The sequence below is a fragment of the Ochotona princeps genome, chromosome 28 (assembly GCF_030435755.1).
Source record: "Ochotona princeps isolate mOchPri1 chromosome 28, mOchPri1.hap1, whole genome shotgun sequence".
Taxonomy (NCBI): domain Eukaryota; kingdom Metazoa; phylum Chordata; class Mammalia; order Lagomorpha; family Ochotonidae; genus Ochotona; species Ochotona princeps.
Window position 1 is genome coordinate 3,756,526 of NC_080859.1, and position 288,358 is coordinate 4,044,883.

General features: G+C 42.1%; 2 protein-coding genes and 1 non-coding gene across 4 annotated transcripts; 1 reads left to right on the forward strand and 2 right to left on the reverse strand.

Annotated features, from left to right (window-relative positions):
• Positions 1-32,823: 32,823 nt before the first annotated feature.
• On the reverse strand, positions 32,824-50,658 carry TMEM167A (transmembrane protein 167A). The gene is made up of 4 exons (XM_012927288.2): positions 50,522-50,658; positions 41,014-41,123; positions 37,954-37,988; positions 32,824-33,284 (listed from the first exon to the last, which is right to left on the reverse strand). The coding sequence occupies exons 1-4, from the start codon at positions 50,522-50,524 to the stop codon at positions 33,214-33,216; spliced, it is 219 nt and encodes a 72-aa protein (XP_012782742.1). The 5' UTR covers positions 50,525-50,658; the 3' UTR covers positions 32,824-33,213.
• On the reverse strand, positions 40,191-40,319 carry LOC131478215 (small nucleolar RNA U109). The gene has a single exon (XR_009244366.1). It is a non-coding gene; the product is annotated as a small nucleolar RNA U109 (small nucleolar RNA).
• A 98-nt stretch (positions 50,659-50,756) lies between the features above and the next one.
• On the forward strand, positions 50,757-218,486 carry XRCC4 (X-ray repair cross complementing 4). Of its 2 annotated transcripts, none has more exons than XM_058656183.1 (8): positions 50,757-50,817; positions 63,291-63,491; positions 66,070-66,245; positions 110,726-110,892; positions 120,054-120,206; positions 121,824-121,930; positions 149,200-149,338; positions 218,100-218,486. In XM_058656183.1, exons 2-8 carry the CDS (start codon positions 63,413-63,415, stop codon positions 218,209-218,211), a joined length of 933 nt encoding a protein of 310 aa, XP_058512166.1. In that variant the 5' UTR covers positions 50,757-50,817; positions 63,291-63,412; the 3' UTR covers positions 218,212-218,486. The 2 variants fall into 2 exon arrangements, with proteins under 2 accessions (XP_058512166.1, XP_058512165.1); XM_058656182.1 differs by having other exon boundaries at positions 63,291-63,439.
• The last annotated feature ends 69,872 nt before the right edge of the window (positions 218,487-288,358 follow it).

A 288,358-nucleotide genomic window follows, 5' to 3' on the forward strand; every position in this document is an offset into this window, starting at 1 on the left:
GGGATTTTTTGCACCATAACAAATGTATCTTTTTATTTAAAGGTAGGGGATTTTAAAAATTATTTTAAAAAATAGAGTGACAGAGAGAGACAGAGAGAAGAAGACATCTTCTGTCCCCTGATCATCTCTAAGTGGCTGCAACAGTTGGGACCAGGCAAGGCTGTAGCCAGTGAGCATGAGCTCCATAGGGCTCCCATACCGGCAGGAGGGGTCAAAGCAGCTGGGCCACCGCTGCTGCTTTCTTAGGAATGATAACTGGGAGGTAGACCAGTAACAGAACAGCATGAACTTGAACCAGTGTTACAATATAGGATGCTGGTTTCATGGCGGCTTAACCCACTGTGCCACAATGGAAGGTCAGTAAACTTATCTTTTAATTCCAATTTTAAAATAAACCTTTTGAGGTATCATCACATACATGTATAGATGTATATATATATATATTTCTTCTTTGTATTTACCATATACCTATACCGTAGGCTGCTTTGGGGCGGTATTACTACATCACTCAATTGCTAGACAAATCTCAGCTGATATTTGTTGAAAGCAGAATGAATGAATGAATGAATATTCATCATATTCAAACAAGGAGCAACAGGTTGACAAGAAAATGGCCTGCAAGCGCCATTACAGATGATGCAGGGAAACAAAGTGTTAGAGGAAGAATGCCCTCAGCCCTGTGCCTCTGGGCCCTGTCCAGCTGACGCCCAGCTTGCCGTCACAGCAACCCCGGAAGGGCAGGCACCTCCCTTACTCACTGCCACACTGCTATCCCCCAGAACAGCAACTGGCACAAAAGAGACTCTCAATAAGCATTTGCTGAATGAAGAATATGTGAGATTTTTAAAAGCAAGTTCTCCACACCAGTTCAGCCTTTGGGCTTTAACCAGGGGAATCTTTGAGATCACAGAGAAATGAGATACACTACTCTAACAAAATGAAAGCAAAGCATCTTAAGATCTAAAAATGGCAGGCACACATGTGAGTCTTCGTGAACTCAACCCCTCTACCAGCCCAGAACCCACTGTAGAAACTGACCCTGGCTCTTGAGAGTTCTTCCGTGGAACATTCTCTTGTTTCCCAAGCAGCTCCCAGGTGTGATAAGATGCAAGCCTTTGGAGGGGCAGAGATGTGCATCAGACCCAGTGGGGATTTTTAATCACATTAAAACAGGATAGGCTGTTATCTGTGAGAAAATTAATCCTCACTTCCTGGCTGCGTTGTGCGATTTGACACATGGGAGTTCTAACTAGCTATCTGGTCCTTTTCATTCCGCAGGCTTTATTGCCTTGACATCCAAATAGCTTTAATTTATGAGTATTCAAATGATTCTTGATTAGGAGAACTAAAAGTTGCATTATTATTTCTTGCTTCATAAACTAAGTAAGGCAATCAAATCCTAAAGAGAACATGTTAATATCGCATTTCCCATTAGGACTTCACATCTCCACTGGCAATTGCCCAGAGCTGACAACATAAACTTATTTATCGTTGCATAATTTAATATTAGATGGTGAGAGCCGCGGGAAATCTCATGGGGGGCTAGTCTTCACTCATCGTGGGGCAAGAAACGATGTGTGTTCATGACCCCTGTAAAGTAAGAGATGTCTTAGCCAAAGCCCCCCCTCACTCCTAGACAGTTCTTGTGATTTGCTGACGGAATCTTACTCTATTTTTAAATGTACAAAAACCTTTACCTGTGCAGAATTCACTGTTCACACCTCTGACTTTAAACGGACTTCTCCTCAATGTGATACCATTACAAGGGCAACTGAGGTGTATCCTCAGTTAACAAAGTTAATTCGCCTCATTAATGAACATGAAAAGCATACCTAAGATTATCAGAAAGGAGTTTAAGGTGTTTCAACATTTCAAACACCTTCAACAACGCAGTGAGGGCTATTCCCACGTTGATTACTCGGCAGGGAGACATTGTCCAATAGAAAATGAGGTGAGCACAGTCAAGAGCTGATTCTACATAGTTAACATGCAAATAATGGTAGTGATTTAGTGGTCATTTTTATTTCATAATAATAATAAACCAGCTCCAAAAGACTTGTTAACTTGACTTGCTACCATTTATTATAATTGAATAGCAATTATATTCCTAAAAAGCACTTTAAAATCACATTCTCAAACTCCAGTTTTACAACATCAGGCACTAAAACCTGAATGCAGAAACACATTCGTCTGGTTAAGCCCCTCTCCCTTGAAAGCAAAAATGAACCCACGACGCAAACGGGACAGGCAGTTCCCCAGTGTAAGACAGAGGGGGAATCTGAGACACAGAAAACGTAAGCTCCTCAGGACCCGTCAGCAGGATTAACGAGGCGGGCGGCCAGGGCGGCCAGGGCCAGCCTCCTCTCCCTGCGTTCCCAGCCTGCTTGCCCTGCAGGGCACCCTGCTCCATTTTCTCTACATCTTTGTGACATGCAGAGCACGTGTGATGAGTTCGCTCCAGATTTATTCCCACTTTCCATTGTCTTTGGAGCTGAAAGCTGGGATCTTTAGAGAATTCTTTTTTTTTAATTTTGGTTGTCCACGGAAAGGCCTACAAAATCCCCTTCCTTCCCAGGCACCTGGGGGAAATCAGAAGAAATGAAGTTCAGCTAGGTCAACAACGTGCACCAGAGGAAGTCTGCTCACTCGGTGCCGACCATCGATCTCCTGTGTCAGAAGTTGTGACTCCCTGCTGGGGAGGACCTGCAGTGGCCTGAGATGGGGCTTCTGTGGGCACTCACACACCAGCTGCCGGGGAGAGAGGAGACAGGCAGCGCCCTGAAGGGAGGAGGACCCCGTGGTGGCGGTGGGGTCAAAAAGGGACAGTGAGAGAAGAGCAAAGACAGCCAGGACAGACTAAAGGGATTTGCAGGTGAAGAAAGCAGAGAACAGAATGGCCCACACTGCTACGGCACCGGCAAGACTCCGGCCTTCTCTGGAGGAATGGGTTGGGCCACACAGAGCAGAGATTTAAGATACATTGCTAGCTTACAAATGCCAGTTTTATGCCATACTAAAAATCTTAATTCACCTGAATCACTGGGGTTTTTCAGGAAGGAGTGTGCTCCTACTTTCATTTTAGGCATTCTAAGGGCACGGGATAAGAAGTGGAGGGCGACCCGGCTGTGCGATCATGGCATTCTCAACTGTTGGCAGTAGTGGCAAGCAGGAGACAACAGGGACAAGGAGTGTTTGGAAAGTAGACGCAGCCTGTGCACAGGACGTGCGTGAGGAAGAGGGAAAGGACCTGGCCGTGGGTGCTGTCAGCAGTCAGTCCAGGAGAGGCCGACTTCAGAGGTGGGACCCTGACCCACACTGCAGCCACTGCTGGACAACTCCCTTCCCGCTGGGATTAAGTTTGCCTGCTTCCAGATCATTCTTCCAAATCACTTTCATAGCTGGTATTGTAAACCATTTATTTAGTTTTTCCACTTTATTTGAAAGAGAGAGAGAGAGAAATAGAAAGAGATACTACAACTACTAGCTCATTCCTCAAAACCCACAATAGCCAGGACATGGCCAGGCCAAACCCAGAGCCTGGGACTTAACCCAGGTTTCCTACACATGGGGCAGAGTCCCAAGTACTTTGGCCTCCAAGGGTGCATATGGACAGGGAACTAGATCGGAAGCAGAACACTGGACTCAAACTGTGCTTCAATGCAATGTGGGGGCGGTGAGCAAGGGCCTCAGCTGCTGATCCACAGCTCTGGCCACTCCCACTTTCAGGGTGAAACAACAAAAAGCAGGCGGAGGGAGAGCCATGCGTGGGGTCAGCTCTCTCTCAGCGTCACCTCTGTCGGGTGTCCCCCTCAGGACAGAGGACTGACCTGTATTCTCAGCAGGAGGAAAACAGAAGACATCCACAACATAACCAGCCGCTTACAAAGGCCTCCCATGGAAGCCAGTAGGAAGAAAAGCCTTTCATCACAGACCAACTTTTCTTTTCCTGTCAAAGAAACCTCCCAAGAAGCTGGTCCCCAGCTGCCAGTTCTCTGGTGGGATGGAGGCAGGGTAGGGGGCAGCCTCGAGGGCGTGGGCAGCCACCCCACACACACTCTCACTTCCCAGCCTCTTCGAGGTTGGAACACCTCCCACAGCTTCCCACGGAGTGGGACAGTTCCATCGCCACAGTCCCACCAGTTGCCAGTTAGAGCTCTTTGCATTTAAGATAGAGGTATGGTTGTCTGGCACACTCAGAAAAAAAAATTACTATGGGTGATGCAGTCGGGTTATGTGACACATGGTTAAAAATAAACAACCTTCTTATTGACGAGGGACCTACGAGGAGATGGACATTTCAAAGCATGTGATGGAAAAATGCATTCCGAGGAGATGTCACTCTAGCTTCCTCACTGCTCCCCCAGTTCCCCCCTCTGGCTGGCAGGGCAGGATGCCAACCAGAGAAAGTCTACTTGCATATTTGTAATCTAAGGCAGATTCTGAACTGGGTGAGCCTATTATAGCACAATAAATCTGGACCATTCAATACTTGCTTTCTGCACATCAGAAATAAACAAGGAGTGTTCTGGAAATTCTGACTCAGGCACTCCCAGAGCTTTACCCCGTCTCCCAGGGTCCCCCTAGCTGCTGCTCTGCTGACGTGGGGCTTATCGGCAGGTGGTCTCGTGAGTCATGCCATTCAGAACCAGAGAAGTTAACAGATTGTTGGATGGCTAGGTAGAGAGGCAATTAGAAACGTGCTGGGTGGGCCCTTTCCCTGAAAATCTGGGTTGTAGATTCCGAAGATAACAGTGGATTCTTTCTCTCCCAGTATTTGCACTATGAAGTGGGTAGGGAGCGTGAAGCCAGACTCACGGGATCGCACACCCAGGTCTTCAAGACTTTTCTCACATGCTCTGACAGATGTCCTAGGAGACAGCCTTTGTCTTTTTCAGATCTCAGCTACAGGCGTGGGCCTGTGGTTGGATGGTCACTGGTGTACCCGCATTACAGTCCCAGCTACTCCACTTCCAGGAAAGCTGTGGATGTTGGGCTGAATATTTAGGTCCCTGCCCATGGTGTGAAAGACCCGGCTGGAGTTCCTGGCTCTTAAATTCAGACTGGCCAAGGTCTGGCTGTTTCGACACTGGGGAAGGAATCAGCAGATGGAAGACCAATCTCTTCTTTCTCTCTTTTTGTGACTTTCCCTTTCAAAGAAACAAAAAAGAGAGAAAGAAAGGAAAGAAAATCTTTAAAACCCTAACCCTCACTAAACCTAGCCCTAAAATAAATGAATGATACTAAAGGGAAACACACTTTATTCTTTAAATATGCACAATTATTTACAACAACAACAACAAAAGGTCTTTAGGTTTTATTTATTTGTTTGAAAGAGGGAAAAGAGTCCTGCTTGTGGCCTGGGAAAGCAGTCAAGGATGGCCCAAAGCCTTGGGACCCTGCACCTGCGTGGGAGACCCAGAAGAGGTTCCAGGTTCCCGGCTTCGGATCGGCACAACACTGGCCATTGCGCTCACTTGGGGAGTGAATCATTGGACAGAAGATCTTCCTCTCTGTCTCTCCTCCTCGCTGTGTATCTGACTTTGAAATAAAATAAATCTTTCAAAAAAAAAAAAAGGGGGTGGGAGAGGGGAGAGAGAAGTAGAGAGAGATTTTCTACCCTTTGGTTCCTGCACCAAATATCTATAGTAGCCATGACTGGGCCCTGAGGAAGCCAGGGGCCAGAATTCCATCCAATGATTCACTCCCCAAGTGAGCTGCAACGGCCGGTGCTGTGCCGATCCGAAGCCAGGAACCAGGAACTTCTTCCGGGTCTCCCACGCCGGTGCAGGGTCCTAAGGCTTTGGGCCGTCCTCGACTGCTTTCCCAGGCCACAAGCAGGGAGCTGGATAGGAAGTGGAGCTGCCGGGATTAGAACCAGCACCCATGTGGGATCCCGGCGTGTTCAAGGCAAGGACTTTTAGCCACTAGGCCACGCCACCGGGCCCCAGAATTCCATCTTGATATCCCTTGGGATGCTACTTCTCAAGCACATTAACAGGAAGCTGGATGAGAAGTGGAAACGGGGCGTGATCCGGGGTTTAACTCATCGTCCTGCAGCACCCAACACCTGCCTCGCAAAAAATATGGGCCAGTACTAAATAACTTGAGTCAGTCATTACATATGAACCAAACATGTATCAAGACATTCTACTTTGTCCTACAGATATGCATAACTAAAATAACAACTCAGGGGGTCAACACAATAGCCTAGTGGCTAAAGTCCTTGCCTTGCAAGCACTGGAATCCCATATGGGCTGAAGTCCGTACCCAACAGCCCTGCTTCCCATCCAGCTCCCTGCCTGTGGCCTGGGAAAGCAGTCAAGGACAGCCCAAAGCCTTGGGACCCTGCACCGGCGTGGGAGACGTAGAAGAGGCTCCAAGCTCCTGGCTTTGGATTGGCTCAGCTTCAGCCATTGCGGCCACTTGGGGGGTGAATCAACTGACAGAAGATCTTCCTCTCTGTCTCTCCTCCTCTCCGTATATCTGACTTTGCAATAAAAAATATAGTAATAAAAAAGAATGAGAACAACTCAAGAATGTTTCGGGTAGGTGTCTGGTATGGTGTGTTGACACTGCATTCTGTATTTGAGTGCCAGGGTTCAAGTTCTGGCTCCATTCCCCATTCCAGTTTCCTGCTTGTGACCACTCTGGAGGCAACAGGACGGCTCAAGGAGCTGAGTTTCTGCCACCATGCCACCCTGTGCAAATCCTGGGGAGTCTCCAGCCTTCTGCTCTGGCTTGGCTCAGTCCGTGATGTGGCAAGCATCTCTCTCTCTCCATCATTGCCTTTCAAACTAAATGGAAATGAATGGTGAACAAAAATTTCAAACCAGAACAAAAAAAGCATAACATACAGATTGCTACAAGAGACCTGAAACCTGGTTTAGAGATGCTAACTTTACTGATAGGAGGAGTGGCTCTTACTTTTTCCTCAGTTTATAACTCTGAAATTATACCATGAGTTTATTTGTGATGCAGTGAGTTACTGTTCGGTAAGCACTGCAGATTGCCCAGGACACGCCCCCCCTTTGCATGCGCTTGCGTCACGCTCCAACAGGTTCAGTGCTACATAAAATTCCTAAGGCACAGGCATTATCATTTGCCAAGTATTCCAGGCAGAGTTTTACTCGTCATTGTCAAAATTATTTCAAGATAACTCATTAAGATGATTTTCTGGCTGGGCCAAGAGCCTGTTGTTAATTTATATATTATTAGTTACATTAAACAATAGTGCAAGTGGTATGTATCTTGGACTTTTTCTAATTTGTTTAGACCTTTCATCCTTAAGGTTAAAATTGCTCTTAAAGCTAACATTTATGAAAAGATCACAATGAGATTACAAGAGTGGTGAAAAGCCGGATCTCCCTGAAGCACATGAAGTCCCCAGCTGCAGAAGTCTGAGGATCAGCACAGAAGGTCAAGTGCCACATCCTAGACCCTGCGGTCCGAGCTATAAATTGTACCCATTTTGATTCCAAATGTTCTAGAAGTAACTCCTACTCAATCATTTGTGTTACATAGTACGCCGATTTTTCACCCTCTGTGAGAGGGCCCTGGAATTTCCCCACAGGCCTCCTGATGTGTGTCCAAGTGTGCTGTGCTCCTTGAAGAAAAGCTGATGCTTCCAAGCGCCCTGAGGTTAGGGGTTTCGGACCAGGGCAGGCATGTGGACTGGGAGTCCTGGCGCCTCCCTGTAGACCTGGGTCCCGGCTCTGCTCCCGTCTCTTTCACTTCCCCAACCTTCCTCTGCGTTGTAGTGGAGAAACTGAGTCCAGCCACAGGCCTCCAGGATCGTGCGTTTCCTCAGCTCTCCGTCTGCAGCAGCTGGTTTGTACGTGTTGGACTCGGCCCCAGTGCCTCAACACCGGCTGCCTTTGCCATGGGAAGATGAGCAGGAAAGGAAGCCACGGCCTCCACAAATCAAATCCTAGAGACTCGAGCCCCAACTGCCTTCTGTCGCTTCTGGCCCTGGGTTTGCCTCCGACCCTGGATCCTGGCTTTGTTTTCGTTCTCCCGCTCGTGGATTAGCCTGGTCCAGGCCTTCCGCTGCTACAAAGGAGTTGTTTAAACAACGATTATTAATGGATTAATGCTGAGCAGAAAGGAGAGCTTCAGACACAGATGCGGGTGGCTCACTTGCCCGATTCGCACATTCCCAGACTACACAGACTTGGACCTGAGGGTGGGCGTTCAGCTCCAAATGGCAGGCTTGATATTCACATAGTTGTATTTATTCAGTACTTTGCTGTTCCCCTTTTGCTTTCTGTTTTTTTGTTGCATTCAACATCCTACTTGATTCCATTCATGTGAGGTTGATATGACGATAAATTTTATTTCAAAATGAAGGACAGATTTCCATGAATTGAAATGTCTTAATGAAAGAGAAAGCCTTACAACACATGAGTTCCAGGCAATGAAGATGTTTAAAGAGACAGTAAAAAGTTGACTTTCACGATTTTGTAAGATCTTTGATTTGGCTGTAAGCTTATATGTAATTACATGAGAAGGGGAGAAGGAACAGGAGAAAGGGAGGGAAGGGAAAAGGGGACACAGAGAGGGAGAAGAAAGAGAAACATCAATTCAAGTACATTTTCTGGAAAAGAGAGAACAGTTGTGAACCCAGTCTTTTATGTGTAGTGGATTAAGCTGCCACCTGGAATGCCAGCATGCCACGTGGGCACCAGTTTGAGTCCTGACTGCTCTGCCTTTGCTGTGGCATCCTGCTGATGTCCCTAGGAAGGCAACAGAGAATAACCCAAGTGCTTTGTTTCTGAAACCCTGTGGGAGACCCAGAGGAAGCTCCTGGCTTCTGGCTCTGGCCCAGCCCAGCCCTAGCCATCGAGGCCATTTGGGGAGTGAATCTGCACATGGAAGCCTGGTTTATTTATTTGAAAGGCAAAATGACAGGGTGAAAGAGAGAGATTGAGAGAAAGACAGAGAGTGAGAGAGACAGAAAGAAATCATTGATCTGCTGATTCACTCCCCACTTTGTCTCAGTGGCTCAGGCTGGATCAGGCCGGAGCCAGGAGCCTGGGCCTGCATCCAGGGCTTCCTGTGTGTTGGTAGCAGGGGCCCACATGCTCGGGCTGTCTTCCAGCACTTTTCCAAGTGCATTAGCAGAGAGCTGGGTCAGAAGTGGTACAGCCAGAGCTTGGGGATGCCAGAGCTGCACGCAATGGCTTCAACACCAGGCTGCAGATTTCTCCAAGCCTTTGCTTAGTAGGATTATGGAGCAGAACTGCAAAATGCAGGAGCAATTCATCATGTGTTAGGTTTTGCTTCTAAAGTGTAACAAGAGTCTGAAGTAGTATAGGTTGAAACCATGGCCTTTGAACTACTCCAGGAGTGTGACACACTCCTCTTGACAAAATCGGCCGAAGTCTGAGTAGCTTATGGACCTGAAGAGTTAACTGTAAATGGAAGCAAGAGTTGAAGAATGGCAGATGATATGACCCAGGTACAGAAACAACGGCTGGGGTGAGGAGGGTTGCAAGGTACAGAAAATGCTGAGGTGGCCAAGTGTGGGCAGCTTGGGCAGGGCAAGCCTGGGGTCACTGCCCTGCTGAATGAGACATGGGGGAACTGACCCACGCAAAGTGGGAGGCCTGGTTTCATTACTCTGAACGCAGCCTCAGTGCAGTGTTTCAGAAAAATGTGCACCTGCTGAAACAATTACTTCATGTCCAATCAGAATTTAATTTGGAGTGATTTTGAGGTGCCGGGGCAAATGGCACAGGGTAGGAGCAGGGCGGGGTGCGTGGCCGTTGGATGGGGCGGGGTACAACATGGTTCTGTGTGAGCCTCTCTGCTTTCTGGAGCAGAAAGCTTTCTCTTCAATTTCTCTTTTTGATGATTTGAAGATTAACCAGCTAAATGCATGTAATAAAGTTTAGCTAAGTAGCTTAAGAAACACTTGTAAGCACAGAAAGAAACACTTGCCAGTTGTATGCAGGTTTAGACTTATAATGAGATTAAAAAACACTCTTTACAAATCAGGAGAATGCACACACACACACAGACACACATACACAGCTGCAGTGAATATCCTAAACCTTTATTTTTGGATAGTTTGATTCTCTTTGGGGATAATTTGCTTTTTTGGCAAAAGGCATATAATATCCTAATATCTTGGCATATGTAATGCTTGAAAAAGAAAGGATTCTGAGGTGTCTGAGTTCGTCTGTCTTACAGCTGGACTACCCTAAATGTACCATGTGCAAACCTGTCACTTGGAAATGTCAGGAGAGGGTATGTTGCTCATTCATCGACAGGGACATATGATTATATATAAGTAACCATGTCTAATGAAAAAGTTAACCATTTAGCAAACCTAGATTTGGTTTTGATTGCTTTTTTTCTTTTTCTTTTTGTTTGGGCCAAAGCAGGAATGCGAAAACAATAGAGATGATATTGGACGGGAATCCCAAGCATAAAATCAGTACTCAGGAACCCAAATTGCCTTATGAGACATGATTGAAAGGGAGAATAGACTGATTGCTAATGGCAATGCAACGTTACATAGCTTGTCTGCTGTTGAGGCTGTGGAACATGATGCATCAGTGTCGAGGACTGTTCTGCAGAGAGGGACTTCCTGCCAGGGAGACAGAAAGGAAGTGGCTGAAAGATGAACTGTGGCGTGTAGCAATCCAGCACACTGCGGAAGCAGCTCTAAGGAACTCTCACAGTCAGGATGGCTCAATGCAATGGCTGTCTCGGATAGGATCCGGAGAAATGGGCGTTAGGAAAAAGTTGAAGAACTCTGAATCGTGGAGTTAACTTGGTTAACAGTGTTATCCATGGTGGTTCACTAGATGTGGTAAATGTACCATATTGGTTAAGAGAATATGGTGTGGGGAGAACAGGCACCAAATATGAAGGGATCCTGCACAGCCTTCGCAGTTCTCTTAGAAACAGAAAACTATCCTGAACTAAAGGATGCTGCCAATCTGTAGAAATGCTGGTATCCGCCTTCATGTTAGATCAGGCAGCCACTAGGATAAGGTCATGCTTGATTGCCATTCAGTAGCCACTGCCCGCTGCGATGGGAATCCTCCAATGGCTCCATGTATAAGAGGCACTTTGCTGACGGTGCATTTAAGAAACAGCTAAAAAAGAAAGAAGAAAGAAAAGGTAGCCAGCTGCCCATGGCTGGAAGGCACTGGAACGCTTCGGATCGCTCAGGCACCAAGAATAAGAAAACAGTGAATTAAATCTGCCCTGGCTACCCTCAAGCTATTAGCCATGTGAACCACACACTGGGCTTTGAAGATGAGAAAACAAACAAACAAATCTAAAAAGTTAGTATTTCATATTGCTAACAAGTTGAAATGATCAGATTGAAGGGAACCTGCTCCATTCCACAGAGCGCCTTAAATACTGGGGCGCGGCACCGTTTGGCGTGCAAGGTATAGTTGCGGTTCCTTCCGCTTTCTGCTCTGAACAATTCGTCTCACATTCAGCGTGACAGCAGAGCCACTGGCAGGAAAGTGCAGCGGAAACAGATTCGCCCGGGACTGCCCGGGTTTCTGCTGGAAGAGGAAAAGACGCTCCAGCTAGAAGGGCCTTTTATTTCAAACACAATTTGGTTTTTAATTAGGATGATTCCTTGAGTACGTTATCCTGAAAAGACAAAAAACAGACACAGAGAAGGCTTTTGTTTGACATAAAGCCGCACAGGCAAGTCTGATCACCAAGTACTAAATGCAATTCAGGTTTGCCACTAAAAGCAAGGCACATTGATTGCCAGTAATTATTGTCATTCCCTGCTGTGAGTGGCTCTCAGAAGGAAATTAGCCAGCAAGGTATCAGCACTCTCTCTCTCTTTCTCTCTCTCTCTTTTCCACATAAGAGCCTTGAGGGAAAGGACTCCATGGCATTTGTCCCGTTCTGATGGGTAAAACTGAGTGAGCGATGGAACAGCATAGCACTGTTATAGCTTACAATCTGACTCTTCGTGCAATGCCATCACGTTAGCATGGTAGATTTATTCCAACACTGGTGGACTTAACCTGAACAAGCAATCTGTACACACACATGGCAAATGAGCAAAGCAAGGCACAGGGAGCCTCCGTAAGCAGCAGTTGTGCAGTTCAGCAATGGAGCCTGAACAGTGCACCAGGTTCCAGGAGCCTCCCCTGTGTCTTTGACAAACACCGGATGCTCCTGGAGGACAACAGGGCACATACAGTCAGGTGGGAAGCACGGGTGGTCTGATCTTGCCTCTTTCCCTCAAGCAGAGAGCAGGAAGTAAGGCTCCACCCTTTATCTCCGCCCTCCTGGAAGTGATGAAAGCTGCTCGCACTGATGGGTGATGGTCTGTCCTACTGGCCTTCCTTTGCCTTGGCGGCCTGATTGGATCACTGCTGAACCCACGTTTTGCAGGCAACGCTCCCTGCTCACGGTGCTAGAATGCGTGTCTGCTGCTCCCTTCCAGCGTGTGTGAGGACGGACATGCTCACTCCTCCGGGCCAGGCAGAAGGCGTTCCTGCTTGCCCTTTTAATTTCAGCTCCAAAAAGTAAGTCCAGTGTTAAGGACCAGAGAGACACTTGCAGCACCATGCCAGCCTGCCCGGCTCAACTGGAGCTGTGCACTGGAAGTGGTGCAGCTCCAGCAGCTGCAGGAGCAGAGGCCAGTCCATGCTCTGCCTCAGGCAGCAGCTAAGGCACCCCTTGGACATCAAGTCACATTGCATGGAGAGCAGAACTGGGATGGCACCCACACAGCCTCTCAGAAAGGAACTGCTGTGATGCCCACATCTCAGGGCTGCTTCGCTTCCCATGCAGCTCTCTGCGGATGTACCTGGGAAGGCAGTGCCGAGTACTTGAGCCCTTGTGCTCTCTCCTACCTGGCCCAGACCTAGCTGCTGTGGTCATTTGGGTAGTAAACCAGCAGAGGGACATGCAATATTTCAAATACATAAAGAAAATCATTTTTTTTTGAAAGGTGCTGCTGGGAGCCAGCCTGCACAATTAACTGGACTTGAATTCAAGACTTGAACCATAGCAAGTACCAGGACACAGAGATTAATTTGCTGAAAGAGCTGCGGTCAGCCCTGAAACACAAAATCCTAGCTAAGCACGTGCATGACCAAGGATACCTGCGCTGAGGGTGGCTTCCAGGTGAGGTTCTATCGGAAATGCGTGTGGCTGGAGCTCAGCCTGTGTTCTAGTAGAAGAAAACAAGCAAACAAGTCCCCCTTTCCCGACAGAATCCAGGGTGGGCTCCGGGGGTCTCAGCCTGAGAAGACGGATGGGTGGGAGTGCAGCAGTGAAGAAACGGGGCTACCTCCTGCTGTGGGGAGGGCACCCAAGTCCCTCTGCCCAGCAGCAAAGTCTCCTCCCTGGTGTTTGGCAGTCAGCTTCCTGAAGGGCAGCTCTGTGAGGGGCAGCACAGATCCCATCCCCTGACGCCCTCCCCTGGCATCGCTGTGGCACTTGGCTTCACTGGCAGTGGCCGCCCTTGGTCCAACTGTCCCTGTATGTGCCTTCTGTGTCTGGCAATCTGGGCCCCGGCTTGGCGTCAGCCTAAGGGGTTAAACTTCATTTTAATAACAGCTTGATGGATGCAGTCCGCTTGCCTCAGAAACCACTTGGAGATTTGCATTTAAAGTCACAGTATCTATCTGGGACTGAGGGAAAATTTTATGTCAATTAGATTTTTTTTTTCCATTTTGAAGGTGCTGCAAAACCTCATGAGGCCATTTCACCTACACTGGGCGAATTGGTAGCTATATACGTGAATGGCACGCATAGGTTCACTCTGTAACGTTTATAATCAGTGATGATGTTACTACAGTTGGCATCTTTTTACGTTGTGCACACATCTATTTCCTAGAAGGAATCTCGGCACATCTTACAGCCCTAACCTGACACATTCTAGGGGATGCGATGCCCAGCTACTACAGCACCCTGCAGGAAGAGTCAGGCAGCACGTGCAGTTGACGGAGCTCATCAGCTCAGCTCACGTCAGGGATGGCTCCTTTGTTCACCGTGTGAAAGTGGCTTCCAGCACACATGCTTATATTTCCTTACACAATATTTATCTTCTGAAGCCGAACTAACTCAAACAAGTTAACGTAAACTTTGAATTGTGCTCTTTCCTGTCTCTTGGAAAATAATTGAAGGGGTTTTACCGTATTAGTGGGATTTCCCCTGTCCCTCTTTTTTTCTCCCTAGCCTTCGAAAGATTTTTCTTTTATCTTCTTTTTCCTTTCTCTGCAGCTACAAAATGTGCTCATTAAGAGCCTATGCGTCCGCTCCAGAGCAGAGGGGACTCCTATTTCAGCAGGTAGGAATCCCAGCAGTGGTATTAATCTCCAGAGAGCTCACTTGTGCCGCCTTTAATAAAACCCAGCAGTTCCGTTATCAGTGTTGTTAGGAGGAAGTGGGGGTGGGGGAGGAATGCCTTCATTTATTTTGGTGTCATATGTAATTATACCATTTATTTCCCCGGTGGGTGCTATACTTTTCCCTTTTCCGTTGCTTTTTTTTTGGCTCTGAGAATATTTCTGAAGGAAATCCCCTCCTACAGAAAATGAAGACCAAGAAGCAACAGAATGTACACACCCACACGCACACACACACACACACACACACACACACTCCTTCAGAAACAAAAGCAATTCTATTATGGGTAATTGGCACAGTGCTAGTACCATTCATCTTGAAATAAACCAAATCCCCTTCAACATCCTTCCACTGCCTTAATTGTGTTTTCCTTTCATTAATCTGAAACATATCTGATAAACCAAGTTTACCCTACACAATAGGCAAATTGGTGCAAAAGGAATTCGAGCCTGATACCTTTAAAAGGCTGCAAGTCACTGATCACTGTAGATCTCCAACACAAAGCTTAGACATGCGTTTCTGAAGCTGTCATGAGAAATCCAGTCTTATATTAGCACGTGGCAACCACGCTCAATTAATTAACTGCTTCTCATTAACTGTTCCTTGTTTAAGAGAGGACATTTTTCTAAAAATGCTTCAACTAATTGGAAGTGCAAAATAGTCTTTAAATTGCCAGCAATAGGTCTGTGGGGGTATGGTTGCAATGGCTTCCCAGCAACCTTCCCTGGAGTTGTTTTTTTTGGGGGGGTCGGGAGGGGGGACAGCGAGCTCTGACACTGGCCTTCTTGCTGTTCCTAACCTTTGCTCAGAAGGTTCAAGACACTGAATCCTGCCATCCTGGAACGTTTGAATTAGAATTAGAACAGAAAGCCCTATAGAACAGAAACGTACAACCTAGAACTTCTAAATACTGAACGCAGAAACAGAATTTGTCAGTAGGTGTGTACAGTCTTTCAGGAAGAAGCTTTTCTCAATTTTCGAAGAGACTTATAACCCAAGAATGTAAATATTATTAATGTAGGTCATTCTTTATCTGATAGGAACTTTTAAGGGCATGACTTACTTCTATTTTTACAATAACCTATAATAACTAATTTTTCTAATGATCCAGACTAGCCCATTAGTGGGCAATGGATTGTCATTTTACACACTCTTGGCTCATGTTGGTTCATTGTCCACACTGAGTGAGTTCAGTAGATTTAATAAACATACACAGCATTTCTAACCTGTCCTTGATCTGATAGAACAATTACTTTATTACAGCATCTAGATGAACCTTTAATCTTTTGAAACCAATGTTAGCTTTCAATGTACCTCAATTGTTTTTTAAAAGTATTTATTTATTTTTATTGGAAAGTCAGATTTACAGAGAGAAAGAAAGGGAGAGAGAAAAATCTTCCATCTGCTGGTTCACTCCCCACGCAGCTACAACAACCAGAGATGAGCCAATCCAAAGCCAGGAGCCTTCTTTGGTTCTTTCACGTGGGTGCAGGGTCCCAAGGCTTTGGGCCACGTTCTACTGCTTTCCCAGGCCACAAGAAGCGGGCTGTGTGGAAAGCGGAGCAGTTAGAACACAAAACTGGTGCTTGCAAGGTAAGGATTTATCCATTGAGCCATAATTCTGGGCCTTTCAATGAACCTCAATTCTCCAAGTAAAGTACATTGTGACATTAACTTGTGTACTTTTCCCCATATGTTTCAGCACACTGTTAAGGTGAGCTAGGGACTAAAATCAGAAATGTGGGTTTCTTTGAGGAGCCATCTGGAAACCTGTCAAGGTTGCGGATGACACACACCATGCAGAAAACACGGCTCAGAATTCCAGAGGCAGCTTTGCAGTGTCTCTCACGTCTGCTCATGGTTGTGTTTTTCTCCTATGCCAAGGGTCAACTCAGTGGCATGAGCAGTGTCCTCCCTGCATTTGACATCTAGCAGTACCCAGTCAAAGCCCGGGGTGTTACACCTTTCTACTCTGCCGACTCCCCCACCTCCTTCCCCCTGCGTGTGTCTCCCTTCCTGCCCAGGCTTCCCAAGCAGAGCAAGAGAGCCTGTCACGTCATGGAAAAGTCAAGCTCAGCAAACTGTCTACAATTACGTGGAAAACAACAAAAGGATGAGTAATGGTGACCTAAAGGGTTTCAAGAGAAAGAGTCTCAGTGACCTAGAAAATAAACGGGGTGTGTAGGATTAACATCTCGCGTGTTAAAGGTGTGTAAAATGTGCAACAGCAGGGACATGGCACATAGGGAAGGTGTCGTCTCCCTTAGATCTGCTCACGCAGAGACGACACGTTCAGTGCCGTGGAAGCCGGTTTCCATTGCAAGGCGGAGAAGCAGCTGCGAGTGTCAGCTTCTGGTTTCTGCACTGATGGTGTTTTTGTTTCTGTGACACTCTCATGTGTGTGCCATGCAGAACTCAGAGGCATGCGCACACGAAGAGATCTGACCCTGGGTGGGATGCCAAACCCAAACCACCTAAACCTCAAGCTTGACTAGTCTGCTCCTCACACTGTGACTCAATCTCATGAAATCTCGGTTTGTCTAGCTGTAAAATGGGGAGAATGCTAGTATTTACCTTGGAGGCTTCTATCAAGGTTTTCACAAGAGCATGAACAGGAAACAAGCTCTCTGAAACACTGGTAGTTTCAAACTTGAGCCCGTGTCAGCTTTGCCTAGACAGTTTGTTAACAGCACTGACGGCTGTAGTCCACTCCCAGAGCTCCCAAGTCCCAATCCTCAGATGGGCCCAGAGCTCAGCATTTCTAAGAAGTTGCTAGATGGTCACAATTACTGTACTAGTCAGGAATCACTCTGAGTCCCAGGGCTCTGTAGCTGGGCTGGTAAACTTGCAGAAAGCAACAGTGAGCAAAAGTTGCCATCGACGACCCATACCCAAATCAATGCAGCTATGGGTTGGCCACAGTTTTCTTTTAAACTTTTTGTTTAAAAAAGAATGCTGAGATTTGAATTGTGATTAGTTTTCATGTCTTGAAATATTCCTCTGGTTTGGTATGTTTTAATGCTTTTTAATTATTATTGTTATTATTTTCCACAATATAATTTTCTAGGCATAGGGTTCCCCCTCTGTCTCTTCTTCCTCCCTTGGTGTTTTTCTCTCCCACCATTTCCCTCCGTATTATTACAATCATATAGTCCTTTAGTAACAGTTTCAATCTGAACATTCTGCTAGTGAGTGTATCATGGCATTGTAGGGCACAGGTCATGGTACAAAATCTGTAATCATTCTTGGCTTGTGGGCTTGTTCTGCGAGGGATGGCTTGTTGGTCCCCTTCGTGCTGTGGACGCACCAAGGCTTTGCACCTGCCTGGCCTGAGGCCTGGCCATCCCTTCCCTCTGGCTCAGCCCAAGCCTCACACTCAACCTGTCCACCAGATGGACAGTCACTGCGGTGCAGGTCTCCCACTCCTACAAGGTCTAGCTGGTTTCTATTTTTCTAGCTCATTAGCTTTATTCGCTCTTAGAGCATCTCCTTTGGTGAAAGCAGTGGAATCGACTGTCACTCAGTATTGATGCCCGTTTGCTTTAGAAAATGTGTATTGCTTTTCCTCCAGGGACCTTAATCTCCTCCATGAGCAGTGATCGCTTTGATTTGGGAAAGTTAGGCTGGTCTGAGCATGTGAGTGCCCACGGTCACAGGCGCTGGTATAGGAATGAGTATGTAACTTCATTCAGGCCAATATCTTAATGCAGTGACCTGATTTTGACTGTTTAATTATGGAAAAGAAGATCATCTGTTTTTCCTGGGGAGGAAAAAAAGAGATCCTTTCTCTTGCCCTGGAATGACTGGAGAGAGGGAATTCTCTGCGAAGGCTGGCGTCTTTAATGTTCTAATCAAAGAAGAGTGAGTTAAGAGAAATACTATGGAGCACAGGTCTGAGAAAACTATAGACAACCAGGGCCCTATTTACCACATGAACTTCTGGATCAAGCCAGAATGTACTGGGTGAGGTTCAATGCCTTCTACTTTCAGAAGGGCCGATTTTTAGCTACGTCTGAAGTACGCTGGGCCCTCAGGTCAAATGAGAAGAGTGGATTACATTAGAAGCGTTCAGATCTTTCTAAAGGACTGGTCTTTTCTTCCAATGAATTGCTATGGTTTGAATGTATTGCCCCCGAAAGCGTGAGTTGTTGGACACTTCATCACCAAGGCAACCATTGGGAGGTGGGGCCCAATGGGAGTGTTTAAGTTGTGAGTGTTCTCCGTAAGTGGATTAAAGCCCACTTCACAAAGGCATGAGGCAGTCAGTTGCAGAGTTCTCTCCCACTCCTCTCCCCCTCCTCCCCTTCTACAGCCTTCCCACCTTCTGCCTAGAGGATGATGCAGCAAGAAGGCCTCTCTCTCAATCCTGGATGCCCCAGCCTCTAGAATAACCCACTTTCTGTTCACCGCAGGCACTCCGCTCAGGCACCACAGCAGAGCAGCGCAGAACAACTCATGTGGGAGTCTAGTGCAGGAGTTGCTCCAACAGAGTCAAGCTCTCCAAGTTTTCTCCCTTCTGTGATCTTGAGGAATGACTTGTGGCCTTGAGCTACAACCTGCACACGATGACACACCGAGCTGGAGTGCCGGCAGACGTGGGTGCCCGCTGTGTTCCTTCCCTCTACCCGGCCATGGCTCAGTCACCCGACGCACCAAGCTCACGGAGTTCGAGTGCTCTTCCGTCAGCGCAGTGACACTGCCACCCACGGCACCAGGTGGCTTCCAGAATGAACGTGCAGAGCCTGTGAGTCCCCAGCACAACTGAGTCGATGACAGTTTTCATTTTTTTTAAACATAATTCTGTGATTTAAACAATCATCAAAAAACTCCTTAAGTCTTTCTCCTTTCCGCTTTCCTCTTGTGGTATACCCTTCAATCAGGCTTCACACCCAGGAGCACAGGATAAAGGGACCAGTGATTAAGCCATCTCTATGGTCTTAATTACCACTAATTTAATGACACCCTGGGTGTGTCAGCATAAAATGATTCCTGCCAGTCTGTTACATCAAAAGCCTATCTGAGGGGAGTGCAGGGATTGTAACTGCAAGTTGGCAGGGATTAGCAACCTCCTTTGATTTCCTTCACATGTTGTTTCTCATTATGAAGAGATGACCTATGACCTGTCTAGAAACATCTGCATGCATGGGGAGTGCTTCCAGGAGCTGTCGTCTGAGCAAAGAACTTAGTGAACACATTCAGAGTGCCCCAGCAAAGGAAGCGCAGACTGTGGCTTCACACGTGGACTTCAATGCCTTTGTAGTAAATAATGTCTCTGTCGTGGAGTTTCCAATGTTTCGAAGGATCAGGAAGCTGTTGGCTCCCAGGCAGGTACCCCATTCTGGTAACAAGATGGGCACATGCAGCAAGTCACCCGTTCCTGCGGATGGGAGTAGGGAGGCCCTTGGTCGAGATCCTCTCGTGACTGCAATACCATGTAATTGTGAGGCTCTGCAGGCTTTGCATGTCCTGGGGCCTGCCTTCCTCCAAAATGGGGTGAGTGTGATACATTTATTTCAGTTTCAAACAACAAGGAAACAAATATGAGCTAATCCAACTCAAGAAGAAAAAGAACTGAACAAAGAAAGGGAGTAGGAAAGTTGCCAGGCATATTTCCTCTTATCAGAGAGTTGCCATCAATGCCGTAACTGCGCCTGCTCCAAGTTCCACTGTTTGTCTAAACGCCTTGGAAGGCCTGGGGAAGGAGTCGGCTTCCCTGGGTCTAAATGCCTTGGAAGGCCTGGGGAAGGAGTCAGCTTGCCTGAGTCGGCACTTGGAAGACTCCGCTCCACGTGGGGCTGTTCTCAAAGAACCAGAAAAATGAAGCTGCGTTGGTGGTCTAGAGGGTCTGGTACAGTAAACACACACCACGGACACATCACTCATACTTGGATGAGCCCCACAAACATGCCATCCTGGAGGGCAGGGGCCAGCCTCCTGCAGAAGGAAGTCGAAACCAACTCATTCTAAGGGCTGAGGCGCTGCTGAGTACTGAGCACACATGGCTTTCGGAAGGCCAGGCCGCCCTAGATGCCTTTTGACCTCTGTTAATGTTTCCTTCCCATGGACAAACTGGCAGAGCTACAGGATCTTCAGGACCTTTGGCATCCTCTGGGTTCCTGGGCGAAGGTAACAACAGGCGCTTGGTGGTTATCAAGAGTGGTCAACAGCAGTAGCACCTGCCACTTATTTACCATACTAAGCCCTCCCCTTTGCTACTCCACTAGCAATGGAAGAAGTCCAACTGCAAACCCAGCAAGACTTGAAAGGAGTGATGTGGAACTCACTGCAATGACACGCTGGGTAGCCCCTTTCCTGCTGGTGGGAGAGCAGTACCTGAAGTCAGCTTGCCATGGGAACTTGGAGCCCCAACGCTTTGAGTGCTGAAAAGCTAGTATCTCCGATTACTGCCCTGAACTACTAAGTGGTTTATTGGCAGGTGCATCTAAAGCCTTCTCCCTGGCCTTCACCCTTGACCTGTGAGGAAGGAAGAGCAGCAGGGGCAGCAGCCCTTAGCTGGAGAATTGTGCAGCAGCCCGACGCTGCCCCCTGCAGGATGCAGGAACCAGCACCCTCCACAGCTTAGGGCACTCGGCTTCTGTGGCCCCATCCTTGCCAATCAAGTCACTTGGCTGGCTCTGGTCTATGCTCCACACATGGTAATGCCTGAAGACACATTTAGAAAGGGTGGCAGAGGTCCACAAGGCCAGAGATAGAACCAGACAAAATTACGATCGGCCCCAACTTTCTGGTTCTGCTTCCACGGAGGAGTCAGGGTAATGATGGTCAAGATTGCTAAGAGAAAGGGTGTGTTTGACAGACTGCAGTGATGGGTTTCTGAGGGGGTCGACTACTCCTGGGATGTGTGCAGATGGCAAGATTCAAGATCTTCATAAAGGAGAGTCTTTCTTCCATCGCACATAGCTCGGTTCTCAGCAACTCTGGGGCAGGAGGATAAAAGAATGATGTATAGATTCCAGTTCTGTGTTGAGTTGGAGCAAAAGTCTTCTAAGTGTGATCCTCTTGCGGTCATGACCTGGCGAAAATGATGTGTCTCTCCACGGTGCTCTGATTTAACTTATTTTTCAAAAGATTGAGAAAGAGGAAACTTGAATATTTTCCATCTGCTCATTCACTCTCCATTTGCAGTGGCCGGTCCAGGTCAAAGCCGGGAACTCAGAGCTCTACATGAGTGACAGGGGTCCAAGGAACTGGGTCATCTCTTGCTGCTTCCCCCTGTGACTCAGCAGGGAGTTGGGGTGGAAGCGGAGCAGCAGATCAGCAGCCAGGACCGCAGCTGGCACGCTGACAGATGTCAGCATGGCAGGGAGCGGCTTAAGGCTGGTCCCTACTCACTGCTGCAGAGACTGTGCAGAATGGAGCCTTGGCATTCTGGGTGCAGCTGTGCTGTGCGGGTGGCTGCTCAGCAGGCGGACCCCTTGCCTGTATGGGAAACCTCTGCTTCACATGGGGTGAACCTGGGTGGGAAAAGAGAGACTTTATCCCTTAGAGAAATAGAGGACAAGGACTTGCCTTACTTACCTGCTTGGCAGCCAGGGTGCCATCCCAGGATCTGGTCTTGACAAACAGAGATGGTCCCTGGAGGAACTGCAAATATTAGCTCCCATTCTTTGCCCCGCCCTGCATCCATAACCTTTGCCATGTGATTCCCTAAAGGGACATAATCTGTCTTGCTGTTCTTGACTTTGGTCAATAGGATGCCAGCAGATGTGATGTTGCAGAGGTTGGAAGTGCAATTAGCCAACTCAGCATTATGTCTTGAGCTTCTGCCTTTCGTATGAACAGACACGCCAGGTCTAATTGAAAAAAGAATAGGAGAAAATGTTTAGATTGTACGCAGCCTCAGGTCTGGGGGTGAGCATGGTCACAGCTTAGATCAGCTAACCCCCATCTGACCCTCAGACCAAAACACCACCGTAAACTGCTTTGACCTGAAACCACTGAATTCTGCAAGGGTTTTCTTTCACAGAATCCATGTGTTAAGAGCTGACTGAGTTATTTAGTCAGGGGATTCTGAGCCTGTAACTCCTGACCCCTAGGGAGGGGAACGGTGCAGAATTTGTCGCCAGAGATGAGGCCCGGTGTCTGCACCCACCCAGCTGCCCTGCGTTTTCATCTGATTTCTTTCCCTGGTTTGATGGCCTTCCGAGTTTTTCTATTTGGCAACTGACTTTCTCTTTAACTATTCCTGGGTGAGTATCTATGACTTTCAGATAATGACCCTGTCTGAAGCAGTCTTGGTTTGTTTTAAAATGAAGGGGCTGAGCAAAGCAAAGACATGGGCAAGCCCCATAGTGGGAAAAAGCAGAGTCTTGGGCCCAGGCACCCTCGGTTGCGGTGGCAGTGTAAGGGAGTAGCTGGTGTTTTCATGGCATGCCTTGCAGGACCTGCACAGCTCTGCCTTCCTGCAGAACACAGGAGCCATGAGGTGCGTAAGGAGGCTGTGATGCCAAAGGAGGGGACAAAGTTTGCTAAGCCGAAAACGGCTGTCCCGATCTCCGCACACTGAGCACCTCAATCGAGCTCTCTTTGGATACTCTGACTCTTTCTGATATGGTGAAACACTAGTGAGGAAAGGGGGATAAATCATGAAGTGATCAAAAGAGCTTCCACTGATAGGCAGAAATCCTCTGGAATAAACCTCTCCAGCATGCCATCCATTAGCCTGGTTTCAGTAATTAACAGGACTAAACAACAACAACAAAAAACTTTCAAGTGTTCAAAGCTATACTTAACGACTGCACAATCATTCATGCCCGTATTTTCTTATTCAGAGATATCAACATAAGTATAGATTTTTTTTTCTTCCTTTCTGCTAGTTGATTTTTGGTGTAGCTCATGGAAGTACGTGGTTTTTCAAAAACCTCCAAGTGTACCTAATTGGATGGTATAATAAATGCCAGATTCTCCAATATTTTACATAAAGTGAATGGATATATGTTTGCCATTATTGTCATAAACCAGAAAATCAGGGAAATTTATAAAGTTGACATCTTTGTGCCATGCAATCCTGGATAGATGCATTTCATTGAACACAGCATAGAGTTCCATCGCTCAAAATTTAAACTAATTTTCTTGGTATTAATTTAATATAAAATGCAAAGTATTTATTTCTTGAAATTGGATCACACTTACTCTGTTGTATATGTTAAACTTTCACTGACTAACATATACATTTTAAGTTTATTATCTTTTGCCTTTACACAAAACTCTTGGCAGACAGTTCCTAATGCATATATTTTGAAGATAACGGAGTCTGTTTCTCGTCAGTTCTAAATTTAAATGCTTTTCTTGATGGTTGAAAACGCTTGAAGTCAGGGAATTAGGGGGTAAATTTAGTCCATTTGTACTTCTTCAAAGAATTAAGAATTTACACAATAGATGAAAGTTTACTAAATACTGTCCGCATTCTGGATTTCTAAAGGCAAATAAGGAGTGACCACCCTTACATACTTCTAATTCATGTGAAACGGCTAGTTTCGGAGAGCGAGTATGGGGGACAGCAGGGAGGAGAGGAGACGCAGCAAGAGAGTCAAAGAAAAAGTGAGCAGGACCTCTCATCGCTGAGCATGAAGAGGAAAGAGCAAGCACGCAAGTTGCAACGCGAATCAGATCAACTGGAAATGTCAAGCATGAATAAAAACACAGGGCATGATTCCTACATATATGATTGTCACTTACCCCGTTTTCATATTTTGTACATGCACACACAATTTTTACACAGAACACCCCTCAGTCGTGTCACACAATTCATCACTTAATATGTTGTGTGTATTTTTTATGCCAACAATTTATTTCAACATATGCATTTAATCACTATGTGAACAGTCTGTAGAATTGAAAAAAAAAAAAAACCCTGTTCATCCCTTTCTCCCCCACTTCCTCGAACAGCACGGGCACCGTGGCACCGCCTGGGCCCCTGCAGCCTGTGCCTGAGCCCTGGTGCCCGTCCTCTGTCCCGTCTGCTAAAGCATCCACGCAGCCAGTGGGTCATGATTCAATCGCTTGGACCTCTCCCACTCACACGGTGCAGAAACAAATAAAATCTTTGCCGTTTTTTTTCTTCAAAGTATGCATTTTTCCATAACTTTTTGAAGACCTCACTATCCAAGGATTTCAACTTTCTTTGAAAATTTTTTTTGGGGGGGCAGTGAAATAAACTTATTTTTTTTGTTGTTGTTCTATTTTCCATGAGCTTTGTGAAGTCCTCTGGTTGTTCCAGTGCCCGGCTTCAGCAGCTCGTTTGTCACTTAATGCATGTAGGTACTGCACCCCACCACACCCCCAGAGAAAGGGCAGGGATGGGAGAAGGACTTATTTAAAATGTCCTGTGCCCCTGTCAACTAAATGTTTATGAAACACCGATTTTGTTTTCAGGGTATAACTTCAGGTAATAAGCAGGTCCTGTGGAGCGGGGATACTTCTAAGAGAAACTGAAAGAATCGGGGGGCGGGGGCGGCAGTTGGCGCTTCAGCCTGCACGTGCTGCTCCTGCTGAACAGTCAGCTCCCTGCAGATTGGAGCAGGAGCCCCGGCAGCCTTAACACAGGTACGGGTCTGGCGCACATTAATCACAGAAAGGCACTGGAGGGACGGGTGTCCCAGGGACTTTTAAAACACGTTATTTTCAGAATGGAAACAATGTTAAGTGTCCAGTAACAGGCTACTGGTTAGATAACTCACACTGCATTCCACCGGATTTGTCTGCAATTGTTTTTACATGGTGTAATAGCAAAAATCTGTGAACTGTGCAAAGATGTTTGTGATTTGTTAAATAAGGGGAAAAGGAGGCTGAGAGAATGTTTTTTTTTTTCTTCCATTTGGTAAAAATAAATTGTCTTACTTTACTCTGGAAGTCTTCACATGACTCATTCATGGTGCTTACACTGGACTAGGAGGATTACTGGGAACCTTTTATTCTTTGTGCACACATTTGCACTTGATACTGTCCTACAATTCATGCAGTTTAGCTTTGTCATTTTCAGCGATGGAAGTGAGAATATCACAGAAGACTTCCTGCTGCACCCTTTCTCAAGCCCCAGGCCTGCCGCTGAGAGGAAGAGGGACATCTGTGGCTTGGTGACTCAAGCTGTGCGGGAGTGACCGTGGGTGAAGGGCAAATGCTTGACTGTTGCTTTGGGTTCCTGCAAGTAAAAACACATGGAGGGCACAGGACACGGGGAATAGGAGCAGGACTTTGTGTGGTCTTTGGTCTTACTCTGAGGTGATGTGACCATTCCCCTGTGTAGGCTGCAGCTGAAGAGCTGCTCTGGCAGCCTTTCATACGACCAACGAGGTTAACGTAAGAACCAGGTAAAAAAAGGGGTACCAAGTGCCTGCTTCCCGAGTGGAACCACTGCTGGAATCGGACAGCAAAGCGAGTCCTCACGGTGGTGAACTCCTGGGTGCATCTCACAAATGCACAATTTCCAGCTTCTCTGGGATGTGGAAGATCAAGCCTGGGAACCGAAGACATGAAGCCTTCGCCTCTCTAACAGTGCTTTGTCCCTGGATAAGCAAGTACCGAGAAATCAAATTGGGAACCAGAGAAGAACACGTTGTACTACAAATAGAGTCACTGCTGTTCCTAGATCTAAGCCAAGCCTAGGAAAGATGAGACTGGCGCCCCTGCTCCCTGTCTGTTTTGGGGGTCACATCTCAATCCTGCTGGCCATTTTCCTGTCATGAAAATAGAAAAGAACTACATGTACTTCCTGAAGCTGAAGTGTTTTCACCTAATACCACTTGGCTTTACTGGGGCTGGTGAACGCTGAAGGAAGTGGGTGTCTGGGGTGCAATACGAGCTAGATGACGTGGACGGGAATGCTGGGTATGACGTACTTGTGACATCTGGCACATAGAAGAGGAAATTTAAGCGAGAAATGGCAACTTATTTCACGCCTAAAACTCAGCAGGTTTAGTGTTCCGAGGGGCCATCTCTTTGGATTTGCAGGATTAAATTTGATGGAGCAGAAAAGGTTCCTGTACATTATGGTGTTAATATGCTTAAGCAGACAAAATTTGAGTTGAATTTGGGAGGCATGCTTCAGGTGATGGCCAAGTCCTGTATGGTTCGTGGGTCACTCCGGCCAGCATCAGCAAGGAGCACCTTCCACTGGCCACTTGCTTCCTTATAGCTCCTTGGGGTGTGCTATCCAGAGCATGCAGAATCATTTATCATTTTGTTGAACTTCTTCCTCTGTTTCCTGGCTGAGTTATTCATGTAACATGATTCCACATGGGAGAGCCCAGCTGTTGAAGTTTTAGAATCAGGAAGAACACATTTTTACTATTATCTTTCATCTTGTCTACAGTGTGTTTTTCTTGGTTTCAATAATGATAACAGCATGCTGCCCCTCCACCCTCACTCATGCTCCTGGATGCACTTGTGGGGTTCAAACTAAAGGTGAAATCGGCACGTGGTTGCATGACTACGGAATGGGTTTGCCTTCATACACCTGGGGTGGTCACTGCTTAAGGGAAAAAAACAGAACCAAGTTACAGATCGGTGGGCAAGAGACGAGAGGTAGGAGAAAGAGTAGAGTCTAGATGACGGGAACATTTTGAGCACACATGGAAAAAGTTGGACTGTTCACAAAGACAGGCTTCAGGAAGATGGGATTGTTTGGAATACAGTAGATTTGAGCTGCTAGATTGAGATCCAGGCTGGTCTCAAAAAGGCTTGATGAAACATTATCAATTGGTTAGACTATGCACATCTCCTGAAATTGCCTTCCTCTAAGATTCTGGTTGGTATTGACCATGGCAGCTTTGACACTGCTGGAGAGTACTCTTCAGTGTCCGTGTCCCTGACTAATCTGGTTAGCCTGGGCAGTGGCTGGTGCCTACATCCCCCCTAGCTCATTCTTGAGCCAGATGTACTCAGCATTGACAGGCACTGGTTTCTTTCTGTAGGACACCCATAGCACTAGTGTCAGAGCAAAAACTGACATGGGGTTTTATCGATAAGTTTCTCCCCTGACCTGCTTTGTGGACTTCAGTTCAACAGATACCACACCAGGTATCTTAAAGGGACTACTGTTAATTATAGGTCAAATCATTTCTTTGTCCCGCTCAGTGTATTTTTCATGCCAGCTTTCTAGTAGGTTCTCCAGCATTCAAGTTTGGAACTATTTCCTGTCCTTGGGTTTGAGAAGGTGGCTCCTCTGTCCTTGCCCACTCTGCCTGCCCAGCCACAAACGTCTCCTGACTATCCTATCTAAATCATCCTTCAGGTTTCTCTCCGGGATTCCTACTGGAGACTGTATGAACTGTCCAATTACTTTTTCTGGCTGGTTGACCTCATTAGAATCTAGGTTTCATGACCGTAGGGTTTGTCTTATTGTACACTCTGACCCAGCACTGTTTCTGGCACACTACCAGCGCTCAAAGGTGCATCTGGGAACGGGACATATTGAAGATATTGTGGTGGAGTGGGTGGGCCAAAGATGACAGGACTAAATTTTGATTCCTCAAGGGCACAGGTAAAGGTTATCGTTTATTTCTTTATTTCTGCTATACAGCCTAAGTCAAACTAATTGCCGAGCGATTCAGGAACCACTCCAATATTTCTCCATGTAAACTTTCTGCTGTGTTCAGATTAGATTTCCCTGAAGAAGTCTATGATGGAAAGACTTAAAAGCAACTAACAGTATGGGTTAGAACTGTCGGTGTGTTTTAGCTTTCAAGTCGCTCAGAGCTAAGAACTAACCAATATCCCAATGAGGTTTTCCTACCAAATTTTCAAATTCCAACTTTGTTGCTCCAATTTGTGTTGTAGTTCTTGATTTCATGCTGTATAACCTTTTCATAAAACACCTTAGAACTCACAGTATTGTCACCTTTTCCCCAAGATTTAGAAGAGGCTTCAATTGTGACAGTTGGGCAAGCAGCACAGGCAAGTCTGATCTGGGGCTTTTCTTGAGTCCTGAAGAATGCTTCAGGTTTCTAAGGATCTTCATAAATTCTCATTTCCAGGCAGGGTCCCATCTTTTGGTATATCTTAGGTTTATAGACTACTTCAAACAGATGCACACTACAGAACTTCCTGGATGCTGGCCTTCTTGAAATTCTTAACGCCTTAATTGTTTCCTCATTTATTTAAAAAAAAGTTGAATAGCTTTGTGCATTGTTTTACAGACTTATTTGCTAATGGAAAGGTGGAGAGGGTGACAGAGACCTTCCATCTGCTGGTTCACTTTGCAAATGCCTTCAACCACCGAGACTGTGTCGGGCAGGGTGAAGCCAGGCCAGGATTCCATCTCAGTCACACTTGGGTCATTGTTGACAAAAAGTCATTAGCAAAAAGTTGGATAGGAAGTTGAGCAACTGGTATGATATGGGATGTGGCTCTTGAGCAGTGGTTTAATCACTATGCCCACAGGACAGCTGCTCAGCAACTGTTCATGTGCTGATAAAGGACAGGTATTAGACTCCGGGCACAAGAAACAGAGCCCCACACATTTGGTCTTTGGCTACTTCCCTGTCAAAACACAAACAGTAGCATCTGATATGCAGTTCCTGAGTGTCCTTGAATGTCACAAAGTGTGTGTAAAAATAAGCTCACTTCCAAAATCTGTTTTTCATTTTGACCTCCAGACAAATGTTAGGTTCAAGGATACTGACAGACACAGACTTTGCTGTCATATATTAAATTCAGCAGACTTAAGGTTATTCTTGGATTCTTTTGAAATGCATTAGAAATCAGATTTAGTGCTGCTTTTTAACATAACACTTTGAATCAATTGGTATCTACAATGAAACAGCAATGGAGATTTATAAGATGTGCCAAAGACAATACTTTTCCACTCACACCTAAGAGAAAGTATCTTCAAAAAGTCCACGGGACAAAATGTGCATTATGAAAACAATATCCATGGGCTTGTACAATATTTTTGACCCAAACTCAACTTCTGAATTCTGTTTTCTGTGAATTTCAAAAGTACATGTGCATTATCTGAGTTCTAACTATATCCTGAAATGTGGTTGTTTCAATCTGGTTTGGCAAATTCTCCCCATAACAGGTCTAACTAATAACCAAAACCCAACACCTCCCCTCAAACAAAACCAAAGAGTTGAGCTGAGTGACTGGCTCCTGCAATGTTTCTCAAAGACACTGTAGTAGAGTGAACAAAACCACAAAGGGAAAAACCTCCTAATTTTGGCCATCTATGAGTAAAAGGATTATAAACTGTTTCCATTTCCAGTTTATTTAGAAGGCAGCAAGTCCATATTTTTAAAACCATCAATTGTTTTCACTCATTTGAAACATAAAACTGGAAGCCTCTTTAAGTATCCAGCATTTAGGATGATTTATCTGTGCTTTTAAAATCACAGGAAATTCATTTGGGTGGGGGGGCAGGAACAAGTTGGGACTTTTTGATCAAAAATGCCTGACAAGATGGCACAGTATTTAGAGGGTACTCCAAACCTCACTGTCTTCTGTTTATTTGGATCTAGTGACCTTTGAAAGCTTTGAGGAAAGTTCCAGTCCTTGAAAACAGGCTTTTTTCCCTACGCCTCTCAGAAGTATGGATGTGTAATCACTTGTGCTGCTTCTTGGGCCGGGGTATGCCTTCCTCGTCACAGCTACCTTGACACGTGTGGAACACGAGCTGTTGAAAGAGCTCCTATAAATACTAAGCTGACTGGCTAACGTCTCTACCTTAAATACCATTCACAAAAGTCTGCAGACTATACTGCTTGCAATCCTAGTCCAAATAAGGTAGGCGTGAATGCATGCTACCTTGCTTTCACACCAGGGAAGAATTTTTCCTTCCTGAAGGGCTTCTGCATTAGACAGGAGGGAAAACACATTCAGCTTCAGTTCTGAGGTAGGAAACAGAAATGAGGAAATACAAGACCATCTGTTCGCTGTTTTAAGCTTATATGTGAATAACCCTTAGCACCACAACAAGTGAGGTCCTCCGTACACTATTGTGCTTCTGCAGTGCTCAAGCTCAGCCCGAGCACTGCACCTCTGAAAGGGTCATTCATTATGCAATACAGCAACACTACATCACACTTTGTTTGCATAACCTCACTTTACCATCACACACTCCTACAGTGACTATCCATCTTTAATGACAAGACTATGTACTGTTTTGTGGTTTTTGAAGAAGGAAAAAAGGACTATTTTATTTACAGGTGCTAGGATCTCTTTCTTTTTCTGACTGAACTAAGAAGAGATTATTTAGTTCTGATTTTGTTAACTTGGAAGTTGACTTAATTAAGCCTCTGTTGTCCTAAAACTAGACTGACCATCTTGGCAGGACAGAGGGGCCTATCACAGACCCCATGCCACCATCAACTACATGACAAGATATTTGGAATTTGAATATGTAAAGCAGTCACAATGCCCAGTGCAGAAGAGGTAGGCCTAACGAAGCACTGGACCGTCCCAGCTTTCTTCAGCCCTGAGAGAATTTCAGATTTTGTGTTTTGATAGCCCAACACTAACACATCTGAGGTCATGCAGAGTGAAATCAGCACAAAACAGATTTCAGCGGACATGGAAACTGGAGATGCCACAGCCAGGAAAGAGCCCAGGGTAAGCATCAGAACTCGGCAGACTGGAACCTTCAGCATCTACCATGCCATCCGGGACTGTGGCAGGTCCAGGACCCAGCTCATCCAACACTTCAGCGCATCGCAAACACTCTTCTGCCTCCTGGCACCCCACCAGGAACACCAGAGGCATCTGAATACACTCTGGGGCTTAACACTACCTATACTGCCTTTTGAGCTGGAGAACAGGATTCAGTGGCAACTCTTTGAACAAAAATATATGAAATTTCTTAGACATGGCTATATAGCATAGCCTGCCTTTCTTCTTACCTGATGTGTATTAGTAGACAAAGTTAGTGGACGCAGCTGAACAGATGGTCACCTAGAAATCTGACCCAGAATGATGACTTATCCTGCACAGCTGTGCTGACAATGGAGCCCTATTTTGGGGACACCCTAAAAATCCTTGACCTAATGCACAGTCCAAGATACAGTTGAGAGCAGGAACTACAATCGTAACCTGATTTCCTCTCTAAAGCAAAGAATTCAACTTATACCACACAGGGACATGACCAAAACAACCTGAAGGTGTTTCTCTTCCATTGTCAAACTGTTCAGGCAATAAGCCAGGCAACACACAATACTCTTAGCCTCTAGAGCCATTCCAGGTACCCTAAAATGGGTCTTTACACAGGTGGTTTTAAACCTTAATAGAAAATTTAAGAGCTACAAATACCAAACTAACACTATCAGTAATGGATAATTCAAGCTAAGGTTTAATTTCTCAACACTGAAATTTCAGCTGAAGTTGAGTTGACCTTAAGAAATGTTAACAATAGGGGCTCGGCAGCGTGGCCTAGTGGCTAAGGTCCTCGCCTTGATCCCATATGGCCGTTGGTTCTGATCCCGGCAGCTCCACTTCCTCTCTATCTCTCCTCCTCTCAGTATATCTGACTTGTAATAAAAATAAAATAAATCTTTAAAAAAAAAAAAGGGAAATGTTAGCAATAGTAAAATGCATTAAGGTTTTCAATTACCTGCATCGCATATCACAGAGCCCGGGTTCGATCCTTGGATCAGGCTCCAGTTGCCAGCCAATGTTAACCCTAGGGGCCACTGGTGGGGCCTGGGGTAATCAGGGGTCTAAGAGGCAGATGTAGGACTGGGATTGCCTCCCTGGCTCCAGGCTCCAGCCTTGTCCAGGTGCTTCACACACTGGAGGAAGAAACTGGCAAATGGCAGCTCTGCCTGCCTCTCGAAACGCAAGCAGTCAGACACTTTCAATTGCTCTACTGTAAATGGGAAAGTCACGTTTGCCAACACAGAAACTGCTGAAGGTCGTTTTTCACCATCAAAATTCAGACAAGCATGCCATTGCACACAGCAAAGTAGATTTGAAAACTTTATCACAAAATTACACAAGAGATTCCAGTTCAAGTTGACAGACACACTAGGTTTAAAGTGCTGTATTAAAAAAAATATGAAAACAAAAATACAGTTCATTTTGGGGCAATTAAATACTTCATTTTAAAAGAAACAACACTAAAAAGAAGAAATCTGCATCTAGGGTGTTTGCAGTTGTTCGAATTTGCTCTTTCCACTCTGAGAAGGGTGCCTTTCCAGAACATGACAGCTACCCGGTCCGATTTTTGTTCTTAAGCTGTTTAATCTATATTTGACCAGAGGTTTAAGGCTAAGTCAGGTGGCTAACGTAATGTTCTGGTGCTAAATGTGAACATTACTTTTAAATCACATTTGCCTTCCTTGAAGACCTGCATTTGCTTGTTTTAAACATCTGTAACGAGCTACAGTTTGCTAGTGCTAGAGGCACTCTGGTTAATGATCAAAATGGTGTGGCCAAATGATAACCAAGCATCATAAACGGAACACGATTCTTACACCAACACAAACCGAATCATTCTTTTCTCAATAATACAGCCAATCCAAGAAAGACCACGTTCTGTAACACTTTATCATTTCCAAATAACACTAAAAGGAGCTAGAGCAATTCACCAATTTTGTTTCCTACTATGTGTCTTGGCGAAATCTCATTCCAAATTGGTATTGGACACAGGAGCATGACATTTGCACAATGTAATATTGTAATAACAGTACTGAGGTTGATTGTGATATACCATTAAACTTGTTGCATATGAAATGGCTACATCTTAACTATTTATATAGAACATTGGTCCAATTAAATAGAGAACAGCATCTGGAAATTTATCTCCTTCAATGCTCAGCGATCAAAGGTGAACCATTCTTTCCATCATCATCTCCTGCAGGTTTGAGTCCTTGTTCACACTGAACTCTGGTGGCAGTTACAGCCTGGCCTTCACATACGCTACTGTATGAACAGGATGCTGAAGGCCATCACGACACAGCACACCGCGACGTACGGACTCTTCCGCTCACCTGTGGAGACACAAGGAGGTACACATCTTGCGTGGCTGGGAGCTACCACGGGTTGTGGCGCGGAAGGGGCGCGTCTAAGAATCAGAACGCTCTTGCCTAGGAGTTCCACACATTCTGGAGGTGGAGGTGAAGTAAACGAGCAACCAGAGGCAGCAACGACAAAACAACACCAACAATGTGCCCAAGTGCATTCATTTCCATCCTACAGGCCACTGACAGCACTGTGTGCACTGCCTTACCCCAGGCGGCAGGGCAGGGCAGAAGGTCTGACATCCAAGAGCAACCAGGCTGAAGAAACATCTATTCTCTTAAAAAATGTCTACTTAGAAATCCAACACACAGTTTTTAAGCATAACATTTCCTTCAGTTGTCATAACTCATGACGTTGGAAGAAGGGAAGGCAAAGGTCCAGAAATGAAGAGAAGCAGAGCATGGTTGGCAGAATGTACTTCATTACACTGTTTCTGGGATAAAATGTCAAGACTATTTTAATATGGTTAACGTGAGCTAGCCATGCAGAATTTAAAGATACCTATTTCTGCAAGACTTAACTTTCACACACATTTGAGGTGATGCTCTGCATGAAGCAGGCCTGAGGGTAGTTTGTGAAACTGAGCTAACCCGAGCTCGTCTCACAGTCCACTCACAGCAGAGGAGGAACGTGCCTCCGTGCTGCCCGAGGGCAGGGGACAGAGAGAGGACAGTCCCACCTTGGGTTCCTGCATCCTCTAGTAGCTAGCAATGCTCACTCTCGCCTCAGTTATGTTTTATTACAGAGGCTTAAATGCAGCTTCCTCCTAATACCCAGGTTTCTTTAGTCACCAAGTTCAGTAAACTCTGGAAAATGTCAAACTGAACTACTATTAGTAATGAAAATTCTCAAGGTCAGATTGCTTTTCAAAGCCTTCTCACTGAGCTCATGACGCCATACTGTCAGTCCCGTTTACATCACCATGCAGGCTTGGTGATAATATTCATAAAAAATGTAATTTAGATATACATGCAGATTTGAGAAACTGCATAGAAACTGTGTTTTAAAGAAGCTATCTTTTAATTTCACTTTTCCACGAACTTTTGAACTATCCCGGCATGTAAATATTTGGTGTTGCTTTTTCTATGCATAAACATTTAATGAACCACCTTCCAGTTGCAGAAAACCAGATAAGACAGAAAGTGTCATTCATTTATTTTATTTGAAAAGCAGAGCTACAGAGAGCAAGGAGAAGCAGAAAGAGAGAGATCTTCTGTCCACTGGTTCACTCCCTAAATGGCCACAATGGCTGCAGGTGGGCTGGTCTGAAGCTGGGACCACCCTCTGGGCCCTCACGGATGCAGGGTTCCAAAGACTCGGCCATCCTGTGCTGCATTCTCAGGTGCTTGGGAGCAGGACCCAAGTGAGGCAGTTGGACTTGAACGAGTGCCCAAATAGGATGCTGTAACTGCAGACAGACTTTGACCCCGCTACACCCTGTTCTTCTATCATTCTTATAAGGGCTATTTTTCATGTCTGAAAGTCTAAAAAGAAGTATTTGAGTTGTGCATCTGCTAAAAGTTAATTTTGGAAGTAGTTGTTCTTTAGTCTCAGACTCAGAATACCATAATTTACACATGGGTCTCATTTTCCTGTGTTTCATTTACTTAAAAGGGCTGGCCGTGTGGTGGAGCTAACCCTCTCTGGCTGGACCTGGAGGACATGACTCCTTGTCTGGTCGTGGGTCTGTGCAAGCCAATGGACAGTTGCTGTAATGTGATGAGATGAGGTGTCTGGGCCGTTCTCTGTGTCAAGGTAAGAGCGGCACGTTTCAGCAGCCACATCCTCAAAGCCACTTCAAGAGAGGAAAAAGCTGATGCTTTCACAGAGCTTCGTTCTAACTGAACCGTCCCACATACGACGTGTATACAGTCAAGAGGGAAAATGTGCGAGAATACAGAAAAGCATTATTTATAATGCAACACAGAAATAGATCCTACCAAGGGAAATCATTAGGAAAGCTACAAACGACGTATCTTCAACTTAGAGTAACAGGGTCAGTTGGGCGGCCCACTGAATGGAGCTGCACATACTGAACACAGCAATGGATTTTAAGTGCTGTGATGTTTTCTGCATGAATCAGCAATGTATCAGAGCTGAGCTGAGCACTCGACGTGCTCTTCCTCCTCCACTCTCCCAGCAGCTTCCACGTGGGCTCATCTGCCACTGCTTCCCGGCTTGCCTGAAGCAGGTCATCTGGCTTATGTGTCCTTACACTGACCATCAGCGGTCAGCACGGCCGGCATGGGCCACGGCAGGGATGGTTTTCTTATTGTCCTTGTCCTCTTGGTTCTTGTTCACTGCCTGGCCTTGTGCTGTGCTCCCAGGGCCTCCAGCTGCTGTGCGCTGTGTGCGACTGCCACGTGGTCTGTGCATCTACAGCAGGCTCTCTCAACTGCAGCACTCGGGAGCATCAGGAGAGGCTGTTGTCCAAGCACCCCAAGATGCTTGGCGATGTTCTGAGCTACACTAGTTTGCGCTATAGTCAGGCCTTTGTCCAGACACTCCCAGTGAGTGGCTCCGGACTGATGATCACTTTCCTGAGCTGTATCAGGACTTTAACCAAGTCAAAACTAATGATACTCCTTACAAAATTAAGATCCAAACATTAATATGGTAAGAGAAAGTCAAGAAGGACAAACTTCAAGGCAGCACAATAACAACCCTGAATCCTCTGGAAGCTCATGTTTGGCCATAGTCACTGGATCAGAACGAGAGTCTTCAAAGAGGTTCTGTCCTGTGAGAACTTGGTGTCTGTAGTATCATTGTTACAGCAAGAAACCCAAAAGGTCAAATAATTCTATGATTTCATCATCTCAGGTCTAGAAAAGAATTCTAGTGTTATGCTGACAGCTTCCTGTTGATGGGTCTTATATATTAAAATCTTAAGGGAAGAAAACATGCTCTTTGAGCCTGGAGCAATAGCCTAGTAGCTAAAGTCCTTGCCTTGCACGCACTGAGATCCCATATGGGCGCCGGTTCTAATCCCAGCAGCCCCACTTCCCATCCAGCTCCCTGCTTGTGGTCTGGGAAAGCAGCTGAGGATGGCCCAAAGCCTTGGGACCCATACAATGTTGGAGACCAAGAAGAAGCTCCTGGCTCCCGGCTTCAGATCAGCTCTGTTGTGGCCACTTGAGAAGTGAACCAGCAGATGGAAGATCTTTCTCTCTGCCTCTCCCTCTCTATGTAAATCTGACTTTCCAATAAAAATAAATAAATCTTAAAAAAACAAACATGTCCTTCAATTTATGTCATTGATGAACAGCATATTTTTTTCATAAGAAGCTTTTGAGATTCGAAGATAGTTTATGATAATCACTTTTACATGTTACACCAATCCCCAGAAAAATTTCAAAGAATTAAAAGACTGAGTTTCCATCTTTCAATCTCTGTTCAGTTGATCTCTCTGGTGAACCGTCTTCTAAATTTCTCACATCTCTGAAAACTTGGACATTAGAGTAAAATCCACCAGTCCAAAGGGAGCACCATTAATGATATAAAATCCTCAATTCCTTGTATTAGTTTGGGAAATGCAGGCCATTGTCAGAATGGCTAGCTAGATTAAAGGCCAAATGCAGGAAAAATCAAAGCTTTTATAAAAGTCTAATAAGCTTTACAAAAGAAAAAAAAAATAGTTAGGTATAAATTCAATGTTAGAAGAAGAGAACTAAAAACATTTTTTGGTTAAGAAAATAATTTCAAAAAGGAGAAGAAATTATTCATTTTTAGTCCAACTGGCGTTAAGTACAAATGCTGTGGCTTTATATACTTTTTTGGAACTTAGTTATGTCAAAATGATAAAAACTATTAATCAAGAATTCTGGTAAATCACAGCCATACAACGCATTTGAATCTCATCACCCATCATTTGCAAGTGGACCATGCACTGGTCCAACTGTTTAGTATTACATAATGGTCAACTGTATTTACACATATGATTAAGAGGCTGCTCATCTTAAATCCTTCATTAGACAGGAAATCGACCTGCAGTTATCAAAGTGGTGAACTCCACACAGCACAGCTCACTGTATAACATGGACACGCTGTGCATAAAACTATATCAATAGGTGGACATCCCTTCTGGGCCAGGCCTTTGACCTAATGGTTGAGATCATGAGTTCGGGATGCCCATGTCCCGCACCAGAGCGCCTGCTTTCCATTCCCAGCTCTCGCTCCTGATCCTTGGCAGAAAGCAGTGATGGCTCAAGCGTGGGATTCCTGATGCTCACACAGACCAAAAATGATCTCCTGGTTCCTGGACTTGGCCCTGCAACCTTTGGGAAATAAGTCATCAGACGGGAGCACATTCTTTGTCGCTGTTTCTCACACAGTAATAAAGAAAAAGGAAACAAACAGAAATCTCAGAACAAAGCATGCATAGTGTCTACACCACCTAACACCTTAATTAAAGCACCTTCGTAGCTTTCTATCTCCCTGATACTGAAATACTATGAAGTATCGAACAAATTTAGATTTAAGTGACACAAGGGAGTGCTGTGAAACCCCATAAGGTTTTGCATAAATGCATAAAATTGTGAAGTTTGCATTTTGCAAACTGACATTAGATTTATGTGCCTATGATAAATGAATTGGTTACCAATGTTACAACTGAAATAGACGGATAGTATAGACACTTACCAATTCGAGCACACTTCCAAAATATACCCAATAGTCTGCATAGAATGAAAAAGAAAAAAATGGCTATTGGTTACCAGGAAAGACAAATCATTTCTCATCTTAGAGAATTATTCAGATATATGCAATTTAGCCTGTAATGCTCTATTTCAGAACTGAAATCTGCCTGCTTGACATGGAACAGCCATTTGCTGTGCAAGAAAGGAAACAGTAACTCATCTTTCATTACTCAATATACACTGCTACAGAATGGAGTATACATTTGTCAGAGGTCCAATCTGAACAAAAATAATGGACGAGTTGTAAAAATTTGCGCAAGGGCTTACTACACTCAAGATTTAATTGTTAATTTGAGAATAAATGAACACAGGTTTTGGATGAATTGTGACACTGAAAGAACACTAAAACTTGTAAATATTATAGAATAGAGCATTTAATACAATTATCAAATCAAATGATATTATTTCTGTGTCATTATATGCAGGATTATAATAAAATATGCAATTATGTTTAGAAAGGAAACTCCCAATTAAGAGGCAATTGTACATCAGTTCACTGAATATGGCAACACATATTAACCCGGTAATAAGATGAAGTAGAATAAAGATGTTCACTTAAATTCTACTAGCTGTTAGGAATTAATTACTAATTAATAATTCTCTAATTATTTGCCATGTATAAAGAGTAACAGCATTGAAAAAAAATAACCAATCTAGTCATGAATGAACAGAGGCATCTGAGAAAAGTAAACACTGTTGACATTACAAAGATAAACTAACATCTATTGTGTACGTTACAACTGGGTCAGCAAAATCACAGTACAAAACAAAAATGGTCAATTCCATGGAAATTTACATTATACCTTCTGTGCTCAAACAAACAGCTAATAAATCATGACGTCTTGGAGAGATAAGACTCAGTGAAAACCCTGGTTCCGTTAAATTCCACACATGCTCCTCTTCTGATTTTCTGACTCCAGAGGTCGGGCGGGGAGGTGAATTAGCACCAACTTTGTGAAATTACAAGCTGATAATTACAGGTTGATTTCAGAGAATGGAAATTCTGACGAGTAAATCAACCTCATTATGGGACTATACGGATATATATATATATATCTATCTCCTCAAAGTGTAAACATACATATATTCCTCAAAGTAATAAAGTAATACAGATCATCTTAAAGACCACGCTATTCTTTACTTCAGTTCTTGTTACTTACTGTTTGAGAAATTCACTTTGTCTTTAATAGTACTCACCACCACTAAGTTATGAGGGTAACTGAGTGAATACCCAGAAAGACCCTAGAGCAATTAACACAGGCTGTGTTACGTAGGATACAGATGCTGATGCCGCTCCAGGTATCTCTTAAACTTGGCTCATGTTTCCTAATTAAAACCTGGAAAGCAACAGGTTGGGCACTTGCAAAGCCATGGTTGCTGATTCCAAGAACCTACTGATTATAACACATACTCATCTAACTTTGAGACAACAGAGTAAATTCAGGCCACCAGAATCTCCTTCCTGGTAGCCTAGAACTTGGCAGAAAGCAACCTGAAACTCCAGGATCAGAGAGCAAAGCTTTCTTCAGTCCTAATATTCTGGAAATATTGTTACCACTTAAAAAATGCTATGCTCAGTTAAGCACATCACATTTCCTAACTGAACAACAAAAAATCCTAACAAGGTAAATCAAGAGACACTGATTTTTCCCCACCTATTTTCATCCCTATACACATTTTTGTAATATTCCAATTTAAAAAAATCTTTATTTAAAAAAATATGTACTCAGTTGACAAAAATCAATACAAATATGTTGTTCAGTTTCTATGGCTATCTTCCATTATATGTTTCTGTTGATGTTGCTACTGGGTCAAAAAGTGAGAAAGACAAAGCAGCAATTTTTTCCTTTATTCATTTTTTTAAGCATCTATAGCAGCAAGAAATTCAAGTTATTTTATATGTTGGAGTCATCAAAGAGTGTTTTATAAATCTGCTGAGTCATCTATACCTAAGCATGGTATATTTGTAAACTGAAAGGAAAATTGATTTTCAAATGCATAAAAATACATAATTGTAACAGAAAGGGACACAGGATTGTAACAATTTGTTCTACAGAAAATATTTCTTCATAAAATAAAAGATTTATGGATGGAAACAAAGACCAAAAAATGGCTTCAATAGTTGATGGCATTCATCTGTACTACAAAATGCAAAAGAAGCCATGCTTTGTTACTGACGTCTACTGTGGGAGAAATACACTGCTCTCAGCCCCTGCTGGGACTCGGCCGCCCTGAGCAGTCCTGTCAGTGCAGCGTGTCTGGAGGTATTGCTGCTCCCGAGAAAGCAAGGGCAGACACCTCCACCTGCCTCCACCTGCAGCAACCCTGCGCACTGTGAAACACTGCTCACAGCATCAGAAAGGTGCAAGTGTGCTAGTGAACGACCACAGGATTATTTGTTAATGACACAAGCACAAGTCTCTTATCAGAGAGACATCGTGATACCAGCGTTCAGGAGGCTGTGGTTCAGAGCCTTGCCTGGATTCTACCGTGTGAGTTAACTACACATTAACAATCTGGATTACGGGCGAAAGGAAAGTAATTCCAACTGCTTGAGCAATACATTAAGATGATATAAATCAACAAATGGGCAAAGTCAATTAAATGGCCAAGAGTGCTGCAATATAATCCACTTGATCTTAGCCAAAAGGCCGAGAAGTTATTGCAGTACAATTCAGACCCGAGGTAGGACAGGGGAGAGATGCTGTCCGCACAGGCGTGAGTGCACGCCCGCTAGAGCCCTCAGGCCGACCCAGGGAACTCACCCACACACGGCTCCTTGCTGCCCAGCACTTTTCAGGTTACTGTCGAAATTTAAATACAATAAAACACCACAAAAATACAGATTTTGCATTTAAAAAAAAAAAAAAAACAGAGCAAGCAACATAAGGTATTATCGCCAAACTAAACTACACTTAGGAATTTAATTGTCTAATGACTTGCATGGTAATTTATATTCAATATAAGAACTAATTTGGGTGATTAGATGTCATTAATAACATACCCAGTTTTATTTCTGTCCAGCAGGCTGGGTGCCAAGGAGCGGATATAAGCACAGGTACATATAAGCAGCAAGATTACAGTCAACAGACTCTGAAAATTGAAAATGGCAGACTAAAAAAGAGGAGAAAAAATAATATAAGAAAAATTGCATGTGATAAAAATTGCCAGACAATTCCATACTGAGAATGCTTTACTTTCTTCAAAAAGGCAAACAAAATGACACCTGACAATACGTAAGACTAGGCTATTCCAAACATGTATTCCCTGTTCAGGGCAGGGGACGCAACAAAGGAAAACCTAAATCCAACAATATGAAAAACGCCAGCATCCAACCTAATGGCCACAGGTGGGTCCACAGGACTCCCTCAGTGCAGATGTTCCCGGAGTGGACTGCGCAGCGATCCTGAAGTGGCCCTGCCCTGGCCGGAGTGGTCAGGGGGACCTCAGAGAGCCCCCGAAGTGGCCTTGCCCTGGCAGGAGTGGGCAGGGGCCCTGAGGACACCCCTGACCTTGCTGTCCTGTCTGTAATGCAGGGAGGAGTGCAGGAGATACATGTTGACTACAATTTCTTCCAACTCTGAACTTCCTAGCTTAGAAATGCTTTAAACATGACACTGTTGCCCACGTACTGACACACAATCTCCTAAAACGCGGTGAAATTCAGACACTTGCTTTTTCTACTGTCCAGTCAACATTATTCATCATTTAATACTCATATCGAAACTGAAACAGAGATAGACTTTAGAAAAATTTAGCTTAAGTGTTCTCTTTTCCAGTAATTGGGCTTGAGTCATCTGTGTCTCTTTCACTTTCGTGTAAACTTTCTATTCCATTCCCCACAGCAAATCTTGGCACGTTACAATTCAGTCTCACAGCAGGGTGAATGAACACGGTGTTATCAGACCACACTTCCAGCACAGATGTGTTGACCCACACAGTAAGAAATGACTGAATAATGAAAGCATTTTAAGAAAGAGAAATAATATTCCTGTATGTAGACTAACATCCCATTTTTATGCTGGTTGATAAAATGTATTGATCTCATACAGCAGCCAGCAGAACACTAATTGCGTAAACTTAGAACCATTTTCCAAAAAACTAGGAATAAGACAATGACTTAGAGTCCCAAACTCTTCCTTGCAGATTAATGGTTAACTGAAACATCCCACAGTCCCATGCTAAAGACGTGGGGGAACTGAGGAAGCTGGCTGCACACAAAATGACACCCCTTCCATCCATTATCCTGTGCGAGCTGGACAGACCTACACACAGAATATAAAAGCTGGGACACAGCAGGAAAGTAGGAAAATCTGTCTCTCACCTTTCCCCTCTCTGTCCCACCGTATTCCTGAATGTGTTTCTGTGATTTCCTTACTTAAAAAACTACAACAACAAAAAAATTAAAAAGTTCTAACTGTAACTTTGCCTTTCAAATAAATAAAATTTAGGACTTAATGGGGTTAAAATATGTTAATCAACAGTCTTCATGCATTACCATCCAGCTGAAAGACAAAACAGAACGGATTACATCTGTGGTAGGAGCTGGGAGAGCAAGCTAAACCGTTTAGGAAAAGCCTTGACATGAAACACACAGCTCTGGGGTCAAAGCAGAAGCTGAAGCACTTCAAACACACGGAAGAACACAAAAGCAGAACAGACTCATATGCCAGTTTCTCAAGACTGGAACACAGCATGGTCAGGTGAATTCCTGAATTTAGAGTAAACTTAATACTAACAAGTTATTTTTGAAACAGCTGATTCTGATGTTTAAACAGAAAATGAATGAGAAAAGCCAGGAGAATCTTAAGAACTAGCCTTGCAAGAAATTGTTAAAATTTCCTTTAAAAAAAAAAAGCATTTGCGCGAGGGACAGAGAGATCTTAAACCTGCTGGTTTACTCCCCAGATGGCCACAGCTGGAGCAGGCTGAAGGTCTTCCAAGCGGGTGGCGCAAGCCCCTTGGGCTGTCCTCTCTCCTCAGGCCATCAGCACGGGGCGGGGCAGGGAGCACAGCAGGGGGCAGGAACCAGTGCCCAGAGGGGATGCAGGCATCGCAGGCGGGGCTTTAGTCACAACCATACCAGGTGGTCCCTATCATCCCTTTTTAAAATTTTATGATACGTGCAACTATAAAAAACCAAGACAATATACATATTTGCTATCTACCAATATTCTTTTTTTATTTTTAAAGATTTCTTTACTTTTCTTGGAAAGGCAGACTTGCAGAGAGGAGAGAATGTTCTTTCACTGTGTTCAGTCCCCAAGTGGCTGCAATGACCTGAGCTGAGCCGAACTGAAGCCAAGAGCCAGAAGTTTCTTACGGCTCTGCCACAGGGATGCAGGATCCCAAGGCTTTGGGCCAACCCCAACTGTATTCCCAGGCCACAAGCAGGGAGCTGAGAGGCAAGTGGAGCAGCCAGGACACGAACTGGGGCCCATATAGGATCCCAGCAGATGAAGGTGAAAACTTTAGTGACTAGGCTACTGTCCTGGGCCCATCTACCATATTGTTAATGACCAAGTAATTGTATGTTAAATATGGGTATGTGGGAAAAAGGATGCAATATTTTATAATGAGTACATCTTTAGTGTGCAAACCTTTATGCAAAGGCAGGAAGATACAGTGGCTGTATCTATATTATTCTTTAACTCTCATATTTTAATAATTGTTATTTTTGTGATGAAACGCTTTATGTATATAGGAAAGGTATAGTTCAACACATTGTGACTGTGAAGTAAATTGGGTTTTAATTTTGTAGCTTTGAAACATGCTAGCTAATGATCAAATACGAGCAGAAAAAACAAGGTCTTAAAACTCTTTTCTTCCAAGGGTCATATTTTGACATGTATATGAATATGTTAATGAATAGCATGAGACCACAAGCTCATGAAACAGATTCCCAGCTGGCTAGGAGGACCAAACTTGCATTTAGTGTGCAGTCTGGGGACAGAGCCCAGGCTCTGCAGACTCAACCAGACCCAAGATGCGGGGAGTCCCTGCCCTCTTGCACCAGCTGGCCAGCACACAGGATGCAGCTCTTGTGGCCTGGCTCTGCCCGGCCTGCTGGATGCTTCTGGAGTGTGCCGACAGATGTGTGCGGAAGGCTAAGAGGCTACAAAGTCGGATAAGTGGCTACAAGTCTTGTTGTCCTACCTACCCTGTCCTGTCTTTCAAACAAACACTGACTACTGAGTCAGATAGCCATTCTAATCAACCAAGAATATGATGTGTATTTTCAAAACTAAGCATTAGAGCACAGTAGCAAGTGATGGCTTGTGGGTAAAGAATGCTGTTTTCACGAGGAAAATGGCTTCAAAAGGACCCAATCCAGATGCGCAAAGGAGAGAAGCAAGCACAGGGCATTTTGGTTGCGGCATGAAAGGAGGCTGATGTTTCTGTCTGAGAGAAAAACTGGGATTTTCAGTATGAAAATGTTAATGGGAATAAAGGAAGCTGATCACATTATAAAGGGCAAAGACGATTCCAATACGTAAATTCACTTAATGAGTTTGGTATTTGTTTCAGATCCCTTAAACCATGAGTCTCTCCCAAGGTGCTGTTTGTTGCTGCCCAGTGACCTGACTCATTCTTCAGGGTGCCCTCCTCTGGGAGGGCCTCCCTGTGCCCACACTGCATGCTCTGTGGGGTCAGCATCCTCGTGCCCACACATTACTCACGACCTTTCCTAGCAGGGCTCCTGTCAGACCACACCACCACTGATTTCCTGAGATCTAGACTTAGCAAACAAGCACAAGGTAAGCACTGCAAAACGCTAAGCGGATAATTAGCACTTGAGTGAGCCTGAGAGCACACTCAGACTCCGGAAGAACAAAGACAGCAGAGCAGCCCGCTGAACACAGGATTATGCTAACTACCAGAGAAGCATCCGCAGCCGTGGTCAGACTCCCATGAACCTGGGAATGTTACCATGGAAAGCCAGATGATGAGCAGACCTTTATAGATTGTTAAATATTCTTACGTATGGGCACACTAACTTAGGTGAGTAGCAGTGGTCTGCAGTGCCCAAGCCGGCCCCCAGAGCCCCCGGCAGCTGTGCGGATGTCTCCCCCTGCGGATCCCAGGCTTATACCTAGTTATTGCTTTGGCTGGTAAGCCAAATAAGCAAACTATGAGAAGGGAAAAGGACTTTTCCAGGGCAGGCAAATCTATACAGTGTTTTGTTTCTCCGTCTGTTGTACTTAAAACAATAATCAAGGGACAGAGTTTTACAGCCAGGGGTATTAAAGCTTGACAGGTTCATTTTAGCAGATGTTACTCTTAACTAAAGATGTTGTATCGATAGTTTGCATTTTACTTACACAAACATGATTTTAAAAGACAATAAATATTGCAGCAGGTCTTAAATGCAGAAGATACCCTATACTTTCCAATGCTTTTGTTTTTGAGAATAGCCCTTTTTCCTCATTGGGGCAATACTATGAAACAGAGGTTTTATCCTTGGCTAAGCCTGAAAGTTACAAACCAACTGTGTCAGTAACAGCGCACAAAATCAAGTTAAAGTTTCCATCAGGGACTTCCATAATGTTTTAACATAGTGATTACAAAATAGAAGCAAACGAGGATGGCCCCTAACAGACCACACGTCTATTAGGGCAAGCTAACAATCTAGACCTGCTCAAAGTTAAAAACGTTCTCCCCCCATTCCCAGGGCAGCCATATGGTGAGCACTGCTGACAACTGGATAAATACAGACACTGGCCTTTTCCCTGTGCGTAAACACTGTACTCACAAAGAGGTTTTTTAAAAAATGGAGTTCTACTCTATATATTTTCTACAGCTTCCCTTGCAATGACAAATTCAGAATGAACATCACGCCAGTATCCAGAGGTGCGCTCCACTCGCCCCAGTGTCCAGCACAGAGCCATGGCTGAGGAGCTGCAATGAGTCGTGTGTTCTGGGACCCTTGCGTGTGTGTGGTCCCGGTCCTGTTTACTTTGTCTTGCCTTGACTTTGGATCTGTCAGGAAGGATCATTCTGCTAACCTTCAATGATCAGCAGTTGGTCTCTAGCATCCCCAAGATTATAAACATGCAGCAGTCAAGTTCATCCGCCTTTGCTCTGTGCATATTTTACAGGGCGGGGGGAGGAACAGTACTAAACTGCTGGGTAATAACAAGTTTCTACAAAGTCTTCACCAATTTATGTTTTCACTGAATTGAACTCTTCTGACATAATTTACAATGGTACACAATTTTTAAATGGACAGTGACAAATACTGGCAATGAAGCTCTTCTTAATGTAACAGATTCCTATTCTGTTGTAACAAATCACCACAAACTTGGTGACTCAAAAAACATATAAACAGATACTATGTTTCTGGATGTCAAGGGCCTCAGGTGGGTTAGACAACGGGTGCTGGAAGCTCTGGCCAGGAAGCAGTTCCTTGCCCTGTCCACCCTCTCAGGGCCATGCCGCTCCTGGCTATAAGTCCTGCCTGAGCCTGAATTTGGGAAACACACATTCTGTGACTGACTACAACAACTACCTCTCCCCAATCTAGGCAAATCTTTCAACATGAAAATCTCATCACCAGATGCAAAACTCCTTTGCCAGGTAACACACTCTTTGGTTTTTGAGGAAAAGCATTCGGCTTACAAATATCAAAACTATGCCTATTAATCTCTCCTTTTCATAAAAAGATATTCCGTAACAGTCAGTTCCTTAACACACGGCTGCCTGTGACGCTCCCTTGAGCACAGGTTGGGGAAATCTGCTGCCATATAAGTGCAGTTGGTGTCCCGTCTGCTCCACTTCCAATCCAGCTCCCTGCTAAGTGCCTGGGAAAGCAGACGGGAGCCCGAGCATCTGGGCCCCTTTCACCCACGAGGGAGACTGGCAAGAGGCTCCTGGCTTACATCTGCCACAACGTGGGCACTTGCGGCCACCTGAGGAGTGACACAGCAGATGCAAGATCTTTGTCTTTCCCTCTTTCAGACCAACAAATCTTTTAAAAAAAGAAAAAAATGGGTGTGTGAGATTCAGCGATGCTGCCCTGCCCTTCGACCTGATCGGGGTTAAGCTCACTTCCCCGCGTGGCTGGGAGGCTCCCAAGACCCTAGAGTCCTGCGCACTGCAGGCTGTCAGAACGCTCCGATCTGATCAGAGCTTCTCACGTGCTTGAGGTAACTAGGGTTATAACACTGCGTTAGCACAGCCAAATCAGAAGAAAATAAACTTGCTGCATCAGTGTGAAGTGAATGCGCTGAGGCTCTAGAAAACATGCCCACAGTTCCCAGTCTTTCACCTGGCCGCCGATGCGCAGGACACAGCAACTCAGCACTGCGCAGGCGCAGGTGAATCAGGGCCGCGTTCCCCAGCTCTAACGTGAGCTCCCCCCAACGCTGATCAACTTATAAAACAGCCTGTATGCTCACGGTTCCTCGCAGACTGAGCAATTTTTTTCAGGTTCAATATTTAATCATTTTATCTAAAGACATGTTTTCAGTCATTCTTGCACGACAGAATGTACCTATCAGCCTTGAATGGAAAACCAAAAGTTTAATAATGTTTATAAAACAAAAATTTTATAAATAAAAATTATTAAAATTACCGTTTCACACCCTCTGTCCACTGAATACTCAATGACTGGCTCCTAAGCACGGTTAACCCGCAGTGAGAACCTTGATTAAACACGTCATTACCCTGTTTTGGCTCCTCCTCCCGTGTTTACTTTTAGGACTATGAAAATTGCAAAATGAAACTATCAGAGTACTTGAATAAAGAAGGTATAAACGGGTCCAGCCTGGTAGCCTAGTAGCTACATCTTTGTCTTACACGTGCTGGGATCCCATAAGGGCACTGGTTCGTGCCCTGGTTGCCCCACTTCCTATCTAGCTCCCTGCTTGTGGCCTGGGAAAGCAGTCGAGGATGGCCCAAAGCTTTGGAACTTTGCACCTGCATGGGAGACATGGAAGAAACTCCTGGCTTCTGGTCAGCTCAGCTCTGGCCACTGTGGCCACTTGGGGGTGAACCAGCAGATGGAAGATCTGTCTTTCCTTCTCTATAAATCTGACTTTCTAATAAAAATAAATAAATCTTAAAAGAAAAAGTATATACAAAATATGGTTCTGTAAGAACTTATAAGACATAAACACACTGGGACGAAAAGACAGAGAAGGGAAAACGATTCTCTGACCAATTAAGTGGTGTTCCAAAACAGGAGGGAGCTTTAAAAGTAAACAGAAAATTCCCACTTCGTGTTCAATCCACTTCCCAAGGAAAGTTCCTCAAAGGCTGGACTGCACACAGGGCAGTTCTGCTCACAGAGTGCTGGAGTCTGCCCACAGGCTGTGTACTCACTAGTCTCAACAGCACCCAGAGACCCAGCCTTTCCCAGGGCCCCTGGCGAGAATCTCCAAGAACTCAGGCTGGACAACGAGGTGCCATTTATGCTCAGGAGCACAGCACATGGCAGGCAGCTGCCATACCCATATCTGCTACCGCTGCCAGTCTTGGCTGCTCCACTTCTGATTCAGCCCCCTGCCAATGTGCCTGGGAAAGCCGAGGAGGAAGGCTCAGGGGCTTGGCCCTCTGCATCCACAGGAACCTGGAAGAAGCTCCTGGACTTGGATTGCTGCAGCTCCAGCCGGGGCAGCCACTTGGGGGTGAATCTGTGGATATGAGCGCTCCATTCTCTCTCCCCGCAACCCTCTCTGTAACTCTGCCTTTCAAATAAATAAATTATTTTTTAAAGAAAGCTTTAGGGCCCGGTGCCATGGCCTAGCAGCTAAAGTCCTCGCCTTGAATTCGCCGGGATCTCATATGGGTGCCGGTTCTAGTCCCGGCAGCTCCACTTCCCATCCAGCTCCCTGCTTGTGGCCTGGGAAAGCAGCTGAGGACAGCTCAAAGATTTGGGACCCTGCACCCATGTGGGAGACCCAGAAGAAGTTCCAGGCTCCTGGCTTCGGATTGGCACAGCACTGGCTGTTGTGGTCATTTGGGGAGTGAATCATCAGACGGAAGATCTTCCTCTCTGTATATCTGACTTCGTAAAAAAAAAAAAAGCTTTAACCACTTTGCTGAACAAGACCCTTCTCTAACAGCTAACAGTATCTTGCAGCTTCAAAAGCTGACAGTCTCCCAGGTATGAAATTCAGTTTTCACTGACATACTAATGTGTCCACCTTGGCTGAAGCCCTAGAGCAGGAACTGAAGTGTTCAGAACTGCCCCTGGCTACACTCTCACTGTGGACTTTGGTACCCAGATAAGCAATGACACCCACTGAGACAGGAGGGCAATGGATCTTACAGCCTTCTTCCATCCTCTCACTGCGCTTCCATCGAATGAGCAGAGACTACCACAGGGATGCTAACCGAGGTCTGAATCCTGGCTTCCCAACTCCATGTGGGATCCCAGGCAACGTTGCAGCCTGGGCCCCTCTCCCTTGCCCGGAACCTCCTGGCATGGCAAGTGCTGCTCAACGGTGCCACGGCTCCTTTTGGAGCAGTTAGCCTAGAAAGGCTCATCTTCCACAGGGTGGCTGCTTCTAGCCAGGTCGCAGGCCAGGAGGCCGAGGAGTCAACTTCACACTCCAGGAAAACAGCAAGCCATCAAGGGCGAGTCCTACTGTCAAATGGAACAAGGACAAAATGTGACCAGAACAAGCACAGCTTATCCGCCCATGTTTACACGGCAGACCCTGGACACAGCAGCTGAGAGGGAAGACAAGGCAGAAGGCCTTGCCAGGGAGAGGTCTCCCACGTAGCTGCCCTAAGTGGCTGCTGGTCTCCCCAGGGGTGTAAGGGCTTTGTGCTGCGTGCCCTCACAGCAGAAATTCTAACTTTGGGGGAGGGAGGCATGGTAGCTCTTCTTACAGTAATTGCAAACATGCACACTTTCTCCAGAAACAGGCTTCCTGCATTGGGCCTTCACATGGCTTCAGAGATTTCAGTCACGACCAATAACGCTATCTGTCCCCTGGCCACGCCGACTTCACTTCTTTTCCTGAGTCTGGAAATGCAAGCATTTGGGTTCAAGCATCTCTGAGGGGTCTACAGGGTCAAAGGAACGTGCAACACCAAAACCTCACTTTTGGGGACCCAGGACAGACACCCCTCCACAAGACATGCAAGGAGCTCGCAGTACACAGACCCGCCTCCGCAAAGGATGCCAATCCCGCCTTGGGAGAAGGAGGGCCAGTGGCTGCGGGCCTGTTGCATCAACAGGTGACGTGCAGTTAGGATCAGGAGCCGGGGCCAGCGCGGAGCGAGAAACAGGGAGAGCAGAGCCAAAGCGGACAGCCCAAGGGGGAACCCGAGCAGCCTGCACCCCTCACAGCGTCAGGCAACACCCAAAGCCCATCTCCGAGGCACTGCCTGGGAGGTGCAGGCTCCGGCACCCCGGGGTACCCCTCCGATCGGGCTCGGAGGGGCGGGCAGGAGCCGGTCCCATGGCCCCCGGGGACCAGCCCGCGCGGCCCCCAAGCCCCATCCGGGGCCCGCAGTCCCCAGGCGCCGCCCAGGGACCCCTCGGGAACCCCACTTCTTACCATAGTGAGCTCGGTGCGGCCTCAGCCACATCACCTTTCCGGGCCCGGGGCGGAAAGGGCGTGCTCGCCCCGCCTGTCCTTCTCGGCTCCTCCTGCCATTCGGTTGGGTCTATCCCGGCACCGCCTCCGGAGCGGCGCCAATCAGACGCCCGGATAGGCTGCTTTCTGCCGGAAGAGGCGGGACCTGGGCGGAGTTCCGCGGACCCGCGGAAGCAGCCGACGCTCTCATTGGCTACGGGGGTTTGTTCCTGGGGAGCGGGCATTTCAGAGGAGACCGGAAGTGGAGTCCCAGAAAGGTAGGGTCCGGAAGTGGCTGCCTCTCTTTAAATTAGTTATGGTCCGTCCCCTTCAGTTTTCCTTCGCCTTCTTCGTTGATTTATTTTCTTATTTTAGTTAAACTTCTCCTCTAAGATTCTCCTCAGAATGTGAGCTCCTGAACCTGCCGCTTGTACGCCCCTCGGAGCTCCAGGCCTAGTCCGCGCGACTGTCGGGGCTCCCGGCCCTCCCCTGTACGCCTGTGGAGACTGCCGGGCATCTGTGTGTCTGTGGGGGCTCCTGGCCCCCAGCCCCCCGCCCGCCTGTGGGGGCTCCCGGCCCTCCCCTGTACGCCTGTGGAGACTGCCGGGCATCTGTGTGTCTGTGGGGGCTCCTGGCCCCCAGCCCCCCGCCCGCCTGTGGGGGCTCCTGGCCTCTGTGTGCCCGTGGGGGGGGGTCCCCGCTCTTGCTCGCGTGCCCCCCTGACTCCCAGCTTCCCCCACGTGTTCTGCTGTTGGCTTGTCTAGGGGGTGTTGGGGTACCATTTGCCCTAGCTGTGTTCCTTGGGGTGTGCGTTGTGGGCTTGGCATGGTGCTGGGCGTCCAGGGTGTTGGATGCCACCCTCCCCAGCCTTGGCAAGCCAAGGAGCGGAGTGAGAGCTGGAGGCCTAGCCGGCCTCGGGGCTGGGAAAGCACTGAGCCTTGCGGGGTCGCCACAGGCGCGTCCCCTCATCCTGGTGGTTGCGCAGATGAGACTCCGTCCTCTCCCGTGCGGTTTTTGTTCTTCATTCTGCTTTTTTGTGGATGGAGAGAGTAGTCTTCTTGGAGTTAGGTACCAGAGGGGCTGGCTTAAATGATTATTCCTATAATGCTGTTTTCAGTCGATCAGGAAATTATGGTACTGCATTGGTTCCAAATGTGTGGCTTCTTTTTTTCTCAGCGCAGTTTTTTGGGACTTTCTTTTGTTGTTGTGTTGTTAAGTTGTCTTGTTGTCTCATAAGCTGGGCAGAGCAGAGGGGCGGAAGTTCCTGTAAGGCACTGATTTCTGAGGAGTTAGGCCGTGGTCAGGTCGGGTTGGCTGTGCTGCTCTGTGCTACTGCACATGGAGCGGTTGGGAGCTGGTGGAGGTCTGCCCTGCTGGAGAAGAACACGGAGCAGGTGTCTTCTGTGTCCCTGGAGTCACTGGCTTGCCGAGGAGCAGGCGGATTGGTCCCTGCAGGGATGGGCCTGTGGGCTCTTCAGGGTCTACCTCTACAGGACATGGAGCTTCAGACTGCCTGGCAGGAGCGCTCGAAGCTGAACTTGTTACACTTTTTTTTTTTAAAGATTTCTTTAGTAATAAGTCAGATTTATAGGCAGAAAGATCTTTCATCCACTGGTTCACTCTGCAAGCAGGCCACAGTGGCTGGAGCTGAGCCGATGTGAAGCCAGGAGGCAGGAGCTTCCTACAGGGTCTTTTATATGGGTGCAGGGTTCCACGGCTTTGGGCCATCCTCCACTGCTTTCCTAGGCCACTAGCAGGGAGCTGGAAGGGAAGTGGAGCACCCAGGACACGACCTGATGCCCGTATGGGATCCCAGAGCATACTAGGCGAGGACTTTAGTCATTAGGCTACAGCTCCAGGCCCACAGTTGGTTTTCTATTCACATGGAATGCAGGTAACTCCACGCCAAGGGTTCTGAGGTGCCTTGGCTTGAGGATGCTGGAGAACTACGTTTGCCAGTTGCTTTTAAGTTAGGCAACGATACATGTCAATTATTCTGTTATGTACAGTGCTTACTCTATTCGCGTAAGAACAAACATATAGTGAGATCTTTGAGGAGGTGGTAATTGGGCCAGATTTTTCTTTATTCTTATTTTTCATTCTCTTTTAAAGACTTACTAATTTTTGTTTGAAAGGCAGATTTACAGCGAGAGGTACAGCTGCTCAGGCTGTACCTGAAGGACGCAGCCTCTCAGCCGAGCAGGGGAGCAGTGGAGCAGTGACGTATGGATTCACTAAGGTCGAAAGAAAGCTGGAGCACTCTAGCGCCATAAAGGCACATTCCTTTGTCCCCCACACCCCACCTTTACAGCCCCCTAATGAAAATGTCCCCTCACGTCCCCCAGGTGTGATGTGGCTTACCTGGCCGGCTGTCTGTGCTGGACCAGTGAACTTCATCCGGGAGCGATCTCAGTAAGGCTTGTTTTAAACTGAACTTTATTCTGTGTGGATTTTTGGTTCTGAACGTGAACTTGGGCCTTGCACTATGCACAACTTAATGACTCCTGTCTCCACAATACTCTGTTTTCCTTTGTCACCTTTCGTTACTCTTGCTCAGACTCTGAGTAATGTGACATTACCTGGTTTGCTTAAAAACCATCCATGGTTGCTTGTTTGCTCCATGGCAGTAGTCAGTGCCTTCCCTCCGTGTGCAGGGCTTGACGGTCTCGTCTCCTGTACCCTATCTGTGTATTTCTTTTTATCATTTTCTAGCATTGCCTCACAGAAACTCTTGTACCTGGGAAGGGCCTTCCTTATTTGTTTTCTTCTGCTTCTAAGCCTTTTCTCCTTTAGGGTTCCAAGTCATGACTCAGAACCTACTTTAAGGCACTTCCCCAACAACAATAGAACACGTTTCTGAAGTTAACGTGTGATGAGGCAATGTGTCCTGGCCATGTCACTGTCTACAAGTTCCAGAAGCTTCTGCAGAAGAGCATCAGAGATCATTATTAATTTCTGTTTGATATCCTTGTGCATTTTGATGCCAAATAGAGAAATATTTGCACATTTTTTTTGGTTGTGTTTGTAATGAAGAAGTCTTAAGATGTTTCTCAGGCTTCTGTGAGCCTAAACATAACATTCTTAGATTGACATTCCTAAGAAAACCCTACAAGAACATGAAACCCTGAGTATCAGGGCTCCTCCTCTCCTGGTGCTTCGGCTGTTGTTTTGCAGTCTGATCAGCGCCCGGCTCATGTTAAGCATGTTGTGAAGAGGTGGTGGAAAAAACGATGGAAGGCACGTATTCTGTCCAGAGTTAACACGTTTCCATAAATACCTTGATAAACATGAAAAAACAGATCTGCTCCTGTGGTGATAAAAGATTCTTCACTTACTCCTTCATGTTGTAGTAGTTGTAGAAGAGAAAGAATGCAGTTCTAAAATCCACATTGATTGAATCCCTCTTTTGGCATTTGCCAGTATGCTTAGGAAACATGTTGAATTTTGAAGGGAGAAGATTAGGTTTACTAATCAATGACTTTTAAGAGCTTGAAAAGGCACCTTTTACCGTGTAATCAGGACTTAGGCAGTTGTTTTGAACAGATATTTGTGTGATAATATTTTTCCCTTCTGAAATTTTTAGAACCATACCATAGATATTCACTGCTTGCCTTTGTGAATCATGTATTACAAGTTACTCATTCTGTAGCTGTGACAGATTTGTTCATAGTTTCAAAATGTCAGTGTTTGTGGGACCGGCATGATGGCTTAATTGGCTAATCCTCTACCTGCCAGGGCCAGCATCCTGTGTGGGAAACTGGTTCCTGGCATGGCTGCTACACTTTGCAATTCAGTTCCCTGGTTATATAATGCGAAAGCAGTAGAGGACAGCACAAAGCCTTGGGACCCTGCACCCGCCTGGGAGACTCAGAAGCTCCTGGCTCCTGGCTTTAGTTCAGCTCAGTTCTAGTCCTTGTGGCCATTTGGGCAGTGAACCAGTGGATGCAAGCTGTTTCTCTCCGTCTCTCCTCTCTGTAGATCCATCTTTCCAATAAAATAAATCTTCAAACAAAGAGTGTTGTTTTGGATTGGTTGATACTGGAAACACTTGGGGCTTGCAGTTTAAATATTGTGAGAAGTACTCCAGTTCCTGTCAGTGTGTAAACCTTACTTGGTAACTGATGCAGGTACCATGAAGTAACAAGCTAGGACAATGGAATGGCTTCCTGAAATCCACACAACCAACGGATATCAGGATTCTTGCTGAAATTTGATGCCAAGCCTGAGGGTAGGTAGCTTAAATAGAAGTGAGTATGTAGGCATTATAACCACAGCATCCCTGGTTAGAGGTGGGTTCTCGTGCAACTGGAGCCAGATTGAGCTGTGGCCTCTCCTATGCTTCCTGGTATGTTCTCAACAGTTCCAAGCTTACAGCATCAAAGAGTTTGTATCTTGTATGATGCAAACAGAAGTAAAAGTCTTGGAATTGAGCCTCATCGGCTCTTCTGTGGTTCAGTCACTGGTAATGTTGAGTAACAAAATTCTCTTTGTGGAGAAATGAACACTTTTTTAAAAATTGTAACATTCTTCTTTTAAGTTTGGTCATCTACTTGACAGTAGAGGAAAGAAGGGAAGGAGGTGGGGAGAGAAGAGAGAACCCTCTTCTAACCACTAGTTTACTCCTCCAATGTTGGTAGCAGTCGGGGCTGGGCCATGTGAAGTGTGTAAGCCATCCTGTACCGCCTCCCAGGATGCACGGGCTGGAAGCTAGATCAGAGGCAGAGCAGTTGGGATTCAGGCTGACACTCTGGGTTGGGATGTGGGAATCCCAAGGGGCAGCTGCACTTGGGGCACCACTATCGTCCCTGGAATGAATGAATTTAAACTGGAGCAGTGGGAGATGTGAGCCCTGGAGCTCACTGTGGTTCTGTCCAGTGTTTAGAGGTGGCCAACATTGCTGAGTCTTGTGCTTCAAATGCTGTGTGTGTGTAAGAGATTGAAAAGGAAAAATAATTAAATCACTCGAATGAACTACAGCTAGAATTTGAGTTACAACCAGCTACAGTTTAAATAGGACATGGCTCTGTAACTCATGCAAACGTTTTGGAGTGTAAACCCCAGGGGCTTTATGTCAGTGGTGTCACTGCAGCCTCGCAGGTTGGTGTCCCGTGGGGCCTTCCTGGTGTTGGACTGGGAGCCACAGGAGCTCCTCCTCATAGGAGCTTGTTTCAGGCGTTTAATTATAGTACTGAAAAGCTAAGACAAGACTGTTATTGATTGTGATGATATCGATTAGAACAGAAATCCAGGACAGCATGATTGTAATAACATACCACAGAAGTTTTGGAAAGCATTTTCCTTTCTTTTTTTTTTTTTTTGGTTTGGCTTTGTTATTTTACTATGGGTGGTACATGTATTCTTTGAATATACAAACTAAATGGTTTAAATATTGAATATTAATATTTTGTGTCTTATTTTTTAAAATTTGTTTGAGAAGCAGAGAGAGAAGCAAATACATTTAGCGATCACCCCCCTGCTAGTTCACTCCTCAGATGAGTGTGACAGGGCTGGGCCAAGCCAGAGATGGGAACAGCAGTTTGGTCTGGGTCTTCTGGCTCTGGGTGAGGGATCCAAGTATGTGTTTCATGACCTGTTATCGCCTAGAGTATGTAGGAACGGGCAGCTGGACTCAGGACTGTAGCCAGCACGCCAAGCCGGGCCTGGCATGGGCTTTGTTCAGTGTTGGAGCGAGTGCAACATTACTTGAAGGTGTACATATATACAGAATACAATCTTGTTTTGAACATTTTATGATTTATCTCAGTGTGTCCTTATTCTGTTTGAAGCCTGATCCCTTCATCCAATGGAAGACATGTACTTCAGGTGGCATCTTTCTAGGCATTCTGTATTTCTTATGTTTTGTGTGCCTTGATCACTTATATGTAGGCAAAACTTAATGGGCATTTTACGTTAATGTACTTTTAGAGATAACTTTGGCTTGGAAAATTAAACACATTGTACACACATTGTCATTAATTGTTTTGGGACAGTGATTAAAAAGTTATTTCAGCTTTTTCTTCAAGCATGCAAGTTTTCCAGCTTCTTCCTAATGAAGTAAAAGGTGCTTGATACATCTGTAGTGTGAAGCTTGTCGCAGATTCTTTATGCTGTGTGTGGTCAAGTCTGAACCAGTGCTACTGTAAATTGCTGAAGTAAATGAGTCAGTTGTCTCTGATCCAACGTGAGACTGATTCACATCAGTTCAGAATGTGTGTGCTCACATACTGTACATAACTTCCACCCTTACCTAAACCATATGAAATTCCATTGTTATAGGCAAAAATGAATTTCATACGTTTCTGAATATTTTTGAGTGGTTGGATTTAGACAGTTCCAACAATTGAGGATGCATTTAACATTTTTTCTTGCAGATTAGCATTCATTTTTTTCTCACACCCCGGTCTTACCATCTGTTCGTTTGCTGTTTAAAACCAACAGACAGATGTTTGCAATCCCAAGAAGGTGGTGGATTTGTGAGAGGAGATGGACAGTGCCGTCAGGGTCCTTCTCCTGGCAGTGCTTCCAGCTGGGCTTTGGTGTTGAACATTGTAGTTGACCAGTGGTAATCATCCATGAAGGCCTAATGGATGGGGTTTTCATGGGAGCACTTTTAATCTTCTGGGATTAAAATGAAAGTATTCAATAATTTTCAGGTGAATACATTAGAATTATCAAATACTCCTTAGAAAAAAAACTGGTGCTGTTTTTCAGGCCATCTCTTTAGTTCTGTTAAACGTCATTGTCACAGGAAACTACAATTAAAACCGAAGTGTTGCTGTGGCAGTCGAGAAAATTTCTGAAATGACAAATGTAACTTCTTCCTTTCTGCTGAGGTTGTGAAATGAGAGTGGTCATTTGGAGAATATCAAAGAAATTTGGTTTTCTGAAATTTGGGTTCAGTTTTAATAAAACCTGAGTGTTAGATTGCGTACGTGGCATTTTTTCATCCTTTGGGTCATTGCTCCATAGTACTCACTTTATGGGACAGGAGAGGAAAGGAGTGAATGTCAGTGGAGCGCTGGGACCAGCGATTGTTGATGGTGTTTGTGCAGGGGGCGCTGAGGAAATAAGCAGCAATAGGCTAGTGGGACCATCAGCAGCTGGCATCCCGCTGTTACAGGAGGAACCTGACACTGGGCTGTGGCCACGGCAACCATTTCATGGTTTCTTAACACTTGTCGTTCAAATGTTTAATTTTTGAAGCATTGGATTAATTCAATATCTACCTTGACTGTCAGCTGTATATTGTGAGCTTTGGGCAAGATTGCATTAACAGACCTCACTATTGTATTACCTTGGAGTGGCCCATCATCCTCGATTGCCTGGGATGAAGAGGTTTCTTAAGACGTGAAACTTGGTTTTAAATTCAGAAAAACCCCAGATATCCTGGGTGGTTATCGACCTTAACTTTCAACTTCACAATTCTTGGAGTATAATTAGTAGATATGACTATCTAGCTACTTAGTAACTTGTGAACTATACCCTTAAAGGTTAGGAAAATCCACCTTGGTAATGTAACTTCAAGAAAGCATTTGGTTTAATAAAAGCGGTGCTTGATGTTTTGTTTAATTGTTTTGGTAAAACAATGTTAATTTACCCTTTGGTAATACCAACTGTGGTATTACTAGGTGTACTGTTAATAAAGTAATAGAAATGAATTTTAAAAGGATTTGTTTTATTTTTACTGGAAAGTCAGATATACAGAGAGGTGGAGAGAGAGGGGAAGATCCTCCATCCGCTGATTCACTCCCCAAGTGGCCACAATGGGCAGAGTTATGTGGATTCAAGACTAGGAGCCCAGAACCCCTTCCGGGTCTCCCACGTGGGTGCAGGGTCCCAAGGCTTTGAACCGTTCTTGACTGCTTTCCCAGGCCACAAGCAAGGAGCTGGATGGGAAGTGGAGCAACCAGGATTAGAACTGGTGCCCATATGGAATCCTGGCACATGCAAGGCGAGGACTTTAGCCACTAGGCTACCGCACCAGGCCCTTGAATTATTAATTTAAAAACATAAATGTGGGAATTTGGGTAAAGATAATCATGAATGGTATGTGCTTTTATAACGTACAAGGCAAATAGATAATCCTTGTCTTTGCATGTAGTTTCCTGGAATTGTTTGATTTTTCTTATCAAAAGTGATTAGCCTCATGATTGTTGCAGATACCTTTCTCAAAATCAGATTTTTATGTCTTGAATTTTGAAATATGATAAGACTTTTTGGAAAACTTTGAGCACACTTACGATTTATGATTTGTATTTTCATCCTTTTCTGTTTTTTTTTTTTTGTTTTTTTTTTTTTACGCAAAAATAAGGTCAGATAAAATGTGACCAGAAATCTAATTATAAAAGGTTAACTGTGTGTGCTGTATGCTGATCTTGGTTTGAGCTCACTGTAGGTATCAGCCTACTTTTCTCAGCCGGGGCACTGGAGAGAATTGCTTCATTAGGAACATGCATTCAGCGCTTTCTGATCTCTAAGTCCAACTCCCCCCAGAGCTGCAGAAGTCCAACACCCACGGCCCAACAGCTGGACAAGAAGCCACAACTTACTGGAGGGCCAAGAAGCTCAGGTTCACAATGGTGCTGTCAGTGATACAGTGTGTGCTGCCTGAACTGACCTAAGCGACTTGGCTTCTCTATTGCTCCTTATCAGCCTCCAAAAGGGCATACAACAGTCTTTGTAAACTAATTTAAAAAGTGTCTTGTTTATTCAGAGGCAATCTGAATGGTATTTGTTCAGGCAGTAGACCACATCAGTTGCATTCTGGCCAACAACTTAATTCTCTTCTAAAGAGAGAGGCCAAGTATCCCAGACACAGAGTACTAAAGATAAGCTTCTCAATTCTCAACTGTTCGGAGCTCTCAATAAAGCCACTGATGTACAAATCGGGGTGGGACCCAACTGTTCCCACCTGCAGGCTGCTCTTAGATCCTTGGCTTGGCTGGGAGAGGTGCTGATACTGCTGTGACCTTTAGTGCCCTCGGAACACAAGACACAGGCTTTCTTAGACCGCTAGCCAATCAGTCCCTCTAAGAGACTCCCACCCCCTTCCTTCCAGTTGTCTTGGGGTAAAAACCTGTGACTGTTCCCAGTGAGAGCAAACAGATGGTGGGTTTAATTTTACTGAATCTTAAAAGACATTCCAATTTTTTTTTTTTTTCTGTTTGTATGGTTGGTTCTCAGATATTTGGTATTTGCTATTTAATGAGGATGATGTCAGTAAGTAAAAGAATGAATTGCTTTCAAAACTAGTTTGAATAGCATATTATCACAAAATGAGGCCTGATGATATAAATCAAACATTTTGAGCCTGTTGAGGCACTGAATATTCTGAGCTTACTGTTTCACTTCTGAGGTGCTAACTTCTTGAAGAGTTAGATATGGGTCACCGATGGCATCCAGAATTTCAAATTGGAGCTTAATTAAAACAATCAAGTGAAACCATTTAATTTTTGTGATGAAAACCTAGAATTAATCAGAAAAGTAGAAAATGTTTGAAATATGAACAATTTAATGATATGTAAAAATAAATCTGATCCCCAAATATCTTAGTATTCTCGGTATTAAGTCCACCGCATTGTGAAAGTAGGGGGACTTGCTGGCAGGCAAATGAAATATTGAATTTTAAATGGATTTGTATAGTTAGAAATTTATTACTTGTTTCGAATATAGTTTTAATTTAAAAAGCAGTTACTTCATTTACTATTAGAGTAATTTTGTGTCTTGTTTTTCCAGAATTAAACTGATAGTAGAAATAGGGTCCTTAAAAGCAGACATATTAGAAGTAACCTCTGCGGTCATTTGTGTGTGCTTACCTCCACATACTAAAGAGGCAACCAAAAACTTGCATTCCAAAGTTTCTGTAATTGCCACCTCCATGTGGATTTTGAACCTAAAGAATTATGTAAGCAGCTGCCAGTTCCCCATCCCTAACTGTTAACTTTCAAAACTTGTCTTGTGGAACCCTGATTTTTATTTTTAGCTCTATTAGACTGCTCTAATTCATAGTGACAACAAAAATGCTGTGAATTTGTATTCTTATATATATTCATGCGAAATCATGGTGATTAAACTTCACCATTTCTTTTTTAAAATATAATGGAGATGCTGATAGTAGTTACTTTCATAGAACTCTGGTGAAAATTAAAGAACTTATTCATGTATGCATACTTGATGGTTAAGTATGACACTCCTTGGATTTTCATTTGGTTATTAAAGAGTACTAGGTGTGAAGTCTATATCCCCATAAAAAAGGCTTTCTGTATGGTAGAATGTATGAAGTGGAAGATAAAGCAATTTCTTCATCTTTGATAAGACACATATAGCTACATATATTTTCATAAAGATATGAAAAGAATTGACAAATGGACCATATGCTGCATTTAGTGTTTTAAAAATTCCCATTTGTATAATTTCTGTTTTTCAGGTAATGATAAAGTTCTTTTGAAATTGCAGAGCTTTAACAAAAGAACGATGGTGATTATCTGATACCCTTCTAGACTAAATTTCCCTTAGTACATTGCGTGGTTCTAATCTCTCATGGTTGTGTTTTGTATGGAATAAAAAAGGACACACTTTATAATAAAATAGATATATTTCTTCTAGTTGTTTATTTTTGGCAAAGAAATGTTTTCTGTATTTTTAATGGAATCAAAGAAATGACTTATGTAAATATTTGCACATAACATGAAAATAGAAAACATTTATGGAGACATAAAATGATTAATAAGTTTGACTTGATGCAAATAATTTTGAAATCTATTTATTAGTTTTTTTCATAATATTTGTTTGCTGTGATGTATGGAAGTGCCTTTGATTGTCATTTTCACATTGCCAGGTTTGTTTTTGTTGAGTTTACTGACAGAAGTGGAAGGAGGGGTGATTAACTGCTTCAAGCATCAGTTGAGTTGGGCCTTTGAAGGTGATTTACAGGTGCAGCAGGATTGTTCAGGCACCAAGGCAGTCTGCCAGGGGTCTTGTGCCACCTACTTAGCCCGTTTTGGTTTTGGTTCAGCATTCTGAATTGTTCTGTCAAGATCAGAGAATCAAAACTGAAAAAAACAAATGCCTCGTGTCATATGCATTGTTTTTCATTAGAGAGTATTTTTTGTTAGAGTTCTCTTTCAGCATGTATAAAATATGTGTTGTGTCAGCCCTAAATATCAGTAACTTATTTAGTAAATCTGAAATTTGAGTAATGGAGTTAATTAGGATTACTTAGGAATTGACATTCCAGTACCTAAGAATAATAACAGCAAAAGAAGCATAGGACTTCTGCTGTTAAAAGGAAATCACCTGGGAGAAAAAGGACCACGCAGTGAAAGGACACACCTACCCACACGGTTCCTATTGGATTGCAGAATCACTATTGGAAAGATGTTAGATTTCCAAAATTTATCTTACTAATACACCAACAGGTACCGTGGCAGACATTGACATTCAGATTTTAAAATTGATTCAGAAATATGAAGGACTAAGACCAGCAAAGCAATATTAGAGGACAAAGGTTGAAGGACTGTAGTATCAATTATGAAAACATTGTAAAATTATAGCAGTGTAGGACCAGACAAGCTGACTAATGAGGCTAGCCCAGGAAACTAGATTCTGACCCACAGATACTCAACCATGGGCTCTGTGACGAAGGTGGAAAAGGGGGTCTGCTCTGAGTAGGTCTCATGCCGATGAGGTGTCCCCAGGGTAAAGCTGTATTTCGGCCTTTAGCTGATGTGGCATACAAAAATTAATCGTGAATTTCATATCAAAGTATGAGAAGTTTGAATTGAAAGTTCCAGATAATGTAGGGGAACATCCGAGTGACAAAAAAAGGTTTGTTCATTTGTTTGAAAGGCTGAATGATAGAAAGGGAGACAGGAAGTTCTCTTCCATCCATTGGTTTACTCTACATCTTGGTCTGGGCCAACATGAAACCAGGAGCCTGGAACTCCATCCAGGTTTCCCACCTGGATAGCAGGGACCCACGTACTTGGACCATTGTCTGTTGCCTTCTCAGGCACATTAGCAGGAAATGGAATCAGAAGTAGAGCAACAGGGCTGGAAATGGGCATCCTGTCATGCAGTGTCCATATGGCAGTTGTTGGCTTCATTTATGCCTCAAAGAACGGCCCCCAGTAATGAGTTTTAGAAATGCAAGAGGCATTTATTGGCTTAGGAGTGCAGTGGTCTTTGTCCTTGATCTCTGTGACAGGGCTGCAGGCTTGGCAGACAGAGAAAGCCACTGAGTCTGGCTGCTCCTTTCCTAGAGAGAGGGCGGCGGAGTACTACTGCCAACATGGAGTTCTGAGATTTTCTTTCCCTAGGATTTCTGCATACTCCCTCTGTCATTTCTCTCGATCTGTCTGCACACAGAGGCTGAGGTCAAGTTTATCCTCACTAACTAGTCACATCCAGTTCTGAAATCCTTCCCAGATCATATCTTTCATTGTGGAAAAAGAAGCTATTTACTCTGGGGGAAAAGAAAAGGTAAAATTTACCCTTCATGTTGTTGAGATGGTAATTTTTGTTCTACTTCATTACTTGGGAAAGTCAATCACCATTTATAGAACTCTTCTTTTTTCCCCCATCTGTATAAACGGAATCATGTTGAACAAACTGCAGTGTCTGACTGCATTGTACAGTTTTTTTATTTTGGTCATTATTTCCCTGGTGCTTGCATAGCTGAGGGGTCAGTACCAAAAATGTCATTAGCTGATGGTTGCAGTTGCTTACAAAAATATTTATTTTTCCCTTATAGGTAGGCCGTAATGGGGAGAAAAGTAAGCCGGATCCGTCTTGCCTCTGAACCTGGTATAGTTCACTTTCTACAAGTGTCTTGGGAGGAAACAGTGGGATCTGGATTTGTTATCATGCTTACGGATGGTCAGTCAGCATGGACTGGGACAGGTGAGGCTAAAGCAACATTGGAAAAAGTTCATGTGTTCTTTTTCAGTCTTCAGTGAATCTTTCCATGTTTGGTTAAATTTTATTACATACAAAGTAACTTGGTGCTTTACTGATGGACTATACAATGAGAATATTCAAACAATTAAATAATTGAAAATGAATTTCCTTCCTAAACCTCATCCTGGATCTTTGTTGTTGTTCGACATTTTGGTTGCTGCAACCTTCAATTTGTAATTTTTTTTTCTCTTTTCATTTGAGTAAAGTTAAAAGGATGTGTGATTCCTTTTGACCTCCCACACATGAAACTCACTGATTTCTTTCCCATTAGCAATGTTCTGTCTAATGAATGCTTTGGGGGCCCGGTTATTATGTGGTCTGTCATCACTTTAGTATTATGTGGGGTTCTGTCACAGGGTTAAGTCATAAAATGGGTTTACCATCAATGAGGGTTACAAAATTGCTGTTTGAAGAAAGAAACATTTCCATATCTAGATCTTATTGAACACAAATTTTATTATTTGATGATGAAAAATTATACTCATTTATAATTTTCCTAAACTTAAGTATTTTGTGATTCATGTGGAAATCCTGTGTCAGAGCTCAGCGGAACAAAGGTCCAGTCAACGAAGGAGCAAAGTGAGTTGAGGAGGGAATGCTGTTCCGACTCCCACTGTGCTGAGCTGTGCCTTGGCTGAGCAGGGCTGTGGTCCCCAGCTCATGTTGTGCAGGCCGCAGCAACACAATTTAAAACTGGGAACCGGACAGACAGGAGGTCCACCTTTTTGGCTTGCCCAGTCGATGATCTCAAGCCGTTAGTTGGCGTTGGTGCCTCAGTTTTCTCTTTCATGAAATATGAATTATATACTTAAGTGATGAATGAAATAGGCAGGTGATACCTAAGAGTATAAAAATATACATGAAGAACCACGTGGGTCTTACGTCAGTGTAATAGCTTGAGTTGGCAAAAGAAATCACACACATCCCAGATAACTGTTAAATTAAGTTGTCATTTTAAGATTAAAAAAAAAACTTATGTATTTGAAGGCGACTGTGATGAGAGATGCAGAGACAAAGAGATCTTCTAGCTGCTGGTTCACCCTCTTGTAAGCCCCCAATAGCAGACATGGACCAGGCCAAAGCCAGGAGCTAGAAACTCGCTCTGGGTCTCTCCTGAGGGTGGAAGAGACTTAAGGCCTTGAGTCATCCCCTGATGTTTCCCAGCTGTCTTGGGCAGGAGATGAATTGGAAGCGTATAAAAATGCAATCTCAGACACTCTAACGTGGGATGTGATTGGTTAAGGCACTGTGCATATGCCCGCCTTAAAATCTTAAATATTTTGAAGCAAGCAAATAAACACACATATTGGTCCGCTTTGCACATACAAAATGAAAAAGTTCATATGTCCTGTGTGAAGTAATATCTGAAAATCGAAGTAGTTGATAAGAACTCAAGTTCAACTACAGATTCTTGTGGTGTATCTGGACTTCAAGAATGTTTGTGGGACTGAGACTGTAATGAGTGAACCAGGGTGGGATGTTAGGACTCTAGACTTCTCTGGGGTTAGAGGAGAGCTCTCTTTGTAAAGAGAAGAATCTGGAAGAATCAGCCTGATAATGGAATAATCTTAAAAACACCACTCCCTGGCTTTTGGTGCTGCATAAAATCAGACCATGTGTGAAGTAAAATGCCCTCAAATCATATCCCTAAACTTCTGTTGTGTGTGAATGGGGGTTTAACATTGAACTCTGCTCTCGATTGTAAACACCAAATTTAGAAGTTAGCTTTCTAATGTCTAGAACTGAGGAAAGCCTGTCGGGACGGCATGGAAAGTGGAGTGTTCTTGACTCAAGACTGTTTATCCCCAGAATGCTCACACTTTACAAAACGTGACACAAGAAAGAGCAGAAGGAGAATGTGTCCAGAGATAGAACAGAAGATGCCAAGAAACCCCATGGCAATCTTAAATATGTTTAAGACACTCAGATATTTAAATGAGAGGTAGGACAAGAAGTGGAACAAAGAAATCCAGATCAATGAATGAGTAAAACATTGTGATGATAGGGTGATAGTTGAAAGGCACCTGCGGAGTACAGTATGTGCAGTGGAAGAGAGTAAATTTCAGTTCCCTTCCCTTGCTTTCTCATCACCTCCCTGCATCCACATCTTTTGATGTTAACACATGGGGTCTTGCACTTAGTTTGACACTGCCTAGATAAATGAGAAATAGATGCTAGACTTACTAAATCTTTTGAGATAATACATAAGTGCTGTAAAATGTGGACATTATTGATTGTTACAGAAAATGGTTTACCTGGCTGCGGCATGCAAGCAGGTGCACAAAACCATAGTTGCTGAGGTAGTTTCCACTGCATGCATTTGCTATGAGAACTGAGAAGGAATGCCAGCAGTCTAATGATTTTCAGATGACATTTGAGACGGTAAATTAACACATTTGCCAAAAATCTGTTAATTTTAGTTCAGAAATATAATTTGACTTAAAATATGTGATGTGCAAGTTGGTATTTTTTCCAATTTTCTGTTATGTGTCTTCAATTACCAATAGCAGATAAATATTATCTCTTGTTTGGAAAATATTGGCTTAAGGGCTTTTACTGTTGTTTCCTATTAGTTTCTGAAACAGTGATTGCCCAGGAAGCTGAGGACATGGCCATGGAAAAGGAGAAATATGTTAAAGAATTGGAAAAAGCGCTGGTGTCTGGAGCGGAACCAGAGGATTCCTACAAGTTTACCTTTTCTAAAGAGTCTTGTCATTTCTCCTTTGAGAAAAATCTGAAAGATGTTTCAGTAAGTAAACCTTTCCATGGTGTGGATGATAAGAAGCACTAGTGAGGAATTATGTTGAATGTTGAAGTAATTAATAGATATGTGTTCCCAGTATGCCTCAAAAATAAAAGATTGAAAAGTACTTGGTTTCCAAGATGGAAGGCAGTCCAAGTTAAAGTTATTAAATACTTTATATTACTGAATTGTGACAAATAGTTATTGGAAGACATATTTTTATTGCTTTTTTATTTGTTAATTACGTGAAAGAACAGTTCTTAAAAAAAATCAAGCAAAAGTTTTGGGTCATTGTAACCCTTAAGTTTTTTTTTTTTTATAAAGAGTTATTTATTTTCATTACAAAGTCAGATATACAGACAGGAGGAGAGACAGAGAGGAAAATCTTCCGTCCGATGATTCATTCCCCAAGTGAGCCGCAATGGCCGGTGCTGTGCCGATCCGAAGCCAGGAACCAGGAACCTCTTCCGGGTCTCCCACGCGGGTGCAGGGTCCCAAAGCTTTGGGCCGTCCTCGACTGCTTTCCCAGGCCACAAGCAGGGAGCTGGATGGGAAGTGGAGCTGCCAGGATTAGAACTGGTGCCCATATGGGATCCTGGCACGCTCAAGCTGAGGACTTTAGCCGCTAGGCCATGGCGCTGGGCCCGACCCTTAAGTTTTATAAAACTTAAAAACTATATATTTACCTTGGGATATTTAATAATTTGAGCTTATTTATTACTTCATTACATCATATTGAAAGTCACAAAAATGGTATACTGAAATAAAGCCTGTAATTAAGGATTAAGGAGCCTTTATATGATCACACTTAGGAATACTACAATAGAAATAATTTTACGTTGGGCTTTCCAAAGCTTACATGCTTGGCATTCAAGATGTACTGTTTTTTCCTACACCAGTTCAGAACAAGGTGGGTAGTTTACTAACCAGTCTCACATTTGAAGGGAATTGAAAGATATTTTGTCAAATTGAGAAATATTGCTAGAAAGAAGTAGAATTTTTATTTTTAAAATTTTTATAATTTTTTTTCTTATTTTCACTATTACCTGTTTCTGTGTATACTTTTTCTAGTTGGCAGTTAACTTATGTAAGTTTCAATGTACTGTGATCCTGACTATGCTAATTTAAAATAGGTGAAGCAGGAGGGTTTTAAGTAGGCACGAGTGTGTTACTGATTACGTCTTTCCTTCGGCCCAGGCCAGGCAGGCATCGTGCCCTGAAGGACTGCTGCCTGTTTCTGCTCCTGTTTGAAGCAGAATGTTATCAAATCCAGAGCTACGCTCTTCCCCAGCAGCCAGCTTTAGCTTGCACTGCCAGTTTATGGCTCTCATCCGTTTTGCATTCATTGAGACATAACAAATACCATGTTTTTGAGGTACCTTGGAGAAAGCTGAGTAGTTTTAACATCTTTGTTTTAACAGTTAAAAACCTTAATTTTTGCGGTTTGTAGGTTCACCAAAAAATTGAGTGAAATAATAGTACAGAGATTTCCTACCTATATAACTTCCCCAAGCAATGATATTTTTGAAGAAATAGCTAGCTTTAATTAAATAAACCCATGTTTTATTATAATTCATTTAATTGTTCTAATTTTTCCTTGTTTCTTCAGTTTACTGGATAATTTCTGATCGTTTGGACTGTTAGTGTCTCTCTTATTTCAGATTTCTTTGCATTAATTTCTAATTTTTAAATGATATTTAAAAATTTACAGATTGTTGGAGTACTAGTTGATATTTCAAAATATGTACATTTTTTATAACATTCAAGTCCCAATTCTATGTCTCTACACATTTATTACTTACTTATAGTGAAAATGCAAGATCGTGTTATCTAGTTTGTTCTTTTTTAATACCTACTGCATTATCACTATCAATACTCACCCTACTGTGCAATAAAGCACAGGAACTTTTCTTCTCGTAACTAATACAGCGTTGGATCTGTTACCCGACTTTTCCCTATCCCTCCAGCTAATGCAGTCTTTAGCTTGGTGAAAGTGGTCTTTGGGCATACCGATGCTCTGGCTGGCTTCCTTGCCATGGTTGGCAGTAGTACATCTAGTTTTGCTACTTGTGTGGAGGAAAAATTTTAAGTTGTGGTGACTGATGTCTTATCGTTTGCTTGGCATGCATTGTTATCCGAGTCAGATGGTAATCCTGGAAGACTTCTTAACACATTGAAACTAACCAACTTCATCAGACACAAGACCTTCAAATGCTACCTTTTCAACAGGTTTTCTCAAGAAATGAAAACAGCATAAAAATGTCCCAGTCATACAGAATGCATTTGTTCCAAGAATGTCTCAAGGCCGTAGACTGAAGTTTAGGTAGCTGGCTCCATGTTTATTTATTCGTTTATTCAGTTATGAGGAAACAAAGGCTATTCTCAGGGCAGTTTGACAAGGAGGAGTTTACTCCTGGCACAGCTTGCTGGAGAGAAAGTTTAGGGTTATTTAAATGAAGTAAACCTTTTAGTGCTACAGTTAGCCTCATGGACACAGCTGAAAAATCACAAACTTTGTGACCAAACTGCCGTGGGAATCTTCTCGTGCTCAGGATGTGCTGTGCACACTAATTTCAGAGTGACCATATCTTGTAATTCATGTGCTGGCAAGGATTCTGCAGACAGTTGGAAACATAGCAGGATGCTTTCTAAGGCTAAAAAAATGGCCAGGGGTTTGCAGTGTTTTCCTTGATGACCCAGACAGCTGATGGTTGCCAAAATCATCTCCCAACCTTAGCAGAAGGAGGAGTGAACTCAGATCTCAGCTCGCAAAGTGCTGAGTTCTGTAGTTTCTTGACATGAAGTTACTCTCTCCTGGCGAAGAATATGCTCCGTGGATTCCAAGCCCACTTGTGATCAGACTGTCTCCTCTGAGATTCAAGAAGTTTGGTATGCTGAAGATCATTGCCCAATATGAACATTTTAAACATCTGCATCAAATAAGAGTTGTTTGAATTTCCATTTATATGAAATTTTCTTTTTCCCATTTTGTTTTTGTGAAAAAAGAAAATAACTACTGATATTTTAATTAAAAAGCTTGTTTTTTGTTTTTTGAGGATTTTCTTCTGTTTGAGTGAAAGAATTGTCAATTTCCAGTTCAAGCAAATATTTCAAATATGTACCTGTTCGTTGATGTTAATACTCATTTTGGGGATAGGAATAAATCTGCACTTTGGTGTGATTCATTTTGCCCAAGATTTCATCTATATTCCGATTGCCTTCTTATGAATCACGTAGTCCTTTTCATTTTCTCTTATTTCCCCAGTGAAATAAATGTGGAGTGACCTGGTTTGGGTTCAGGATCCTGGCTCCTGACTTTGGCCCAGCCGTTGCCTTGAGTCATTTAGGAAGTGAAAAAGCAGATGGAAGATCTCAGTCACCCTGCCTTAGAAAAAATAATAAAGCTTTTATGGAACAGAAAGAATGTATTGCTAAGATGCGTTATTAGTATGAGAAAGTATGTAGTGCAGCAGCAATATGAATTGTAAAGTTATAGGGAGGATAGTGACTTAACTGCTACATGAGTGACAGTACACCTGGTTAAGAAATAACAAACCCTAGAGACTGGCACTAGACTGTGCCTTTGGCCAGGACAGCGCAGCAAGGCGAGGAAGCCACAGGTGTTGTTCTGGTGCAGAGCAGTTAGCGTCGACTGGGTGCTCCACCTGTATGTTTACGTCCTTCTCATGAAATAAGGATTAAGAGATAATTTAGGCTGCTTAGTTAGCATGTGAGTTTGTTTTCCTCTGATGCAAAAATCCACCAAGTCAGTGCTGGATCCATGTAATGGCTTCATGATGTTGGGTGCCCAGGCCCCTTTGATTGTGGTAGGTTTCTTTTAATCTCATGATGTAAGAAAAGCCTGTCTAGACTCACTTATTTTGCTCACCTATCGGCCGTGAAACCAAGAGCACAAGTCTGTACAGTTAGGTTTGTCACCTCCAAACTGCATTGCTTCCATTCTGTCATACCCCGTTGTTCAGCATCTAGTCACATGACCTCACTGAAATGTAGGTCTTTGTGACTTGTGCATGAAAGTGAAGCATTTATCCTTTAGATGGGCTCACTTGTATTGTTGCAATGCTGTTTCTCCTGTGCTTTCACTAGTTAAGCGTCTCAGTCATATTTTGGATTGAAAGTGCCGCCTCATAGAGTAAGGTACAGGTTACTCTGTATCTCAGCGTATGTTTCAATAATTGTCATGTGTATTTATTTACCTGATTATTTATTTATAAATAAATTGCACTCTAGTTCAAATAGCCTCCCTACACATATGTAATTTATGATTCTCAGATGTATGAAAACTAGGTAAAGTAAGTTAGCCAAAACCACTAGCCAGCATTGGTTTTAAAACAACAGTCCAAAATCTTCTATTGTTGCCATGTGTCCTTGTGGTTTGAAGGACTGTGAATTCAAAGGACCATTTCTAGATGAAATATCAGAATTGCAGCATTTATTGTGGTGCTGTGCCAAAGACTTTGTCAAATATAGTAATGACTTTCAGGTTTGTGGGAGTATGGTTTGCAAATGTTTTGTTTGATTCTCTGAAAAAGAAACCAAAATGTTTTTTACTTCTATGATAAAACATTTGTATGTAAGTGCCTTTTTTATACTAAATGCTTTATAGTTTCCGTACTTTAATAGTATGGAAACTAAATCAGTACTGCAAGTGGTACAAAAATCTTATTCAAAATCTGTTTTCTGGATAAACCATAGTAGGCATTTTAGAATTACTTTTACAACAAAATTATTAACTTTTAGTTATATCATTTTGTGTTTGAGGACTCCTTTTTCTTGTTTCATATTACTGTTACTTGATTTAAAAACATTTTCAGCTAGAAAATATTTCAGTTATTTTTTTGTTACAAACAACATGGGAACAGAAGTAGAAAGTGGCATGTCATTCTCATTCCATTTTTTGATTTATCACTGAGTTTTTCTTGCTCTTTATTTAAGTCCAATTAACACTATGTATTTGAATGTATATTTGAACTCTGTTCTGTTCTACTGATCTGTGTGTTTATCTTTGCCAGCCTCAAATGGTCTTGCTTTTTTAGACTTATTTTAATCTTGGAATCAGATATTTTAAGTCCTTCAACTTTGTTCCTTTCTAGGTCACTTTGGAAATTCTTTGTCCTTTATAGATTTTAATGAGATTTTGAATGTGTCAGTTTCTCAAATGGAGTCCACTGGGACTCTGATTAAGAATGTGCTGGATCTACAGATTTGACAGCCTAGCAATATTGAGTCTTCCTATAAAAATTTGTTTAAAGTTTTATTTATTTTATTTGAAAAATGTTGTCACACACACCCTTGAGCGCACGCACACACACACACAGATTCACACATTCCTTGAGAGAAAGATAGAGGCTGAAGGAGGGAGGGAGGAACAGAGAGACGAAAAGAGAGACAGAAAACCAGAGAAAGAACACAGAGGAACTGATCTCCTACTTGCTGGTTCACTCTCCAGGTGGCTAAAAGTCCAGGTTGAAACCGGGGGTGCAGAACTCCACACACACATGTTGCAGGGGCCACAGAGCCTGGGCCACCTCCTGCTGCCTCCGCTGGTGCACCGGCAGGAAGCTTGCTCAGAAGCACACGATAGCTAGAAGTGTTTTCTTGTTTTGCTCGGTTTTTAAGATGTATTTGTTTATTTGAAAGTTAAAGTTACGGAGAGAAAAGGAAAGAGAGATAGTCCATTCACTGGTTCATTCCCTCTGCAATGGCCAGTCCTGGGCCAGAGCAAAGCCAGGAGTTGAATCAGGGTCTCCAACACAGGTGGCAAGGACACAAGCAGTTGGGTCCTCTTGTACCACTTTTCCCAAGCCATTAGGAGGGAAATGGATTGGATCCTGAACTGTGTAACAGGTGCTTTGATAAAGGATTCTGATATTATAGTAGCATCACAGGTAGTTCCATGTTGGAAAACATGACACAGTTTGAAATCATTTAAACTTGCAAGTTCTGCTGTATCCTTGAATGTGGTCCGTGTCATTCAGGTACTGTGTGTGCTTGAAAGGAATATTTTCTCTACTAAACATGACAAGTAAAGTTGGTTGATGTTGTTATGGAAGTTTTAGATGTTCTTGTTTATTTTCTAATTCTACAAATAACAGAATATGTTAAAGTATACTACTGTAATCATATATTTACTTTTTTCTGAAGTAATGGCAGATATGTATTTGGAATTGTTGTTATTAACTGCAAAACTTAAAGATTTGGTGTGTGCTTTTTTACCTCTCTTATTATGAAGTGACTGAATTTTATTTACTCTTGGATCTATGTTCTCTTACATAAGATGTCAGTACTACTACAACTTTGGAGTTATTATAGAATATCTTTTCCTATCCTTTTGCTTTCAGATTTTTTTGGTATGTAATTGTTTTAAGGAAGTATATAGTTGAGTCTTCCTTCTTAATCCAGACTGTTTCTTTTAATGAATTCAGATGTTTAGGCTGTGTTAGCTTTAAAATTTGTTCTTTCTATTTAAAAACAACATGAACTTTTGCTCTGCATTCTTGGAGTGCACTTGTTTGGCCATGCTGAGTATGTGTGCTAGTGAGCAGAAGGACACTGCCCCCTTAGCGCAGGCTGAGGATAGACAACAAGGATATGCCCACAATTTTCCAGAGCCACAGAACCCCGTTCTTCTTCATAGCCATTGTATTAATCTACACTCCTGCTAACAATGCATACTGGTTCCCAGTTCACTTGTTCTTATGTTCATGCGTTAATTTCTGTCTGATTTGTAAGAGCCATTCCAGCTGCAACGACATGGTACATTGCTGTGGTTTCAGTCTGCATCTGCCTGGTGACTGGTGTTATGCAGCATTTGTTCACTTATGTGTTGCACGTTTAACAATACTAGTTCTTCTAATCCAGGATCATGGATATCTGTCCATTGTTTTGTGTCTTCTTTAATTCTGTCCGTCAGTGTTTTTTAATTTTCATTGCAGAGGACTTTCACATCCTCCATTACAGTTTTGCCCAAGAGTTTTCATGTGTGTGTACCTACTAAAAATTAGATTGCTCTTATAATTTGTTCTCAGTGAGTTGGTTATTGGTGTAAAAAAAATACTGATTTTGTATGTGTGTTTTGTATCCTGCAACATTACAGATTTTTCTATTCCAAGTGTCAGTGGAGTATTTAGATGTTTTCTTTTGAAGACAGATGTGTAAATAAATAGGCTTTTTTCCCTGCATTTGTATGCCTTTTATTTCTTTCTCTTGCCTAACAGCTCTGGCTAAAACTTATACAGTAGTATATTATATAAGAGTACTGAAAGTAGACATCCTTCTCTGTTTTTAGATCTTGGTGGAAATATGTTTGGCTTTTTCTCATTTAAAGTGTTGTTCATTATGCATTTGCCATATACAGCCTTTATTATGTAGAGGTATTTTCTTCTATAATCAATTCAAGGTTTTTGAAAAATGTAAGCATGTTGAGTTTTATCAGATGTTTTTATTGTGTCTATTGATATGATCACAGGATCTTAATCCTACATTGGGTTGTTTTGATGTATTGCATTTATTGTTTTTTATGTTTTGAATGATCTCTGAGTCCCTGAGTTAATTCTTATTGATTTTGGTAAGTTATATTTCTGATTTGTTATTGGACTCTATTTGCTACTGTTTTGCAAGAATGTTCATCAAGAATATTGGTCTGTGGTTTCCTTACTTTATTATGTTGTTTCTGGTGTTGGAATCAAGGCAATACTGGCCTGTTAGAACTAACGTACAAATACTGCTGCTTTTCAGGAAGTGCTTGAGGGAATCGATGCTGGTACTTCCTTCAAAGCTGGGTAGTATGTGGCAGTGAAAGCTTCTGGTCTCAGGCTCCTCTTCCTTGGGAGACTTGATTGTTGATTCAGACTTGTTACTTGTTACTGTTGTCTTCAGGCTTTATGTGTCTCCATGGGTCAATTTTGGGAAGTAATAGGTGTTTCTAAGTGTTTCCAAATGTTCTGGGTTTCCGACGTGTTGGCATGTGGTTGTTGGTAATGGATTCTAATCATCTTTTGTATTTCTGTGGCATTGTTTGTAACATCACCTTTATCAACTTTGACTTGAGCCAGCTCTTATTTTTAAAAAGTGTGGCTAGGGCCCAGCGGCATGGCCTAGTGGCTAAGGTCCTTGCCTTGAATGCACCAGGATCCCATATGGTCGCTGGTTCTAATCCTGGCATCTCCACTTCCTCTCTGTCTCTCCTCCTCTCTTATATCTGACTTTGTAATAAAAATAAAATAAACCTTTAAAAAAAAAAAAGAAGTGTGGCTAAGTGCTTATTGATTTTTTTTTCCAAAAGCTACTCTTTATTTCTTTGACCTTTACCATGAATTTTACTGATTTGATTATGTTCAACCATTCCTGCAACCCTGAATAAGTCCCACTTAATATAAGTAGATAAACTATTTGGTATATTATTTGGTTTGACTGATGTTATGTTCTTGAGGACTTTACATCTGTGTTCTCACAGATACTTAGGTATAGTTCCCTTTTTCTGTTGTCTCCTTTTCTATTTTCAGAAGTAAGGTCCTAGCCTCATGGAGTTTGGGAGTATTCTTTCCCTTTCGATTGCTTTGGATAGTTTGAGAAGAGTTAGAACTAGTCCTTTTGGTAAAGTTTGATAGAATTCAGCAGTGAAGCTGTCTGGTCCTGGGTTTGTTTTTGTTTGGAAGGTCTTTATTTCTGGTTCTGTCTTTGTCTTGGTTATTGGTTTATTTGGTTTGTCTGTGTTCATAAATCAATTTTGTTAGATTGTATGTGTCCAGAATTTTATTCACTTCTGTGTATTTTCTAGTGCACTGGCCTTTAGCTGTTTGTAGTAATTACTGAAGATTCTTTTTATTTCTGTGATATCCATTGTAACATCTACTTTTTATCAAATCTTATTAATTTAGGTCTTTTCCCTTTTTTCTAGTTAGATGAGGCAATAATATGGCAATTTTGTTTACTGGTTTTCAAAAAAAGCATCTTTTATAAAGATCTCTGATTTCTGGTGTTAATTTTTGTTTATTCCTGGTTTAAATTTTTTTCTTTGCTTCAGCTAATTCAAATTTGATTTATTCTTGTTTTTCTAGGTCCTTGAGGTGCATTGTTAGGTCATTTATCTGGTTCCTTTTCAGTTTTTTGAAGAAGACACTTAGAAATGTTGCTGCTAACACTGCTTTCACCCCATAGATTTTAATATGTTGTATTATCATCTTCATTCCTTTATATATATAATTTTTTAAAAATTTCTTCTTTGAACCTACTGTTCATTCCGAAGCATCTTGTTCAGACTCTGTGTCTGCATATTTTCTAGAGTTTCTTAACTTCTTTGTTTCCAGCTTCCATCCATTGTGGTCAGCAAATACGCTTGGTATAGTTTTGGTTTTTTTTTAATTTGCTGAAACTTGCTTTATGACTTACCATATAGTATATCCTGGAGAAAATTCCATGCGCCAATGAACAGAATGTATATTTTGCAGCTGTTAGAGGGCTGATGCTGCTCAGACATAAATCCTCCCGACTGATGTGCCGGGTCTCTTGTTGAGACCTACATAGATCCGAGGTCGTCATGTACAGGCACTGGACAATGCACGCTGACTGTTAGCTCTTTCTCAGCATTGCTTTCTGACAGTCAGCCGTGTGGTCCTGTGCTCTTATGCCTTACTTCCCCAGTGACTGGGATGTTGCTCCTTGCTGTCTGCTACTTTGAGACAGAGCCAACAAGAGAGAGTTCTTCCATCTGCTAGTTCACTCCCAAGTGCTCTCAACAGCTGGCGTTCTGCCGGGGTGAAGACAGGAGCCTCACATTCAATCCACATCTCCTACGTAGGTGGCAGCAGCCCAAGTCCATGAGCAATCACTGCTTGCTTGTTGCAGGCTGAGAGCAGAGCCAGCTCTCATACCTAGTTCATCTGATCAGATATGCAGTTGTCTTAGCTGGTATGCCACATGAGTATAAAATGGAGAGGGAGAGCAGAGAAATCTTACTTCACCCTAGAAGGTGTGAGGAAGACGGGAAGTATAACCTTTTAGGATCATAACTGATAACTCATAGACAACAGACTCGAATCAGCATTAGACAATAGCAAAACTACAAAGGCATATGGGGGGAATCAGGAACAATCCTAACAACCTCTTAACAGGTGGTCATATGCATAGAGCGGCGGGGGGGACCCCAGAGTGGAGCAGGCGGACAGGAGGAGGCTTGCATCCCAACCCTGAAGACTCCCAGTTCCTCACCAAGGACTATCAATACGGGCACCGAGGACTACATCCCAACTGCCAAGGAGACCACGGGGAAATGGAGTGCCTTCGGAGGCCGAGAACTCTGAGGTCACCCACCCCCATTTGGATCTACCACATGGGATGGAAGAAGCCCAAATCCTGCCTTGCAGGGTCCAAGGGCATCGGAACGGCAACCAGGAGCCCTGAGCGGTCCACAGAAACAGAAGAACAGTAAACTTCCTCCTGGACTAGGGAGGGGAGCTTTCTCTGGTCCTCGCTTGGTTCCAGCTTTGGGTCCCCACCCTCTCTGGCAATGACCATCAGGATCGCTCCAGAAACCCCTCAAAACAAACAAACAAAAAATCTAGAATAGATTGACAGAGAACAACAAGGAAAGCTTAGAAACAGACAGGAAACGGTCAGCAGGGATGTACTTATAACTCACTGAATGGGACACAAAGATTAGTCACTCCTTACTGGGGTATTGAAGATTTCTCTGCACACCCCTCCTAAAACTTTTATGTACCTCAACTGTTGACATATGTCTTGTTAGAGTTATAGAGTTAGACTACCCGAAAAACAGCCAGGTTCAGCAAAATTATGCTTCAACGCTATGAACTGTTAAATACTAAAATTAAAATAGACATGAGACAGCTGAATAGTAATCTATAGCCATTTTAAGGTGTATAGAAATCGGTTGTATATAAACTAATAATTGAAATGTTAATGAAGAAGTCACAGGATGTGGTTCAGAACTTGCATTTTTTTTCCTCTTTTAATATATTGGTTACTCAATACCATGTCAACTAACTCCAAAACGTCATAAATTGTAACTGATGTAATGACATGGCTTCTAATTGATCGGGATGATACTCTGCCGGCTCTACCTTCAGACCAGAGATGGTCTCCCCAAGAAACCTTTGAACTTATCTGGACAATAAGATGCTGGACTTGATGCTTGGTAGATGCTTGCAATGAAAGAATCTCAACTGAATTTGAACTGTGGTAATGCAACAAAGTGGAGGAATCCACCATGGGGGGGGGAGGTTGGGGCAGGGGTGGAGGGGGGGAAATCCCAGTGCCTATAAAACTGTGTCACATAATGCAATGTAATCAATTAAAAAAATGAGCTTCAAAAAAATTTTCAGTATGTTTAATTTTAGTTAGAGAAAAACTACAAAAATAGTAAATGATTTTTAAAAACATTTTATTTATTTTTATTAGAAAGGCAGATATACAGAGAGGAGGAGAGACAGAGAGGAAGATATTCTGTTTGTCCAAGAGAGCGCAACCGCTGGAGCTGAGCCAATCTGAAGCCAGGAGCCAAGAGCTTCTTCTGGGTCTCCTGCATGGGTGCAGGGTCCCAAAGCTTTGGGCTGTCCTTGATTGCTTTCCCAGGCCACAAGCCCAGTTCCTGTTGCTGCCCAGCCCAATGAGCACTAATCAGCTCCTTAGCCCACAACACCTGGGTCTCAAACCAGTGCTCCATTATGGGAAAACCAGTGTGGCAAGCAGCATCTTAAAAAAAAAAAAATTGAATTACTTACTTAATGAATGAATGAATTTGTATAGGCATATCTGCAGAGAGAAGAAACAGAAAGAGATCTTCCATTCACTGGTTCTTTCCTCCAATGGTCACAAAAGGTGGAGATGAGCCAATCCAAAGCCATGTCTCCTCTTCCAGGTCTCCCATGTGGATGGCAGCGCCCTAAGGCTTTGGGCCACCCTCCACTGCTTTTTCAGGCCACAAGCAGGTTGCTGGAAGAAAGGTGAAATAACCAATACATGAACTGGCAGCCAATGGAGTCCTGACATTGTAAGCTGGAGGATTAGCCAATTGAACCTGCCAACAGCATTTGAATGTGCCCTGTTACAATAACAACCTCCAACTCTTGAAAATCCAGTGTTCCTTAGTCATTTTGTAAATGGTCATTCAATTTGGGCTTCTTGCTCATGCAGTTTTTCAGGATTACACAAGAAATGATGTTCTGCCCTGTCAATTTAATGTGTTAGGATGTGCATGGTAATTATATATGTTATTGCTGGTGATGTTAACTTCAAATACTTTACTAGGGTGGTATGTGTCAGGTTTTCCACTTTAATTTTTAAACTTTTTAAGTTTTCCTTTTGTAGTTCCCAAGTATGTTATGAGAAGTCGTTTTGGGAACACACATATATCTTGTGTTTCATCATACTTTCTCCATTTGTGTTAGTGGCAACTGATGATTATTACCTCTGCAATTATTTTTTGATATAACTATTATGATTTTATTTTTTCCACATTCCTTTTATCAGGTATAGTCTTGTAAGGGAAATTTGTTTCTTTGGTAACAAATTACTGTGATGTGAATAGGATAACTCCACAGTTAAAATAAATAGACTAGATATATGATACATTTAATTAGCAGACTGATAGACTCCTGACTGCTGTTACAGGTCTATCCTGTTGTGTAACAGTATAGGTGGATCAGTGTGTGTGTGTGTGGGGTGGAATGGGAGGGTGCAAGGGGAAATCCCTTAGCCTACAAACTGATCTTGAAAATATACAACATAAAATAACATGTTTTGTGGCTTAGTATATATATGCTCAATTTTGAGATAATCCACTTGCTGAGTAAAAGAAGGTAAATTCTGCAGTTACACAACTCAACTCTCAGCAAGTGTCTATTAGGCTGTGTTAGTCTATAGCATAGATTGACTATCGTTTGTTTGACCTTGTAAAATATTCTGGCATCATATGCATGTTCCTTTACGAGACCCTATATTCTGTTTAAAATCATCACTTCATAAGACATGAAGACCTGCTGTGTCTTCTTGTAAGGTTTTAGTCGTAACTTCTATTTTATTCTACTAAGATATGCATTGCCTCTTGTTCCTGTTTCTGACTATTGTGGAATATCTTCATCATTTTGATTTCAATTTCTTTACTAATGAAGTGAATATTTTGAAGGCAGTACACTGTTGAGTCTTATTTACTATGTACATAGTTTGAAAGCCATTAGTCAGATATGCATTTGTGATTTAATTTTATTTTTAAGTGATAAATGTTAGGCAGTATTGGATTTTCCATAAATCGAGAATTTATTTATGTAACTAATGTTGGTATTACTCTGATTAGCATAAATGTCTTTCAATTGGTTTGCTTGTTATGTTGCCATATAGTGCTTGATTTCTATTCTGTCAGGTCATCTTTTATCCTTGATGTCACTTAAACATAGATATTCACATGTTGTGGCAGAATACCTTTTGTAAAAAGTGATATCTTTTTTCAAATGGTTGTGCAGGCTTTTTATAACCTTATGGAAAAGGGGTGATTACTTTTTAGGACAATTTATAGATTAAATGTCTTTCAGAAAGCTTGCTGCAGTCCTGACTTGATATGTGAAGAATTAGATTTGCATTTCTGTTTTGTCAACTTGTCTTTGTATTGAAAGTATTTAGGTATTACAAAACCTGTTTGTTTGTAGGTGAAATAAAAATTTAGAAATGTAAGGCAGATAGATATTCAAACTGTTTTAAGGGAATTCACTACTTTATATTGGAGGTTCACACACTATAATTTACTTATCCTCTTAATTAAAAAGAAATTTGCCTGCTAAAATTTAGCAAAAATATTAGCATGTTAGTCTGAGATTCAAATGTGTTCAGTTTATTATTTCTGCTTTCTATTTCTATCTGGTATCATATCCTTCCAGTCTGTAGAGGTTTCTATATACTATTACTTGTATTGCTGACTTGCTGGCTCAATGAATTTTTTATTTTATTTTTCTAAGACATTTTTTTTTCATTTTCAATTTTGAAGGATCTTTTTACTGAATGAACTGTGTGTTTTAGGAATTCCCATGATTTAGTTTCCTGCTTTCTGATCTTTCTTTCTGTGTGTGCAATAAACATTAATTTTACTTAATCTGTAATTGTTGCTTCTTGTCTGCTTTTAATATATTCTCTTTATCTTTGATTTTTAGCAAATGTGACCGTGGAGTGCTTGGGACTGGATTTTGAAAAACATCTCTTTTGTAGGGCTATCTGAGCTTCCTGGGTCTTCAAGTTTATGTCTTTCACCAAAATCAGATCATGTTCTATTGTTTCCTATAAACAATTTTCCACCTCTCTTTGCCTTTTTTTTCCTTATAGATACTGTTTTTTTCTCACTGTTCTTCAAATTATGTATATATGCTGCCCTTTCTTCAAGGTTCATCAGTCTCAACCTATTGATTTTTAAAAATCTTTGTGCTCTTTTGTTTCTGAGATTTTTAAAAAAAGATTTATTGATTTATTTTTATTGGGAAATCAGATATACAGAGAGAGGAGGAGAGACAGAGAGGAAGATCTTTTGTCCACTGATTCATTGCCCAAGTAGCCGCAAAGGCTGGAGCTGAGCAGATCTGAAGCCAGGATCCTGGAGCTTCTTCCAAGTCTCCCATGAGAGTGCATGGTCCCCAGGCTTTGGACTATCCTCAACTGCTTTCTCAGGCCACAGGCAGGGAGCTGGAAGGAAAGCCGGGCTGCTGGGATTAGAACATCCACATGGGATCCCGGCGTGTTCAAGGCAAGAACTTCAGCTGCTAGGCTACTGCGCCAGGCCCTCTGATACTTTTATTTGGTTCTTATGTGTGACTTTTGTTTCTCCCTTCAGACTTTCTATCTTTTGATTGGTTTTCATCTGTAGCTTTTAGTCTTTGATCATAGTTATAGCTGATTTAGAATTCTTACCTGCTGATTCCAACATCTGCAGTAACCCGTATTGTTTGCTATTAATTGTGTTTTGTTCCTTCATTTGGTGAAAGCTTTTTTGATTGTGGGCTCAAAATGATGAAGGGCAGGTCTGGAGAGTGGATTCTGTTAGACTCAATTGATGAATGTCATTATTTTCATCTGTTTTTGAAGTCGGACTACTTACTGTAAGGTTTCAGTTGCCTTTCCCTTATACTCGGTGTTGGTTGAAATTTCAGTTCATTTCTTTTAGCCTTAGCAGTACTGCCCGGAGTCTACACTGGGCTTTGGTTTTAGCAAGCAGTTTTAATTGTTATCCATAGAACTTAGGACTAGTGTTCTGATGCCCTTTCCAGAACTGCATCCTTTACTTTCTGAATGCTGTGATGTCCCTCAAACTGAGGAGTTTGGGGAGCCGTCATTCATTCTAAAAGCTGTGAAAAAGTGTCTTATTCAATGTCATTTTTCTTTGCTCTAGAGTCAGCCTGCTTTGTTCATTTTCCAGTATCCTCATTCTTTTCCTATCATCTTGTCCTGAATGTATAATTATCAGAGGTTGTAGTGTTTGTTCCATGGGAATGGCCTGCCTATGTCCAGCCTTTGAGCTGTCCAGTCCCTGCTGTCTTTTACTGAAGTATGTTCAGATTGTTGGACTTTCTGCTGCTACAGAAATTGGTGCTCTGACCTAATTCTTTAGAATCAGCTTTTTGCTGTCCTAGTTTATGACTTGTCTAATTAAAGTCATGCCTGTATTTGAAAAGTGGAAAATTTCCAGGGGGAAAGTAAGCAGCTGGTATTGACACTTACAAAGAGTTTTTATGAGATGTAAGTAAGCAAAAGACCAGTTAGGTTGAACTTCAGGAAAAAGTATCTAATGGTGCAGATTTGTGAGACTAAACAATCTGGCAAGAGGACTTCTCTGACCTATTTCAAACCGAATTGGAGAAGTCAGTGGAAACACAGGTATAATCCCCAGTTATGTATTGGCAGATGGGCTGTGGGTATGATCTCACACTTACCTGGCCCAAGCACTGTTTGGTCATTAGCAGAGAAAAATCCTTTTTAGGTTTTATGTTGTTAAAATGAGTGCTTCAATTGGAGAAAATGGATTTTTCTAAAAAGCTTCTCATTAATTGCAAAAATAATTCTGGAAGGGAAGGCATTACAAAACCATTCATTGCTGTGTGGTTTTCACACAGAATCTCTGCTGACATCCTGAACTCTCGTTTACTGTTGTATTCTCAGCATGCAGCATAGTGCCTGTCCAGCACCTACCACGTTTCACAAAGACTTCACTCCTGCTTTGCCTTCTATTTTGAGTAACTTTTTTTTAAAGCTACAATAGGGACAGTTAAAGTTGATATTCTACACTATTTCACTAATTTCTCTCTGTATTTCCTTTATTCTGAGTCTGCACATCTGAATTTAGGATGTGTGCTTTTCTTTGTAGTTTTGGTCCCAGGAAAAGCCAAAAGGATTTAATTTTGTCTATTCTGTGAAATACATAGCAATAAACAGAGAATCAACAAGACATGTAGTAAAAGTAGCGAACCAGGAGCTTCCAGTCTTGCGCGTGGTTGGCAGGGCCCTCGTGCTTAGGGCATCTTTCCCAGGCACAGTAACAGGGAGCCGAATGAGAAGTGGAGCAGCTGGGACTCAGTCCCAGACCCTCACAGGGTTCTGGTGCTGCAGGCAGTGGCTCAGCTGCCCCCCCTAGACTTTGTGCTTTCTTCCTTTTGTTTTCCCATGATCTTTATCTGTGAGGCCAGTGACTTCCTGTCACCTTGAATCTTTGTCTCTTATCAGCATGAATAATGCATTTTATATTTTATATTAAGCAGTATAAAGACAAATGCCACAGAATTAGGAATTTTTGTATTTTCAAATTTTTGAGGAGGAAAGCACAATAATGTTTTTGCCATCTTGAATTATGTAACAACATTTCTAGTTTTGACATCTGATATTTTCTCGATGAAATCATTGGAAAGCCTGTAAGTGGCTTCTTATTGTTGTGTAATGGCGTGTTGAGCTTTGCCCTCTCTTCTGTAATTATCTGTGGTTCTGTGAGATTCCTTTCTTGAAGTGCACCTGAGATCAGCTTATTGGGCCTGCTTTTCCTATGTTCAAAATGTTACTGAGTGTAAATGCTGGGATCGGCACAATGTCTTGTGGCTTAAGTCCTCACTTGCACGCCGCAGGATCCCATATGGGGGCCAGTTCATGTCCCGGCTGGCCAACTGCCCAACAAGCCCATGCTTTTGGCCTGAGAAACCGGTCGAGGACAGCCCAAAGCCTTGGGACCCTGCACCTGTGTGGGAGACCTGGAAGAAACTCCTGGCTCCTGGCTTCGGATTAGCTCAGCTCTGGCCGTGTCAACCACTTAAAAAGTGAATCAGTAGATGGAAGATCTTTCTCTCTGCCTTTCTTCCTGTCTGTAATCTACCTTTCTAATCAAAATAAATAAATCTTTTTAAAAAGTGTAAATGGTGCGTATTTGGGGCTAATATTCATTTAGGTCATGAAAGCTTTGTTAGTATAATAAATACTGATGAAAAATTTTTATGAAGTAGTCTTGGTGTAAGCCATTTTGCAAAGGAAAATAATTCCTTGTGACTTTGAGTGCCGTGGCAGTTCTTCTGTCTTTGTTACTCCGAGCCTCCCAAATGCGGTGAAAGCCACCATCCCACTAGTGTCCACCAGTGTCCACCAGTCCACTAAGTTCTGGCCCCTCGCCTTGTCTTCTGTTTATCTGACGATGGTCCTGTGAGCAAAACGCTGCCACGCCTATCATACAGAGCTTTGATGGATTCCACCATCCAGTTGTAAAACATTGCATTGAGTTTTAGAAGCAGAATACAGAAATTGATTCTATTTTAATTTCATTAAGGCGTTTGGCATATTTCCTATAATTCGTTTCTCTTTATATTAAAATTTACATATGCAGCTTTATTATTTATAAGAGTAGGTTTCCATTGGAGGTGATGTGTTTGTTTCCTGTGGCTGTAATCAGTTACAGAATCCTGATGTGCAGTGTCAGGGTATCAGTTAGGTGCCTGGCCACATTTCTCTCCCAGGCTGTGGGAGACAATTCATCCTTGCTTATCTCTTTTATTGTTTTTGGTGACTTTTAAAAATTGTGATGCCTTATACGTAAAGCAAATTTTTCCATTCAAATTATTTTTCAGCATTCAACAGCAATAATTAGGTTCATTTTTTTTGTGTTTCCATCATCCACCTTTTTGTAGCTAATTTTTTTCTCTTAATCTTAAATTTTATTTTTATGTTTTATGAACATTTAAAATGCTTATTTTTTGTTTGAGAGAAAGTAAAAGGAATGGAGAAAAAGGGAAAGGAGAAGAGAGGAGGACATAGGGGAAGGGAGGGGAGAGAGAATGTTTTACATCTGGTGAGTTGCTCCCTAAATGATCGCAACAGGCTTTGGGCTGTTCCGGTTTGGAGCCAGGAACATAATCCAGGTCGCTAGCACCAGTGGTAGGAATCCCATCCTCCTGTGCCAGTACCAGTACCTCCATTGTTTGCAGGAGCAGGCAGCGTGAGTCAGGAGCTGGAACCAAGTATTGCCCCAGCACATTCAGGTGCGAGAATGGCATCTCAGCAGGTGTCTTCCTCAGTGTGCTGAGTGCCTGGCCTGGGCCGCTGATCTTTGGCTTAAGACATTATCTCTGCCAGTGTATTTACATTGTGTGTGTGTGTGTGTGTGTGTGTGTGTGTGTGTGAGTGAGAGAGAGAGAGAGAGAGAGAGAGAGAGAGAGAGAGAGAGAGACTAGAACTCCCTTGGCCTCTTGTAAGATTTTGGAAACTTCTCAAGATACTTAACTTAGCAACATCTTTTGCCATGTGAGAAATATTTGCAGATTCCAAGGATTAGGAACTTAATAAACCTGGGAGACTGTTACTTGTAGCTCAATAGAATAACCATTAATTAAATATTGAGTTGTGGCCCAGATATGAGGTTATTTTTAGGATCCTTCTGTGTAAGCAGTCTCCTTTCAAGTCAGAAATAGCATGATATCTTAAAATTAGCTTTCATAAAAGAGGAATCCTATATATCATAGTTTATTAGTGTTAATTTTAAAATATTGCCAGACAAGCACATTGTTTAAAGAATTCATCTTGCTATCCAAACTTTCCATCATCTGTTACAAGTCTGCAGTTTTGTTGCATCTGGTTGAATCCAGATGAATTACTGATTTGCTGGGCACTTGCATCGTAACTTGGCAGTTGTACTCCCTGGTGTTTATTTTGAAGACGATTTCATTAAAGAAACCAAAAATGTTTGCGTCAATCACTTGTGTTAATCACAAAAAAATCACTTAGAAACAACACATCAAATGTAGAATGTAGAAAAATAAGACTGATTTAGCCCTATTGTAGGAGAATGCCTTTTCTTAAATAGAACACGTTCCAAGTGTTTTTAAAATATTATTGTATTTTGTGAACATTAAGTGATTTTGGTATTCCCAATATTTTTAAAAAATAATTATTTCTGAGAGATGCTTAGTAGCACATCGAATTAAGTTCTTGAGAGGGATCATGCTTTCATGAAATGGAGAGGTCAAAGGAATCAATGAATTGTGTTTGATAAAAAAGTCTTTGTTGAAGAAATGTACAGTGAAACTGAAGGGAAATCTCAGATCTTTGTTAAAAACATTTCCAAAATGGAAGTCCTCAATTTTTATTTCATAAAACTTTAGTTACCATAAGATAACCCATCTTAAGTATATATAATCTTCAGCAATTTTATATCAAAACTTTGGATCACTTGATTTTCCCAAGAAATGCACTTTTCTCTCATATTCTTATTTGTAAATAAAATAGAAACTCAGTGAAATGCAGAGATGAAAACATGTAATTTGATGAGGTCTGAGAACATATGGACCCGTGTGCACGTCTCCCCGTTCAGGTGCGCCATCTGAGGTCTGAGAACATGTGGACCTGTGTGTACGTCTCCCCGTTCAGGTGCGCCATCTGAGGTCTGAGAACATGTGGACCTGTGTGTACGTCTCCCCGTTCAGGTGCGCCATCTGAGGTCTGAGAACATATGGACCCGTGTGCACGTCTCCCCGTTCAGGTGCGCCATCTGAGGTCTGAGAACATATGGACCCGTGTGCACGTCTCCCCGTTCAGGTGCGCCATCTGAGGTCTGAGAACATATGGACCTGTGTGTACGTCTCCCCGTTCAGGTGCGCCATCTGAGGTCTGAGAACATATGGACCTGTGTACCCGTCTCCCTGTTCAGGTGCGCCATCTGAGAATCACCATGGAATGTTCCCTTGTGCTTCTTTCTCTCATGCCAACCGGACATTGGTTTTCTCTGAGAGATAACTTTGCCAATGTCTGGTCTTACTATATTTGGACTCATACAGTTTGAGTCTAAGGAGTTTGTTTTGCTCACCCTCTGGGGATTCTTCCATGTTGATATCTTTATCAGCACTCCATTCACTTTATTGTTGGATGCTGTTCCATTCCATTGATAGACTTCAATTTGATATCCATTTGTCAACTTTAATGGACTTGAACATGGTTGTGGTGGCAACTGTTATAAATCTGGTGTCGATGAATTCCTGCACCATTCTTTTTAGAAACATGTTTTCATTACTTCAAGTAAATATCCAGAAAAGGAAAATACTGTATAGGTTAGGTAGATATGTGTATTTTAATAGGAAAAATATTCTTTTTTTTTAAAGATTTATTTTTATTACAAAGTCAGATATACACAGAGGAGGAGAGACAGAGAGGAAGATCTTCCGTCTGATGATTCACTCCCCAAGTGAGCCGCAACAGCCGGTGCGCGCCAATCCAATGCCGGGAACCAGGAACCTCTTCCGGGTCTCCCACGCGGGTGCAGGGTCCCAATGCATTGGGCTGTCCTCGACTGCTTTCCCAGGCCACAAGCAGGGAGCTGGATGGGAAGTGGAGCTGCCAGGATTAGAACCGGCGCTCATATGGGATCCCAGGGCGTTCAAGGCGAGGACTTTATCTGCTAGGCCACGCTGCCGGGCCCAGGAAAAATATTCTAAAAAGAGATCATGCTGCTTTGTATTCAGCAACAAATTGTTGTTTCAACTCTCTTGACTAAATATTAGTGTTAAATGTTAACCATTCTAGTATAGCCTGTCCTACAAATTCTAGTCATTTCTACAACCTTGAACTCCAGTCTTTGCCTCCTCAGCTCAGTGCACATGAATGGCGTATTTGTCCATTGTGGCAGCTGGTGTCCCCAGTTAGAAATCTGGATAAATTAGTGTTTATGCATTTGTCCTTTCACAGGACCAATGTCATGTTTTGCCTATTCTTTGATTCCTGAGAAGTCATTTCATGACTCTTGAATGTTACTGTGTGAACACAAGCTTGATCCAACTTCTGTTATTGTCAAAGTGGAAACCCTCACTTCTTGTTGACTGTGTAGTTCTATCTGTACATTGAGCATATTTCCCTTTCTGTGCATTTATTGCCACCTTCTTTGGCAATTTTATATAGGATGAATTTATTTGTTGCAATATGCATGTGCATTTGGTAACCAGTGTGTTTGCAGCTGAGGTTGTGTTGCCTATAATTTATATCTAGTTTTTTGGAGGGTATTGTTATTTTGAATTCTGATTTGGCATATACCTTTAAAACATTCTTTTTGGGACTGACACATTGGCATTTCAAGCTAATCCTCTGTCTGCACTGTCAGCATCCCAAATGAGCAACTGTTCATGTCCCAGCTGTTCCACTTCCAGTCCAGTTCCCTGCTGATGGCCTGGGAAAGCAGCAGAGGATGACTCAGGGCCTTGGGACCCTGCCCCTGCGTGGGAGACCTGGAAGAAGCTCTTATCTCCTGGCTTTGGGTCAGCTCAGCTCTGGCTGTTGCGACCATGAAAAAAACCTCTCTGCCTCTCATTCTCTCTCCTTAGATCTGGCTTTCCAATAAAAACAAATTAATCTTTAAAAAAAAAAAAAACAACATTCATTTTGAGTAGCTATTAAAGATAAGTACTTGCAATTTGTTTTCCACAGTGAAGATGCTAAGATGCTAAGTTGGGTTGTTGTACCTGTAGTTGTCATTTTTCATTGAGTAACTATGGGTTTCTCATACTTCTTTTAAGCTATTCAATATGTGAATCGTAACTGACAAAATTAAAGTGAAGGATACTACATTTTATTTACTACCTTGCATTTGGTTGCCTGTTTTCATGGCTACCAACCACTGCTGCTTGGTTTGTTGCTGAAGGAATGAAGAGATGCCTCTGGAAGGCTTTAATGAACTCTTATTATATATTGCTAAAATGTACCAGACTTTTTACACCCATTTGTTTCGTAACTCTCTCCTGTTTGTTTTTATACACTTTTTTCTATACAAATACATCTCCAAAGTTGTTGGGTTTCTAGAAACACAAATAAAGAACAGATGGCTGCTCACACCTAGTGTTGACCACGAGGGTCAGCTCTTTCATCACATCCCTCGTGGTCACTGTGGCAGCTGCCATGTGGCGGACACCTGTGGCTGTTGGGGAACGCTCCTGCCAGCAAGTGCAAGTCCTGCAGCTCTGATGTCACTTCTCTGGACAGTAGCTTACTTTCGAGCATTTGAGTTACTTGGTCATTAGTTAGTATGGAAAGTAAAAAAGAGGTAATTCAGCCTAGATATGGATTCAAACATATCTGCACAAAAGGTGTTCTTTTAAAACATTGCCTTGTGCTTGTGTTGGTGCTAATGGCCTGATTGATGCTGACTGATAACTCAGGAGCACCATTCAAGGGTGAATGTTGCTTTATTGATGACATCTGTTTAATGTACACATTCCTTCTTTGGGGCCCATTGACAAAGCACTGTAAAACAATGCAAATATTATAATTTAGATGAATATTAAGAGAAGAGAATATGTGAAAATATTAACAAGGATTGTATTACTAGGATCCTGATCTGTATGACTTTGGTTTCCACATCATGAGCAGACCCTAAGGGCCTGTGGCGTGGAGCGGTCTGGAGTTACCTGCAGCTGTGAATTGTAATTTTGCACTGCAGACCCTTGTTTGGGAAGTTACCTGTTCTTTCTTGCAGGATGTGAGGATTTGCTCTGTGTTGTACATTGCATTAACCTTGAAGTGTTCAAAACATTGTGGCTCGTGGAGAGATGATTAATCAAGTAAAAAAGAAAATTGCGGGGAATATTGGAAATGCTCTGAACTTTTAGATTCATCAAAATGTGTGCGCCCTGGAGCTTTGTAAATGCTCAGAACTGGCAGAAAATTTTATGTGTTTGATAATCTGGAGCATTCTCAACACCTTTGAACATCTAGAGAGCATGGATCTGAAGGGAAGGTTGAGAAGTGCAGCAGGCGACTATAGAGTTTTTCAAACAAAAAGCCATTGCTTTTGAATTCCCAGGATAATTTTCAGAAATTATTAGTTTTTTAGAATGAAATTGGCTCTCTTAAGCTTTATCTACCCTAAGAAATTGTTAAGCAGAAAAAAATCTTTAGCTGATTATCTAAGTTACCATGAAATTCAGAATGCTAGCTATAATGAATTTTATTTGGTTGCTACAGCTAATGTGTGAATTTCAAATATGTAAGTTGTTCCTCAGAGGAATGTTTGTTACATATTTTTTGAAGAATATTAGTTACAATACATTATTCTACTTAAGAGTTCAGAAATCATTACCTCTTTACAAAGAAAAAAGAAGATGTATTGATTTCGCAGTTTGAATGTATTTCAGGCATGTAGCATATCACACTAAAGTATCTGATATTAAAATATCTTTTCTTTCTGGGGGTGTACTATGTAACATGGTGACTCTAGTTAGTAATATTGCATCATATATTTGGAATTTGCTAAAGGAGTAGATAAATGTTCTCATCACACATAAGGAAAGGCAACTGTGTAAAGTTATCCATTGTTAGTGTAGTCATTTCAAACTGTGTGTGTACATCAAAAATTGTACACCTTAATTATCAGAAAAATTTAAAGAAAAATAATGAGTGCTTAGAATTGAAAAGTGCCCAGAATATTATACATCAGAAACTGTAGCTAAAGAATTAGCATAGCTTTAAATACACATTTTAGTAAAGACTGAAGGTTGATGAGCTAAGCTTCCACCTGGTAGCATGTGACATGAGAAAGGTGGCCAGCACAGAGAGTCCCCAGGTTCTGGTTGAAGGGACACCTAGAGAAAACGAGGCCCAAAGCACAGAGAGGCAGCCAAGTGCACCAGAGCTCCGGGCTGCTGGTCTCCTCCAGAAGCCAGAGGAGGCCGGGCTCCCATTATACTGCAACAGCTAACCTTTGGTACTTCTCGGAACCTAAAGACTGAATGTTCTGATTGGACCTTGTCTTTTACTCATTTACGCCTTTCAGTTTGGTCTTGGATGTTCTTTCTTTTTGGCTCGGGATTTTGGTTAATGTGCAGTGTGAATTTGAGAAAAACTATCTTCTTTATTTTTTGATGGACATTTAAAATAAACAGGCTCAATGTTTATTACTGTGGACACCAGACATTAAATATGAGTGTAAACAGAATGATTTCAAAACACTTTAGTCAGTAAATACCAGTGGAATTGTATTAATATTATCTTTTATTTTTATCCTGATTTAAAAAATCCTGTCTGAGATAATTTTGTGGTTTCCATGTTAAACATTTGGTACATATATGTATATATGTGATTTTTCCTTCTAGAGTTTGAGTAGAAACTTAGTCATTTTTTTGCTGAAGAGAAAAAATTGAATATATACTTTGCTACTAAGAAGTGAGTTGAAGTGTTATCTTGCATTTAACATATGTGGCCTAGAAATATATTTTGTGTGGCCCTTACATTGTAGGAAACAGTTTAAATAAACCTTCAAAACTGAAATCTAAGGGGGAGGTTGTACCTTAAAGTCTCAATTTGTGACCTTTAGAAAAATTAGAAACCTGTGCATATTGGTAGCAAATTCCACAAGATAAAAAATGTGCTATCACTACCTATTGGCTGCTGCTTTAAATAGGAAATGGCCACTCCCCTGTGCTTATTGATCTTGCCTGCCTGGCCCATGAAGACATTTGGCTTTGCAAACCCTGGCTAAATACCTTAGCATGGAATTCATAGTTTTTCCTTACTTCATTCCATTTTACCTTTTCAATTATTTGTGTGTTTTAGTTGCACAATTATGTTTCAGTTTCTCTTGCATTTCAGCTTCCAGCACAATCATCACTCTTCTTAGGAACTCAGTTATGTTGATTGGAGTGGTGCTGGTTCTGCATCCAGGTTCAAAGGACTGAGGATTGAAAATATTAGAAAAAAAAATCTTGAACAATTATAAACTTTTTGGGGTCATTATTCTGTAAATGAGAATGTATTAATAACAACTATTTGAAGAGTATTTACATTGTATTAGTATTACAACTAAATGAGAGTTGTAATAAAATTTCAGCAAGACACTATGTAGGTTACATTGAAATATTATAATATTCTCTCTGTATAAGGGACTGAACTTTGGTGAATTTTGGAACAGATGCCCTGATATCAATTGGAATTGATCAGAAGTCAATACCAAAAAAGTGTGTATGTATGAGCTCTCTAGTGGCATTAGAAATTCTTAATGCAAAAAATTATTTTGTGATGAGAAATGAATGCATAGGTCATTGGGTTTACAGATAGAGTTCTTTGATGGAACAGTGGTGGGAGAAGCACTTCACCATTAATAACGTCTTGATCACTTGATGTTTTTAGTCAGTCTGTATTATGAGTTTTTTGGGAACACTGGGAGAAAACAGAACTCCTGGTTAGCTCTGCAACTTTTTTTTTTTTTTTGCAAGAAAATGAAAGACATTTTGTCTGTGGACATCTGGTCATCAATCACTGTCTTTAATTTTTCTAAACAGGTCATCTGACTGTCACTAATCATTGCAGAACATTAAACTTATTGTTCAGTGTTTTTGAGAATGATGGATCTGATTATTGGAGGATTAAATTTAGAGAATTAATGGAATTTCCACTGTAGCTTGTTATGTTTATTATGAGGTAATTACATGAAAATGTAGCTCAATCGAATCATTAACGTGTAAATCTAGCAGGATGGCTTTGTCCTACTCCATGTTCTTGCATTGTGATTTTCAAAGAGGATGATCCTTCTTTTGCAGCCTTAGTTCTGCTTGTCAGAGGTGTCATATGGAGTAAGCAATAAAAACTTGTCTGACATTTCAGAAAGTCCTTGTGTGTATCAGACTAGAAGTAGCTACTCATTTTTTTTTTAATCATAGATTGCTGTTGGGAAGGAGAAGAAAATATTTAATCCAACACAGGGTGGTTCCTCTAGGTTACTCAGTAATGAGGTAATAACAATGGAAAATTTTGCACCATTGCTGTCTCTGCTTCTAAACTAAATTATGAACAAGCTCTTTTTGTGATGCTGTTTTTGTGCTGTGATTCACAGACTCAAAATTTTCTGTCTGGTGTGTTCCTTCTTGCAGTGATAGTTAATAGTAACCACCTAGCTCTCTGCAAGAAAATGTTTGTGCTTGTTTTCCAACAACAGTCACTGTGTGTGATACTCTGTGGTCTTTTTTTTTTTGGATGTTGTTCCAGGATTTCTTCATTTTGTTATTTATGATGTCTAGTCCATACTCATGGGGGAAAAACCATGAATAGAAGTAGTCTTTATCTCTTTCACATCTTTCTTTGACTAGAGAGTCACTAGGACATGATGGGGAAAATCTAGGACATGGGGTATCTTTAGCATTTAAGCATCGACTCTTTAAGGGTAAAATATTACCTGTTTCCATTCTTGATGTTGGGAGTCCAGTTATGGTCCTTTATAGTGATACTCACTATATGGTACAATATAGTGTTTGTTAAATGATTAGCAATCATTTAGTAAGACCTACTTGCTAATATTTAATTTTCATTAAGTTAGTCTGTGCTACTCTTACCCCCTAAATGTGCTTTCTAAGATTTGTTTACTTATGAAAAAAATATTTAATGGATTGATATACCTAATTTTTTGGATATACATAATTTTATAGGATTTCTTACACTACGTAATAGCTTTTGTTTTATAAATATGTTTGTTAAACTTAGTATTACTGCAAAGCAGCTGGGGTGTTTTTTTTTTTAATGAATTTACTTACAAGTTTATTGTTGCAGATATTCTGTTTCAGAAAGTCTTCCTAGGAGTCAAATTGCTGTCGAGTCAAATTGAGCAGATTTCCTAAGAGCATTAGGAAGGGATCTACACAGATAGTATTCAACGATAGTACTGTATTAGAAATATCCACTCAGATGAGGTTTGTTGGTCCAGCAGAGGGCAAGGATAGAATGACTTTCAGCTCCTTTGGCCACTTGTCATGCCTGGCTGCTTCTTCCTTTGAGATCAAAGGGCAGTGAATTGGAGTATTACCTCTGTCCAATTGAGGAAGAACCTTGCGTTGTAAGAATTGTCTTGTATCTCTGGTTGAAATCTCCACTTCCTTGGTAGTTAGGCAGATGTTGAACACTATTGCTGCCACTTTTTATATAGGAGTTCTGTGTGGAGAATTCAGGTTGAATCATTTCAGGAGAATCAATCATCCAGTTCTTTTTTTTTTTTTTTAACATATTTTTATTGCATTTCCTTTTTTTTAATTAATTACATTGCATTATGTGATACATTTTTTTATGCACTGGGATTCCCCCGCCCCTCCCCAAACCCTCCCCCAACGGCGGATTGCTCCACCTTGTTGCATTTCCATAGTTCAAATTCAGTTGAGAATCATCCAGTTCTCAATCTTTCTGTGACATTTTGCATGTTTAGCACCTGTGTTGTACAAATTACGTATTTTTTAAAATTATGGCTTATTTTCCGATTTTATTTGAAAAACAGAGAGGTGTCTAGAGAGAGTTTCTATATTTCACTCCCAAACGCCTGCACTTAGTATATACTGGGCTTGGCTGAAGCCAAAAGCCTCAGACTGAATCTAGACCTGCCATATGGGTGGAAGGACCCAGGTGATAGACATCACCTGCTCCCTGCTAGGGAGCATGTCAGTGGGAAGCTGGAATGGAAAGCAGAGCCAGCCCTTGTATCCTCGAGCTCTCATGGGGTGTGGGCCTCCTCAGTGGGGTCCTCATGGCTGCACCAGCCGCCAAAGTTAAGATAATTTGTAAGAACTTACATTCTGTGGTTTTGTGAACTGGTGTATTAAGGGGGCATGCTTCTGTTGCTTTATTGTATCATAACCATGAAAGTAAATGTGAAAGTGTTTCTCATAGTTGTGCATAAATTGTTAATTTGATTGTTTGAGGAATACACTCAAAGTATAATTATCAAAGAAATAATTATGCTCTAAAATGTACAAGATTTCATTTCTGATGCTGTTTCACCATGGATATGGCTTTTCACGTAATTCGGCATTTTAGCTTACACTGTGTTCTCAGTATGCTCAGGATGCTTGGTGTGTCCTCCCCTCACACTCCTGCTTATCTCAGAGATGTAGAAATTTGTGCCTTCACACCTCAGCGAATGAACTGTGATTGCTAAATTGTCACAATACAATCACTGCTATACTATTTGGACATTTTTTGGCAATAGGTAATTGCTCGCATCCAAGATTGCTTCATAGAAAACAGTTCCTAACAGTGCAAGTGGAGCATGCCAAAACAGTTGATCACTTTTGGACTTAAGCTAAGTTTCTGGTTTTAATATTTGCTTACAGCAAAATGCTGCTCTGTGTAACATAACTTATTTGCCTGGTTACCACATAACAGTTTGTTTTTCACGCAGTAATGGCATTATTTCATGGCAAACAGCAATTTTAATTGCTAGAATAATTCAACATTTGTGTCTGACTGCATTTATACTTCAAGCTCATAAAAGTTAAAAATTCATGGTCATGGTATTGTAGTATATCTAATTTTTCTGAAATGAATCAGTATGCTAGGTCTTACAGAATACTCCTCCTATATTTCCATTCACATGAAGTAGTATGTTTGTACAAGATGGGTTGCCTTGTTACCGTTGATTATTGAAGAAAGAGCATTGTATTGAATTTCAGATTTTCACGGAAGATTGTGCAGAAACTTATGGACCACATTTCCGATATTCCTCGTGCTTATTTCAGGCTGGAACTTAGAACTCAAGCTCTGAACTCACTTGTGGTGACTCCTGAGATCTCAGTATTGACCGACGTAAGGCAGGAAATGCAGTCTGCATTCTTTCACACTAGTATGAATAAGATAAGAACGTTCTGACGTAATTTTTAGGTATTTTGTTCCTCCTTCATTTCAATTTTAACTCCTTAGATTTGGAGCTACTGAAAGTAAAATGATAGATTTTGGAAAGGGAAAACAGATAAGTAAATATGTATTTTAAAGGAGAAAGTATTACTAATAGACTTTTAAAAATAAAATCAGCTATTAGTACCTCAGTTTATGTTAAACAAGATAAATTCCCCCTATTTAAAGTCATACTAATGATGACAATATGGTCACATTTCACTTGTCCATTGGTTAGTATGAGTTATAACCTGTAGTAAATTTTTGGTCAGTGATATAATTCATTCACTATTTATTCAACCGCCAAGTAGTTTTGAGGACTAAAAACATATATGAAGGAAATTAGACAGCTGTCAAGCAACATTATAATTCTGTGTGAGTGTGTGGGAAAAAAAATACATAAGTAGACACAAAAGCAGAGCTGTAGAGGTCATTGCATTTGGTGAAAAATGCCTAAAGAAGATTGAGAGTCAGATGGGGCTGGAGGGGTTGTGTCTGAGGCTTCCCAGGAAAGCACATATGGCCGCATGGTACCATACTCCCATGAGTAAATGTTAGCATGGATCTTCTTTTGGGGGGTTAATGTGAAAAAGTACCAAAATGTAGAAGTGATTTAAGAGAAAATGATCCTTGATAAAATAAAATTTCAGTGTAATGTAGCTTCTAAGCAAAATAATTGTATTTTTCTATTGTTAATAAAAAATAATAAAATAAGGCATTTTCATCTGAAGTTATGATAGGCTTAATGAAGATTTGGTTCCAGCATGCGACCACACTCCATGCATTTTCTGTTTTGTGATTAGCTTTAAATGTTGCCCCAAAAAGGATTTATAAGAGTTCAATATGCTGTTTTCTGCATTACCTATAAATGGATTATTGCTTATCTTATGTTGAAATAGCATTTGGGATAGATTTTACTGAAAAACAAAAAGGTGAAGTCTGTATGAAAGCAAAAATTGGTTCAGAACATGAGTGGGGCCAAGGAATCTGGAATATTTTTGTGTCAGAAAAGATTTAATTTTAGCATCTACCTAACTATAATCTTTTTAGTGCCTTACAGAATGATGGTTGATTTTACATTATTCTCATGAGTTGTTAAGTAGTAAGGCAGGAAAATTATTTGGTTATCAGTGAGGCTTTTAAAATTAATTTTGATCCTTCAAAGAAATCGATGATGGGTATATGAAAGGTATTGAACAACATAATAATATTTTATATTTCACTTACAGAATTATTCATGAATGTAACCTTTCTTTATGTTGAGACTGCTGAAATCCCAGGGACAAGAATAATTCTGCAAAGATTAGAGGGATGTGGAGTTAGAACGCAACAGATGGATTAGTTCAGCACTGTGCAGAAGCAGACAGAATGAACGCGAGAACAGGGGTTGGAATGATGAGCTGCAAGTGTTTTAGGAAAAGGATCACCGGATTTGAAGAGAGTGGTTGTGAGGGTTCCTCAGGCTCCAGCCCGGGAATGACCTTACCTTGTAGGTAACAGGAATGCTCTAGTATCTTAAACCAGGATTGACATAATCAGATTTACATTTCAAGATGTCACTCTAGTGAATGTGGAGAATGGCACAAGGGCCGGAAGAACCAGGAAGTGTAGGTTAAAGGCTGTCGAAGAAATCTAAGTGGAAGGTCACGGAAAGCGGACAAAGATAGCAGTAATTGAAGTACAGATAAGTGGACAGATTTGAGAACTCTTTAGGATGTAGAATTGACAGAACTTGATGATTGAATAGGTGGGTAGATAAGGAAGAAGAAAAAAGTAACATCAAGGGTGATGCTGAAGAATTTAGTCCCCTGGCGGAGAGAGTTTCAGGTGCTAGAAGCAAAGGGTGACTTACGGATGGTGGTGGTCGATTGGAGGGTCCTCTGAGTCTATTGGCTGTCCCACAAGAAGCTTCCTGTACTGGTTTGATGCTCAGACTACTCAAGTGGACTACAGATACGGAACTGCAATTTATGAGCCTATTGTGCATATGTGAAACTTTGAGAGTACTTGAGTACTCTCAGAGAATGGGGAAGAAAGAACAGCAAGTGAGCCTGGAAGGAGCCTTCATGGCACTGGCGTGAAAGACAGAATTTGTAAAGAAACTGAAAAAGAAAAAGGGATCTAGCAGGAGAAAATGTATCAGGACAAGTAAATAATGACTGTGGCATGGCCTTTGTTTCTGGACACAAGGGTTATGGATGGTCTTGGTTGAGAGAATTTCAGAGGCGAAACAGAAAGGGAGAAGCGAGGCAGTGGTGCTAGGAGATTAGAGGAGGATTTCTGAATGTATGAGAAATGATGGTCGACTGGAAGTTTTGGCATGACCTGCGTAACCTGTCTGTCTGCTAGCTTCAGTAAGTGTGCTGTTTGCTGCTCTCCTTCTCAGTCCCTAATTCCCAACCAGATGTTGTGTTTCTTATGTTTTTCCTCGGTGACACAAATGTTTGATGCTCACTTTTGCCTCTGGGGGAGAATCTGTTGCCTTGTTTTGCACACCTGGTCTCCTGTCCAGCCTAGCCCTTTGTTAGCCTTCAGGGCTCAGCTTGATGCCTGTCTCCAGCAGCGTGCTGGCCTCTGGCATGCTGCCCTGGCTGTTAGCATGTCCTTACCCTAACAGCCACACTGCTTTGATTTCACTGTGTAGATTTGTTACCCATCTGTCCCAGGTGGTAAGTGTCACAAAGGCAGGGAATATTTAACTTTTCATATTCTCTACTAAAGTACCAGGCACACAACATGTTCTCAGGGATTTGTTGAGTGAAAATGTCGAGGGTATGTAGTGAGATCCTGCATAGGGTCAGAAAATAGTTATCTGGAGCAAAATTGGAGACATTGTTCTTCCAGTATGGTAATGGTAACCGTTTTATGCAAAGAAATGCCAGGCAGGGGCATGAGAGGTAGACCTTTGATTGGTTTTTATCTCTGAAAATGCCAGCTGGGGAAAATGTTATGAATTGAGTAACAGTTTTCTGCCTCCCTATCCTTACAGCCCCACAGAAGTGTGTTAGGGTTTGATTCCAAGAGCCTTACTTAATGGCTGAAGTTTGGAACTTGATCCAGTCTTGGTACTTCAGGGTGAAACTTTGAAAAGTGATCATGGATGAGATTAAGTTGTTAGGGTGGATTCAGATGATCAAATTATGGTGGCTTTAAAGCAGGAGGCATATGAAACTGTGGCCAAGCTTGCTCCCTGTCTCTCCACCTCTTGGCCTGCCCCCCGAGCCACACACACTGTGTAAATTTGCCCTCTGCTTCCTCTGTTAAACGCCAGGCCGCTGAGGCCAATCAACCTTAGGCCATGGGCATCTGATACTGTTAGCCCAGATACACTCCCTGCTTTCCTAATTGGTCGTTCTCAAGTATTTTGGGTGTGGTGACAAGTAGCCGATTAGTAATGAGAGTTGTGCTGGAGAGTGTGTTATGATGGCACAGGGTACCACAGATCTGTGTGAGATTAAACACAGCTGTGATAATACAGGGGCTCTGTGCTATGTGAACGTCAGTTTTCAAGCAAGTGACCCAATTTCTTTCCTCTTTGTGTGCACTGATCCTGTTTGCTTTATTGTTCTCATGGCAAAATTGTCTCTGGTGGTGCTGGAGGAACCCGCCAGAATGCAACATGGGCTCTCTATGGGCCGTGTTATTCAAAGTACGAGATGGGCTCAGCTTATCAATGAATTCGTTTCCTGAGTCAGTCTATCTGTGGTTCTTGCAGCTCTGCCCAGCAGGACTTATGATACAAGTAGGGCATCCTGAATTGTGCTACAGGACTCTTCTCACAGGCCTGGCTGACTTCTCAAGAGTGTCTTCTTATAAAGCAAGGCCATGGCCACCTCATGTGTTTGACTTCTGCCTGCAGCCAAATGGCCCTCACTAATAAGAACACCAGTGCCATGGTTTTTGGATCCTCCCCCAACATCAATCTTAAGCCAAATAGACTCCTTTACTTTCCCAGCCCTCAGATATTTAATGTTTTTATAATGACGCAATTGCATTAAGACAGAAACTTATTAGAACAAACAAATTGTTCTCAGGGACAGCTGACAACAATAATAAACTTTTGCTGTTTCTCCGGCAGCTGCTGCTCAGGTGCCCAGTTATAGAAATGGGCACATGGATGTTTATAGTGATCCAAATGGAAATGATGTGCTTACGGGTGTGGTTAAGAGTGTTGTTGGAGCAGGATTGCTGGGTGTCTGGATCCTATACATAAATGGAGTGTTGCAGGCAGCAGTGGACTTAAGAAAACAGAAAGTCATGGCACGGGAAACAGAATGAAGATGTTGAAGAAAAAGCTAAAGCCTCAAACACTGGAATGAAGATTCAGAGGAAATGCAGACACAGAACACGAGAAGGCTCACCGAGGGCTGCCCCTCTCAGTTTCAGTGACTCAAGGTTTTAAGTGAGTGCCCAGAAGCACTCCTAAAATTCAGTGTTCAAAGACACTTGCACAGTATTCTACTTCGACAGAACGTCAGAAATGCTCCTACAATCTCAAATGTGACATTGCCGTATATGCTTGGCAAACACCGAAACAGACCTATTGGATGGCAGCTCTTTCCATTGTTACTCACGGGATGCTACAATGCGTTTGGAAAAATAACAACTTTGATTTTGTGGTAATTAATGTTTAGACGTTCTTCTAGATGTTATTGACCTGGAAAGCGTTAGCTGTTTCAGGAAGTCATTTTTTCCTGGGATATTGAAGAACTATGTTACCAACTATAAAAGCATACTTTCATACTTGTTGGTGTTCCTACATCAACACTGAATGTTTTGTAGCCATAGCAAGTAACCTAAAAGTAGAACTATTTCACTTTACTCCAGACTGTTTGCTTTTGTTTTGTTTTAGTTTTTTATCTTATCAGTTGTAAATTGTGTGTGATATTTTAAAAGTCAGATCCTCTCCACAAAGCTCATGATGACAAAGGTCAGTCCTGTTCTTCTGCGGCCTTGATTCTGACTTCAGCTGCCATCTCCCTCTGTTACGCTCCCCCGAGCTTCTGAATCATTGGCTTGTCTCCATTTCCCATTCCACTACCTTTTTATGGTAAAGGAACACTTAATTTTTTTGAAGGTTTTTTTTTTTTTTAATTGGAAGTCAAATACACAAACAGGAGAGACAGAGAGGAAGATCTTCCGTCCGCTGATTTACTCTCTAAATGGCTGCAATGGCCAGAGCTGAACCAATCGAAGCCAGAAACCTGGAGCTTCTTCTGGGTCTCCCACGTGGGTGCAGGGTCCCAAGGCTTTGGGCCGTCCTTGACTGCTTTCCCAGGCCACAAGCAGGGAGCTGGATGGGAGGCAGGGCCGCTGGGATTGGAACCGGTTCCCATATGGGATCCAGGCACTTGCAAGGCAAGGACTTTAGCCACTAGGCTACAGCAACAGGCCTGAGGCAGATGATATTTTTTTGATTTTTCTTTTGCTCACTAGTCTCGCATTTATTAGCTTAAAACTGATAATGGGTTAGAGTTAGCACAGAGGGTTTTTTAAAAAGATAATTTCTAATGTCAGTGTAATGCACTTTTACCAACTTGCTGTTCCATCACTTTTCCATCAAATAAATGCAATTCAGAGCTGTGTGTGTGCAGTGTGTGTGTGTGCTGTGTGTATGTGCTGTGTGTGTGTAGCAGACATGAGAGGGATTCGTGTATATTTATGATATTGTTAAATAGGAAAGAATCAATATTTTATAGTTATGGAAAGTAAAGACCTACTCTTTAAATTTAATTCTCCTAAAGAAAGCAGTGAGAGAAATAGTTGTTATAATACTCAGAAAACTTAGTTTAATCCAGGAAATGACTATAGATGCCAATCCCTCATGTGTTATTGCTAATTTATGTTTGCTACATATCCCATAGCATGACAATTTCTAATATTGCATCAGCTGTCCAATATTTGCTTGCTCACTGTTTCTGTGAGCAACAGAAACCATGCAACGGTCAGCAGTGATGCTGCCCCAGGGAGTTTTCTCTGTCCTCGCCACACTGGAATGCTGTGTTAAAATAATCCTCTATTTCTAAGAGGCAGTCCCATTCACACTGCAGTGTGGGTTTCTTTTCTTTTTTTTTGAAATGTTGTTTTTCTGTTGTGTCTTATTTACACGTTTCTAGAGCAGTCCTTTAGATCTTACAAGTCTGCATTCTTTGAATACCGAGGTTCCAGTTGCTTATTCCAGACTTCAGTACAAGATTGCTTCTGTGCTGGAATCTGAAACATGGATGTGTAAGAGCCTCGTGGACGGTATGGGCTCAATACTGATTATAAGGAATGAGTTCTCAACAGATGCCTATTGCTCTTAGGGATGCTGGATAATGTACTCAGCTGTAGTACAGCAATGTAATTTAAAAGCAAGCAGTAGGACTTCACAAAAGGTCTTAAAAAGAACCTTTGATTATATCAAAAGCATAATGGTTCTGGATGGAGAAAAATACCTTTTACACTGGGTTCTCACATCCATGAATTTCACATCTCTGAATTCAACTTCAAAGAGTCCTTGATTCAAAGTACTTGGAAAAAAACACTGAATATATACTGAACCTCTGCACAAAAGTTTGTGTGTGTGTGTGTATGTGGTTATCCCAGACCCAACCTGGCATAACAAATATTTGCACAGCAATACACTATGTTAAATATATGTAATCTAGAGATGATTAAAGGAATATGGGCGACATGCATAAAATATGTGCAAATACTACACCACATCTTCTGTGCCAAACTGGAGCATTAGGTTTGTGGCATCTTTCATACATGGGTTTTAAAATTGTTTGCTCCAGATTATTGGCCCACTAAACTTTTGATTCCATTTTTTTTCACGAACTTCCTAAAGTAATATTGTGAATGAATAAATGCATCCTATTTCATCACGTAGGAATGAGGCACATTCTTTGCACCTTCATGCTTAGTAGTGGGGAAAAAAGTAGTAATTGTTCATAATAGTGCAAGGCAGAGGAAACCACTGTGAGTAAGAAAATATGTCTACACTCTTGGAGCGTTTATGAAGTAGAGGAAATTGACACACGGTATTCAAGTAATAATTTTAGGTACTACTTAGATGACGCTTAAAATATGAAGGTCTGTAACATGGCCTTAAAATGCTGTTCATTTGTAGTATTATAATGGTAGTTTAGCATACTTTTTAATCCTAGGTTATTATTACCTTTTGTTTGATAAGAACATACATATCTAAACTATTCAGAACCTTTTCTGAGGTGTATAAACATCTTTTTGTGATCTCTGAGAAATTTCTGCCAGAAAACATTGTAGTTGGATGTGTGGGGTTAGCAGTCTCGCGGATGGAGCTCTGTCGTTGCTCTCAAGGGAGCCCTTTAGGGTAGAACTAGTGTATAAAGCAAATGTGACTAGAATAATCTTGATTTAAATGTATATTTACCATTTCACAAGGTATAGTTGATTCAAAATACTTATAATTGATGATTAACATAAATATGCCCCAATTCAGTCTTTTAAATAAATATAACATATTTTGGATATTACTAGAATTTTAAAGTATGTATCACTACAATTAGGAGTATAGCTACAATAAACAAATGATACTGCTTTATAAACTATAATGCCTAATGTTTTTAAAATATCTGCATATCTAGATACAGAAGACTTTTCCCTGATACAGCAATTTAAAAGCACCTGTTGAAATTAAAATTGAGGTCCTTTCTGACCATCATTTGCTTAGTGATAGTTCTGTATTCTGGTTACCAAGTTAATAATGAAAGGTAATTGTTTGAGGTTATTTAGTCAACTTTGATAATTATTGAAAACTGAAACTCTAGTCAATATTTTTTAACTAGGGTTAACAAGTCACACCTTAGTAATGCTTGTTTCCCCAGAAACACTTAAAATTATCATGGACAGTTCCCCGGGAGTTCATCCTAGCTACAGTATTTATTTCATATGCTTCCCTGGTAGTCACACATCTCTTATCCATGTGATACTAAAAAGAATATGGAAGCTGAGCATATTACCTAATATGAAGTTTCAAAATTTGTTTAATTTTTATTAAACCTGTATACTATCACAACAGCAGGTGCTATTGAGTTCTTTTGATTAAATTATGTTATTCAACTAGGCTGTCATATCTTTGAGTCATTTAAACTGTTTATTAGTTTTTGACTCTCAGAGTGCCTACTCCATCAGAGTTACACAAATTCCCAATGAGGACAACTCCAGTAAGCAATATATATCCTTATTGAATATCTTTCTGTAAAAAATGATGATGAGTATGTGATCTTTTATGCCCACTTCCCTGTGGAAGTTTTGATCTGCTTGCACGCGTCCAGACCATGCAGGACACTTGGGAGGAAATGATCAAGGACTGAATATGGTTGTCTTTGAGTTTCAGGTCCTGATGCTAAGGACATTAAAGAGAGTGAAGCTTCCTCGGCAACCCTTGAGCCCCTTTATTTATAAGTGTTCTTCCCCTGTCCCCCAGGGCTCACAGTTGCAGTGTTTGCTTTGGAAGCTCTATTCACACAGATTTCTCAGTGACTCAGAATGCTCTGTGTCTTTGTGTAAGAAAGAGTGGACATTCTCATATCCTGTGCCCCTCTCCCCCCCCACCCTGGTTGTGTTTGTGTGGCCCCACAGACCCCAGAGCCCACCCCAGAGATGGACATACTCTTAACCCCCTTGGGTGACTGTCAACTCACGTTGCAGATTTCTGGTTGTTTTGTATAAAATACAAAATAAATGTTTTTATTGACAATGAAAAAAAGAGGAGATATGGTAAGATTGTGATCTAAAGGCAAAGCTGGCATTTCTGAAATATCCAGAGACGCAGGTGTTAAGAAGAATGAAGTCAATGGAAGCTAACTCAGTTCAAGAGATCTTCACCCCAGCTTAGATGCACTTAAGGGGATGTGGCATTTACTCTTGGATTGGAAGGACTAACAGACCTTCAGCAAACAAGACCACAGCACAGACTACGCAGGCCAATCAGAACAAAACAAAACAAGAACAAGATAAAACTAAAGCAACAACAAGAAAAAAACTTGCAAGTTTTCTGAAACTGAGTTTTGTACTGCAGATTTTAAACACAGAGGTTGCTGTTCAGCTGAGACGATAACCCTCAAGAGTTAGCTAGTACTGCCTACTGTGATCACCTGTAAAACCGCAATTTGTTTGTTCTCAATGTTTTCATATAGAAAAACTGAGACCTAGCTTAAAGTCTTAGAGGCTTCCAATCTAACAGAGGTGTTTCTTCAGGTCTGAGGGTGACAACTGACTACAGAAAGATGGTTTTTGCCATGTTTTATACAGAACAGACGTGTTTTCAAAACGTCTTTAATTTGTAGTTTCTGCCTCTGCTCTGTCATTTAAAGTCACGTATATTGTTTTGAAATGACAGAAGTAATAAATACAGAACAGCTGTGCAATAATACAATCTAACATTTGTGTGAATTTGCCTGCTTAAGAAATATCCTCGAGGGCCCGGTGCAGTGGCCTAGCAGCTAAAGTCCTCGCCTTGAATGCACTGGGATCCCATGTGGTCGCTGGTTCTGATCCAGGCTGCCCTGCTTCCCATCCAGCTCCCTGCTTGTGGCCTAGGAAAGCAGTTTAGGATGGCCCAAAGCCTTGAGACCCTGCACCCACATAGGAGACCTGGAGGAAGTTCCTGACTCCTGGCTTTGGATCGGTGCAGCACCAGCTGTTGCAGTTACTTGGGGAGTTAATCATTGGATGGAAGATCTTTCTCTCTGTCTCTCCTCCTCTCTGTATATCTGACTTTGCAGTAATAATAAATAAATCTTAAAAAAGAAAGAGAAGGAAATATCCTTGAACCCAGTGCTGTAGCTCAATGGCTAAAATCTCACCCTGTAAGTGCCAGGATTCCATCTGAGCACCAGTTCGTATCCCAGTTGCTCCAGTTAACCTCCAGCTCCCCGCTTCTGGCCTGTGAAAGCTGTAGAGAATGGCCCAAAGCCTTGGGACTGTATACCCACATGGGAGACCCAGAAGAACCTTCTGGCTCCTGGCTTTGAGTCAGCTCAGTTCCTGCCTTGTGGTCACTTGGGGATTGAACCAATGAATGAGAGATCTTTGTCTCTGTCTCTCCTTCTCTCTGTAGCTCTGCCCTCGCAAGTTGCCATGTGTGCTTTGTTAGGGGTAGTGTAAGGACAGGCCAGACACAGATAGTTTCTGATCCTGCTCTTTGCATGTGTGATCTGTGCACGGGGCAGAGCAGCAGCTCTGAAGGGGGAAGTGTTGACCCAACCCTGGTCCCACACTGTGTGTGGACAGGCAGAGCAGTCACTCACTCCCAAATGTGAGAAGAAAAAAATTGGAATGTTTCAAGTAAGCTCTTTTTTTTGGATTGAGTTTCTAGGTACTATTGGGTTTTTTTTTCCTACTATTTAAAATATTTGTCTAAGAAGTTGATAGGAGTTGTATTCTGCTGTCATTGTGATGATTTTCTGACTATTTTACAGTGTATTTTATTAGTGAAGTTGAACATCTTTTAAGTACTTCATAGCTCATGCTTTTAACAGTAGAGACTTACACCTGTTAAATATGTAAAAACTGGTAGATAAGAGAATCAGTATCAAAATATAGTTGCCTATTTTTAAGAAGAAATAATATTTTATGCTGAATTAGCTTTTTAAAAGAGTCCTCTTGTTTGAATTTTGAATAACTGTATTCTAGTAATAATTTGAAAGGAACCATTTTGGAATTAACTGCTTCTTCCTTTGTCATCTAAGATAGGAGTGTAGGAGCCTTTTTATTTTACTGCTCATTGTATTCAAGACAAAAGTATAGCATGAATTCTGTATCCCTTTGGCATTTTTAAATATTCAAATGATGAAAACCGCCCCTATTTTTTTCCTAAAAAAATTCTTTGTAAAAACTTCCTGACAGTTGTAATAATGAAAGAATATGAGATCTATTGGTGGGCTTGTGTTTTGTTGATAATGCTATCTATTATCTAAAAAGAAAAAGAGCCAAATTTTCATCTTGCTTTGTATTCATTCAAAAAAGCCATATTCTCCAGGAGACCTTTTGCCTTTAACTCTGTGTGTTTTTATGTTCCTAAGGCTTCAAAAGATGAAGGCAGTATTTTGAGTATATTTTTCTTTATGGACATAAAACTTGGTTGTTTAAATATTCATGCCTGATAAATGAACACACATTTTGCTATGCAAGAATATTGCAAATGCTTTTGGCCATTTGAGCCTAAACTCAGGAGAATTAAATCAGACGTGACAAATTGCCTGGCGCAATCTCAGCTGAATAAATGTCTTCAAAATATTTTAACTCTTTTTGGTTAAACATTGCTTATTAAACTGTTTAATTCAATGTAAATATACTTTCGTTTAAGTAAAGGAAAGTATTTCCTTATCTGGTACCACTTCTTTTGTCAAGAAACAAAAAGAGGTAAAATAAATGAAGGATTAAATTGACCTTGTAAATTCTTAGGCTTAAATATATATATATATATATATATACACAAATGCAAGATTTTCTTTTTTTTTGTATCTAAAACAGTTATGCTCAGTCTTCTAAAATATGACTATCATAAAAAGAATATTGATATCCATTATTTACTTTTACATTTTAAGTGACTTAATAAATATTTCTGAACCCCTGTGAATCCTAGTACTTAATCTTTTGGCAGGGAATGTATAATTTAGGCAATCTAGTCCTGTGTTCTACATGAAGATTTAAGTTAGCAACTATAATTCATCAGCAAAATTTATTTTCTAGGAGTATATACGGAAATGAATTTGAATTAGAAGAATTACCTGAAGCAGTTTGTAAATGTTCATTCAGATTTACACGTTGGGCTGGATGTTTTTGTGACTTCTATTTTTATTTGTAAATTGCTTAAGAGGAATATAGTTCCCAAACAGAGTTAAATATTTCTTAATCTATATGTAACATATTTATAGAAAGACTTTTTAAAAGCATATACATGTGGTACATGTTATTATTAGATAAGTGGTATGACAAATTAGTGATTTTTTTAAAGATTTATGTATTTTTATTAGAAAGGCGGATATACAGAGGGGAGGAGAGACAGAGAGGAAGATCCTCTGTCTGATGGTTCACTCCCCAAGTGACCACAATGGCCAGTGCTGCGCCAATCCAAAGCCAGGAACCTGGAACCTCCTCCAGGTCTCCCTGCGGGTGCAGGTTCCCAAGGCTTTGGGCCGTCCTCGACTACCTTTCCCAGGCCACAAACAGGGACCCGGATGGGAAGCGGGGCCGCCTGGATCAGAACCGGGGACCATATGGGATCCCAGCGTGTGCAAGGCAAGGACTTTAACCACTATGCTATCGCGCCGGGCCCAGATTCAGTGATCTTAATGAGCAGTTAGCTAGCGTAGTGGCTAAAGGATTACATCAGGATAGGATACCAGACTTTAAGATGTACCACAAGGCAGTTGTTTTCAAAGCAGTCTGGTACTGGCACAAAATAGATATGCAAATCAATAGAACAGAGTAGAAATCTTTCAGCATGTTGGAGGAAAACATCCAGGAGACCTCAAGTTCTTGGCTTGGCAAAGACTTCTTGGGAAATTCCCCCAGAAGCACAGGCAATTTTAGTTTAAAAAAGATGGATGGAATGACATCAAGCTCAGAAGCCTCTGCATCACAAAGGGAATGGGAGGTAATCAGGCAGACTGCACTGCTGGTAGAGGACCAACACCCAGGTCTAAGAGGAGCTTAATAGCAGGGAACAATCCAGTGAAGAAACGGGTGGAAGTGCCGATGAGCAGGCTGAGGAAAAGCTACCCTAGGCCACTCTTGGTGGGGACGAAATACCAGTGCACCACTGTGGAAGAGAGGATGGAGTTTACGCTGAAATTTTAAAATAGATCCACCCAGTCTTACCACTCCTGAGAATTTATATAAAGGATATGAGACCAGCATATGTGAGCCATTTTACACCCACATTCATTGCAGCTCAATTTACAATTGTGTTAACTGGAAATAAACCCAGATGTCCACCAATGAATTACTGGATGAAGCAAATGTGTGTGTGTGTGTGTACATTATGGAATATTACTGAGCCATAAGAAAAAAGAATGAAGTCTTGCCTTTTGCAACAAAATGGATCCAAATGGAAACCATTATGTTTAGTCAAATAAGCTAGTACCAAGAAGACAAATATCGTATGTTTTCTCAGATCTATGGAACTAATATGTAGAGTAAAAATATATATATGTGGTCTGAATGAGTAAGATTGATATTTTGTGCATTTCTCTGTGCTCTTGAGGAATAGTATGGCTTTTTTCTTCTACTTGCTAGTCATTTAAATATTTACCTGATGTAGTGCTAAAGCTGTGATTGAGCTGAGACCTGTAAGTATCTCATTATAAATATTTAGGAAAATAAAGAACTTTGGAAGAAAGAGAGCAATGGGGAACATGGACCGGAATGAGGATGTGAGGAAAATATCACTATTCTCTTAAAACTGTATTGTGAAATGCATTTGCTTGTTTTATATGAAAAAACTAATTTTATTTATTTTTAAAAGATTTATGTTGTATTGGAAGGGCAGATTTATAGAGAGAAGGAGAGACAGAGAGGAAGATTACTGTCTGCTGGTTCACTCCTCAAGAGGCCACAAGGGCTAGGCTGAGCAAATCCAGAGACAGGACCTCCCATATGGATGCAGGGTCCCAACGCACTGGGCTGTGCTCCTCTGCTTTCCAAGGACAGAAGCCAGGAGCTGGGTGGGAAGTGGAACGGTCAGGACATAAACTGGCACTTGTAAGGGGTGAGGGGTGGTTTAGCCGTTAAGCCATTGCACCACGCCTGAATTGTGTGTGTGTGTGTGTGTTTAAGTGACACTGCTGTGCTGTCCGTTACGTTGTTTTTGTTGGTGCCAAAAAGCAACATACAAAGAATAAACCACTCATTCCTAGCTTTCTTTGGTTCTACTCTGGAGGTTGAGGCCATTTGGGGAATGAAGAGTTGGATGGAAGATCGTTCTTTGTTTCTACTTCTCTCTGAGACTCCATGTTTCAGATTGAAGAAAAAATTGTAAGTTCTTTCTTCATAATGAGATAAGGTTATGTTTTTGCGGTGTTTATTGTATCAACCAGTATGCATGATAGCTATGTAAAATAATTGCTATTTGTTTTATTTTATTACCAGGAATACTTATTTTAATTTTGATCTTAGGGATAATTGTTATTTTTATTAATGATCAATAGTTTCTGTATGTTATCAGCATTTAGGATATTTTTTAAGATTTTCACAATTATAGAAAAGTACACAAGTGTGACAGTGTTCTTACCAGTTTTAGTAATAAATTATAACCTATTGTGCATGAAAGAGCCAGCCTGTGGGCAGTCCCCACGCATATCAGTTTTCTCTTCGTTATTATAAACACTTTGATTTTTTTAGTAATAAGTTAAATATCATTCATCTCAATTCAGTATTGAGATTCAAAGTCATTAGGTATAACTCCCTTTTCAGAGAGAAATGACTGAAAATTAGCCTTCAGTAAACAGGTGGTGTTCGATATTTGTATTGCTTTCTTTTTTGCTGGTGGATGAGAGTGTCTTACTACTTATAAACTTTATTCTTAGGCTAAATGTTGACACATTCGTAAGAAAGTAGGAAGTAGGCCATTTTTTTCTTCACAGTATATGTATAAGCATACTTTAAAAGGTTCATGCAAAATGAAACTAATGTAAATTATATTAACACAATATAATTTAAATTCATAAGTACGTATATTTTTGTGATATGTATTTTTGCACTTGTTGTGTTGTGGGGTAAGAGCAAGATCACACCAGACATGTCTAAGGTTTATTAAGGAGTCTTTATTAACCAAGCTTGGTGATAATAGAGCACACTAGAAATAACAAACTACACATGCCAATCACAATCCAACCAATCATAATCCAACCAGACATAATCCAACCAAACATAATCCCAAGAGGAACAAATGGTCATTATCCTCAAGTCCATCTATTAAGCTGAAGACCTATGTCCCAGCTTCCCCAACAATGTAAGTTATCCTAAGAGACATGCAATGAATAACAGTTTGGACTCACTTACAAAGCAGCAGACATTCACCTTTCCCTGGCTTCTCTGCCCACATTCCACTATTACTAGGCCTCAGCTCTCCTGGAACTCCTGATAGTACACAAACCAGAAATAATATTGCTATATCCGTTGTCCCATCTAACCAGTGCACAGGGACCATGCTCATGCTATTAATTGTTTAGTGCATAATTGCACCTAGAAGATATGTTATGGTTCAGTCTTATACACACTTTGCTTCTCACAAGAAACTGAGGATATTTAAAAGTAGACTACAACCTAACCATGTTTTCCTTTCATTTTAGTTCAGACTTGGTTCCTTCAACCTGGAGAAAGTTGCAAGCCCCACTGAGGTCATTAGAGAACTTATTTGTTTCTGCCTGGACTCGATTGCTGAAAACCAAGCCAAAAATGAGCACTTGCAGAAAGAGAATGAAAGGCTTCTAAGAGATTGGAATGATGTTCAAGAACGGTGTGTACACAGTTTGCTTCCATTATAAACCCACTGCGCTTGCTTCCAATAGATTCAAGCTGATAGACTGTAAAGTTACAATACATGTAGACTAATATGTTGACAATAAAATGGTCCTGAATTATTCCTTCCTCAAATCAAATTGGTAATCTATAGTGTGCAGAAGGGAGTGTATGAACACTTTGTAGGTTATTAGCAGTGGGTGGTACCTGCAAAAATATAAACAGTAAGGAGTAATTGGGCATTGTTGATCAGAATCCGTTATTATAATATTAATAAAGAATTTAGGTAGTGGGTGTTTAAAGAAAAATCAATTCAACCCAATTGTAGAAGTAATAATGAATGAAAACTATCTGAAATACAAGTGAATGCATTGGTGTCCTTGTTTGGAGTCACTGAATGGCAGCTGTTTTGAATGTGTTTTGGCTCCTAATGGAAACTTGCTTATCATGATTGATTGGAAGTTAACACCAGAAGCATTTTTAAAAAATGAAGTAAGTGGCTACTGTGTAAGACATTGGGAAACCTTTTATTTTTCTGGAGTTGCCTCATTTATTTTTTTTTTAATGAAGAATAAAGTAATTTATCATTTCAGTTATGAAGTTGCTTAACTAAATAATAATTGAAGATTTACCACTGTGTAACTTGTAGTACTCTATTAGGTAAAACATGTTTAAAGCAGGGCCTGGCACGATGCCTTGTGACTGACTTCTCGCCTTGCAAGCAGTGGCGTTCTGTACCGGCACCAGTTCTAATCCTGGCTGTTCCACTTCCCGTCCAGCGCCCTGCTGCGGCCTGGGAGGGTAGTGCAGGACGGTGCAAGGACTTGGGAACCTATGCCCATGTGGAAGACTCAGAAGAAGCTCCTGGCTCGTGGCTTCAGCCATTGCAGCCAATTTGGGAGTGAACCAGAAAATGGAAGATCTTTGTCTCTGTCTCTCCTTCTCTCTGCAACTCTGACTTTCCGATAAAAGTAAATGAATCTTTTTGAAAAATGTTTGAAATAAACAAAATATTTATTGTGAACATATGTCCTCAGAGGAACATGCACAATTCCACAAGTCCAGTTTGTTTCTAGTTAGGTAAATTATGGATAGAAATGTCTAAAATAATTATGTGAAATATGTAATAATTCTTTTTTTTAAAGATTTATTGATTTTTCATTGGAAAAGCAGATTTACAGAGAGATGGAGAGACAGAGAAAGATCTTCCATCTGCTGTTCACTCCCCAATGGCCACAGTTGAGCTAGTCTGATGCCAGAAGCCAGGAACTCCTTATAGCTCTCCCACGTAGGTGCAGGGTCCGAAGACTTTGGGCCTTCCTCCTCTGCTTTCCCAGGCCATAAACAGGGAGCAGGATGGGAAGTGGAGCAGCTGGGGCATGAGCCGGTGCCCTTATGAGATGCTGGTACTTGGAAATGAATGATTAGTTAGCTGAGCCATCACACCAACCTCCCCAGAATATATAATTCTTAGAAATACTGTTAAATCTAATAGTTTTATCTTTCACATTCATGCAAGGAACTCTAAAGCTTAAGAACATTTTCTTCTAGGATCTTTTGAGAATAACCGTTGTGATCGTTCTAGTGTATATCACTAAGTAGATGAGGGAGTCCTTGACAAATCGATGGGAGATTCATTGTCCATACATGTATGTGAACGTGTGTGTCAGTAAAAGAAAGCAGGTTTTGTTACATTAATTAATGTAAGATATGTGAAATTAAGCTATTCATACCTGGCTGTAATTGGTTCTCTGTTATTAAGAAAATATTTATCATATACTGTTTTAGTCTAAATTGATTTTTATTAGCAATTACATTCGCATATAGTTACATATAAGTAACATAAATCACCAAAGCTTCTGTATTAGGAAATCATACAGAAAAGTAATTCAGTTTTTCTCTTTAGCTTCTGTTTTATTCATTTGGGTATGAATCAATATCAGATATCTGTGTTGCAAACATTTTTTGGACCTCTGCAGTTTGGATTTTTTTTTCTGTTTTTATATAAAATAAATCAAATTCAAGGAGACATACTATGATTGCAGCAAGTCATTATATTTAAAACTCAAAATGCCCTCAAGATGATAGGAAACCTGATCGTCAAATTGCCCACAAAAATGCAGACTGGGTACTTGGTACTTGGACAAATTGCTGTAAGATGTCTGCCAGAGGTTGACAGAGGTATTATCTCATCAGTATTCACCACCACTCCATAGAGTTGAAAGCAGCAGGGAGTGAAGACAAGGCGGTAGGGTCGGATGTAGTCAGTGCCGTAAGACGGTGTGTGTGAGGAGCACGTACAATCTTTGGTGAACAGATGCCTGATTGGTGATTCCTGAACTTTCCAGAAAGTGCTTTTTTTGTTATTGTGATAACAGATTTCCCGTATGATCAAAAGCGCAGTCTTGTATCCTGTCACCTGCCTGATTTGGTTCATTCTAGCTGTTCTATTATTTTATTTTTTGAGACTGGATCAGACATCTTCAGGACTCACTGTGTGCCTTGAGGGTGTCCCAGAGAACTGAGACAAAGAGTGTCTCCTCCAGATTGTGTGGGGCTTTGATTGTGTACTAGATGGAAGATTAGGAGCATTATGGATTTCCCAGATTTGGTGTTCTGTTCTGTGAGAGGAGCAAGTGTCCATGTTAGGGACTGTAGATTCCTGTATGTCTTGGTTATGGCCGAGCCACCCTGTCTTTGTGCCGTCAACAGAGCCTTGGAATATGGAAAACAGAGCAGAGGTTGTAAACTGCAGTTTCCAAAAGGCTCAGAAGAGTCTGGAGTGGGTAGCATTTGAACAGGACGTAACAGGGTAGACACTCGGGAGCTGTGAGCCGGACAGTGGGTCCAGCCACCGTGCAGCGTGCAGGGCCGTCGGTGTCCGACACTCGGGAGCTGTGAGCCGGACAGTGGGTCCAGCCACCGTGCAGCGTGCAGGGCCGTCGGTGTCCGACACTCGGGAGCTGTGAGCCGGACAGTGGGTCCAGCCACCGTGCAGCGTGCAGGGCCGTCGGTGTCCGACACTCGGGAGCTGTGAGCCGGACAGTGGGTCCAGCCACCGTGCAGCGTGCAGGGCCGTCGGTGTCCGACACTCGGGGGCTGTGAGCCGGACAGTGGGTCCAGCCACCGTGCAGCGTGCAGGGCCGTCGGTGTCCGACACTCGGGGGCTGTGAGCCGGACAGTGGGTCCAGCCACCGTGCGGCGTGCAGGGCCGTCGGTGTCCGTCCCTGCAGCGGTCATGTCTTCCTTGTCACTTTCCAGACTGCAGGGCTAGGCACAGAGCAAGCAGAAGCACTGTTCCACACTGTGGCAGGTGGCTCTCAGCTCTTCAAGGGAACTCAAAAGGTTCGTGGAAAATGAAATAGAAAGCTACCTCTATTTTATTACCCCCTTTTTGCTTTAAAAAAATTGAAATTCATTTGTGTTTTTGACATAATCTGTTTTCCATGAACTTTGGAAGACCCTTAATATACATGGATTTAAAATATTTTTCCACCAACATAAGCATCCTTTAGTTTCATTTTTTCCACAAACTTTTTTCATTACCCTCCAGTTTTAATACGTAATAGAACATTGGAGGAGAAAAAGCAATCCTGCACACCTGTGATCATTAACATGAAGATATATCATGAGGACACATGTGCGTTACCATAAGTATGAATAAAATATGTACTTATATACAGACTAGAAGGAAAAACTAAATGCAAATAGTATATTCTGGAATCGACGATTAAATTTTTATATATTTTGGTATTTTTGGATCATTGCCAAGATCAGGGCCAATTATAAGTCTTTATCCCTTTAAAACTGCAGCAGAGCATCAGCAGGGGCTTGCATGAGGAATTTGGAATCCCAGTATGAATTAAAGGAATGAGCTTGATTGGTATAAATGATGTGTATGTGTGTGTGTGTGTGTGTGTGTGTGCGCGTGCTGTTGTTTAGTAATTATAGTCCTGGATCCATTTTGAATAAGTGGTATTACTCTATTAAATTAGTTTTTGTAGTTTATATAAAGGTGAAAATATCTTAAAAGTTCTATTTGAAGCCTTTAGGTTATGAGCTATATACATTTCACTGGCTTTTCCTAGTTAATTTCAAATAACAGTTCTCAAGTTTCATGTTGCTGAATAGATCTTTTGTTTGCACTCCGACCTCAATTTTGAAATCCTTTGGCTTCATTCTGAGTTATAGTTATTAAACCCATAATTGGAGGCAGTTTTCAGTGAATTGGGTTGACACTCATGGAATCGTTAGAATAGAAGACCTTGGAAGCTTTTCTCTGTGGTCGCTTTGCCTTCAAGCTATGGTCACATTATCTGCAGATGAATTAAGTCTGACTTCTTTTAAGACCTCAAGAGATACGGTCCTCTCGTGCTGGAAGCCGGTTCCAGGGCTTAGACACACTCTCAGCCAGAAATCTTCCTCCCTGTGTTGGTAATCTGAGTCCTTCATGGCACAGTTGAAGGCCATTTCCTCTTGTTCTGTCGGCAGAAAGTGGGAGGAACAGCTGTTCACCATCTTCCTCAGTTCTTCAAGGCTTATTAAGTCTCTAGTCCAAAGCCTGCTGGTTTTCCGGGACGTTATTGTTTTCTTTGTCCTCTCTGCTCTATTCAGATTTTCTTTAGCTGCACAATCCTAATGCGTATTTAAGTTTGGCCAAAACTGTCTCAATATAAGCGCTTCTACACTATGTGAGCACTGTTTGATTTGGGACTTTGTTTCTCTCTCTTTTTTTTTTATGAAATTGCTTTCATTTCACTCTTATTTTTTGTTATTGCTTTGGACATATTATTCTCAGATAATTTTCCAAGGCAAAACATTTCATTTTGAATGGTCAATATTTTTATACAATTAGTTTTGAATCCATTTAATTATTAAATCTATCTATCTATCTGTATACACACACACACACACAGACACACACACGCACACACAGACACACACACACATTTAGTCCAGGCCATTAGTTAACTCAACACTAGGTTCCTAGTAAAATAGCATTATTGTTCAGTTGTCCCAGTCACTGGTGAAGGGCCATCAGGCTTTCCCTCCTTGAGGTTGTTGATGGTCTCCTGCATTTTGAGCTCTACCTTGGAGACGATCCTTGGGCCAAGTGTGGTCCACTCCAGCTGCATGTGAGTCTTCTTTAATATTTTGTTAGGGAATCCCATGGTTTTGTGCCCTGAGTGGTTTTACCTATTAAGTCCTGTGCAACCCTTAAGACAGGTCTTGGTAGGAGGCAAGACCTGTGCAACACATACCAACATGAGAATGTAGGAGATGATTGGTTTTAAAATGGAAGTCCTGAGGGATGTTGCAGTAGTGTTGTATGCTAATCCTCCACCTGCTAACACCAACATCCCATATGGGCACTAGTTCATGTCCTGGCTGTTCTGCTTCCAAACCACTTTCTGATTATGGCCTGGGAAATCAGTAGAGGAGGGCTCAAAACCTTACGCCTCTGCACCGAGTTGGGAGACCAGGAAGAAGTTCCTGGCTCCTGCCTTCAGATAGGCTCAGCTCTGGCCACTGTGGCCATTTCAAGAGTGAACCAGCAGATGGAAGACCACTCTGTCTCTCCTTCTCCCTATGAAATCTGCTCTTGAAATAAAAGTAAAAATAGAATTTTTTAAATTGAGGTCTGGAGGAGGCTGTATAACTCTTAGTTACAAAAGATTGAACAAAAGGATTGCATTTCCTGTCTTACAGCTGTTTTTAATAATATTTTGTAAAGGCCACGGCCTATTATACTAGCATGATGTATTGCTGCCAGTTTGAGTTCCTGCTGCTCCATTTCTGATCCAGCTCCCTGATAATGCACATGGGAAAGCTGGAAAACACTCCTGGCTCCTGGCTTTGGCCTGGCTGCACCCTGCCTGTGAGACCATGGAGGGAGTGAAGTGATAAATGGAAAGTCTGTATCTTGGGCTTTGTCTGTCTCTGTAACTCTTTCAGCTAAATAAAATAATAGTACTCCGGGAATAGGCAGTTGGGTCAGAGGTTAGCATGTGCAGTCACTTCTTGCATAGCTCATACTGCTGCTTTCAACTTCCTGTTGCTGCAGGTGGCTGCAGGTGGTGGGACCACAGGTGTGATGCCAGTAGTTAAGTGCCTGCTTCAGATGGGAAATTGAGTCCCCAGGTCCTATCCCTGGCCAGTGCGAACATTCTGGCAATGAACTGGTAGACGGGAGCATTCAAGACCTTTATTTTAAAAGAGTTGTAATAATAGTAATATCAGTCCCTACTCCCCAGCTTTTCTAGGAAGTATTTTCCAGCAGTGATGGAAGATTGGGTGCAATAAAATCTTGAAGCTTTGTCAGAATTAGCAAGGGGAATTCACAGGCACTCTTCTGTCTTCGGACTTTTCCACGTGTGTTCCCTTTAGCAGTACAGTTCTGATACTGCATATTTAACACTATCCTTTAGTATGTTTCATTTAGTGTTTATTATTGTATTCAGTGGATTAAACCAATGGTTAATTTTAATACACATATGGGAATTAGCTTGAAAGATCATAAATACTACAATTAGCCTTTTTATTTGATTTGTTTCAAACTGCAGTGCAGATTCAAGTTAGATAAATTAAGAATGTGTTACTATTCCTAAAGTTTTATATAGGAAATTGTAATATTAACCACAATCCTTGTTTTATATTTTCACATGTGGTTTTAATTTTAAAAAATGTTTGTTTAAAAGATAGAAAAGCAGGCAGATAACTATTTAATTTACCTCCCAAGTGCCTGTACTAGCAGGATTGAAATCTGCATAAGGCCAGGAACTGTGAATTCAATTTTATGTCAGTTTGAGTGACAAGGAACCAAGTAAGTGAGCTGTCACTTGCCACTTCTCAAGGTTCACCTCAGCATGAAGAACAGAACTGGGACTTGAACCCAGAAAGAATCATATGGAATACAGGCACCTTAAATAAGCTCTTAGCTGCGATGCCAGATGCTCATCTTCTATATGCTGTTTTATTTTTCAAATGTTTGAGTATTTTATAATGTGTGCACTAGTATTGTGTAGTGTTGTGTACTAATCACTGTTGTATTACAGAACACGCAAGAGTGCAGAAACCTTATTCTTTTTAAAATAAGCTACCAAGATTGGTCCCTCTTCTCAGGCTCTTTCTTCCCCTACCCCCATCTTCTGCGTATTTTTTTTATTCTCAGAGAGCTTTCTTTGATAGGGAATACTGTTAGATTAATATTATTCACCACTTTTTTTTTAGAGCTGAAGATTAAAAAGTGGTGAATAGCTATGTAACAGTAAGAATTCCTAGTGTCCCTATTCTTATAACATTATACACATGAACCTTTCTCCCCAGCCACACTCTTTTAGAAGAGAGCTGCCCAGTCCCTGAGCTGCATTTTCACTGTGGCTGGCAGCTATCTACAACCTCATGGCTCAACCAGCTGGCCAGAAAGAACCAAGGCAAGGCCTACCAGTGGAGACACATGGTGTTAGCCATACTCTCCGTCTGGGCCCATCTGGCCGTTGTAAGATGCTTCACAATAGGGCATCACACCCAAGGAACAGCCACCTTGGACTTCAACTTGCAAGAGTTAGGGGTGGCCAGAGGACAGTCAATGTCTGTGATCCTCAGGACACCCAACAGCCCACTGGGACCATGTAGGCCAGTGTTCAGGAGCTGAAGGTCACCCCCCTTCAAGCCGTGCTTCTTTAGCATTCTATGGCCTGAGGAAAGAGGACAGCTGTGCTAAGGTCTCAACTTGGCCCCCAGCTGATAGCAGCATTAGGAACCATATGGGACATCTACAGGAAGAAGAGCCAAAATGATCACCGAGGAGGCCTTCCCTGTGCCCCACTAAGGACTGGCTATTGGCATCTGGGCAGAAAAGGCTGGCAAAGCTACAGAACAGAACACGGCAAAGAAATGAAAGCACTACTAGGGATTTGTAATAAATCAGCAATGAAGCTGGAGAAATAAGAGAAAGATACCCATATTCACTCATTCCCTTTTCTAGAGTGCCAGATGCTAGGCTAGGCACCGAGGCTCCAACAGCCTGTGAAACACGTATGCTTACTGCTCTCACAGTTCACAGTTGTGCCAAAGATGATGACCCAAGATGATGGCTCAAATTAGTTCCAGAAAGTATGTTGCCCTATGTTCCTTTTTCTCTTATGAGAAGCTTGAATTCTCCACATCTCTAGCTAGGAGAGTGGTTGAAAATAGGTGATCATATATTTATAAGAAAGCTATCCAATCTCAACCATTTTCTTTGTAATTATATTGTTGAAATAATGTGTGTATATACAGGCAACAGTTATGTATTGCTACTGCTCTGTAAGCATTATATGTTTGGTATGAAATATTAGGGTAATTATATGGAACGGCAGACATAAATAGTATGGTAAAGAGAAATCTGGACAAAACTAGATTACGTTTAAAAGAATACATGGAATCGTTTGAATTAATAGGTGTTTATTAATGATGTGTGCATTGGCATTTATCCAGTGTGTGTAACGTACACTACTTTGCTTTCTCTGCCTTATAGATATCTTACATTGCAGCTGTTGCTCATTTGAACACTGGAAGAGGAATTGTCAATGATAGAGATTTCTGTTCTTGTGTATTTAAATTGAAGATATGGTGTTCCATTCATTCCATTATTGACTCTTTAGAAACATCTGTATTTTTATGTTTGAATGCTGTGTGGTTAGTAGGGTTTATAATGAGTAAACCCTGCTCTTGTTGCAATGTTGGGCTTAATCTGAAAGGACAGTCAGGCCGGTCAGCCATATGACTTTATCACAGAGTAAGATTATGGTTATTAGCATGATAATATTGAAAAACCTTTGTGGAAACCAGCTGCTTTTACTCACCTGAACTTTATCCCCTAGAGCACTCTTCTGTAACTAAGCCATAGATGTGACTATGTAGGTATTGAGATGTCTTAACACTTTATTTGTAGCAATATTTAGTTTTGGTCCTTATCTCTGTACCTAAATGGTTAACATTAATAGCCAGGAACCTGTAATTAATTAATTAATTATTTTTGCAAAACTTTTAAGGCAATGAAAGCATGTGAACAAGTGGTTTTTAACTAATTATCATAGCAACTTTTCTTGAAATCGTAAGTATCAGATTGTATAGTAAGACAACTAAGAAAAACTGCGTGATTTGTTTATTTTTTAGATTTGAAAAATGTGTGAGTGTTAAAGAAGCTTTGGAGACTGATCTGTATAAACGGTTTGTACTGGTACTGAATGAGAAGAAAGCCAAGATCAGAAGTCTGCATAAATTGTTAAGTGAAGTTCAAGAATTAGAGAAGAACTCTGAACATGTAAGGTTGGTGTTTAGTCTTTTGGATAACAGAAGCATGAATTTAAGCAGAACTCTTTTCCATAAATTTAGGTGCCAACTTTTTAATCATATCAGCTCATTTGATACTCTGTGGTGGAATGCTCCATCTGTTAGAGATGCCAGCACTAAAGAAATCTCAGTACCACTACTCTGTGTCTGCTCACGGTCTGCTCTATGCTTAAATAATAAAAATAGCAGGAAGCTTCATTTTATAGTATTTGTTAATTCTCAGACATCCGGCCCAGCACAATAGCCTAGTAGCTAAATTCTGACCTTGGATACCCGAGGATCCGATACGGGCGCTGGGTCATATCCTGGCTGCTCACTTCCCATCCAGCTCCCTGCTTGTGGCCTGGGAAAGCAATAGAGGAAGACTCAAAGCCTTGGGACCTTACACCAGTGTAGGAGACCCTGCAGAAGCTCCTGGCTCCTGTCTTCGGATTGGCTCAATACCGGCCTTTGCGGCCACTGGGGAGTGAATCATTGGACGGAAGATCTTCCCTTCTGTCTTCCCTTCTCTCTGTATATCTGCCTGTCTAGTAATAAAGAAAATTAAATAAATCTTTAAGAAAACAGATGTCGGGCAACACAGAATAGGAAAAACATTATTAAAATTTTTTTTTTACCTCAAACTGCCCACTTGAGTGTACATTCGTTGTGTTGATACCTGAGCAGTGATTAACTTTAGAATCGTGTTGCTAACTTTACATACCAAGGAGCAACAGTTAAACCTGGATGGTTGTCACTTTCTTAGGCGCTAGCAAGTGTAGATGAGAGTTTATGGCTTTGAATCTGAGAGGAAGCACATGTGTACTAGTGGCAAAATACATCTAAAAAACTGACATTTGGTGCAAGCTGGTTCTAGCTCAGAGGCTAGTATTAGCCAATGGCTTTGGCAAGCCTTATACTCTCCTTTTTCTTCTAAGGATTAGGGTGACAGAAGCCTCCTCAGGTGTCTAGGGAGACCACATGAAGTACAGAATTCCGTTGGTGTTAGTAAAACTCCAAATGCTTTGTGATCGATCCATGGGGAAAGTTTTGCATAATAATATTTTGATAGAAGAAGGAATGTTGATAAGGACCTAATTGGAAAGTTAATTTTATTTAACTCTGGACAAGATTCAGGTTATTACGTAACAGATAATTGGTATTTACAGTAAATATACACTCTTCAAGGTGGATTTATTTAGATTGTATATATTTCAGTATATGTTTTCTATTTAGAATACCCTCCTTTGGCATTTAAAAAAGTTATTTCTTTCTTTGAAAGGCAGAGTTACACACACACAGCTGCTCAATGTGCTGGTTTGCGCCCCGAGTGGCTGTAAGCTCCTTGGCTGGGCCATGTCAACGCCAGAAGCCTGAAACTGCAGCTAGGTCTCCCACATGTTTGACAGGAGTCCTGGCACTTGGGCCACATTCTGCTGTTTTCCCAGGCTCCTTAGCAAGAGCTGGATCAGAAGTGAAATAGCCAGTCATGTGATATGCCAGAGTTCTAGGCAGTGGCGTGAGCCCTGCACTGCAGTGCTGGCCTGGAGAGTGCTGATACCTAACCTGAGGCCAGCGCGTGATTGTTCTTGATTTCCCTTTCCCCATCTGTAGTGAGACCGCAGCTTGTTCTGAGGCGATTGCTGATGGAGATGCAGTCTATGACGCAAGCACTGATGAGGAGTGTGAGGACCTGGCTGGTCCCTCTGTGATCGCTGCAGGTGAGCTCTCCTTGACTCCTTTCCTTTGTGGAGTAACTCACATGGACCTGTTCTAGTGATAAGAAGCAGTGATGTAAAAGATACAACATTGTTTTATTCTCAAATCTTAAAGTCGCAATCCACAACAATCACATCTATATATACACCAAGGTATACTATTTTTTAAATAAGGATACATAAGTCATATAGAAGCCTTGGCTTTGTGTGAAATATCATCAGTTCAAAACTGGTTGCCTTTAACATTTGAGATCATGTGTACCTGCACCTTGTGTTGGAGCTCTGAAATTGAGTTTTCAGAAAGCAGTAGTTGCTTCTGAGGTTGAAGCCTTCTTGCAGTTGTCAGGAAGGGGCTGCAGTGGAGAAAGGGAATTGCCATCCAGTAAAAAGCACCCGAGTCTTCCATCCCTCAGATCTAGTCTCCAGCAGGTGTTTCCCCAGAGTTTTATAGATCCCCCCAGCAGCAGTGCAGACAGGAGCCCGTGAACTAATGCTATTGTCAGATATTTCTGATCTGAACTCATTGTTATCACAAATAAATGTTTGAGCCACTTATTTTTAAAAATTTGCTTATAGCTATGGTACAAAAAAGTCTTCAGTTAAAAGGCAAGAGAAAAAAAGCAAAACAAACAAAGAAGCATGCTGTGCACAGAAATCATTAAGGACAGACAGAGGCCCTGTTGTCCAAGCACACTGCGCAGTGTGGGCGAGGTGGGGAGATGCAAGTTGGAGGAGGAGATGAAACAGATTTGGTGGGGCCGCATTACCTGAAGGGTCTTGAAAGATATTTTAGAGGACTTCAGCTTTGGCTGTGAGTCAGGTTGGAAGCTGTTGGAAGATTTGCAACAGTGGAGTGACAGTTCGAGTTGTAACAGAATTTGTCTGGCTAATGTGTTGAAACTAGAGTATCCGGTGACACATTCGGAAGGTGGGCTAGATGGAGGCTGGGCCAGGAATCTGATGAAGGATGAGAGTGGCTAGGGCAGGGTGGTTGTGAAGGTGACGAGCAGTGGGCAGATTCTGGATGTGCTGAGAGGAAGCAGAATGTGATGTTGGAATGGGGATGGCCGAGAGCCTAACAGGAGGAGCCAGGTGTTGCGGGGCTGTACTGCCAATGTGGTGTCTTGGCAGCCAATTGAAGAGACGATTTCAAGAAATAGGCAGTGATTGGGTCCTGCGTGACAGCGTACTGGTTAAAGTACTTACCTTGCACGTGCCGGGATCCCATATGGGTGCTGGTTCTAATCCCGGCAGCCCCGTTTCCCATCCAGCTCCCTGGTTGTGGCCTAGGAAGCAGTTTAGGATGGCCCAAAGCCTTGGCACCCTGCACCCGCGTGGGACACCCAGAAGAGCTCCTGGCTCCTGGCTTCAGATTGGCTCAGCTCCAGCCGTTGAGGTCACTTGGGGAGTGAACCATCAGACGAATGATCTTCCTCTCTCTCTCTCCTCCGCTCTGTATATCTGGCTTTCCAATAAAAATAAATAAATCTTAAAAAAAAATAGGCAGTGATCTGCTGTACTACAGTACAGCTTCTGGGGCAAGGAAGAGAAACCCGTGAACTGTGCAGTGAACGTAACAATTCAAACCTCGTTGGGAATCTTAGGGTGGCAGTTTTAGGTGAGATGGAGGAACATAGGAGAAAACAGAAGATGGGGAGGAAGTAAAAAGATAGACATTGGAGATGAGACAGCAAACAGGCAGTGTCTTGAATAGGTTTCACTGTTTAAAAAATTTTTTAAAAACCAAAGATGGTGGGGTAGCCAACAGATTTGGAAGTAGAATAAAGAAAACTGTTTCTGGGTGTCGGGTTAAAGCTAACACTAGTGTGTTTGTATCCTGGTGGGCGTGAAGAAAGAGGGGAACTGAAAGCATCGGGCAGCAGACAGGATTGTTGGAGCACTGGGCAGATAGCACGGACCCAGCTGGCATGTGACGGGGCTCATTAAGTAGGAACAGAGCAGGTAAATGACTGAACAGGCACCAAGGAAGGTATCTAACTGCAGCCATGGAGACTCACGGATGCTGATTAGATTATCGGGTTGATTAATCTGGTTCTAATCAGCTCAGAATTGGCTCACACACTCTCATGCATTTGTACATGGGAATTAAATTTCTTTTCATTTGGAGATTGGGCTTGTTTTACATTAGTATTCCATTTAAAATGAAGTCATTCTTTAGTGATCAAATGCAATCAAAAGCTTACAAAGCGAATCTGTTTTTGTTCCAATTGAAGCTTCCAGTATTTGTATTGAATAAAATGACCTTTGATTTTGTTCCTCTTCCAGAATATCTCACCAACATTTGAAGTAAATGAAAATTATTTGTTGGAGAGAAAGTATGTGGTTTAATGTGACTCTGTAGGAATGTGGTCCTATATGTGTTAGGTCTATACAAGAAAATTATATGCTAAAATTGTGCCGTTTTTAATTTTGACAAAATTTCTGCAAAAATGATTATCCAATCCACATTTTCTTATATTTTATGTCTTACTGTTTCCTTGACTTGTCTCTGCTTTATTACATATTTGATCCGAAGGTATCTCTTTCTAAATTTTTTTTCATTGAACTTGAATTTGGCAAGATTTTTGTGTCCACATTGGAGAGCATTTTTATTAGCAGTTTCACTTAACCTTTTTGTGATTCAGTGAGAAATACTCAGGAGACTGATGTTTGCTGAGAGAAAAAGCAAATCTCAACTCTAAAGTGCTTGACACGGAATTACAAACTAGAATATACGGTTTTAGGTGTAGGGGTGGCATACTTAAGTGGCACAGTGGGCTCCCTTACAGTTTATCAGCTTCCACAGTTAATTCTTTGACAAAGAAAGGATACATTTTTAGTCCCTGAGATATAATCTTTCTTTGTTGTTTTGCTTAAGCACAGCTGTATCTGTCTTGTTCTTGGTGTAGTATTACCATGTATTTGGGGCAGAAGATTGAGAATTTCTTCCTGAACTCACCCTGTGTCCTGATAGTCCTTACTTTGTAAGCTGTGACCACTGACTATGAACCTGAGGGCATAAGTGGGTGTTTTTAACATTGTTTCAGATTATGCTTACCATCAGTTTGTATCCTCAGTGTTTACAGTTTAACCACCGGATTTAAAGGAGGTGTTAATTTTGCTTTTTTTGTGGTTGGTATTATATACTTGTTCCTTTAAGGATTTTCTTGTGGAACTGATTTTGCTTGTGTCCAAAGTGCCTCAAAAAAAAAAAAAAGCAATTATCAGAAACCCACTGGGTTGGTATAGATGCTGTGAGACATGTTGCTCTACAGGAAACTCTGTTTGGAGCCAAGTAATCTAATAGCTGAACACATTACAGAAATGCACTAAAACACACAGGGGAACAGCCTTGGTACTATTTCAGGAGAGCTCAAATGTTTTCCACTGCAGCTTACTGGTCTTCCACTTGGCTCTTCCAAATCAGATTATAATCTCAACAATAACAATGTGGCTTTTAGAATGGAAAAGATGCAGCTTGTTTTGTTGCTGTAGTACCAACAGGACTGTTTAGAAAGCAAGCTCCTGCTCCGGGAGACTGGGACCTCCTGGTGGAGTTCTGGGGTGGAGGCTCAGCTGGACGACTCAGCAGGCCTCCTGAAGCTGGGCACTCTGGGAGGCAGCAGGCAATGGCTCCAGGGCTTGGATCCTTGCCACCCCGTGGGCTACGTGGCCAGAGTCCCAGCCCTGCTTCTCCTGGGCGTTTCGAGAGTGAACCAGCCGATGGGAGAGCTCTGTCACTTTGCAGTTCAAATACAAATAAACAGTTTATGAACAGTCAGGATTTTAGCAGTTATTACAAAATACTGATCTTGATGTAGGTTAAAAATCTACAAATATTCAGGGAATTTGATATTTGAAATGGATTTTTCTTGTGAAGTATTTTGAATAGTTCTGCTGGGTTAGCTACTAATTAGCTGTTTTCAAAAGGAATTGTTAAATTTCTTATTAATTATTTTGTGAGGAGTAAACAATTTGAAATCAAAATTGTTTCTGTTAATAGGGACTTGTAAATTTTTTTTACAGTTAGATAACAATTAAAGCTAAGCCTGAAAACAAAAAATAAACCTTTCTGGAACAATTTACCATTCTTCCCTTCATGTTAAGTGGCCAAGTATTAAAAGCAAAATTAGCTTTCGGTACACTTTTCTAAGTAATTATTGGCCGGAGATTCAGATCATTAGTGTCTTTAATCCTGCTTCTTCACCACAAGAAGTTCTCTCTAGAACTGCTATCAGTAATTTAGAATTCTACTTTGTCGTGCGGCTTCCTGGAAGGAAGCGTGATTATAGAATGGCCTTTTTGAAAGTCAATGAATGGCCATGTCCAGCAGTTGATGAATACTGGTATAGCAGCCCTGAAAACCAGAACAGGATCCAAGGCTTCCAAGTATCAAAGAGCTTGTTGCTTCCACCAGTGAATGTCCACTCACAGCAGGGGCAGCAGCGTGGCCTGCCAGGGGCCTGACTCAGAAGCTCAGCTTCAGAATCACTGATCGTGCTGTCCACTTCGTCCACTTTGTCCACTTTGTCCACTTTGCTTGTCGCCAGGACATGGTGAGGCCCCAGGAAAAACTTGATTCTGTAAAACTTGTCACCAAACTAGTGAGGAACTTGAGTGAGGCTTTGATATAAAGAACTGTTGCTTGGCATGACATTGTATGCTATAGCTGTGTACATTTGCTACAGCTAAAGACTCTTAAGTTCAAGTTGTGTTTTTGTCTGATGAGGGAATAGGGGTCTAGAAAGACCAACTACATTATTCATGGTCACACCTGTGCAGTTGGTTTTTGAGAGACTATAAAAAATAATACTTGGAAATTTCCTAACATTGAAAAAAATTGCCATTGATACAAAGGAATACTGAGAACCCTTTACTAAAAAAAAAAAAAAAAAATATTTGTACATAAACTTCCCACAAAGATGGTGAGCATTACCGGATGTAACAAATAGACCTTCTTAAAGTGAAACTTGTGTAGACAATATGTGAATGTGTATATTTCTGAGAGATCCTGTCCTTATGTTTATTGCCTAAGATTCCAACTTAATATTTGTTCATCTGAGAAGTCTCATTATGTAAAAGATTGTTAGCAGATGTATGATAATAACCCCATAGCCTGCTGTTAAAATGTAACTTTGAAATGACATGATACGTAGCTGTTTACATCTTTGTTCTTAGAAAAAACAAAGTTCTACACACACCGATGTTCTCTTCTGGTTATGAATCATTGATGTGATTGGCAAATCTTTTCCCTCTTAAAGCGATCATGAATCTAATGAGCTAAAATGCAGTGATGTCCATCTCCAAGCTTTGACGAGCACTGGGACACAAAGCAGTTTCTGCTTTAAGCAGCTGCTCAGATTGGGGTTTGGACGGGAAGTCTGTGAAGTCCTTGCGGACTGTTTGGCCAGCAGCGGTAGCAGTGGTGTCTGCGGATCTCGCAGCATGTGAGGCCCTCGGCTGCTGAGCTGAGCTGAAGAGGAGGGAGTGCACCCGCTGGAAGTCTCTTCAGTGGCAGTGACATCGCAGTGGTAGTCTGGCCAAGAGGGCGGACATGAACCAAGATTTACCAACGTGAGATTGTGCTTGCGTTTGGGGCCAGTGCGATCTTTGCTGATGGTACCATTGCACATTTAAGTGAAGACTGGGCAGAGCCTACAAATTTGTAAAACTCTGCATCACTCTGTACATTTGAGATTGGGAAGGAAAAACCTGGATTTTGAATGTACTCCCCCATGCCCACAAATACAAGGAAGGAAACATTTTTCCTTGAGATATCTAAGCATAAATTTTATGTTCCCATCTGAGCACTAAACTATGCAGGCACAGGAGTTACCCAATGGCAGCCAGACTTCTAAGAAAACAGTAATAAAATCACACCTACAGAGATTAGTAGTTGCTTGGCAGAGGAGAGATAGATTTCACACATTTATCAAAGGTGGATAAATAGATAAATCAATAAGCAAAAATAACAATAGCAACCTTAAGGAGAAAATAATCAGATAATGTAACAGAAACTAGAAACTATCAATAAACTAGGAAAATTAAAATCCCCAATTAGGAAAAGTAAAAAAATAATATATATATATAAAATAACTGAAATATAAATTTAAAAATACAAAGTGTTAGTGAAAAGTTTAATAAAAATAAAATATTAGCCATAGTAAATGAAAAGAAAGTACTGAAATCAATAAAACTAGATGTGAAAAAGTAAGTATTAAATGGTGGTACAGACATACAAAGAATTATTAGGAATTATTATAAGCAACCATATGTTGGTGAATTGGAAAATTCAGAGGAAATGAAAATCTAGTGTGGTGATGATTATCCAGATATGAATTTGCTAAAATCACTGTATTGTACATTTAATGTGTAAGCTTTATATCATATAAATAATATATCAGTGGAACTTTCCTACAAAAATATTTCATCATCTTGAGATTTTTCAAAGCACCAAAACAAGTGAAAAAAAAAACAACAACTCTGAGGCAAAGTTCTGAAATGTCAGCTCTACAAAGTCCAAGCTCTAAAATGTGGGTTAAGTTCAAGAGGAAATTAATCCAGAGGGTATAGAGGTGAAACATGAGCCTGTTCCTGCTTTTTGAAGAAGTGACCTTGCTTTGAGCTATCCATAATGTTTTCATGATTCACTGGAGCTGTTGGAGATTGAAGAAGACCTGCTCCTTGCCCCAGGGCCACAGATGGCAGCAACCCCATGTGATCTGTGTAACACCGAGCCGAAGTTTTGGGGGTACAGTGGCTATCTTCACTCTCAGGGCATTCTTTTAGGTTGCTCTCCTGCTTCTTGGTCCCTGTCCTCCGCTAATCCATTCATATGCCTCAAGAAAATGGCCTTAATGTGCTCGTCTTTGAGGACCTTGTAGAATAACTCTTGTTCAAATCCAAGTGTAACACAACCAACCCACCGGCTACATGATGATCCTAGCGCTGTGTGACCAAGATTGATTCAGAAGCGGTAACTTGATACCACATTGTATCTTGCATTAGATGTATCAGTGGGTAATACATATGTGATAGAAATTCATGTGGCCAATTATTTAGCTTTGGCAAATCTAGTCTTTTTGCTAGAGAACTTCTCAAGTGCTTCTTCATGCATTTGAACATAGTCATAAAGGGTGGCATGTGTTGGGTACCATTTCTCAGACTCACAGGACCATAGAATTCTGCGTATTATTGTTCCACACAACCCATTTGCAAAATCCCGTTCCAGATGACTTTCCACCTTCATATGAACGGCTTGAGAAAACGGAAGGTGTCTGGGGAAAAGAAATGATTTCCTTGGACAGGGAGTGTTAGTAGGAAAATGGAAGTCACCAAGGTAATCATGGCACAAGTTAAGCCTCAGCTGTGAGGTTATCAACTTAAATGAGCACTGATTTCAGTCCCTTGTGGTTCATTGTGATGTGCCTGTGAGGCCACAGCAGGAAGACCCATGTTCTTGGGCCCCTGCCACCCACACTGGAGACCAGAAAGAAATCCCTACAGCCATTTTGGGAGTGAATCAGTTGATGCAAGATTTCTCTGCATCTCTTCCTCTCTTCCTCTCTCTTCCTCTCTTTTCCTCTCTTTCTGTACTCTGCCCTTTAATAAATTATTTTTTATCAAGTTATTTTAGTCTAAAAGTTTTATAGTACATGTATAGTTTTTTCATGATATGTAGTTTTTATGAGAATGTTGGGTACCCTTCCTCAGATATCTGTTACATTTGACATATATTCATGTCACCAAGGATACATTTTCAGAGTGCAATATGAACTCATGAGAATAATATATTAGACATAAAAAGACTTGCAAGACTTTATGTGACTTGCTATTTGGGAGGACAACTGATGATTTATTTTGGAAGAAATGTTCATTGATGTATTTAATGATAATGGAAATCTGAAGTACACATGCACACACAATCACACGCACCATGTGCCTAGCACAGTGGCTCAGTTTGCTAAGCTTCCACCTCCAAGCACCAGGATCCCATATGGACACCTGTTTGTGTCCCAACAGTTCTAATTCCCATCCAACTCCCTGCTTATAGCCTGGGAAAGTAGCAGAGGATGGCCCAAGTCCTTGGGAACCTGCACCACATGGCAGACCCTGAAGAAGCTCGTGCTTCTAGCTTCAGAACAACTCTGCCCTGGCTGTTGTGGCCATTTGGAGAATGAACCACTGGATGGAAGATCTTTCTCTCTGTCTCTCCTTTCCATAAGCCTGCCTTTTCAATAAGAATAATAACAAAGAAGAAAACTAAAAACTACAAAAATACTGTTTATTTTGAGCTGATGTTTCTCACCTTGAGTTCACATACCATAAGACTACCACTCCTTGAGCTGTCACAGTGTGAAACGGTTACCAACCAAGATGAACGTCACTCACATGCGGCTCCTCTTTCCATTTGCCTCCCACCTTCTACTGCACAGGTGGCCGCCTTCTCGGTTCCTAATAATGGGATTGTATTAGTTCCTCTTTGCATTTGCCACCCACCCTCCAATGCATGGGTAACCTTTTTCTCAATTCCTAATAGTTGGATTTAATTTTGTCTGGTTTTGTATCTTATGTAGATGATGAAATGACAGTGTATGTACTATTTTTTTTAAAGATTTATTTATTTTTATTACAAAGTCAGTTATACAGAGAGGAGGAGAGACAGAGGAATATCTTCCATCCGATGATTCACTCCCCAAGTGAGCGCAACGGCCAGAGCTGCGCCGATCCAAAGCCAGAATCCAGGAACTTCTTCCAGGTCTCCCACGCGGGTGCAGATTCCCAAGGCTTTGGGCTGTCCTCGACTGCTTTCCCAGGCTACAAGCAAGGAGCTGAATGGGAAGTGGAGCTGCCGGGATTAGAACCGGCGCCCATATGGGATCCTGGGGTGCTCAAGGTGAGGATTTTAGCCGCTAGGCCACGCCGCTGGGCCCAACGTACTATTTTATGTCTGGGTTCCTAAAATTGGTTTAATTTGTTTTCAGATTTTTTTTTACTGCTGTGGAACATTTGTCCATTTTAAGGCATAAATTGCAATATTTCTACACACATGCACAGCGTGAAACAATCGTGCCAGGCAATTGACCTCTGCATTCTCTTGTCTTTGTGTGTGGAGACTAGATAGAGGGTGAGGGAAAGGAGCAGAGAGCGAGAGAGTGAAGTTAGTCAGTTCACTCATTCACTCTTGAAATGTCTGCAGATTAAGTCAGGCCAACGCTGGAAGCCTGGGGCTCAATCCCTGCCCGTGTACAGAAACCACCACATCACCCGGTGCCCCCCAGAGTGCAGATCAGGAGAGGGAAGCCCATTGTGGTGCTCTGATATGGGATGTCCGTGTCTGACTCAATGCATGAATCCCTGTGCTAAGTGCTTTCTTCCCCACAGTGACATTTTCCTTGGTTATTGATATTCAGCATTTGTTCATATATTGATTAGTCATTAGTGTGTCTGTGTTTCTTTGAGAACACTTTAGTTTAGATCTTTTTCTCACTTTTTTTTTAATTTGGAGTTATTTGTTGTCGAGCGTTCAGGATTTCTCATGTTCAGTATATGAATCTTTTGTCAGTTGAATTATGAAGTTAAACATGGGTTATCACGCACATCCAGGAGGCAGTGGCAGCATCTCAGGTGATTCTGAGCATCAGCCTTTCAGATGGGAGAACTGGATTTTGTTCCCTGCTCTTGACTTTGACTTTCATTCAGCCTCATTGCAAGCATTTGAGAAATGAACCAGTGGATGGAGATCTTCCTCTGCCTCTTTGTGGTGTGTGTGTGTGTCTGTGCTTCTCACATGTACTAAATAATCAATTAAAAATGCAGTCTACATGTGTTAGTAATGGTCCAGTGTTGGCAATATCATGGATTTCCACCTGATACACGGTTGCTGTAGTGCCCAGTAGCAGGAGCAACCTCTAAAAACAACTCCAGAATGCAGCCATATAATTCCCCCTCTTTTCTCTTGATGGAAAACTCCCTTGCCTATCATTGGAGGTTGATTTTACAGTACTAGGAGGGGCTGGAGAATAGTGCTGTCATGTCAGTGGGAGCTGTAAATAATTACTGTGTGAGCCAGACTTGAGTCAGGACACTTTGACATACTCTGTAATCCTCTCAGGAATGATGGCAGATATTGTAATGACTGCATGATGCTTCCATTACGACTATCTAGTACGACTATGAAGCCAGCCAGAACTCCTACATATGTCATCATCCAAGGTCACTAATGTTCCAGGGGCCCTTACCAGCAGTAGCGGGGGCAAGCGACTGGGGGGTGGATTCTCGTATTAACCCAAATAGTCACCGGTATTTCCTGTTGGGTCTGGTTTGAGTGTGTTTCCTTGTGGATTTTATTTGAGGACAATCAGGTGAACACTGACTAGAAATAGAAAGATACATTTGAACAAGACAAATGCCTCTTGAGAAATGTTCCTAATTCCATTTGAAACTGCATTCTAAGCAACAGACTGCTTAAATGACTTTTTTGCCGAGACTGGTTATATAGCCACATAAATTTTGAAAATACTGAGTTAATAGAAGTTAAACAGGTTTCTTTAATTCTACATGGTTTGTTCTTTAATATGGTAATTAATATGCAGTGTCAGTCTCATTAAACAATACAGCACACATCATTTTCCACAGTTCAGTATTTGCATTATTAAAAAGTTAATTTATTTTCAACAGTTCATGAGCTTACTGAAAATTAAATAAAGTATATGACAATATTTTATATGCCCTATTTTTAATTTGTCCTGTGGTAGAATTAGTTTTATTAATATTAAATTAAGTTTTTAATAAATAGATTCTACTGAAATAGAGGCCTCCTTACACTGGTTTCTAGGTTCATCTTTTGTATTTTATAACCTCTGCTTTTTGCTGATTCTGTTTTGCAGTGATATGCATTGGTTTTTTGACTTGAGTACTGTGTATTTATGAAGTTAATTAACATTAGATTTTAAAATAAGAATTTTTAAAAATACCTTCAGTTTTTGAGAGATTTTAAAAAAAATAATATTTTTGCTTCACATGGCAAATTTTACCACTGCCTTATGAAAAGATTAATTTAAAAAACTAATACTGTGGCATTCCTTCTGAGACACCTAAGTGTTTCTTATTGGGATTTTTCAATTCTAGTTACTCTGCCATGGCATTATACAGATTTCTAAAGTGGAATAAAATTAAAATTTTGCTATTACTGCAACGAATCATAAGTAATTATGACCTTGATGTACACAATAATTATATATTTGTTATGATTTGTCTTACAAAAGAATTAGGATTAATCATCTATGTCTTAAACTTTAATTGCTTTTCAAGAAACAGCATTTCTTTTATAATTCTTTTAACCCAAGAATACACTAAACAAGTTGATGATACCATTTCTGGTTGCCACTAGGAAAGCCTCTGTATTGAAAGCCAAGTTTTGGCTCATGTTAAGACCAGTGTGATTGGCAGATACGTCACTTGATAACTCAGAATAAGAGGTGATTTAAGAGCCAAAAAAGGGGGTGCTCCACCTTGTATCATTGCATTACTTCCCTTCATATTTATTTAGAAACCAAAAATCATAAATTGAATTATGAATTTCAAGAGCTAATGTGCATTCTCTCTTAAAGGGAGAGCATGACAGTTCTTGAACCACCAGTTTGCAATTCTAAGAAAGGGAGTCGGCCCAGCAGCATGGCCTAGCGCCTTGAACACCCCAGGATCCCATATGGGCGCCGGTTCTAATCCCGGCAAGCCCCACTTCCCATCCAGCTCCCTGCTTGTGGCCTGGGAAAGCAGTCGAGGACGGCCCAATGCATTGGGACCCTGCACCCGCGTGGGAGACCTGGAAGAGGTTCCTGGTTCCCGGCTTCGGATCGGCACAGCACCAGTCCATTGCGGCTCACTTGGGGAGTGAATCATCGGACGGAAGATCTTCCTCTCTGTCTCTCCTCCTCTCTGTATATCTGACTTTGCAATAAAAATAAATAAATCTTTAAAAAAAAAAGAAAGGGAGTCGTTAATTCCAGAGTTTTATGTTTTTTTTGTGTGTAGGTTTGTTTTTTTTATTGTTCTACTGTCAGTTTGAATAGCACATACATTTTAGCAACTCATATTTTAGATAGTACTCCATATTAATTCTACTTATTTTAGGATGAACTCTATGAAAATAAAGTGATTCCACAAGGAGAGACAGCATAGCCTGTTTTAATGGCAATCTTGAGAGTCTCAGCTGAGAGCACATAAGGAATCTGTCTGTGTTGTTGTGAATGATGATGTTCAGCCATGCCTTGCCTGGTGGGATCTGGAATCCATGTGGCTCTGAGCGTATCTGCACACCGTGGGTACTCAGACCACCACCACGCTATCAGTGCTGGTTTTTTTTTTATCCCAAATAAATCTTAAGATACAGTTTCCTTTGTTTCCATATTTTTCTTCTTTTATTTACAAAAGGTAATTGAGTTGATCTAGTGTTATTCCTTCATCCCATAGCCCAGTATCATGCACGAAGTAGGAAAATTAACATTTATCTCTTAATTGAGAAATGAAATCTTTGCAATATTATTGAATATATTTGGGACAAACAATAAATGAAGTTTAAATTGGATTGTTCTTTCTAAGTCATATTACCTGCACATAATTTAAACGGCATTATTACAATGTTGAAAGATTTGTAGTCTTATTGTTATTATCTGGCGTAACATCAAGAGTACCCAAGAGTTTATTTGAGCACTGTCACATTGCTAAACAAAGTCCCACAGTTAAGACTTATTTGGCACGATTTCCTACGTATTTCAAAAGGACAAAATATGGTTTGTACTAGTTATTTTCCCCCAAGCTTCCTAACACTTATTTAAACATCACATTGTATCCAAATTAAACTAAAAGACTCTATTCATTCTCAGCTCCTTGGCTGGTGCAGCACTTACTCACAGATCCATTGACTAAGATTGATTATAAACTGCCCATGAGACCAGCTTCCATAGACTGGTCATTTGTTACCGAGCAAGTGAGTCACAATTCCCTCCACATTTGTACTTTACAACATAAAATAAGTTGTTTTTAATGACTTTCCCTGAAAAATACCTGCCTTTCATCTACAGACTGTCTTGATGAAATCTATTTTGCTGAACACTGTCCCTAAAGAAAGCTTTTATCCCTCATTATGCATTTCCTTTTATGAAGCCTTATCCTACAACGTTTTAAAAGCCAGAATCCAATCTAATTGAAGTCCCATAAAGTACTTGCATAAACGTAAACTCAGTATTCTGCATCAGCCTTTTCACCCACATCACTTTTTAAAAATAAAAATTTTCTACATTCCTGATAAATGTTATTCTATACCACAAAGCCATCATTAGTTCACTGTGGACCTGATTTCCAGCTCCTTGGAAAGGGATAAAATTCTGTTTTGCGAACCTCTGCTTCTTAGCTTCTGCGTAGTGCTTTATGTTTAATGAGTAGGCAACATTTTAAAATAAAATTTAGTTGCCTAACATTTTCATCAAAGAAATCTATGAAAACATCTTAGCAGGGATGCCACACACACACACACACACACACGCTGCTTGAAGCCAAATAATCAAGAACTGAAGCCAACCTGTCATTCAGCTCTCAGATGAGTGTTGGTGTTTCTTGTGCAATGACCTGTACACTTTGTTGTGGTGAGCTAAAAACTGTGGCATTTTGTCCATTTTCTCCTTTAAATGATATCTAGAGCAGAACGACTAAGTTTATGACCATCAAATCTTGTTCAAGAGCATATTCTTGAGTTTTGTAACTTTCTGATCAAAAAGAGCAGTGGGAAAGTGAATGAACATTGATTTTTTTTTTTTTTTTTTTGCTGCTGCTGTTTGTAGAATACTGTGCAGCTAATTGTTTTACATAATTCATTGTCATTTCATCTTGACCACAATCAAGATCAGACCTTAAATGTCTCATTAAAAAAAAAGTTTCAGTTATTTGTCCAAAGATGCACAGCTGGTGAAAAGAACAGCCAGAATTTGAACTCATCTGCGAATGACCACAAAGCCCACACTGCACTCTCTTATCCACTCTTTTCCCTTCAATTAATAACCAGATTTGCTTGTTAAAATCTACTTTTATGAGGGTAAACTGAAAATATTTAAAGAAAATTGAAGCCAATATAAGTAAGTTGTATTTATAGTGATAGAAAATAAGCAAATGACCATCAACTCTACAGAAAGAATCCATTTGTAAACAGCTGTTCATAGTTTAGTAATTCTGGTGTCAGTACACATCCTTCATCCTCAGCTCAGCTAACTTATTTCCTCTGTCAGTCTGTGCTGTAGACAACTTGAGGTATACAATGAATGCTGTTTTTGTTTGGATGAGAATCGAGAGACAGTAAGAACCTACTCTCTGGTCTTCCTCTCTGGGAGAGGTTGCTGTGATCAGTGGCTGAGTCACGTTTGAAGAGCCCATTTAGTTGAATGTAATTTGATCTTTTGCTTACTTGCTGTCTCCCTAGAAGCAGACCCCATTCTTCTCCAGAAATAGATCTCTCTTGGATTTATACATTGATCAGAAGCTGTACTTCCTAGACGTTTTTAGTAAGCAATTCTAGCATCAGCAACAACTGCTGAATGATAACGTAGCACAATTGTGTAGACCATGACCCTGGTCTATCTTGTCCATCTCCGATCATGCTTTGCCAACCCCCCGGCTTCTCATCTTGCTCATCTGCTGACCTTAAGGAATGAATCAAGTCATTTCCAAAATTCATTAGCTCCCAGTTTACAATTTTTCAAATGCACATAAGACTGCCTTTTGTTATATAATGAGGAAATCTACAGTGTGCCAATAGTTAATGGGCTGATACTGTTTGAGAGCTCTCCTTCATCTATTGTTATCACCATAATTCTGGCAGGAATTACATGAACATGAGGCTTACTGCTAAAACCACAGCTTTGTTTTCTTCTGTCTGATTTTTGAGAAACCCTAAGGGAATTTGGTAATTCTCCCCATCAGGAAGAATTGTAGTTGAAATGTGATCAAAGGGAAATTTAGGTTGATTATGAAGGCCACCAGCCAGGGCTGGGTCAATGATTGGCTCAAGTGTCTTTGTGTTGTGGGATGGAGAACTCTGTGATGTGCAGCTTTTAGAGTAGGGCTTTACCTTGTATGTGGGACTTAATTTTCTTTTTTGAGTCTCTTAAGTTTCCATTTTCTCAGTTACACAATAGAGACTATAGTTTTAAAACAGTTTATAGTTATCCTCTTCATAAATATGTATGCATTTACATATTACTTTGTCTTACATATAATAAATCTATTTTTACATTATTTGATTCAATACGTCACAGTAGATAATTTGATATGTAAGACCTTCATATTGTAACTATGACATGCAGTGTAAGTTAGCTGCTCGTAGCATGATTATTGGTGGTGATAAGAAAGATTTCAAAACCTGTTTAAAGAAAAGATGGAGGGCTCGGCAGCGTGGCCTGGTGGCTAAGGTCCTCGCCTTGATCCCATATGACCGCTGGTTCTAATCCCGGCAGCTCCACTTCCTCTCTGTCTCTCCTCCTCTCAGTATATCTGACTTTGTAATAAAAAAAAAAAAAGATTGATACAGTATTTCATTATAGTAATGCAAATTTTTATTTCAGGAATACTGGAAGTGTTAATGGGACATGATACTGTATTTCTGTGTCTCTTACGAAGAGCTGTGACTGTGGCTCCCAGGAAATGAGTTATCCTTTCAATCAATTGTCTTGATTTTGGTTAAGTGTCTACTATCTCCATAGCATATAGGTTGAAGTGAAGACAGCCTTCACTTGAGGCTTTCCACCCTAATCATTTTCAAAGTTGGAGAAAGCTACTCAATTGCTCACTTCTGAGCACATTCTGTATCTTGCAGCATGCATTATAGAATGACCTAGGGAAAGATTAGTAAACACTCTTAAGTCGTAACATATCCTGACTTGATCTCTGCATATCTGTAAGCATCCGGGGCGGGGGGGGGGGGAATGTGTGTTATGAAACAGATATTTTTCATGTTGAACTCTTGAATAAGGTATTTTAAACCTGCAATAAAAATAAATATTTGCCATTTTATTGGAAAGGCAGATATACAGAGAAGAGATACAGAGAAAAGGATCTTCCATCTATCTGCTGGTTCAGTCCCCAAGTGGCTGAAATGGCTGCAGCCAAACACCTACTGCAAAAGTCATGTTAATGGGTGTGATGCCATCAAGTAAGTTTCCCAGCAGTGTAGGTCAGGAAAAGCTTCAGGGAAAGCAGGATTGGTAGTGTATTTGTGAAGGCTGTGATAGCCACCCCGCCCCCCAGAGGGGTGGTTTAGGCAGCAGGTCTCCTTCCCTGGAACATGGCCACCCTCTCTGCAGGCATGACCCTCCTAGGAGGACACCTGTTCTTTTAGATTAAGGCCCACCCACCTCACCTCGTTGATCCTTAATGAGCATTCATAAATGCACTCTTGCTGAGGCAGCCTAGAGCTTCATCATAATAATTCTAGGAAACACAATTCAGTTGAGGAGAGGAACTTCTCCAGGAAAGACAGCCTATTGCATTCATTCTCAGTCTCCTCCTCCCCCTCCAAAACGAGAGTGAGCTAGGAAAGAGAGAAGAAGAGTAGGATCCTGTTGTCAGCCAGACACAGAAAGTGGGAGACTGGCCCTGGAGCTACCTTGGAAGCTGTGCAGAAGGGAAGGCCAGGCTGGGGAAGATGTGTTGACCTGACCAGCCCCTCAGTCTGCAAGCACACGGTTGGTTTGGCCTGCCTGCCCACTGTGTGCCCTCTCTCACCAAGTCTGTCACTTGGACACAGGTTCTTAGAGCCAATCATTTTAAATTCCGGGTAGTGTTGAAACATCAATGGAATGTAAATATTGTACCTGAAGTTACTATTTTTCTGATATCCAGGAACTGTACTTTTATCCAATGGTATGTGTAATATAAAAATAAATATAATTGTCCTCATTATTTGCTTGAAGCAGTGGTACTAATTCCTTGTTTAGGGTTGGATTTTCCTATATCCCATGGATGGCAATTTTTATGATTGTAGTAGGTACAAATTTCTGTGCTATTGGGTTTAGGGGATTTGTTTTCTTCCTTCAGAGTGCATTGAGCTTTGTTCCAGCAGGCAGTTCGTTTAGTGGCAAATAAGTGTGATCTGTTTTTAAATCCTTTCAGACCTTTTAGGGGTGTCGCCTGGAACTCTATGTCTTTAACAGGGCCTGGGCTTTGCAGGCAGGCGGGGCTGTCTCCTGCCTTGTGTCACCTCTGTTCTCACCCCTGTGCACGTGGAGCAGTGAGCCATTTGCCATCAGACCTTACAAAGTTTCCCTCTGTGCCAGTGCGCCTTAGTTTCCAGCTGGCAACTTAGGGTGACCATTTTGGAGGCTCATTTGTTTGTGCAGTTACTTCTTTTCCACTATTCAACTGTGAAATCCCTCCTTTCCCATAGCAACAGTCTAGCAGCTTGAGGCCACTGTGTTCCACGTGGACTCTGTCTTCCCTCCTGTGCCAAGGGCAACAACGTGCTCCCAGCTGGGAGACAGAGTGATGGAGGCAGCACTGTCCTGCACAAGACAGTCATTTCTTCCTAAGGAACCAGAAACAACTGTATGTAACACGAGTCTTAGATAAAATTCAATTCGATTTCTTAGTATGTATTTCATAGTTACTATCACTACACTTTTTAGGAACTTGTTACCAACATGTCAAAGATAAATCACAGCAACTTAAAACATTAGTGTAAGCTGCTTTCGTTGAAATCCCTTCCTGGGAAAGAGCAGTGTGTTAAAATCACTCAGTGAGGAAAGTGTTTTGAGAATGGTTTTACTAAAGAGGGCTTGTTTTCTGAGCTTTTGATGTCCTCGGGTAACAAAATCAACATTCTTCTATAGTTAATGAAAATAAGTATGGAAAAAGAAACAGGTGTTTTGGCAATAAAAACTCTTCAGAGCTTAAGTCATTAGGATGCCCTGTTTTCTTTATTATAATTACTGAAACAAGAGAGTTTGAATTTAATCTGTTGCTTCTGGGCTTGGAGAATGGGGTCTAGGAAGGGGTTCTGTGACCTAAATGATCAAGTTGAGTGGAATTACCCAAAGTTAGTATACTTTAAAATAATTTATTGTCTGAAAACAAAGTAGAAAACACCTGGAAACCTAGGAACGTGGTTATCATTATAGAAACAATGAATAAAATCATTGGAAATGATTTTTAGTTGATTGTATAAAAAAGTTTTCATTTACAAAATTCACAGATGTTAAAATTTAAGTTTATTTAAATGAACGTTAAAAATGTCCATGTGATGTATTACCTATAAGGAATGCTTATCTAAAATCACTATTTGACATACATTTGAAAAGGCTTTGTTTGATCAGAAAAGAAGCATTTATTATAGAAAAGATTGCGTAAAAATGTCATGGTTTTTCTCTCTCTCCCCAGATTGTCCCTCATAGCTTTTCTTCCTCTTCTTTCTGTATTTCCAAGCTCCTTCCTTCTGTTCCTTCTCTACAGTCACATTGCCTGGGAGAAATAGAATACTGTCTGTAGAATTACTAATTCTTAATGGATAACTATTTCTTTCACACTTAATTTCTGTAGATGAAAGTCAAGTTATTTCCTAGTGCTTCTCTCAGTTAATTTCTTCGCCTTCAGCCTTTTTTCCATTAAGTTAGGCATCAGAAGTTTCCCTCCTGCTGAGAACATTTGTGATTTTTAGTTTCTAATTAATAAACAGATATGGATGTGGACATGCAGGACCGTCTGTGTGTTTATCCAAGCAGTACCACAATCATAAACCCTTCCCTTCTGTTCTCTCCCAGCTGTGTTATGATAACCTCCCTGGTGTGATTGTGTTCCTTGGCTAAGATATTTGGGTAACCACTGTTGACAAATAATATACTCCTTTGTACAATTGTTCTCCTTTCACAGAACCATTTTAAATGCCAACTCAATTTTAATATATTGAACTATGAATTCAGTGTTGGCCTTATAATGAAAATCATAGACCTTTATTTAAATACTTATAGATAAATAAATCTGTTATACTTTTGCTGCTTTTGTTGATACCTGTGCTTGATTTTAAAAAATTTTCTTGTTGGTGTTTTCCTTGTTGGTGTTTTCACTCAAAATGATATTTGGGCTCTGATTTGCACCAGGTATTAGAATAATCTATCGTTCTCAATGTCACTTTACCACGGAAAAACCGTACATATCCAAATTGGGCCTACATGAAGCATACACTACTGGAAAGGTGTTTTTTCTGTAAGTCTTACTTTCTCAATATTCTCTCCATTTGGTGTGAAATAGTAACACCAAGTCACTGGTAGACATTCAGAGTATATCCACTTTAGTCTGTGGCTGAACATGAAAGTAACTGTTTTTTGTGTAAAAGCTTATTTTATGAGATATAGTAAGACAGATAAGAAACCAATAGAAGTAATTACTTATCCATCTCATAGATAGTTTTTCTGAATTGCACTTAGTAAAAGTATTGTTTTAACCATGTGTTTTGAGAGCTAGTTGGGACCTAACTAGCCTTGACATACCTGAAAATCTTTTTGAAATTCATTCCAGTTTTCAAGGAACATCTCTGGAATTTAGTCCCCTTGTTCCCTCACTAAGAATTGGCCACCTTACATCAGAAACACGTTAGCCTATTGTAAAGAAATTTAAGGAAGGACCAATGGAATCTTTTTCTCACAAGTGTTATTTCTCTCAAACATTATTCTAAACTTGCTGGAGACTTAACATATATATATTCAGGGAGTGAAGTGGTAAGTTCCCTCAAGGTCACGTGAACTCCGTCAAGTGCTTGTTCGCATGTGTGCTAAGGATTGCAGAAAACGTCTGGGGGCCATATTCCTAATCCTGGCTCATCCAGCTCACCTTATCATCGTACCATTGTGTTTTTACTGCTTTCATTGATTATGATTTTGATGCGCTAATGAAGGTGATAGTCTTTTCCTGGTTCCAACCACTTAAACTGGCGTCACTGTTCCTAATGTGCTTGTAGCATCACTTGAAAAATAAAATGAAATAATGTTTTTAAGAATATTTGTTTTTCACATATCCCTTGTATTATTTTTAAGAGAGTTAAAGCTTTATTTTATGCAACTTCTTCTATGTATGTTAGTTCCAAAAATCCTCTCTGTACTTGTCAAAAGTTTTGCTTTTACTAAAAGTTGACCAAAATTAAGATCAATGGAAGTTTCAAAAATCCTTAGAAATCTTTCCAAGAAAACTCTAATAACAGCCTTGCGTTGACAGAAGTTGGTATCTGATTCCTGTAAAACAATGGAAGCTTTATGTTGACTCTGCACGTTTCATGACCTCAGCCGCTGGTAGACTGAGAAGTCGTGTTTTTGTTGTCTGAAAACTCATTAACCATTGCAAGTACTTTCCACAGTTTGTTATTTTAAACAGCGAAATGACACAAATTGAAGAGTTAATGTTGCACTTTCATAAATTGCCTGTCCTCATCAATATATTTTGTTGTCTGTACTAACAGAAGTTGTACAGCAGTCATTGTTAATCTGTAATGTAGTAGTTCATATCGATGCAAAGTTATTTGAAGAAGGTATTTATTATTAATTAGTTAAATTGTCTGTAAGAATTTATGGTAATCAGTGAGTTTTGGTTGATCAGTTACTGTCTTGAACTAGGGGTGACTAACGGCAAGCTCAGCCCCTGCTCTCCTCAAGTTTATAAGCATGAGATAAGTGAGCAAGGTTGCCTGGAAACCAGCTACAAAGGTGATTGTGTACACTCCATTCAGATTTTCTGTTTGAGCTCACTCTGTAACAGTCTCACAGAATAATTTTTTTCCTTATATCAGTTTTCTCAATGAATTGCATTGTTTGCTTTTGGAAAATTCATTTCCTGGCCTTCTGATACTAAGGATTATGCTTTCAAAAGAAGTTTCAGGGCCTAGTGCAGTAGCTTAGCAGCTAAAGTCCTCAACTTGCATCTGCCAGGATCCCATATGGGTGCCAGTTAGTATCTTGGCTGCTCCACTTCCCATCCGGCTCCCTGCTTGTGGCCTGGAAAAGCAGTCGAGGACGGCCCAAAGTCTTGGGACCCTGCACCCATGTGGGAGACCCAGAAGAACCTCGTGGCTTTGGGTTGGCTCAGCTTTGGCCGTTGCAGCTGCTTGGGGAATGAACCAGCTGACGGATGGTCTTTCCCTCTGTCTCTCTAAATCTGCCTTTCTAATAAAAATAAATAAATCTTGAAAAAAGGAAGTGTATATACAAGAATGGAAATGATGTAAGAAAGGTGCTTGACAACAAAGAATAAATGAAGCTTTGCAGAATAGTTTGGAGAAAATAATAAAAGGTTGTAAAGCTTGTTCCTTCCTTAAAACTTTCAGAAACTTTGTAACTGTTAACGAGCTCCCAGTCCTTCAGACAAATAATTATGGATTACAAACATTTTGCATGCCCAGTGGTGTCTTCTTTATGATTTCCACTGTGGAAAACAAAAACATTTGCTGGATAACTGAAGATATGAATGAATCCCTTGTATTTAAATAACTAACTTCTCTTAGTGGCAACAAAACAAAACAAAATAAACTCTTCCCATGAAACTTAAATATATTTTGATAATAGGATGCCAAACTTCCAGCTGTTGTCCATACCCACAATGTCATGATACACTTGAATAGCAGAATGATGGACTTGTGGCTGTTGCTGAGGGACTAGACTATTGTAAAAAATAAAACAAAATTTTTTTGACTAATTACAAGCTGAGCATTGAACCCTTTGTAGGTTTAGAAATGCGCTTGCTATGATCAGCTTCCTTTTTCTCCCCTGGAGTCTGTGGTTTATCTTTAGCAGCCCACCCTGCCTGTGACAATAAGTGTATTGGATTTCCAAAGATGACCTCTCAGGTTACTCAGGGTCAGGGACTATTTGTCCTGAAGTCTGACTCCCGCTGTGCTGCTTAAGGGAGCAGTGTGGCCTGTGAGAAAATGTGGTACCTGGAAACACACACACACACACACACACACACGTTGTGTGTTTAGGGCTCTGCTAATTACCAGCTTATTTGGTGATTTCTGATTAATGGTTTAGACTACTGACCTTTCCTATAAGATGGTTATCAGTTATTCAGATTTGATTGTGAAACAAGGTAGCAATGGATTCCAGATTTTTAAAAGGGCTATTTGATGAATGGTGAGGGAACATAACGTTTGCTTATTCAGTCACATTAGAAATTTACTACCTCAAGATCTGCCCTTTAAGAGACTGCTGAGTGAAGTGGTTGGGACCAGTCTTATCTCAGCCTCTTTTCATGACTATCATTCAGGTGTCAGAAAGACACACTGCAGAGGCAGGAAGTCCCCAAGGCTTGGGGTGTTTGTTTTCCTTCGGAGAAGAGTTTGGTCTTGAAGATTCAAGACTTACTATTTTAGCTTAAAGTTTAATTATTTTTTGTTTAATTTTGATATCATTTGAAATCTAAAAATACTGTTGATTATAAATATTTATGAAACAAAGAAATGAATACAATAGCCAAAAACAGCCTTGGAAGACTGGGTACTCTATATCCATTACAGATGTAATTCTTTGGCAATTAGATTATTTTGAATTTGGAAAAATAGTAGTTTATCTTTTTTTAATTTTCTTTTTCATCTCTAGAAGAAGATCAAAAAGAAAGATAAAAAGGTTTTCATTTGACTTTGCAATAACATGTACGTTCTGCTAGTAACACTTTTAAGTGTAATTATTTGTAAATTGATTTACAAATAAATTGATTTATATTCAGTAGATTTATTTATAATTAGCTGTGTTTTGCTTTATTTTATCTCAGAAAATCATGGTTACATTTTCTCAACTGAGGAACCTTGGGATTCTGTAATACATCCAAAGTAAATGGCATAAATGCAAACACAGACTCATATGTTCTTATTCTCTACCTTTCAGCTGAAAACTTATGGCTAAGTAAGTTGTGATTAAAGAAATTAAGATGCACATCTGGAAATCAGAGTTCAGTCTTTATATTTCTGCGAAAGTATTTGATCAGATGTCCAGGAAGTAAATAAAGTGTGGGTTCTATTGAGAAACAACAGATAAACTATACAAAGAGAGTTGCAAAGTAATGTTTGAAAATGAATCATTCAAACTTTTAATTCTACAGAAAAAGGAAGATTTCTATGGCTTGGGATCCCTGGGGATGACAGAACAGTCAGGCTGAGCTGCAAGGGAATATTTAGATGTATCAATACAGAAAAGGACATTATGAACAGGAAGGAGGCAACACAGAGGAGGAATCTGTGCTAGCCTGGCCCCTGGGTGTAGACCACGTATCCTGCAATAGAAAGGAGGTGATGGTCACATGGTAGAGGGATTGTAAGGTTGGGCTAGAACATGCAGATTTATTTTTTTAGGCAGTGGAAAACCTTGGATGGTTTTTGGTGGTGGGAAGGAGTGCTATTTGCAAATAGCTCATCTTTTTCTCATGGCCCAGGCGCCTGATGGTCAGAACATCCTTCATGTTGTAATGCAGTGTAAGAGCCAAGTTGCTGTTGCCATAAGTCAGGTGTTTCAGGACACTGCTTTGCTTGCTTGCTTGCTTGGAGGCGTGGCTCCTGGAGTAAAGCATGTGTGTTGGCCAGCGGGAGGGAGAAGTAGCAGGCTCCATCCAGTAGTGTAGACTCTGCATGTCACGCTCGAAATCACACCAAGAGGGCAGAGGTCTGTAAGTACAATAGTGAGTCCTTGATACTACAAATTTTAAACTTGAAAATTTATTTTTGAAATTATAAAGATTTAAGGGCTTATTAGAAACTGAAGTTTCTCAGGTGGTTGAATTCATGGGATTTATGCAAATAGCTGGCAGCTTAGCCAACCAGTCATTTCGTTTTGACACGGAGTCTAGCCAGGGGAGCCAACACGCCCTTTCTCATGTCTCAACTGCCGCTGCCAAGATCCCGCAGTTTCTCTGTCAGACAGGAAGAAGTGTGGCTTTCTGTGGAGCCACCTTCCACAATAACAGGGTTTGTGCAGAGGTTCCCCATTTTCTAGACGCAGTGAACCTAATGAGAACTTGAAATTCGTCCCACTGCAATGCCAATCAGCATTTTAACTGCAGTAAGTGAACTGGCAATAATTCCTTTTTCTTTTGTTTTCTTTTCTTAAAGCAAAAAAGAAATTATGTTGGAAATACTGAATCTGCCTTTGCAATAAAAATAAATAAATCTTTAAAGAAGATAAAAGAGTAAATAGTTCCCATGGAATATTCTTGCCTGTTCATAAGTGGTGGTGATGGAAGAGACAGGGTTTGGGGAGGGGATGAGGGAAATCCCAGCACCTATAGAACTGTATCATGAAACAGTGATGATAATATTAATAAAACAAGTGTTGGGAGGATATGTAAATTAGTGGGGCTCTTTTATATTTTATATTTTTATTTCATACATCTGCTCATATAAGTAACTTTCACTGACATCCTTCATATGCCTTGAATTTAGCAATAGGCACACATTTTTATCATGGAGTATTCTGATCACTAAGCCATCAGTTATCAATTGAAGTATGAATAACAAAACTGCGCCTAATGAGCATGTATTTCTGAATTCCACCAAACTGCTCCTGCTCTGTACATTCTTGGTTCTGTATTAGAGTCACCTGAGTTATAGCTCACACCAACTAATACACGTTCAGTTACAATGTATTTGAGGTAATTGGCATTCTTTATAACAAATGGCATGTTTCCATGTTGCACAAAGAATATCCATTTTGGTTGACAGTTTGTAAGTCATCATTTGGAACTTTGAAAAGAATGGCAGAACTCTTTGCACCTTCATTTTTTGAGTTTATATTTTAATTTAAACTTTGTACTATTTCTCCCAGATATCCTCCATGACATTAAATATCATCTTTTCTGTTATTTGTAAATCCATCTGTAACTGAAATACTTTTACCTACAATGCCTCTGGCTAGTCTTGTTCATAGACAAAATTATACCTGTAACAGTAGTAGTCATGTTATAGCTTAAGAAAAGCAGAAAGTGTTCAACCTAAATGTGTTCAGAAAGCCTTCCTGTTTTCATTTACTCTGGTTTGCGCCTAAGACATTTTTTTAGGCATTAGTAAAATAAAGTCCAAGAATCCTAGTGGAACTTTATGCCTTAATAACTTAGATAGTTATGGAAGGTAGAATATGCTTTGATGGGTGTTCACTTAGCGCTTTATCAAAAACTAATTTATCTGCTGAGGAACAGCCTTTTAAATTGTCCTGATAATTAAATATAAGAGCAAAGGCAAGACACTTAATTTCTCTAAAGCAATAAGTTCATAGGTTCTGGGGGAGAAAAAAAGCAGTAGTTATTATAAAGAAAAAAAACAATCAAGATCCGAATTTCAAGAGAGTGATAAATTATCCGTTGTGCTCAAAATGATCAATTAGTGTGGGCTGCGCGCAGAGGACCCAAGCTGGAGCCGCTTCTGCTAATGATGAAATGTACACAAAGGCACTGATTCTGCAGAGCTGCACTAAACAGTGGAGCTCATGGGGAAAAGCAAAGCCTGGTCAGAACATACCAAATCCACACAGTTCTGTCATTGTTGATGGGTTTCCAGTTACGGTCCTCAGTTAATACTAGCTCCATTCACTCTCCAGCAGCACTTGTACTCAGCAGTGGAGTCAGCCGATTCTGCAGCATACTGTCTCTCCAAAGAGATGTCAACTATCGCTTGTGCTTAATTCTAAACACTCCATCCGCATCCAAAAATCAAATTCAAGATACAGAGAGAAATGCTTTCATATCTTCTTTAGCCACAACCACAGCTTCAGCAGAGTATAAGCCTCTTCAAAAATAGAGAGATACAGATCTCTTTCCTTGGAAAGCCAAATTTTTACTACATTGAAAAAAACTATTGTACTAGACATATGAAAATTACGTATATTTATCAGTTTCTGTGTGATATTTCAATACATGTAATCATTGTGTAATGTACAGAGAAACTTTGCTTCTTCAGACATTAAAAATGTTTAAAAAAGATTTATATTTATTTTTATTGCACAGTCAGGTATAGAGGAATATCTTCCATCCAATGATTCACTGCCCAAGTGGCCAAAACCAGAATTGCGCAAATCTGAAGCCAGGAGCCCAGAGTCTCTTTGTTCTTGCTTTGGGTGCTGAAGCTATTGGACTCGATAAAAATCCTCTTCCTCTGTTTTGTTTCTGTTCCTTATGCTTTGAACTTGTCCAGGTCCAACACACTGCAATATTTTCCTTAGTTCCAGTAGTTTGAAAATTTTTGGTTTACATTTGAAACTTTAGTCCATTTTGAGTTGCATTTTTGTATAAAAGACTTTTTATTTTTTTATTGGAAAATCAGATATGCAGAGAGGAGGAGAGAGAGAGAGAAAGATTTTTCCATCCTCTGATTCACTCCCCAAGTGACCGCATTTGCCAGAGCTGTGTTGATTCCAAGTCAGGAGCCTGGAACCTCTTCTGGGTCTTCCATATGGATGCAGGGTTGCAAGGCTTTGGGCCATCCTCGAGTGCTCTTCCAGGCCACAGGCAGGGAGCTGGATGGGAAGTGGAGCAGCCAGGATTAGAACTGGTGCCCATATGAGTTATTTTTTATACCTGGTTAAAGATTGGAGTAAATCAGAGCTGAGCTGATCCAAAGCCAGAAGCCTCTTCCAGGTTGCTCATGGGAGTGCAGAGTCCCAAGGTTTTGGGCCACCTTCAGCTGCTTTCCCAGGCCACAAGCAGGGAGCTGGGTGGGAACTTAAGCAGCCATGACATGAACCGGTGTCCATATGGGATCCTCGCACACGTGAGGTGAGGACTTTAGCCACTAGGCTGTTGCGCCAGTCCTTACACCTGATTTCTGTAGAGTTTTTGTCCTGAAGTGATACTGAGTTTGACTGAATGCCTTTCTACACCTGTGAGCTGATCACCTTGCTTTTATTGTTGATTCTGTTGATGCGATGCGTCACAGGGATTTGCGTATATTCAACCATCCTTGCAGCTGTGGGATGGATCTCGCTGAATCATGATGAATGATCTTTTTAAAAACGCCTGATACAGACGGTTTTGGTCAAACTACTCCCTGTGTGTATGCTGGGAGTCTTTTGTTCATAGTCAAGTGTTACATGCCATCGGCGCTAACCACCTCAGTGGGTCCTCCTGAATTCTGGGGAGGCAGGAGTGCTGTGTGAAGCTGCTTCCCTTCGGTCCACGCCGGAGCAGCAGCTTGATCGTGACTCATCTCTGACTAAATGCCTGATTTTGTGGAGTCTCATTTTTGTCTCCTTTTATTTTGCCTACTTCAGGTAAAGATGATTCTGTTATTTCAAGTCCTGATGTCACAGATATTGCGCCAAGTAGAAAGCGAAGGCTGCGAATGCAGAAAAATCTTGGCACAGAACCGAACATGGTTCCTCAGGATGAACATCTTCAAGAAAAGGAGAAGTAAGTCATTTTCTTCTTGGCTAAATACAGTGCCGTGAGCATTTCAATAGCATATCATGTTAAAATTGTTTATTTATTTCTGAGTTTAAATAAAATTGTACTTAAGGATAGAAATTATTTTAGAAATTGTGAAGTGTTTAAATCATGTTTTCAAGCATTTGACTAAGTCTGTTAATATTTAAAGCTGAAATGTCAAACATAAGCAAATTTGCATGTTTTTTACAAATTAATTAATATTAGAAGCCAGCTAGTTTTCGTTGTAATCTAATTTATTGCTAAAAGGAGACCTAAATAAGCCATGTGGTTTAGTTATGCTTTTGTATTTCAAGTAAAAAATTGTCTTTCTAATCATCTTTTTCTATTGAATTTTGAAATTAAGTATTTTAGTATTTTTCACTCTAAAATTATCCTCAATATCCCCATGTTGTTATGACAAGAATAATTACCATTTCTTTATGACAAGGATAAGCATTTTTTAAACATATTACCAACTGAACAGTAAAATTAATGAGCAAACTATTTTTGTATTTATGTGTATAGTGCATGTATATATGTATGTTCAGAGAATACACTTTTCTCTCAGTTTTTCATTAGTGAGCAAGTAATCAATGAGCAGTGGTCATATGAGAAATGCTAGTGTTAGCTGTGATTTTGAGAGTGTGCAATGAGGGTCCCTGGGGTTCCTGAGATTGCTTGTGGGGGTCTGCAAGGCCCTGCCTCTGTCAGCCCCTTACCTATGGGAGCCTGCATTTATTTCATATTTCTAAATAAAGTAACATGTCTCAGCTAATTAAATGCAGAAGCTGATTAAAATCCTACTGATTTCAGTCAAGCCAACCATTGAGTAGATTTGAAGGTATAAAACAGTGCCCTTTAAAGGGAATTTTTAATGGTGGTTTTCATGAATGTATTCTTGTCACCATGTACTACATTTGTGTTACTTCAAATGAATTAGTGGAATTCTGAAATTTTCCCGATGTTACTTTGATGATGACACTATGGCCCACATAAACAAAAATGTGACAGCCTCAAGAATTTTTGCAGGTACATAGGGTTCTTTTTTCTTTTTTAAAGATTTATTTACTTTTATTGCAAAGTTAGATATAGAGAGGAGGAGACACAGAGAGAAATATCTTCCCTCCGTTGGTTCACTCCCCAAGTGACCACAGTGGCCGGTGCTGTGCCAATCCGAAGCCAGGAGCCAGGAGCTCTTCTGGGTCTCCCACACAGGTACAGGGTCTCAAGGCTTTGGGCCTTCCTCGACTGCTTTCCCAGGCCACAGGCAGGGAGCTGGATGGGAAGCAGGTCTGCGGGAATCCCGGGGCACGTTCAAGGCAAGGACTTTAGCCAATAGGCCACAGCGCCGGACCCCAAACGGTTCTTAAGAGGAAGAAGTTCTTAATTCTGTCACATTGGGATGGGAAAGGCTGAGGCAGAAGCTGGGCCCAGAAGAGTGGTAACCTGACCTGACAGAGAGCCGGAGGATGGGATGAGTTTGTGCAGAACACCCCGGCGTCGTTTTGACTGTCATTGGGTTTTGGTCTCTCCACAATCAAATGTTTTGCTTGAGGTTTGCTGTGTCAGGTTCCTTATGTCTTCAGACAGTGTAAGCAGAGCCCTGGGTGCAGTAAACTCTTGATGATTTGTATTTATCATCTGATTCATTAATTAGCTATAAACCCTTGACCATGAACATGGAGTTCAAGTTACAGTATGACCTCTTTCAATACCAGGCTGAAAATGTTTCCCATTAAGAAACTAGAATTGTATGAATATTCTTATATACCACTGTGAACAAGGACAAAGTTGCAAGCTATCAGAAAAATACAGGAAGCTGATTCATTCAGCCTCATCGCTACATGTGTACTTAGTGAGGACTTGGTATAAGATGTGATATCAGATGCTGTAATTTCAGGGGAGAAGAAAATAGCATAAAATTGAAGTCCTCAGCCTTCATGAGACTCTTGGTCCAGTGGTTTTCTAATAGATTTTAGGATGGAGGGCAGAAGTAAATAGATTAGTTTTGCTTTGGCAATGTGGATCTTAAGTCTTTTCACTCTGGGTGTAGACTGAATGCAAGGATTTGACATTGCTTGGTGTGTTCTCAGTAGGACGCGTGGCTTCAGCAGGTTCCTGACAGTACATGGTACAGGGATGAAAGAATTTAGGTTGAGAAACAAAACTAAATGCTTTTTTGAGCTATGTACTAAAGACTGTGTTTGTTCCGGCAAATGTGTAGTTAGTACCATGTCCCTTCTATTTTCCACATTTAGATGATCATGTCCCTGTTTGTTTATTTCCACCATATTAAAAATTAACATAACCCATATCACCATTTTTAATTGTCTGCTAATTATGTCATTGTAGATGTGTGAGGGGCACTGTCCCTAACTAGAATGAAAAATGTGTGTTAGATGCCAACAGTAATTTTAAGGACTAAAAGAAATTTAGTTTAGCATGCATTAATCGGATGTTGAGCTGTTGATAGCCTGCCTGATTTTTAATTATTCTGTTAACAAATAAAAGTTAAATTATATTTTGTTCTTACATAGGAGTTTTTTTTTCCATTTTGGATAGACTAAAATTTTGTCACTCTTAAAATATTAGTAGTTAAACAAAGCCCTGTACTGTGCAGAGTTTAAGCTTATCTAAGGTCACCCCACTCGTGGTTGATTGTGATTACTCAGTAAATTAATGAATGACATGCTCCTTGCAGCTCACAAGGGAGACGAAGACAGACTGTCTTTGGGTTGATAAATTATTTCAGCTCATGAGATTTGACCATAAAGTGGTGTAATTACACTTGAGTTCTAATTAATCTTTCTAAATGAATTGTTGCTTTAGCATTTGCTAACCATTGCTGCTTATGAAACCTTTTGATTCCATGGTGTACTTCTTCAGTTGAGTATTGGCAGGAAAATATCACCTGCTTACACAACATACTAAAAGGGTGTGAGATATTAGGGTGGGTAACTTCTTAAGTATGTATTCTTAGGACATCCAGAAGAAGTGTCTCAGATGACCAAGAATTTTAAGTTTGTAAAATTCTGTGTATAAGAGGATTTTTTTCTTTTTGTGAACAAAGATGTCTTACCACATTCTATAGTTAAAAAGATTAACTGATAATGAGTTTATTGTGCATTTGTTATGTGTTTCTCTTAGTGATGAAGAAAAGATTGCAACAATAATTTTGATTTTATGGTTTAAGTCACCAAAACATACTAACCAATGCATTGTGAAATTCATCTGGGAAATCTAACTTTGTTCATTGTCTTCAATTCTTCATTTATGTAAGATTTCAAATATTTTTGTCAGTCCTTTGTGTTGTAATTCCTCCTCTCAGCAGAGGTTGCATTCAGTGTAGGACTACTGTATGATTTCGCATCAACTAGGGAATCACAGTAGATGCTGTTAGTTGTTGAAACCAAAGAAATGTGACCATCATTTCCCTGATATTGCTGAATAAATTAGATATGGTCCCTGATCTCACATGTTTAGTCCGTGTGATAAGACATATTATTTATATCATTGCCTAGATGTGTAGTTGTAACCTTTTGAAGGGGTTCAGGATTTAGGGAAACACTGCACTGAGAACATGACTTGTGAGTCGTTATTTGACCTGGGATAGTGAAGTTACATCTGCAGGTGCTGTGGCCCAAGGTAGGCATTCAGACTGCTCTGAGGTGGAACAGAGCACTCTAGTTGCTCATGTAACAGAGAAGACTTTTCTCCTGTTTTCCCTCCCCTTTGAACCTTCAGTTCTTGTTTGGAGTTACTAAGTTAGCACACTGTTTAAAAACTCAAATATTTGGGATATCATTGCATCTTCTTCGATCTAATAACCTAAAGTTATTTAGACCTGTTGTGTAATTTTTGATTTCCAATAGTAAGACCTTCCTTCTTTTGAAGCACAGGAAATTGGAAGTATGCTGGAACTTCTCCTATGCGTCCATGGGTAACAGACTGAGTGGGAGTGGGCGGTTGAGAGTTTTGAGATGCAGTGGTACTCCATTTTGCCCATTTTATCAGATATAAATGTTTCTTGAAGAAATAATTTTAGATTGTTAATGTTTTCCTGCTTTCAATAAGACTCTGAAATTTTTGAGCCTGGTGTACATGTTGATAAATATTCATTAGGCATGTTAGTGTGACTAACGCACAGAACATGGTTAGAGTCCTGCCTGGTACCACGGGGAGCTGGTCCTCAGTTGTGAGCTGTCTTTCCCTGGCTCCTCACTCTCCTGAATTGCTTGGGGTTGTGATTTGTCAGTTTTTTTGACATCTTTTTAATTCTGTGTGTTAAATGAAATGAACGAACTGATAGGCTACAAAAATTGTTAAATCTTTTTCTAGGTCACAGAAGGTGGCTGGGAACTCGCATTTACTTTTAACATATTGGTTACTCATTACTATGTCAATTAATTCCATAATGATGTAAATTTTTGCTGATGGTATGTTGGAGCTTTCAATTGACAGGGATGATACTCTGCTGGCTCTGTCTTCAGGCCAGAGAGGATATACCTAAGAAGCTGTTGAACTTGACTGGACAATAAGATGCTGGACTCTATGTTTGGTATACGCTTGCAATGGGGGAATCTCAACTGAACTTGAGCTGTGGTTATGCAACAAGGTGGAGGAATCCACCATGGTGGGAGGGTTTGGGGAGGGGTGGGGAGAACCCAAGTATCTATGTAACTGTGTCACATAATGCAATGTAATTAATGAAGTTAAATAATAAATAATTAAAAAAAATCCTTTTCTAGTTTCTGTCCTGCAGCCACATTTCAAGGTAAAATCCTAGGTGTTAACCAAGAGATAGTGTTCTGTATGGCTCATCTTTAGGATATAGAGTCTCAAAACTCTCAAATAGCAAAGAGTTTTAAATATGAGATCCTTTCCATTATAATGATAGAATTTTAGGCATTAAAATATAGTGCAAGAGGAAAAAAAGAACTTGTGTAAATAGGAGGGCATAAGGCAAACGGTTTGATAGGTATAGCACCTGCCTCTCTTTCTCCCCCTCATCCCATGCTCAGGGAACCTGCTTGTCCCTGATGGCCCTGCTGACAGTACACCTCCAGGACAGCAGATCCACTTCAGCCGTCAATTTGGGCCCTAAGTACAAATAAATACCTGTGTAGTCTTAGCTATTTTATGCAGTCTTTGCTTTTGCAGTCTAACAAGAAAAAATATATACGTCCACATATTTCCTGTGGCAATCCAGACATGATTTAGTCTTGCCCATGATGGATGTCTTTTGAAAACACAGTGTTTGAGCACATTGTTAAAACGACCTGAACAATATTATTAAATTGTAACGTTTCACAGATGTTGCTCCCTGAGCTGTGTGCTCTGAACCAGCCTTTCAGGGGTCCCAGGAAGAAGCTGTAGCTACAGTGTTTCAGAGGAGTAGGGCCTGGTACACCGTGACTCATGCATCCCGTGGATTTGTGTGTGATCTGATCTGTCAGGTCCCTCACAACTACAGCACATGGGAGAGCGTGAAGTTTATGTCAGGCTGTAGCTCAGCTGTCCCTGATACCAGTTGTCTGTGGTGTGGGCTTCCTGAAACTAGAAAACATCAGTTATCCTAGCGGCTTATAGCATCATCCTTGATGAAATTGCACAACCCCTGCTTTTGCTTAGAGCAGTAATTGCAGACATCAAGCTTTTTGGGAGCCCCAAGTTACTACTGATTCTTTCAGAGCTTTGCATGGTTCTGCAGTACTCACTTCCCCATAATAATCCACTTGCGGTCCAATAAAACTGGGGCATTGTGTTTTTGTACACAAATTTGCACATATGATTAATTGATTTTCTCCTTAGATTCAATTCCCCAAAGCGGAATTACAAGGTTAAGGACATGAATCCTTGTCAGTTCTTTGTTGTCTTGCCAGATTTCCTGAAAAAAGGATCTGACAGTTCGTACTCCCTGAAGCGGAGTTTGCTTTTTGTTCTTTTGTTTTCAAATTCAGTTTGGTCATTGTCAGATACTTTAAATCAATGAATCGTATCCTGTTTGAATTTTTGTATTTAATCATTAGAGAAGCCATTTTTCAGCTACTTATTGTCAGAGCTTAATCTTTCATTATATATTCATAACTTCCAACTGATTTTCAATAGATGCCTCTGTCTGCCATTGCTTTATAAAAGTATTTTTGTCTTCAATATTAATTTATGTTTCTCTACTTGTCATTAGCCTTTTTGTAAATGACTTTGGTATTCACCTAAATTATAACTTTAATATGTTTCCCAGTAATAATGGCAATATTTAACATTTATTGCCTATTTAGTATGTCCTAGACATTCTGCTAAGCCCTTTATGAAGGTCATTATTATTTTTAGAAATAATATGCATTATTTCTACTAACTTCACCTATGACCTTAATTTGGATGCTGAGACCAGGAGAACTTAGGTAATTTGCCCAAAGGTCAGTTTTACTGTGATCTCCAGTCAGTCAGGAGGACCTTACTCAGAGCCTTGCGTTATGTAATGAGAACCTGTTGGCTTACTGTGTGTCGGGGCAGTGCTGAGCACTGTATCTCTTCCAGTGAAACCCTTGTTCTCAACACAGCTCTTGGGAGTCAAGCTCACATTTGTATCCATACCCATAGTCAGCTGTTTATAAATGACTTTCAGTGAGCTTAACTGCTTGCTGAAGATTGCTACGAACAACAGGAGAGACCCAGCTGGAAGCTCTGTGAGTGCAGGGTTGGCTCTCTGCTTGCCCTGCTGGACAGAGGATCTGATGAGATCTTGGGGGCGGGGCACCAGATAAACAGGATCCCTGGGTTTGTACAGCATTGTTTTTTCCAAGGCTCTCAGCTAAATATTGGAAATCTTTTCCTGAGAAGAAAACTGTGCTTTTAGAATTTTCAAACCTGAAATGTTTCTTTTTTTCCCTTCCTTCTAATTTTTATCAAAAGAATCACTCATACTATTTCTTATAGTAACTCAGCAAATGATTTTCCTCTGCTGAATAATCATTATGGTACAATATTAGATTAAAATAACGTATATGAAAGACTATTTTAAAACAATAATTTGACAACTATGCATTACACATATGTATTAACAAAGAGGGAGATACAGAGATGAAATAGAAACATGCTAATTTCAAAAGTGCTAATTGATCATCTTTTTTTCAGAAAGATCATATTTCATATTTAAACCTTGATTCTTTCAAAATCGCTAATAATTGATTGCTGTTTTCTAATTTACATTTCAAAATATTTGAAAAATGAATGAGTGTGTTTAATGGAGAATACAGCTATCAGACGCAAATATCTAATTCTTGTTGATTTTTAAGGTATCTGAATGTAAACTTCTTTAATGTCAAATTATAGATTTAAAAATGAATGTTCAATTGGTATATATATATACATATATATTTACTTTAGTCATCATGAGCAAACCTCATTTTTTACACAACTTTAATTTTATGATAATGTTTATGTTAGTTGCAAAAGTAAACCTAGCGGTGGTTTAAAATGAGATAGGTTTTTATTAGCTTCCCTGTGTGTTTACCTAACGGTTCAAGCTGCATGTTTGATTAATGGAGCCTTGGACTCCTTCCAGAGTATACTGATTACAGTCAGGGCACTTCAAAGATGATTTATTAATTGTGTTTGCGACTCAAAATAATTAAGGCAAGATTGATCATATTATTATTACAGGTTTGCCAATAAAATCAGAAGTTACATTCTAAGATAAAGTTTGTGGTAGGTTTTTTTTTCACAGTATTCCGTACAAAGTATTCATATTTTAAAAAATGTACTCTTTAAACCATAGTTTATGGCCTTTTAAAGTATGAGTATTAAATGTATCAGAGGCTTAGCCTGGTGAGTGCACCTATTTTAAGCTGATTTTAACATAATTTGGGGATAATATGTTTCATTGGAGCTTGCATGGGTGTTTCAAAAGTATTGCCATGTTTATAACTCACCCAGAAACAAGCATTGCTTCAATTCCCGCAGCTACCACATTGCATTTAAATTTCAAATTACTTACAGACTCAGATACCTTGTTTTTAAGTTTTTTGTTTTGTTTTGTTTTTTTGTAACTTATAGGAGGCCGTTTTAATCTTTCCGAGATTGAGATAAAGAACAATTCTCATGTTTCATATAAAATATGTCCCTAGCATTCAAAAGATTTTGTTACGTAAACTTTTTCCAGATTTACCATCATAACAGTTATTGTATCAGGCATTTTAAACACTGTACCCACATAAAATAATGTGTTAATATCCCTTATTCCTGATCATCTGGGTTTTTTAGTCAGAAGAAAAGACTCCTTGCTCATAACTTACATATGTCAATATTGAGAGAAAAATTAATGCTTTTTTATTGTGTTATACTGTGTTCCAAATTTGCCTTGTCATGACAAACTTCTGTGTCATCTCCCAGGATGTGTATCTAGATGCAAAATACAAATATGATTTGTCTTAAAACAGCATGAAATTTTGGACTGGAATTTCAGACTTTTCGTGCTGTCTGAAAGTGTCAGTCCCAGTCCAACGCAGTTAAAGCTCTAGAGGAACAGAGGTGAGCAACCAGAGTAGGGGTCCCACGCGGGGCAGTAAAGGCCAGCGCCCCGGGAAGTGCCCACCAGGCAGCAGTCAGCTAACTGTTGAAGAACTGCCTTGGCCACTGCTCAATCTTTACTAGAAGACAAGGAATACCGACAATTGTCTAAACCTTATTATTTTCAGTAAATGTTAGTACATACATTTTGTTTAAATGAAAAGCTTTTACATAACCTTGTTTCTCAACAATTGCTCAATTTTATAATTTCTCAAGATCATATTTTTATGGCTGCTTTAAAGAAGACTGCATATATAATAAATATTGAACAAAAGCAATTCTGTCATTACCAGAATCACTCACTGGTCCACACATGTGTCTTTTCTTTTGGCCACGTTGTATTTCCTGACAAAGTACAGGTAACATATCTGCAGCTTGCTGTAACGTTTCTACAGTGGGCCGCGTTGCAGAGTAGGATCAGGGCTATGTAGTTTCACAGAAGGACGTGAGTATCACGTGTGAAGGATGGAATACGGAGCTGTTACAAGACTGGCCAGGAAGGAGTTGCTTCAGCTTCGCTTTAAACAGGAACGATTTTTCCAGAAGCATGAACTGAAGGCAGATATGCAAGGACTAATATTCTTTTTTAAGATTTTATTTATTTTTATTGGAAAGGCGGATATACATAGAGGAGGAGAGACAGAGAGGAAGATCTTCCATCCGATGAGTCACTCCCCAAGTGAGCGCAACGGCCAGTGCTGCACTGATCTGAAGCCAGGAAAAAGGAACCTCCTCCAGGTCTCCCACGCAGGTGCAGTGTCCCAAGGCTTTGGGCCGTCCTCAACTGCTTTCCTAGGCCACAAGCAAGGAGCTGGATGGGAAGTGGAGCTGCCGGGATTAGAACCGGCACCCATATCGGATCCCGGCGCGTTCAGGGCGAAGACTTTAGCCACTAGGCCACGCCGCTGGGCCCAAGGACTAATATTCAAAGTAGTCTGCTGAATCCCGTTGTTTCTTTTAGCAAAAACACCCCAGGCTGTCTCTGCAAATTTTATCAGGATATGCAGTCGCTAGCCCAGAGGTTCCAATCCCAGCCTCACAAGGAATAAGGCTGACTGTGTGACAGAACTGTTGGCAGTGGGATTCAAAGGGAAATGCCAAGGGAGATAAGCATAAGTCACCAGTGACATGAAGAGCCATGTGTCCCTGTGCACCCTTGTCCTTTCTCAGCCCACCTCCCTGGAGCGTAAAGGACAGCATCCTGGCAGAAGGCCCAGCAGCCAAGACAGGTGGAGTCCTGGCCCTGAGTAATGCTGCGGAGGACAGCAGCATGTTCTTCCTGCACGAGGGAGATAAATGGCTGGCTTGATTGAGGGCATGGTATTTATTACATCTTGTCCGGCAGCCTGAAGATACTCACCAGCCTAAAAAGCAGGGTTATCCTATCCGGAGAGCCAATGACACAGGAAGGCGGAAACTTTAGGACACAGGGCCAATCCCGTACCACTCAGTGCCTGGTAGTAAGGACTCTGTGACTGCTTTGAAATGTGCTTTTTTAGGTCAGGTTCAATGTCTTTTCCTCTCCGCTCCCCCCAACTGTGTGTACTGTTTAATGATTTAATTCATATGGTTACTCTGATCAATATAGGAGTAATGTCTTTTACAGGCAGTTTTTGAAGACTGACTTTATTCTGTGAGAACTGGAGAAGAAAACACAGAATCTTTCCTGTGTCTTTCCCCAAATGGGGAAAGCTAAGAATGTTCATTTCTTTTTTTTTTTAACATTTAGATTTTTTTAAATTATTAATTACATTGCATTATGTGACACAGTTTTATAGGCACTGGGATTCCCCCGACCCCTGCCCAAACCCTCCCCCATGGTGGATTCCTCCACCTTGTTGCATAACCACAGTTCAAGTTCAGTTGAGATTCCCCCATTGCAAGCATATACCAAGCATAGAGTCCAGCATCTTATTGTCCAGATAAGTTCAACAACTTGTTGGGGAGACGATCTCTGGTCTGAGGGTAGAGCCAGCAGAGTATCATCCCAATCAATTAGAAGCCCCAACATAACATCAACAGCAATTTATAACGTTATGGAATTAATTGACATGGTGTTGACTAACCAATATGTTAAAAAAAAATGCAAGTTCTGAACCACATCCTGTGACTTCTTCATTGACATTTCAATTATTAGTTTATATACAACCGATCTCTATACACCTTAAAATGGCTATAGATTACTATTCAGCTGTCTCGTGTCTATTTTCATTATAGTATTTAGCATTTTAAGGCGTTGAAGCATAATTTTGCTGAACCTGGCTGTTTTTCGGGTAGTCTAGACTGGCTTATAACTCTAACAAGACGTATGTCAACAGTTTAGGTACAGAACAGTTTTAGGAGCGGTGTGCAGAGAAATCTTCAATACCTTAGTGAGGAGTGACTAATCTTTGTGTCCCAACTGGTAAGGTATAAGTGAATCCACGCTGACCGTTTCCTGTCTGATTCTAAGCTTTCCTTGTTGTTCTCTGTCAATCTATTCTAGATTTTTTGTTTGTTTGTTTGTTTTGAGGGGTTTCTGGAGCGATCCTGATGGTCATTGCCAGAGAGGGTGGGGACCCAAAGTTGGAACCAAGCGAGGACCAGAGAAAGCTCCCCTCCCTAATCCCGGAGGAAGTTTACTGTTCTTCTGTTTCTGCAGACCGCTCAGGGCTCTTGGCTGTTGTTCCGATGTCCTTGGATCCTGCGAAGAAGGATTTGGGCTTCTTCCATCCCATGTGGTAGATCCAAATGGGCGTGGATGACCTCAGAGTTCTTGGCCTCTGAAGGCGCTCCATTTCCCTGTGGTCTCCTTGGCAGTTGGGATGTAGTCCTTGGTGCCCATACTGATAGTCCTTGGTGAGGATCTGGGAGTCTTCAGGGTTGGGATGCAAGCCTCCTCCTGTCCACCTGCTCCACTCTGGGGTCCCCCCCTGCTCTGTGCATATGACCACCTGTTAAGAGGTTGTCAGGATCGCTCTTGATTCCCCCATATGTCTTTGTAGTTTAACTATTATGCCGATTCAAGTCTGTTGTCTATGAGTTACCAGTTACGATCCTGGTAGGTTATATTTCACGTCTTCCTCACACATGAATGTTCATTTCTTTAAAATCACTTCAAGTATCACTTCTAGAAGTTGTGTAAGTGCTAGACGACACTATGGCGTTTGCACTGTTGACCAGTGTGTCCTCATTTGTGACAGCAGTAGGCCACTGTCACATCCTTCAGGGAGCCCATTGTTCCTACCTGGGTATTTGGAGCTCTTCAGGTCTGTTGCTCACAAATTCTTCATTGCTTTCTAAGCATATATAAATAAATTAGCAAACGAAACTAACAGAAGAAATCACAATTTAAAAATACATATTTATCTTATTAAATATTTATAGCATTCAAATAAATAAGGAAAAAGTTGCAAACACTGTAAAAATCGCTATTAAGCATATGCTGGCACCCTAGTTAATAAAAAATGCTAGTATTAAGGAAGCATGTTGGTAAGAATATGTATTGATACAAATTTTGGAAGGACAAATTTGATGCCATGAATCAAGTATTTTGTAAGTGGTATCCCTTTTGTCCAGAAATTCTGTTTCTGCTTATCTGTTTTAGGAAAGCAACAGTCTAACTAAATAAAACAAAATAATGAGAAAAGCTAACACCAAAAAATTTTAGAAACAGTATCACCTAAAATTGGGGAAAATCTTTTAACAAAGGAAGTGTTCAGTAATGTAACTATGTTTAAATTGTGTAAGGTTAGATAAAATATTATGAAAATTTATAGTTTAAAATTTCAATATGACATGAGGATATAAATTATGTTTACAGAATAGTCATATGAAATAGTGTATCTATATATATATGGCAAAAGATTTTTTATCTTTATAAAAAGATTGGAATTTTATCCCCTGGATTATTATGTACAGTCTGTGCCTGTTTTCATGCTGGGTTATGGTCTTTTTTTAGAATTTTTTAAATTTTTTAAGCTATTTTGTGGCACCAATAAACCTACTGTCATGATGTAAATTAAAAGCATATTATACCATAAGATAAAATTAAAAATAATTTAAAAAGAAGAAAGCCAACAAGCTAAGCAAAACTTAGACACACATGTGCTGAGCTTATTGTTTGTTTAAGACTTATTTTATGAGTGCAGCAAGGTCAACACAGGGAACAATGTTTTAGGAAAAGTTTCCTGGCAGGAGGGAAAGCTGACCAAACAACAGTGAAGGTAGCAAGTATTAATCAAGGAAGAGTTCTCTGAAAAAGAGTAGTGAGTGTGATTGGAAAGGATGAAAGGAGAGGGAGGGCTAGGAAGCCTTGGAGGTCACTCTCCTCTTTACTAACCAGGGCTGGGAAGTTTCATTAGTTGTTGAAAGCCATTTGGTAAACATGGCCTTTACCAAAGTTGGTCATCTGTCTTACTTTAGGAATCAACCTACCACAAAAGTTGGATAAACAAAACTTGGTGGTCATAAGCATTGATTTCCCTGAAGTCGTGACGAGTCCACTTTTCTAAGCTGCTGTGTTTATATATTCAAACGTGTACACTGCAATGCCTTAAAATCATTTTACTTCATTTTTTATTAATTCATCTTTACACTAGTTTATCAAGGTTAGTAAGTTAGCAAACTGTCTCCAAGTCAAGCTTTAAGAAGATTTTTCACCATGGAAAGTGTATTGTAACCTCCAGAACCCTTTGGGTTTTGGGTTCTTATTAGCTCCAGTTAGTAAGTATTGCTCCTAGGCTTCTATTGTCATTTGAAATCTGAAGTTACAGGATTTATCTTGCTTGGGATATTTGATATTTTTTCTTATGGACTGCAGAGAAAACTGAATTTTCATTGTTGGAATATTTTATGATATAGTTTCAAGTTCCAGGATATATGAGTTTTTAAGTCTCCAAGCTATATAGGTTAAGATATGAATTGTGTTTACAAATAAACTTGACAAGCCAATGAAGTAATGATGCATTGCTATAAAATCAAGTAGATCTGTCAGTCTCTAAGAAAACAGTAAAAAGTCATTGTTTTCTGTTTACTATCATATAAAATATAGATACTGTTGGAGAAAAACACATCATTTGATCTCACCTGCTACATGAGGAAACCTCAGTATTTACTGAACAGTAATCTTTCAGATCTAACATGCACTGACTGCCTAGAGTCCATCACATAAACCATTAAGAGCTTACAACAGTAACTTTCTTTTTCAAAAAAAGGGATTTATTTATTTATTTTGAACTCAGAGTTACTGGGGCAGGGGGTGTGGGGGAAAAGGAAGAGACCTCTTCCCTCAGTTCATTTGCCAAACGGCTACAACAACTGTCTGCGCCAGGCCACGTACTTGACCTATCTGCTACTACTTCCCCAGGCATGTGAGCAGGGAGCCAGATTGGAAATGGAACTGCTGGGACTCCAGCGTATGATGTGCTGGAGTCAGGCAGGAGCTGAACTAGCCATGCCACAATGCCTGCCCCAAACAATAGCTTTGAAAGAATAAAAACAAAATCAGAATAGGAAAGAAAACTTAGCTTTCCACATTCCTCCTAGGCAGTGTTGTAGTCCTCCGCCTTGTCCCTGCACTGTCAGGCAGCTGCGGTGTTCCAAGCCCCGTGTGGGGCAGCAGCACCTCCAGGCCAGGTGCTTCCCTCGGGGAGGAGGGCCATGTGGGCAGTAGACAAGCTGTCTCGTGAACACATGCTTTCCCTTTCAAATAGATAAGTGTGTTTCTAAAGAAGAAAGTTATATTGGATCAAGTTCAAAATTGAGTTGCCTTTTAAGCACCTAAAATGAAAAATGAGAGTATTTCAAAATGTTTCTCAAAAATGAAAATAAAATATATGTTTAGCTTCACATAATTTTTTAATGATGCATACAAATAATCTTCAAAATTGTTCATGAAAGTGAAAAATCATGAAAGAACTGCGCATGGATTTATAAAAACTAAACCTGTTTTTCGGTCAGATTTTTCATGAACAGTTTGTTCAACACCTTCTTATATGTTTGGATTTCAAATGTATTTTGCATTCAGGTATAAACTTACTTTTTAATTCTGTGTTTTTTCATGAACTTTTTGAATTACCTTTTTATGTTAGGCAGACAGAAAGCCATTATAGATGTACTTGGTTATGGAAATAGATTAAGACAAAAACTGGAGGAGCGTATTTGTAGTAGCCATTTCTGTAAAGTAGCTGCTAGTGCTGAATTAGTAAATACTGAGTCATTGGTTTAAGGGAAATGACTCAGACTGGGTTAAGTTCTTAGAGCCTCAGATCACCGAGGCTGATCTCAGATCACCGAATCAACTGATCTCTACATAATCTGGTTGTGTGTATTATTTCTTCCTCCAGACACCTTGTTTGACAATGTATTGTGGACTCATTAGCATTGAGCCCAGACACAGCAGTAACACAGCTTGTGACTCAGTGAAGCCAATGTAACCATGCATGTCCTCCATACGGCACATCACAGAGAGCCTTATTGCACACTAGACAGTACTCTGCACTGCCCTTGAAATCCATTTTAAACAGCAGTATCACTAAAAACACAAATATTAAAAAAAAAAAACTTGACACTCCATGTATCACAACAAGCTCGTTGGTTTGCAGTGTGAAATCTGAGACCAGAAGGCAAAGATGTGTTCAAGTCTTGCCGGGAACATTTGCTTTGGGGACTAAAGTTTTTCTCTGTTCTAAACATGTATGGCTTCAGATGGCAAAGAAAGTGCCTTGAGTATGGATTTGGGAGTAAATATATTCTAGCAAGTATGTAAATGGAGTCTATTCCATGAATACTGAGGATCGCTTACAGTAATATCTAAAGCCATGGACCCTGGAAGGCTTGCTCACATTCTGAATAGAAGATGCCCAAACTGAGCCTAGGCACAGTCCAGGATTTGGGAGTCACATGCTGCATCCACCCTGTGGCAGCCAAGCTCTGAGAAAGCAAACGAAAGGTAGGAGGGAGCAAGGTGGCTGCTTCTGTGGAAGCAGAAGATAGACTTCCAGGGCAAGTGTTCAACTCCCCAGTGCTCCTGAAGGCTTAAGTGTGGTCAGAACACAAACAGGCCCGCGCTCTTCAGGGAAGCCTGTGATAAATGACCACTAGGGCTGTCCTGAGGAGAGAGAACATGAAGTAAGTGGGGGAGTTCTTTAAAAGGTTGGCATGGCCAGAAAAGCCCTAGGTTTCCGTGAGATGTCGTCTTACTTCTTTACATACAGAAGGTGAAAAAAAGTTATTTTTTAGACATCTGGTAATGAATAAGCCAAATAAAAATCATGATATTGACCAAATAGCTCAGTATTCCCTTGTCCTTTCCTTAATAAAAATGACTGATTCACTTTATAGTTAAGGAAAAGCGCACAGTCTAGTTTAGGAGCAGAGTCTGCTTTGGCTTCACTGCTCATTCAGACAAGCCACTGAATGGGTTTGTTTTTTTTTTTTTTTTAAACTATTTCAGTTGCCTTAATCAATGAGAGAGATGCTTTTGCCTACAGAGATCTGTGATGATGAGAGGAAGATTATGAAATCCATGCACAGTGTCTAGCACAGAACTCACATTCTCTACACAAGAACTACCTTTAGCTATCTATCCTTCCATCTGTAAAATTCTTGGTTGTTAATCACATGTTTGTGTCACATAGACTTCTACCTCTCTCCGCATGCCTGGCATTATACATAGAGTAGAAAAATAACTCAGTGATCATTTCAGTGGTGGGCCAGCAGGAAGTCCTTTTTAAAAACAAGATTCTGTGGAGGAAATGGCTTTTATAATACAAAATTTATTCAGCGAACATTTGAAAGCTTCATATCTGCCAGACACTGTTTGTAAGGGATAAGATGGTGAACAAAGCAAGCCGGTGCCGTCGTGGAGCTGGAGTGTCCAGGCCAGCCCTGCTCTCTGTGTTCACACTTCCTTCCCTTGCACTGATTTCATTCTCATACTGGCCAGACCTTCTGTTTGGAGGTGTCTCTTACTTGGAGCATCCAGTTGGGTTTGCTGCATTGCTCCATCTGAAAAAGTTTTATCTGAATAAAAATTCTCTTCTTTCAAAAAAATAAAAGGGGAATTTTAAAAAATCTGTAACTCATCACAGATTTCCATTCCTTTTCAAAATCTTGATGCCTTTGATTGCTTAGAAAAGCATGTTTTTAAGAAAATAAACCCAAGATGAAAGAAAGTAATTTTTTTTGAAAGAGACAAATGAAAGTGGAAGGAGGGGAGGGAGTCGAGAAAGGAGAGTGATCTCCATAGGAAAATATACAGAAGCGACAAGTTCATTTTTCTTGCTGTCTGGGTTCCTGTGAAATCTGCCAACCCTCCTTGGGAGGTAGCCAGCAGTTGTTTATTTCTTTAACTTGGCTATTATTGTTCAAAAATCATCCTTTTAGTTGAATGTTAAGTTTTGGTAGTCAGTAATGTCTTTAATGTGTTATGTAGAGCCCCCCCCCCCACTTCCCCATTAATACCAAGTGGTCAGCATACCTCTCATTGTTTCCAAGGAGTTAGCAAGTAAGACTTTCCTTAAAAAAAAGAATTTCTACATAACGCACTAACTTCTCCAACAGATGTTCACAGGTGTCACAAGTGAAATAGAGGAAAACAAAAAGAATTCAGCCCGTTTCATTAACTGCTAACTCCAGTACATCCTTACGTTAGCTTTCAGTAATATTGTTGTACTTAATCTGCAGTAACAAACTGAAACCTCCCTTTTGTTAAAATCACCTGGAACAGAACATTTTACTTTTTAAAGATGTATTATTTATTTGAGAAAGACAGAGACAGACAGGGACAGAGAGCGAGAGATTGTTCACCCATGGTTCACTCCCCAAATGGGCACATTTAGCTTTGGATGTGGTGCCTGTTAGTTTTTAGATGTGTTTAAGTTCTTAAGCGCAGTTAATTTCTCACAGCCAGGTCCTCTTTTCACAGCGAGGTGCTTAGGAAGTCCTTTATTCCAACAGGATAGGAACAGGAGTGGGAAGAAGGGAAAAGCCTCCTGCCAAGGTGGCAGCATGGGGGACTGCCAGGGCAGGGGAAGGGGGCAAGATGGAGGAGGACAGGGGAGAACCAGGAAAAGGGGAAAAGGGCGCACGTGGTGGCTCATTTTATACCACCCAGGTGAGCCTGGAAGGTGTGGGAGTCGGGGGAATTGGTTGGGAGGGGCTGTGGGCAGGTCCCAGGGATTGGTGACTGAGATTGTCACAGGTGATTGGTAAGTGGGCGGGGATTAGGGGAGGGACCGCGAGGACAGTGGGTGAGGTTCTCAGGTAAGACACCAAGAGGTTCCATCTCATTGGTAGAGGGTCAGAACAGCATAAAAGGGAAGCAGGAAGTGGTGCCCGGTCCAAAATGGGATGTTTGAATCACTCCTCATAGTGCCAGCATCCACTGTGGGTGCTGATGTATGTCCTGAATATTTTTGAAAACTATATGATCTTCACTTGAACATTTGCACTTGAAAGAAGCCCAACAACTAAGCAAACTGTAACAACATTTAATCTGTAAAGTGTAGTCTAAGTTTTGCTTCTGCAAGTTAAGACGGCTGAATTTAGTCACAGTTTTGAGTTTGATATGGCTTCCATGTGTCAGTCTGTTGATTTTCCACTGGATCTCTGAAATTTAACATAGTTCAACACAGTGCATTCTCCATGGAGATTTGTGGGACCCCCGTGTTCTGGAGGTTCTCTGCCTCTGAGCTAAGCTTACGGTGGTTGCTGCTGCTGTTTCGTAGGACACTCCAGGGCACCGCCTTCTCATGGGTGTGCATGTGAGGCTTACAGCATGGCTTGGAGAGCTGCCTGGACAGTGTGGGCCAACCTAAGTGACCACTCAGCCTCAGTGTTCTAACTTCTACAATGGGAAAAAACATGACTCATCTCATTAAAACAAATGGGGTGATAAAGCCAGCATTCCAAGACCCTTCACATTGGTCACCAGGATTGGCTGCCACTGTGGTTCTCTGACTTGTTCCCCTTTTATTTCATCTCCCATTGTCAAGTTACCCAGATCTCAGTGCAAACTGTCCTTCAGGTCAGGTGAATGACTTGTGGTAAAAGTGTGCTATGACAGCACTTAATTAACATCTTGTTATGTTTAATAACTTGTGGTATAATTTTCTTTAGCATCTGCAATTGCACAATAAATAAAAAGTACCCACAGATCAATTCAGAAATATTCTGCTCTGAGACTTGACATGTACCCTGAGTACATTTAGTTGTAAATATCTTTGCATAAAACATTTGTAGAAGCTGTGATGTGAGCCAGGTCCTGATTTAGCACAGAGGTGATGGTGGTGAAACAGCTGGGCTTTCATTGTGATGGTGTGAAACAAGTAAACCATGAACACACACTGGAAAGAGATGAAGATATGCACAGAGAACTGACGCTAGGTGAAAGAGAAGCACATGCCTTTATACACAGAATAGTCATGTGAGGGCTCTCTAGGAATTCACATTTAGGTGATGAGTAAACATCCTGCAAAGACTGGGAGACAAATGAGGCCAAGGCCCTAGAGTGAGCAGAGCTGGCCTATGGAGGACCAGTGAGTGTCCCTACAGAGAAAAAGAAGGTAGGACGTGTGTGCAAAGAGCTGATGGGCGAGGCTCCTCCTGTCAGACTCATTGGGGGCTCTGAGGACCAATGATCCTTGGGTCTTACACAGAGTGTAATGGATGTTAAGAAGAAGAGTGATGGGATGTGGTTTTGTTCTTGAAATGGTGCAAAGATCATTGCCTGGAAAATGGACTTGGGAATTGGAATTCGGGCTAACAGAGATCTTCTCGGTCTTAGGGCCGGGCCAGGTAAAAGTCAGTAGTAGCTTCGGTTCTTGTGGAGCTAGGTGGTGGGAATCGGGAGGCGTTCCTTGATCCCGAGTGTGTTTCAGCAACAAAGTTGCCAGGATCTGCTGCCAGTTTACCTTAGGAGTACAAGGGAGAGAGGAGCATCCAGAAAATTGCTGTGTTTTAGCCTGAGAAGCTGGGTGAACAGTGCACTTCTCAGAGAAGGGAAAGATCGAGAAAGAAGCAGTCTTGCCAAGCAGGAAAATGAGATGTTCTGTTTAGGTTGGTTAAGTTTAAAAAACTTCGCGGACACTAAAGCAGAGTTGCCTACATATATGAATCTGGAGTGCTAGGAGAAGTGTGAGATGGAGGTGAGGCTTTGAGCCTCCTAGAAATGTGGGCCTCCAGATCTCCCAGGGGAAGCTGACACCCAGGATAGGCTGCTCCTCTCTTAGGGGGGAGCTTTAAGCACCATACATCCTCATGAGAGGTTGCTGCAGTGTTAGGATCCCAGGCTTTATTCTCTATCTAATCACAACATAATCTGTTTTAAATTTTAAATATCTGTATTGTGGATTATTAATGTGGCTATTTTCAGAATTGTACTTTTTAAATAGATGCATAATTTTATTATAATATATATTTTATGAAGTTCTTTAAGGACACATATGCGTAGATTTCCAAAAAGTTGTACCAAAATAGACTCATGTTTCAATTCAGTTTTTCCCCAACTTTTATTATATCATCCCAGAGTTGAATTTAAATATTGCACTGGGGGTGTCTACATCCTTGTAATTGCTTTGTTTAAATCACACTTTAATTCTTCCCTTTATGTATAATCAGTAAATCGGACGAATTTGTAGGGAACCTTTGAAGTCCTAGATTCTGACTTCACAGCTTAGTCAGGTAGAGAAAACAAAGATACGTGAAGCCTTAATAGAGCAATTATTTGAGTAACTATGGCATTCATTGGTTCTGCTCACCAAACATTTCCAGCTCCCTGCCTTCTGGGCATGTGGTAAAACTGGACTGCGTAGCTGCAGTGGAGGGGGACTAAGCAGCGAGTTCTTGCCAACAGGTTCTGGTTCAAAGTGACATGTGTAGCTGCTCTGCCAGAGAGCCTTTCTTTCCTTCTTGCCTAACAACTGGCAGTGCTGGTGCCATGTTCTCCTGGGTCCTGGAAAGACGACAGCAAGGAACAGAGCCTCCAGGCCACCGTGACGGAAATATGGCACATGTGAGAAATCGAGCCTTTGTGGTTTCAAGCCACTGAGATGCCGGGGTATTTGTCATTGCTCATAACCTAACCTGTTGCAGTTGATAGGACAGTGAGACTTGGCTAAATGTATTGAATTCTTTCTTCTGTAATATATTTATGCCTGTTTATGTATTTACTTGATGGGGGGCTGGAACCCGATTTTTTATGCCATCATGGTTGTCTCCCACGGTCTGCATTGGCAGGAGGCTGGAGTCGGGAGCCAAAGCCAAGCGTGGAAGCCAGGCACTGTGGACTGTGGGCTTTGTAACCACTGGGCCAGACAACTGCTGCCAGGAAGGGAACATCGATGTCTCTCCAGAGACTCGGAATAGTCAGTTGCTCGTGTTTTTGTTTACACTTCGGAGGTTTTGTTTTCTCTCAGTACTAGTGTAATTGTATACCGTGGAAACTTTAGGACGATAAGTTACCTGATGATTTTCAAAGCACTATTTAAAAGTGTCTTGCTTAATAAATTTAGAATTGTTCAGCTTCTTTGTGAGGAGGAGTGGATCTTATTAGTCACAGAGCTGTTTAGCAGATGGTCTTTCATACACTCGTCATCTGTCAAGCCAATGCGGACAGGCTGCCATCCAGAAGGTCAAGGGAGAAAACGCCCAGAGATTTGACATCACTGCACCCCACCTGATGACTTCACTTTCCATTCAGCTTGCGTGTTGTCTGCCTCAGTTATTTATTGAACTTAGAAAAAAACAGTAACATCAAACTGAAGCTGTAGGGTTCATTTCTACTCCATACTCAGAGTTGAGCCACAATGCAGATGATGCTGAAACTCCGAAACTGGATAGTGTTTAGTCATAGAATTTCTTAGGTGGGAATAGTATGAGATCTATTTTCTATTTCTTTAGGAAATATTTAATGATTTCTGTCTTATTACATCTGCGCTGTTATAATGAAACACCACAGACAGTAGAAATTTATGTGTGACAGTTCTGGGGTATGTCAAGCCTGAAATGCTGGCAGTGGCATTTGGTGTGCAGTAAGGTCCTTCCTGATGAATTCTCAAAGGGATAACACAGTTCCTCCTGCTCGTTCAGAAGCCACAGATCCATTCGTGAGGAGGAAGCCTCATGTGTTCATTTCTTTCCAAAAAGCTCCACCCTATAGCACCACCACAGTGGGAAGTGAGTGTCAACATGGATTGTGAAGGGACCATCACTGAAGTACATCATTGAAGTACCATTGAAGTACGTCATTGAAGTACCATCATTGACAGTACATTTTCCCTTCTTGTAAGCTGATAGCAAAATCTGGCTGTGTGAAGCTCCCTATGGGAGCCATTTTTCATGGTCACAGATAGTGCCCATGATTTTTTTCTCTGTATGTCTGCTTTTCATGGAGTTTGTCTTAAGACATGCTTATCCAAACTACATCAGTAGTTCCTATAGGAAAATAAAACAAACCAAACAAAACCTTAACTCTCAAACTATACTTGCAAAGAATCTCCCGTAAGTCTCCATTGCTGTACCCACAGAGGTGCCTTGCAGTACTGACAGAGGCCAAATGAAGCCTGGCAAATACTTGGGGACCCAAGTTCCGATGTCACCTGCATCGTGTACTGTGCTGAGTGCTTTGTTTAGTCTCCTTCAAATCTGCATCCCTCTTCCCACGCACCCACCGCTGCTTCAGATGAAGCCATCCATGTTACTTAGCTGCCTTTCACAATGACCCCCACGCAGGGGTCAGAGCGATACCTCCAGATGCTAATTGGCCTCTCTCCTCTGGCACACTTCAAGGTAAAGTCCAAGCCGCTTAGATTCCTACACAGGGCCTTTCATGAGCTCTTAGGTGGCAGCTGGTTAACCACATTAGCTACCATGTGTTCTGTCTGATCTGCGCTGTGTTCTCAGCACTTTTGTACCCATATTCATTACACTTGATCTTAGCCAAAAGGCCGAGAAGCGATGTACCCATATTCATTAAAAAGGTGACAGAGTCCCAGCTCCTCTTGAAGAGGACCATTCCCTCACTTGCTGACAGTTGGCTCTCCTGGCTGTTCTCTTTGGGGAGGGCATTCCTCCTTTGATCGGCCCCAGTGCTCACTCCATGTTCTCATCTCTTAATTTATGAGCATGGATGAGTGATCTCCAGAATCTCACAATTTCACAATCTGCATTGTTTTTTTTTTTCTATTCTTATTTGAGGCAATTTCGACCACAGGTCAGGCAGATATTAACAAGATATTGCAGAGCTTGTCGCAGAATTATTGTAAGGTGTGTGGTGTCTAAAGTAACAAAAGTGCCCTGCAAACATCATCAGCTTTGGGCTAGTCATTCCCAGTGAAGACTGACTTCTGGGCTTATTTTGCCACAGGAAACACAAGACTCACCCTTAGGTGTACAGTGACTTAACAGTAAAGAGTTGTTGGCCCTTCAAGAAAAGCTTTTATTCAACCTTAATAGCAGCCTTGGACATTATAAGGAAGAAAAAGGCAAGATGAAGAAATATGCCAGAAAGAAATGAAATCTGATTCAAAAGCTGTGATTTGGTTAGTTAACTTTAAAAAACAGAATATGAAAAGGACACCTCATGTGGAGAATGGTTCAGGAAGAGGAGGATATCAGACATGGTTGGCATGGGAGTAGTTACCTTGAAACCATGTGACTTGGAAATCCCACCAGTAGTTTATTGTCAGGAAATATGCACAGTGCTTGGGTATGCACAGGACCTGAATGTTACATATAATAGCCAAAAAGTAGACATATGAATGTCCACATTGGGGAATTGGCTGGGTCACCATGTTTATTTATTTATTTTTATTGGAAAGTCAAATATACAGAGAGGAGAGACAGAAAGATCTGTCCGCTGATTCACTCCCCGAATGGCTGCAAGCACTACAGCTGAGCCATCTGAAGCCAGGAGCCTGGAGCCTCTTCTGGGTCTCCCACACAGGTACAGGGTCAAAAGGGTTTGGGCCGTCCTCAACTGCTTTCCCAGGCCACAAGCAGGGAGCTGGATGAGAGGCTGGGCCTCAGGGATTAGTACCAGGACCCTTATGGGATTTCAGCATGTGCAAAGCAAGGACTTTAAGCATTCGGTTATTGCGCCAGGACCTAGGTCACCATATTTAAAAAGTCCTTTTTGAATAGTAGGACTTCATACAGTTCTATTGACAGCCATCTCAGAAAAAAAAAAAAAGAATCTGCTCATTAAAAATATGCAAACTACTGAATTTGATAAATTTCAGTTATCTTTGTGAAAATATCTGAAAGCATGTTAACAGCTCATATTACTTTTGGGCAGTAACATTTATTATTTGGTTTTGTCTGTAGCTTTTACATTGTCATCAGTGAACATATAATGACTATTAAATAATAAAAAAATGTTTCTGCATAAAACTCAATTGACAACCGAAGTAATAGTTCTTGAGTCGATGAAAAAGCTTGCAGCTTATCTTGCCATTTTGGCTTTCCAGTCGTGGATCTATATGCCTGCTATCGTTGAGAAAGTTTTCCACCCGCAGACATCATAGGCTGTGGAGAACACTGAAGATACAGCCCAGCCCCCTCGCTACATCCTTGAAGAAAAATGATCCAGAATCCTTCAGCTTATTGAAGCCAGGCCCACACCCTGGCATCTTCTCATTACACAGCTTTTTCTACCAACTATCCCATGGGTAAAGTAGGTGTTCCTAATCTGCATTTTTTCCACTTGAGCCTTAGTTGGAATAGCCAACAATGCATTGTTACTTTTTCCTAGAAGTAAACACTAGTATCTTGAAAGTGCAGCTGTTCAGATTATCTCTGTGTAGAAAAATTGGCACAAATGAAGAGTTTCAAACAGGTCTTAAAACTGTTGTGTGATTCCTTGTTCTTAGATACATGATTAGCATGCTATGATCTCTTACAGAAGTTTATTAAGTGTGTTCAGTCACATTTATAGTTTGGAATTGAGCTAAGTTGACTCCAACAATCTTGCTTGCCTTCTCTTTTGGCATTTCAGGAGGAGACGTGAGGTATTTGTTCCATCTGCACCACCTTCGCTCTGAGACATGAATGCACTTGTCTCGTAGGGCAGAGCTTTACTCATCTCAGAGTTCTCTGCGCATGATCAGGTCAGCCTCTGCCCCACATGCACAGATTTGGGAAATAGTTTTAACCTACGCATGAATGTCAGGACATTCTCAGGGTTCTTTTTATTTCTGACATTTAGAAGTGAAAATCGAATATCCAGTCCAAGTTGGAGATTTGTAAGAGTTTGTGTTTATGTGTCTCAAATAAAGGAAAATGAGAGTATTCAGAAAAATAATTCTCTCCTCCAAAACCCTCTACCAACTCTCAGCCAAAGCAAATACAAAACAAGGGAAGAAAGCTAATAATTCACAGTAGAAGACAATTATAGATGATCACAGCAAATGTAGAGGGTTTTGCTTATTGGGAAGCGATACAGCTGAACAGCAATCATGTTCACTATAAGAACAACCTGAAAATGGATTTTCCTGAGCACTGGATGTTTCATTTTTATGGAAAAAAGAGGAGTTCGTATGCCCAGTAACATTAGATCTGTAACAAATCTTACCATATTGCATATTAATTGAAAGAGTAAGGAATTTTTCAAACCATTTCCCTACAAATCCCATGGTTTTAATTTACTCCAAATGTAGGTTTATATCATATAGAGAAAAGTTTGTGTAAAAGAATTGCAGTTTAAGCTGAAATGACTTGCACAGTTGTTTTTACTAAAATAATCCCTTTTTAACACCACATGTGGAAGATCCATGTTAAAATTTAAAATATCTTAATTTTGCAGCCTCTTTTTGATTTAGTCCTTCCAATTGTCTGGGTGCACAAGAACAGTTGTTCAGTTAACCTAAGAATCAGGCACCAATAGTGCAGATCTAAAACTGGGAAGTGCTGGTGTATAAGGTACTAACTTGAACTTACACTTTTTTCCTGATCAAACCTTGTTTTATTTTACTTGATGCACAGTCAGTGGGCCCCTTTCTGGAGCCCAGTGTGACATTGCAGTGACTGAACCTTTGCTATCATATCTCGAAATGTTCTCCCTGAAGCATTTACATCTCAGAATGACCATGCCATTAGCTCCAACTTGTAACACTGGATATTCTAGTGTGTGTTTTTAGATTTATTTATTTATTTTATTGGAAAGAGATTTACAGAGAGAAGGAGAGACAGACAGAAAGATCTTCTGCCCACTGGTGTACTCCCCAAGTGGCTGCAATGGCCGGAGCTGAGCTGATCTGAAATCAGGAGCTTCTTCCAGGTCTCCCACATGGCTGCAGGGTCCCAAGGCTTTGGGCCGTCCTCCACTGCTTCCCAGGCCACAGGCAGGGAGCTGGGTGGAAAATGAAGCAGCTGGGACAGTGCCCATATTAGATCCTGGCAATTAAAAGATCAGGATTTAGCCATGAGGCTACCACTTTAGGTTCAGAGATTTTAGTGTTTTAGCCTATCAATTGTAAGTTAAATATTGGCAGCCCTATTTGATTATTTTCTAGTTTATATTGGAGAAAACTTATATTGTATGTATGTAAAATTTACAGCTTCAAAACACACATGGAGTCCTCCATTTGTTTTTTGCACCAGCTCTGTGAGAGGGAGATATGGATGCTTATTCAAATAATGAAGGTGGTAGGGTAAGTGACATAGTGACATGGCTGTTATTTGATAGGGCAGGCCAAGAATTCACTGCTTGTTAAGGGATATTTCCACCTCTATTTTAAACCACTATAAACAAATATGTTTCCTCAGGAATTTTTTATAGCTTCATAAAAGTAGGTAGCAGAATTACACTGTATTATAATAGCAATTAATAAAAAAAAAAAACCCAGAACCATCAAGCTTTCTGTTAGCACATAAATGAACTGTTAACAGTGGTGCTCTCTTGATCAGGTAAGGGTCAGAAATGGTGGGAAAGAGTATCTAAAGAGGAATTTGGTCCTTACATTCATGTAGTGAGTAGGCATTGTGGCCTAGTGGGTTAAGCTAGCACTGGGTACCTACATCTCTTATCTGGGTGCCCTGTTAAAGTCTGGCTCCTCTGCTTCTCACCCAGCTTCCTGGTGATATGCTTGGGAGGCAGCAGATAACGGCCCAAGTACTTGGGTCCTTGCCATGCAAGTTGAAGACCAGATGGAGATCCTAGCCCCTGGTCATGACTGCACCAGGTCCAGTGGTTGTGAACGAACAAGTAGATCTGTTTCCCCATCTCTTCTTCTCTGTCACTCTGCAGTTTGAATAATTAAGTCTTGAAACTTATGTAAATGAAGAAGACAGGTACACACACATTCATTCTTAGCTTGTGGAGTTAAAAATCATCTCTAAAAGCTAGAGAATGTATTGGTTCCTAAAGAGAAAGAATGAATGGCGAGGTAAATGGGAAAGTGACTGAATAATTTTAAAATAGGCCACGGCAGCGTGTTTGGAGTCTCTGTGTAATATTTTTCATTGATTGTTTTGGTCTACTGGTTGTCATAAAACAAAAGAATCGAAAGTAAGCATCTTTCCAGAATCATTCTGATCGTTCATAGTTTTGGGAAATACTCAGCATAGAAACATTGGCCATGGTAATGTGTTGTGCAACAAATTAATATCAGTCAAAGCCAGGGGGTTGTTTGTTTCATTACAATGGCCCTGGTAAATTAAAAGTAATAAATTCAGTGGGAAAACCACACGTATGTTCTGGTCATTCTGAGCTGTTCAGTGTTTCTGGTCCCATTGGTAATGCCTTTGGGCTTTCTTCAGAGGGGCGGAGCAGGCACAGTCTGATTCCCCGACTGCCACTCCACCCTTATGGAATGCAGCAGCTGACTTTCCAAAGCTGAAAACAGGCCTTTCCACAGGAGCTGGTTGATCCTTATTTTTTGGTTTTGTTTTTTGTTTTTTGTTTTTCATAGTTATTTTGAATCAGAAGGAGTTTAGGAAGCCTCTGCCCTTGGCTTGTGGGCCTTTGGAAAAGGCCATAAAACTCAGCCCCCATTCCTGCTTCGTAAGATAGTGGCTGTAGCCGGGTGAGGCTCTAGAGAGGGAATCATTTGTTACGACCCATTTCTGGCTAAAACTTAAATGTGACTCTGGGGACCAGCGTACTGTTAATTGTCTGTCTGTAAATTTCAGCTAATCAACCTCATGTCTGAAATGTCTAGAAGAAATTGCCTTTTGCCGCGCTGCCTCGACCTTTTTGGCTCACATATTGCTTGCCAGTCTGGCAGCTTGTCATTGGCTTTTTGGTGCCTACAGCAGTCAGCAATGGCCGTTGCCCTTCCTCAGTGGGATTCTGAATGTGATTTTCACAACATTTGTGAAACAGGTAGCCATTGGCATTTGTGATAACAATACTAGGACAACAGTCACCGAACAGCCACCCTGTGGTTAACACCTGCCATGTTTCCATCAGTGTATTCTCTCTAGTCTTTACAACAGTATTACAAAGCAAATCTTACTCTCCCTATTCCCTCCCTAAAGAAGCTGAGATGCAGAGACATTAAATAGCTTGCCCAAGGATGGATGGCCTGTTAGAATTCTAGTATAATGTTAGTATGTTATGTTAGAATGTTAGCATTATGCAATGTTAGGCCCTTTTGTGCCAAGAAGCTGCTGCTTTGCTAGGTCGGGATGCGTCTGGACCATGGGAAAACTCCACCTTAGCGATAAATGTGTTCCTTGTCCCTCTGTGACCTTGTGAACAGTGTCACAAGCCTTATTTATAGAATGCACCTAGGTGCAGGAGGACAGTCGCACAGGTCCCAGGAACAGAAGGGGCCTTAAAGATAATGTGTGTGGGAACAGAATGAGTTGTGTACACCCAGGGGCCTTAAAGATAATGTGTCTGGGGACGAAGTGGACTGTTTGCACCTGGAAGCCCTAAAGATGACGTGTCTGATTGCTGTATATGATGCATGTAACGACTGAAGGGGCCTACATAATCTCTAGCCTTTTGCTGGTTCAGGGTCTGACCCATCCTTGGCTGGCCTGTGTGCCCCAAGATCGGTCTGACCCCAGCATGCTGGCACAATAAACTCTGCTTGCTTTTGCATTATCAGTAAGGCTCTTTGTCGTTCATGGGAAATTGACAAAACCAAACCCTAACAGGCCAAGCAGGGCTTTAGATCCATGTCTAAATAGTACCTCATCTCAAATCTTGCTCGCAGTGGGGACAAATAGGAAGGTCCCAGTGAGCACCTGGGAGCAGCAAAACCAACTCTGCACAGCATCAGGGTGTCTGAACTTTGAGATTTCCATAATGAAATGAGTATAAGCTCAGTTACTAAAAGACAGTTACTATTGTTCTCCTGCCATTTCTCTGATTAAAAAAATATTATTTTTTCATATACATGTACCCATCTGATTATGTGCCAGTCACGTAACTACTCTGCCCTAGATATGATTCTGAAAAATTATTGACCATTAAACTGTTTTCTTCAGTAACTAAAACGTTCCCATATTATCACTGGTTTGGAAAAGTGAAACGAGTTATATTCAATCAAAATTTTATCTTGGTTAGATAACAGTTAAGAACACAGTATTTATGGCAGACACTTGGCCTTGTGCGTGAGGCTTCTGTCTGGCCCAGCCCTGACCGCTGTGGGCATTTGGAGAAAAAAGCAGAAAATGCCAGATCTCTTCCTCTCCCTCCCCCAGTTCCAAATCCTCTCTCCCTCTTCTCTTCTCATCCCTCTGCCTTTTAAATAAAATGAAAATAAAGCACTAACTGTTTTAAGTTCATTGAAGATAGAATTATAAGGTGTTTGTTTTGGTGCAAAAAACTTTTAAATAGTTGCATGATTTTTTTCATAATATGTACTTTTTGAATCAGCTATGTTTAGAAATCAGCTGTTAGAAGACCCCTTATAGTCCTCTGTGGCTACACATATCTAAGTACTGATTTCTCAGCATCCCACTCATATAGATATAGATATCCCAATCTATATTTTTATATAGATTGTATTTTTATTTTCATTTACCTTAAAATAATTTTGAAACTGTTTTAGTTCCTCCTTACTCATATTTTTAGAAGTATATTATTTAAAACCGTTGAAAGTGTTTTTCTGCTTTTTCCCTAGTTTCTTTCTGCTGAAATTGAAGAACATATTTTGTGTGATCTCTTGTCTAAATCTTTCAAGGTTCATTTCGTAGCCCAGAATATACACTATCTTTGTGAGCTTCTATGTGAGCTTGAGGAGAATGGGTATCCTGCTGTTGTTTGACTGAAAACTTTGCAAGTGTCAGTGAAAATGCATTGATTGATGGTGCTGTTCAGGTCTCTTCAGGTCAGTTAGCCCCTGTTGACTCTGGTCAGCTTCATCTATTAATTATTGGAACAAAGGTACTGAAATCTTCAGCTGTAATAATGCATTTGTCCCTTTTGCCTTTCAATTCTATCCTTTTTAAACCTAATATCAGGGCATACAAGCTTGGTAGTATGTCTTTGTGTCTTTTATACCTTTTTTATTTGCCTGGGAACCTATTTCACTTTTGCTGTTAACAAATAATCTAACCAAACATAGAATTCTTTGTTGGTGGGTTTCCTTCTTTCAACACCTTATGCATTTAGCTGTACTCTGATGTGTATGATTTCCGATGGGAATTATGATTTCTCTATAATTCTATCCTTGTTTTAATATACATAAGATTATTTTTCCTTTCTGATTTCATTCCATACTTTGTATTTGGATTGATTTTTCTGCAAACTCTAATAATATGACAAAACTCAGGGTGGGATGTTTCTGGTTTTTCCCCTGTCCAGTGTTCTTTGAGATTCCTGAATATGTGTTTTGGAAACTCACTAATATTGAAAAATATTGTATTCAATGCTACTCTTTTTCTTTCTAATGTGGTATTCCAGATGCATATGTTACACAGTTTGAAGCTGTTCCGTATTTCCTCCATGTTGGTTGGTTGGTTGGTTGTTTTTTTCTTCCTCATCCCTGTTTCAGTTTAGGTAGTTTCTGTTGATGTGTTTGAAGCTCACTAGTCTTTCATTAACAATGTCCAGCCTATAACAAGTCCATCAGAAGTGTTCTTCATTTCCCTTATGGTCCATTTGATTCTTTCTTGGAGTTCCTATTTCTCTGATTGCATTAATGATCTCCTCTTGTCTGTTGTCTTAATTTTCATTAGCAATTTTAACACATCCATTGATTTTTTTTAACTCCCTAAGAAAATCAAGTGTCTACCATGTCTGAATTTGGTCATGATGATTACTTTTCCTATTAATATTGTGTGGTTTGAGTTTTTTGCTTGCTTCCTGGAATGTTTTATGGTTTTTTGTTGTTGTTGTTGAGATTACATTCCTCTAGTCCTGACTTTTGGGGAGACCTTACAGGCAACAGCCTCCCCTAAGGTTCACAGTGCACATTGGCGTGTTAGCTTTGGGGAGACCTTACAGGTCACAGCCTCCCCTAAGGTTCACAGTGCACATTGGCGTGTTAGCTTTATTGAATCAACATCCCAAATGTGTTTCAATTTAGCAGCCCTTTTACTGGAGTGTTTCATGGAGGTTGGAAAACACTGATCCAAAAGAGTTTCTGATTGTAATTATTACTGTGACTATAAGCATCCTCAGAAACAGCCAGGATGGAGTAAGTGTTTTTACACTGAAGACATTAGTGTTTTGTTGTATTCTTTATCCACAACTTTAAGCTCAAAATTTAATTAAAAGCAAATTGCTAAACATGCATTTAACTTTCCTGTTGTCTGCCTTCTAGTAATGAAATGACAATGTTTTATTTTATATAAGTGACATTTTAATTGTACTATATGCCCAAAATTAATTACATGATTTAATTTCCTTTTGTTGATAAAATTAATTTATACTACTGCAAAGTTAAAGTAAGCAGTATTTCATTATTCCCTCTCCTACATGCTGTTTAAAACCCGGTGGACTAAATATACAGGACACCCTTTTTTAGCTTAATTTTTTGAGCAATAGTCTATTAACTAGATTATTTTTCATAAATTATCAATTGAATTAAATATGTGTCTTGTTATTGTGCAGAGTAGATGACAAAAATGTGTTTCGGATTTCTGCTAGTTAACAGGAAAAGAGAGGAAGTTAGCTAATCATCTTATTGTAGATGCAGTGGCATAATAAAGTGATCCTTTATGCTCAATAAATGGTGATCTGGGGAGGATTAGTCATATTTGTTTAAAACAATAGGATTAACAGTGAGATTTATTATCAGCCTGTTTCTTTCTGAACAGTTTTATTTGAGTATTGTAATTTAAAATGTAAATGATGATGTGCAATTCGCTGTTCATCAGTTCACTGCTAAGCTGTTCTTGGTTTCATTCCCGGGCCTCCATTGTAGAGACTCTGTTTAGTCATTGTCTTCTTCTCTCTTGCTTGTCACCAACCTTCTTAATGTCAACCTTCCCTTACCGAGGGAATTATGTGCTTTTCCCTTAGCCAAATCACAATGTTAACCACCTAATATCATCCTGTAGTTTACCTTTATGAATTGTTCTCTGAGATTTTCTGCCGAAATTTTATTCCAAAGACCATTAAGTAAAAGAAAAAAGGAAGCTTTCATATTGTTGGGTTTTTAGATATGTAAATTTTTGAGTGTTGCTAACAAAAAACGTAATGTTATAAAATGGTTCAAAGAGGAGTTATAAAAAGCTTTACCAGTATAAATTCATCTTCACTGTATAACACTGTAAAAAGTCATGTATCCCAGGTGCTCAGGACTGTCATTGTAGCTTCTGGAGAACTAGGTCAGCCTGGAGTGGTGTATTAACCATCTGAACATCTGAAACCTGAGTGCTCGTGCAGGGTCTCCGGGCCCTCCTACTGCTCATTTCCTCTGTTGCATCTGCCTTCTCTGAGCTCTGTCTTCCCATGAGTTAAACTCCACTTTGCTTCCAAAATTATATTTCTGTAAAACACACCATGCTCTTATTCTTTAAGTTTATTTAATATAAAGTGTAAAATTTTTCTCAAGTTACATGGAGGCCGAAGCATAGTACTGTGGTCCATTCACATTCGTCTGTTTAGGAGGTTGCAGCTCAGAGAAGGTGACCTGTCAACCAGGCCCCAGAGCATGTGCAGTCATGGGATAGGACGCTGGCTAGGAGCAGGCACGTGACACCGTAGTTCTCCTACAGGTGATGGAGAGGCCTGCGGCTGCCGGCACTCATGTTCTGTGTATGTTCAGGAATGAGATTGTTCAATGTTCAGTGTTGATATTAAGATCTGCTATAACCAAATCATTTTCCTGTGGTTATTCTGTGAAGAAATGTGTTAATATCTTGCCCTGTGAAGGTAAAAATGTACATTAAAGCAGGTACACTGGAGTTTTAATATAAAATAAAATAGTTCTAGATTCCTGAAGGATGGAATATTTTCTTACTATAAAAGAATTTATCTCAAAATTTGTTTTGTCTGACGTTAGTGTATTGGTAGTTAGAGTTTACCTGGCATATGCCTTTTCACTCTTGTGGCTTTTTTACTTGATTTGTGCTTACAGTTTAGAAATTTCTCTGAGATACCAACTACTGTTTGGCACTTAGATGGAATTTTAGTTAATCCCACCTAATAGCTTTTGTCTTTTATTATTTTGGGGAAAACAAATTAGTACTATCTTTGTAGTGGGCGCTCTAAAATTTCAGTACAGTTTTTAAGCTTACAAAGTGTAAAATCAAGGAAGCACCTCTTCGTTCCTGTTGAACAATGATAAATATCTCCACACTTTCTTTTAAGTTCTTTTAATCCCAAGTATTTTGCCAACTAGTATGTGACTTTGGTATGTTTCAGGATAATTTTCATCATTTATATAATATGACATTTTTTGTTTTGAATTGACAGTGCTCATTTAAATGTATCTGAACATTCATAATTTCTTTCTACTTGTATGTTCACCCTACAACCTGTGATTGTTTTTCCTTTACATGAAGTTCATTCTTTAGAATTTCTGTTAAGAAAGTTCTGCCAGAATCAAACCTTCACAAATTTCATGGGTTGAAAAACACTTTCATTCTTGAAAAACTTCTCGTCTTAGAATTCTGAGTTATTCGTTATCTTTTTTCAACATCGAAGAAAACAAAAAAAAGTCATCGGCAGTCGGTCTCCCAGCCGCTGCTCGGGGAGTCTCGGTGTTTTCTCTGCAGTCTTTGGCACTCGGACGTTTCATTGGGATGTATCCTAAGTGATAGGTTTCTTTTTTTATTACTTTGGCTTACTATTTTTGAAATGGAGGATTTGTGACTTTCATTAGTTCTGCAAGTTTCTGAGCCATTATTTTCTTACATTTTTGTTCCCTTCCCTTTGGCACTTCAGTTAGACGTAGGCCAGACTTTCTCCCACCGGTTCTCTTCTCCGTTAATTCATACTAGACCTTCTCCCTCTATTTGTTCTTTATTTCTTAACCTCTCTCTTATACTGCTTTTCATTATTTTTTAAAATTTTTTGTGCTTCTTTCATTTTATTCTAACGGCAGAGAGACAACAAGAAGCAAACAGATCCTCCATTCTCTGATTCACTCCCTCAGTGTCCACAGTAATGGAGGCAAGGCCAGATCCAAGCCTGGCACTTAGAACTAGGCCGGAGTTTGCCACGTGGTCGACAGGGACCAGATACTTGAGCTGCACCTCCAAGGCCACCCGGGGGCAGAGCTGACCCGAAGCAGAGTGGCATTCGCAGCGGCCTGCAGTGCTCCAGGCAGCGCCTTTGCTGCTGAGCCAGTGTCCGCCCCCTTGGACTTGCTGTGTTGAATCCTGTATCGTTTCTTCTGGCTAACCTTTCCTTTTATTCATTGTCTCTTCAAGTAGGTGCAACTCGTTTGCACTAAGCCAGGACACTGACTTTTTAATTTCTAGGTAGTCTGCCTGTTCTTTCAAATCTGTATTGTTACTGTTCATAGTTTCCTATCACGTTTAAGTGTATGATTTCTTGAAATAGAGTGAGCATGATCACTTTATAAGTTTTAATATCTGGAATATATGTTACATTGCTCTTGTTTCTATCGTTTTCAGTTGTGTGCTTTCAATCCTAATGAGTGAAGTAATTATGTATATATCATGCTCATTTTCCTAGAAAATCACTTTTGAGAACTCTTTGAGAGCTTGTATAAAGATGCTTTCTTCAGGAAAGATATGTCCTTGCTTCTGCCACGTAGGGAGTGTGTTGGTCTTGGGCCTCTTAACAGTTTGAGGCTTTTGCTGTTGGTGTTAATTTAGGTGAGTCTGTGCTGGCATGCCCGTCCTGGCAGGCACTCTGCTCTTGGCAGGCCCTGGGCTTTGTCTCCTCACCGCCTGCCTTGTAAGTCTGTGAAAACTGATACGCAGCTCTGTTGAGTTCTAGGAACTGCCCTGGGGTTGTGAGGAGACTGCAGTGTTTTCCTCTCTAGGCTCTGCCTTCCTTTAACCTAACGTATCTATAGTACTCTACGGGCTCTCCAGTGCTATCAAGAAGAAACGGGTGTATTTACGCACACACAAGCTTGAACATGCTGTAGCAGTTTTAGCCATTTTAAACAGAATATGCTATCTGATCATCTAGCCGTTTGTATTATTACAAACGAGCATTCCAATTCACAGGCTTTACAACAAGAGTTTTACTAAAGGTATAAAATAGCATACCTTTACAGGTAAAGATAATTAATAGCTAAATATCAGGTCATTACGACATATAATTTCATCTTTATTTAAAAAATTAGGGCCTAGCATGATAGCGTAATGGTTAAGGTCCTCGCCTTAAATGTGCTGGGAAACCATATGGGCGCAGGTTCTAATCCCGGCGGCTCCACTTCCCATCCAGCTCCCTACTTGTGGCCTGGGAAAGCAGTCAAGGACGGCCCAAGGCCTTGGACCCTGCACCCATGTGGGAGACCCGAAAGAAGGTCCTGGCTCCTGGTTTCGGATCGGCGCAGCACCGGCTGTTGCGGCTTGTTGGGAAGTGAATCATTCGATGGAAGGTCTTCCTCTTTGTCTCTCCTCTCCTCTCTGTCTCTTCTCCTCTCTGTACACATGCCTTTCCAATAAAATAAATTTAAAAAAATGTTTAAAAAAAAAGTGAAGTGTTGTAGACTTAATTTAAAGGGGGACTAGCTTATCAACAGTCTTGGGGTGATAAAAAGAAAATCAAACAAAAATAATAAAAGGTAACACTATTAAGAACTTAGAATGTAAGAGCTTTTCAAACAGATTTATACTCTTTACCTCATTTATTCCTTTAACTGTTCTATGAAATAGTATTTTAGCTCCGTTTTATAGGTGAAGGGACTAGGCACCAAAAATCACAGATAATAAATAATAGAGAAGGATATGTATATATATATATATATATATGTATATATATACACACACGCGCATTAATATATATTTATATATTCTATAATGTGTTGTATATAATACATTATATATATATTAATCTGTCTTTGAAGAAGATGACATCAGAGCAAGAGGGAGAAGTGGATCTTCCGTGCTCTGATTCTCTCGCCAGGGGATCGTGACAGCCGGAGCTCGGTCAAGCACAAGTGCCAAGCCCCCCCGGCTCCCCCGGGTTCCTCCTGTGGGCCGGTGAGCCCACGTGCTTTAGCTGGCTGTGCTCTTGTTGGTTACTTTGCCAAACAGGCTAGAGAGGAGCTGCACTGGAAATTGCCCCAGCAATAACAGGAAGTGAAGGCTGTTTTCTATTTGTGTAAAGGAAACATTTCAAGCATATCACATTGAGCATAAGTTAAAGCAAAATATACATTTGTGAAAAGAGTTATTATATGTAGAAGCCATCACATAGATGCTGGTTGATGAATGAATGGTTTTGTTTTAAGAAGACCCATTATAAATGTGGTAATATAATATAATATAATAAGGCATAAGAAAAGAAGCAGTAGCAATAATTCACGTTGCTTACAAATTATAAAAGAGGACATTACTTTCCTGACAAGTCTTTTTAAAAAGTTTAATTGAAATATTTTCATTTTACACCACTATAAATTGTGAAAGTTGAGTATAATGTAATCAAAAAAATCGTACAAAATAATGCAATAGAAAATTCAATTAGAGACAGAGCACCACATAGTCTATTTGCATTTACTTAATGTTAAAGAGAGTAAACTCTTTGGGAAGGAAAGATCTAAATGGATGAAATTTCTAGTTTAAAAAATGGTTACAAATATAATTTAAAAAACTTTGATAATATTATAGATGACGCATGGCAAATAAGGAAACAATTTGGAAGTATAGTGAAACTAATTATTTTGGATTCAACTATAGCCAAGCCTTCGTTAGCTGGCATAATTGGAATGAAAAAAATAGATAGAGAGGAAACCCCAGAGTGCCCAAAGCTGTGGTTAAGGCAAAAATATAAAAGCAATTTAAAAAAAAAGACACAGAATAAATGATTAATTCTAATATTTCTGCAGATCTTTTTTTTTTTCAGTCTGCAGATCTTATTCAAAGATGTGAATGTAGTGTAAGCTCTTTGACTTAAAGTCGTATTATCTGTCTGCCAAAAAATATTGGACTATTAAACAACTTCTTGGTAAAGATGCTGAACTCCTGAGTGAGTTTTCATGCAGCGTGGGCTGCTCTCCCTCACGGCTCCTTCCTGGAGCCGCACATGGCCATTGTCCAGTGAGGCAGAGGCAGAACCAGCCCGGTAGACTGTCTTAGACAGCCTCCCTAGTGTTGTTGGCTGCTACAAGTGTGTTTTCTGTAATAGGTGCTTATCGAGTCATAGTCATTTTGATTTGTTCACCAGTATATTCTTGTGATTCATTTTTCCTCTAGTGTTCTTCTCCAAGGTGATGCAGACTTGAATGCTCTGCCAAATATGTAGTCATATATATAGATCCTTGGTGAATTTACCTTTACTTTGCTTCTAGAAAATGTCCGTGTAAATTGTAGGCAAAGCTACTGCTTGCAGTTCCGGCATCCCACATTAGGGTTGCAGTTTGAGTACCAGTCTGTCCTTCCAATTCAGCTCCTTGCTAATGCCCCTGGAAAGGCAGTAGGATATGGTCCAGCTACTTGGGCCACTGCCTTCCATGCGGGAAATCAAGGAAAGTTCCTGGTCCCTGGCTTCAGGCGGGCCAGTTTACTGCCATTGCAGCCATTTAGGGGAATGAAACAACAGATGAAAAAACTCTTTGTCTCAAAGAAAGGGGAGAAAAAAAAAACTTTTATTTCCCCTCTGCTTTTCAAATAAATAAATACATCTGTGGAAATTATTCATAAATTATTGCTGTTACCACGAGTTCATATTTAAATAAGACTCTAGGAACAAAATTAGATAATAGTCAGAATACTCTGTGTGTGTGTGTGTGTGTGTGTGCGTGTGTGTTTTGCAGACCTACTCAGATTGGCTAGAGCATGATACCTGCCTGTAAGTAGCTGTTCCAATGAATTACTGAACTGCACTTAAATGTCCGTGTGGAAACAAACCAACTGTAGACATATACTGATTTCAACTCATTGAATCTCAGTTTCATCATCTAGTGACTGAAGTGAGAAAGAAACTCTCTGTGCCTTGGTGACCAGTCCTGTGTCTCCAAGCAGCCACTACTAGCACTGAGTCTATAAGTCCGTTTTCCTTAACTCTCAGAATTTGTGTTTGTTCCATTTTTATCTCATAGGATAACTTTAAAAAAACACCCTTTTAGGGTAGTTTTACATTTATAGAAATAATAAAAGAACAGAACAAAGTTCCCATATAACCTCACTCATTTCTCCCATTACTAGCATCTTAACTTTATTATGACACATTTGTTATCACGAACTGATATCAGTAATTTATGTAAAATTCATAATTTATCCATATTTATTTAGTATTGTCCAAATTAATCCTTCAGGTTGTTTAAGAGGAGAGAAAAAAAATGGAAAACACTGAGTTAAGCAAAATCAAACTACCTTCTACCTGAAAAGCTCACATCCTTTAAAATCCGTAACTTAAATCTTACAATGGAATATGGACTATGTTGCATTTCCCAAAATGATTACCTAAACTTTCTTTCTGTTGGTACATTTCAAAGAACGTATGTTCTGCACAATGGCTGTTCACGTATCCCCCCACTCCACTTTCACTAACAGGGCAACTTACCCTGGCATAATATAGAGGTCTAAGATCATCACACTTAGTTTCATTAAAATACTCTCTACAGGGATGGCTAAGAAACTAGTAACAGGGGTTAGTGCATAGAGACAGCTGCTCAGGCGGAGGGATAGAGGAAGGTATATTGTCATGCCGTTTGCATTTTATTTAATTTTGTACCAAGTATTACTATTCCAAAAACTTAGCCAAGTACTATAAGTTGGACTACTCGCTCATTTATTCTCTTCTGGAAAAAGAAAGGCTTCCTACAGAAATAGGGGTTTTGCAATCATAACTGCTTATGTTGCATGTCCAGAACCTGAACCATTGTTGCTAATTAAAACCATATATGTTTAACCCATTCTGGTATGTATGTGAGTGGATCTGGTGTTTCACATAAAAGTATAATGAAGGAATATTTCAGAAATAAGCAGGGGCTGCCATAGTGGCTTACAGGCTAATCCTCTGCCTGCAGCACCAGCATCCCATAGGGGCACTGTTTCAAGACCTGGCTGTCCCAATTCTGATCCAGCTCCCTGCCTATGGCCTAAGAAAGCAGTCAAAGATGGTTCAAGTCCTTGAGCCCTGCACCTGCAGAGGAGATCTGGAAGAATCTCCTGGCTCTTGGCTTCAGATGGGCTCAGCTCTGGCCATTGTGGCCATTTAGGGACTGAACTATTGGGTAAAAAATTCTCTCTCTTTCTCTGTGTCTGTCTTTGTCCCTTTCTCTCTCTCTCTCTCTCTTTCTCCCTTTCTTTCTCTTTCTCTCTGTCTGTACGTCTCTGTTGTAAGTATGCTTCTCAGATAAAAATAAATATTTAAACCTAAAAAAGGAAAGAAGCAATATAATAAGCAATATAATTTATCCTTAGGTAAGGTCATCATAAGAAATCAGAAAATTATGCTTGCAAGATATGTATTTTGTAATGTAATAATAGCATAGTTACCTTATGAAATATAAATTTTGTCTTAATAGAAATAATATTTTAAAGGTGACAATTTTGGAGAAATTAACCTATATTTGGCAGAAAATTTCATAGTGATGTTCATGAAGCACAGTGTTCTGCCATGAAAATGTCATTGGAATATGGCCTTGGCACAGAAAGCAACTTTCTCAGCAACTTTCACAGGGCAATTATTGTAAAGTATTTGGCTAGCTGGGTCTGTAGCATAGCTTTTTATTCTGACTTACAAAATAGAATAAGAACCTACTTTTATTTATTTTATTTTTACATTTACATTGTGACACTTGTTGCTATCATTATTATACCCTTAAAATAATGCCTGGATTAGAGCAGGGATTTATGTTGGATAACCCCCTTACAGCCTGAGTTGGACACCACAGCTAAGGCTTCTAGTTGGCCCTGTGGTCTCAGGACGCTGCCGCTTCCATGTGCTTAGCACAGCTTTATGGCGCCTCTTGTACTCCCCAACTGCGTAACCATACAAAGCCTTGATAGTTAGACATTCAGCTAAAAGAGAGAAGGATGATTCTGAGAGGGGTATGTTTGTTTGTTTGTTTGTTTTTAAGTAATGCCCAAGGAATTTCAGAACATCTTCAGAATCAGAGTACAGTGGAGTTGGCTTTCAGGATAATCACCCAAGCCAGTTAGTTAATCCATAGTCTCTGTTGGTGGGAAGACAGAACATAATCTGTGAAACTTCGCAGGCCATAGTTTTCATTAGTGCTTGGTTATCCAGAAAAAAAAAATCTATTAACCTATCCCTTAACATTCCAGTGAATTCTTAATATAATGTTGCAAATCCCTAAAACAAACATGTTTCCATCAGGTGCTGCTTTGACATCTCCTGTGGACCCATGTGTGAATGTAACCAGGGATCAAGTAGGAGTGTTTTATTAAAAGCTACAAAATGTGGCATCATGTTAAAAGTCACTCAGGAGTCACTTGCTTAACACATGAACAAACACTGCCATGCAGGAGACAACATCATGACAGACATCCCCAGTTATTAGGTTTTCTGGTCACATTTCAAAACGAATCCAAACTCCATAGAAACATTAAGTACTTTTAAGATTGACCATTGAGGGCCCGGCGGCATGGCCTAGCGGCTAAAGTCCTCGCCTTGAAGGCCCCGGGATCCCATATGGGCGCCGGTTCTGGTCCCGGCAGTTCCACTTCCCATCCAGCTCCCTGCTTGTGGCCTGGGAAAGCAGTTGAGGACGGCCCAATGCTTTGGGACCCTGCACCCGCGTGGGAGACCCGGAAGAGGTTCCTGGTTCCCGGCTTCGGATCGGTGTGCATCGACCCGTTGCGGCTCACTTGGGGAGTGAAACATTGGACGGAAGATCTTCCTGTCTTTCTCTCCTCCTCTCTGTATATCTGGCTGTAATAAAATGAATAAATCTTAAAAAAAAAAAGATTGACCATTGAGAGCATCAAATGAGTAAGATTTTATGCAGCATGAATGTTTTCGTAATCTACAGGAAATGTCGGTACGGTAGAAAACTAGAAATACAGCTGTCAGCCTTTATTGTCTGACATTTTGCCTGGCTGAGAGTTTTTGGGTTTACCGAGCCACCGGTGGCAGTGATGGAGTGGCCAGTGTGCAGAGCACCGCAGCAGTGTCGCTCCGCGGCTCCGGAGAAGGGACTGATTCGGCAGTAGGTATCTGTCCCAGCTGGGCAGTGTCTGCATTTTGACATGCTGGAAATCCTGATTCATCTCTTTGTGGTTTCTCCCCCCTCCGTGAGGCACAAAATAAACGGAATAGAGAACAAAATGCAAAAAGAAAAAGGGAGAAAGAACGAAAGGAAGTTGCACAACCCTGTGAAATATTTCAGTGTTGAACTCTGGACAAGCCTTAGTTCTAGGGTAGGCAGTATGGCTTGCTTTCGGCTCCCAAGGCTTTTCATTAACAGAGAGTACACCGACCTTCATTCCCTCGCCCTTGTTAGGGACTCTGCTGAGTGAGGAGCATGCTCAGTTGGGACCAGGCTCTGGAAGGCTAGGAAACTGTGTGCCCAAGTAGGAAACCTTGGATTGTGCATGCAGGAGGAGAAGCACAGTCTCTTAACCGGGAACATCAGATTCAGAAACACAGAAATAGCAAAATAAAAACACATGTAAGGAGCAGAAAGCAGTTCCTGTTGGTTGTGATACCTGGAATACTAGAAGGCTGAGAAAGAGAACCTCAAGGCCAAGGGGACACCTGGAAGCATGGACATGTGCGTGCTGTGAAAGTTTGGGGTTCTAGAACCATAAAGAATTTTAGAAGAGATTGTCAGATAAAGTAACCAAAGTTGAGTTTTATGTTTCCACTTTTGCCAAGAGCCTCTCATGGAGCATGAAGGATACCCTATGTCTTACTAGAATGTCTGTCTTTTTCTGCCTGAGTGTCATGGAGCCTGACAGTGCCTCCGATATACTGCTGCAGGACCGAGGCAGGGGCTGGTGATGGGAAAGCCCTCTGCTGGGCTGCTCGCCCTCCTTCCACAGGCAGTTCCACATCTCACTGTTGGCTTTCACTCGAAGATGATAACCAGTAACATGACAGCTAGTAACATGAAGTTTGAGTGTAGTGAGAAATTCTTGTAGAATTGTATTACTAGAAACATATTGATATGTTCTGAGCCTTTCATTTTAAAAATATAATCACCACAAATGTCGTGGACAGATGCATGGGCAGCAGCATGAGCATGTTGACAGACAAATGGAAATAGTTACATATGGTGTGGGCTGTTTGAATGCAAAGGTGCAATGTGAGAATGAGTTAATCACATAAAAATGAGCCACTTTTATTATTTATATGTTGGAGAAAGTGGACATGTTTTATAATATTCACATTCAGGCATTTACAAAATAGTTTCCAAATCTCTCTAAAAAGAACACTTCCTAATTTTTTTCTTTAAAAAAATCTATTTAATTTTATTTGAAAGGCGTATTTACAGAGAGAGAGGGAGAGGCAGAGAGAGAAAGAGATGGAGAGATCTCCATCCACTGATTTACTCCCCAGTTGTTGCAATCACCAGTACTGGGCCAATCAGGAGCTAGGAACCTCCTCTGGATCCCTTACATGGGTGCAGGAGCCCAAGGACTTGGGCCATTCTCCGCTGCTTCCCCAGGCCACAAGTTGAGATTGATTGGAAGTTGGAGCAGCCAGGACACAATCCATCCCCACAGGTGGAGGATTAGTGCACTATTCCACCATGCTGGCCTCCGAACATGTTTATGACCTTAAACACTCCTTTTTCTATTAATATTCTTTACATCTAAAAAAAAAGTAAGCCCTTGAAATAGTTGTCATGTTCTTTACCTAGGAGAGAGAAGATTCTGTTAAAGGTGTATCTGCTGAACCTAAAATAATAGTAAATATAATCTTGCTTATGTTTCTAAAATTAAATGCTTCTAGCTAGCCTATATTCCTATATAATCCACAAACCACTATTAAAATTGTGTAATCATTCAATTTTTGACCAATTTAGATTCATTTCATAACTATTTTGGTAATTAAATTTTTATCCAAATACCCAAATTTTAATTTTTCTTTAGTTCTATGTAAAAAATACGTGATACGAGAACCATCGTTGCATGGCAGCCACTGTACAGAGAAGACTGGAAATGCGGCCGCTAGCTTTCCAGCTTCTGTGGTAGCCCAGAGCTGTCCTAGGGAGAGTGAATACAAGGGAGCAGGTGCAGCCATTGAAGTCACCACAAAGGGTCGGGCTGATCCTTGTCTGCCAGCATGGCTTTGCCTTCTGAGGAATGTCAGTAAAGCCAGGACACTTAACCACTGCAGCAACAGCAGCCCATTGCATGAAGAGTGTCAGATCAAGATGGGAAAATATGTAAGAAAGGCCTACCCCTGCTTTTAAAGTTTGGTCACAAAAGATGGGTGCTCTCTTGAATTCTCTCTTGTGCAGAAACTGAACCTTGAACAGGCGGGCATCTTGGGAGGGGTCGAGAGCACGGTCTGGATTCAGCCTGTTTTTGTGGACACACTTGCGAATCTCCAGCTCTTGTCCCCTCCTCCCTCTCTGGGAACTGTGGGTGAGGTTTTCTGGATGGTATGAGCACTTTGATCGCTTATAGCAGATCTGATCATGTCCCTGGTGCGGGGCGGGGATGCCCCTGAGCTGCCGCAGCCTGAGGGCCCTGGGAACAGGAGCAGTACTGCAGCTGTCATGGCTGCTCTGCTTCCAGGGCTTTGATCTGTTTGCTTCAAATGCTCATTTCCTTCGCCCCCTCTTAGCCTCTACCTGGCTACTTTAATGATTTGTGTGTTTCAGAGAGAAATGGATAGATGCAGGTCTTCCACCCACCGTCTCATTTCCTAAGGGCCACAACAGCTGGGCTGAGCTAGGCTTTGGGGTTTTCCAAAATGGGGGCAGAGACCCAAGTACATGACCCATGACCAGCCAGCTGCCAGGCTGCACATTGACAGGAGGCTGGAGTGAGGAGCAGGGCTGAGACTCAAACCCAGGCCCTCTGACCAGGAACTGGAGTGTCTGCTGTGGCCTCTTCACGGCTAGATTGATCATCTCTGCTTCCCCATCCCTGTATGCCACCCTTCACCCCAGCCCAACATTGTTAGAGAGTGCCCCCTGTTACAGCAGCAGAAATGATTCCTGCATTGTAAGTTTGAGAATTCAGCATGATAGACATAAGTGGAAGTGAACCAGGAAGTCTTCACAGGGGAGGAGAGTTTAGAGGCTTGGTTTATCTGAGAAGAGGAGGGAAAGCTTTGTGGGTGGCAGAGAGCATGAGGGTGTCCCAGCCCGGCCGGAGCAGTGAGTCCCAGGGTGCGGTCATGGTCGCCTCCCAGAGGAGTCAGCAAGGACACAGTGTGGGAGTGCTGAGAGTGATGTGGTTGCCAAGTAGTCAGAGAACTCAGACTGAGAAGCTCATCTTTCTTAGTGAAATTGTCAGGACTTGTTAAATCCCCAGTGAAATTTGCTCTGAGAAAGGAAATGAAGAAACAGAGCACTTGCAAAATAATCTTCAGGATGCTGAGTTGTCCCCCAAAGGGCCAGAGGCCAGCTTCTTGTGTCCATAGTGTCTGAGTAGATACCAACCAAAAAGAAACAAGTAACACTTTTTCTCATCTTCATAAACATAATGGGAATGAACATTTGGCCTCACGCTTAAGACACAGGTCAAAAAGCTCGTATCTAGTGGGTTCAGGACCCAGCTCTGGCTCTGCGGCTCCTGCTGATGCAGCTCCTGAGTGGCGCTGGTGAGGGCTCGAGTAATGCGGTTACTTCCACTCACGTGGGACACTTGGAAGGAATTCCCAGTGAGTGATATTTTAAATAATAAAAGCAAAAGCTTGTCAGTGACTTTATAAAAACCATGATTGAAAAGAGAATAAAATGAGAAGTAGAAACTTCACTCATACTCCATATTCCCTCTCAATCTCCTGTGTGGAAGTTGCCACCAGTAACTTTCCTCTGGACCCTCCAGTAAAGTGTGTCAGGCTGCGGGGCACCTGGTAATGTGCGAGGTGCAGCGCAGGGCTTGCCCAGCACTGTGTCCACAGGGCTCGTGGAGTGCACAGCACGTTTCCATCAAACTGTTCTTGGTAGTGTCCCCAGAGTAGGACATGGTGTAGATTTCCTTTCCTCTGAACCAGTCTGCTACCGTTGAATGTTCATGGGAAGATCATCCCCAGTTTTTATGTCTGCTTTGTTTACTCCACGCTGCTCCCTTTTGCTCCAGCTACACAGTCTCCTGTGTTTCCATCACTTATCTTCTTTGCCATTGATAATATACTTCCCTTGTAGATTTCTTTTACATAAACCTATCCCTCTTTAAAAATGTTATATTCAAATCTATTTTATACATCCATTTTTACTAGAATACAAGCTTCAAAAGGACAGTGATTATATATATTATTAATAACTTTCTAAGTAAAAAGTTTCTAGACATCTTCTACCCAACTAAGAATATAATTTTAAACAGATTCTGTTCTCCATTAATATTATTACTTGTTAATTAGTCACATTCTTAATTCAGACAACTCCACTTTCATTCACAAACATCTGCTACTGAACACTTCTTTAATAAATACCACTAAAATATATATTTCCTCATAGAGCTTTGTTGTGGCATTTGACAAATGCATCAGCCAAACAAATAATAGTATTCCTTGCTCTAATAAAAGAATAAAAGCAATGTGGTTCTGTATTTACTAATTGTCCATTAACATCTTTGCTATATGTCTGAGCTAATGAAAGTCAGTCATTTAACTGAGGAAGAAAGCCTTGTCATTGAAAGCGAAGTCAGTGGTATGGAGTCGTCTGAATTCCCTGTTTGAAGGAGTGGAGAGGAGTTGCCCTAGACGTTCTTCACATTGAAATGATGTAGATGATAGCAGCTTTTACTTGGCAGTATTGTTCCACTAAGAACCAGACCATATTTGAGCTGTTTGATTGCAATACATTTTATTAGTTTCACTTCGTTTTCTTTTAGTTGCAAAATTTGCCACAAGTTGCATCAGATATCTTGATATAACAGCGTACACTAAGGAATATTTATATCCTCCACCCCTTTTTTCAACTGATGCTAGTAGAGCCTTTTGACTCCCAGCTTCTGTGGAAACACTGAGTCATATTCATGTTCCGTCTCTGGAAATGCACTGAATTGAATTGATGAACACTATGCTGTTTAGCATATGTGATTCTAAAGAAAATGACCCTTTTAAAAACAGTCATTCCAAATATTTGAGTTACATTTTAATTGTAGAAAAATGAAACTTATATTGCCAAACTATTTCTTATTTTATTACATATACAATGTGTCATATTATTTAACAGTCTTAATTATTTGTAAATTATGCTTGTGTGAGAATGTTTTTTCCTTATTTTCTAACTGCATAATTCTTAAATATTGTTAGACTTTGAATGGGACCCAAATTATTTTTTAAAGTATTATATACTCTACATGATGATGAAGAACATTAAAATTAGTCTGTTGACAGTGTGCGTTGATATCTCTCACTGTTAAAACCTACTGAATGCTATAAGCTTGCAGTTTGCAGGATTATATATGCAATCAAAAACCTCGGTTAAATCATGTATGTTTTTGTTTATTCAGCAATTATATGGCCCATACTTTGCACCAGGAGATATGTTAGCAACTAATGGTACTGGCATAAATAAGTCATGTCTCCCTCATTGAGTGTTGTTGGCTGACTGTAGATGTGACCAAGTTAGGAGTTTTGAGATAATTTAGAACTGTCCTGAATGGTTGAGTTGGAGCGAATGCCATTGCATAATCTTCATAGAAGAAAGTGCAAGGAGATTAGACAGAGCTAGAACAGAGAAGGCCATATGACCATGAGATGGAGATTTAGGGTGAGGTGACTACAAGCCAAGGAATGCCACAACCACTGAGGTACAGCCCCTGGACGCTGCAGGGAGACCCTCATCCATGGGCTTCAGTGCAACAGAGTCCTGCTCACACCTTGGCCTTACAAGTGATCTCAGCCAAAGCCTGAGAAGCCGTATTCCCGGACGTTTGTCTCACTGATCCTGAATTCAGGCTTTCAGATTCTGGAAGAGTCAAGAAACGAAGGAATGTTGTCTCAAGCCAGCAAGTCCGCCATGACTTGTTAACAGCAGTTGGACAAAACATGCGTACCACTGCCATACGAGAGGCAGCTGCAGAAGCTGTCTGGGAAGGTGCAGGGAGGGAGGGAGGTGTGGTGATGGGCAGAGCACCGACTCTGGTACCAGCTCCTCTGAGAACCTCAGAGCTGTGGCAGGTCAAGAGGGCAGAAACGTGGAGAACGGCAAATAGGTGTAGAGAATTGTGAATAACAGGCTGCACTTTGAAATGCAAGTTTTAAGTCAAGAAATATAATCTCTAAAATATTTTTCAGCAATTAAAAAATTTCAGTCAGTCATATTTGTCCAGAAAGACTATGGTGCTGTAAAATATTTGTGGAAAGAGTAAGACCATACATACCGTAAATGAGATAAAGGGGTACCTCGGTGTTTGTCAAGGTAAAGAGCAGTGACTTTCTTGTCATTGCTAGTTGCTGAGGGTTTTAGAAATGTTGATTAAACCATCTCAGTGCTGGCAGTTTCATTAGTTGGGGAAAGAGAGATCATTTATTCGTATTACAGAAATAATTGCCAAAATATCACATTCTAAAAAAAAAAAAACAATAAGGCAGCAATTCTTAAAAAAAAAAAAAAATCTCCTCTCCATCCCCCTGCCTTCCTGTCTGCATCTCGTGATTAACAAGCGTTTCTGCCAAGTGTGTCCTCTTCCAGGGCTGAGCGCTAGAATGATGTGAGCGGGTCAAGTGTCTCTCTCTGTGTTTGGGACTCAGAGAAACTTCACAGGCAAAGCAGCATTTGAATGTTTTGAAATCTGTTTTCAAGGTTGACTTAAGTTTAAAAAGAATGATAAAGAAAAATGCAGATTTACTATGATATAAGTCAGATATTAGTGATCTGGCTGTAAAAACAAAGAGGGATAGGCAAATCAGTTATAAAATAGGGGACAATGAGATTACCCAGGGTTGAAATGGAAAGTGAAGAGACAGCTGTTGATTTCAGTTCTAACCCTGAGCCAGGAATAGATGATCCGATTACTGGAGCCTGGGACTTTGTTCCTTATGTCCTTTACAGTGTTTGGTGTTACTCAGTTTTTCAATTTTGTTGGTAGAGGGACCAGGTACTTTCCTAGTATTTCCCAGGTTATAGAAGATAAAACACTGTAAATCTGTTTTTTGCAGAACCCCAGCTCCAGCACCTGCATCTTCTCCCTGGCACCACAGCCCTCGGACCTTCCTGGCTTCTGGCCCAAATGTTTGGCAAATGAATCCATGTCTCCACTCTAGTTACGCACATTTGTAAACTGTGTCCAACATGGAGGGCTTAGCTTGGGTATTTTGGCAGTGGGATGTCTGGAATAGCTGTCCCCAACACAGTACCATTGTGTAATGATCACGCTTGGAGAGAGGTTGGAATTCATGGAGACAATTCATTCTCCACATCTATATCCTCCATTTCTAACCAGCTGCAGATTGAAAATATTTGGAAAAATTGTATCTATTGAATATCTGTGACCCTTTTCATTCTTAGCATTGCCTCATCAGTAATGCAGCCCAAGCTATTCACATGGTTGCTGTGGTACAGATGTGGCTTTCTTCCCAGGAGTTCTCATGTTAAGAGGTTAAGTCCAGGGAGACAATGTTAGGAGGTGGTGGGCCTGTAAGAGTTGAAACCCGAATCGGAGGCCTGCATGTCCCTGTTGTTACACAGAAAAGAAGCCTGTCTTTCCCATGTTCTGGCTTCCTGTCTGGCAATGTGGGCTCTCCTTCTGACAGACACCTGCTGTTGTGATGCCACCTGCCGCAAAGTCCTCAAGAGACACCTGGAACCTTCAGACATTTTACAGTGACCCCACCTCAGATATGTGCTTGCACTAATGGAAATGCATTAATCAAATAACCTTTATACACTATACATAGCAGGTATTACAGATATATGTAGGTTGTATGTAAACACTCTGTCATTTTCCATAAAGAACCTGAGCCTCCCTGGATTTTGGTCTCTATGATAGAGCTGGGAACCAGTCGCCCACCAGCAGTCATCAGTGGCCTGAGAGAATTCTGCTGTTGATAAACTGTTACATATTATTCATCTGCACAATAGTTATTCTTAATGGTACCTAAGAGAAAATGAGATTTGAAGTATTAGTTTAGGATCAGACATTTAGTGGAGCAGTTCAGATGCTCATATTCCAAGTACCTGGGTTGGCTCCTGGCTCGGACTCCTGGCTCCTGGCTCCAGCTTCACCGTGCAGACCCTTGGCTCCTGGCTCGGACTCCTGGCTCCTGACTCCAGCTTCACCGTGCAGACCCTTGGCTCCTGGCTCGGACTCCTGGCTCCTGGCTCCAGCTTCACCGTGCAGACCCTGGGGGCCGCAGTGAAAGCCGAGGTCACTGGGTTCCTGCCTCCCACAGGGCAGAGCCCGGCTGCGTTCCCAGCTCCTGGCTTTAGTGCCAGTCTGGTCACAGGTCTTTGGGGCATTGGGGTGCACACCACCAGCGCAGGAGCACCCTCTCATTCTCACTTGCTCTCTTTTTCAAAAACAAAGTTTAAAAAAAAGACTTTATTTCAGTATAAATACAATTTTGAAATTCGTTTAGTTTTTCATAACATACACTTCCCACATACCATTAACATTTTCATACGAAAATAAACTTGTTTTAATTCCATTTATTCACAGACTTCTTGAAAGGTCTTCATGGGATAGGAAATCCTTTCTCCCATTATTGCTGAACATGGCTTCTATCCCCTCCCTTGAGAGCCTTATAAAATAATCATTGTGTGGAATAATAGTATAATATTACGGTATTAAAAATATACAGTACAGTAATCTATAGGAGCTTGTTAACAAATACTTGTAGAAAGTTTTACTTTAAATATCTTATAATTGCTACTTCTCACTTTACTGTAAAGCCACATTTTCACAAGTACTCTAAAAATAAACTTTAAATTTTGTTTCATAAATCATACCTAAGTTGTTTATATAATGAATAAAATAAGGTGTATACTTTCCTATTCATCTTGAATGCTCTTCCATAAGTTGTACCTATTAGTAATAATAGCAAAAACTATGTACTCTTTTTTTTATTGATTGCATTACATTATGTGGCACATATTTATACGCACTGAGATTTCCCCCACCCCTCCCCCGACCCCTCCCCCCAATAGTGGATTCCTCCACCTTGTTGCATTACCACAGTTCAAATTCAGTTGAGATTCTTTCATTGCAAGCATTTACCAAGCATAAAGTCCAGCATCTTATTGTCCAGATAAGTTCAACGGTTTCTTGGGGAGACCATTTCTGGTCTGAAGGTAGAGCTGATAGAGTATCATCCTGATCAATTGAAAGCCCCGACATGGCATCGGTAACAATTTATAGCGTTATGGAATTAATTGACATGGTGTTGACTAACCAATATGTTAAAAAAAAGAGAGAGAGAGAGAGAGAGAAAAGAATGCAAGTTCTGAACCACATCCTGTGACTTCTTCATTGACATTTCAATTATTAGTTTATATACAACCGATTTCTATACACCTTAAAATGGCTATAGATTACTATTCAGCTGTCTCGTGTCTATTTTCATTATAGTATTTGGCATTTTATAGCGTTGAAGCATAATTTTGCTGAACCTGGCTGTTTTTCGGGTAGTCTAGACTGGCTTATAACTCTAACAAGACATATGTCAACAGTTTATATACAGAACAGTTTTAGGAGCGGTGTGCAGAGAAATACCTTCAATACCCCAGTGAGGGACTAGCTAATCTTTGTGTCCCACGCTGACCGTTTCCTGTCTGATTCTAAGCTTTCCAAAACAATGTACTCTTCAATGTTATAGCCATGTCCCTAACTCCCACCCATACCAGCCAAGGCCTGAAGACTTACACAGTCTCATATTTATTTGATCTGCTGGGACGTGGATAACAAATCACCTGTGGCACTGTTTCATGTAATAGGAAAGCTAGTCAAATAATAGTGACTAATATAATCAGATGACAGACAAATGTGAATTTTTTAGAACTCACAAGGAAAGATATTATTTAGAATTTAAGCATACTATATCCTTGCTTACAGATTTAAGAGAAAAAGCAAGCTGTGTGTGTCAGTTATTTTGAGTGTGCTAGATAGGATTGACTTTCACCATTTAGGCAGCACTTTGTTGTTGTTAGAAGAAAAGTGCAATATGTATTCTACAAATAAAACAGTGTGCATGAACCCCATATATGTCATCCCAGAAGAGCATTCCTCTGGCTGCCCCGGTTTCACTCAGATGATCATCGGTGAGACTGTGACAATTAATAAAGTCATCTTAGAAGAGTGAAGATTTTGGCTAGGTGAGCTACCTAGTGTCACTACATGAAGCTGAAACAAACCCACTTTAAAAGAACAGACTAAAAATAACTTGCAAATCGACATTGGGAACACAGAAGTTGGTTTCTGGTCTTGGGGGATTGCTGTAGACTAGGTTCCCTCACCTCGCCTTTCACAAATGATGGGGTCCCCTCCTAGGGATGGCGTCCACGGTTGCTTTCAGGGACCACGCTGCACAGAGGAGCAGTGTCCATTAGCATGTGGGAGCTCCTGGTCCACTCCTCCTGTGATGTTCCATCAAACCTGGCACACACTCGAGCCTCTTGTCTTTTAACATGCCTCCTTTTAAAGCTGTTGTTACTAAAGCACAAGTTTCCTCTGAATTCCTTTCTACTTAGTTGTTCTTTATAATACAGTCAGTCTCTGTTTAGTCGTAATAGAAAGAAATTAAGTAATCCTGCTAACCAAACTAGAATCATTTCACATATACTTCATCTTTATGAGAAAATCCAGTTACGGATCTATATATCTACTGAGATTACATTTTTCACTCTTTAATTTTGAACTACAGTATGATTTATTTTTGAAGTTATGCTTTGCTAAGTGTTATTTTGTCTGTACACAAGTTTTTATTCTTTACAGTTACAGTTCTTTTGATACTATAAGAATACTTGCCAGAAAATACTTGTAGCCTATTTCTTAAAAGAGTGTAGAAAGAGAAATCTAAAGAAGGATATTTGGTGTCTCTTGACTGTTTGACTTCTGTTACACACTGGTCACTTTGCTCATGCAAGCCGCTTCTTTAATTGCCTTCCTCCGTTCCCAGAGGGCTGATGAGGACCAATGCTGAGGCTCCACGCATGTCGAGTGCAGTTAGCAACACACTACTTCTATTCAGCGTTGACAAGTGACTGTGTGAAGAGCAGGAAAGTGAAATATACACTCTAGGAATCAAAAGTTTCAAGCTCACAGTTCATATGACTGTATTAAAATCAAAAAAAGAATCTGTAGATACTTAGAAAGAAATAAGATCATACAAGGAAGTGGTTTAATAGGTGATAAAATATATAGAACACAATTGCATTTCCATGTCCCATCATAAAATTGTTAGAAATAGTGATTCAAAAATGTGAACATTAAATTATAAAAAGTGAAGAAAATTGGAAAATTTGAAATATGAGAAGACTTGATATCGTAAAGGTTTTGATTCTCCCCAAATTATTTGTAGATTATTTCACTTACTATCAGAACCCCAGCAAGACTTTGACAGATGGTGAGATTTGTAAGAAAGAAGAGGCCAAATAAAATAAAATAATAAAATAGCCATGGCAGAGCTGAAAAAGAAGAAGGCAGGAAACATTCTTTTCCAGAAATTGTAACTGGTTAGTTAGGAATATCCATCTTATATACCTCAGCAAAAGATGAAGGCTAAAGATGTGAGGGGAGGGGAGATTTGTAGTGTTGTAGACCATTACCAACATCCCATATGGGATCTGCTTCATGTCCCAGCTGTTCCACTTTCAATCCTGGCTATTGGCTGGAGATGGTCCTACTGCTTGGGCCCCTGCCACCCACACAGGAGACCCAATGGAAGCCCTGGGCTTCCATCTTCACCCTGGACCATTTGGGAGGAGAACCAATAGAAACACTGTGTGTGTGTATGTGTGTGTGTGTGTGTGTGTGTGTGTATGCATGCGCGTGCCTCTTTCTCTCTATAAATCTGAGCTTTAGAAATAAATAAATGACTTTTTCGAAGTTAAAAAAAGGCTGTGACTGGGATTGTGTGATGTGGGATTTGTTTTAGGTTCTTTCATTGTGATTTTGTTGTGATTATTTTTCATGATACAGTTTTGCAGATACCAGGATTCCCCCTTTCTCTTCCCTGTTCCCCCTCAGTCTGTTCTCCCATTTTATTACAGTAGTATATCCTTTAATAACAGTTCTAGCTTTGTTTTGTTGTTATTGCTGTGGTTTAATGCAGGACATTGTTGGGACCCCTGGACACTGGCTCAAGGCTGAGAAATGAGTGACTGTAATGTGTCAGTGTTGGTTGTGTGGTTGGAGAACTGCACCACAGTGGGGAGATTCTCGATAAGCATGTTTCTGTTCACCAAATACTGTGGAGGCACAGGGTCATTATGTTAGCACCTTAGTTTTAAGTACCAGTTTACCCATAACTTTTCTTTCATCCCCAAAATGAAATGTTTTTAAAATCCTTCAGAAATATTATTGGCAATCAAATTTGATAGAAATTTAAAAGCTGTCTAATTTGTTCTGCCCTCCATGCTACTATAATGTCCTCTGTAGACCTCAATGGACTGGTTATCATGTCCTCCGTGAGCATCTGGGTGTGCCGTCCACTGCACAGGCCTCAGCAACTGTGAAGACCCAGTTCTGACACATGCACTCCACAATCCTGTGATTTTCACCAGGTTTGGAGTTTTGAGTCCAGTGAACCAGTTGGGAGGTCCCCAAAGAAACCTTGTCTGAGGTGACCCAACCTGACTCCTGTGTGTACTAGCCAGTGTGGGGCTTGGCTTAGTCCATCACCTACATCAGCCTACACACACAGTGATGGCTATAGTCACCTGGTCAGTTCTGTCCCCGGCCCCATCTTACATGCTGTGTTCCAATGGATGCTGCGGGCCAATCTAACCCCATCTGCCACACACTTGGCCTTCATGCATACCAGTGGGAGCTGCAGTCTAGTCAGATCAACCCTCAGTAACCCCACCAGGCTCGCCCTAGCACCAGTTGCTGCACATGCCAATATGTGCATCAGACTGGTCCAGTCGATCCTGCATCCCATTTGGCTCTTGTACTTAGCAATGGGTATTGGAGCCTAGCTCAGCCCAACCCCACTGTCCAGCCCACCCTCATACTGGCAGGTATTCCCTTCTGTCCAGCCAGGCCCTTACCCAGTCCCTGGTTTTCATGCTCACCAGTGAGAACTGCAGCCCATCAGAGAAGTGCCCACAATTTCCCAACTGGGCACTCTCCCAGCTCCACTTACTGTATTTTCCAGGTGGTTCTATGGTCTAGTCTGATAGGACTTGCCCCCAGTGCCAGCACCTGCTGTCTGACACTGCAGCAAAGGCTGACCAGCCTATATTTACTCTGGCTCATTCGTGCACCAGTGGATATGGTCACTTAGTCCAGCCTGCTGTCCCCTTAGCCCAGCTCACATGCAGGCCAGTGGGATTTGTAGCTCTGCCCAGCCTGGTCTGCCCTAAGTCCCAGCTCTCATGCTCACCAGTGGGAGCAGTGGTCCAGAAGAGGAACCCCCACAGATCTCCTGTTGGGTTTGCCTCCATCCTGGGTGTTACATGTGCTGGTGGGAGTTGTGGCCCAGCCTGACATGGCTCACCTCACCTTGCCCTTTTTCATTTATAATTTTTTTAAAGATTCATTATTTCCATTGCAAAGTCAGATATACAGAGGAGAGGAGAGACAGAGAGGATCCTCCATCCGATGATTCACTCTCCAAGTGACTGCAACGGCCGGTCTGCACCAATCTGAGGCCAGGAGCCAGGAGCCAGGAACCTCCTCCAGGTCTCCCACATGGGTGCAGGGTCCCAAGGCCTTGGGCCATCCTCGACTGCCCTCCCAGGCCACAAGCAGGAAGCTGGAAGAAAAGTGGGGCTGCCGGGATTAGAACCGTCACCCATATGGGATCCCGGTGTGTTCCAGGCGAGGACTTTAGCTGCTAGGCCATGGTGCCGGGCCCCTCATTTATAATTTTTGTTGGCAAAGTTTGCATAAGTATTTAAAATGAAACATCTCCCTTAATTCTTAAGCTATTCCTTTGCATTAAGCATGTAGTTGTTTTTCTTAGCATTTTAATGACTTTTTCGAGAAATAAGCTGTGAAAATACCTTTTCATATTCAACAGATACTCAAAAAGCAGATTGTTTCAGAAATGCATTTAAATTGCAAATCTTTACCTGTAGAGAAAACTGGCAGACATGGTCCCTTCTTGAAAGATTCCTTCTTACAAATGACTTTAATTATTTTTTTTCCAAATTTCTTGGTTATAGATAAGTGTTCAGCGATAGAGTAGGAAATATCAAATATCCTTTTTCTTTTAGAATATGAAAAATGGGCCCGTGTTTCTGGAAAGTAATTAAAATTTGTGCTTTAAACAGCCTTGTGAAAGAGTGTTACAATTTGGTTTACACAACCATAGAGGCTCAGTAACATTTTGAGGGGATTTTGGAGTTTATATGCATTTTAAGAGAAGTCTTGCTAAACCTTCAGAATCCAGTTCAGTATTTTCCATGCCTGTGTATGGCTGCTCCAGTTTTCATGGTTGTTTTTGAGGCTGCCTAAAAATCTATGCATGACAGCCTTCCTAATTCTGAACAAGTGTTAGCATCTCTTAGCCCAGCATTAATGGGCTGTGCGTGCCTTCTGGCCTTTGAAATCTGATTTTCTTGATTGCTGTTTGATTCTGTGATTGATGGAACTGATTCCCTGGTAATAGAGGCCGTGATTCTTTCCAGAATAAAGGATATATAGAGCTGAAGATTTTTATTTCAGAAAATTCTATTGCAGATCCTGTTTTTGTCTTTCAGTGCCAGTAGAAGAGATTTTAATGGGCTGAAATTCCTAAAGCTTTAATAATAATTTAATGAAGTTAAGTTAGTAGAGAATCTTGCTAATTACAGTCTTCTGGCAGCTGGGTTCTGATGTGTGCGAGGACGGAGCAATGGACCAGCGTTTGTTTATGAGACTTTCAGCCACAAGGATTAAAGCACCACCCTCCTTTCCCAAACATGCCAATCAGGTGGGGTATAACCAAACTAAGCATGCTGGTGTGAACTTGTAAGCATATAAATGTATAAACATTCAAAACTACTTGCAAAAATAAATAATATTTCCTCATAATGGAAAATGAGGTAAGGACTAGGCAGCAATCATTGTCAGAAATTAAAATTTCCAAATTTTTGAGCCATTAATGTGGTCTAAACCTTTTTTCAATGTGTCATTGCATCTGAAGAGTCTCTATTATTGCCTTTTGTATGTGAAGTAGACTTTATTCTGTATAAAATGCACATCAAACCAGCTGTCATTTTTTTTCACCAGCACTCCAAAGACTCAAGAAGAATCAATTTACTCAGAAAACCAGTTGCTTTATTCTAAGGCACTATGCCAAACTCTGAAAGAAACAGTGATTTTAAGCCATGGTCCCTGTTCCCCAGTAGCTCATAATTTAAGTTCCAGATACGTGCAGACTTAGTCTACCGTCAAGACTCCCCACCCTGAGAGGTGATGCTGCTTCCCTTCCCCAAGACCATTGGTGGGCTCTTGGACTCTTTTGCAAATAGCAGAAGACAAAACAAGTGGTTCTCTGTGAGTTCCAGAGGCCACATCAGAAAAACCCATGTGTTTACCAACCTAAACTTTTATGGAAGAAGCCTAGCTCCTGGGGGCTCCCACACCACAGGAAACCAGCTGCTCTGGACCCTCGAGCAAACCAGGCCCCCAAACCAGATGTGAGCAAATGGGCTTTGAGAGGGTTTTCAACCTTGGCGTCACCCTTGGATTTCCAGTATTGCCAGCTAAGACACTGACTGACCCTGTGGAGCAGAGACAAACCATCCCCACTGTGCCTGCCAGGCTAAGAGGACAGGCGAGCCTACAGCTGAGCGAACTGTGTGAAGACTAAGAGAGAATGGTGTGTTAGGTCAATGGAAGAAGTTTGATGTGGAAGAATACTGGATAGCGGGGGCCCGAATGATAGACATAAAGGCAGGAGTTTTACAGCTTTTTGTTCTCCTGAATCAAGGGAGTTTCCCCTGCAGACCCATCAGAGCGCACAGTAGTCATCAGATTCGTCTTAAGAAGGGTAGCTAATTTGCAGCAGTGTGGAAGATGGGCTGTGGCAAGACAGGGAAAAAAGAAGGATCAGATAGGTAACAATGGTCATTTGCATTATTCAGTCTGTTATTTGTTAGGCATAATAAAATTCACAATCCATTTGTCTTCTGGCAAATTAAACCAGTGCTTTTACAAACATTGGTTTTAGTGATTGTCATGCTGTTACTATTTATGAATGACACATTAAAGGTTCCTCCATTATAAATTGCAGAGAATTGTGAGTAAATAGCTCATTTGTGTGTTATTCTCAAGGTACTGATTGCATTTCATGTTTCAAGAAGGAGGTCACCCTTCCATGTCAGTGCACCAATGGAACCCCAGCTTATCATCATTCTGCCAGCCCAAAGGAAACATGAGTTCAGTATAAAGTCCTCAAAAATGTTGGTCATTTGTTCAAGCGTGAAAATCTCGTGGTGAGAAAATGCATGAATGTGATAGGTAATATAGTTATGTGATATGGCACAGCTGCGGTCAACAGCTGTCTATGGATTTAGCTGACTTGTAAATAACATTGGAGATGCCTGCCCATGTTTTCCGTGGGGTCCTATGACCCTGCCATCCTAGGGCAGGATCCACCTTTCTGCAGGGTCTCTCGGCACATGGGCTGCCTCCTCCACAGGGTGGGATGCGTTCTGCCTCCCTGCATGTCTGGGTTTTGCCTTACAAGCCACTCACATGTTAAATGTAAACTGGAAAGGTAGCCTAATCTTCCTAGTTCAGAATCAAAAACAACAGATTTTATAGATTATTTCCATGTGCCTTCTTCCTGTGTTCCTACCCCTTTCTGAATTATTTCAGCTACAGGGAGAGAAAGAACCAGAGGTCTGCCAGTCGCTGGTTCAGCTGCATCCAGGTCACGAATGTGGATACAGGGTCCCAAGCACTTGGGCCGTCTTCCACTGCTTGCTTAGGTACATTAGCAAGGAGATGGGTTGGAAGTAGGGCAGCCTAGATGGAAACTGTGACTCATACAGGACACTAGAGCTGCAAGTGGCACTTTGATTTTCTGGACAGCTATACAGGCCCTGAATGAGTATTCTTTCTAAAGCAATGGTTGTATAGTATTGTTCAGTTATTCAGTATTAACATTATATAACTGTTAATATGGCATTGGTGGTGTCATAAAATCCTTTCCTGTTTGCTTATATTTATTTCGAAGGTAGAGAGATGCTAGATCACTCCTGATATGGCTGCAGCACCAAGGACCAGGTCAGGTTGAAGCCGGCTTTCAGAGACTCCTTCTGGGTCTCTGGCATGAGCGACAGGGGCCCAGGTTCTTGGGCCATCAGCCACTGCCTCTCTGGGCACATTAGTAAAGATCTGGACCCAAAATGGTGCTCTGCTGTGTGATGCCAGCGTCAGCAGTGGTGGTTAATCCACCACCACCGTGTCAGCCCCACTCTGTCTCACGTATAGTTAGGCTGCGTGGTCTTCCTTGGTCACCCTTTCCATGAGAAGCCTGAAGGAATCTTGGGCACAGCATCAAACCAGGTCTGAAGCCCCTCATGCATCCGGGATGGCCCGATTCCGTTGGACTGTGAAGAGTGAGACTCTGTTCCTTACAGGATAAGGACTGCCACACATACGAGAGGTCCTCAAGCAATTCACAGAAAATGTGTATTAGGAAAAATGCACTCATTTGAAAAAAAGAAAACAAAACTTTTTTTCCATCCAATAAACAACTTCTAATTCCAACTTTTTTTCCATCGAGTTTTTGAAGCACCGGACACTTGAGGGGCTTCAGACCTGGTTTAATGCCTCTCCAAATTTAAACTGACATAGATGGGCATGACACAGCTGAGGCTAAAGTGGTAGCGGAATAATGATCCCCTAGATGCACACGAGTGCCTGCACCTGAGAACACGTTAGGGCACCTGAATGGTGCTAGGGGGTGCAACACGAGTGGAAAGGAGAGGCAGGGAAAGTTCTATGACATGAAAGTGCAAGTTCAGAATGACTGCCCGAGAAGGAATCCACCTGCCACTGCTGGCCGTTAGGACCGAGGCAGGGAATGGCCTCTCAAAGCTGACAAAGCCAAGGAACAGCTTCTTCCCAGCACCGCCCGGCAGGAGCACAGCTCTGCCAGTGCTCTGCTGTCAGCCAGCGAGAGCTCTGTTCTGCCCCCAGCCTCCCAAGTCCTAAGGTGACGGATATGTGTTATTCTAGGATGCTACACCATGGGCATTTGTGGAGCATGGCTGATTCCAGCTCCCTTTGGAGCCGCTTAGCTCTGTGATGGCTGTTCCTGTCTACTCGGGTGTCTGCTACTTCTCTTGGGCAAGTTTTGGCTTTGTTTTCTGGCTGGTAGTGGTGTTCTCGGGGGAAACGAGCTACAGCCTGATTCAACAACACAGGTTTCTTGAGACGTGAATGGTTGAGAATCGTGAGCAAAGGGCTTCCACTGTTCAGTTCATCTGGAAAACCATGATGAGTTCACAAGCTTCTTCCTTCCAAAAGCACTCTCAAGTATGCCACCTCCATGTAGGATTTTTTAAAAGTTTAAAAAAACTTCCAGCAAAAGAGATCCCTACCTCAGGATCCACTCTTCTCCACAATTACTTATCAGAGTTGAATCTTCTCAACCTGAGCCAGATGTACACGGCCATACAAGTACACAGAGGTGTGCACAAATAGGTACACGCACAAGCTCAAGTTTCTGGACACACGCTTTTCAACCTTGTTTTTGTTTCACCTAATAATTCACTGGATTTACTATTAGAGGATTTTACTTAGAGGAAAATAAATATTTTTCCAATATTTGGTGCTGCAGTATCATTATTTTAGAGTGTCTCACAGAACTGCTTTTGAGGCATACTGCATACATCCAGCCTGGCTTCCTTGGAAGACAAGCCTTCTATGGGTACAAGGAGGATAGGGCCACCCCCATGCGCACGCATGCCGATGCCTGGACTCGCTTCCACGTCTGCTACCTGGTGGCCTGTTCGTTAACACTGTCTCTCTCCATTGTTGAGTCACTTGTTGACTAGTTGACACGTGCACCCAGGGAAACATTGGTGTTCCAGCTGCTCTGCCAGCTCAGATTATGCTGAGCAGCTTTGTTCAGGAAGCTACTAGTCAGCAAGAAGGGCTTTGTTTCAGCACAGCAGGTAACAGTTAAGCTCTCAAGTTCCTAACCTGTCTTAAAATTAGATGTAGGGCCCATCACGGTAGCCTAGTGGCTGAAAGCTTTGCCTTGCATACACCAGGATCCCATATGGGCGCTGGTTCATGTCCCAGCTGCCCCACTTCCCATCCAGCTCCCTGCTTGTCACCGGGGAAAGCAGTAGAGGACAGTCGAAGGCTTTTGGGCCCTGTACCGCGTGGCAAGCCCAGAAGAGGCTCCTGGCTTCAGATAAGCTCAGCTCCTGTTGTTGTGGCTATTTGGAAAGTGACTCCGTGGACAGAAGACCTTCTTCTCTGTCTCTCCTCTCTTTTGTATATCTGCTTTAAAATAATTAGATGTAGAGAATAACTTTTTCTAAAGTGTTAGTTGACTACTTCTTCAGCAACCAAACATTGGTTAACAGCAACCAGCGTCACCTGTATCATTTCAAAACTTGGCAGGCTCCCAAGCAAAGTGGTTATATATAAGGTATTTCAGGTATGGGCGTGCTCTGAATGATGTGTGAACTTTGCTGTTGAGTATATGATAACCTTTGAGGACCATAGTAACGGAAATCAGTAAGAGTGAAAATCAGAATAGCTGTCTGGGATCTTGATGAATTGTGGATATATTTTTCTTAGCAATGCATCCATCCAGTTCCATCATTTGAAAGGCTGAAAGATGGGGTGAGGGTGGGAGGAGACGAGTAGTTTACACCTCACAAGCCTACAAAGGCCAGGACTGGTCTTGGCTGAAGCCAGGAGCCAGGAACTCCTCTGGGGTCTCCCACAGGGATGGCAGGGAGTCACCAGCTTTAGGCATTATCTGCTACCGTCTGGAGTACACATTCACAGGAGGTTGATATGGAGGCAGAGCCAGGACTCAAACCCAGGACCATGGGATAGGAGACCAATCACAAACAATGTCCTAACATGCCACAAGCTCACCTCAAGGATTACTTAAAGTGTATGTAACTGGGTAACCATATTTTTAAAATCCATGTTTGTATTTTACAGAAGATTTTAGAATTATAATCTTTTGCCAGTACCTATAAAACACATAAGTACCCTTGACCATTCTGAACTATCCTCCATTATTCTCTCTTTGTCTTATACAAAATCACTTGTTTCAAAAGCCTATTTCCATTTTATTCCTGGTCTTCATGAATTTAAACTGCACAGTCGCGTTCAATAGAAAGAGATATCATTATGAAATTAATTTAAAATAACTAATGGGTTTTCACATTTTGCCATGTTTGTTGCCAGGAAGAAAGTTCCAGCTTCTCTTCTTTCATTTGCTCAGGCCAATCTCATGACGTGTAGACCTCATGAATTCCAGACAGTGTTCAGCCCTGGTTCTGCTAGTGCTGCTGACTTCAGTCTGTGAACTTATCCAGGAGACGCTTTTGGCTTTTATAAGGTCAACTAGAAAGTTGGAGGCTACTTTTCTCATTTAGTGTAAGATCAAATTTTTTTTAAATGCTAACATTTAATTTGGAGCTACAGTGGCAACTTTGGTTACTTCGTTAAATCCATTATTTAAAACTGTTCTATGTAAAGGATGTTTTTATAATGTTAAGGTTAATATTGTAGCTGTCTAGTTTTGTCAAAGTAACAAGGACCTGGTATTTTGATTTAACTGTGTTTTGAGATCATTTGATGAGGGCTTGATTTGATACATCTTAAACAAGCCAGTAGACAGTTGGATTTTCTAGTTTCCACATACTGCGGATCCCAGGCAGGACTAAGGCCTGAGTCTCATCTAGTTCATTACTCTTTACCTTACCTCTCACCTTCATCCTTTCCTCCTCATTTTCTGAACTTCTGCAAATCCCACCAGAAGGTCAAGATACGGATTGTGCAAATGGCAGGGAAGTTTATGGTAAGGCAAAGTACACCATATATTTTGTGCTATTTTGCCACGAGAGGCACAGCTGCCTCGGAGCCCACCTTTGGTGACTTTCAGTGGCTACATATTTCCTCCGATTATCCCTGTTCAAGAGTTTGAGACTTTGTTCTTTCCAGAAGAAAAATGTTGCCTCTTCTTGTCTGTTGTAACTCATGAGCACAGCAGCTTCCTTCTGGCTGTTCTTCCCATCTTGTGTTGTCTGAGTAAGTAAGATTATTTATCTCAAGGGTGTTTACAGCGTCAGTAATGAACACTGTGCTGAGAGCCAGTATTCGGGTGGAACTAGAAAGGGCACTAGCTGTGTGCACACAAAATAAACTTGGCCAACGCTGCTTGGTTCTGCTCGTCTCTCTGGAATCATTCCTTCTTAGTATCCCTCTCTAGCTGTTTGCTCTGTCAGCTTTAACCAGATCCAGAGTCCCTGACAAAGCTGATGATCTCATCAACTCCTCTGTGTGGCAGTGACTGCTGTGTCTACATGTCTCCTCCAGACAGCTGTCTTGGTTCCACAACTCTATAACCTTTCACCTGCTCAGCCTTCCCACTTAGGTACCTGTGGGCGTGCCAGATTCTCCTATTGTGTCTAAAACTGGACTCTGTGTCTGTAATACTAAACCTACTCCTGAATCGCCACCTTCACAGCAACCAAAGCTACAAAGCGTAGGCCTGTAGGCATCTGAGAACACCCATCATGAGAGAGGACAGTCCAGCAGTGTCCTCTCCTGGGAGAACAGGAAGGTCTACACTCATCAGTCTACACTGACTCACACATACAGATCTGCTCTCTTCACACGAATGTCTACATGGACACACTGACTCACACACAGCATTGTTCAAGAGGAGTACTGCACAGCTTCATGCCATTTTGAACTTAAACAGGATCGTAGCATGTGGATAACTTTGTGACTAGCTCTTTTCCCCTGTTTTGTTTGAGATGCGTGTATGTGTGTAGCTGTATAGTATACCAACATGTGAAGCTTTCATAATCTGGCCATTTTCCTGTTTAAAAAAAATGTGGGTAATTTGTAGTTTCATAATAGTTAAAGCGCTAATGAGATGGACATTGAGTACAGCATATTAGAGTGCCTGATTCAGTTGCCAGTTTTGCCACTTCCAATCCAGCTTCCTGCTGATGCCCATGCTGTGGGGCAGCAGATAATGGCTCAAACCCCTGGGTCCCTGCCAACCACATGGGAGACCCAGGGAGAGCTCCCAGCTCCTGGCTGTGGCCTGGCAGGCACAAATGTTGCAGGCATTTGGGGAACGAACCAACAGGAGAAAGATTCTGTCTCTGTTCTCTCTCTTTGCCACTGAGTTGCTCTGCCTTTTAAGTAAGTCAGTGGAATGAAATATTTAAATGCACTTAAGAATGTCTGTATATTTCCTGACAGACATACAAATACTGCTCTGGGTTATGTGTCTGGAAGTGGAATTCCTGGGCTACAGGTGCATACCTTGGCAGTTATTGCCAAAATTGATTTCCAAAGTGGCCTTGGATGTTTTTCTCCCACCAGCAATAACTTTTTTTTTTAAAGATTTATTTTTATTGCAAAGTCAGATATACACAGAGGAGGAGAGACAGAGAGGAAGATCTTCCGTCCGATGATTCACTCCCCAAGTGAGCCGCAACGGGCCGGTGCACGCCGATCTGAAGCAGGGAACCAGGAACCTCTTCCAGGTCTCCCACGCGGGTGCAGGGTCCCAATGCATTGGGCCATCCTCGACTGCTTTCCCAGGTCACAAGCAGGGAGCTGGATGGGAAGTGGAGCTGCCGGGATTAGAACCGGCACCCATATGGGATCCCGGGGCGTTCAAGGCGAGGACTCTAGCTGCTAGGCCACGCTGCTGGGTCCCACCAGCAATAACTTATCCAGTTGTGTTTTATTCTCTGACATGCTTGCTTGCTATTGTTGTACATTTCATTGGTGAAATGTCATTGAACTTACCAACGTTACCAGTTTTCAATTTCAAACAAGGCCAGTTATCTCAGGCCACTAAAGGTAGTGGTCAGCATTTGGGAAGTGTGTCCCATTTCAGAGTGCCAGGGTTCAAGTCCCATGGCCACCCATTTTTTACTTTCCTGCTCATGCACACCTGGGAAGCAACAGAAAGATGGTTCAAGTGGCTGGGTGCTGCCACCACATGGGAAACCGGGACCAAGTTCCCAGCCCCTAACTCAGCCCCTAACTCAGGCCTGGCCTAGCCCTGGCCCTTGTGAACATTTGGGGAGTGAATCAGGGAATGGGCAATCTCTCATGTCTCTTCAAAACTTTCAAATGAGACTTTTTTTTTAACAAGTAAGGGAAGGGAGGAATGTAGGGAGGTGTCAAAATCACCCTCTGGTGTTTTCTGCCAAGTTTGGCTTTTCTCATTTAAGTGTTTGATTCACCTGGAATTAATCTTATATGTTTTGTTGAGATAAAAATTATTTGATTGTATGTTTAAATGTCCAGTCAGGGTTTGTGTCAGAAGTCACATGAGCATGACTCTCAGTGTTGTGGTGCCAGCGGTCATTACACATTTTCCTCACCTGCTCTGGTAATCTGCTTGGCACCTCAGCGTGTTTCAGAAACATCAGTCTCAGGAACTGTTACAAAATACACGTCATATCCTCCAGAGGAAGTGAACTACCTCTCTTTTGAATAAGAAAAGATCGCTGTTTGGCCGTGGTGATACCAATTTAAATTTGGCTAAGAAAATGTCTTTACAAAACAAGTAAATACCCAGAAATATCATTTTCAAAGCTGTTGGTAATTCAACTCCCAGAAAGTTAAAAGAGATGTCGATCCTTTATTATAAGGTTTCTTAGGAACTTTTCCTGAATAAGAGATTTCTTTTGACAAATCCAGCTTTTGATCTACACTGTTCAGTGTAGTTAGATGACAGCAGTACAGTTTTGCATTGGACTGTAGAGCATGTGTGTTCCATGCAATGTGAAATCCAACTAACAGAACTTAAGACTCTGCAGTTCCATTGCTGAGGACATCAGCTGTCATCATCAGGAAGGATTTCATCTTACTCCCTTTATCTGAAAAAGCCTGAAGTCTAAGCCTCAGTCCTAGAAGTTTCTTACTCTGTCAGTAACCTTGCCTCTTCGGTTTATATCACTCATTTAATCTATAACTATTTCTTAAGAAATCTTCATTTTAAACTATGTTGCTAAGGGAAAAAATGTGAAAATTTACCTGGACTTATATATTTCATAGCATTTGTAGCTATTCCTAAAGGGATTAGATGAATCACTCTTTTTGAAGAAAAAATTCTGTGATACAATCTTTGTCTTCAAGATGTTATAAAGCTTTAAGGATGAAGACACATTTTGAAAAAAGAAAGGTAAAAGTTGAAATAAAAGCTTTTTGAGGGCAGAAATTATGTGGTGGCTTGATCACACGGGTTACATGTTTATAACATGGTAAGTTGTTGACAGTGCACCTTCAACAAGTACTCTCAGCAGAATGTGTCGTAAGCTTGTGTTGAAACACGATGTAGAGACGGTAGAGACTTTAAATGACCAGAGGAAAGAAAAATCAGCCTGAGTATGGCAATCTAAAATGTATATATATATCCCTGGAAAAGTTACAATTTAAATTGAACCATTAACTAGTGGCTGTAGTTTGGTCACGAACACCAAGTTTTAAAATACTTTAGCTCTCTTTTTAGTAAGACATCACATACAGGTTCTCCAAGTTCTTTGCTTTCAAATGCCACTCTTAGCATGATTTATTGAACAATCATTCATAAAAATATCAGTATCCTAAGATATTCTTGTATACAGGTGTATGAAGCATTGTGTTAGTCATGGGAGCATTTAAAAATGGAACCAACCCAAATCTCTCAATGAAATAATTGTTATTACAGCCAAATGGTAATTAATTATAAATGTGCATCCAAACTCAGATGCAAAGACATATCTAATGTACCTGACAGAGTAAATCTAGCAAGGAACGAAATTATATATAGAATGATCTTGTTAATAAAAAAATTCAGTATTGCAGAATAGGATCATGGGCATTTTTATGTTCTTTTCTATTTCTAGAGTTTTCCAAAGGCTTAACTGAGTGTCTGTTTTAATGGTCTGGCTTTGTTCTTGATTGTGAGGAGAGTCCTGAGCTGACTTAGGTGACTGACTCACGGCATGGACAGCTGTGGAGCACTGAGCACTTCCACGAAGCGCCTTTACTGATGAGGCTGCGTGGACAGGAGTCAGGACTGATCCTCAGATCTGTGGGACTTGACGCGATGAACCCTAAGTGGAACCCTAGGAGCTTGTTTCCCTCCGAATTGGCATCATGATAATTTTTGTCGGACGCTGATTTTTTTTTTTCATCAAAAGAAAATGGATGAATCTCTTTATCTTGGTTTCACAGAGTCTAGACAATGAACAAAATTACAGACCTCTTTTCTGTGTCTCACTTTAAATTGAAAAAAAATGTAGTTCTCCTTTCCCTAGGAGGAGTACAGTCAACCTGAGACATTTAGTGTCAGAGAAAAGTGTCTAATGCCTTAGGAGTTGACTTTGAAAAATTATGCATGTAATAATTATACTTTTATTTCATACGGTTTCATTTTTTCTCCTGTTAAATATATTTTTAGATACTGGATGATGTGTTGCAATACTTGTAACTGTATTTGTTGTTGATTTTAATATTGTAATTCCTAGAGGGTTGTGCTTGTCATCTCATAAGGCACTAGCACTCTGCACCATGACTTTCCTGATAGGGTGAAGTTGTCTGAGCTGGGCCTGCCCACTCCTCAGGTCTTCTTGCCGCCAACTGTGGTTAACTGTGTGCAGTTAGTAGGCCAGGGAGACACCTGCAGTGCATTCATTTCTAATCAGCTGCGCAACTCAGTTTGGGTAGCCGTGTTTTAAAATATTCGTCGTCTAAACATACTTGATATTTTTTGAGTTGTGGGTGATGGTTTTATTCATTTATGTGTGTGTGTGTGTGTGTGTGTGTGTGTGTGTGTGTGTGTGTTTGAAAGACAGGGTTACAAAGAGATAGAGGAGGGGAATGGTAACGAGATAGAAATCTTCAGTCTGCTGGATCATTCCCCAAATGGCCAGAAAGGCCAGGACTGGGCCCGGCGGAAGCTGAGAGTCTGGAGATCTTTCCAGGCCTTCCATGTGGGTGCAGGATGGCACCTGAACCTTCCTCCACTGCTTTCCCAGGTGCATTCACAGGGGCTGGATCAGAAGAAGAGCAGTCAAGGCCAAAAGCCAGCACCCATATGAGCTATCTGTGTCGCTGACAGTAGCTTTCTCTGCTGCGCACAGCACCAGTCCCTGAACCACTCCTGTAGCAAGTAGTATCTCAGTATTACAGGACAGAGGATAGAAGTCTGAGATTGAATACTTGCCTAACATCACTTAGCTGGTAAGGAACAAACCTGGATTTGGGGCAAGGATTGTGGTGTAGTGGGGGTAAACCACTACTGCTACATTCATCTGAGTGCCTGGATTTGCGCTTCGCCCCTGTTTCTGATTCAGCTTCCTGCTAATGTGCAGATGATGGCTTAAGGCCCTGTGTCCTTTCTCCGGGACACTGGGATGGAGTTCCTGTTTCTGGCTTTACCTAATCCCATCCCAACTCTTACAGACGTTAGGGAAGTAAGCCAGCAGATAGAAGATGCCCCTCCTCTTTCATCCTCCTTTCTCCCTTTCAAACAAATAACGAGACCAGATGAAAGGAACTGCTTGAAAAAAGGAATAGACCTACATGCAAACGTGTGGGTCAGCTTTAAGGCCCGGGACCCTCCAGTTGATCCAAGCTGCTGTGACTCGTGCCCTGCCTGTGAACTTGACCCGACCTAACTGTCCTTGCTTCTGCAGCCATCTCACATCATTCCCATCAAGCGTGTTTCACTTAGGTTCCACGGAAAAGCGAGGCTTCACACCAGGATGAAAACCTGCATACCCAGGCTTTCCTTGTGATGGAGCTGCTGTGCATCTGCCCTGCGCCGTGGCTGTGGGCAAGCCTGTTACCCCAGAACTCAGAGCGCTTCTACAGGTGTAGAAGTCAGTCTACCGGAAGTAGTGAACTGCAGTGGTGCACTAGACGAAAATGCAGTTGGCTAGGAATAAAACACTCGATTACTAAGTGAAGATACACAGATGCCGCAAATGAATGGAGACCAACAGCAACAAGAACAGTCACCGTCAGTCATTGCCACACTTTGGGGCGCACTGGCCACTAGGGGAAGTTCCTGTTCTCGGAGACAGAGATGCACGTTCACAGGCAGAGTTAAGGGAGGTGCACTCTGTGAGGGAATCATTCCAGGAGAGGCCGGTGAGGCCTGAAGCTCACCTACATCCCCTCGTCCAGCATGCCGAGAGAAATTGCTACACCCATTTTGAAACAGGCTCTAACATGATTTCTTTTACTTCAGATGTATTTTTTAAATGACACTGTGCTGATTTTCTTTTCACTCCAGGCCTGATGCTTCGCCCCCCAAGACACTGAAAAAGGAGCACACCTCAGCTGAAAACATGTCTCTAGAGACACTAAGAAACAGCAGCACAGAAAACCTCTTTGATGAGATTTAACCACCTTGCAAAAGCACTTTGATGTTTACTGGATTATGTTTTCTATTCATTTCTTCAAAATGAAACAGCAAAATTTCGACTCAGCAGTAGCTATTACCTCAACCTTTCTGCTTAATTACATACACACTGGGTTGAAACCATTGTGCAAAATGGATTACACATGGATATGAAGATGTAATTTGATGACAGTGCTACATTATTCTAATCTGTTCATTCAGCATGCCTATAATGACACAGAGTCCCAAGGTTTTTGTTTCAAAGGACACCTTTATCAGGCTCATATGGCATTGCATGTGTTTAATCGCTCACTTCCTGTCCAGGAAGATTTTTTTAAAAAGCAAAAAAAGTGTTTTGAAAATCTCTATAGTTCTTCCAAAATAGTCATATTTTGAATAATTATGTTTGAGTATTTTCATTTGTGGAATGATATATCAAATATTTGTTTGCTTTAGATATAATCAATCTGAAAATATATTAATAAAATTATTATACATTGAATATTTCGTTGTTAATAAAATGTTATGTAGCTTAACTTTCTCTTTATAATATGCTGATTAGGTGTAAACCCCCTCCCTGCCTTGTGTTAAAAGACTATTTTTCGGGCTCGGCGCCGTGGCCTAGTGGCTAAAGTCCTCGCCTTGAAAGTCCCGGGATCCCATATGGGCGCCGGCAAGCTCCACTTCCCATCCAGCTCCCTGCTTGTGGCCTGGGAAAGCAGTCGAGGACGGCCCAATGCATTGGGACCCTGCACCCGCGTGGGAGACCTGGAAGAGGTTCCTGGTTCCCGGCTTCGGATCGGTGTGCATCGACCCGTTGCGTCTCTCTTGGGGAGTGAATCATCGGATGTAAGATCTTCCTCTCTGTCTCTCCTCCTCTGTGTATATCTGGCTGTAATAAAATGAATAAATCTTTAAAAAAAAAAAGACTATGTTTCAGGGACCATTGATAAAAATGTTATGCATAGAAGGACCCTCCTTGAAAATAAAAGCCTTGTTATGTAGTCTCAGTAACCTTGGACAGTTTTTCACCTCTATGCACTGGTTCTGTTTCCAGCCCTTCATACTGTCTTCACTTCTCTGCAAATGAGCATCCACTTCCTGCACACCGCTGAGCGTTCACAGCACCAAAACTACAGAGAGCGCTGGGTTCCAGTCCAGCGCGTGGCTTGTTCCCATCCTCATCTCACTGCACCACAGTGCGTCGTTCCCTCCCCATGAACATGTTCTCTCTTTCTGTAGCATTGTATGTTCTTCATAGTCTTCTCTTAGAGTTCTTGGCTTATTCCATGCTTGTCCAGCAAGCAAACACACTTGAGTGTTCTGGGTGAAATCTTGAACTCTCTTCATATTCCATATTTTTATCAGCCTCAGGCACCATGGCTTGATTGAGGTTCTAAATATCTGCAAACTTGGTCTAATTCTCCCTGAATCCTCAAAGTGTGAATGTGTATGTACTTTGTCATTATTACAAAAGGAGTTTAAGCTTTTTGAATTAAATTATTTCTTTGTGTCAAATATTGATAAATCTTGGCATCTTTTGTCAAATACAGCAGAGTATGTTTATCTTCCTATAGCTTTCCTTGGATGTTTTAGCACATCCAAAGCAGACATTTGATTACATCCCAACCTCCCTACCCAGCTCATTTCTTCCCTAGTCTTCTGCATCTGAGAAATGCCATTGATACTGAGACATTTACTTCAAACTAGAGATCCAGAAATTCTTCTCAAGGTGTCTGACATCCTCCACTTTCACATCCTTTTATTCCTACCCTGAAAATACAGCTTGCCTCTACCTAACTACATCTCTCTCTTTCTGTACATGTGTGTGCATATAGATTATATATGTATGTCATAATGGCCTCCTGGTTGTCTCCCTGTTTGGTCTCCTAATTCCCTAAAATCCAGCCACATTATTTGATGTTAAAATCTCAGATAAAATCCTTCCCCTGTTTGGGTTTAAACCATTGCCTTTTGATGAAAGTGCAAGGTCTCATCCCCTCTGCCCCCGCCCCGCCTCTCTAGCTGGATATCCTGCCCCCTCCTTGTGTGTACCTCACTTCTCCATCCCTCAGGTAGGCCTCATCGCACAAAGCCCTGTACTGCAGATCCCTCTGTCTCGATGGCTAGTCCCATGGTAGGTGTCTTCTCGTCCCTAACAGCTACAGCCATGCCTTCTCTTTCAGGGGTGCTTTGTTTGAAATGCCCTCTTTATAATCACCCTGTTAGAATGTTTTCCAATGTGCATGTCACTGTTGGAAATTGTGTTTTCACATCTTTGTGTCCCAACAGAAAATGAATCCCTGCTGAGCAGACATAGCCCTCTGGTCTACCTCTGTGCACCAAGGCCCCGCGATGGGGCTTGTTTCATGGATGTGCAGTGTTTGCTGACTCAGCAACTGCATTTCTATCACAAGATAGGCACTCCTATGTTTCCTTAAGTTACTAAAACACTTCAGAAAAAAACTTATTGAAAGATTGAAATCTTTTAGTTAGTTTGGCAAAAATATTCAGAAAGCCCAAGTATTTCATGATTATTATAAATGACACATAGCTGTAAACATGTGCAGAAGTTTGATTCTGAAGAAAAGACAGGAAAAATGTATTGTTGGGGCAGTTCAATGGCTCAGTTGGCTAATCCTCTGCCTACAAGCACCAGCATGCCACATGAGTGCTGGTTCGTGTCCTGGCTGCTCCACTTCCCTTCCAGCTCCCTGCATAGGGCCTGGGAAAGCAGAACAGGATAGTCCAAAGCCTTGGGACCCTGCATCCAGGTGGGAGGCCTGGAAGAAGCTCCTGGCTTCAGATCAGCCCAGCTCCAGCTGTTGCAGTGATTTAGGGAGTGAACCAGTGTATCCTTCTCTCTGTAGATCTGCCTTTTCAACAAAAACAAATAAATCTTTTTTAAAAAGAAATTATCTAATATTATTTGTAGCAGATATAGGATTTATATGAGCAAATAGGACAGCACAATGTTTAAAATAGAAATTTTCTGTGTTTTGATTTCTTTGGTGGCTTATATTTAGAGGAAAAAATTAGATTAAAAATAAACATGAAAGTTTTAAAAGTTTGTTCAGTTGTCACATTGTTACTCTGCTATTCTGCTGAACTTGGTTTAATCAAAGCTTCACTCTGGATCTTTACACAGTGACTCGGTACGCAAAATACCAAAAGTCAAAATAACATTTTGACTCCACCTGAATAGACCACAGATAACTAAAAAGAAAACTCCACCTGAGCTAGACCACAGATAACTAAAAAAGAAGCAGCACACAACTGTCTTTGTATAAGGAAAGAGAAAAAGAAGCCAAGCTTTGTCTATGATCTCACTAGTGCTGATAGAGGGATGTAAAGAAAGGATCTCCTAGCAATCTTGTTAAGTTCCTGATGTTTTGAGGTATGCTTCTAGAGAAGTAGTCGGCTCGGTCGTGGTCTATGTCAGCTTGATGCTGTTGGCCAGAGCAGAGCGCAGCAAGCCTGCCGTCATGGGTTCCTCCTTCACAGCCGGGGTGGAGAAACCAAAGGCATGGCTTACGCTTCTTGCGCTGTGAAGATAGAGATACTCAAGGCCTGCTTGGTTAAAATGTGCCGATCTCTTCATTCCATGACATGTTTCTCCTAGTATTTTCCATAGTTTCTACTTAAAAACTACATGTGAGAAGAAAAAAGTGAACAACACTGAAATGGAAGGCAAAAAATTGAATTATATTGTAGCATGACTTTTTTCCCTTCAATTTAATTTTTTTTTAACTCTTGGCCCTGGCACCAGATAATATTACCTAGGGCTCATTAGGGAAGTTCATCAAGAAAAAGTCCCTCTCAGGAAGAGATGTCTTATGTGGTTTTAAAAGGTCAAGAAACTATTTTAGAAAAGTTTTCCTTAATTCAAGTTTATAAAATACAGATCTCTGTGTTTTTCAGCCAAACAGCTCTTTATTGGATAATTTGGGTTCAGCGAATGTTTATGAAGGAGCTGCTATGCTCAAAATACAGAACTGGGCCAAGTGGCGATTTATAGGATGACTCCATTCATTCAATAGTTGGTAACTACTTGTGCCAGTCTCTAACGTGGACACTAGATGTGACAGTGAATAATACAGAAAGGGGCCCCTTCTGTTAGTTTATGTTCTAGTATGAGACATAAAAAGGGAATGCTTTGAGACCAGAACCTGGAACCTCAAGGAGTCCCAGGGTAAGTGGCATAAAGACAAGAATTTTCAAAATGAAGACTTAAGGGTAAGGATCCAGAAAAGATGCCAAATCTGGCTGAGCGATTAGGACGCACTGAGACTTTGCAGGGCGAGTGAAGACCGTTTGCTCAGGATCATCAGATGAGGGTGCAGAAGTTACTGGGCGGTGGAAACAGAGTTAATGCCTAAAACCTGTGAATCTGGAAAGTAGGAAAAACTCCCAAGGCATCCCAGGAACGTAAGGCAGGTGCTTCAGGGAGTACATACAACGAGCTGAGTTACACCACTGAGATATGAAGGCAACTGAGCTGTGCTTCTAAGCTGGGAACGCACTAGGCCCTGGGGCCCTTCCTGGCATCTGGGAATGAAAATATTGGCAGCTGAGAAGCCCTTGACAAACCTTGCCTGTTAGACAATCAGCTCACCTCCTTTCATGTCACCCTCATTTCTGCACTCAGCATTATTTATAGAATGAAGCAGAACCTTTTCATAGGATTGGTGTTTTTAACCCTTGTTTATGCTCCTGGGGAACAATGGTCTTCCTGCTTCTTACTTGTTGAATATTATGGTTATAGTGCATTCAGTCTGTGATGACAGTGGACTGAGGTTATGTCAAAGAAAGCAGGAGGGTAAGTGAGAGGGATTGTGGTTACTTCCTCAGAACTGTGCCCATGAAATGCATGGAATCGGTTCTTTTGTTAATAAATTTTTTAAATAAAATGATCCATTTTTAAGGAAATGAGATTAAAGAGCTGAGATTGTCAGTTTCTGGAAGGCTTCATGAATTTATCTGTAGGTCAGAAAACCAAAAAATTAGATAGTTACATTTTTTACTCACTCCACTGATTTTGTAAGGCAGAATGATATAATTACAAAAGAGTTATTCATACATCCACTTGTAGCTATTGTCTGAATTTAAAATTTTCACTTTTGATCTAACAGCTTGTAAGAAATGCTTTTCAGAAGAGCCGATTTAATTTGTATGTTTTTATCAGCTAACTTGAGAGATTTTCTTCATATCTCAATAACTGTCAAATAATGCCTTGAAAAATAAAACAGAATCCAATGTTTGATGATTGCTTCATTAACTGACTTCCACTATCTCTTCCTGGTTCTCAACTCTTTCTTCTTTTTTTAAGATTTATTTATTTGCTAGTCGAACTATGAAGAGAGGAGAATTCAGAGAGAGAGAGAGACAGAAATCAATCTTCCATCCACTAGTTCACTTCCCTGGTGGCCACAGCAGACTGGACTTGGCCAGGCAGAAAGCCAGGAGCCAGGAGTTTCATCTGGGTTCCAATGGCCTAAGAAGGTAGGCCATCTTGCACTGATTTCCCAGACCTTTACCAGGGTATTGAATCAGAAGTGTAACAGCTGGAGATGTGACAAGTGGCCATCTGGGATGCCAGCGTCTCAGGCTGCAGCTTTAACCAGTTCACCACAACACCCAGCCCACAAGTCACTTTTTTGTTTGTTTGTTGTTTGTTTGTTTTTAGGGTATTTTTTAAATTATATTTTTGACAATCTTTACATAGTTAGGGTAAAAAAGGTTCAAGGGCTATAGGGAAGTGGCTAAGACTATTATTTCCATATTGTTTCCTTCATGTTTAAAGGGGGGTATTAAGGGAGAAGGCTCACCCAATTTCCCACCCTCCCCAGGTCCCGGATGTAGGGCATGCTCCGAGGTTCTTGCTCAAGTGGTTTTGATAGTTCACCAATTATGAATCACTGCCAGTCTTGCCACTCCAAGCACGATGAGTTCTTTGAAGAATCCACTGATTGACATAGTCCATCATAGAGTCTCCGTTTGCCCCATATTTCGCTGCCAGTATATAGCTGAGATGGTTGATTGACCTGTTCTGTCTTCTGTCTTTTCTTGGTTAGGGTTCTGAATCCAGCATTTCGAATGGGGAGATCTCCAAAGAAACTTTGTCTGAGGTGTTCTCAGACCAGATTCCTATATGTACTAGCAAGTACAGGGCCCGGCAACAGAAGTCACTCTTCCCTGCTCAGCCTCACACTCTCCACCTGCCTTGCAATCAGTGCCTGCCTTTGAGAAGTCCGCAGCTCCATTCACTTGCCTTAGAGTGTTCTCTCTGGTTTCCTCTCCTCTTACGAATACAATACAATATTGAGTTTATGACTTACAGATTGACTTTTTCCATGCTTTCAGTGTGCTTTCATCCTAAACTATCATCTCAGATGAAACTACAACATATAGATATAGATAGATAGATAGATAGATAGATAGATAGATAGATCTTCCATCCCCTGAATCTCTGCCTAACTGGCTGCAAGGGCGAGGGCTGAGCCAGGCATAACCCATTATGACACAAGGCCCACTCCAGAAGCTGTATTTTTCAAATGATAATCTCATTGTCCTCATAGTGACTGAAGTGTGTATTTCCAGAACAGAAGAGGGGACTTCAAAATGTCTACGGAGAGCCTAGCGTGGTGGGGCAGCACTTGTAGCCACCGCCTGAGATAGCGGCATCCTGGGTGGGCACTGACTCGGGTCCCAAACTGCTCCCGTTGCAGAAAAAGCAGTTGAATATAATGCGAATAGTCAGGCCCCTGAGTGCACGTGAGAGAACTGGCTGCCAACTTCAGGCAATCCCAGCCGCGGCTGTTCTGGCCATTTGGGCAGTGAACCAGTGATCGGAAGATCTGCCTGCCTCGAACACTCTCTGTGTAAGCCTGCCTTTCAAATAAATACATAAGTCTTATTTAAAATGTCTCCAGAAAAACAGATTCAGAGATTATTTCATTTTGGAGCCAGAGAATTGTTTTGAAATCTACACTTATTTTCATCATGATGCATGCTACCCATGAACTTCTTGAAGCGTCCTCATTCAAATCATTTCCTTGTATGTGCCTCCTTTCTAAGATTGTAGTAAAGACATAAGAAAATATTTAATAGGAAAATTTAGTACATTCTTCAGAGAGGTTTTCTATTCATTTTCATTATTTTCCATTAACAAATTTATTACTAGTTCATAATACCATTAAAAGAATATTTCAAGAGAGTCTTGGCCTAGGTTAGTAAAGGAATATGGTAAAAGAAATATCACTATTGGGCCCGGCGGCGTGGCCTAGCGGCTTAAGTCCTCGCCTTGAACGCCCCGGGATCCCATATGGGCGCCAGTTCTGGTCCCGGCAGCTCCACTTCCCATCCAGCTCCCTGCTTGTGGCCTGGGAAAGCAGTTGAGGACGGCCCAGTGCATTGGGACACTGCACCCGTGTGGGAGACCTGGAGAATGTTCCTGGTTCCCAGCTTCGGATCGGAGTGCACCGGCCGTTGCGGCTCACTTGGGGAGTGAATCATCGGACGGAAGATCTTCCTCTCTGTCTCTCCTCCTCTCTGTATATCTGACTTTGTAATAAAAATAAATAAATCTTTAAAAAAAAAAATCTAACCATGTCAAGGCCATCTTTAAAAAAACAAAGAAATATCACATAATTAAAATGTACATAATTGATATTGTAAATTTTATACTCATATTCCATTATGGATTTAATAGCATTACATGCAACTATCTTGACTACGTTAGCTGTGTCTTAAAGTCACTGACCAATTTTAGAGTTAGCGTGACATCGCTCTAATATTTGGAATATAGAATAGTACTGTAAGGTTTGTGTTTAAAGGAAAAATTCACACGAGACTTCAAAAAAAAAATCCAGCCACCATGGGAGGTCTCTCCCTCTTTGCATGACATCTCCAGTTTCTTCCGTTACAGTGTCCTGTGATTTCCACTTGAGCTTAGCCCAAAGGCCAAGAAGCGATACAGTGTCCTGCCATTCTCATTGCAGAAGACTTTATATATGTGTGGCTAAATTTTGCTGAGGGACTTTCTGTAGCTATTGCTCTTGCACCTTTCCTTCCCAATGAATGGGTTATTGATGTATAAATAACATCACTGGTTTTTATGTGTTGAATTTGTATTCTACAACTTCACTGAATTTACCAGTCATGCTAGTGTTTAGGTAGACTGTCCCGTATTTCCTCCCGCATACTGGCTCTGGCTGAAAGTTCCTGTAATATAGTGAATAAAAGAGTAGTGAGAGCAGACAGCCTTGTGTGATTCCAGGTCTCAGAGGAAATGCTTTCCATTTTCCCCATTCGATATCATATTTATTATTTATAACCTTTAACATATGAAAGTATATTTCTTTTATATTTTATTTGTTCAAGGTTTGTATCATGAATCAGTGTTGAATTTAACAAACTCTTTTTTTCTTTTGTCTTAAGATAATCATGAGTTTGGCCCTTCATTGTGTTGATGTGATATATTATTTATTAATGCTATATGGTGAGCCATCCTTACATGTCTGGACTAAATCCCAGCTGATAATGATGAATGGCCTAATTTTGCTCATATTTTGTTGCAAAATGTAGCATCTATGTTCAATGGTCTATAATTTTCATTTTTGCTGTCTTTTGGTTTTGGAATCAGTATTAATTCTGGCCGCTTACAACCAGTTTGGAAGAATTCCCTCACCCTTAGTTTCTTGCAATGCTTTGTGGGGGAGAGGGGATTTATCTGAGTTCTGCCTTAAAAAGCTGGATTTCAGCTGTGAAGCCATCTCCTCTTGGGTTTCTCTTTGTTGTGAGGCTTTTTGTTACTTTGCCAATCACACAATTCATTATGACTCGTGCAGATTTTATGGATTAATAGTTCAATTTTGGAAAGTTATACCAAAAGTTGTCCCCTCTCCTCTAGATTTGCCTCTTTGTGAACACGCTTTGCTCCGAATCATCCCTAATGAACTTTCATCAGTCTCCTTCCCTCTGAGGAGACCTAGTACAGCATCATGTTTTTTTTTTCCTTTGGTGATATTATATTACCTGGTTTTTTCCCCCACAATCATACTGTGTCCTTGTATTGCTATCTTACATGTAACAGACTAGTGATTTCTATTGCATTTATTGAGCGGCCTCCATGGTAAAACTGCTGTGGCGGTCAGCAGCTAAAACTGCTAGGGAGGTGTTGCTTGGCTGTCTGCTAGAGGAGCTCAATGTCGCTGCATCACACAGGTGATGTTGGCCAGGATGGAAGTGCAATAGACCAGGACCATGAGGCTGCACTTGCCGTTTGGACATGCCCATGGGTTCTCTGAAGCCACTAGCTGAAAGGCAACAACCTGATTATCTGCCAGGGAATACTCACTCAGAGTGCCCAGTGGCTGCACTCTTGCCCCTTGCTGTCATTACCCCACAATTAGGGAAGAGGTGGTGAATGCTATCCCTTGCATACCAAAGCTGGCACTGTGCTGAGCTGCACCTCCATCTTGTAGGGACAGGACTTTGTGCTGTGTGACAGACGCCACGAGGCTCACAAGTGGCTGGAGGTGATACAGGTAGAAACACCATGTCCGGGTATAGTTCTCTGCCTGCTGCTGAGGCTCATCTAGTGACTCAGTGAATGCTGGTCTGAGAGTAGAACTTTTGACCCCTTTCCATACTGGGTCTCATCACAGTGGAGCTGACACTGAGCTTCCAACAAAGCCCTAAGCTTACATTCCTGCCCTACTGCCATGTGGTTAAAGTCTTATTCTTTTCTGTCTCTCTGAGGTTGGTTAGGGAGCAGTGGAGACAACAGCTTGCCTGCCCAGGCTGACACCAAGGTGGGTCACACTTGGATCTCGTAATTGCCGAGCCCTGTGTGGTTTCTGTATGTGTGCCAGGTCTGTATGCATCTGGTGGTCATGCAGGATGAAATGGATGTGTCTTGTCACAATGCAGGGCTCTGCTAGGTCCATCTGATCTAGGGCGGATCTGGAGGCTGCATCTGTGAACACTGGCCCAGGGCTGGAGGCCTTTGGGTTTTCTTAATGTGGTTGCTGCTGCAGACACAGCACTAAGTGTTGGGGCAAAGCTGCAAGGCACTATCCCACCCTGATCCCTCGTGACTGGGGAGGTGTTGTTTGGCTGTCTGCCAGAGGTTCAGGTAGCAGTGGTAGAAATGATCCAAGGACCAAAGACTCAGTCCACAGGCCCTGAGTGAGAGCAGAAGCCATAGGTCCCTGTCTGACTCCCGCTCTTGCTGGTTCTCAAGTCTCTGGTTAGGACTTCATGCCTTCTCCCTCTCATGAGTTGGTGAGGAAAGAGTATCTTTCGGCATGCTGTGCTACTTGGAGCTGGGTAAATGATGACACAGCAGCCTTGCCACTCCTCTGCTCCAGTGAATCTTACCTGACTTGTCTGGCTCTTGTGGAGGTGACTTGGTGCACAAATAGCTGTTTTGATTACTGTCTCTGTAGAGGAGAGGGTTGTTCAAGTATCTATGTGATCATCATCTCACTGTTTTTAGTTCTAGGCCAACATAGGGGTAGGACATAGCTCCAGGGTGGTGGTGGGGATGGCTCAGGGATCTGAGTGTCAGGAGAATCCCATTAACTCCAGCTTCTTCCCAGTGCAGACCCAAGGCAGTGGTGGGGATGGCTTCCAGATCTGTCAGGAGAATCCCATTAACTCCCTTGGATTTGGTTGCATGCCAGCCATGCCTTTTGCAGACTTTTGGAGAGTGAACCAGGAGATAGAAAGTCTGTCTGTCTCTGTCTCTGTGTGTGTGTGTGTCTCTCTCTTTCCCTATCTGCCTCTCTTCCTCGCTCTATCTTCCTCACTGTTTCATACATTTAAAAAATTAAGATCCTAGAAAATGCAGATCATGGAAAGATTACATGAATTTTTAAATCTGCACCAAAATAAACTTACCTTCTCATTCCATTTTTCAGTGAACTGTTAGGATTCCACCTTTTAAGAGATTAATTAACTCATTAATTCTTTAATTTTTATTGGAAAGACAGGTTTACAGAGAGAAAAGAGACAAAGAGAGAAAAATCTTCCATCTTTCCATTGGTTCACTCCCCAAATGGCCACAACTGGTTCGCTCTCCAAGTGGCCAGAGCTGTGCTGATCCAAAGTCAGGAGGTTTCCACATGGGTTCAGGGTCCCAAGGATGTGAGCCATCCTCCACTGATTTCTCAGGTCAAAAGATGGCAGCTGGAACAGAGTGGATTGACTGGGACATGAACCAGCACCCATATGGGATGCCAGTAGCAGAAGGTGGAGGATTAACCTACAAAACCATGGCATCAGCTGTTTAAGATCTCCTCTTATTTGTGTTTTCTTGAAGATTCTCTGTAAAATACTATAATTTCTGAAGAGTACTTCTCTTTTGATTGATTATGTTATATTGTCAGCCTATCATACATGATATTAATTCCTCTTAGAATTGCCAACAATCAGAAAATGTTAGTAAAAAATTTTAGATAGGTCCCGGCGGCGTGGCCTAGTGGCTAAAGTCCTCGCCTTGAACGCCCCAGGATCCCATATGGGCGCCGGTTCTAGTCCCGGCAAGCTCCACTTCCCATCCAGCTCCCTGCTTGTGGCCTGGGAAAGCAGTTGAGGACGGCCCAAGGCCCTGAGACCCTGCACCCGCGTGGGAGACCCGGAGGAGGTTCCTGGTTCCCGGCTTCGGATCGGCGCGCACCGGCTGTTGCGCTCACTTGGGGAGTGAATCATTGGACGGAAGATCTTCCTGTCTGTCTCTCCTCCTCTCTGTATATCTGGCTTTGTAATAAAATAAATAAATCTTAAAAAAAATTTTAGATAATAAGAACTCAATGTTTTCTTTCACTTTAATTATTTTTTATATTAGCAATCTTATTCATTTCAACTTGGATGACAAATGCATTCCAGTTTATATTTGAAATTTTTATGACATTACAAGGAAATAGGCCTACAGTTCACACAAAATTCTTGGCTGTGCTTGGAAGAATCACAATTCTCTGTGTGTGTGTGTGTGTGTTGTTTCATCAGATAGTTGCTGAACCACTTTGTGCCAACCACTGTAACAACAGGCTAGCGATGTGAGAATGAGGAAGGCATCATCCTTGCCTTCCCAGTGTGTGGATGTCTTGAAGCAGGAAGGAAACCGGTTATATGCACAAGTGAGCTAGTGTGTTAGTAGCACTCTACAAAGAAAGAGTCCAGGGACTGCTGCAATAGCTCAATGGGCTAATCTTCTGCCTGCAAGTGCCAGCATCCCATTTGGATACCAGTTCATGTCCCAGATACTCTATTTCCTATCCAGCTCCCTGCTTATGGCCTGGGAAAGCAGCGAACAATGGCATTTCCAATAAAAATAAATGTCCCTCAACAGGCAAAGTGAAAGCCAGGCCCTCTAGTTTCACTAGGAGAGAGCAGAGCAGAGAGATCACTCCCAAATGATTTAAAAGTGTGGAGGGATCATCTTTGAATGGAACCTCAAGCTGACTCCAATTCTACCTTGTGGCTGAGGTTCATGACCACGTGTGAGATGCAGCATACCGTGTGTGTGTTGCCCGTGGCAGGCATGAGCCACAGGCTGAGAAAGTACAGCAGTCGTCCCACTCACAGATTTTAGCATTTAGACTGATGGACCAGCTGTAGATATATCTTCAGGAAAATAAGAAGATGGCAAGATTCGATCTGTGCTCTTGACAGGGGATAGAAGGTAAGGTGAGGGCACAGCCGCGTGCACTCCAGGCCTCCCGTTTCTGTGCGGGCTGTGTTGCAGCCTGCCTGGGAAATCACCACTTGAAGCGCTGGTACATGAAACTTTTCCAGCAGTCTGAGAGGCTGCTGGCAGAGGGGCACTTAATCCGCCCACAGAAGAGCATCTTTCTGGTGCTTGTCCCTTGGCTTTGCTGTAAGCAGAATAGGTTTCATCATTCCCTTTGAGAGTGATCTTCTGTTTTTAAGCTGCTTCTAGAATCGCCTTCTTTTCTTAAACCTTCCCAACCCTGCTTCGACATCTTCATTTCCTGCAAAATGCTGCACATACACACCTTTGAGGTAACTGCTGTCACTGTCGCCATTAAGTGGAAACTGTGTTGTTGCAAACAGTACCCACATTTCTGGTTTATGGTTTGAGCACTTTGTGCAAAGGTGCAAGTTCTGAGTGGAGTGCTTGTGGGGACGGGGAGGCTGGTGCTAGTCAGTAAGCCTCTGACCAGTCAATGAATGGCAAGTCACAAACCGCATCTGAAAGAGGTTTACATCCTGAATGGAGACATTGTGAGCTAGCCTTTTATTACCCAGAATTTTGATCCTGGGACAATTAAGAGCTATAAAATATCCTTTCCCTCCAAATATAAGGCAAAAATAACAACTTGTAAAAAATTAAATCATATGTTGCTCTCAAGTGTCACCAGAAAACTTGAGACAGTATTTCTGCTTGTCTTTCTAAGAGACACATATCTGCCACCATTCTCCCCGGGGTCAATGAACAAGTGCATAGGGCAGCACTTTTTCTACCTCACTGATGATTTTTGCTGTAACTGAACTTTAAAAAAGAAAAACACCTTTTATGAATTAACCTTCTAGTGCACTTGGCAATGATCAGATTTTCTATCATTGCCCTTCATCTCCTAATCGGGATCATTTGCAGCCAGGCCTTGTGAGACTGTGGCTAAGTCATATCAAGAGTCACTGGCATGTGTTAGGTAAGGGTGAATACCGAGTCCTGAGCCCCAGGACAAGAGCCAGCATCCGGGGACACTGATGATTCCAGCGGCCTCTTCCTATAAAGAAATGTGAGGTTTCGTCCTTATTTTATTCCACTTAATTAAGGAACAGTGGAACATCCTGTCTTGCAGTTTCAACACATGGTTCCAATTAGTGCCACAGAGCAGGCCCCTGGCTTCGATAACAGCATTGGCTGTTATACTTTGCTGCCTGCACAATGTACTCTTTCATTTTTCAAGGTGGCTGAAGTGCAGTCTTAAATATCTTTTTAAAATGTTAACAAAAGCCCAAGGGTATAAACTTTGAAGAGGGCGAAGGGAGGCCAACACAGTTTTGCTCTAATTACCAGCCATAAGCTTCTAGAACCTGCATGCAGGTGACAACTGACGTGGAATAGTCATGCAGAGCCATGCTGCCAGTTCGAGTTTTGTGACCTTAAGAAATAGGCCTTACCATGGGGATTGTATGCTTGCTTGATGTGGCCAGTCTACCCCAAAGGCGATGGATACATACCCATTCAAATAAATTGTTCCAGGCTATTTAGGAAGTGAATTGGTGGGCAGAGAATCTCTCTCTCTCTCTCTCTCTCTCTCTCTCTCTCTCTCTCTCTTTCTCTCTCTCTCTCTGACCCCTCTGTTTCAGCCTCTCAACCTAATTGAAAAGTTATTTAAGTGTCCGCAGAGAAAGTTAATTCTGAGTTACATCATGTCTAATTCATGTGGCCTCAACAGATGAACTGTCCCCTTGGTTGAAAACATCTAAGTCCACGTTGTTATTGCGACTCCGAGAGCAGAGTGCATTGACTACCTTAACTTTTCAGACTGAAATGTGTATCGGTCTGCTTTGACAAGAATAAAAGTTTCTCACTTCTTCAGATATTAAAAAAAATTCCTTTCAATATCAAAATGGCAGATCCCCTTGCGTCTGCGTTTTGGAGCTCAGAAATTCTAGACTGGCATCTACCACAGGAAAGCCCACTGCACGTGCTTGGCACTGCTTGTACTTAATCCGCATTCCTGCTGTGTGATCTGAGCTTCCCTGACCTGTCAGATCATGGTAGCACCTTGCATCACAAAGGCTTAGATTCTTCTAGCACCCTTTCTAAATTCTGAAATCAAACCTATTTTCAGAATTTTTTTTCATAACATTAAAAGTATATAAAAGAAAAGTTGTAAAAGATTTAACATGAATTGCTTATTATAATTTATAAGTAATTAAGTCTGATTAGTTGTCACCTAGACTTTTCAACAAATTGAAACTATCTCTTATTTTAACTTTATTGTATTTGAAAGTTCTGATGGGGGGGACTTGCCCATTATGGAAGTTAATTTGCTTCTCCATCTTTCCCAGTCCACTTCTTATGATGTCCTTAGTGGGTCAGTGGGTTTCTATTGTGATAACTGTTTTTAGTATTTCCACAAACAAGATATACCTGCCCAATGGCATAGGCTGGGATAGTCCTGAAAGACAAGAAGTCTCATTCATTAATTGATGGAACTGACATGAGATTTGGTTTTTACCAGGCTATCCTTTGATGTGGTAGATGAGCAGTTTAATAGGCCTTTATTGTTCCGACCTAGAGTTACTGACACAAGATGTTAGACTTTCTATTCCGCCAGTGGTTTGGTTCTTCTAGCTGATCTTTTAATGGCTCCAAAGTGAACGGGAGCCATTTTGGAGACAACCTAGGTAATACTGGTGCTTCAAACTGTTTTTAAAACACAGCTGTGACTTTTATTTCAGTGAACTCGATGTTGAATCTCAACGTGTAAAGCAACAAAAGAGGAGAGATGCTGTGTTTGTGACAGAATCCTGCAGCTCTGCTGCAAACAAAATACACAAACCATTGGTCTTGTGATTAAGAGAACAGACCCAAAGATGAAATCGTTACATTCAAAGCCCACTTCTGGATGACCTTTGGAAAATGCCTTTGTCATCTTTAAAATGCAGCCAACAGTCCCAGGTGGTTCTGTGGATTGAATGCTGTAACATGAAACAGAGACTAGCACAGTGCCCAGTGCCTGGGAATAGCCAGCATGCTGACGCTGAGGGACCAACGGTGCTCATCTGGTGCCACTTGTGTCTGTCACCCACGAGGGAAGGAGGGTGCAGGCTGCTGGCTGAGGCAACCAGACCTGGCCCTGGTGACTAGCTGACCACATCCCCCAGGAGAGCAGAACAACCATTCTTTTATAAACTCGGTTAAATCACTCCCTGGTGTGGCTCACAGTGACCAACACCACAGAAGGGAGTGGGCCACCCTCATGCAAGATACTGCTGTGAAGCCATTGTGCTCTGCTTACAGAAATTCAGGCTATTGCTAAACTCAATCCTTGTGGCTTCCACGACAGCTCCTAACTTAAAAAAATCTACTCATCCACAGGGGGAAAATATCATGCCAGAAGTTCATACAGAGCATGATTTACTACAAATCCCTTATAGACTTCCTGAAGTGAAGTGAATGCAGTGAATCCAGTAATGGCAGCTGTGTTGTTAGCGTTAGACAAGTCAGGGTTTTTTAGGCAAGGTATAGGCATAAAGAGAGACATAGGATTTCATGGATGATAGGTAATGTAGAATATGAACTGGAAAACTCATGCTGAAAGCAGAAATACAGTACTCATCAAATACAATATTAGAATAATGTCATTATTGTCCCTCTAATATTAAAGCAACCCATGCTAATTAACTGAGGAGTTTTGGAAATGTTACTGGTGTTAAGCAAATATGTAGCAATTTGTATGATTTCTGAGGGACTGAGATGTAGTTCCTCATTTTCAATGTTCCTTTTAATGGATTACTCTAGATGAGATTGCACAGGCAATGATCTTGCAAAAAAGCATGATGTACCCTGCAAATAAGATGCACCATTAAAATACAAAAGAATGCACATTCAGAGGAAGCTAAGATGGAAAATCCAGTGGTTTCCTTCCCTTTTATTTCATCAAACTATGCACTAATTTGCTGACCACAAACTGTACTAGATTGCCAAGGCCTTGCTAGGATCCTGAGAAAGGATAAGAGCCTCTGATTTACTATGTATCCACTTCTCCAGGGCTACTTTTTTTTTTTTTTAAGATTTATTTATTTTTATTAGAAAGTCAGACATACAGAAAGGAGGAGAGACAGAGAGGAAGATCTTGCATCTGCTGACTCATCCCTAAGTGGCCACAATGGCCAGAGCTGAGTTGATTCAAAGCCAGGAGCTTCTTAAGGGTCTCCTGCTTGGGTGCAGGGTCCCAAGGCTTTGGGCTGTTCTAGACTGCTTTCCCAGGCCACAAGCAGGGAGCTGGATGGGAGTGGGGCAGCCAGGACATGAACCTGCACCCATATGGGATCCTGGAACATACAAGGTGAGAACTTTAGCCACTAGGCTAACCATCCTGGACCCTTCAGGGCTACTCTTACTTCCTTAAACTCTGCCTGGCCCTCTGAAAGACAGAGGCCCCTGACAGCATCCAGCATACCCAGAGTTCCTATGGCATCTGGATCTAACTACTGAATTCTTGACCCTCTGAATCCTGATGAGCATTGCTAGCAGGTGCATTTAGCATCATTTTCCCACACCTCGGCCCTCAGCACAGTCTGTTGTGCCCACAAGCCTACCCTTCCAATAGTCTCAGATTGTCAGCTCACAAAGAACAGGATCCCATCTGTCTTTTTTACTGAATAAATTGATAAATTTATTCTTCCTAAATAAATCAGATAAATGAATGAATATAATGTAAGCAAGCAATATTAGGGTGAAAGAAGGCACAATAGCATGCCAATTGCATCTGAGAGAGCAAATGAGTGGAGAGCCAAGACGCATTCCTCGGGCTTTGCTTTGTGACCATAACAGGAGCACAGGGGACAGAAGCCAGAGTGGAATGGCTTGCAGATGGCTCAGACATGGGGACACAGAGACAGGAGACTCATGTAAGCTCTCAGAAGAAGACGTTGGTGCTGCAGCAAGGAGCCCAGACGACTACAGACCGTGCCTGTTAAAGGTTGAAGACATCGAAAGGCAGACTTGTCTCAGGGTCACTCAACAGGCAGACACCCAGAACAAAACAAAATAAAACCCATACTTGGGCAAAACTCCACAAAGCACATTTTGAACCACAAGTTCTCCTAGTGTGCTAGAAGTTCCAAAACGCACTCCAAAAGTAAATGTGCCATGCCACTTAGCTGTGTTTTGTGCAGCCAGTAACCCCTTTCCTGGTTGCACTTTGCAACCCTATTGTGATAACAAGGCGAAAGGAGCAGCTGGCCTGGGGTGCAGCAAGTTCCTGTGTGTTTTATCAATCAACATGTATGTCACTAAAGTACGAGGAATCGTGCAGCAAGAAGTGTTGGTCAGTGCGTCTCAAGACCTGAGAAATCCTGAATGGAACTTGACTTTTCTCCCAGATGTGCACATCCCCATCCAGAGCCCAATTCGATTCTGAGCGTGAGAAGTGTTTCCACTGTGGAAAATCATAACCAACTTGTTGAAGTTTACACAAAAAATATTTTCAGTAAACACAGAAGAGTACAGAGTTTCAGGAAGAAAGTGTGAGGGCTGGGACCATGAAAGCCTTGGAAGAGCAACAGATGTGCCCCAGGCCCTCCCTGTTGTCATCAATCAGAAGCCTGTCCCGCCTTGTGGTTCTCCACCAGTAGGTCTTGGACCCCTGGGGGCGGCAGAATTTACTGTGAGCAGTCTGCAAATCCATACGCACAGTCAGGACAGGGAGACTAAACAAATAACATGTCACACACACAAACACATTACCATGTCTTCAGCGTCCACAGATAAGGTGATGAATAAAATAGACATCCGTTGACTTGCTTCACCGAAATAGCAGCCTTTGATGTGCCCGTTTCTTTCTCGGTCTGTAGACACCGAAAGTACAATTTCTAGCATGAAAAAGCTATACTCAACACAAGTTGGGCTGTTGCTACTCGTAATGGCCAGAAAACGGGTATGAAACCACTGAACATAACATAAATGGGAGGCAGAGAGTCTTTTTTAGTGTTGTAATAATTATCTTCAGTATTAAGTCTATTCTTTAAAACACTCGCAGCATGTTTCAGCAACAAACTTACTTGATTCACTCTGTTTCTTCAGTGTCCTCCTTAGCCCGCACTCAACCCAACAGCACTGCCAGACCTTGGAGAAGGAATAGGCCGTATTGGGCAGCTGTTCAGCACTTCCCTGGGGTCCCTCCGCCTCTGAAAATGTAGGGCTTCCCCAGTTGTGAAAGTGAAAGCAGGAAGTGCACCTTCTTGCAGTGGCCCGGGCTCTGTGGGCTGCTCCCAGCCAGTGGCAGCCTGCGAAAGGCGTCGTGGGGCACTTGGTTTGCACAAAGGAGCCCGGGACTGCTCGTGTGCTCTGGGCTGCACAGGTGCACAGCACACATGTCACTCTCTCTTGTATATTTGCTTCAGATGTCTTTCCCTGCTCACCAGAAAGAGTATCCATGACGTGTAACATCTGAGTACAGGCTCCCTCTTGCTGGCTTCATTGGAATGGATGTGTGGAGGGGGAGCCGCGCCCCTCCCCATCTCAAGTTCTCTTCCTTGCTGTTGTGACTGTTGTCTAACTATCTAATAGCTCATCCTTCTCTAAACATCCTGCACTGAAATGCTTCCCTGCGTGAGACTTTACCCAGATGGCACCCTGACATGCAGTTGCTACTTTGAAACACTGAATAAAAACTCAATTTATCAATTATTTCCATACAAAGAAAGTCCTAACATAGTTTTGGCATCTGTTTCACAGTCTTCAAATGGTCCCTGGCCATTCTCTTTGTTTTTTTGTTAATACTTGAGAGTGTGGGAGCTTTACATTCAAAGTCTTTACCACACGCACACACCCCACAAAATCACACAATGTTTACCTCAACTTTAAAGCATCTTCTTATAATATTGGTAGATGTGTGGACATGCGTGTGTGTGTGAGAGAGAGAGAAGGAGAAAGAGAATAATTTCTATTTAGGGCAATAATATGTTTTCCATTTATCACAATGATCAAATCACTTAAATTATCAATAATTTGAAACAATAGAAAACATGTTACTATTTAATGCAAAATATTACACAGATAATTGATGGTTTCTTGGTCCAGCAGAAGACATTTCAGTGAATAAGAAGGAAGTGGATTTTTCTTCAGATTTATTGTATTTGTTTGAAAGGCAGAGTTACATAAAAGAGTGAAGGAGTGAGGGACAGAGAGATGTTCCATCTGCTTTGTAACTACCCAAGGGCCACAGTGGCCAGGGTTGGGTCTGACAGAAGCCAGGGGTTGGGACCCTCATCTGAGTCTCCTACGTGAGTCCCAGAACCCATACACATGGGTCATCTAGTCTGCTTTTCCAGGCCACAAGCAGCAACCTGGATCAGAAGTGGAGCGGTCAGGATCTTAACAGGTCATCTTAATGCCGGTCATCTCCGGTCATCTCAGGTAGCAGCTTTTACCCTGTGCGTGCCCCTCAAGAAGAAAATTTGTGAGGCCCAACCTGTCACAAGTGTAAGACATGGGTTAGAGACAGAGAACATGACCCTAGGAATTATGTGTGTCAAGTAGAAGACCATTTAATCCCCAGCACAGCCAACAGCAGGACCCAGGGCAACTTCAGGCATGACCACGGGCAGTAAGTTGGCATGTGCAGGCCAACAGGGTTCCACTAGCTGTGTGCACGTTGTTGGCCTGGCCAGCCTCTGGGTGCGGAGACTCACAGCAAAGGGGCTGCAGGCCCACTGTGTTCTCAGCCCAGGAGGGGTGGCTTCCTCTTGCTGCAGCATGGCAGGTTCCATGCACTTGAGAGGTTAAAGATGGTGTGCCAAGATGCTGGCAGGACAGCTCTCCAGTGCATTACTCAACTCAGCTCAGACGTCATTGGCTGTCGTCTGAAAAGCCAGTGGGTGTAAAACTTGCTGTTCCTTCCTATTTGCCTGTGAGATAATCCTGGCTCTGCTTCCACTCGGGATAGGGTGCCAGAGAGCACGCATCCCAAACCCACCTCATCCACGCTGGCCTCTGGAATGGGAGACGCTGAGGTTTCTCACTGCTAACTGGAAACTTTCTCCCCAAAAGGCCGCAAATAGCACAGCGATTCCTCCAGGGACGCCTGATGCCAGCAACGCTTTGTTCTCCCGTCTGCCTGGAGGAAGCGGCGTCACAGCACATCCAGAGGGCCTTGGGCCTCGTTGTGACGTTCTCCTCCTGGATCTCATGCTGCCCAGCCCTCTGCTCCCAATCCAAACACTTAACCACTTTTTGGGAGTCATCTTCCTTGAAAATGAAACCTGCTTGCAAGTACTTGTCGAAATAACAGATAAAGCAGATGGCGTGCAGGGGCGGTAGCCACAGCCTCCTCTGCAGTGCCAAAGTCCTTCCCAGAAGTTTCCTCCTCCAAGACTTCTGAAATCATTCAACTTCATATACAACCCACCAGTTTCAAAGGCTCAGGCAGACAAGAAATTCTTCGCCTAGTGCTGGTTCGTTAGTCATGGACTTTAGCCTGCTTGTAATGTCTCACTTTTGGTAAATATCATTGAAATAGCTTAATTTTTTTTTTTTTTTTTCGTTTTCTGGCTTTTGCTTGTTTACTTTGACACTCTGAAGTTCCAGGTATCTACCGATTTTTTTATTTTTAAAACTTCTCTTGATTTCCCAGAGAGATGTTCATAAAAGAGGTTTTCTCTGCAGTGTCCCTTGCCTTTTGAAGGCACCCAGGACTCATGGATTTTTTTCGCACCAGGAGGAAAAGCAAGGACTTGATTGTTTGAAGTTTTATTTATTTATTATTTATGTGAAAGAAAGGGCTCCTCCATCCACTGGTTCATTGCCTGAATACTCACAACAGCCAGCACTGAGCAAAGCCCAAGCCGGAAGCCAGGGGGCTGCCACGTGAATGGCAGGGCCCAGGTTCTTGAACCAGCCACAGCTCAGTGTCACATTAAGAGGGAACAAGACTAGAACCCAGAGGCAGGACTGGAGCCCAGCACTGTGGTAGGGGTGTGAGCCACCCAGGAAGCTCTGAACTGCTCTGGCAAGTGTCTACCTTCAAGGGACGCACATAGATGGCACTGCTACCCTGGCCCTCGGTTGTTGCTGAAGAATCCAGCCATGCTGAGAGGGGTGTTGGCTGAGCAGTGAGGACTTCACTGAAACACAAGAGGAAAAGAGCTGTCTTCTCTAGGGCACTCTACCTGTGCCAGAGAGCTAGCAGGGAGCCAGAGGTGCCCAGCTGACAGCATGCGGGGCCGGTCCACGATACTCCAAGGGAGCAAAGAAGCGAATGAACTTACAAAAATTCCTCTCTGTTTAAATAAAGCACATCAGACACAGACTGCTTCACTTAGACTAGCTGCTTTCATGTCGCCTCCTTCACAAGAGACTAACTGGAATAAAATTCCCGAAATATGAAATAAAGTTAAAAAACAAACATGGCAGCTTTCTTTTCTACTGTTTTTGTCACTTAGGAAAGTGATAAGTATTGACTTTACAAAATAATTCACAGGCACTGTCTTGCTTAATTATAAGGAGCTGAAGGGACAGGTGAGGATGACCAAATGGATAAGAATTTGTCTGCATGGATGATTGTGGGGAAATGAAAGGACAGCAACCCGAGGAACACGTGTGTGCGCCCACACTCTTGCCTTACTTGGCCCAGTCTGTCGGCCTCATTGGCAGATTACAAATAGTGAGTTAATGTCTCCGATACAAGTTCTGGTTTTCATCTTTGAAGCTCAGAAAACTGGTGATTGTGATAACTGAAGTGTGTTTGCACACTGGATTTCCTTGATTTGTGATTTGGGGTTGAGTCTCTACCAAGGGGAAGCAGTCCTAGCATTAATCTGAACTTGGCAGAATTATTAGGTTCCACCCCAACAGTCAACAAAACATTTGTGTTTAGCCAGAACACTAGTTCGTCACTTTGCCGAATCGGCTCCCTTCTTCCTCTCACCATAGCCTGTGCCTGGACCATGGGCAGAGGGAAAGAGACGCAAATAGACTCTAAATCATAGGCCAGGTCTTCTCAGATGTCAAGAGAAGTCTGAGGCACTTCCAGTTTCTGAATATTAAAATTGAATATCAAAATTTATACTATATATTTTTGAAACATTTATTTGTTTTTGTCAGAAAGGTGGATATACAGAGAGGAGGAGAGACAGAGAGGAAGATCTTCTGTCTGATGGTCCAAGTGGCCACAACGGCCGGTGCTGCACTGATCCGAAACCAGAAGCCAGGAGACACAGAAAGAAGGTCCTGGCTCCTGGCTTCAGATCAGCTCAGCTCTCATGCGGCCACTTGGGGAGTGACCCATCAGACAGAAGATCTTCCTCTCTGTCTCTCCTCCTCTCTGTATATCTGACTTCGCAATTTAAAAAATACATCTTAAAAAATCACAATGACCTCATAAAAATCACACTTTAAGCCCATAAAATATAACTTTTAGGGGATCCAAGGGCAAATGGCCCTTTGTGAATATCAGTTCCTAGTTAAATGGCTTTCATGAGGGCCTCCATTTCCCAGCTTCTGCTTATAGCCGGATGAAAAGTTACTGGACCATTTCGCCCCATTTTACAGATAAGGACACTGAAGCTAAACGACGTAAATCATGCACTTCGTTGCACGGGCAGTTAGTTCATGACAAGATGTGTGCTCTGCGCATGTGGGAGGGACGCAGACGGCACAGAGGAGGTCCTGGGTGGGCAGCCTGACTCCTGGAGTGAGGGAGTAATGAGTGTGGAGAGCACCACTGCAGGGAAAGCTAACGTGGGGCAGCGTGAGTCACACCAGCTGCGGCTGGTCAAGACTCCAGCTTGATCGTTCCCTGGGACCCCGTTAAGGGCTGCAGTGCTGGCACGGTCCAATCAGGCGAGGCCAGAGGGCGTCACCCTTTGGGAGGTCTTTGTTGCTGGCGCTCTGACGCATGTTTTAGTGGGGAGTCCATGTAGGGTCCCAGTGGAGAAGGGGCAACAATGCCCAACTAGTTCTTCCGCTAGGAATGGGGACGTTGGGAGCTGATTTCTGACTCAGCCTTCTATGAGACATGCTCCTCTCTGAGTCATCTGTGCACAGTTTGCATCTCGGGGATGGTTGTCTTTACTTGGGGGAACTTGACTCTTAGAGAGCCAGAATGGGTTTTCCTTTTCAGAGATCAGAAGCAGACACTGGGAAAGCTGCCTTGCGTGTCCTTCTCCTTCGGCTCCATGGTGATTTGGCCAGCCATCTTGAGTCCAAAATAAGGCAAGAGCCATTGGCTTTCTCTCCTCAGATCATTCCCAGCTGTTAGCTCAACACAAGTACAAGCTCTCTGAGCTGGGAAAAAATGAGTTTTTTTAATCTGATCCCCATACACAGAATGAACAGAATGATTAAAAGAAATATCAGCTGTGCTATGAGGACATCAGAATGTGGCCACCATCACACAGTTAGTGGAAATGAAACTGGATACCAACATTCTAGCAGGCAGTTTGGCACCATAGCTCAGAAGCCTCAACATACATACACACATTTTCCTGTCTAATATAGCAGACTGAATGCATGCATTGATTCCTCCCCCCCCCTTTTTTTTTTTCAAAAAAAATGTGGCAGTTCTATTCAACTGAAAGTCTAGATATGTGGAGTAGAATGCCTTTCTACATCTCTGAGTTCAGTAAGGAGAATCAGTCCACATTCTTTAGCAGAATTCAATTTAGGAAGGAACAATTTAGGAAGGTGTAGTAGTGTCCACTGCTACTGCCAGGGAGTAGGGCTGCTGCGTGGCAGGAGCTGAGGCCAGGACTGATGGGGCTGACGGAGGGCAGGGTGGCAGTGAGGCAGGGGAGAGGTGCTGCCCAAGGCAGGAAGAGAGAGCAAGAACACCCTGCTGTCTCCCTCCTCCCGCTCCACTGACCCACTCATGCTTTCCACGGGTGGAAGCTAGAAGGAAGCCGACTGTCAAGGGACTGTCAGTGGCAGGGTCTCCTGGGACAGAGAGCAGAGGAGGGAGACAATGAGGAGTGGCTAAGAGCAGAAAGGCAAAAGGCTGGCACAACAGACAAGCACGGTAGGGTGTAGGAATCTCCAAAGGGCAAGATACCTAATAAACTCCTTGACAACAAAACGTAGTGGAGAACTATTTGACAGGAAAAAATGACAGTCAGCTGTGAACTCTGCAGAGGAAGAGAATGACTCTGCTCACAGAACCCGGCAGTTGCCTTGGGTGCTGCGAATCTCCCAAATCTGCCTGTGGAATCCCAGGGGCACCCTGGGTAAAGAATCAGCAGACACAACAGAGGCGACAGTGAAAGGCAAAGCTAAAAACAGAATTTACTTCAAGGTCTGAACTTGCCAGGGAGCTTGCCATCGGCACTGTGTCTCCACTGTGTACACAGTGAGCAGGCAGCCAGCACGCTGCCCCCAGGCAAAACGTATGGGGACAACATTCCAAGGAAACTGAGCAAACTGGAAAGGCTAAAACTTCTAAATTTGTTGGCGCCTCAAAGGAAAACTTGATCACGCAGGCACTGGCGGGCACTCAGCCTCACAGCCAACTCCTGATCCATGGATCCCACTTCAAAGCTGACCTGTCTGTTACCTGGCTCATCCTGCAAGAAGTGGGGAGAGCTGGCAGGAACACACCAGCTGCCCCGGCCGCCTTTCTAAACAACAGACCCCAGTCAGCAGCCAGGAAGGAGCAACATGACTGACAAGGAGAGAAAGGCCAGCTTTGAAAAAAATGAAGAAAGAAAGAAAGAAGCCGAAATGATTTAGGGAACAAAAACGAACTTAGAACTCATCCTCATTAATATTCTCCAAAAGGAGCAAGGAAAATTGCATCTACTGAACTAGAAATAGAACAATGAGAGAATGAAAAAGAGGTCTTTAGAGATTTGATATATATTTACCCCTATTAAAAAACAGCAAATGCTAGAAAACAAAATCAAAAAGGTGTCCCAGACTGTTGAACCACAAAAGCAAAGCAACAGGTGGACAATAGGAGGACCTTGAAAGGGCCTGTGTTTAACTAATGAAACTTCAAAAGAAAGAGAAACTTCAGAGAAAGAGGCGGGCATCTTGAAATTATTTAAGTAAATAATAAAAGGACTAGAGCTGAAAAAGAGAAGGAACGAGAGATTCCCACTTCAAATCCTTTAACCCAGTGAATGTATAAAGACACACACACACACTATTGCAGAGCCACTCTGCTGATATTTCACACTCAGTGAAAACGAGCCTGAAAGTGTTTGTGAGAAAAGCACACAGCAGAGAGACACAGAAGGGTATCTTTTAAGTCCTAAGGTAAGCCTACAGTTCTCTACGGAGATGACGTCCACACCAGGAACACTCCTGCCTATAGGAATGTACAGCCTGCAGGCCAAGCATTGTCGCCACCTGTTAGAATAGCCCAGCCGCCGCACAGCTGCTCGGGTGGAACCTGCGCCTTCCCATGGACCATGCCGGTCCTACAGACACAAGAAAGCTGCACTAACACGCTTCCAAACCAGTGATGCTCAGCTTTGGCTGTGCATTCATGGGGTCATAGGAGGAACCTAAACGAATTACTTAACAAGGGGCAGCTTGAAGGCTCCAGGGTAAGAAATTAGGTCTTCCATGATCTGAAGTAAACTCTAGAAATCAGTATTCTTTGAAGAATCTTCTGATGATGCTACTAAGCAGGCACAGGTGGGAGCCAGTGATCCAAACTGATAACTGGGAGTGCCCAATAGAATGTGAGAGTGGAAGAAAAAAAAATTTTAAGGATTTACTTATTTTATTGGAAAGGCAGACCTACAGAAAGAAGGAGAAACAGAGAGAAAGATCTTCCATCTGCTGGTTCACTTCCCAAGTGCCATAGCTGAGCTAATCCGAAGCCAGGAACCAGGAGCCTCCTCCCCACTCTGGGTCTCCCACATGGTGGAGGGCCCAAAGCCTTGGACCATCCTCAACTGCTTTTCCAGGCCTCAAGCAGAGAGCTGGATGGGAAGTGGGGCTGGGACACAAACCAGCACCAATATGGGAGTTTAACCACGAGGCTACCACACCAGGCCCCAAAGAAGTTTTGAAAATTTGCTTCTGGGCCTGGCGGCGTGGCCTAGCGGCTAAAGTCCTCGCCTTGAAAGCCCCGGGATCCCATATGGGTGCCGGTTCTAATCCCAGAAGCTCCACTTCCCATCCAGCTCCCTGCTTGTGGCCTGGGAAAGCAGTCGAGGATGGCCCAATGCACTGGGACCCTGCACCCGCGTGAGAGACCCGGAGAGGTTCCAGGTTCCCAGCTTCGGATCGGCGCGCACCGGCCCGTTGCGGCTCACTTGGGGAGTGAATCATCGGACGGAAGATCTTCCTCTCTGTCTCTCCTCCTCTCTGTATATCTGGCTGTAATAAAATGAATAAATCTTTAAAAAAAGAAAAGAAAAAAAAGAAAATTTGCTTCTACATCTATGTGTACGCTGGCTGCAGTTGGAAAAACGGGGAGTATGGGGGGGAGGGAATGCTATAATTTTCATCATAAGGAAATTTGTAATGTTTGATCTGCCCAGTGCACATGTGTGACTTTGATGTGTAGATTTGCTTTTCATGCATCAACACTTTGACTCAGCAATTATATTTTTCTTGACAAGAATCACTCAACAATTATACAACTGTGCATTAAAATTATGTTCATGGAAGTTCATTATAATACTGTTTATAATATCAGGATTTATAAATAAGTATCCATCAAAGAAACCAAGAATTAAAATATGTAATACAGGGCTTATCATGATAACCTAGTGCTAAATCCTCACCTTGCGCACACCGGGATCCCATATGAGCACTGGCTCATGTCCTGGCTACTCCATTTCCTTTCCAGCTCCCTGCTTGTGGGCTGGGACCCAAAGCCTTGGGACCCTGCACCTCCGTGGGAGATCCATAAGAAGCTCCTGGCTTCAGGTTGGTTCAGCTCCAGCCCTTGCGACTACTTGAAGGAGTGCATCAACAGACAGAAGATCTTTCTCTCTCTTTCTCGTTCTCTCTGTAGATCTGCCTATTTAGGAAACAATAAACGCCTGCTTGGTGTATTAAGGTATCTCTGCACTGGTAACAAAAACTGTATCTACCTTCACCCTCCTCAAAGGACACATGGCAGACAGGAGTGATTCCCCACCTTGCCATGCAAATAGATTCACATTACTAAGCTCTAGGCAATAAGATGTTAAGGAAATGGTGTGTGTCATTCCTCTTTATGGAAGGAGACCCTTTTCCCTACGATATTTCCTGCCTGGCTATATCCCTGGAGAAGAAGTCTCTGTGTACAGTGAGGAGATCCAAGAAAAAGAAGGCTGTCTTTGCCAGAATGTGACACTGGAAGAGCCTAGCCCCTGAAGGCCTGGGGTTCTGTTCCTTCGGGGATCACCGTGGCCGTCACTGCGTTCCTCACCAGCAACAGCAAATTGCAAAATAAATTCATCAGAAGAAACAGAGTGCCAAAGGCAGTAAGTGTTGAGAAAAATCACGGATATGATAGATAATGAAATTAACGACTTGAACAATACCTCAGACGATCAGAACTAAGAGGCGCTCCAACAAGTAACAGAAGAATATATAACCCTCTTTACAAAGACATGGCCCACAGCGTAACCCACAAAAAACATGGACATTGTACAAACTGTCCTTTCAGATCACAGCAGAATGAAGCCAGGGAGAAGAGGTAGAAATACATAGACCTATGGCAGATGAGCTACACATTCTGAAACCACTACTAGATCATAGGAGAGGTAACAGAGTTAGAAAGCGACTTCTTAGAAAACACAACACACAAAATCATGAGACTCTGTAAGAGCAGTGTCACAGGCAAGTCTGTAGCTATAAACACAGGTGTCTGAAAAGACCAAACCTCTCAACTCAGCCATTTAACTTTGTATCTCAAGGAATTTGAAACAGAAAGGAAAATGACTAAACCTCAAACTAACATAAGAAAGGGAACAGTAATAATTGCACCAGAAACTAATGAAGTATACAATTTTTTTAAAAGAAAATACTAAGGAAAGTAAGAGTGAAAAAAATTTTTAAAGAAAAAGAATCAATCAAAAGAAGTAAGATAACTAGAATCAGAAATGAAAGATGGGTCATTTTATTTAGTTAAAATGGTCATAATATTAAAAATTATAAGCCAATAATCTAGAAAAAATGAATACATTCTAGGAAATACACAACCAGCCAAAACTGAGTTATGAGGAAATGAAAATAGAGCAAGTCAATAAATAATCACAAATCAGTAATCAGAAACCACTTTACACAAAAAACTGAGGACCAGTTTTACTACAGAGTTCAACCAAACATCTGAACATTTAACCCCACTCTCCTCAACCCTGTCAAAAGAACCAAGCAGCTCCAATCTCATCCTTTAAGGGTAGCTCCACCCTGAAACCGAAGTCTGACAAAGACTCTGCAAGAAAAGAAAACTGCAGGTCAATAGCCCTGATACATATTAACACAGAAGTTTTGAATAAAGTACTAGGAGTCGTATACTATGACCAAGTGAGATTTATTCCTGGGATACAAGATGGCCCAGCACACCAAAATCAAGGCAACACATCCCATTGACAGAATGAAGGACCAAACAACCTCCCCGGACATCTACATCGATGGATGGAATGCATGAGCCTTTTGTGACTTAAAAGGAAACAAGAAGCCGCTTAGTAAATCAGGAGTAGAATGATGAAAGTAACGCAGCACAATCAAGGTCATTTATGAAGAACCCATGGCAGACACGTTCAGTAGCGACAGACTAGAGCTTTTCAAGGGACAGGAATAAGACATGGATTCCTGGATCACCAGGTCTGCTCAGCATGGTACAGAAACTCACAACCACCGTAATTAGACACGACAAACAAGTAGAAGCTATCCAGTTGGGATTGCCATGACCTTGGCTCACTGATGACATAGCTTAAATGTAGAAAAACCATTAGAATGAATAAGAGAATATAGCAAATTTGCATAGTGAAAAGTCAACATACAAATATCAGTTGCATTTCTAAACTGTAGTAAACAATATGAAAAAGAAGGTGAGGAAATAATTGACTCTACCGTGACCTCAGAAACAGTACTGGCAATAGGTTTATTGGAGGGGGTGACACATTTTCAGGCAAAACTAGAAAACATCACGGAAAGAGAGCTGGCACAACTAACGGAAAGACATTCCATGTTCATTGGAAGGCTGTCAATATGTTGATCCTAGCAAAGTGATTTATAGATTCAAAGAAATCCCTATCTAAATCATTCTGGCAGATTTTGCAGAAACAGGAAAAGAGTCATTCTCAAATTCCTGTGGAATTTCCAGATCATCAATGGCCAAAATAACCTGGAAAAGAACAAAATTGGAGGACTCTCACTTCCCAATTTCACAATATATTAGAAAATTGCTGCTATCAACACAATGTGGTAATGGCATATAAAGACAGTTGGAACAGGCAGCAAAAAAATAAGCCATTGCATCTATGATCGCATAATCGTTGACAAAACTGCCAAAACAAGTAAATGGAAAATCATGCCTCTGGAATAGTGTTGGGAAATGGAACTTTCACATGCAAAAGAATAAAATTGGATCCTTGTCTTACACCATATACAAAATGTAACTTAATCTAGGTTGAAAGCTGGATTTTTTAAAAGATTTATTTATTTTTATTGGAAAGTCAGATATACAGAGAGAAGGAGAGAAAGAGGAAGATCTTCTGTGCCCCTATTCACTCCACAAGTGGCCACAACAACTGGAGCTCAGCTGATCCGAAGCCAGGAACCAGGAGCTTCCTCTTTGTCTCCCATGTGGGTGCAGGATCCCAAGGCTTTGGGCCGTCCTCAACTGCTTTCCCAGGCCACAAGCAAGGAGCTGGATGGGAAGTGGGGCTGCCAGGATTAGAACCAGCACCCATTTGGGATCCTGGTGCATGCTAGGCAAGGTCTTTAGCCACCAAGCTACTGCGCTGGGCCCTGAAGACTAAATTTAAAACTCAAAACAACAAAACTCCTAGAAAGAATATAAGAAACACTTGTCATGACATTGCACATGGCAGCCATTTCTTACATGTGGTACCAGAAGCATTAGAAGTAAAGTAAAAGCAGTTAAGTGGACCTGCGTCAAACTTTAAAAGTTTTGTACATCAAAGGCACAAATGAAACTGAAAAAATCGATCTATGGAATGGTGAAAAATATTTAAAAAACAACTTGATAAGGGATTAATATTCAAAATGTTCACCCACAACTGAACAAAAAATAAGCGAAGGACTTGATTGAACATTTCCCAAAAGGAGATATGTAAATGATTAATAAACATGTGTTTATTATTAGGAGAAATATAAATCAAAATGGGAAGATCTCACCTCCTATCAATTCATATGTCTGTAGAAAAGCAGAAAACACAGTTCTGGTGAAGAGCAGAGAAGCTGGTGTGTTTGCACATGGTCAGTGGTCATGTGAAATGGAAAATAATATGCATATTCCTCAAAAATCTCAAAGTAGTATTATCACGTGATCCAGCAACCCATGGGTGGATATGTTTCCAAGAAAATTGGTAGCATGATCTTAAACTAGTGTACATTCATGCTGAAAAATAATCATGTACTAGTCAAGAATTGGAATCAACCCAAACGCCAATCAACAGGTGAACGGATAAACAGAATAGAGTACTATTGTGTCTTCAACATCCAGGAACCTTGACAATATCATGTTAAGGAAAGTAAGCTGATCACAGAAAAGCAGCACTATAGGATTCCTCTGTTATGAGGTGTGGAAAGTAGCCAAACCCAGAAACATAGAGCAGTGTGCAATGATGGGAGGGCGGGGAGTCATCCCATGAGCACAGTTTCATTTCTGCAGAATGGAAAAACGCTTACAAGTTGTTTCATAGCAACAAGAGTAAACTCATTACTACTAAACTGCACATTTAAAAGTAAGACGGTAAGTTGTGTGCTCTGTGCTTTGTATCCCAATAAAATGAGGATGTAATTGGGCACACAACTCTGTTGAAAGCACGATAAAATTGCAGCAATAGATATAAACAATTGATTTTAATGGCTAGCAGTATTGCAACTACAACCTCTAGTTTCTCTGATACATATATAGGAAGCAAAAATTATTTTTGTAATTATGAAACATGTAAAACAAAATTTCCAAAGCCTCGCCATTCCACTGGGACATGCCACAACAGAGCGACTTGCAAGCTAGAAACCCACATTTATCCACAAAGCAATTACACGGTTCATGACATCACCATCCCGTGGAGAATCTAAGGGTGGTTGAATGTTCTGTGACTTACGTCTTGTCTAGGGAAGACGAAGCAAAAGCTAGTAGCCCTCTAGCGCACAAGGTGCGAAGACCAGCTATTCTCAAAGAACCAATTTAGTTTCATTAATTCCTTTAACTTCTGGAAACTTAAAAGGGGCACTGTTGGGGGAAGAGTGTGGGAGGGGAAAGTGAGGGAGGGGAGAACTGAGGGGCATGTATTGCCTTGGACAGAGTTGCCTAAGTGTGTGTTGACATTTTGGCTTTATGTCCCAACTATTTTATCTTGACCCTGCCTAGGTACCCTGGGTCACAGTGACAAATAAGTGGGTTATCACTTTGCCATTGTTTCACGATTATTTGTGCATGCTCTGTTGGCCTCTGGAAGCTATGGTCTGTTGCTACACTTTCACTGTGCCAAATGGAATCATTAAGCACTTCCTATTCCATTTTAAATGCCTGAAGAGGGAAGTGTCCATTAAGGTGGCAAACGAGTTAAATCAGATCTTGCAGATTGTTACACCAAATCTCAGAGCAGGAATTCCACTGCAACGTCAAGGCACCTGTGTTGCTATGTAAAACCTGAGACTGCACCAGACCCTGGGTCGGCCTTGGTGCTGAGATAGCCCACCAGACCCTGGGTCGGCCTTGGTGCTGAGATAGCCCACCAGACCCTGGGTCGGCCTTGGTGCTGAGATAGCCCACGAAGCCTTTTTGGGGATAGTTCTTCCTGTAGTTGCATCTGACCATCGTAACAGCCTGGCCCTGTTGGCCAGCAGCGAGCGCTGATTTAGTTGATGTTGTAGGAATCTTGGCAATCTAGAAACCCCAAAACGCAGTCAACCCAAATAAGTTAGTAATGTCATTGTGAAGTGAAAAAAGTACTTCAAGTAGGTTATGGAAGATAGAATTTAAAAAGTGAGTTTATGGGCCCGACGTGCTGGCCTAGCAGCTAAAGTGTTTGCCTTGAACGTGCCGGGATCCCATATGGTCGCCGGTTCTAATCCCGACAGCTCCACTTCCCATCCAGCTCCCTGCTTGTGCCCTGGGAAAGCAGCAGAGGATGGCCCAAAGCCTTGGGACCCTGCACACAGATGGGAGACCCAGAAGAAGCTCCTGGCTCCTGGCTTTGGATCAGCTCAGCTCTGGCCATTGTGGCCACTCGGGGAGTGAACCTTTAGATGGAGGATCTTCCTCTCTGTCTCTCCTCCTTTCTGTAAATCTGACTTTCTAATAAAAATTAAAAAGCATTTCCTATATTTCTCCAACATGAGAAAAGATGGGGAGAGCATACTAAAATTATACGTTCAAGCCAATACCAAGAATAAAAACAAGCAAGCTTGACAACACTAGATTGAGGATAAGATTTTTTGTATGGTTTCATGGGAAAATGAAGGAACTGGAGAATTTCAAATTTGTATCATAAAGTTCACAAAAAATATATAACATGAAAAAATTATGGATGGATTTCAAAATGATTTTGCACCAAAATAAACTTACTTTTTAAAAAAAGATTTATTTATTTTTGTTACAAAGTCAGATATACAGAGAGGAGGAGAGACAGAGAGAAAGATCCTCCGTCCGATGATTCACTCCCTAAGTGACCGCAACGGCCGGTTCTGCACCGATCCGAAGCCAGGAGCCAGGAATGTCTTCCAGGTCTCCCGCGCGGGTGCAGGGTCCCAAGGCTTTGGGCCATCCGCGACTGCTTTCCCAGGCCACAAGCAGGGAGCTGGATGGGAAGTGAAGCAGCTGGAACACAAACCAACGCCCATATGGGATCCTGGCACATGCAAGGTGAAGATTTTAGCACTAGGCCATTGTGCTGGGCCCTGGAGTCTTACTGATTTTAAGAAATAACCCCGGAGGGAGGGAGCTGCCATGGTAGCATAATAGGTTAAGCCGTAACCCACAATTCAGGCATCCCAGGTAGGCACTGGTTTATGTCCTTACTGCTCCTCTTACAATTCAGCTCCTTGCTCATGTGCCTGGGAAAGCAGCAGAAGGTGGCCCAAGTGCTTAGTCCCCAACTACCGACACTGAGAGCCTGGAAGACGCTTCTTGCTTTGGCATAAGATACCCCTGGCTCTGGGGGCATCTGGGAAGTGAACTAAGCAGATAGGAGAATCTCTGCCCCTCTCCCTATAATGCTCCTAGTCAAATACATTCTTTTAAAATTGTTTTAACAAAAGTACAGGTGGGCTAGATCAGCTGTTGTCTCAGTCAGACTGTCTTTAAAAAAAAGAAAACAACAACGTGAAACACACCTTTGTAGTTTTTTTCTTCCCATTATCTGTTTACTCGTATTAGATAAAAGCTTCAAAAGACCAAGAATTAAGTGTGTGTGTTGTGTGTGTGTGTGTGTGTGCCATGCTATTGCTTCTAGTTTTAGAGTCACAAAGGTGAAAAGAGAGAGCTGTGGGTTTTTTTGGGGTTTTTTGTTTTGGGTTTTGTTTTTTAAAGAGAAAGTCGAGTAGAAAGAATTGGAGGAAGAGAAGGAAAGGAGAAAGGAAGAAAGCAAGGAAGGGTGGATTTAGCAGTCAGTCCGCAGTGAGGCTACGGTAACTCCCTGGAGCAGCACACTCCAGGTCGGGGGAGATGAGCAGGAAACACCAGAGCTAATTTTTCATTTGAACAGACATCAGATCTCTAGAATGAAAGCGTATAAAAATAGGAAAATACAATTTTATTCAATAATGAATACAAATTAATCTCAAAAACTAGAAATTAATCAAAAGACAAGTTCATTTTGGAAAAAAAACATTGAAATCCAAGTGTACATGGAATTTTCAAAAAGTTCATGAAAAAAGCCCATGTCATGCAAAACTGCATACATTTTTAAACAGTTGTATGCCACAAAACTTACTTTTTAATCCCATTTTCCACAATCTTTTTGAAGTACTCTCAGACACTTTCTCTAAATTGTAGAGGTAAAATGTTCCTACGGTCTTTTAAGCAACATTACATTTTAAAAATAACATGCCAAGGGAGAATGAACACATCTTCCTGTTATCTTCAGCTTAACTTGGGTAGCAAGCCACAAAACGTTTTCAAGTGGATTTGTGCTGACTTTAAGAAACATTCTCAATATCTAGGTCTTAAAATTTACACTGAGCTTGCAAGTCTGCAGAGCAGACCAAGACTAAAAAGTTGCTTGGGAGGTTTGTTGGTTTTTCCTAAGTTTATATGTCGCCAGCTGGTTTCTGACCTCCCTGTGTAAACAGCCAGCTCCTCACATCATCTGTATTACCTTGCGATGACACCATCTGGGCAGGCTTTGATCTCCTCTGGCTTCTTTGGACAGCACATAGAAGCTGAAAGAACAACAGAGACTGATACCCCAAATAGAACACTGCTTGTGGTGTATACTTGTGTGTGTGTGTGTGTTTATATATACTGACATGATAACAGCAGACTTCAGGAGGTTACCAATATGCTGATGCTAAATGACTGAATTTTCAAAAATGTTTCACATTATTTTCAGTGAAATACATGTTTCTTTATGATGGTTGCCAGGTGATACTTCTGTTCATCTGTTAATTAAAAAGCAGGTGAATAGCAATGTGGAATCTAGAGACCTTTTGCACATTACATGTCCTCTTGCCTGGGTGAAAATAAAGGTTCCGTTTTATTCCCCAGCACTCTAGGAGCCAGGGTGTAAGTGGCACAATGATATTCTAAACCCCAAACAGGTTACTTGGTACTTGATTAAGATAAATGACACAGGCAGGTGTACAAGGAGTTCCCGCTGGCCGTTGACCTGCAAACAGTGGTGGCATTTTTTTAAGAAGATATCAAAATCAACTGGATATGACATCACATCTTTAATGTTATAATGAAATGCCCTACATTTTGCTTCTGAGAAATTTATTTTCATGACTATTGTTTTTTCTAAGTTAAAATATATTACAATATACTGATTTCTACAAAATTTGATGACTATTTAGCACTACTCATTGTTTTTCTACAGATTTACTGTGGCTCCTCATACTCAAAATAGTGCATGTCACATCACAGCCAGCAAATATGATTGAAGTAAGGAGGAAAATAGCATTAAATATTAAATCATGTAGCGATTTGGATATGTATGGTGACGTCACACACAATAGACAAACATAGAGAACCAATCAATGCACTAATGTGTGTTATGCTTTATATCATATGCATTCTGTCCTATGATGGTCAAAATAGCTGTGCAAGAGATGGTAGGCGTCTGACATGAGGCATTTAGACTAGAAAATAGTCATAATGTACTCGGGGTCACACAGCTAGCTAAGTGATGGAGCCATGGTTAGCGTTCAAGTCCCCCCCCAACCGTGTGCTCTTTCAAGTTCTCTGCCACAACTGTGCACTCTCTCAAACTGTGCACTGTTCTCTTTTTCTATCATCTTTGTGGTTCTCAGATTCAACCAGAAACTCAGGCTTCAAGGCAAGAAAAGTGCATTTTACTTCTTTGACAAGAAGGCCAAGTTTTCTGAAACAGTAAGTTCTCCATCTAAAGTTTGAACAGTCCCTGGTTCTGTAGCAACTTGCCAATCATCTCAGTTTTTCTACTCACTGCATAGACATTTATCCCCTCAGGACCTGTGCACAAACAAGAAAAAAACGGGCAAAAGCAGAAAGCTGTTGCTTGCTTTATTTCCCAATAGCAGAAAATCAGGAATTGTTCACGTAGCTTGGGAGAAGCCTGGCTAAGGAGATGAGCAGAAGAGACTGGCTGGTTTCATAGGCATGTGATGCTCAGTAGTCTGAGACCATGGGAGGACAGCAAGGCTGCACTGTGCTCCTGCAGGGAGGTGTGGTGCTCCTGCAGGGAGATGTGGTGCTCCCACAGGGAGGTGTGGTGCTCCTGCAGGGAGGTGTGGTGCTCCTGCAGGGAGGTGTGGTGCTCCTGCAGGGAGGAGGTGGTGCTCCTGCAGGGAGGTGTGGTGCTCCTGCAGGGAGGAGGTGGTGCTCCTGCAGGGAGGTATGGTGCTCCTGCAGGGAGGTATGGTGCTCCTGCAGGGAGGTGTGGTGCTCCTGCAGGGAGGTGTGGTGCTCCTGCATGGTGGTGTGGTGCTCCTGTAGGGAGGAGGTGGTGCTCCTGTAGGGAGGAGGTGGTGCTCCTGCAGGGAGGTGTGGTGCTCCTGCAGGGAGGTGTGGTGCTCCTGCAGGGAGGTGTGGCCTCTCTCTATGGACAGTCTCCTAAACTGCCTGACTGCTCTGAGAATGTGTATGTTTTGTTAAAAAGACATTTTATCCACGTGAGGAGAAATAAAGTAGATACAGGTCTGATTAGTGTCCCTCCAAAGACAGAATAAACTTGAAATTCAGAGAAACCCTAAGATTTCATCGTTCCTCTCGAAAATAGATATGAACTTTCCAGCTTATCAGTAATGCACTGTTTGTATTAAACACACAGTAAGATAAACATTGTATCCTAAATGACCATTACAAAAATACCACCAGCTAACCAGTTAGTTATGGTAAGGGGTCCAGCTGCACTAGGAAGCAATCAAAGTGAGAGGCTGCGATGCAACATTAAGCTGAGTGGCATAGCTCCTTGAGGCACTGCTTCAGGACACCCATGACACCCCACCTCATCAGTGGGTGGCATGCTGTACGGAACATTCATCCAATGAGGAGACACCACAGAACACCTCAGAAATAAGGTTTCATTCCAGTGCCTGTGGCCAACCCAGCTGACAGCACATGTCTACGTCTGTTCTCTCAATGCAGTTGTTGTGACCCAGGAGAAAGCTGGAGAAGGAGACCTTGTTCTTGTTTCCTGGAGAACCCCCGACACCTACACTGTCACTGGCACCCATCAACGCTGCTCTGTTTCCTACTGCAGACCTTGAGAAAGAGAGAAGGTAAGTTAATGTTCAGAAGTGGGACACTTCTGATGGAATCTGATGATTCGTGTAACAGTGTGATGCATTTAATTGTATTCTGTTGGTACGAGAAACCAGACACCAAAGGTTTGGCGAATATAATTGCATTTACATGTCACTGTGGGAAACATGAAGCTACAATGACAGAAGGCAGCTTGGGCTCTGAGAGGAGTGGGAGCAACAGAGCAGGTCCGGGAAAAGCAGTAGCTGCTCTGGAAGGTGCTGTGGGTTGGCCTGCAGGGCTTCAGGCACATGTGAAAACCCAGAGCTCCCCTCACACGAGCTGCTGCGTGGGAACCGGAGCCTAGTTAACCTGAATCAGGAGGGAGGGAGCAGCAAGGTGGAAGGCAAAATGGGAACAATGAATCAACCCAGCACCAGTGTGTGCAGCAGCCTCGGAGGGGTTGTGTTTGGACTGATTGTTTCATGGCCTCAGTTAAGGGGCTGGCCGCAGGGCTGCAAGAGGAAGCCGACAGGTTCCATGGGCCCTGGGATTTCCCTTCCTTTCTCCCCAAGTCCTCTCTCCCCCACTGAGTTCCCCTATATTATTACAATAGTAAAGTTCATAAACAGTCATAAGTCCATTGCAGGCATGTTATAGACACACACACATACATATAACATTAACCCATGGGTGGTAGGACAGAACATTAAAAATTTTGGAATCTATGTTTGCTCTTGCAATGCTTACATTTTCCTGCATTTTTTAAAAGAAACATTTTTTTTTTTCTAAGAGAGAGGTGAGTCTTTGCTTTGTGGGCAGTTACAGACAGCACCCTGAGGCGTGGGTGGTGCGAGTTATCCTCCCTCCCCTGACATTGACACTGTGCTTGCCTGTTGCTGCCTTCCGTCTCAGCCATGGCGCTGCACCTGCCCCGTCTGTGCTCTGTAAGGGCTTACACATGGTTAACTGGCTTCTGAAATGGAGAGCAATACAGCTGATGAATTCTGGTCAATAATTCCATCCTTCCCTTCACACGCGAATCTGGTTGCCACCATGACAAAGTGCCCAGTGACAAACAAGGGACAAAGATGTCCTTTCAGCATGCATTTCTATTGCCAGATGTTTGATAAAATACACACATTAAGAATGTTTAAGAATTCTTTATAAGTAACTCCACTAAAATTTTGGTCCATCTGGAGGTTCCTACCCCATCCTACCTAGGAAAGCTCAGTGTGATGAGCCAGCCATGCTTACGGATATGCAAAGCCTGGCTCTTTTTGGACAGTGGACAGCTGAGCAGCAGAGTCCCAACCAGGAGAAGCAAGGGCTGCAGCAGCACTGGGGCCGGGCCTCCCTCACCCCCACGCTACTGCTGCCTTGGGATTGTTCTGGGCAATTAAAATTATTCAAAAGGCAAAGTGACTGAGAGAGAGACATTCCATCAGCTTCACCAGCTTAAGCAATTGGAGCTGCTGTAAATATGTATTTTTTGGAGAAAGTCTTCTTTGGTTGGTTTTGTTTGTTGCTATAAAGATCACTGTGGGCTAACACAATGTAAGTTTTTTCCTTGCTCTTATTCCTGTCTGATGCTGCTTGACAAGGGAACCCTACTCCCGGCAGTTGTCTGGGCACCCAGTACTCTTCTATCCTCAATGCCAGGCCACCTGGTTTCATCTAGCAGGCAGGTGAGGAAGAGGGGAGGGAGAATCTGAGAAGAGGTTTTAGGAACCAGGCCACTTCCCCACTGCCAAGGCCGTGGAGCGTCTCAGAAAACAAACATTTGAAAAAACATGCTGCTAAGTGTTGGCCCCAGGGAGAGGAGAGCCATGTGTGTCCATGGCACTGGACTTTTCTGCTCCACTGTACTCCTGTGCCAGAGCTTAAGGACTTCAGTTGATTAGGATACCAAAGCAGGATCTTAGGCTTCTTTGGTTTCCGGCAGAGGAGAAACTCTGGTACAAGGCAGCTGGAACACTTTGTGACCTGCGCCTACCACGCTCTAATCAGTGTGCCATCGTACATCCTGGCTTTTCCATTGGCCAGCACCTTAGCTACTGCCTGAGACAGTCATGCCACGGCCTGCCCTTGGCCCCAGGTCAACCACATCCCTACTTGATTTCTCTGGCTCCCCAGCGTTGTCCTAGCAAACGAGAATTTGCTGATTTCATTGCTTAAGAAGTGAAACTATGACTCATTTCTTAAAACTTTACACAACTTCATAAAGTATCAGGTCAGAAGAATGCAAGATATCCTGCATGAGAGACCTGGAAGAAGCTCCTGGCTTCTGGCTTCTGATTGGCACAGCTCCGACCGTTGCAGTCACTTTGGGGCGAATCATTGAATGGAACAATCTTCCTCTCTATCTCTCCTCCTCTCTATATATCTGATTTTACAATATAATAAATCTTTTTTTAAGTAAAAGTTTGACTAAATTAAGTGTTTTGAAATTGCAATTTTAGAGGGCATTTGATGAAGTAACCAATATTGGAATGCAGCTTAGGGACTTGAGTTCAAGTTCAGTGGTCCCACGGCTTCCCTGCAATCCCACGTTTCTCACATATGGCACTGCAGGTCTACCAGTTGTCAGCTCGGAGATGTTGAACACTTTTTCTGAATTCTGCAATTCTTGATCTTTATTTTTGGAGAGGCAATGAAAATTTTACCCTTCATGTGGTTTTGTGAAAATGTCATTAAATGAAATAAATGCTGAAAAAAAAAGTTTAGCAATATGCCTCACATGGACAAGGGAGCTTCGTGTGTATTTTGGAAAAGTTATGCTTAGATTTCAAAAAAATAAGATTTATGTTTATTTTTTAATGTTAAAGATTTATTATTTATTTATATTGAATGACAGTGTTACAGAGAGAGAAAGGTAAAGGGAGAGGTGAGATCTTCCATGCGCTGGTTCACTCCCCAGATGGCCACTCCAGTCAGAGCTGGGTCAATCCAAAACTGGGACCTAGGAGCTGCTTCTGGGTCTCCCATGTGGATGCAGAGTCCCAAGGACTTGGGCCATCCTCCATTTCCTTCCCAGACCATTAGCAAGAAGTTGGATCAGAACATGAAGCAGCCAGGACACTAACCAGTGCCATAGACAAAGACTTAGTATGCTATGCCACTGTGCCAGACCCAGATTTCAAAAATATTTTTGTGCAAGATGAATTCATCACTGATTCTTTTTTTTTTTCCTACCCAAGTTTTTAAGTCCTTTTGTAGATGTTACTCAACAAGCTGCAGTTAATGTTGTTACCTCCCATGATGCCTGGATGCTCTTGGAAGATGCAGACCAGGACTCCTGTCCTGCCTGGCCTCCCTGGTTTCCCTTAGAGGCCATAGTCCTCAGGGGGCTGCAGAGAATGGACTAGTTTCAGAGCAAAGATTTCCAAACTAGATCATGCCACACTTAACTGGAATAGGTGACTGTGGCCTCATTAGCTGAACCTATTAGCCAAAGTAACCTATGTTAATTTCCCAGTTGTTTTGTTTGTAGATCACTAATTAAATAGTACAAAAAGATTTTTTTAAATGTGGACTCACCTGATTGGTAGATAACATTAACTACCCATACCCTTTCAAAATGATTGGAACCGAAACAAAATTAAAAAAGTATATATCACATAGATATATATTCTGTAGCAGGAAAAGGAGATTCCAGGGAAGTTTGATGATGGATTAGAAGTTCCAAGCTCCCCTGAAGTCTACTTAAGCACACTGGATGCTAGGTGTGTTGGCCCTCGGCGTGAGGCTGTGTTGCTCGGGTGTGTTGGCCCTTGGGACGAGGCTGGGCGTGTCCTCATGAGTTTTGTGGCCACGGGCAGCATGCAAGCTCAGAGTTGGTTTTACATGATTCTGCGTGAAATACATCTTTCCAGATTTGTATTTACCACAGATCTTACCACAGCCCTTTAAGGTGCAATGTAGACTAGTAGTCTAGTCAGAAGCGAGTTCTTACTAACAACCTTAAACTGCTATCGAGACTTCTTCCACTTGTCTAGCCTGATACAGCCTCAATAATATCTCACTAGTTTGAAAGAAAAAAATAATAATCACTGCAAGACAGTAATATAATAATAGTAAGCAGTAATATAATACTGCTACTGAAGTATTTCCATATGTCCACCGTGTGCTATGTAATTTTTGTATTTGCACATTATTTAATCATCAAATCCTCGCATCTATCTTATGAGTGGGTTTTCTTTTGAATCTTCATTTTACATTGCTACACAGCAACAGCAAAGTAATATGGTCAAAGTCTTGGAAGAACCAGGAATTCTCTGTAATGAATCTCACCCTAAAATATCTGGCTACAACTGTTACATGGCCAAACTTAAGACATCAGACGTAGGACAAACTTAAGACATCTCCGTGGGCAATGCAGACTCCTGTCTTGAAACAGAGGGTCATACATAATTCCTAGGAAAATAAAATCCTTCTTTCTTATGGCCTGAATTCTCTCAAATTACACTGTAATTCTTTAATGATCACATGGTCTGGAATAATTGACATGATTATTTAAGGAAGTCAGAGAAGATAATTTTTAAAAATTGCATTATAGTTTCCTGACTCAAAGTGGAATTGGTTTTTGAAAGTGGTGTCTAACTAACTCAGGCCCAGGAATATCTCACATGCAGAGCAAGCTGAATGGGTTGGTGAGTTGAGCACCATACTTGGAGGCTGTGTGATCTGGCAGGTGGTCCTTTTCCCAGAGACAGGCTGTGCTTTCCTGAAGCCTGTGATGGTAACCCCAGAATCCTTGCCAGGGTTGCTTGTTGGGGAGTGGGGAGGTCAATACATAAACCAATCAGAAATCAATGCTTAAGCCTGGCTGGCGTTTGCATAGTGATATGTGACCTCGATTGACCCAATCCACCTTAGTGAAGGGGCTAACCCACTGCTGAAAGAAGTTACCAGACAGTGGGATCAAAGGTTTGAGGGTGAAGTTAGCACCATGGACAACACAAAAGGGGAAGAATCTGGATCTATAAGGACCCAGAAGTCATTGTCCCTTTAACTTCCTTTGGAACACAAAGTATCAGGTTGTTGGTGTAGTTTTCGTCTGTTTGGATATGGAGTTGTGTTAACTTGCATTTTAATCACGGCTAGGAAATTCATCTCCACCCTCAGGGGCCACTATGAAGACTGCGTTTTAAAGGGACGGTTCGGACCTGTCCATTTGGAATCCCTAGAGCCAGGTTCTGAAGTCCAGTTTTTACCATTACATTCACTCTTAGAAAGTGACTGCCCAGCATGTCAGCGGCATGGATGCCATGAGCCACGTTTGCTGGATGAGGAGCACATTGTGCCATGCTGGAACAGTGCTTGTTGGGGCTCAGGTCATTGGGCTCCAGGTGCCAGTCCCGTGAATGCCCTGTGTTGTGGGTGGTTCAAAGCAGCGAGGATGGGCATGCAGGGAGTCCTACAGACCATTCTGTTTGTGGGTAGAAGCCACAAGACCTCATCATTCTCCCTGCTTCCCCCATCCCGTGGTTGTAGCTCATGGCAAAACACTAGAAACGTCATGTGTGTAACGTTGTATAATTCTATGCAAACTGTCATGAAAACTCTGTTCTGGCTTTGCTAACACATGTATGTCTCAAGTTTATTTCCAGCAACATCATAGTTTATGTACAAGTGTGTGTGTATGTATAAATGTGTGTACAGATAGTAGGGTAATTCAACAAGTTCATAAATGCATATTACAGAAAAAATAGGCACAAATTTGAAAACTTCATGTACCAAAATAATATCCTTTAATTTCATTTTATAAGCTTTTTGAAGTACTCTCAAATATGCACACACATATTTTTGCAGTATATGACATGTATTTAATCTAGTTTTAATTTATTGCCTCATAATTCCCCTTTTCTTGGATTTGCAGACTGACAGCATTCTAATGCAATGCTAAGTGGAAGACATTTGTTACTAACTCGAGGACTGAATATGAATTAGGGTTGGGTAACACGGTGGTAAAGAGAATCGCCACGTAGAGAAGCGATTCCCTTATCACAGATGACAAGATCTTTGTGAGGCTTCAACTGGAAAACCCTGACTTGCACCTATAAACTCTGCTGCCTCACTTCAAACAATCAGCCTGGAGAGGGAATAGCTCAGAAAACCAAAGCTCCCTCCTCGGCCTCTCTCATCCAGCACTTCCCATTAAGCCTGCTTTTTGGAAGCTAGACAACTTGCATGTATCGCGGTCTTGGGTGTCAGCATGGGTTTATTTTTAATCACCGCCAGCTACTGGCGGTGCAGCCCAAGCATGCCACACTAACTGGCCAGAGATGCATTAAACCTGGAACTGGAGCACGAGGCTGTAGGCAAATGCAGATCTTGTAACAGCAGGAAGAATGAAACTGACCTGTCATACTGGCAGTGAATGACCCGCCAGGAACCCCACACCAAGACAGGGGCGAGCCTGCTGTTCTCCTCGAGTGGCACTTCCATCGGAGGTCGGAGGTCGATAGGACTTGGGGTAAAAGGAATATTTTTGGAGGGTGGGTGGGCGAACACTGTTACAATGTAGTCAGTTAAGCCACAGCCTAAGTGCTGTTGAGTTTCCTGCGATCCAGTCCTGGCCATTACAGATATTTGGGGAGTGAAGAGTGAATGGAAGTTCTCTCTCTCTCTCTCTCTCTCTGTCTCTCTCTCTCTCTGACTTCCAAATTAAATCATATGTGTATAAATCGTATAATCCTTTTTTGAGGAAGGATTTCATGGACATAATATAAAGAACTGCCTAACATGCCTTTTCCAGCGTGTGTGTGTGTGTGTGTGTGTGTGTGTGTGTGTGTGTGTGTGTAGCTTTTTAAGGAGTCCAAAACCTACCTTGGGAACTGTGGGGCTGTGGTGTGATGGGCTCCGTTTGTTTGAGATATTTAAAGGATGCAGAGGAGGATACATTTGTTTCTTTGCATCCCCTTGTGTTTGGAGGTTTTGCCTTTCTCATCTGAAACAGTAACAGCCTCTTGAGTAGGTGGGTGATGATGGTTAGGTGTTCGTTTTTGAGATGGTAACTGGAAGAGCCAGGTGTTGTACACGGAGAAGGTGAATATCTTCTCATGCAGCAGAGGTTAAGTCAGACAACCACAGCTGGCCTGCAGTTTGGAAACCAAGAATATTTTTTAAGGTTTATGACGAACGTGTGACGAAGACCATATGTGACACATAACATCTGAACTATTTGCTATCTGGCCTTTTCCAGGAAAGTTCTGGCAACCCATATGCTAGCTTCTGCTATTGTGCCGTGGCAGCAGACCACACCCTAGCTCCCTGACTGCGTCCAGAGAAGTGCGTGCTCAGTAACGTGAGACGTGTTAGCAAAGCACAGGTTGACAGCGGGGACAGCATCACCCAAGCCAAAGGGACAGAGCCTTTATGTCAGGATGTGCTCGGTGGTCACCATGGCAACGGGTCAGGAGTGCCTGGCGCTGGATACTGGCTCCCTGCACTTCTGCCGGGTGTGAGTCACAGCACTGGTGTGGCTTTCCCAGGCTCATCTCACTGTATGGCGGCAGGTAGTGTCACCTGCCTTATACCTGGAAGAAGGCATGCAGAAGTAAATATTGGCTGAACAGCAGCAGTAATGTGGGATTCACACGTACCCGAGGGTGCACACACCATTTCTCTTATCTGGAAAAATCAATATATTACATTTCACTGATTAGGTTTTCTGATTTCACTTGTATATGCATTTATACTGAGCTGTTGTTCATCAAATATTAGATTTCCTTTATCCCATGGATGAATGGATGACTACATGATGAATAGATGTGTCTATCAAGGTTGTACCAAGTTACAAGAACAATATGAAAATAAATTTCAACTTCTTTTTAAACTGTATTTCAGTTTTGAAAGGCCTAACATTCCGTGGTATTCAGCAGTATCATATATCAACATATTTCCCCCAGAAAAAAAAATGCAAAAGAAAGAAGTTTGTTTTAGCAAAGGTTATTTTCCCCTTCAATTTTTACATATTTGTAAGACAGAGAGACAAAGAGAGTGGTTTGCCATCTGCTTGTTTGCTCCTCAGATGCCTGCGACAGCCAGCGCTGCACTGTGTGGAAACTGGGAAATCACTTGGAATTTTCCACATGGGTAGCAGGGATCCAAGGCTTAGGCCATCACCTGCTGCCTACCAGAGTGGGCACTAACTGGAAGCTGGAACTGACGTGCAGGCATCCCAGAAAGCATCGTAGATATGGCAGGAAACACCCGCCCCAATCAGAGTCATAGATTGATTTAAATAAAGACACCTCATTTTCTTTTTTAAAAAAATATGTATGTATTTTTATTGGAAAGGCAGATATACAGAGAGGAGGAGAGACAGAGAGGAAGATCTTCCGTCCGATGGTTCACTCCCCAAGTGGCCACAATGGCCAGAGCTGAGCCAATCAATCCGAAACCAGGAGCCAGGAGCTCTTCTGGGTCTCCCACGCGGGTGCAGGGTCCCAAGACTTTGGGCCGTCCTCGGCTGCTTTCCCAGGCCACAAGCAGGGAGCTGGATGGGAAGTGGAGATGTTGAGATTAAAACCAGCGACCATATGGGATCCCAGCGTGTGCAAGGCGAGGACTTTAACCACTACACTATTGTGCCAGGCCCGGGACCTCAACTTTCTTTTTTCTTTTTTAGATTTATTTTTTTCTTTTTTCTTTTTTTAATTGGAAAGTCAGATATACAAAGAGGAGGAGAGACAGAGAGGATCTTCCGTCTGATGATTCACTCCCCAAATGAGCACAACGGCGGTACTGCACCAATCTGAAGCCAGGAGCCAGGAACATCCACCAGGTCTCGCATGCAGGTGCAGAGTCCCAAGGCTTTGGACCATCCTTGACTTCTTTCCCAGGCCACAAGCAGGGAGCTGGATGGGAAGTTGAGATGCTGGAATTAGAACCAGCATCCATATGGGATCCTGGCACGTTCAAGGCGAGGACTTTTAGCCGCTAGGCCACCACGGCGGGCCCCTGGACTTCAATTTTTAAAGCAACTAGAAATCCTTGGAGAATCCCAAGACCATCAGTGTCATTAGAAGGAAATCTACTACTGGTACTCTTCCAACTTCCTTATTTTATAGATGAAAATAGTGACCTTAGCAGTGACAGATCCAAAATGCAAGTTGATTTCTCTTTACTTTCTGACTTCTTCAAATCATTAACAATAACTTTTTCCATTTCTACTGAGTGACCCCTGTTCTTCCTGGTGGAATAAATAATTGGCTTGTGACTTACCATAAAAATTACGAAAATAGTAAAAGAACTTAAAAAAATGGTCTGACGCCTGCAGTTTTGAAGCTTTATTTGTGTAAATTCAAAGCAATGCATGAAGACAAAAGCATAGTTCCTATGTGGAATGGGACTCAACCCTTTTCAAAGACATCACCTCCGTGTGCAGTGTATCAGCCAGTGGAAGAAGGCAGAATATCTTTGTGCTTTATGTGCTTTGTATGTTGTCACGTCATGCTCCATCACTAAAGGGTTAACGTTCCAAGCACACTGTAATTACAAATAAGTAGGGTTTCGTGCTGCTCACTCCGCAGACGAGCCCAGCAGCTCACGTGTGGATGAAGTAAATTTCTGATTGTGAAGCGCTTACTGAGCCTCACATCACAGCACTCTGCGAGGCTTGCTCACTTCTCAGGATTCTTTTTTCAGGCTCGTGAATATTTATGAGCCAAGTGAGAGGTGGCATCTCCCAGGGAGGAGGGTGCTTTCAATCTGCCGTGTCTCCAGGTACCCCCAGCATCCTGTCACGCTCCAGAGAGCCGCTCGAAACAGCTGCCACGGAGCGAGGACCCCACGGGCAGAAATGAGCGCGGCTTAAATGAGGCATAAGCGGTTCAGTTGGAGACACCCACCCCTTCACTGTGGCACAACTAGGCAGACGCGATGGAGGCTTCTATTGTCACACCTCTGCCTTCTGTTCCACCAGAGAGTCTATGAAATCAGTTCATGTCTTCATCACTGATAGTGGCGCATGGAAGGAAATATATTTACTCTCTCTTCTCTTTGCCCCTCCCCTGCCCTCTCCCTTGCCTACCAACCTCTTGCTGGTTCACAGAGAAGGGGGAGAGAAAATGTATATTCTTATGTGTTTGCGTGAGTGTGTGTGTTTACAAGTAATAATTTGCCATGTAAGGGACACTGAGGTCAGGGTAGTGGGTGAGGATAGTAAATCCAAATAGCGCCAGTACCCACAGGGAACAGTAGCTTCTATCCGGTCTCAATCACCAACAGGTCCATTTACTTTATTTTATTTTGTAACAAAAAAAATTAAAATGTAATTATGCGGCCATCCAAGTTTTCACTTGAAAAAGCCCAGGTTTGGGATCTGGAGGATCAGCCCTTCAGTGACTCAGTGGAAAAACATAGCGAATGGGGGAGGGGTGGATAATGAGCTTCCTCCTGATGCTGACCCATGTTGCATTTCCCAATCCCATGGGTGTGGCCACAGGGTGACTCTTGACACGAGTGCTCAAGGCTTAGTCAGTCAGGAGAGGAAGCAGAGTCCAGGGGGCACAGCAAGACTCTACCCCAGTGTGATACTTCCACATTCCATGAGAAGCCCAGGGCATGACGTGGTCCAGGAATAGAAACTGTCTCAGGCTGAGACCTCGGGTTCAGGCTTAGAGCCCCCTGAATCCACCAGTGGCACCCTCTTTATGCGTGCTTTCGGGATGGCGGAAGATACTTACTGAGATTCTTTATATGTAGCAAATTTGGGGTGTCAGTCCTTTGGGATGCAGTAGTGAACATGACTGACATGATGCCTGCCTCTCATGGCAGATGCTTGGCTGCTTAGTCCTCAAGATTCTGTCACCTGGTGTTCTTCCTTGTGCTATCATTGCTTGTACCAGCATCACTTGTTGCACTGAGTTGTTCTCTCTACTTTACTCTGGAACTGTTCTGTATTCCTTTCATTTTCTTGACCTTGACTCTTGGAAACATGACTTTGGGCCATCTGGAAGTTTCCTTAGGATTAGAAAGAGGTAATGCTTTTCTAGGCCAAATACCTCAGGAGTGATGGTATTTATAAGACTGGCAAGTCACATCAGGAGGGCAACTCGTCACATTATGGAATAAATTCAGCATGGCTATAGCTTGTCTTTATTTGCCTTTGTTATGTTACACTTTCCCCTTCAATCCTTCTTTGTTTAAATATTTATTTCTCTTCATTTTATTTGAGAGAGAGAGAGAGAGAGGGAAAAGAGAAAGTACAAGACAGAAAGAAACATCTTTCATTTATTCCCCAAATGTCTTACAAAAGCCTTAGTGAGGCCAGACCAAAGCCAGGAGCCTGAAACCTCCATGCGCAGCTCCCATGTGGGCAGGAGGAACTCACGTATTTGTACCGTCATCTGTCAGCTCCCAAGGCATGTGGTAGCAGAGCAAAGGAGTGAGGAGCTGAGCTGAGCTCTTCTGTATGGGCTATGGGTGACCCAACAGTGGGTTAGCCACTGCGCCATGTGCCCGCCCCTCCCCTGTGCTCGACCTCCAGACTGTAGCTGTCTGTCTTCTTACTGTTTGCCTCGTCTGGACGTCTCTCAACTCCAGAACTAGAAATGCAATTGCTCTTTTGATCATCTTGCTTAGGTCCTGCAGAGAGGCCACATAGTCAGAATATTCAGCATCGACATCGTGGTCTCCTGCTAAGCATTCCTCTTCACTACTTCCCTCCCCGGCTAGCGGCATCACTGCCGCCCTATCCATTTCACCGGTGGGAGTCCGAAAGTGATCTTTGAGGTTCACTTTTTCCTCCTACCTTCCTAGTCAAATGTATCACCTATCATGGCAATGTTTCCATCTCCCTCATTCTTTACTGGGCAGTAAGAGAGCATCACCACCACCACCTCTCACCAAGGGTACTTGGCAAATCCTGACAGCTGGCCTGCCCTCATTCACTCTGGCCTCTCCCAGAATGTTCCCTCATTGCATCTAAGGTGAGTTTTTTCCTTTGGAAAGTCATTCCCTAACTGTGGCTCCTCTCCTCCCCAGCTCCCTCTCATTAATTCCCGTTGCTCTTGGAAATGCAGATGAGCGTCACGCAAGTCCCATGGCTGTGTGCTTTCTGAAGGAGTCCTGTGGGTCTTCCCGCCTCGTCCCTCACTCCCACCAGCACCTTCCATCTCTGCCCTCCACCTGCACGGGCCTCAGGCAGGTCTCAGGTTCAAGGGAGCCTTGCTGGCCGCAAAGTGGATCGGGTTGGTCCGTTAGATGCTCTCGTGGGATGTAGCCCTCAGAGCAGCACACGCACCCCTGCTGCACCTGCATGCTATTCATTGCAGTTCCTGGGGTGATGTCTGTCTTCTCGGCACTGTTCAGGCGTCGCAAGAACAGGGACCGTGTTCGAGTTTGCTGACTTCGTATTTATAAGACGTGGCATGACCCCGAGCATATGGTTGGTGTTCCCAACACTTTTTTTTCTAATGATGAGCATAAAGTATAATTGCACATAGAAATGAGTAACTTTAACTCACCACAAGCAATATGCATACTGATATTTGAAATCCATCTTGATGAATCACATTATCTATGAATTGACAACTTCTTTTGCTGCTTTGAGTAAGACTTCAGTAACTTTTACAAGAGCTGGTCCTGGAAGGCAGGATTAAGAGGCTTTCTGTATCTGTGTATCTGATATTTTTATAATTTTTGTGTAACTTGAGTCTTAGTAATTAACATGTATTAGCCAAAAGCAATGACACTTTCTTTTAAGTGTCCCTTTGGTGAATTCTTTTAGAAACTTCAACTCCTGCTTCTGCTTGCAACTTTAAATCCAGAGTTTTTTTTCCTACTCATCCAACAGTGAGAATCACCCAAATAAATAATGCAACTTTGGCTATTCAAGTGAGTCATAAAACAAAATAATAACAATAAAAAGAAATGAAAATAAAAACAAGGAAAAAAACTCATGAGAGTGCAGAAGGTACTCTGCAGCAATGCAGAAAGCGGTCAGCTCTGCCCGGGAAAGCCAAGGAGTCAGGACCGCGTAGCCCTCGGATCAGTCACAGTGATGGTGGGCAGTCCACCGGGGTAGGGGTGGGGGTGGGAGAGCCAGCTGCACTTGCAATGCACTGCATTCAAGCAGCTGTGGTGCAGAAGGTAGTGAGTTAGATCCCCAAGGAGTCCCCTACCCAGAGGGTCTGGCCCAGCACCCCTTTCCCGTGAGGCTTTGCTGAGGGTGTGAAGGTCAGCTAGTGGGCAGGGCAGGGGAATGGAGACACAGCCCTGTTAGGTTTCGCAGCCTTCCTGAGAGAGAGACAGCTGCTGCTGAAGGCGGGGGCTAGGGTGGGAGAGGAAGATCTCTCCCAGACCCTCACGTCCTCCACGCAAGGCTTTGCTATCTCAGCCATAAATTTCCCCCATACGGAAGGCTGATAACTCTATCAGAGAGCTAAGAGGATTTCCCAGAAAGCCCAAAGTGTGACATTCCCAGGCACCCATGTTCAGCAAGCTGGTGGCTCAACCCTAGAACATAGCAATCTTGAGTTTTGAGGTCATTCAGATCTAAGTTATGCTAAAGAGAAACACCAAATGATTTCATTCCAGGGGTAAACTGAGTGAAGCCAGCTTGTGGAATCTAATAACGGGTTGACACAACCCTTCCCTTAACCTCCCCATTCCCCACTGTGCCCCATTTAGTGTCATGACTCCAGGAGTTTCCCCTGTTGATTGACACACAGTGGTGGTGTATGACTCAGAAGTCACAGTCAGGGCAAGCGGTGAGAACTTTCCACGTGCAGCCGGGGAACCCTGTCCGTGGAGTCAGAAAGGCCGCAGCCATGCTTGCTCACTCTCTCTCTCTCATTGAGAGTGCGCGTGGAGCTCTGTCATCCTCTCTGCCGCCTGTGCTGGTCTCTCGTTAGGCACAGGTCGGAATGCTTCCAACTGCCCATGCTTCCGTCATCATTTCTGGGAATGCTGACCGAGTCTTCTTTCCGTCTTCCTTTTCTCTGATCCTCATGTCCGTGTCTCTTCCCCCTCACTGGGTCTGGAGGCGCGTTGGCAACAGCTACCCCATCGCCTCGGCTTTACCTGTTCATGGCCGAATCGATTTTTCCCCCTGGATAGTCATCATATTTTCCTGCATCCCTCCAGGTCTGATTACTTGGAAAAGTATAAGATATTAGGAAGTGTACTCGATTATTTACCAGATTTTGTTAGGCTCCTGTAGAGAACATTTTTTTTTCTGGTATGTAGTTAAGTGATCAGAAACTGGTGAAATCCTGCCGGGTGTGCACAGGTCAGGCACAAGCATCCATCTCAGGTTAATTTCTCCTCACACCTGAGGCGACACCCTCCTGAGTAGCCTGTGATTATTCTGCTTGTTCTAAGTTGACTTTGATCCCTAACGTTCATGCCCCGTTCATGCCATCAGAAACTTCATTTCAGGGACGTGGCATTGACAACTGGGATCGCAGCATGGGTCTGGTGGCAGAGCTCTCCGCTCCTGAGCAGGTCAGCATGCTCACGTCAGCAGTGGACTGCTGATCCCAAGAGCCAGCACGAGCCCCTCCTCTCTGCACTCTCGGTGCTCCCATGCCCTCCCGCCTTCCTCCCCCATGGGATGATGCAGCCAGGCTCCGTCACCACATCAGTGCTTGCTTGACCCGGCTTCCCTCTTCCTCTCCCAGTGTCTTTCCCTGGCACTCTGTTCCATGGGTTCTGTCTTGTCTTCCCTGCACTCTGACCCTTGAAAGAATATGCTTGATAAATTTCTCCTCACCATGCTGGGACCTCTAGCCCATAAGTTAACGTTTTTGTTGCCTTCTGCTGCATAATACTCCCATGATCTCTCTTGACTATTGTCTTAAAATTATCGCTTCACATTTTCTAATTGTTCAAGATGAAACAATGTATCTGGTTCCTGTTCATCCATCCTAGGCAGAAGCAGAAAAAATGCTGTCATCTTGTTACAGTGGAAACCAAAGCACACTTTACTGAGTGGGCAAGGCAAAATGCAGGCAATGACCACAGCTTCCTTCTTGCAGTGTGCTTGGATGGAACCTGGAGATGTACTGTCTTCAGCAACTTCCGGATGCACACTCCATCCAGGGCCTGGCACTTCAGTGCTGCACCTGTCAGCTGTGTCCTGACTTGCAGACTGGGTTTTTTTACGGTGCTCTATGGCAGTAAATCACATTAAGAGTCAGCCTCCGGGACTACATTTCCCTTTTTAGTATTTCAGATACATGAAATTAAAACCTACTTTTAGAATGCTTTAGACTTTTCTTAATCCAATGCAAATGATTTTATCAAGTAAACTTTTTCTGTGTTTCTTGATTGGTTCTTCCTCAGGCTTCATTTTATGATCATGAATGTTTAGCCTACTAAAATCAATCACACAAAGATAATCCTGCTTTCTAAGAACCAGTAGATGGGCAAGAAGCCTTTGAGCCTAATAATAGTTCATTCTTAGAATCAGGAAGTAAGGCTTTGCCAAGATTAAATAATCCCAAGCAGTAAAGGTTCAAGTTCAGTTTGAAACAGAAACCACAGATTCTGATTGGATCCAAACTTGGCAGTATGGGGCTCACATGAATGGTGCCTGGTATTGTATAGAGGAGACAGACACACGCGGTCTGACAAGGGAGACAGGGAGGCCGTTTAAGCTGGCAGGACATGCAGGGAAGGATTAGAAGCTCAAGACTGCGACAGGGGACTCTGGGTCAGGGGCCGTGAGCCTTGAGTCCTGTCTCTGCCACCTGCAGTGAGTGCCCAAAAGGACCAATGCTATCAGAACAGTTAGCCGCAGTCTTTGAGGGCAAGAACACGGGGACGTGCTGGACATTCACTGGTCTGCAGCGGGAACATCCACTAGGAGACAGGAGCGCGAAAGGGAGCTTCAATGTGGGAAAACACAGTTTCGGAATTTTCATCTTCTTTACTATACACGATGTAGTTAGCTAGGCCAGTACCCCTTCACCTGGGTATCGGAAGTACAAGAAAAGCAGAAAGCTCCTGGGAAAAATTTCTAAATCCCCGAAAATGCAGCTGAGATGTACACTAAGATATTTCCTTCTATTTTTATTATTTAAAATATTTATTTATGTTTATTGGAAAGGCAGAGTTACAGAAAGAGAGAAAGAAACAGAGATCTTACATCCTCAGGTTTACTCCCCAAATGGCTGCAACTGCCAGAGCTGGGCTGGCCCTAAGTCAGAAGCTAGGAGTTTCTTCTGGGTCTCCCTTGTGAGCAGGAGCCCAAAGGCTTGTCTTTGGGACCATCCTTCACTGCTTTCCCAGGCCACCAGCAGGAGGCTGGATGGGAAATAGAGCATCTGGATGGAATGCTGATGTCACGGGCAGAGGCTTTGCTTGTTGTACCGTTACATCAACCCCAAGATATCTTATTTTTAATGTGCTACTCTAAAAGCACTTTGTAGTGCTGGAAAGTGATGGCTCGTTCTCAGTGAATCCCATGGAGTATTGCAATTGCGTCCGATAGTATTCCACTGTGTTTCAGTGGTGCCCCATTCAAACCCAGAGACCAGAACATATTTTAAACATCTTTTAAACTCTGAAATATACAGAGCCTGGCTCCGTGCTGAGCCAGCCTTGCTGGGGTCACCTCACAGCCTTTCCTCGTGGTGAGCGGGAGCAGGCCAGCATGGTGGGGTCTGCGGGCAGACCTGGGATAGGAGTAGATGAATATGAACCCAGTCTGTCATTCACCCCCCACCCTGCATCTCCTGCATTCAAGCCAAAAATAAAGAAAACAAACGAAAACCTCCTCTGTGCCATCCAGAAGCCCTTGCTCCCTCTCGGTTGGCAGCTGCTCCTGGCAGCTCAGAGATGCCGGGTCACTCATGGCTCTGCAGGCTGTACCACCACACTCCAAGACAGCCTTCTTGCCAGAGGCCACTTAGCGACCACCACTGCCTACCTTCCTCTCTCTTGTCAGTCCGTGAGTGTGTGTTGAGATAAGCCAGACTCTCCTGGGTAAAGCTGAACAAGTCTACGGCATAGAAGGAGAGAGCACGTTGGTCACCAGAGGCTGGCAGGGGAGGAATGAAGGGCGAAGAGGAGGATGGAGAACACGAGCCCAGTGCAGTACAGGGGCTGCGAATGTCCTCAGCAATTTGTTCAACATCTTTATAAAAGGCTGGAAAAGAAGTGTGTGAAGGCCCCCAACACAAAGCAGTGATAAATGTCTGAGGAAATGGAAATGCCAATCACCTAGATTTGATCACTCTTTGTTATACACATATATTGAATCATGACACCACAACTCATAAGTACAATTATATGTGTCAATGAACATTTTTTAAAAATTGAGGAACGTTTAGATAGCCTAGTGGCTGAATCCTTGCCTTGCATGCACTGGGATTCCATATGGATGCCAGTCCGTGTCTCTGATGCTCCACTTCTCATCCAGCTCCCATCCAGGCATGTGGCCTGGGAAAGCAGTGGAAGATGATCCAAAGCCTTGGGACCCTGTACCCATGTGGGAGACCTGAAAGAGGCTCCTGGCTTTGGATCAGCTCTGGCTGTTGGAACCAGTTGGGGAATGAACCAATGGATGGAAGATCCTTCTCTCTGTATATCTGCCTTTGCAATAAAAACAAGTAAAATCTTTTAAAAGAAAAAATTAAGGAATTTAAAATAATGAATGAATAGATGGATGAATAAAGTTCGACTCACTTGCTCTCTGCCACCAGATCTGTGGACGCACCTGTCCTGAAACACTAGCTTGTCACACCAGAAAGTCCGTGAGACACTTACTGACTAGGACTACATTGAGCTGTCAACCAGATCCTTGTGTTCAGCCTTGCTTCTGCTCTGGTTGCCACCCAGCCTCCCTGTTTACGCTTTTCCGTCCTCACCAAGCCTCATCTCCAACTTTCCTCTGCCTCATGTGAGCTTTTGGCTTTTGTGGGTAACTGACTCCCACAAGGTCCTGGAATGAGCCCATTCTCAGCACAGCCTCACCATTGACCTCCAACTCCTGTGTTCTCATCTCCAACAGAGACACTGGCTCAACACACCTTGGCATTTGCTTTGTTTGCTTCCCTTGCCAGCTTCTGAATTCACCTTCTTTCTAAATGGAGAGTTGAGCTTCACTTTGCCAGAACCTGCCTCTGCCTTGTCACAGAACGGGTTCTGCTCTGGGCAGCAGGCGCATGTCATCGCCGGTCATTGTAGAAGGTCCTGTCGGTGCTGCAACTGCCCATTAATGGGAATCTCGAGAAGGGGAGGTTCTGGACAGGTTAGGTTCTATTTTTGCATCCTCAGCAACCAGCTTTATGCCTAGAACTGACCGTGTACTAAATACCCAGGTATTGATGAAAACCTTTTCATCTGGGTCTGGCTGGGGGAGATAACCAGGTTGTTCCTGGTTCAGTTGCATTGTAGCTGAGAGTGCATTCCTAAGAGAGGGACGTGAGGTGCTAGGCTCTCAGGATCTTAATTTGCAAAACAAGGGGCCATCTCTGAGATGACTTTCAACTTTCAAACTCTTCCATCCTCCTCAGTATTCACAATTGTGATTACAAAATCCTTAATTATAGCACTCAAGGGATACCTTTATTGTTCCCACCCTAGGCAAATCTGTGGTTTTCATAAAAAAACGATTTTTAAAGTGAATGACACTTGTTGGTCTTTCTCAGGCTCACCCAAGTGCTTGGCAATGGTCTCCCACTGCCGGATCAACCTAGGCAATGAATCGCCACCTAGTGGACACATTCGCAGGCGGGTCCCTCCTAGTCTGCACAACAGAGAGCTTTGTTCTCCAGTGCCAGGAGCCTGCCCAGAGTCTCTCCCTTCTGCACCTGACCTTCACAGTTCGACCTTGTCATGGCCTTTGCTTATGTAAATCCAGGATAGTAATTTTGGTGAGAAAGTGTATTGACTTGGGTCACGTTTGATTTCATTTTTACCTGCTTGCTTCGTAGTTAGTGGGGCTGACACCTTAAAGGGAAAAGATAAGGTCTGGGAAATTCAGACTGGGTATTTCTAGTCTCTTATCTGTTTTATTTGAAAACAGGCCTTGAATACTCCGAGCCGTCTTGGACAGGCAGACAGAGAAGGGGCAGCAGGGTCACATGTCTGCCTGCCCCACACAACAGACAGGGGGCCCAGTCTTCCCCCCAGCTCCCTTCCAAAGGCTAGGTGTTTTGTGATTTTCCATCATTTAAACGGAAACTCTTTAGAGCCTAATACAGGGCTATGGGGCTTTTCAGTGTGAAGTGGAGTCTTTGCCTGGATAAGGTTTTCACTGAGCTTAAGGAAATCTAAGTGACTTCAACTTAAAATGAACAAAAGGACCAGACTGTACAGGCTTGCTTTCTCCACTACAACAAAAACATCCCTGAATTCTGCCTGTTTAAGAAACAGGCTTAAGGAAGCCTAAGAAAAGTGAGTGCTGGTTGATTAATGAAACATCACAAGGATGGCTCCCAAGCTGCAGCCCAGCATCCGGTGTGGCCGGGGCGTGCACCTCACCTGGGCTCCTCCAAGCTGCCCCAGGCCACCACCAGGCCCGTCCTAGTGACTCACTCTCACTCCTCACGCCTTCTGCTTTCCCATAAGCTCATGTACGCTTTTCATTTGTGTTTCTCGGCCACCAGATCTCTTCAGCCACCTCAGAGCAGTTTGAGACTTTAGTTTTGCTTTCCCACAACCACCCGCCTGATGTGAAATCTCCCCACTTCTCTGCAGACTTCTGTTCCATTGGTATTCTTCTGATGTCTCTCACTGCTTCTCAAAAAGCAAAAAACCTCTGAGAGTTTTCCCAACCTAAAAACAATTGTTTTTGTTGTCACTGATATCTTTTTGAAATAAAGCTGCCTCTCTCCTTGCTCCTTTGTCTGCTTTCCTTCTAGGAAAATAGCTCAAAGCGGGACTGCTACTTCTATGGACCCTTCAGTCCTAATGAAGCCACTGGTAGCATGTGTCAAGATGTATTTTAGTGGAGAAAGTTTTGAAGCCCATGGAGAGTTAATTTTTTTCATATTCCACATTTGTGTGAAATTGTGAAGTTCCCTCATAGACATAGATTTCACACATTTGTTGTTTACAAAAATAGTCTTTTCATTCTATTTTCCATGACCTTTATGAAGTTCCTTTGTTTTAGGCAGTATGTAAAAAATAGACTAAATAGAAGGCACAGTTCTTGGCATCTGATTACTAACACTCTTATTTGGATGCCAAGACTAATGTTAAGTGTTCATGAGAAACAGCGAGGCAGTCATGTCACAAATCGCATCTGATTTCCTGTGGACATAGTGGCAGAACGGAGGCCTGTTGGTTGATCAGGACTTGATGATAAACCTTTATAGAATTATTCAAAAACACCACACAGAACTAAGTATGAGCAATATACCTTCATAGTATAAAGGTCTTGAATGGGAGTATCAGGAACTGAAACACGGAAGGAATTGGCTGTCAGAAGGAACCATGTCCATACATGGATCCCTGCAGTCCATGAAAATGATCTTATTTGAAGAAAACAGGTCCTTGGCAGGTGTTTTCAGATAAGATCATCCCAGGCTGAGGTTGGCATGTGGGCCAGCAGGTCTGTGTTGCTGCTGTCCTAGATTAGCACTAGTCTGAGTTATGGCTGCTCTGCTTCCAGTCCAGCTCCCTGCTGTGTGCCTGAGAAAGTAGTCCAAGTGCTGCTAGTGCTTGGGTTCCTGCCCCTAGCTAGGGTATGCAGCTGGGGCTGCTGGTTCCAACCCTGGCCTTGGAGGCCATTCGGGCAGTAAATCAGAGGGTGAAAGGTTCTGTCTCTCATTTAGGATTAGTGAAATTAATTAGAATTTCCATAGGAGCGTCCTGGCCAGGATTTAGAGCCCATCTCCTGTGTGTTTTCGCGTCCACCTTTTCCCTTGTTTAAAGTGCTGAAGAGCAAGTGAAGACATGAAGCAGGAAGCTGGCATCTTGAGGCACCTGCATTTTGACAGTGTTATTGTTTTCCGTGTATGCAACACAGCTGAGAAAATAAGATCACAAATCTTTAAAATATTCAAACCGATCCTTTTGAGCACTTTGATCTACTGTGGTGTTACTTCATCATTTGGGAATCTTTAAGGCAATGTTTGGATTTGATGAACAAAGCCAAAGTCATACGTTGTTGAAATTTGATGCTGGAAATCCGTAATTAAAAGCATTTGTATGATAGTCATGAGACCAGCTCCTCACCAAATATCAATTGTTTACCTTCATTATTTTTTCCCTTCCCATTATTTACTGGGGGGGAATTTAAACAACAATTCTGAAATAATGATGTGGATTCCTAAGCAACTCCAGGTACCTAGTGATTCCTCAATAAATATTTGTTCAGTGAATGAATTTATTCAGGTAAGTGTTTACATTTGAATTAAGTCCTCTGATGAGGATATGCAAATTATAATTAAAATCTACCTACTAAGCCAGAAGATATGGGCACAAAGACAGAGACAACCACAAAATGAAGCCCATCTTACGCAGAAGAAAGAGCTGCTGTCCCCAAAAAGCAGGCAGAATGAAGTTAATGTGGAGTTCAATAGAAGCGGGGATCAAGGCACACACCCCGTGTTAAGGGAGTAGTCACCGTTCAGCTGTGGTCGATTGTTGCCCAGCAGAAATTTGAACTCAGTATTGCTACTCATCTCATATTTTCAGGGAATGTCAGAAATATAGTTCAGAACACTTGCCATTTTAAAAGTTGGCAATGAAGTCATGTTTCTCAAATAGTGCTCGTTGTTGGCCAAACACAACACATGTGCTGGCCAGATATTGCCTACAGCCGCCAGCCTGGGTCTGCACCGCTCAGCATCTTCGCTTGCATTTCTCTCCAGACTTTCTCTTTCTTGCTCTCCCATTTACAGCCTGTTGAATCATGCACTGCTTAGAAACCAGATGTGGGCTGGAAGCTGTACAAGGAAGAGCATGGCTTAGCTGGAGCAAGGCAGGACAGAGCGTGGGAAAAGGAAGTGAAAATGCAAGGAAAGGTGCATGACCTGTGAGCTTCAGGCTTTCAGCATTGGCCAAAGGCAGTCGGCATTCCAGAACAATCATTGCATATTCATAACATTTAAGGCAAAATGTAAATGGACAATCTTTATCCCTCAGTATAGACATTAGTTGGACTTAAATGACTGAACACTAGCACTTTTTGAGGAGAATATTTTATTTATTCCTCTTATTTATTTGTATGGAAGAGGAAAAAATCTCCTGTCTGCTTGTTCACTCTTCAAATGTCCTCCATAACCGGGGCTGATCCAGGGTGAAGCCAGGAAACAGTCAACCCATGTGAGCAGTAGGCACTCGCGCAGGCCAGTCATCTGCCGTCTCCTGAGGTATATATCAGTGTGGAGCCAGGACTCGAACCCGGGCACTTTGCTACAGGATGCAAGGGCATCATGCAGTACCTGAAACTTTTGTGCCAAATGCCTGCCCCTAAAGAAAAGATTTGACTTGGACGACAATAGAAGCCCTTACCCTTTCTTCAATAATTCAAGTAGTATACTTTATAACTGTGAAATGGTTTTGTGTTTGAAAGCAGAAGACATGAGTCACTTTGTGCCCTTGGTTCTTTCCTCCAAACATAAGCTCTTTGCTCCAACTCTGCATGTCAATGACCTACATTTCCATAAATGTAGCTAGTAGTTCCTATTCCTCCTTAGCAAATGCTGGTGGTAATAATGGAATCAGGCTATACATCAATAAATACATGCATACAAACAAGTCAGCAGATCAAAATCTAACAACAATAAGAAATAAATTCCCACTGGTTGAGCCTTAAGGCCACTCATCAAAGAAATACTCATTGAAAGGAGAACAAAACATAATTTATCACCTGAATGTTTTGTGTAGGGTAAAAACGTGTTTTGTCTAGGATTTCTAAGGACACAGAGAAGTTGTTGCCATGATCAGTAGGCTTCTGGAGGGAAATGTACGGAGTACACACCTCAGCTATCTTGGTACCAAGACATCCATCACAGCAAGACCACTGTGCCTCGCTCCCCAAATGTGCTTCATTTAGATCCTGTCGGTAACTTGAATTGGCTTGCAAACAGTGTAAATCAGGAAGGCTTCTCCTCCTACCCAGAGAAGCAGTTGCATGGTGCTGCTGTATCTGACTTTTTTTTGTTCCCACAAGTGCACTGTTCCTATCCTTACCCACCATACGCTTATTTCTGAAGGTGGTTAACATTTACTTACACTGTCTTCTTCACAGAGGAGATCTGATAAAGCACAGAGAAATTTGGAGATCCCCATTGATTCTATGTGGAAGAGGTATTTTTCTCAATTCAGATTCCACATATCTTATTTTAACCTATTCCATTGGCCCTGAGACAGGGAAGAGACAGGGCTTGAAGAAACAAGTCACCACCGTCTCTCCACCCCCCAGGATTGCCCCTAAACTCTCCTCCCATGATTTGGAGCCCAGAAACAACACTGTGGAAAAGCCATACCCATGCCACATGACAGGTGAGGCCACTCAACATGGCTGTTGACTATTTCCCTGCAATACCGCTAGCCATAATATCACTAAATACCATGGCTAACACTTCTGCTCCCACAAAGCATCTGATACCATGACACTTCCAAGACTTCCTAAGGAGACCAGAAAATGGGCAGTCACTAAATCCTGGAAATCCCCTCCCTCTTTCCTGGAAAACTTTGTCCAAAGCACCACCTCCAGGACAGTTAAAAAATGACTCTGAGCCTTGTGGGTTATAGTGAACTCTTGAACGTGCCTACACTCCTTCCTGAATGGGTACTTTGGTAATAAAATTTACCCCTCTGTTAATCTGCATCCATATGCAAATTCTTTCACGTGTCAAAAACAAAAGCCTGGACACTTTGCCCCTCCAGTAAACACCTTCCACCCTATCCCTCCCCCCACCCCATCCCATCCCTACTATACCTGTTCCACATATCTGACCCACCCCATCTCAACCACTCCATCAGCCCCATCCCCCCATTCAAACTACCCAGTGCAGTCCACCACATCCTAAACAGTGAGCCAGCTGGATGGTCAGTATCATAACCTGAGAAGAGAGAGAAGGTGACAGCCACCTTGGATTGTTTCAACTTGAAAGACCTAAATGAGCTAACAAGGTATTTTCATTCATTTGGCTTTAATTCAAAGTTAGTGAATCAACTTTCATTTTAGATTCAAGGCATTTCTGTGGCCAGAGAGATTTTGGTGTTAAAATTGATTTTTTAATAATGCATGATAAGGCATCAATCACTTGTTTTTTAAAGAGTTCGACCTTTGGCTCAGCAGACTTTTTAAAATTCTTTACTCTTTGTACTTTCTATTGTCTTCTTTTTGCCTCCCTTCATGGCCCTCAGCGTTGAAAAAGTGGGTGTTTGAAGCTCTCAGAGAGTATTTATTCTTAGGAGTGGGTGTATTTTGCTTGCCTGGTCCTATCCCCAGTTCTGAACCAGCATTGGAGAGATTTATTAGAAATAAGCACCTTTTAGTAAAGGTTCCTCTTTGCTGCAGGACACTGCCCTCCCACTGGTGAAGGGACTGTCACGGGGATTGCTCAACCTTCTGGGAACCACTTCAGTTCCCCTAAGGCCTTTCACTTGGCACCCCTACCACCCCAGATGTGTGCAAGTCAACTGTGCCGCCCAAAGGCTAAAATAATTTTCTCATTTGAATTGGCTTTCATTATAAGCAATGTAAAGATGGAATGATAACCTCAGGGGACTGGGTTCTTAAATATACATTAATTAGAACACTCAGTCACAGGCCTGTGAGCTCTCCTCTGACCTCCCAGAAAATGACAGCCGGGGACTCAGATCACAGTGTCTCAGCGGATGGCCTCTTTGGATTGTTGGAGAACAACCTTGTCTTGCATTAACTCCCTGTGTATATGTTAAATACGCTTTAACATACGTAGTTCCCTGTGAATAGCAACAACCATGCAAACTGTAGCGCTGTACCTGAGTCTTCAGGGTAAGCAGTTTCCCTACAAACCCTATGTAATGAGTGACTTGTTGGATGAGCTACATCAGGCAGTAGAATGCAGTGCAGATTCCTTATTGGTGTCCCTGGCAGCATAGTGAATGTGTGATTGGGTTTCTCATAAGCTACTCAAACTAATCAACAACAAGCCTCATTTACTAAGTTCTTACAACACACTGGATCCAGTATGGAGCAATTCTGTGCTCCGTTGTCATTTCTGGGATTAATGTAACTCATGCAAAATGGCCAGGGAAAAGTTGAGGTATCCCTTTTGCTACTTTTTGCTCAAATTAATAGTTGATGCTGTGGTTTGAACATGATTGAGCTTGCAAACTGAGACACTTGGACTTAATGGTACTGACTGTGTTCAGGAGGTGGGCCTGGTGGGAGACATTCAGGTCGCTGGGACGTGCTCCAAGAAGGTAGTGCTCAAAGAGGAGTTGGTTGTAGAGCCTGACAGGTTCTTTGTTTTTCCCTGCCACCATGTGGTCCTTCTTTAGCTTATGTGCCAAGACTTCCATTACTTTCCTCATCAGAAGTCAACCAAACAGGGTCAGCCAGTATTGGATTATGAACCTTCAATGCTGCAATTAAAATAAACCTTTCATAGTAACAAACCCTGACTGATACAGTTAAGAATGTGGCATTTGCATATGTACCGCCTGCTGTAACTAGATTCATTATGCAACGGTATCACAATATAAATAAAAGACTAATTATGAATGTATGGAAGACACACTTATGACCAAGGTAGAACAAATGGGTCTACACCTGTCCTTCCAGAAATATCTTGAAAACTAGACCAAAACAACTTTAAAAATGAGTTGGACAGTTTCTTAAAAAGCTAGACAAATACCAATTATAATATCTAGCTATTGCCTTCCTCAAGAGATTGAAAACATATGTCCTTAGATTTATGTGCAGATGTTCATAGCATGTTTAGTGGCAATGACCAAAATCCTGGAAACAACCAAAATGCTCATCATTGGGTGAATGGATAAAAAAACATGATATAATCCATGGAATGGAATATTGAACCATAGAAAGAAGTGGTCTATTAATTTAACAGATTGAATTTGTTTTTAAGACATACAAAGACCCATAGACAAAGACAGAGGGCTCCTCTGTGCCAGCTCATACCTCAGAGATCTACCATGCCAAGCATTGCACCAGACGGTGCTGTTACCCAGGAACTCAATCCAGGACTCCTGCGTGGACAGTAGAAACCCAGTTACATGGGAGATCCTCTGCGGGAGCAGTAAGCAGATCAAGGAAATGGAGCTGGATAACGACCCAGAACCTCATGGATCCTTTAAGGACAAATGTATTCTTACTCACTGGCCAATGGTGCCGAAGGCATGTGTATATGTTAAAATTTATCAAAAGTTGTAAGGCTAATTATAAAGTATGTCATTCTAAAAATATTTCCCAAGTGCTGGTAAAATATGCATATCATAAAATTTATGTTCACCAATTTTAAGTGTGGTGGCATTCAGTACACTCACATAGTGTACAGTCATCACCACAGTCCATCTTTGGAAAGCTCTGGATCTATACTCATGCTATTGTACTTGTTATATAACATATAAGGCTGTTATGATAATGTAAGAATTTGATATGCATATTTCTCATGACAAACAAACAAGTAAAACAGGCCACGCGTGGAGATTTTTTTTTTATTTGAGAGTGAAAGTTAGGTAACCATTCCTTATGATACTGTCCTGTGTTAGCCAAAATTTCGCTCATACAAGAACTCTTAGGGCTCCTATTTTGCAGGAGGATCAACTGAGTGAGGATTACTTTCTGGGGAGGTAAACCACTTTTTCCAAGTATATTCAGCTGGTAAAATGTGAGGGCACATTTCCAATCCATATATGCTATTCTGTTGCAAGCATAAACATCCAGGAATAATGCTTTAAAGTTTTATTTGTTTATTTGAAAAGTAGAGATGGAAAAGACAGAGAGAGAGAGAGAGATTCCGTGTGCTGAATCATTCCCCAAATGTCCACAGTAGCAGGGGCTGTGTCAGGCTAAAGTCAGGAGCCGGGAACTGCATCTGGATCTTTGCTGTGGGTGCAGGAAACTGGTGGTTACACTGTCAGCCGCTGCCTCCAGGCACATTGGCAGGACACTGGGTCAGACACAGAGGCACGGCTCTATGCTAGTCCCTCTGATAGGGTCCATGAGGGTCCCACTGAGTCACAACGCCCACTATTCCCAACACTTTTTTTTTAAGAATGAGGAAATAGGTGCACCTACTGATTTTAACTTGATTTTGATGACTGAGAGAAATCAAAAACATCTCTGACATAGAAGCCAGATGTGTTCTTGTTCATCATCTTTTTCCTGTGCCTTTTCAGGAGATTTGGGTGTTAAACAGTGTTCCAGAAATGGCAAATACGAGAACAAACATGGCTGTTGCTTTTAAAGTCTGATGTAATTCATCAGTGGCAGCCTACTGGGCTAAATGTGGTAGAGGAAGTCCCTCCGAATCAGGGCGGGTCCATGCCGGACGGGTAGCCGAGGAGGACAGCCTAGCATGCAGCAGGGCCCACTTCAGAACTTCCTGGCGTAACAAGTATAAACTCAGCACAGGGATGGAGTCAGCCTCTTGACCCCTGTGGACAAAGTTGAATAGCAGAGAAAGACGTGTTCACGACATAGATACAAAGCAAAGGCAGACAGCAGGCCCTGTCGCCAGCAAATGGGTGAGAATGAAGAAACGGATGGGAACTGAGCCTCTGCAGCAACTTACTAAAAAAAAAAAAAAATCCATAACTGAGTTGGAAAGTTCTGGAAAGTGGGAAGGCTCATTTAAGCAAAACCTCTTATATTTGGTGGCCACGACGAGGTGATAAAAATAGCCAAGTTCAAGGAGGTGAGCCAGGGCACGTCCTTCAGGTCACAGTTGGAGTGTTAATAAAGTGAAAATAATGGGGTTCTGGATTAAACATGTAGTGATAAGCTCAGTTTTACACAGTAGCAACACTGCTTCAAAGCTATTTCCATACATGGCTAGAGTCGTGTGAGGCGCTCGTGGTCGTAACCTGAGTTTGAGAATATCCTGAAATGATTCCTCTGCACCCCTTTCCCTTTAAGACAATGGCGCATTCAAAATGCTCTTTTTTTTTTTGCTTAATGACCCCAGTTCTCATGAAATCACTCTTATTTTTGTTGGGAAATTTTAAGCCTACAGTTTTTAGCACTATACAAACAGAGGTTTCTTGGTTCTCCTCTGAAACAATCTTTGGCCTTACTTTTATAGATTATTGACCCAATTTGTAAACATCGCATTAACTTTACAGAAATTTCCTCAGACAGCTTTTTAGTTTATTTCTGCTTTGTTTTTAAAGGCCAGAATTCCCTAATGCTGTTGAAGCCGCAGTGCGTGTTTATTATGACTACCTCGGGGACTGATAGGAGTCTGAGAACACGGGGAACCTTATTCCACAAAGTCGCAGTGAGCTAATTTCCAGAACATTTCTCTCTGTGAGGACGGTTACTGAGGTTGAAGCTAGTGTGCTGTTATTTCAAAGTACAGTGGGGGGGAGGAGGGGAGATGTGGAGGAAGTAAGAAAAAAAGCATTTCATAGAGTAAGAGCCGTGAAACAAAACTCCAATTGATTTTGTCCATGTTCTCGCGTCAAGCTGAATGATAGAGAAGCCACACTATCAAAATCAAAATAATTTACCCCCAGAACAGTGTTTATCAGAAGGTCCGGGTTGAGAAGGATTACAGAGCCCTAACCAAGCCTGGGGCACTCACCACCCCTCCCCCACCTTCCTAAAGCAGAGCCTTCTGGTCAGCTTTCCCTTAGTCAAGAAAAAGGAGATTCAACAGTGGAACCCTGTGGCAGTAGGAAGTCCCCTGGATGCTGCTTTGGAAATCTGCTTGCAACGGTCCCTAGAGTAAATCAGACTTAAGGCAGGGCTCACGGAATACAGCACAGGAGCTCCACAGCCTCGCGCTTGCCCAAGATGCACCGGGGCCCACGGGCTTGCCGGCCGTGCCTCCCGCCCTCCCCAGCTGTGGAGTCAGGCACAGCTGGCACACGCTGCACGAAAGCACAAAGTTCATGGAAAAGACAGCTTGATGGTTCAAGTTTTAGTGCAAAAAAAGTTTCAAAATACATGCATACTTTTTTTTATAATATGCATTTCCCCACCAATTATGACAAAATGACATGGTGCTGGCTCTGAATTCGATGTTCAACAGGTGGTGGCTAGTAGGCTCCACATTTCTATCATTTTTGTTACTATCATACTTGGAGAATGAAGGAGACGGCCTTCAAGCTTATATGAGATTGTAACGTGTGTGTGTGTGTGTGTGTGGTGTGTCCTTTGGACAAACACTTCCCTGGAAACAAAATATTTTGATTTTGATAATAATGAGATAACATGCTGATTAGATTCGTCATCAAGATAGATGATAGAAATCATGTCGATCTTGAATATTTACCTTAACAAAGTTTTAAAAACTCCAATAATGGTTTTCCTACTCAATTTTAAAAATGGCTGTTTTTGTTGCCCATCTTTTGAATGTAAGCTTGCCCAGAATTTTCAGTTACAATTGTTCCAAAATCAGTGTTTGCAGGGCGTTGAACAGCATGCAACCTTGCTAGCCACTGTGGCAATCCCCAAGGCACACTGGTCTTCCAGCCTTCCTTGCAGTAATAGGTAGAACTGGTAGACTTACAAGTGCAAAGCTAGTTTTTGAGGAACTTGAGAATGCTTGAATTAGGACACCAGGTGTAGTACTGTTTTGCTTGCCATAAGTTACATAGAAATTTGGGGTAAGAAAACGGATACAAGAAAGAAGTGCTTTTTTTGGAAATTATTCATGTTCTATGGAACATTCTTATATGCAAAGAAAGGAGCTCAGCTTTGTGAAGTAGAGGAAAAATTTTCAGCACTTAACTGGAAACCCAGCATGTTTGTAGGAAAGTATGCCTGGCCCAGCGCAATGGTTCAATGGCTAAATCCTTACCTTGCAAGCGCTGGCATCCTATATGGGTGTCAGGTCATGTTCCGGCTATTTCACTTCCATTCCTGCTCCCTGCTTGTGGCCTGGGAAAGCAGTCCAGGACTGCCCAAAGCCTTGGGGCCCTGCACCTGCGTGGGAGACCTGGAAGAAGTTCCTGGGCCCTAACTGGATTGGCTCAGCTCCTGATGTTGTGACCAGTTGGAGAGTGGACCAGCAGACAAAAGATCTTTCTCTCTGTCTCTCCTCTCTGTAAATCTGCCTTTCCAATAAAAATAAATACGTCTTTAAAGAAAAAGAAAAAAAGAAAAGTATCCCTTAGGTCTCTGGAAGCAAAATCCACTTTTCCAGCTGCTAGCACTATGCACAGGATAATAGTACAAATTCCTGAAATGCCGAATTTTGACATTACTTTTCTTTAGACTGTAGGGTGGGTGGAATACATCACACTAATAAAAGCTACGCGATGGGCTGGCTTTCCTAAGCTACACATTAATTATTTCAATCTTCACTCAATTAAAATTTCCAGCTAAAATACAACACTCAATTGAACCCTTCAAATAAACAGATCTCCAAATATCAAGTGTTTGAAATAAACGAAATTTGAATCCTATCTTTAATTTTTCTTTCATGAAAATCTTCAGTCACTTCTGTCAAAATTGGACCTCCCAAATGGAGTTATTGTGTACCGATTTCCACTCTCAAACCATACATTTGGTTCACAAATCAAGTAATTATGAGGACAAAGGGATCTTGGGAAGTGCAGTCATTTTGCTGGTACATGGAAGTGAAATAAGGACGCTCAATTTCCATCTTAATGCATGCAAATGATCAACCCTGTGTACAGGCCTTACAGCCACCGCACACACAGACTTTCTCTTCTGCCTTCACATTTAAGGTGACACTCGGTTCTTCCAACCAGTTTCATCATTCAGCTTGAGAACTGTCTCTTTATGTATTTTACTTTCTTTTTGAAAAAGATTTATTAAGTTTTATTGGGAAGGCAGTTATACAGAGAGGAGGAGAGACCGAAAAGATCTTCTGTCTACTGATTCTTTCCGCAAGTGGCTGCAATGGCCAGAGCTGAGCTGATCTGAAGCTAAAAGCCAGGAGCTTCTTCCGGGTCTTCCAAGCGGGTGCAGGGTCCCAAGACTTTGGGCCATCCTCGACTGCTTTCCCAGGCCACAGGCAGGGAGCTGGATGGGAAGTGGGTAGTGAAGACTACATGCACAGTGGCAAATGGCAGCTCACCTCTGTGGGTGGGTCTGGGCTCAGCCTTTGTGGTGCTTCTGCAAGTGAAAGTGAGTCAGAAACTGTAACTGTATCTCTTTGTCATGATGGGAATCGGGGAACTGAAGGCGGCTGGTATGGCAGCTTCACACTGTCCGATTCCTAAGCTCCTTGTCTTGCTTTCGTGCCATTCCTAGGAAGCAGACTGTCCTCATCCACAGGTCCCAAGGTCACTGACACCCTTGACCTCAGGAAGCAGTGAGAGTGACAGAGAAGGAAGGAGCCGTGTTGCCATCCTTTAAGAAAGTCCCTTGGGAGGCAGGATTTGGTGCAGTGCTCACGATGCTCCTTGGGATGCCCCAATTCCAGAACCTGGATTTGAGTTCTGCTTATGCTTCTGAATCCTGCTTCTTGCTAGAGTGCAGCCGGCGGGGAGGCGACAGGTGATGGCTCAAGCTTGTGTACCCACCGCCCATGTGGGAGAGGTGGATTGAGTTCTGGGCTCCTAGCTTCTGTCTGGCCCAGCCTAGCTGATCTAGGTATTTGGAGGAGTGAACCAGCAAATGGAAACTTCCCCTCTCTCTCATTCAAATAAAATGGAAAAAAAGTTTTAAAAAATTAGCAAAGAACACTCCTTCAGAAGTGGCTCATGTCACTTCCTCTCCTGTAGACTGGAATTTAGTCATGTGGTTCTAGCTGACTGCAGGGGAATCTGGTAACTGTATCTCTGGTTGCTAGGAAGTGAGTAGGATGTAATAGATGATGAGTAAGAAGAGATACCCTGTTGGTGAACCTCTAGCTGGAGGAGTAGCTAGAAATCTCTGTCACAGAAGATAGTAGTATCTCTCACGTACAATATAAAGACATAGCTCAAGGTCTGATGCTTGTAAAATAATAGCTCATGTGAGCTAATATAATCCAAGAGTCAATAAGAATATTGGCCCCGAGTTGTGTCAATGTGTTCCTTTGGAATCTCATCTGAATTTATTAGGAGATGCCATCTACAGGCAGATTAGCCTAAGCCACACCCTAGTAATCAGAGTGTCTTCTAGATTTGCTCTCATGAAGTGTCCACTGGAGCACTGTAGCAGTCTGAATGAAGTTGCAGGATATAGAATCCTTCTGGGGACAAGTCTTCGTAAATGTGTATGTGCAATGTTCCCCTCCTCTGGTCCACCATAGCCCTAGGCTAGGAGAGTGAGCTGAACTGGCACAACAGGAATGGTTTTCCAACCCTGCTCCTTCTCTTGCCTGGATACACCCTGGAATACTCACCCTGCACATCCCGCATGGTACTATTGCC

Coding starts and splice junctions, on each gene's coding strand:
- TMEM167A (XM_012927288.2), bottom strand. Junction 37,989..41,013: donor CTGGACAGAAATAAAACTGG/GTATGTTATTAA, acceptor CATTCTATGCAG/ACTATTGGGTATATTTTGGA. Junction 33,285..37,953: donor TTGGAAGTGTGCTCGAATTG/GTAAGTGTCTAT, acceptor GTGTCTCCACAG/GTGAGCGGAAGAGTCCGTAC.
- XRCC4 (XM_058656182.1), top strand. CDS start 63,301: ATGGGGAGAAAAGTAAGCCGGATCCGTCTTGCCTCTGAACCTGGTATA. Junction 66,246..110,725: donor AAAATCTGAAAGATGTTTCA/GTAAGTAAACCT, acceptor CTTTCATTTTAG/TTCAGACTTGGTTCCTTCAA. Junction 120,207..121,823: donor AAGAACTCTGAACATGTAAG/GTTGGTGTTTAG, acceptor CCCCATCTGTAG/TGAGACCGCAGCTTGTTCTG.